The sequence below is a fragment of the Lycorma delicatula genome, chromosome 3, assembly GCF_047948215.1.
Source record: "Lycorma delicatula isolate Av1 chromosome 3, ASM4794821v1, whole genome shotgun sequence".
Lineage (NCBI taxonomy): Eukaryota > Metazoa > Arthropoda > Insecta > Hemiptera > Fulgoridae > Lycorma > Lycorma delicatula.
In genome coordinates, this window is record NC_134457.1 from 97701651 (window position 1) to 97981504 (window position 279854).

Sequence of the window (279854 nt, forward strand, 5' to 3'; positions counted from 1 at the left end):
ATATATATATATATTATTATTATTATTATTATTATATTAAGTTTACTAATTATTTTCCTTGCATTTTCGCATAAAAATATTTTAAATATCAAAATATGACATCAGGTAAACCATCATAATTCTACAACAATCCAAAAGCAATGTAACATTAAAAAAAGGAAAATGTCTCCAAATCATCATTGCAGGCAATGTAAATTTTATTTAAAATATATTCCACTTAACTTATTAAAAAAAACTTGAAAAAGGACCACCAAAGTATATTAATAATATACGTCCACACGAAATGGTGAACAAATCAGTCCGTTTTAAGAAGATTGAGAATTAATATTAAAAAAATATGTATGGGTGGAATAAGAAGTTTTTGAAATATTTTGAAATTCTCCTATGCTAACTTAAAGTTACAACTTCCTGGTACTTATATTAGAAAGAAGAGGTCGGACAAGAAAGTGAGGTGAGATCCATAGAGGGACTGACTAGATAGGATATTTATAATCTTTACCAACACAATTCTTAAATCCGATTACTTGTCCTAATTTCATCCAAGTATGTATTTTTTTACACATTTTACTGTGTAATGTCAAACAGTTTTACTATAAATAGAAATTCAAAGAACTGTATAAACAGGCAGCTGACCTTGGCATTCAAATAATTTGTGGACGTATTTATTCAAAAATATAAAAGTAATGGAAAATATATAAGAAACTGTTTATTTTTCATAGAAATACTTTTAATATACAAAAACTTATTCATAGAATTTCTATTTATGACACTTGAACAAACAAGAAGGGTCAGTGTAATAACACGAATTACCTTGTTGACCTTGTTAGTCATTTGAAATTGCTTATTCTATGTTGTAAAAATATAAAATAATTTTATACTTAATTTTATTTCTTATCTTCATATCATTAATCTCAATTTTTCAATAGATTCTATACTGATCTCCTTGAAGGAATGGTGGAATCTATGCCTTTCATCCGTAGAGTTGAAAGTGAATGAAAATCCAGAAGCAGAAAATTAAGTGAACGGCTAGAATTCAGGCATTATCAAAAGTTAATAAAATAATTTTATTCTTAAAAATCTTCGCAACAACTCTGATCATACAAGTGGGTTAATAACCATGGTCTACAAGTTAAAAGAAACTTAAGACTGAGTTAAGTGAAACTTAAATCTCTTTTTTATGCTGAATCTTAAAATCAAATAAATTTTTCTCTGCTCCTTAGATTTTTAATTATGACCCTTCAAAAATATATAAGGAAAAGCTTAAGTTTATGATTTCAATTTACATTAGTTCTGACATTATTATCTTCAATATCCTTTATTAAATATTTCAAACGAACAGTTTGTTATTGAACTCAATATGCATGTCTGTATGTGTGGCATTCTATGTTGGATTTTAATTTATATTTCGGATTCGGTTAAGTTTCATTAGAGAATTGTAAAAATAAAATACAAATGGCTGTCGATTTCACCTCAAAAGGCCGCCAATATTAAAATCTTACTATAATCATTATGCAATAACAGTGTAAGCTATCAAGTTGGTTCAAACACACTAATGTAAGGTTTACTAAAATGCATAAAATATACAAATATCAATTTTGTAAATGAAGTGTAAAATCTCAAAATGGCAGAATATAATTTTTTTATTAAGTGAAAAAAATACACCATAAAACCACCAAAACACTAGGTAAATAAATTGTAATAACTTAGCCTACATAGGATTCCAATAGAAATTTATTAAAACCATAACAAACTCATTTGTGCCAACTATAGATTTTATAAAGAATTTTTTTAATTAAAATTAGAAAAATGTGTAACTTTTTAATTCTAACTGATACTGAAAAGAAACCAACATCATTTAATAAATTATGATTAACTTACTTCAGTTGATTTGATCGGCCACCAAATAATGGTCATGTGAACTAAGGGAACTTTAAAACATAAAAATAATTCCTTAAAGACTATTGTAACTTTAATATACAATAATTTCATTAATGACCTTATTCACTAATTATATTACAATGACATATTAAATATTATAATTATTTACATATATATAGAGAAACTGCATTAAATCAGTAATACTCAATTCTTTTTTTTTGTCTTCAGTCATTTAACTGATTTGGTGCAGCTCTCCAAGCTTTCCTATAAGTGCTAGTCATTTCATTTCGGCATACCCCTACAGCCTACATCCCTAAAAATTTGTTTTCCATATTCCAAGCATTGCTTGCCTGCACAGTTTTTCCCACCTATATCATGCCTCTGTCCCTCCAATATCAGAGCAACTATTCAAGGATGCCGTAAGATGTGGCCTATAATATTTAATAAACAAACTAAATTAATATTAATAAAATTACTAATATTAAATAAAATACTAAAAAAATAAATTACTAATATTAGTAATATTATTGATTTATATTAAATATATTACACAAACATGTAATATGTAATAATCTAAGAAATAGAAGTTAAAGATAATTTTGTTAAAAATGAATTAATAACTGAGAGAACAGTAATAAAAATAATAATAATGTTCGTTTGGGAAAGTCTTACTTAGACTTTCCCAAATCAGTTTTGTAATGCTTACTATTTCAGACTAAAAATAAATAAAATGTAAATTTGCTCCAAAATTTTCCAAGATGTATTTTCCAAAATTTAGAATTTATCTTTTATGTACAAAGAACCCTTCCATTTATAAATACAACAACAGTAGTCACTTATGATAGATTCAACCCATCTGCCTTAATAATGTTATTCTATTTATCTTGATGGAATATTTTTCCTCACTCATCCCTCACAGTATCCAAATTTGGAAAGAAGAAGTGTAGAGGAGAATCTGAAAAATTAATTTTCAGTGTCACTCTGTGGCGCAAATTTTTATAATTCACTAAGTTACTTTAACAACAGATCAATATTGTTAAATTTTTTATTTTTTGAAATTTAAAAATTATTTACTTTACAACTGCATGATTAATTAAATTGTTTATCATTGAAATGATAATTTAGCAGCTTAGCCAGAATAAGGATTAAACTTTGATAAATTCAACAAAATAGTTCAATTCGTGTACTGCCAGCAAAGTCTTGACTTTGAGTTGTCAGAATAAATCTAACATACACATTATGTATAATACTGATTAAAACTTGCTACTTGCTTTAAAACAGCTTAATTTATAATGCAACTTATCCAATAAATTGAAATTAACAAAAATCTGGCAACTATGTTAACTTTCCTACCAAAACTTAGCTAAAAGAGTTAAAAAAGTATTATTTTCATCACCGTTTTAACTTGCTTTATTACTTCTAACTTTCTTTTGTATCAAACGAAAAATACTGTTGAAATCATTTGTATAATCATGGTACTCCATAAACCTCCATGATGCAGTGGTAGCTTCTCTCCCTTTCATTCTTCTGGATTCGTTTCATTCGCCTGGTTCTGGGATTGAATCCAAGTTAGACTTGCTATTTTCTTATGTTTCAAAATTAATTTTTCATTAGTAACTACAATTGGGTTGTGAGCTTGTAGTAGTTAAAATAAATAAATAAATAAAGATTTTTAACACTGAAGGTTATAAAAATTAGCACAAATTTAATTGTATTATAAAGTTTAGATTAAAACATAAGTGAAAACAAATGAAATTCAGTACTATTTAAAAATAAATTAAGTTATAAAAAAAGTAAAATTCACTTGTCTCACTAGTCAATAAAGTGAAAAATTATTTTACCTTTGTATTCAAATTTAGAAAAAAATAATAAATTCATGGAGGTTTAAAATTATAAAAAGTTAGAAAATTTCATAAAACACCCTTTTGAAATGTAATGGGAAAGTAATTGGTTATATTACCATATTACCCTGCAAAATTTAGTTAAGGGTGGAAAATATTCTCACTCACAAAGAGAAATGTTTTCTTTTAATTCAACTTTGTAAATTAAACCTGCAAAAAATTAGAAAGATTTATTCAAAAAATTAATTTCTCTTTTTAGAATTGGACTTAAATGAGAAATTTATTTTCAAAAATATTGTCAAAAAATATTTTATGGTTGTATTACCATTGTAATTATTTTTTTATCAGCTAAGACGATCTTATTAAATTATGAAAATTGGACAGGTCTGGAAAATTTGCCTCCACTTCCTCACCTTCCACAATTTAATGATAATTTTAAAATGATTTTAAATATTCATAGTTTTAATTTTTACTTCCTTGTATGAAGTAAAGGAAGTATTGTTATCACGAAAAATTTCGGTATACAGATTTCAACGGAAATATCCATTTTTATTATTCCTGAATCCATTTTGGCATGACATCTGTATGTACATATATATCTTGCATAACTCAAAAACAATTAGCTGTAGGTTGTTGAAATTTTGGATCTAGGACCGTTGTAATATCTAGTTGAGCACCTCCCCTTTTAATTACAATCGACTGGACCAAAAGTGTCCAAAAAAGCCCTAAATCCAAAAAAAAAATAGGATTTTGGACTTTTTCTTAACTGCAGTAATATAAGCCCTCATTGAGAGCATTTCAACTATATATCGTGATATCGTTATTTTCATTGGTTGCAGAGTTATAGCCAAATAAAATTTAATTAATGAAATATTTGGATCTTACAAAGGTAAAGCACATTGGTTCGAATCAGACTTCATATCCTTTTTTTTTAATTTAAATATGTTGATTTATTAATAATAATTATTAATCTCTAATTAATTCAGTAATAACAGTAAATGAAAAATATGAAAAAATATCAGAAGTTATTAATGAAATAAAACTTTATGTGCTTTTCATTTTTTTAAAAATGTGTAAATTAATAGGCACAAAGGAAGTCATGTGGTGTACACATCAGATTTTTCTATAATATAACAATCAGGAAAAAACTAGTTACTGCCTTATATTTATACAATGTAAACAACTCTCCAATAATGTGAACTCATTTGTGTACTCAATTTTGTTTAAATATTGATGTATAAATGTTCAGAAAGTGGTGAAAATTTAAAAATAGAATTATTCATCCATGAATTATTAATTATTTACGTATTTTACATCCTTGAAAAAAAATTAATAAAAAGAAATGTTTAATATGGAAGTACAATAAAAAATTAAAAAAGTCATAACCATTTATAATGTGTTTTGCGTTATTTTAATTAAATGTTAAACAACACGCCTGCCAAAAAAAAAAATATTGCTGACTAACATTGCTCTTAAATATTGGATATATTAAAAGGAGTGCAGGTGACAATTTTGTTTATAGTATATTATGATCATTAGACTGAGAGTGTACATGATCATGCAAAAATTAGCCTTCGCCTTCAACCTATTAACAAATACCCTGTTTGAATTTTGAAAATCAGACGATTGTTTGCAGAGATATAAGGGCACCCCATTGCACTTCCTAAAACAGCACCCCAGGGGCATCCTGTTTGTTACCAGTTGATGGTGACAATTAGTCTAGCCTTGCATAAGGTACTTGCATCACCTCACCACTCTGACCTCACACGTAGTCCCTATGGGAAGCCCATTTATTAAACAGAGATTTTTTTAATATATTTCATTTTTTTATTCAATGTAAATTTAATTCTATTATTTGTGTAATATTGTTCTTTAAATTGGTTCGAATTGTTCAGTTCAAAACCAGATTACACAGTGAGAGGCTCACAGTTCACAGTTCAATTCATTAAAGTTTGTGCTTCAACTGGGAAATCTGCACTACTACATATATAATCATATATCAAAATTGGTTCAGTCATTGAGCAACTGCAATGGAACAAACATACATACACCCTAAATTTTTTACCCTCCTTTTTGGGCAGTCGTGTAAAAAATAACGATAATTGTTTATTAGAAGTAATAATAACTATATGATTTTCATCAATTTCTCAACAATGAGTGTTCACAAATATTTAGTTCTGCTTTTAATTTAAGTAACCATTCTACTAGTCACAATCACTATGTTGAATTATTTAATTTGTTAAATATTATTTTTATGTTTGGCAGCTAATGCAGTTCATTATGCAGCTACATTCTTTTAACAGAAATCAGTTCCAGATAACAGTTAAATTATAAAACCTTTGCTGCACTATTTCTTTGAATCAGAGGAAAATTAAAGCCTTTGGCTGGTGATCAGGGGAAGGCAAACAACTTGAGTATAGGAAAATATGTTAGCATGTGTCAGTCAAAATTCTACTGTAAGACAGTTATCATAAATGCTATGAGTAAGCTGTATAACTTCTCGGTTGTGAAACACCAGACTAGACTAAAACTATCAGTAGTATTATACGCAAACAAATTGTTTTTTCTATCTGTTACACATTTAAATGAGAACTGCTTGAAGAATATTAATTGAAAAAATCTGAAAAAATTGTCAAATATGATCTTTTGATTAAAATTTGAAATTAAAAAAAAAATTATCTCAATACATCAACTGTTGGTCCTTTATTATTTTTTTTTAATCAAGTCTGAAAAATCTAACTTTCATCTGACCATTAGTGAACGTGCATTTCACAGTTTTGCCACCAGACGTCACAGTAAAAGATCAAAGCAGAATTAAGGTTATGTTTTTAAAATTCAGTTCAGACTAATTTTACAAATTTCACTTTGCCGGATTTTGTATTTGCTTCATGTGAAGTTTATCTATCATACAATTACAAGTTTTGTCAACAAATCACTAACAACAACATGAAAGAAAGTTGTGTATTATTATTCACATTCCTGAATAAAGCGCATAAAAAATATTATATGGCTAAACAATATTTCTTTATGAAAACTTTTGCATTTGAAAAATTTCAGACAACAAAATGCTTATACTGAAAACAACTGAGTTAAATGTTGCTCCTTTACAGAATAAATAATTTACCAGGTAAATGTTTTGAATTCATCTCTTTAATACTAAATGACAAGTGAGAGATATCGTTGGTATAGGACAAACTGGGAAAATTTTATTGCAATGTTCTCATACTAGAAATATCAAGCATCTCATCATCGAAAAGTTTTATACTGCTTAGTGAAGAATTCCATTTCAATATTATTAGTTACCTTTAATATGATTGTTAGATCATTTACAATTGCTGTCTAAAACTTTCATAATTATAAATAATGTAAAGACTTTTTAAAAATACCCTATAAAAAGTTATGTGATAACAGAAATATTTTTCAAGATTGTAGGACTTCAGATTGCCCTATACCAACCACATCTCCCACTTGTCGTTCAGTATTAAATATGTCATTCCTAAAAGTTTACTGAGTTATTCTGGTTTGGAGTAAAGTACTGGCGTACTGAGATACCATTAGTTTTTGTCGCAGTGCAATTTTGTAAAAGATGGCATCTTCCTTTTTACATTCGAAATGTTTTTGATTCACACGTTTTGCACCGTTATCAGGTCTTTACTTCATGATTTCCTAGCATAAGTTCATCTCTGCTATTGATATCTCCAGCAAATAGCAAATCCTGAGTTTGTAAAATCATTGATATTCACTGATAAACACAAGTTTTAACAGAGATGGCATAATTAATTTCCATAACCAATGACAAGACAACACATTATAAAACAGACAAAGTAGAAAACAAAATAACTTTAAAATTAATATAAGGACTAGAATTACACACAACTGTCCCATAGGTCCTCATCATCTTCTATAAATTAGTTTAATGATGCTATACTCAGTAATTTCCTGCCAAAAATATTTTCATATCTCTTGAGAAATATATTTCTGCACATTAGTGAACAAATAAGATTTATGATTATATATGATGGAGCTCCAGTATAATTCAATGTGCATGTAAAGTTACTGTTGAACAACATATATGGTGAAAATGGATAAGGAAAGGAGGTTTCATAAAAATCTTATCTCCTCTTCACCCAATTTATTTTTGTTCATAGAATCATATGATAACATATCATATATTATCAAACATATATTAACATATCATATATTACACACCTTCTGATGATGGTTAGAAGTCACAAATGCTCTATATGTCTTTTGGGTTTTTGCTGATGAAGGAAAACTGTAATTATAAATATTTTTATGACACGATTTATTTTAGTTGCTTCATGATCTACATGACTCGCAATGTTATTTTCACCTATTATAAATATAAATTTTTCTCGGTAATATAAAAGAAGCATGAAAAATCAAATAAAACAACATTTTATTTTTCAATATTAAAATTAAACAAACAGTAATAAAGAAAGGCATTTTTTATTACACTATTATCTTAAATATCAAACATATTCTAGATTGCACATTAAATATATAATTTGGTTAACTATTTTTAAAAATCATATACCTAAAACAACACCTAGTCTAATGAATCAGTGAAGCAAATAATAGGAGCTGTTGATTTCTATCTTAGCAATAACAACAAAACTGAACACTTTGTTATTTATCAAATAAAAAACACAATATTATTTACATCTGATAAATAACCCAGTACAACTTAAGAAGAGCCTGTTTTACTGAATCAAATTGTTATTAGTCCAGCACCTTAAAAAACTAGGTTTTCGGTAATTATCTCTTTGGAATAAGAAATATTAACACTTTTTTCTTTTGAATAAAAACATCACAAACGAGAGTACATACTTGTAATTTATTTTTTAAATAAGATGTTTAAATTTTGCTTCCTTTTTGCAATAATCCAGAAAACCTATTAATTTATTAAATATAAATGAATATTTAGAATATATATTGAGAATTTCAGGAATCTTAAAATATTTTATGGGTGTGAATTTAAAAAAAAAATTAAAAAAACACCTTTTCCAAGAGTTTCATTTTAAGTAAAAATTAAGTTATTTTACCTATAAAAACATGAGATAATTCAGTTTACATTTAATGTACCACATACAACTTCAACATTTTGCATCAGTTATATTCATAAAAAATTATAAAATATTTTCACTTCAACAGCATATTTTTATTTAAATAGTTTGTCGTTAATGACCAAAGATAAATAAGAAATAAATTATACTGAAACTGGTTTCATAGTATGTAAAAAAAGTATAATCTCCATTGCTATCAAGATGTAAAACTTAGTAAATCTTTGTTAAAGACAATGTAGAATCTGATGCTGCTAGAGCTAGAGCTTTCTAGCTGTTAAGTTATTAACAAACATTTATGGATCCATTCTAGTAGTAAATCTTACCATGAAAACATCCAAATGCTTAATCTTGGTCCAGAGACTGCAGTCAGTACAGTGATGAAATAAAAGATCTTTAAAGTAACAAAAATATCTTTTGCATCCATATTGATGCAGTAAGAATTCAAATTTTGAAAAGTTGAATATTTAGAGATTCTTAAGAGGAAATAACATTTACAGAACAAAGTCGGTGACTTGGAACAGATACTGAAGATTAGGGATCATTAGGTCTCCAAAAACAAATATGAAGTGGAGGTTGTTGAGATGTTTACATACACAAAACTACAAAATTAACACCTAAACAACAATGTTGTTAGAGTAAAGAAACCTGTTGAGAAGATAATGGAATGTGAAAAGGTGATTTTTTTTTTTTTTAGTAAAGTAGTACACAATCTTTGGTTAATGTTGCTTTTACATTATACTGAAATTTACCCTTAAAGTATTATTTAGAGGAATTATATGTAATATAATTTATAATACTCGTAGTTCAGAGACTAGATTATGAGGTTAGAAGAAAAGAATTATATTTCTTTTAAATACAGTAATAAAATGAAATAATAGTAGTAAAATAAGTTACAGAGGGCAGTAACTTACTATTTGCAAAAGTTGTAAGTAGTAGAACTTGTATCTGATGGGTACAACAATAATTGTTATGTCTTAAGTGAACAAATCTGACCTGAGCACTCTGCCTTAATGTATATGGACACTTCTGAATAAAACTAATCGTTATATTATTGTTCATTCAAATAATAAACAAGTACCAAAAATGTATTGTAGTTATATCACAATAAAAATATGTATAAATATTTTGCTTTTGGTCCAAAAACATTATAACTTTAAAAAATCACTTAAAATTAATTCCTATTCTACATACAAAGTATATGTGTGTATTTGTTTCAAAATATATATATATATATATATATATATATATATATATATATTCATATCAGTAATATGAAATCTTTCTCATGTAGCAACTTTGTTTATTTATATCTCATAATTCATTTTTTTTGTATTCATGTATCTTTATTTTTTTGTAAAATAAATTTATTACATTTTAACCTCTTACCCTAACATTATATTTACTCACTAACTACAAAACCTACATAAAATAATACAGAATTTGTGAGTAATATTATAAATTCTTTAAATGAAAGTTTTATGTAATTCAAAATGAGTTACTTTTTAGTTTAAAGATTAGCATTTAATTATATTTATCAATAAGCATATTTTTATAGATTTTTTTTTATTTGACTGTTTTTTTACATTGTACACTGTTTTGTCTTCATTAACCGTATCAGTATTCTTCAATAAATATTAAGTTATTTAATCCCCCTTATTTATAAATAAAATTAATTATTTTTCAAAAGAAGTTAAAAGCAATCAGTGAATAGACATGTTGTACTGAATTTTACTAGAAATAATTAGGAGGCTGGCTTTACCTGATAAGCATTACAACTTCAATTTGGACTTTTTGTACAGTAACCAGATAGAAAATAAAAGTTCTTTAACAAGTCTGTTAACAGGGCCGAGCTATCAAACCTCATAAGTGCAAATAATATAGTAATCCAAAGATATAGTTGCAATCCTAACTCAAATAAAATGAAATTTTAAAAAAATCTATATTACTGATGAATAAAGTACCTAGGTTTAAAAACAGGAAGAAAGAATTATGGATTTTTCAGAAAAAAGAAGAGGATAAAGTGACAAAAGTTTTTATCTAACTAAAGAAGATCGTGAGTCAGACAATCTCACCTAAAGGAGTATCTCAGTCCCATCTGTGTGAGATTCATCCCACCTATAATCTCTTGGGAGATCAATATACCTTTCCCCAGGATGCAAGTAACACTTTACTGATGGTTGATTTTTATGATACTAGCATAAATTATTTGCTAAAACAAACAGCTTTACTTTCAAATATTAAAGAGGTGAAATACCAACGTGAAACTCAAACTTCCTTGAGGAAAGTCTTTCTCCATCTCCAAACTTGTGTTAACATGTAAAAATAGCCAACGGAAATATCTAATTTGTTCAGCAGTCCCAAATTGTAGCATCTAATGGAAGTTAACCCATTAATGCACATTTGATGTAAATGTATACATTTATAATTTAAATCCCTAAATTATTTTACAATCTTACAGAAACACTCCAAAAATCACTTTTTTTAATTGAAACAATTTGCAAAAAATTATACTACTAAATTAAGTTTTGTTGACTTATAAAAAAACTAAAATGACAGTAATGTCATTTATCACATCTGATAAAAAAAAGTGAGCATTGAGATGAATTTGGCTTTAGGTGAGCTTTGTTATAAAACACTGTAGAAGGACTGAACAACTGTACTTATATAGAATTTATAATACATTCCACAGAAAGTAAAAAGTTATTATAATAATTAATGAATTATACATTTTGTTTTCTATCCTGTAAATTACATCACTATCATTTTAATTAATTCTAGTTCCATTTTTAAATAAATAAATAGCGCAAAAACACACTACATTTTGGTGGATGGAACTATATATTGTTTTTAGGTTTGTATTGTTTAATGTAGATTTTACTGGAATAAGTGTATTAAGTACTATTTACAGCATTTTTTTCCCACTTGTGCGAGTTATTGTTGTGAACTTGTGTGTATGACCCTTTCTCATGACACAAGCAAACAAATGTATAAACTATTAGATAATTCTGTATGGATTAATATGACAAAATATATACATTTACATTTGCTTATAGTACAAATTACATATTTTTCTAATTAATATTTCCATAATTCTCTCAAAAACCTTCTCTTTTTGTTTTGTGATCTTATGGAAACACTCTCATATTAGCAATTGTTTTCTTTATTGGTTAGATGTTACTAAAGAAGAGTTTTGTTATTATAAACATAATGTTTTAGAATAAAATTGATATTTATAATTTGTATTAATTACATGTATAAAACATGCAAAATATCATAACAAAATGAGTATTTTCTTCAAAAAATACCCATAAATAGTCCATATTGCATGTGAAATATTATCTTATAACTAAACAGTAAAATATTATTATTTGTTCCTCTTAAAAAGGAATTTAAAATAACAAAAAACTTATGTATAATAAAGAGTTGAAGATAAAAATCAAATCAGTCTTAGTCATCCTTCTATTAGACAGGATAAACATGCGATTGATACTCTGGTAAATCATCATCTTGCCTCTTTAACTGTCGATAATAGCTGTAGACTAACCATATGCAGTAAAGTGAAAATACTGAAACAGTACAGATTGTAAATTAATGATGTATCCATTAAAAATTTGATAAAAATAAAGTATTTTATTAATGCTTATTATTACATTAGTTATACTTATGCAGGTGCAGTGAAACAGTTAAAAATTCTAGCTGAGAGGTGTATAGATTAGAAGTTAATAAAAAAATTTATTTGTGCTAAATTGACTGGTGCAAAACACTCAATAAACTGTAATCTTTTACCAAAGAATTTTAAAGGGATATAGGACTGGAGATATAGAAGATTTTTAGAAGAACTGTATACAAACAAAGTGATGATAAGTACTGATTGTAAAAGAAACATAAGAATGGGAAGAAATGTAGGACATAAATGTCACCGCTTCTCTTCAGTATTTATGGAAATAATATCAAAGAAAGTCTTTGAAAATCAATGTATAGAAATTTAATAAACATGATGGTATAACAGAAGGAGAGAATTTAAAAATCAGTTAAGATAAGCACTAATTGCAAAAAGTAAAGAAGTACTTGTAATGATAAACAGATTCCAAGAAAAAAGCTTTGCGTGTGAAATGAGAAGAAATCATAAAAGACAAAAATTATAAAAATTTCAGAACAGATTTTAAGATAATTGTAGAAAACAGAAGAAACTATAAGTTTTATCCATTTTATAAGTATTATTATGTCTAATGGATCACACACAGGAAATAAAGAGTAAGATAGCTTAAGGCAAATTAGTATTCATTATATTTAACAGATCCAGTAACAAACAAAAAATGCAAAATAAAATTGAAAAAGTAGTTAGTTCTATAGAGAATTAAAAAATGGTTTATAAAGGTATGTGTGACCTTTTGAAGCATAGGATTTTGAAAGGGAAGAGATATTTAAAAAGTTTTAAAATTTAATTGTGAAGGAATAAAACTGATAAAATAACTAGCATATAAATACAAAGAATCATCTTTACTAAACAGTTACTGAAATATTAAATTGGAAAATAAGAAAATATTCAAAAACGTTTATTTTTTTGTTATTTAAAATCTAAAACTAGGTGGTACTTTTGGTTGTAAAATAATAAATTAGGGAAATCCTTTTAATTATTATAAATTTAGGGATAAAACCTTTGAAATTGCCCATCTACTTTAAAATTTTTAGTAAAAATTGTTTGTAAATAGTGTCTGAGCAATTTCTTCCTTTTCAGTTTAATGTAGAAGTGTTTAATTAAGTAAAGAATGATAAAATATATTACGTGCTACAAGGAAAAGAAATATCAGTTGGATATGAAATATACTTTGAAGAGGAGTCAACTTAAAAAAAATATAACTGGAAGAAAGTTGGCTGGAAGAGATAACTGTGGAAGAAGTTAGGGAATATTAACTGATTTTAATAGAATAAATAAATTACAAGGATATGAACAGAGAAAGTAAGAATAATAGTAAAAGATGCTGCAAAAGGTTCTACTGGGAATTGTCTTCAGATTGACTTTCACATATGTTACAGCTTTATACTGTTTATTTACAGCTATCGTGTTTACAGCTTTATATTTACAGCTATCATGTTTACATAGCGACTTATCAGATGTAATATCTCATCAAAACTTCAATAAAATATCAATGATAAGAAAATACAAAAATTAAATTTTTTTATATAAAGCATCAATTTTAAAATATCAAGATTTTCATTATATATAGAACATGGGTAGTATTTCATTTCTTATGTTTTTCTTATCAAATAATGAGACCTTAACTCCTTCACCTCTATTTATGTGTACCACTTTTCATACTAATCACTTTAAATTAAAATCATGCAGATTATTAGCTGATAGAATTTTTTCATTTAAGTTTCACTGCATCAACCAAAGTAGTAAATAAAGTTTACTTCTACTTCCAATGTAAAATTGCAAATTATAAAAATAGAAATGTAATAGATCATAGTAACACTTCAAAAATTGAGAATTATCACTTTTTTTGTAATACAATATTTAAATATTATATTCTGCTTGATGTACAATAAAGCATTGTATAAATTTTATCAGGAATGAGTAAGTGTGTTACTCCTCAGGTAATAGAAGAACCATCCCAGTACTCGCCAGAAAAGATGAAGTCTTGGGAAAACCTTGACCAGAGGAGCATCACTGAATACAAAATAATTATTAAAGAAAAGAGAGAAAAGTGGTTAAAGTTCATGTTATTACACAAATAAAAACACAATACATGAACTGATTCTTCTTTCCCTACTGTTTAAAGACAGCCTGCACAAAGTCAATGCATTGTTTTCTTGAGAAAGCAGTACACTGATTTCATGCCTTGTAATCATTTATCATTATATGTTTTCATGAATATGAAGCATGTAAATCATCTGAGAAGTAAATGGCATTAATCTGTGTTGTTTTCTCTGATAGTAATAATGTTATAGCCAGTTTCTTTGATGTATCTAGTACAGTATTATGAAAATTATCTGAACAGAGGGAATTTTTTGTTTATTTTCATGTTATGGCTACACTGCTTGACCTCACCTATTCTTTAAGTTTCTGTGTAATGTGAGGTTATTGTTCATTGGCTATTTAGCAATTTTCATGTTATAAATTTTTTTTTTGTGGAAGTTATTTCATTTTTATTATAAAATCATATTTTTTGTTTTGTGTGTCTTCAGTATATAATAATGGAATAACTCCAAGAAAACATTCAAAGATTGTTTCTCTTTCTGAGCATATCAGTATGACACAGTGACAAATAACTTCTGAACGTGTGTCTGAACAATTTAAACAAACTGGTTCCTTTGCACCTCAAAGGAAATGCAAATGTGGCCATAAAAGAAAAACTATTCCAACACAGGATTGGTTATTAGTGAGAAAAATTAAATTTGATCCAAAATGATCTGCTGCTATGGACATAAATTGAGAATTAGCAGACAGTGGAACAGATTTATACATGAAAACTGTTAAACACTGACTTCTTGCAGCTGGATAGAAAGCCTGTTGGCCAGCTTTTAACACCAGAAATGTGCAAAAAAAAAAAAGCTCTTGACGGCCAGTTAGCACATGCTAACACATTTTTATGTTCAGGGGCAAAGAATTCCATACATTAGAAAAGCATCAGATGAAAATACATCACCAGCTCATATCGAACAATCAGTTAAACATCCCTAGAAAAAAAGTCTTGGGGTTGTCTCACATTTGAAGACCCTTGTTCAATACTTCCAGTATGGTGTGTTGAAAATTAACGGATATATCAAGATTCTGAAGTAAAGGATAGTGACACAACTTCAAAACAAATTCCCACAAGGCAACAGAGTGTTCTGAAAAGATTTGGTGCCATGTCATACTGCCAAAAAAGTAGAAAAACGTTTTGAAGTATGAAATATTAAAGTGCTCCCACGGCCAGGCAATCCCCAGACCTAAACCCAATTGAAAATCTTTGAGCAGTAATCAAAAATGAGTTGTACCATAATGATTAACCTCATTAAAGCAATATCAGTATGGTTCATAATGAATAAATCAAAATGTGTAGTACACTTGATGAATTAATGCCAAATCGTTTATGTGAAGTGGATTATGAATAAAGGATATATATATATATATATACTAGATTTTCACAAATTGTACAGGTAAGATTTCTTTCTAAATAAAGTTACTTTTTATTAAATAACATCTGTGTTTGGATTTAATCTGCACACTATTGTAGGTGTCACTTGTAGGATTGATTTACCTTCATTTCAGTGGAGATACTTCAATGTATTCTGTAGAGAGACAATGAGAAATAACTCATTCTCCTTAGTAATCTTAGCATATGATGGTTGTTGTTCTTGGGAATAATTTTGTCATCTTTAGGAGTGTCGGTCATCTACAACTATTACAGTTTTAATTTGATCATTAGCATAAGTGATTATTGTTTGTAATTGTAGTTTAATGACTCTTTCTATTTTTGTATAGTAAGATGAAACATTTACAAAAATATTCTTATACCACAACTTAAACTCACTCAAGAACCAGAGCTAACTGGAAATTAAGTAGCAACAAAACAAGTCAGTGACTCCCCAGGCAAACACCATAAAATATTATTGGAAAAAAGAACTTACTTCTATTAAAAAAAATTAATAACACATAATTCCTCTGTATATATAATCACAGAAATATGCAGACAAAAAAGATTACTAAGTAAAAAAATAAATACAGAAATTTTTCAGAAGGTTGAGGATGGCTAAAGGATATTTTTCAAGAAATTTTGGAATCAGAAGAACTCTACAGCGCAAAAACTCCTGAAGTAAATTACTAACATTCCAATGGCATATAGGAATGAGTAAATAAAAAAATAATAATTTCTGTTCTATAAATACAGCTAAAGCTGCTATCAAATTCTTATTTGATTCAAAATACCCCATTAATAATACAATAAAAAAAAAAATAGCATTTGTAATTAGAATAGGAAGAAATGAAAAACAGAAAATCACAGTTACTTCTTGTGTGATTGCAGATGCAAAGAAATTTACCCCTAATGTGATTTTCAAGTGGAAACCTCTTCCTGTGTAAAAGATTTGATATTTTGAGAACAAAATAAGGAGTGAGTGGATTCAGCTTAACTGAGAACTGGTAATAAATCTGACTGGAATGTTTAAAAAAAAGATTATCGGTTTTATAGTTTTCAGGATCTTATGAAGTCACAAGATATTCTTGAAGAATAGTGTAATATTGCTCTAGTTATACCATCAGGAATGACTCTCATCTCCATTAATAATAATCCTCAGGAGAGATATAATAATAATAATAATCCTTAGGAGCAAAAGCTTTCCTTATTTAAAACATAAATTAAAAATATTATTAAATATTAAAAGCATAACAACTGGTTGTCATTGTATAAAAATAATTACGTTAGTTCACTAAGACACTGTTTCAGTTGTCTCAAAAACGTTTCTCCTGAGGATGGGTCAAATGATTGAAAGCGCTAGGGATATAATACAAATTGTCGGTAAGGTTGATTTTTATAATTATAACTAATTTTATATACCAGTGGTGCCATGTTTGAAAAATTTAACTTAAAAAGACTTAATTTAAAATTTAATTTTTCTTTTAGTGAATGCAGCATGTAAGAAAATAAATGATGAGGACAATTAAAAACATGTTTTCATTCTTACTTTTAGTACAATTGTACAATTAAGTTAAGTTTAAAAATAGTATGTAATTCACTATACTCACAGAGAACGATGATCTCAATGAAAACATTTGTAACCACTTCTGCTTTATGATTAGGCTCTTGCTCCAACTCATAATCAAAACATAACTCAAAAATTATGTTAAATACTTCAAATACCAACTGACAAACTACCCAAGGCCAGATGTAATTTGACTTTCTCTGAAAAAAATAAAATTTTTTTCATTTTTATTAATTTGTAATTACTTAAAAATAAAAATAGAAGTAACACAGCATCAATATTATATAGTTCTTTATAACTTAGGTAAATTTCCTTAACATAGAAAATGTTTCATACATAATTATGTGAATGAACTGTAGTTCATCGCCGTGAATTGAAGCCACCTAAATTATTCCTCTCACTAAAATGTTTGGGTGTAAACTTGTATACTGATAAACAATACAGTGCTACCACTTTCAGTTAATGTTTTCCTCATGTGTTACTTTATTCTTTTATTCGCATATATCTTTGGTCTACCTTTCTTTGAATCATAGCTGAAAGTGGCATTACTATTTTGATATATCTGAATACAAAGTACGAGTATAATGTATATGAGTAAGGTATTTCTGGTTAGACTACATATTTAACTGGAATATTTCCTACACAAATACTTAAAATAAATATAAATAAGAAAGGGATATACCAATTAGAGAATTATTTTACAGTTAAGTGACAAACACACAGTAGAGAAATACCAAATATTTATTATTGATTTAAGATTTGGCAGATTGTTTATTTAGATACAGCAGGATTAATTTGTCATCAGTTTTTATCTGTCATGATAGAACACAATTTAGTCAGTTTTGACAAAAAAAAAATGTATAAATATTGATAAAATTTGAAAATCTTCACTAAAATACTACCAGGTGAAAGTATATTTTCAAGTGAATATAACATAGCCATGTAACATTAACAAATTTTTAATAAATTTTTGCTAACACTGACTGTTGTAAAATCAATGTAAAATCGCTATAGCTTATAGTAAAATTAATCACTGGCCATTTCAATTTAACACATTGTTAGGAACAATGTATTAAAAAAAAAATGGTTTCTACATTTCTGAAACATGCTAAAAAAGTTGAGAAATAAGGATAACTGTTGGCATTTATCCTTACTTCACATCCTACAATTTCCAGGGTGATACTTCTTGAGACACTAGTTAATATTGAACAATCAGCATGTAGGAGATGCAGAAACCCTATTATTGTTGTAGTATAATAATAATAATAATAATAATGTATGTGAATTATATACATATTGCTTATTTTCATTTTGACAGTCATTTTTAAATAAGTAATTTACCTGCCATTTAATTTTTTTTCAAAAACATTATATGAGCATAATTTTTTTTTTTTAATTATTATGTTATTTCAATTAATATTAAGTCAGTAATGGTTATTTGTCAAATATTTAAGTAAATAATTAGATGTGATTATGCAAACTATAAGTTCATTCACCTTCTAAATTTTGCATGAAAAATATATTTTAAAATAATTTTTTTTTGTCTTCAGTCATTTGACTGGTTTGATGCAGGTTCCAAAACTCCAAGATTCCCTATCTAGTGCTAGTCATTTCATTTCAGTATACTCCCTAAATCCTACATTCCTAGCAATTTGTTTTACATATTCCAAACGTTGCCTCCTGCACAGTTTTTTCCTTCTACCTGTCCCTCCAGTATTAAAGCGTCTATTCCAGGATGCCTTAAAATGTGGCCTATAAGTCTGTCTCTTCTTTTAACTATATTTTTCCAAATGCTTCTTTCTTCATCAATTTGCTCCCAAACCTCTTCATTTGTCACTTTATCCACCCATCTGATTTTTAACATTCTCCTACAGCACCATATTTCAAAAACTTCTAATCTTTTCTTCTCAGGTACTCCAATCGTCCAAGTTTCACTTCCATATAAAGCTATGCTCTAAACATATACTTTCAAAACTGATTTCTTGATGTTTAATTAATTTTTGATGTAAACAAATTATATTTCTGACTGAAGACTCATTTCGCCTGTGCTATTTGGCATTTTATATCGCTCCTGCTTCATCCATCTTTAGTAATTCTACTTCCCAAATAACAAAATTCTTCTACCTCCATAATCTTTTCTCTTCCTATTTTTACGTGCAGTGGTTCATCTTTTTTATTTCTAGTACATTTCATTACTTTTGTTCTTGTTTATTTTCATGCGATAGTTCTTGCGTAGGACTTCATCCATGCCGTTCATTGTTTCTTCTAAATCTTTTTTACACTCAGCTAGAAATACTATATCATCAGCAAATCGTGGCATCTTTATCTTTTCACCTCATACTGTTACTCCAGATCTAAATTGTTCTTTAACATCGTTAACTGCTAGTTCTATGTAAAGATTAAATAGTACCAAATAGGGAACATCCTTGTCCGACATCCCTTCCTTATTACGGCTTCTTTTTTGTGTTCTTCAATTATTACTGTTGCTGTTTGGTTCCTGTAAATGTTAGTAGCTGTTCTTCTGCCTCTATATTTGAATCCTAATTTTTTTAAATTCTGAACATTTTATTCCAGTCTATGTTATCGAATGCCTTTTCTAAGTCTATAAATGCCAAGTATGTTAATTTGTTTTTCTTTAATCTTCCTTCAACTATTAATCTGAGCCCTAAAATTGCTTCCCTTGTCCCTATACTTTTCCTGAAACCAAATTGGTCTTCTCCTAACACTTCTTCCACTCTCCTCTCAATTCTTCTGTATAGAATTCTAGTTAAGATTTTTGATGCATGACTAGTTAAACTAATTGTTCTGTATTCTTCACATTTATCTGCCGCTGTTTTCTTTGGTATCATGACTATAACACTTTTTTTGAAGTCTGACGGAAATTCCCCTTTTTCGTAAATATTACACACCAGGTTATATAACCTACCGCTTCCTTACCTGCACTGAGCAATAATTCTGCAGGTATTCGATCTATTCCAGGATTTGATTCTGCCAATCAAATCCTTTAATGCTCTCTTAAATTCAGATCTTAGTATTCATCTCCCTTTTCATCCTCTTTGACTTCCTCTTCTTTCTCTAGAAAACCAGTTTCTAATCTATTTCCTCCGTATAACTCTTCAATATATTCCACCCATCTACCGACCTTTTCTTTCGTATTATAAATCGGTGCAGCATATTTATTTAACACACTATTAGATTTTAATTTATGTTACAAAATTCTCCATAGCTTTCCTGTATGCTCTGTCTATTTTACCAATGATCATTTCTCTTTCCCCTTCTGAACAATTTTCCTTAATCCACTCTTCTTTCAGTAGTTTGCACTTCCTGTTTATAGTATTTCTTAATTGTCTATAGTTCCTTTTACTTTCTTCATCACTAGCATTCTTATATTTTCTACATTCATCCTGTATGTGCAAGATATCGTCTGAAATCCAAGGTTTTCTACCAGTTCTCTTTGTTCCACCTAAGTTTAATTCTGCTGATTTAAGAATTTCCTTTTTAACATTCTCCCATTCTTCTTCTACATTTTCTAAATTATCTTTTTTACTCAGACCTTTTGCAATGTCCTCCTCAAAAATATTCTTTACCACCTCTTCCTCAAGCTTCTCTAAATTCCACCGATTCATCTGACACCTTTTCTTCAGGTTTTTAAACCCCAGTCTACATTTCATTATAGCTAAAATTATGGTCGCTATCAATGTCTGCTTCAGAGTAAGCTTTTCAGTCGACGAGTTGATTTCTAAATCTTTGCTTAACCTTGATATAATCTATCTAATACCTTTCAGTATCACTTGGCTTTTTCCATGTGTATATTTTTCTATTATGATTTTTAAACTGGGTGTTGGCACTTACTAAATTATTCTTCCTGCAAAACTCTATAAGTTGGTCCCCTCTTTCATTCTTTTGCCCAGCCCATATTCACCCACTATATTTCCTTCCTTTTCCAATGCTTGCATTCCAATCTCCAACTATTATTAAATTTTCATCCCTTTTTATGTGTTTAATTGCTTCGTCAAATTCTTTGTATATACAATCTACCTCATCATCATCATCATGGGCACTTATAGCCATGTAGACATTAACAATCATTATTGGCTTAGGTTTTGATTTTAACCTTATTACAATGATTCTATTGCTATGCAGTTTGAAATACTCTACTCTCTTCCCTATCGTCTTGTTCATTATAAAACCTACTCCTGCCTGCCCATTATTTGAGATTATTTGCCCATTATTTGAGTTAATTATTCTAAAATCACCTGACCAAAAGTCAATTTCCTCTTCCCACCAAACCTAATTCCTACTACATCTACATTTATCCTATCCATTTCCCTCTTTAAATTTTCTAACCTACCAACTTTTTAGACTTCTAACATTCCACGCTCCGACTCGTAGTATGTTATTTTATAATTTTCTGGTGAACTCTTCCTTAGTAGTCCCCACCCGGAGATTCAAACGGGGGACTAGTTTACCTCTGAAATATTTTACCAATGAAGGTGCCTCGACGTTTGTTATATGAAATGCAGAGAGCTACATTTTTTTTGGAAAAAAAGCATCTGTAGTTTTCCATTGCCATCAGCTGCACAGTGCTCAGAGGATTGAATGATGTTGATATGGCCATTTAAGTCATCCTGACCTACGCCCTTAAGAATTACTGAAGGAGCTGCTGCCCTCTTTCAGGAATCATTCCTTGTCTAGCTCTCAACAGGTATCTCTCCGATATGGTTGCACATTCGATCCAGCTACTCTGTATCACTGAGCACTCAAGCCCCCTCACCATCGGCAAGGTCTCATGATTCATAGTGGGAGGTTAAAATAATAAAATGTTCATGACTCACTTTTAAAATACTATATATATGCTATGAAATTTCATCATAGTGATCAAAAATACACTCAAAAATAACATTAATGAGATTTAGGCCTTGGTTAAGCAAATCCTGCTTGAAGTAGTTAGATTTTAAAAGAACAAACAGTTTAATACCCACTTGCTTTTTATTGAGTGAATAAAGCATTTGATAAGTTGAGCTGGAACATAATGAATTTTTAATTGGTTTACAGATAATTGAATATATAAACAATTATAATAAATACGTAACAGTTAAAACAAACTTAATGTTTTATAATCATTTCAAAACAAATGGTTTACTCTAACTGCACACGAACTCAAGTCAGACGTTTTTACTCAAGAGCCTTTTTCCATATTCTCTTAAGTCTGAAAAGAGAAGATTTCTCTATTTCTTGAAAAAAGCTATTTTTGTGCAACATATAAAAGCTAGTCAGAACTGTAGCCGGAAGAAGTCCATGAGCTTTTCTCTTCTTGCCATTTACTACATTCCTCCACCCTAATATTTAAACATAACTGTTTTTATTGAGAATACTAATCATAAAATTAGCAGTAGTACATCTATATGAAAAGTAGAACAGTTTATCCAAATTACAAAGATTAGGATGTTAGTATAAAATGATTTTTTTTTTAAAATGTATACAAAATTACTTTCAGTAATTAGGATTACTCTAGTGAAGTTATTTTATAATTTATTTTACCTCGTATACACCTTTTAATAGTAAAAGGTTTATCAGAATCTGAAGAATTCCAAAAAATGCCATGAACCATGTTATCACTGCAACAGAAAAATTTTATTTTTATCATATAATATATTATAATCTTATAAATCAAACTACATTTCAAATGCAAACTGATCATTATTTGATTTATAAGACTGTGCTCCTTTCATGACAAGCAGTTATAAGTACAATTAAAATTTGTAGTTGGCTTTCTCCAGTCTCAGAATTACAACTGAACCCAATGACTAGTACATACAGGCATTTATATCCATTTAAAACCTCTGCTGCATTCGTTGATTTATCAGCCGCTTACGACACTGTCTGGAGAGAAGGCATTATTTGTAAAGTCCTCTGTGTAATCCCATGCAAACTAACAACTCGCCTCCTTAATAACATGCTAAACGACAGAATGTTCCAAGTTATCACAGGATCCGATATAAGCTTGCTTACCAAGGAAACTCAAGAATGGCCTGCCATAAGGGTCAGTACTTGCACCTCTCCTTTTCAGTCTCTATGTTGCGGACATGCCAGAGACAAGATCTAAAAAGCATGGCTACGCCGATGACTGGGTGCTAACAATAAGATGTAAATCATTTGAAGAGTCGGAAAAGGTCCTGATGGCTGACCTGGAGAAACTGGGGAGGTACTTCCGGAGATGGCGCCTCCAGACGAATGCTAATAAAACAGAGGTGCCATCTGAGTAACAAGTTTGCTAATAGGGAGCTTAAAATTCTATTTGAGGATACATGGCTCTTTCACAATAAGACACCGAAATACCTAGGCGTGACACTTGATAGAACGCTTTCATTTAAAGAGCACCTAATGAAAACTGCAGGGAAATTGAGAGCGAGAAACAACATCATACATAAGCTCTGTGGAACGACGTGGGGAGCATTGGCTTCCACTTTGTGCACATCGGCTCTGAGCCTGGTCTTCTCAGCTGCTAAAAATTGTGCGCCAGTGTGGCTTAACAGCCCTTATGTTCGTAGAATTGATGCTCAACTTAATGACGCTATGAGAATGATTGCCGGGGTTATCAGGTCTACTCCTGTGGAATGGCTCCCATTATTGAGCCATATACCACCCCCGAACCTGCGCCATATGAACGCTCTTGTAAGAGAGTACAAGAAGATTATGGATAATCGAAACCTGCCAATACATGAGGACATTGAGGATGCCAATCATGGTCACCTTCGATCTGGAAAGCCACCTATCAAAACAGCAATTGCTGCTACAGAGGACGGATTTGACCTAATTGATGCCTGGTGTTGAGAATGGACCACAAAGCAGAATAACCAAATCCCATGTATTACTCAAAGACCGCCGGGTTTTTTACTTGCCACATAAAACATGGTCAACACTAAACAGACTACGGACTCAGCATGGTAGGTGCACCTATTTCCTGTATAAATAGGGTAAAACACCGACGTCCCTTTGTGAGTGTGGTGAAAATCAAACTATTAGACACATCACAGAGGTTTGTCCTAGGACATTTTATGAAGGGAACCCTGAAGATTTTCTGGTGGCGACTCCAGAATCGATAGCTTATATTAGTTTGTTAAATTTTTGTTTATAATTCTGACTGTAATTGATGTTATGTTTTAGTGCCATACGCTAAATAAATAAATATCCATTTAAGAGTATTAACTATACACAACTATTTAAAAATTGTTTTAACATTCATAAGTATTTTAACGATTATTAATATTTACAATTAGTTTACATATCTTGACTTTATATATATATATATATATTAAACGCGTGCACACACACACACACACACACACACACACACACACACACACACACACACACACACACACACACACACACACACACACACACACACATCTAATATCGTCTCATGACAGTTATTACAAAGAATTGTAAAATTTTTATGATAATTTTACTAAAGGAAGCTTGTAATGAATGAATTCTCACATGTGTACATGGAATTGGGATTATTATGCAATTCATAAAATGTAAAAAAAACTCTAAGTCTCACTTTATTCAATCCTAGAATTTTATTAACTTTCAGTTGATGAGGTGACGTTTCACCATCACATACGGTGAGATGATGTCACTTCGACATCTGTTAGTTTTGTGTTACTTTTTATGTCATTTTTAAGTAAATTTTTTATTTAGTTACTGTTAAATGAATAAAGGTTTTTAAAACACCTATAATACTTAAAACCACTTCTTAATACAGTAAAACACTTTAAAATAGGAGATAGGAAAATAGTTTATTCCATACTTCAATTTCATTTTCATTTCAATTATTACGCCTGTTACCAATTCATAAAATATTAGGTGCCACAGCTTAGACATTTCTTCTCGGTTCTACTTTAGACCATCTAAAACTGGATTTACTCAGATAAACATTTTCACCTACTTCCCCATGTTTATCAATCCCTACATTTTCACCACCTCCTGAAACTTCGACCTCAGAATCTGTGACATGTTCACTGACAATATAGTCATTCTGATCAACAGCCTGTTCCTCATTTCCTACAACAACCAGCCCTCAATTTTCATCTCTAGCCCATTCTTGATTACCATTTGCACCTTGTTCCCTATTTTGATCTGTAATTGGTTCATCAATATCCGAATTCTCGCTTTCCCATCCATCCAGTTCATAAAGAATTGCTTCTTTGAAATTCTGATCATTCACGTTCATTTTTACACTGGAAAAAATTAATACGATTTGCTAATAAAATTGGAACAATTAGATGTAAAGAAATTAATATTTAAGCAAAAATCTGCATTATTTTATCATTTTTCAAAGGAGATTGTACTTACATAAATGGTGAGCACACGTCAGTTTGACATCAGACACTTGATTGAGAAAAATCAGACACTATAAAAAGTTTCAGTGCATGGCAATTAAACTATAACTAAAAAACAACCAGCTACTGTAAAGCATGTTTCATTATGTTATCAAGGGTGGGAGTAATCATGTAACGACCAGATGCACACCATCATTTTGTTGTCACCTCACCAGTAGAAAGGCTAATTATTACACTAATAATTTTAAAGTGCAGTAATTTATTCTTTTTATAATTATGAATTGAAAAATATGTCTTAAATTATTTTTCTTCAGTAGATTAACAGATAACAATATAAAAATTTTCAACTAACACTGATATGTCATTCCATTTTTCATTTATCATATTTTTTCCTAAGGAGATGATGCTTAGTTCCTCTTGTGAAAAACAGTCCATCATATGCAACTGATAACTGATAAAATTATACTCAAGAAAGGTAGATAAAAAGTTGATTTAATAATAAGTGTTTTTAATTTATTAATTACTAAACTTTATCAAAAAATAATTTTATAAAATTCATTTTATTTTGACACTTGATTGTTAAAGATCATTACCTCGTAAAGTTGAATTTTTGATAATGAATTATTTAATTATGGTCATATATATATATATATATAAGTGATATCCTTATGTTGATATTGAGCTATATTGAAAATAAATACAACAAATAACTTGCAAATATTTTAATCCTAACCAAGATGATAACTGACAATGTTATCAACTGATGGACCGTATATTGTTTAAAAACATTTACTGGAAATATAATATTTACAAGTCCAATTTCAAATTCCCTATACCCAGAAAATAAATTTATATCTCTAATTTTTCAGGCATGACAGGGATAATTGTTGGCTATCAGGGAATATACATTACATTTACTATGAGTTATATGCTCAATAAAAAGTCACATAGCATCCAGGGCCTTCTTAGTACAAGTTTAGCCCAAAATACAGAATTTTTTTTTAGTTCTTTTTTCCTTTGAAAAATTGTTCTTTTTCCAAAATTTATTCATACCAATATTATGAGAAAATCTTACAATTGTTCAACTGTTCTTATTTAGCTACAGAATTGGGAGTGAAGCCTTATCCTCAAACCTCCCTACAAGAACTATGGCTATCTAGAGAATAAAAGGATAAACAAATTATCTTTTAATCACTAAATTAAAACAAAATTTAGATAAAACAAATTTAAATTGAAATAAAATTTAGTGGAAATAAAAATTTCCTAGGCATCTACAATCCCAAATATAAGTAATATTGCAATGACTATGTTCTTAATTAAATTAAAACAAATACTGGTAACAAATAACAAAAACCAAGTCCAAATAATTTTTTAACTCTCTACAACAAAGTGCTTTGTTTCAAATTAAATGAAACACGACATTTGTTGTTTCAAACTGGTATTGGCTTTTTTAAAAATTGAAGAGGATGGGGAACTTTGATTTGAATGTGACAGAAAATTTTGAAGAATATATAAAAAATGTAAGCTCCAAAGCAAAGATGAAAATAAATATCCTCAACAACTTTGCTAATTCACCTCAAAAATGCTTAAACAAAAAAAATTCAGTGAAAAACACCACCATGCTTTAGATATTAAGATGCTTTCAAAAAAGACCAATGACTGTAACATATGCTTGTTCATCCTGTAGAACTCACACAAATAGTTATTTCCCATTATTTTTCTGGTTTGATGCTAATGTACATTCATCAGGTAAGTAAAGGTGAGCTTCACCTTAAAATTGTTGTCTGTATGATGTAAACTATTGATTGTTCACGTCAGTCTAAGATTAAATGTAAATTGTTGATGTTTTCTCTGTTCACTTAAGATTTAAAAAAATAAAAAATATAACTTAAAAAAATATCTTACCACCAAATCCTATAAGGAATATATTGAATAAATCTTTCTTATCATGTTCTGAATCTTTATACATTTTGGATTCAGGTACTTGCTTGATTAGGAAGTTTATAATTACTGCTCCTATTACTGTCAGTCCTCCAACAATCTGCATATCAAACATATTTTAGAAATTAATATACTAACAAAAAATAGATTGCAAATACTGTACAACTTTCTTATCAAAATAAAGGTTAAATTAAATGTAGCTGTAGTCTAAACTAAACTCTTCTAAATTTGCACAATGCCCAGAATAGAGCCTTTATTCATCACATTGGTATGTTTAAGTCATGTTCTTTCAAGACTATTACCATTTTTGGAGTGACAAATTTGAATTGTGAAGAGGTGAAAATTTCAAAAGGAGCAGGATGTAGAGATATTTATTTATTAAGCAACTTGGGATACAGCCTGTGGAGGTAGCTGGTATTTTCACCACTCCAAATTTCATTGTGGTATCCTATATTTCCTTAAAGGAATGAATTTAATGTTAATGATCACTAAAAACAAACCACAAAAGCAGGAAACTCCTCTTAACCAAAGGACTATGAATTCATACCAGAATTAGGGAATGGTGTGCTTCAGAAGTTTCAGGCTCTATTCAACCATAGAGATTTTACTCTCATTTTTAAAGAGGTTTGACTAAATGGCTGATGAATATTGTGCCTATGAAGGAATGATCCAGTTGAATAAACATGTGTTGTTTATAAAAGAAACAGCTAAATTTTAAAATATTAATAATTAGTGAGGGAGAGAAGAAGAGATTTTAGAATGAAAAAAAAACTGATAGAAAGCCATAGATAACAGAATACAGTGTAATTGATGGATGAATGGAGAAAATATTAAAATGCAAAAGATGATGAAGACTGTAAATTTGCAACATATAAGAATTGAAATTACCCCTCGACCACATATATCCTTGTGTGAACAATCTCAACATGAATTATATACGTCATTTAGAAAGTTTTTTTTTTTTAAAACAAATTTTAGTGCATTAACACATTTGCAGATACTATTTTTATCTTTACATACACATAAGAATATCAATAAAATGATATTTCCAGTCTATTACAACAAAATAAAACTGAGTAAGCAATATTTTTTAAATGTTTTTTTTTTTTTTTTTTTTACTATAGATACCTTAGAAACAGTAACAAGATTGCATAATCTTATTTTATAACCTAATTAAATTTTGAAAAGTCTATAAAATTGCTTATAATAACTTTTACAAAATAATATATACATATAATCAATAAATAAAATATTTGAATCAAATATTCATTCAATTTTGTCCTCTCTCCTCCATTTTCATATTTCAATTGTCTCTAGCCTTTCTTTTACGCTGTTTACTTTTTCACTTTCTTTTAGTCACTGTTTACAACTAAAGTAGTACAAATTTTATTTTCTATATGCACACAACTGATAGAAATAAACTATCATTAGTTATAAAAAAAATTATACTAAAAAACAGCAATTATTCTAATTACAATTTATAAAATATTATTGTTGAAAATAGTTATTCTAACATTTTTATCATTGCAACAACTTTTCCATTTCACTTGATATTGTGAATTTTTTTTTTTTTTAACAAAGAGTTTGTATTTCATGATCGTAATTATGTATTTATTCCTTTCTGCAACAGCCCATTAAATACTCATATCACAACATCAAATGCAATACTCAAAAATCCTAATCAGAAGTAATTTTTTTAATAAACATTCTGTAGTGTGGTGAATCACAGAGTAACAAGGTTTTAAGCCTACAATAAATAAATTGAGTTAGATTTGAGGAAGCTTCTTGTAAAATGCTGAAAGGAAAAAGAAAGACTAGAGATAATTGAAATATGAAAATGGAGGAGAGAGGAGAAAATTGAATGAATAGTGTAAAAAATAGTGAAGTAATGCAGAAAATGAAGAGTAGATAGAGGGAAATTTTCTGTCTGATAGACGTACACATGTATTGAGAAAGCAGCCAAAAATTTGAATACATATATGATCCATCTGGTTTTATGCTGTGGTTCAAAACTCTACAAGGTTGTCAGAATGAGCGAAGAAGATTTTAATTTTCAAGTCTTGCAGAAGTAATTTCTAAACTACAGAATAGTTTATAGTGATCATAAATGTGTTCAGTGGCTCAGAATTGTTCACTTTGGGTTTTCTATGGGCAATTTAATACATATATATTTTAGGTATAGTCATAATGAAAATTTCAAGAACTTCCTTAACTTAAAGCAAGTGCAAGCTTCAATGTGTAAAAAGATTTTTCAACATTTATACTATGGGCCAATTGCAATTCCACAAGAATAACTCAACAACCAGTTATATGTGTCAGGCAAAATAATAAGGAGCAGTATTTTTATTTTTATAAGAGTCTTGCCAATGGAAATGAACTTCACAATATTAGTTGTGATAATGAAGTATATTAATTATATTGGTATGTAAATCCTACCTGTTTTATATTCTATGTTTTAGAAAATCCCATAACATTACTTTTTTTTAAATCAGTATAAAATAATGTTATAAAGTACTCATACTTTTTTAATGTTAGCAAACATCACTGCTTACTTCAAGCTAACATTTAAATTTTCAGTGAATATGTTATAAAAATATGTGCATTAGATTAATATGAAATTACTGCTACCAATTTTTTTTCCATTACATCAGTAAAATTTATCCTACCATTTAAATTTCATTTTATTTTTGTTGTTTACAAAAAATTGAATGTTTTTCAGTAACATTTTTTTAAGATAAAATAGTAATAAACTGAATATGAACTTATTAGTGGCTATTTTGTTTAAAAAAATCATACATTGATCTATATTTAACTTATTTTGAATTTTTTGTATTTGTACCCCCCTCTAATGTAATTATATTTTAATTATCTTCATGAACTATTAATTAAGAACTTTAATTATAACTAATATGAAGTAGAGTTTAGTGAGTTTACTTTATTTAAACTATTAAAAGTTTATCTAGCATCAAACTGTGATTTAGCTCTATTTAAAAATTAAAAAAAGCATAATAGAGTATTCTAGATCTCATCTCCTGAAATAATGATTTTGGTTTTTTATTTTTATTTTAAAGAAAAAACAAATTATAGGAATTATTTTCCTTCTAAGTTTTAAGTCCTAATTTATCCTATTCATTTCATTTCTTAATCCTACTTATAAAGAAAATATCTATCCCATGGTTTAAGTTTTTCAGAGTTTTACCTTTCCTTTTCAATTACCTTACCTCACTTTTGTGTTATCATTGTTAGACCATTAATAAAATACTGAACAGCTAACACCCAAGTTATAGGTATGTGAATTTACTTAACTAGCTTTATTTGATTATCTTTATTCATATTGATAACAACCATTTCAGGGTGAATTAGAAAACAAAATACATAACAAATGATCTATTAAATGCATACCCGTGATAGAACTGAAAACTGTAACTGACCTGTAAACTTTAATTTAAATATGATGTATACACAATTTAATTAACTTGTATTAATGTAAGTTTTATATCATTAGTTCGTCATAAAATTATACTTATCTATGTAATTTTTATCTTATAAGAAATTCATATTCACCATTCTACTATAAAAAGGCAATCAGATTTAATAAGGCTAGATAAACTTGTAATTTTTTGAATAAAAATAATTTCTGAGAAATCATGGAATACCATGATTTACTATATCAATAGATATAGTGCTATAACATCACACTTTTAACTTATCGTAACAAAAGTGAATTAAGATTCCAATTGCAGGTAACAAATTTAAGCTGGCGCTGGGCTTGGGATATTCTTATTCACCATTACTTCACTCAGTCTTGAACAGTGATTAAAGTTCCCTTACACATTAATAATTATTAATTTTATTCAACCTTATCTCATTTTCATAAATCCAGATTTTTACTTTTACAGATAATATTATAATTTTAGAAAATATATACTTACAAAATATTTCTAACTGATATATAAACAAATGAAAATTTTTACTTTCATTCACAGTATCGTTCAGTTAATTGAATGTTAACAGATTTACCATTTCTTAGCCACATGTACTCATATTCCTTGTCTTTCATAGCCTTTGTTGCCATTGCACGAACAACTCTCCTCCTAGAATATAGAAATTCATTGACACATCCAGTTTTTATACATGACATATTCATGTGGCAAATAGAAAAATTACTTTAACACGTTCTCTCTTCAGTAGGTCTTCCTTGAAGCTTCTCTTTTAAATTATGCTATTGTAAATGAAGTTTCCCTTGACTGCTGCTTCTTTTTAAGGCAATGGCACATATTCATAATTTTTTGTTTAATCTCACAACCAAAAGTTTTATCCATTTATTACCCATCCAACAAAGTTATTGTATTATCAAACATAAAAAAAGGGTTATTTACCCCAATTTTTTGGTTTTCACCCCACATTTCTCAAAACCTACTGCCGGTGCAGTTCTGGGATTAATTTTATTCAATTTTTCAAGTCAAAAATCATAATAAATCACTAATTCTGTTTCTTAAGTAACATCCTAAAAATTTCAGTATGACCTCATATCACTGGGCTACCTAAAATCCGATCAAAATCGTTCACTAGCCGTAACTCGCAAACGAAGCATTTTAGGACATATGTTTATCTGAACTTTTTCATTAATATCAATTTCTCATTATTTTTAACTTCACATAAACATATGTCCTAAAATGCTTTGTTTTAAATCACTTCCTTAAATTTTCTGCCAACTTAATAATACATATACGTTCCTTGATGAGGTTAGCAGCAATGAGAATGCGAGAGATCAGTTGGTCATGTGTGTGTAAATTTTGCTTGTATTGCTCGTATTTCAAACATTCCCATAAAAAATAATCAGTGCGTGTATTGGGTCATTCATAATAGTAATCTGCAACAATAACTTGTTAGAGATTACCGAGACAACCAGTGGATAATTTAGATGGTCAATTTACCAGCCCTCTACATCCAATCCATTAATTAGTAAATTTTTCATCTAAGAATTGTTAACTTCATTCATGAAATCTGTTGGTGCTCCATCAAGTCGATAACACACTTCAATTTGTTTCACCAGTAAGAAATTTTCAAGCACTATAAGAAATTCATTGTTTAAAAATTCCAGATAATTTCTCATCATTGGCACGTTGTTCTAGTATGAAAAGGCCTATTAACTGGTTGTCGATCATGCCACACCAAACATTCACCGAAAATCATTGGTGGAAATTTCATTCAACTACAGCATTTGGGTTTTTTTTCGACCACCAATGTGTGTTGTTTATGCCATTATGGGTAAAAGTAGTTTTGTCCGAAAATAGTAAGAACGGAATTAAGAGGTAATTACTGTTAACCCATTGACAGAACTGCAGTCATCTGGTGTGGTCACCAAGCTTGAGGTGTTGAACTTTCTGAACATGAGATGATACAGTACATAAGCAATAATGTCCTCCATACTGTACTTTGTGGAATATTAAATTGTGTAGTGTTGTAGACTAAAGCGTGTGTGTTGTAGGACTAAGCTGTACCACCAGAAGAATGTTTTCCCTTTCACCATGTACCAGTTGATGTTCTGATGAAACATGACCGCTAAAAAGTATACCATTTTCAGAAAAATTATTAAAAATTCTACAAAGTACTTTGGAAACTACTCGTCCAAGATATCTACGTTGGTATTCCTCCACCACAGCTTGTGTACAACTTTTGTGGTATCACAAAATCATATCAGCATATTCTGTATGAATGAAGAAACGCAGCATTTTTTAAACAAAAAATTCTAAACAGAATTTCAATTTTTTTTAAATTCAGATTCAAGGGGAAAAATATAGGTACAGTTTTGGAGTACAACAAACACAAAAACACTACTCAATATGATTCACAAAAATAATTCAACACAATCAAAATTATGTCAAAAAAACTAAGCCATCTAAACAAGTAACCACAATTTTACGACAACAATGAGTAGAATTCAAACTAAATTGGCAGAATACTGTTAGTGTCACCATCCTAATTTTTAAAAAATCTAAAGATATAAAGCATTGAAAAATTGTAAAGACTGCCATTCTGAAATTTGTTAGTGTTAACACTGTAATTTTTTATTTATTAGACAACGTTGGTATAAATGTATGTACCAAATATTACTCTGATTTTTCACTCTGATATTGAGATATACATTTTTCACTAATAAACACAAAATGGCAAACAGAAACAAAATTAAGGGGAAGTCAACTTTTTTTCATAGGAGATTTTTTGTTCATTTTGAACGTAGAATCTGAAAATGCCAGCCCACCATTTTAGATAGACTAATATATAATACATAGGACATATATATATATATATATATATATATATATATATAGTTTATGACATAATAAATTTAGAAAAATCTATTTTATTTTCCTTGTACTTGTTTCTATCAACTTGTTTCTATAATGCTAACGTCTTTCATTTTTTGTTTTTTTTTATAAATGTATAATGTTAGTTTTTTCATAAAAATATTGTTAGTGCCTAACACTGGCTCAACATTTCACAAAAATATTAAAGTTTCTCTTTGGAATAACTTAACTTTGTCTTAAATTCACATCTTTGGTTTACTCACATCACAGCAAAGCATACAACAATATGGTAGGCTATACAAGAAACATAAAATTATCTACTATGATTATTATCTTATGAAGAATTAAGAGTAAATTGTATGTAATTAGTTTTATTTTAAAAGAACAATACAAGATGAAAGTATTCTAAATAAATTGCTATATTAATTCTGAAACTGAAGTTTTCATAAAATACATTAAGAGAAGTAGAATTTCAATATCATAAAATATCTCATTTAAATTATTTATTGCATCATGAGCACTTCATTTTAATTTATTATTTCAATCTGCAATTAGTTTCATTTTATTTTAAATGATTTTTCTATTGCCTTAACAGGAGAGTTACATATTCATTTTACTATTTGTATTAAGCCTGTTTTAGAAACATTTGTTGTTAGAAATTTCGAAAAAAGTTTGAATCTGAGTGTTTAACCCAAGCAATATTAATTATCATTAGTATTAATTCTTAAAAATAATTAGTAAATAAATTACCAGATAAAACCATCCTATTATCTTTGAAGCAGTTTCTAATGTACAACCACATAAACTAGCTCGCAACTCTGGAATTCGATATTTATTTGAACTCATTTTGTAATCTGAAACAAAAGGAAATTTTTAAAAAATTTATTATTCACATAAATTTAAAAGAATAAAAACATAATTACCTACTAAAACCATTTAAATAAATTGCACATACTGATAATATTCCTTAATACCTTAAATGTACTGAGTACATTTTTTCTTGAACTGAACATCTCTACTAGCTGCTAATAATGTTATATATGAGATCTTACTGCATTTTGTACATAATAATCTTTCTCATTACACTATTATGTAGCTAAATAATTGCCATAATTTATGTCCTATTCCTTTCTTTTATTTTTATTTTATTTTTTTTTTTTTTTACTTTTAAGGCTGCAAAGGACCACTTTAGTCAGAAAATTCAAGTCTTTTTTGCCGATCTTTTGGTCTTAAGTTCTTAGCTTTTTCTTTCTCCCAATATTTAGTCATTCTTAATGATCTTGCTTTACGATCCTCTTCTGAATAAACCCTTTTTGTATAATTAAAAGTTCTTACTTTAAAGATCCGAATAAAAATTTGGATCTGTAATAACAAATGTTAATCTTCCGGATTTATTAAGTAAATCTTCATAAGATAAATTTAATTCTTGCATTAATTCTTTTATTTTATTTTAATTACTTTTACTCTTGTTTTTATTTTTTCCCCAAACCACAAAGTTTCCAAATCCGAAACATTTTTTGATAATTAAAGTAATCTTTCAGCAGATTTGTTGAAGCTATTTTTTTTTCAATACAAAAATGAAAACAAATTTTTGATTGTAATTAATAAAATATTTGTCATGAATTTGGATTGTAAATATTAAGCAATCTATTTAACGTAATTGTTGGTAGATAATTTAAGAAATTAAAACTTAAATAAAATTTGGGGAAAATTTTTTTCTAAAATTTTAACTAGAGATTTCTTGTAATAGTAAGAGAATATTATAATCGAAGGATTGCTAGTTTAACATAAAGTGTTATATCAACCACATTATGATAAAAATGTTTTCAGAAAATGCAGTGATAAGGTCTTTATTATTTGTTTGTGGAATAATAAGACCAGTAGCATGTAAATTTGACATTTTCTTATCGTGTCCTAAAAAAAAATAAGTTTATATAAATTAAAGGAAATGTGGTAAAATTTAAATATAAATGGTAATGATTCAAAAACAAAAAATTTAATAAGTTAAAAATTCAAAATTTAACAAATTAAAGAAAAATTAAAAAGTATTTTTACAACTTTGTTTTGTTTTTTGTTTTTTTAATTTTTCAAAGCTTTTTCCATATTTTAATAAATTTTAATTTTGCTTATAGCAAAATACTTACACTAGCAATATTTTTAAAATATCAGTAAGCTGATAAAAGTTGTTGCCGATAAAATAACTGTTTTCAAGTAATGCAAGAAAAAAAAACCTGTGTTCATAAAAATAATAATAGGAATGCAAAAAGACAATGTAAAGAGTGTATTAATTGAAGAGACTATCAAGAATGATTAATACTGTCTGGAATGAAAAAAGATTTTCAAGTTTTCCCATTATTTTTTTCTGTAGTTTCATGCATAAATATTTTTAATATCAGAATAACATTATCTTGTATAATTATGTAATATAGTCCAATATAAAACAATGAAAATCATGAAAACATGTACAAAATATACTTAAATAGTATATTTACATAGTTAATAAAATGCACATTTAATTTAGTCCACCTGGATATATCTTACATCAGGGTCAGAAGAAAAACTTTTTATATAAAACAAAAACAAAAAAAAACATTAAAGTCTGTTCATTTAATAAAGATTAAAGATTAAACATACAGGAAAACAGCGAGCGGATCAAATTGAGAATCTTCTCCTTTTTTTAAAGAAAGTTTAAAAAACTAATAACACAGTGGTTGTTCTCAAAATATATAAACAAATATCTTTACTTGAACCGATTCTGAGGTTTTAAAATTTGTATACTGATGGAGCTTTTTGTTCAGATGGTATTATGGCATTTTACGAGCTGATCAAATAAATTTTCAGTTTCACAAAAACTTAATAGTTATATACTTAGTTTCATAGATGTAGATAATAAGGTATATAATATCTGAAATATTCTCAGGTAGACATAGTATTGCTGATCGCCTGGATGAATTCAAATTATTGTTAAGGATAGCATTTATGTACCTACAAGGGAAATTCCTGAGTGTTTTATTATATGACTTCTCGTACGACGTCTAAATTGATTTAGTTTGTAACAAAATTAAGCCATGTTTTATTCAGAAGTTCTTAATAAAAAATTAAGCTTAGATCTTACTAGTGCCCATAAGTATGAATCGTATAAACCTATATTTAGCAAAATTAAATGCGTTAACTTATCTGTGATTTTTATTTATGAACATGCAGTCTTTGCTAGAAATAATACTCACATATTCTTAAAAAAATAACAACATCCACTACTATAAAACCAGACAATGTATCTTCTTTTGGTATGACTCAACATAATATTTCCACTTAAGAAAAAGGGCCTTATTATGCTTCCATAACCATTTTTAATAAATTATTTAACTATCTGAAAAAATCTTTCCAACATTTTATTTCAAATTCAATTAAAGTATTTCATTTTATGGAAACAATAATTTCATATGTTATTATTTCATTATCATTATTTCATATGTTTGTAATTAAATAATTAATGTGAAAATTAAACATATAAATTTTTATCTTACAATCTGTATTTTTATTTATAATGTCTTATATTGACGTGATCTATACTATGTATATAAATACGATCTGAATAGAGATAATTATAGCACTTTTGTAAAATGAAAATTAAAAATTTTTTTTAATTTGTTTGATAACCTAAATAATTAATTTAGACTAATTTTTTTTTTTTAATTAAAGCAAAACATTTGTTTGATAACCTAAACAATTAATTTAGACTAATTATTTATTTTTGACTAATTGAAGCAAAAATCCTTCATTTATAATTTTTCTTATACCAGTTATTTGACATACAATCCAATAGATATTTTAGATAGCTATCCATTCCTGTCTGCTATGCTAATATTTTTATTTTAAAATGTAATCATTTAAACTGTCATAATTTTACAATTTATTGGTTATCTAACATGAAAACAACTACTATCTAACATGAAAACAATACGACTATCTTCAAGAGTATTCTTCTAACCAATCCTTGCTAGGCTTATTAGGAAAATAGAACCCAACAGAAATTAAGATAATGTTCAGCCCCAGAAGGGACATTTTATTCACTACAGCAATATTATTTGTTTTAAAATCATTAATCTCAGAAATAGCAGTTGTAATTGGTACCACGGATGCTTTACAAATATTATGGCCATAGAAAAGACTGGAATAGATGCATAACACATTAGATAAATGTGGTTTTATATGTGCAAACATTTACACAATAAACATCATAAAAAATTTTTCTCTATTGATAGCCTATATTTTTATACAAAAAATCAAATATAGACATGACATGACTTACTTGTACACCTATTAAATTACAAATACACATTTTAAAAGTACATAGAATGTTATTTCACTAATAACCTCTGATTATTTCTTTTTTTTTTTATTGTTATTGAATTATTACTTATTGCAATTTTTTTTTTTTATAATTTTAATAAATATTTAAATTTAATATTAATAAATCAATATACTTAAATTAAAAAAAAAGTTAAAAAAAGAAAAGGAAATGAAGTCTGATTCGAACCTATAAGCCTTCCCCTTGTAGATCCAAATATTTCATTAATTAACATTTTATTTGGCTATAACTCTGGAACCGATGAAAATAAGTACCACTTATGATATATCGTCGAAAAAGCTCTAAATGAGGGCTTATTCCTGCAGTTAAGAAAAAGCCCAAAATCCAAATTTTTTGAATATTTTTGGTCAAGTCGATTACAATAAAAAGAAGAGGTGCACAACTACGTGTTATAACAGTTCCAAATTCAAAATTTCAACATTGTACGGCTAATCGTGTTTGAGTTATGCGAGATAGATACGTGTATACGTACGTACGTATATAATCTTTCTTTTTCCTGTTTAGCCTCCGGAAATTACCGTTCAGGTATTACTTCAGAGAATGAATGAGGATGATATGTATGAGTATTAATGAAGTATAGTCTTGTACAGTCTCAGTTCGACTATTCCTGAGATGTGTGGTTAATTGAACCCAACCACAAAAGAAGACCGGTATCCACGATCTAGTATTCAAATCCGTATAAAAGTGCCTTTACTAGGACTTGAACGCTGGAACTCTCGACTTCCAAATCTGCTGATTTGGGAAGATGCATTCATCACTAGACCAACCCGGTGGGTTACGTCTCTACGTACGTACAGACGTCACACCGAAACTAGTCAAAATGGATTCAGAGATGGCCAGAATGGATATTTCCGATGAAATCTGAAAACCGAAATTTTTCGCGATTACAATACTTCCTTTACTTCGTACAAGCAAGTAAAAAACCATACAACAACTGTTTATTGAAATTTTTCTTACACAATGTACGTTACTATACTGTCTGAATTGTACAAAACTCAAAACTTGATTTTTCTTTCCACTAAACCTGATTTTTTTTATATTTTTATAATTATTATTTATTTCATTTTTCAAATGATTTTTGAAGCTATTGTTGGTCTTATAATGAGTATTTTTATTTTAATTAATACTTTTATTTATAGTCGCATCAACAATTAAAGTCATTAGCGACTTATCAGTGTAATGTAACTGTACCGGTAAAGTTATAGTCTTGAACAAACTCAGGTCGACTACTCCTAAGTCATGTGATTTATTGAAACAAGATTTATTCAACAAGAACATCGGTATGCACGATCTACTATTCAAATCCGAATAAAAGTAAACTACCTTTATTAGGGTTTGAACCTGAGAACTTCGACTTCGAAATCAGTTGATTTACGACGACGAGTTTACCGCTAGACCAACCCGGTGGGCATCCCGGCCACCGAGATACCCACCGGCTAAAAGGCGTCTTCGCCTTTCAACCGGAGGCCCGGGTTCGAATCCCAGTCAGGCATGGTATTTTCACACGCTACTTATCATTCACCTCATCCTCTGAAGCAATAACTAACGGTGGATCCGGAGGTTAAAAAAGAAGAAAGAAAAGACATTTTATTTAATTAAATATATATATATATATCCAGATTGTAAGATAATTAACTGTGCGTATATTAGTTGCTATATATTAGTAGATGATTACAGGTAATTAGTTTAAAAATGTAATATTAAGCGATAATAAAACAACATTCTATTTCCTTCAAGTTCTCACGGTATAAAGAGATAATCTGAATCTATACTTATCGACTCAAAATATAATTTAAAATGTTATAAAGTATATGGGAAAATTTGAAATATTTTTATTATTACATAAATGCAATTACGTTAATTAATTTAAAAAATGAATGAGAAATTTTTTCTATTGTAAATAGTTGTGACTTCACGGGAATATTTTCACTTAATCCTATACTTGCCTAAAAAGTAAATTAATTTTAAATAAAAGTAACTACTTTAGTTGTACTTATTAATGGTGAAAATATATGCCAAGTGTAAAGTTCTCATACAACTTTCTTAGGTAAATAAAAAAGAAAATTAAGATATTTGCTATTTATATCTATTAACAAACTTCACTAAAAGAAGGTTCTCACTTCGACTCATTTGTATTATATATACATATGTTAATACCTTACCCTTCACCTTATAGACCGGTTTTGATACTTCGAACTTTTATTTTGTTAAGATTATATTATTTTATATTTCCTGTTGTAGATTTTTCCATGTAACTTGATGATAGATGTAAACGATAAATTTAACTGTCAAAAAACGATTTGATATTTTATATTTATTTTTTTTTTTATCATAACCATTGCTTAAATAATTAAAATTCTTAAAATGAAACTATTTTAGAAAGATCTTAAGAAAATTAACTACAAAATATAAGCACATACAATATATTCGAACGCGCGCACGCGCACACACCAGGTTTATTCAGAAAGTTGTTTGCCTGACAGAGAGATGGCGAAAGTATGACCAAATGATTATAATATTTGTCAAGCTTGATCCTTTGGATGGCAATCCGCGAAGTTTCAAACACGTGCTTTTAGTTGCTTGTTTGTGGCGATCGAGTAATGCAAACAAGTTTTGGAATTTTCTGAAAAATAGATAAAATTGAGGTTTTGTAGCAACAACTCGAGACGTATGTGCGGCTCTTAATCGTGGTAAAAGAGCACTTTATTTTGGCCAGATGTGGACGTTTTGCTTGTACTCTTCAGTCGATCCAGTAGTAAAAGTAATACTTTCAGGTAATAAAGGTATTCAGGTAATACCTTTTAGAATAAAGTATTTTATTCTAAAAGGTTTAATCCCGACGGACATACAAAAAGAATTAGATTCCACTAATTACGGAATTTCTCAGAAAGATTCCATTTCTCAGAATGGAATTAGAATTAATAGTGGAATTAGATTCTATTCTCTTCCTTCGTTTTCGACGATAAAAAAGTGGGCTGCTGAATTTAAACGTGGTTTTACATTCAATCTTCATGCAAAAAAAAACCGCTATAACCGACGAATTCATCAAAATAATCCACAATGCCGTATTAAATGTCGACGACTGAAGGTACGCAACCATGCTAATATTGTAAACATCTCGATACACCGTATCTACTAATTTTACACAATCTCTTGTAGGTAATAAAACTTCCCGCGGCGTTTGTTATCAGTCAACCAATAAAACATTCGTCTGAACACATCCCAAGGATGTTAAGACGTATTTAATTCCGCTGAGTTTCAAAAACGTTTTATAAAAGTACAGGAAACATGGATTCAGAATTACAAACGACGTAGACCAAACATCAATGAAAAAAGTGAGAAGAAGAAGGAGAATGTGCACCAAAGAAAACGAAAACGGTTTTGCAGGAGAAGTCATGGCTACGGTTTTTTGAGTTCTTGTAGTTTAGACTTGCCTGACATAGTTGAGTTCTTGCCTTGTAGTTTAGACTTGAGTTCTTGTCATAGACTACCTGAAAAAAAAAAGCAAGACCATCACGTGAAAGTATTACTTTCACTACTGGATCGACTGAAGGGTACAAGCTAAACGTCCACATTTGGCCATAAATAAAGAGCTCTTTCACTACGATTAAGAGCCGCACATACATCTCGAGTTGTTGCTGCAAAACCTCATGATCTTGCTCCAAAGTGCTTCTACATGCTCCCTGTTAGCCGGATTCGGCTCCCAGCGATTTATTCCTCTTCTCAAACTTGAGAAATGGCTTGTTAGACGAAGATTCACTTCAAATTATGTGGTCAAAATTGAGACAACCGCTTATTTAGCAGAGTTGGATAAATCGCATTACACTGAGAGTACTAAAAAGTTGAAAAAATCATTGGTCTAATATATCGAATAGACTGTATTGAAAAATGAACAAAAAAATCTCTAAAAACTCTTGTTTTCTTTGTCAGGCCGAGAATATATATTCGAACCCCAGTCCTTCCGAATAAAAGTCCAAGACGCTACTTCTATTAATTTTTAAGTAAAATAATATTAAATATTCCTAAATATGAGGAGGCTGTTTTACTACCTTTTTACCTTTTTTATTACCTTTCTACCTTTTCTTTTTACCTTTTAGGTTTTATTACCTTTTCTATTTTACCAAAATGGAAGTGTTTCGCATTTGCGTTTTTCATAGGTTAGCGTTTAATGTAGATTTATCCGCATTTTAAATAAAACTAAATATGTAAAATAAGATTTTTTTTAAAATAATAATAAAATCGTTTTAAAAAATATAATCCGTAAAAGAATGCTGTCATTTTCTTTGAAGGCAACGCCAGATTAAGAGCAGATAAATTGCAGAAAGTTATTTTAAATTTTGTCGTCTTTTAAAAATAAAAGAAATAAAACAAAGAATTTGTTTTTTTACTTTTTTTTTAGTTCCGTTTTATTTTCATTGTTTTTATTTTCCCGTCTGTATAGCGCTATAGCAGAGCTATAGCGCTATAGCAGAGCTGAAGCTGTAGAAGGGAAAGTACTGTAATCGGTCCAATTTTGGGCATATGCTGTTTTCACCAGATCTTGACGTTTTGACACCTAAGGAACCCAAAAAACCGAATGGAAATTTTCCGGATGTTAATGTTCGTAAGTACGTGTGTGTTCGGTGTTGGCCTCTAAATCACCTTATATCTTCAAAACTACTAATTTTGAACAAACATGGTCAGATTACTTCTATATTGCGGCACTGATGTTATTAAATTTTCAACTTAAAAGGTCAACGGGGTGAGAATGTAGAGCAAGGTCACCCTCAGTATCTCGAGATTTCGCCTGATTAAAGTCATATTTCTCTGTTAAGCACATTTTTTACCAAAATATAACAATATTTGCAAACAAAAAAATTTGCAAAATCGCACCCCCACCGCAAAAAAATACTGTTAAGAGTTCATCTCCTTTGCAGTAACATCACAGGTGAACGGTAGAATTGAATAAATGAATAATATTTAAAGTATAAAAATGTAAATTGGTCTGGCTGGGTATCGAATTCGATCGCCCGGTTGATTCGGTACTTGGTGCGTTAAGCCTCGCGGCTACACCAGTTCCGACCGTTCAGGAGAAATTGTTTCTATGTAAGTTGTGAAATTACATTAGTTTAGTTAGTGCCGACCATCGCCGCTAGTACTGCCAGACCCGCTCGAATTAAATACGGTATACGGGCGCGCTTTAGTTAAAATCATTGAATTAAATAAACGAATATTATATCTAAATAAAATTATAAATATTTCAAATTAAGTTGTGTGTTTGTGTGTGTATGCCATGCATCAGAAACAACCCACAGTTGTAGGATTGTAGGACTTTCCCGGAACGCAGCTGAAGTCCTACAACTGTGTTTTCAGCCTTTTTTTATTTCTTAAAGATTTCATAACATAACTTATTTTATTTCTTAAAGATTTCCTGGTTTAGGCAACAGTATCTACTAGTGGTAAAAAGAAGAAAGATGAATTTTTTATAGTTAAAGTAGAATAAGGAAAATAAAGTAGAATAAAATAAGAAAAATAAAAATACAGGATCCTTTTAAATGTATTCTTTCCTCTTCTAATTTGAAAATTCAAAACGTGGTAATTCGTGATGTATTTAGAAAGAATATTAACTTTAATTGTGTTTTTATTAGAACGTGAGAATTATGAAATAAATAAAAAATTATGGCAAGCAAAGAATGTATTTTATTCTTAACTTTGAGTTTACGCTGTAGGGCTAGAGTAAAAAAGCCTAGCTAAGTTGTCTAGTCTTTGAAAATCAGTTAATGTAGCGTTTGAGAAGTAAAAAATATTTCTACTTACTTGAATAAATTTTCTAACCAGATAAAATAAATTGTCTTTAAATTAAACAATCCTAATATATATAATTTCGTTTTTTTTCTGTCCTTGATGTTTCTTAATATGTCTGATGTTTAAACCGTAGCAAGTAAAATTCTAATCATTGTGATGCAACTCCTTTTATGTCTCGATACGAAATATGTTGAACTGTTTCAACAACACAAACGTACTACTCAGTTTAATAATATTTCACACATCACAGATATCATAAAGGTACGTAAATCGTCGTACAAGGTCAGATTAAAAGTGTTATTTTTGTTAAAATTATTATTTTTACTTGACATTTCAAATATAACAGCAGATGTTTTTTTTTTTAAGTAACTAAGTTTTGTAACTAAAAACAAAATAATTATATATACTAACAGATCAGTACATTATTTTCAAAATTGAACAAGTTTCTTTAAAAAATGCTCTTCGTTTGTCTTTATTTTCCAATAAATCTTTTAAGTTTTTTATCTAACTACTTAAGAAGGTGATTTATTTTTTGACGTTTGCTTGTTTATTTGTGATCATGAAACTCCAGAACAGTTGAACAGATTATCATGAAATAGGTTTCAATCTCGTACGTGAAATTGGTAATAGGATAGTTTAAAGAAAATTTAATGACATGATTTACGGTGTTTTTCCAAATCATCAATTTTTAATTGCTCAAAAATTATCAAGTGGGGTATTAAATAAGAGGAAATGAAAAGATAAAATGAAATAAAACGCTATAAACTACCCAAGTACCATTAATTTATTTGTGGATTCAGATAAATGGTACTATATAAATTTTTTTATTTATTGTTTATATATACGTATATAAACAATTAAATGTAAATATTTTAAAATTCTTTAAATTAATTGTGAGCAAACTGTATGATATATTCTTTGATGTAGTACAGTGAATGAACTGTAGGTTAATAGATAATTACAGATATGCCGATCTCCATGGTGAATGGTAGCATCCCAGCCTTTTATCCCGAGTTCGAATTCCGGTCAAGCATGGACTTTTCATACGCAACAAATTTCCAAACTCAGAAGGTAAAACGACCGAAGTAAGTAAAAGTAAGATGACCGACATCTCAAAAAAAAAATTACAAATAATTTAATTACGTATTATGTCGTTTTTATTATATGCACATTCATAAGTGTATAAATAAATGAGAGAACAGTAAGACAACTAATTAATGAATTTATAAATTATAGACTTCCTTTGCAATATTATAAATAAATAAAAACAATTTTAAAAATAAATAAATCTGACTTCAAAACATTCATTAAAAAAAGCCCAAAAAGACAGATTTTTATTTCAAGTATGCCATATTGTTTTTAAATATTCAACACCCTTTTTTAATTTTGTTCTAAATTTAATGTCACATATATAGACATTTTTTGAGTTATTTTCGAAGAATTTATCTTGAGCCAGTCCAAGATATTTATCAAATAAAGAAAACTCAAGTACAAACATTTTCCAAAAATTTCTATAATTTTTTTTTTCACTAAGAGTGTCTTGAAATGAAGACACTTGCAAAAACACTGATAGCCAAAGATTTTGGCCAATCGCTGTACTCCCCCTTTATAGTTACACTGCTTTAGCAGCAATAGAGCTATAACAGGAAAAATGTAGTACAATGAAATATTTAATTGATTTTCGAAGTTGGTTCTAAATTACAAATAAACAATATTCTAATTTTACAAAAGAAAAATTAAAGAAGAAATTAATTGTAATTTTTTCCTCAATTTTTGAAGTAAGTTTTTAAAGGTTTATTTTATTCTGTATTTCCCTATTTCATTTCCATTTAATATTTAGTTAAACTAAATAGTAAATGATTTTTAGTTCAGAACTAAAAATAAACCCTTATAAAAAGCTCACAAAGACGAGAATATTATACTCATAAAAGTAAGAAACGGAGAAAACAGATGTGAGCTGACATTGTCTGAAATCAGGGAATATTTTATTAATTTGTTATACCAAAAATTTGTCCTACTAATTTTCTTGCAAAAATACTTTTAATACTAGAATTATGAGTACATAAAGCTGTCTGTGACAATCCGTTACTAAATTACTAACCAATAATGATGGCAAAAAGAAATTTAGAATATGTTCAAATAGTCTATGCGGATAATTCAATTAATTTTTTTTTTATATTTCCACCTTATATTATTTGGCAAAAATATTAAATTTTAAATATATACAAGATCAGAAGAAGAACTACGAATTCTAAGCAGTATCATCGAATTTTTTTCACTTGATGAAGCATGTCATGAAAACACTAACATTAGCATATCAAAACCGTAACTGTACGTCTGTGTTTGTCATCTAATGTAATATAATGAATAGGTTCATATTATAATGCAGTTCACCAGATTTTGAATGATTTAAATTTGTTTTTATTGTACAAGGTAGGGTTTATACAACTTTTATTTGATTTTTTGCGCTTGCGAAAACATATTATTTGCTATTATTCACGTGATTAATGTTTATGTTCGGTAATGCTATTGTCTAGTGGTAATTCTTTATTAAATAAAAATTGCATTTTACAAGGTTGTAACGAACAAGGTAGTAATTTATTTCTGAAAATTAGCTACTCGTTGAGCAATCTGTTGCTTCGCGATTCTAGTAATTGTGATGACATTGAACAAGACGAATTATTAGATATTATTTATAGCAATATATAGCATAATGTTTTGTGATTTCTATTTCCAAATTTATTTTTCTGAACTGAATAATATTAGCTTATAATATTTTAATTACTTTTTGTAAAATAGTTATGTATCTAGTAATACCTTATTAAATATCCGATATTAAATATCAGAATACTGATTATAATATTTATTGATCTTTGCATTGACACTTGATTTAAACTTTTAAAAAGCCTTTATTTTTTACTAAAATAACAAAAACGAATTTCATATTTTATTGCGTTTATATTTTTTGAGTATAAAAATACTGCATAGTATATATATTTCTTGTAAACATTTTTTTAAGTTTCATACCATTAAACTTGAAACTTGAAACTTGAAAGTTTCATACTATAATTTTTTTAAAACGATATAAATATAATTGTATTTGTATACTCGTATATCTTGAATTATTCCCAAACAATAACCTTAATAATTTAAAAATTAAAAAGAGGCCAGCAAAATTCTCAGTGGAGGAGCATTGTAATTTCAAAAAAAATTCCGGGTTGTATTGAGAATCTACATATTTTTTAAGTGGGTTGAAAATAGTAAAAAAAAATTATAATCTAATAAAAATATTAAAGAATGCAATTAAACAACAAATTTGAAGATTACTTAGTAATAATACTAATAAATTCATTAATATGATAATTAGTAAACAGATATAATCAAAAAGAAATTTAAACTGAATCACGAAATTTCTTTAGAAAAGTAATTTGAATTTGGTACCAGAAAAACAAGCAAAAAAAATTACATGTTAAAAATTTCATCATTTATATGGTTTTGACTGCTTACTAAAAAATGCTTTTTAGTGAGCATTTTGGAAAATTGGTTTTTACGTATAAGGTCTAATTCTTAGTTGAGCGACAATATTTCATTCACATTGAATTTTAACAATAAACTATGAAGAAGTTGACCGGAATCGTATTCTAAAATACAATCATTACTCGTTACATAATGTTGAAATTTAGAATTTTCGTACAAATTTTGGCCCGCTTCCTTGCCCCCGAAATTGTATTTTCTGAAAAATGGCGAAACACAGTTAATTTGATTTTAAAGAAGAGTCTAAATATCAAGTTTCACGACTTAACACCTTCGGTTCTCAAAATATAGAATTTTGATAAATAGATTTGCCCTCCCTTTTCACCACCTTATAGACAGAGCTTTCCAAAATCCTTCATTAGTAGGTGCCTACATTATAAAAACAATATACCCTTCAAAATTCACCTACCTAGAATAAGCAGTTTGAGCTGTGCTTTGAGTAGGTCAATCAGAGCACTTTTTTATATATACGTAGAGAAAAGATCAAAAAGAAAAACCAATATAAACGCAATTGTTTCAGGATCTACAAAAATATGCCAAAAATGTATGGCGCAATTTGTTGGTAAAGGTTTGGGGTGAGAATAGTTTTCTCAAAATTTTGCAAATCCCACTTTATATTAAGCTCAGTAGATGCGTACATGCTTAACTTCCTGTTTAAAAAAATGTCGGTACCCAAATTCTCCCCTTTCCCAAAAACCGAAAAAGGTTATCTTTTTATTTATATTTTTAATCGATTTTTTTATGTCTTCCTAGGCATAGTAATAGTGCAATTGATCAAAAGAATATTTGAATTTTTTTAAACTTGTTCCATGTACCATTACTTTTCCACTATATAAGAATAAGTAACCAATGCCACAAAACTATAACAACTTTGTTGTAATGTTTTTTCCCACCTTTTCCCTATTTACTAACTCATGGCATACTATTATGGCACCTTCGTTTGTACTTCTTTCCCGCTTTCTGATAGACACATTCCTTGTTGTCCATTGTTTGGCGGATTGTCTGCAAGAATATTTAAAAACTCTGTCTCTAAAACTCTTTCATAATTTTTTTTACTATTCTCGTGTAACATGTCCCCCTTACATCTCTCCATCTACTGCAGTCAAAGAACTACATGTTCTGGGCTATCGACCTCAATGCAGTACGGACACCGGTCGTCTTCAGCTCGACCTCTTGGAAAAAGGTAGGACCTAAAGCATCCATGGCCAATCAAGAATTGGGTGAGCTCACAGTTGATCTCAACGAAACTCCGTCTTATCTATCCACGGCTCTACCCTTTTAATCAGCCTATACACAGTCATTCTTCCTTTCGTGGAATCTCCCATTTGTTCTGCCATCGGCTCAGTGGAATATAGTACGTTTCAGTCTTCTTTTTTCCCCTCAGCATATGGAAGTGATCTCTCCAATAGATTTACTAAGGCGGAGTACCCGCTACAAGAGTACCATCAGACGAGACCGGTTTATGTCCAGAGCATACACGTAGTGACATCATTCTCGGTACGCTCTCTATAATAGTCTTGATAAAATCCTAAACTTAATCAAATGAAATCCTTGACTTTATGCACAACTTTTACAATAAACCTTTAATGCAATTTTCTTTTTCAAAACAGAATTTAAGGAAAACGTAATCCTAAGAAGACTTACCAAATAGAGCTTCAAAACACTATTACTTCTGTTTTTGTTGTACGAATAAAATTATAATTCTGAACGCGTACAAATAAAACGAATAATATTACACGTAGATATTCTTAAATGACATATTGACTAAATAAACAAAAATGTGATGTTGAACTTATATTTTGTGTAAAAGCTTAATAAGAAAAGTAATAAATCTTTCCAACCAAAGTTGTTTCAAATTTTTTTAGTTTAAAAATCTTTATATTTCAATTCGTTTTTAGCTGAAAGATTACAAAAACTGGTGCGGCAAGGGTTTTAAACAACTTTAATACCATTGAGTATTTTCCTTCTAAACGCAGAACGCATTTTTTAAAAATTATATCACACTATTTGAATGTTTGTTAATTTAAGATAGCTTAGAATATCTGGTTGCCTAAGTAAATCGACGACCTACATTTATGATACGAATTAGTTTTCTTGATCCCTTAGAACCAATTTTTTTTTCATATTATGGGTTTTTTACTGAATATAGAAAAATATATTTTGTTAAAGAACGTATGGCTATATAAATATTCTAGCTTTTTCTGATTTAATATGTTTCCTAATTTAAAATGACTATGCTTAACAGTATTAACATTAAAAAAAATATTAAATTCTGCAGGGAAAATTTTATTTGATCAAAACGTCAATCATTACAATAATGTATATTTTTGATGGGAATGAAGAAAGGCCATTACTACAGAATAATTTTCTTGATACATCTATTACGTTTTCTAGGTTTTGTACATTATAGGCGTATCAGCCTATACGTTAATATGCAATGAAAACTTTATTCACTTTTACTGAATTATATGCAACGGAAAGAAAGCTATAAAGTGTTAATTTAAACGAATTAGCTAAGCTGTTATTTTATTTTGAATGCTTAAATTTGTTAAAAATAATAATTGCAATTCCCTACACCAAGCTTGCTGGTGGATTCCGATAACTCCCATTGCGTCACAGGAGGAAATACAAAACCATCAAATACGCGATCAACTGCTTAGGACAAATGATCAGACACGCTCGCACTTCGCTACTTGAAGGAAGGACGTCCTTACCGCAGTCTTTCAGCCTCAGGCTGCTTCGCCAACTCCAAGAACTAGATCTGCCTGCCCCGAAGATCTCTGAAAAGGGAATAGGATGCGGCGTCCCAGGTTACGCGCGTCTCTAGAGATCGTATACTTACAATCTGAAAGTCGTAAACGGGACACAGGTTTCCAGTCTGTTAGAGATCAATTTAACAACATGGCCAAGACGTACAATGGGTACACTTTCATCTACACAGACGGGTCTGTCTCGGCGGGTGGATGTGGCTGTTCTATTGTTTTTCCTGACACCGAGATATTATATAAACTTAATGCCTGTTCTTCTGTGTTCTTTTGCGAGGCCTTGGCGATTTACTCCGCCTTGAAAGTTATCTAAACCCGTAGCGATGACAGCTTCCTAGTAATTACAGACGCTAAGAGTGTACTTGAGAGCTTGAACTGCAAACATTCTGAGTCCATCGTCCAGATTATTCATGATATCCTCTCAAGGATAAATATGGCTGTGGTACTGGTATGGGTCCCTGGCCATTGTGGCGTTCCTTGTGGGAACGAACGGGCCGATGAGGCTGCCAAGAGAGCTGCAATAAATGACATCCGAGGGCAATCGACATGCGAGAGAGACTTCATGAGATCAGTCCGTGTAAAATTGCGGACTCAGTGGAATAGATTCTGGCTGCTGAGTCCTCCCACGACATTACACAACATTCGAGAGAATGTGCTCGAGAAACCTCCATCCCCGAGCAACAGAAGAGACCAAATCATCTTAACTCGGCTAAGGATTGGACACACCAGGCTTACCCACGCTCAGCTACTTGGCTCTCCTCAGAAGATCTGTGAGGCTTGCAAGGTAAAATAGTCAGTGTACCACCTGCTCGTTGATTGCCCAATCTTTGGAACCATCCGACAAAACTTAGACCTGGGTTCGGATATGAAATTTCTATTAAACCAGAACGAAGGTTTAAAACCTCTGTTGTTGCGGTTCCTCTCCTGCAGTGGAATGAAGAATACGATTTAGTGATTTTTGTTTGATTTATTTATTTTATATTGTATTTATTGTTCCTATTTCTTTATTATTTATTTTTGTTCTTTATGATTTTTGTTGTTTTATATAATACTACATGATAGTGTTACTATAGTCGCTAATTACTATAATTGTTGATGCGGCTATAAATAAAAGCATTAAAAAATAAATAAATAAAAATAATTCCAGTTGATTAGTTAATAGAGTTAAGTTAATGGTGTTGAAAACTATAAACGATTAACAACATAACTATTATGACAGGAGTATTCGTTTTCTTTTTTTAATTATAAATTACGAGTTACTAGAATTCGCAGCCTAATCAAAATCATAAAATTGAATTCACAAATTAGTTAAATGAATAACGTGTTTTTATTACGTAATCCTAAATAATTTCCTTGAAATATTAAATTTTTAATAAGATTAATAACAGTTTATTAATAATTTATTATGCTATTTTAGTTATTATGCTATTTGGTTAGTTTTTGTTTCCTTAATTTCTTTAGAATATATAGTTAACTAAAATTAAAATAATTTGTACATTTTCTCGTTTTAGATTTAATACAAGTTGAAATTATAAAAACCATTTTCATAAATAAATTTTATCGGAGTATATTCACTACAATAAATACCACAAATATTCGAGTGAATTGAATGATAATCTTGAATTGAATGACAATCCAGAAATTACCGGAATATCTTTTGTTTTATTCAACTTTATTGCGTTAATGGAAGGATCTCTTTTTTCCGAAACGACAATATACATGTACACATGTACACTTATGTTCAAAGATAGGTCTGTCAAACAAAAATATGTCCTTACAATTGGACTACAAATCGTGGCCGGTAAACACATCGACGGAGAGAACTAATAGCGTAAAATTTAATCGTGGTATTGTTGAATCTCGATTTTGTTGTACTTTCATATGGAAAACTAGTGGTTAACCACTTTATACTTCTTCAAACACGATTCCTACCATGAAACTACATTACGCGGTAAAGTAAAAGTCAGTCGGCAATTCGATATAACAGATGAATACCGGATTATCATTTTGTATACAGTTCATAGGAGTACTATATACTATCCTTTTATAAATAAATCGTTGCTATTGATATCTTATAACTACTTCTAAAAAAAAAAAAAATAAATAAATATAATTTAAATTGTAATAGATTCACATTAAACAACGTAATTATTAAAAATTATTTTTAAAATTAAACATACATAAATAATTTTTTTTATGAATGGCATTGAAAGGAAGAAATAATTCTTCCACAACATTCTTAATGCAATTTTTGAGATTTATTTTCTGAACTTGGCGTTAAATTCTTAATCCATATCTCGTGTACACATAATTCATTTAAAATTGAGCACCGACTTCAAAAAATAAGTTTCAAAGATTCTATTGAGAGCATAGTGGTAAAGGTTTTTTTTATTCGGAGTCTGTTCAGGTTTTTTTTACTCTTTTTAGTTTTCATCGAAGCTGAAATAAAGTCAGCAGCAATTCATCTACCGTTTAAAATGTATCATAAAAATCGGAGTTTCTGAACAAAAGTAACTTCCGGACAAATAAAAAAAATACATGTCTAGATCATAGTTTTTCGTCCAATACTTTTTCGAATGCCTAGCATTATTAGGTAATGGTGTAGGACAAGAAATAATTTTTTTTCTGAATTTTTAAAAAAGGTCTGAAACGATTTTGATGAAATTTACTCCAGACTATCAGGAAAAGATTGCCTTTCAAACAAAAAAATGGTTCAAATATTTTAGTCGTTACGAAATTTATACGTGAACATCACAAAAAATATTAACATACCTCCGTCTTTTTTGAAGTTTGTAAAAAATAAAAAAGATTTTTATAAATGTCGTTAAGAATTTTTTTTTTATTAATAACTAAAAAAAAGAAGATATAGATTAATATTTCACGAAAAATCATAAATATTTATTAATTAAATTTAGAACCCATCTGAAGATAATTTAAATATTGATCATTTAATTACAGTTAAAATTAATCATAAAAAATTTTATCTACATCTGATTACTTAAAAGTAAAAAAATTCGACAAATCATTTTTTCAGTTCAATAATTTTAAGATGTGTTTGTAACTTTATGATAAAACATTATGAAATCCTTTTTTTATGTATTTTAAATTGCAGAAATCTTTTTTCTTTATTTTGGGGCTCTCACATTCAAGGAGAAGCATTCGGGTAAAATTATTTTTTAAGAAAATAATCCCTAAGAAGCGATAATAAATTTAAAAAAAAACTTTTTAAAATAATAAAGTTTTAATTTTCTAGCAAGGGAATAATAATCTTTGATTAATTTTTTTTTTTCAAGAAATAGAGTAAGGGCTATCAAAAATTAAGATTTTTACAATCCAAAGGCAATGGTGTAACTTGCGAGATGAATTTAAATTTAAGATGAATTTTTAAAAAAATATTTAAAAAGTATTTTCTGTAACCACAGACCACTGGGATGGGATGTACAAAAACTTTTTATAGCGGTTTGAAGGTTTTATGATGTAGAAAATGTAGATACAAAAACTACCATTGTTGAAGCAAGATACAGCAAAAAAAAGAGAAAAATATTTTAAGTCAATTTTTGATTGTCTATAACTGTCTACCAAGTTTGAAGGAAAATCGGTCCTGGGTCCAGTTATAAGACCAAACCCAGACCAAATACTTATGTATACACGCATAAACGTTCGTTTGAGAAAATAGTGTTTTTGTACTTAAGAACAGTGAAATAAAAAAAAAATCGTACATTATTTACCATTTATCTAAATCTATTATTTTTGCTAAAAAAAAATTAATGTTTCCTTAAGGCACAAAACTTAAAAAAAGCAATATTTAAAAAGTATTTTAACCGATTTATATACTTTCCCGTTATAGCGAGAGCTATCATCATTGGAACATATGTTATATCGCTATAGCCAGGAAAGTAATAATTTACAGATAAAATGTTTTCTTAAATATTTTTCATATCTTTCTAAATTTATTTCCTGAAGTTATACATTCTATATTTTACAATCTGAGATTACAAAAAGAAGATATTAGAACGTAGAAGACTCTTTTAGGTTGTTTTACATTAAAATTTCTTTAAACAGATTCTTTCTAGGTCGAAACCAACAAAGATAATGAAACTAGAAATAAAACGTGTCATTCGAACAGTTTTTTCAAACAAGAAAAACATTTTTTTTATACAAAAATTGTGATCTTTTCAGTTTTAATGGGATTATTCTAATCAAAAATTATAATAACAAACAGTATTATCAGTACAGCCTATTACAAAAATTTCTTCTTTTTTAATTCATTACAGAATTAAACAGGAAGTTCATGTAATTTCTTTAAACAGTTAAATGAAGATACCTTCTTGATCACTGATGTAATAAGGTTGATCCCGTACATTAAAAAACGTTTTTTTTTTTGTTTTCTTATTCTTACACAGCATTATAAAGTTAAAAATATGACTTAAAAAACAAAATTAATCTAAAAAAAATAAGTGTGAATTATACCGAAAATCATAAAAAGAATAAATACAATAATAATAAAGAATGAATTGAATTTTTTATTGACTGATTTATTATTTAATTACTTATTGACACCCCTTATAAAATCGATCTGATTTTTCTGTGGGAGAAAATTTGATTTGTTAGAAACATATCTGGTTACTCGACTGAAGTATGTTACTAGTTGAAGTATTGTATACGTATAGAAACTGCTAGAACCTATTTTTTTTTAAATAAAATTATGGAATATGCTATTCAACAGGGGATATTAATTTATAATTTTGAATTAGAATTCCTAAGAAACTATATATTTTCTATTCTCTTTTATTTTTTGAAAGCTTAGACATTTAAACCAAAAAAAAAATCAAAAAGTTGGAAGCTTTTAAAATTTTAGCCTACCGACGAATGCTTAAAATATAGTTTGAATATTAAAAAAATGTACATTACTGACTTTTTACAAAGTATGTGTAAGAAAAGTTACTTTTACAGTAAAAAAAAAAAAAGATTTTAAATAGTTAGAATGTATTTGGAGAGGTAAAAATATTATTTATTTCATTTAATAATTCAAATGACGTTAAATGTAAAAAAGTGTTGAAAGAAGAATGTTTTTATGAATCGGAAATTTCAAAGATTATTGATTTATTTAAATATAGAATCATTTAGAACTGCAATTAATAAGACTGTAATTGGTCGACCTTCAATATAAAACAGCAAGTAAAGAAAAAGAAGAAACATATTTAACCTACGGATTGACACTTAAAAAATGATTTTTTTCAAATTTAACAACTTTCTCTTATGTCAAATTTTTCGTATTATGAGTTTTTTTGTTTTTTTTTTAATAGGCATTCGTTGAACAAAAGTGAATACGGAATATGCTGCTTTGAATATATTAATATTCTGAAAAAAAATAATAACCGCTAAGTTGAACAGGTCAGGATTTTTAATTACGTCCAGGGGTGTACCGAAATGTCTGGGATTTTTAAAAAGTTGAAAAACTAATTTATAGAAACAATTGTAATGTTTTTACTGATATGAAAGGTACTTTTGGGTAAAACCAGGAACATTTTAGAATGTTTGTTGGTAATTTTATAACACACACCAATAAACCAGGTCGAAAGAAGGCTTTCGATTGTTTTTATTGAACCAAAATTAATGTGTGTTTATCGGTTCTCACACTTTTAGCGTTTAGTAATTTCCCTCGGGTATTTTTTTTTTACATCTGCCTGAAGGTCTGCTAACTATTTATTTTTTCCATAATTTGCTCTTCATTTAAAATTGAAAAAATAAAATGAATGTTTTAATGGTAAGCTTCAAGTTGAATAAAAAAGGTTTTAGAACCTTCTTATGTCAAAGTTTGGGAAAAATATAACTGAGACTTCTCTGTCACTCACAAGGGAAGGAAGTAATAGAATGTATAATGCGCTTAACATAAGACAGATCTGTACGAAATACTCCATCTGTTAATATTATTCCTTTTTTACTTCCTTGTACGAAGTAAAAGAAGTATTGTGATCGCGAAAAGTTTCGGTTTTCAGATTTCAACGGGAATATCCATTTTGACTACTTTCGGCGTGACGTCTGTACGTACGTACGTATATGTCTCACATATGTCAAAAACGATTAGCCATAGGATCTCCCATTTTAATTGCAATCTACAGAACCAAAAGTGTCCAAAAAAGCCCAAAAATCCCCAAAAAAAAAAGTTCCAACAGTCCTAAACCCAAAATGTCAACGTCTTACGGCTAATCATTTTTGAGTTATGCGAGATACATACGTACGTACAGACGTCACGCCGAAACTAGTCTAAATGGATTCAGGGATAGTCAAATTGGATATTTTCGTTAAAATTTGAAAACCGAAATTTTTCGTGATTACAATACTTCCTTTACTTCGTACAAGGAAGTAAAAATTATCACACAGTGGAGAGTTACTTTATATTATGAGAACCATGGGAAAGTTCAGAATAATATTTTTTCTTTTACTTCTCAAATGAAATAAAATCGCGTTGTTATTTTTATTATTTCTATAAGAAAAATATATTATTATTTACATAAACGATGATTAAATCGTGACAACTGTGTAAATTGCTTGTATCTGGAATCAAATGAAATACTAAAAGAGAATATGAAAACGCAAAACAAGTTTTATTAGTTACTATACTGATAAATCTTCTCTTGCTTTATCTTTTAAATAATTACTTGCATCATTATTTGTTTGAAACAATCATAATTCCAGGAAACGTAATTATAAAGCTATTCTAAATAGTACTCTAAAGTATTTAGTAGCATTATTTAATAATGTACTATTATAATAATAGTGCTATTGTAATAATGTAATAACAATTCTAACAAATATTTTTAATATCTTACAAACACACAAAGAAAAATTATTTCTATTCATAACTTTCCCGCTGTATTATATGTATATATATATATATTACTACCTTTTGATGAAGTTTCGATCGTTATAGAATATGCGAAAGTATTATGGTTCCTCAGTACATTTTATATGTAAATTATTTCTTTTTAAGACAATTTTCCCCTGTTTTCTGGAATTAGGGACGGACAACTTTAAATTAAAGATTAGAGAACTTTAGAACTTAGATTGATCAATCTTCGCCTTAATTCGCTTATTTGAAATATTATTTTAGTTTTATTATTAAAAAAGTGTAATAAAATATGTTGATTTAGTATTGAATAATAGATTAAACATGTGCACTGCATTTTAGTAGATTATTTCAATCAATTCTTGAGATATCTGTTTAAAAGATAAAAAAAAAGGAAAAACGTTGTTAAACAATTACTGACAAACTTATATGTTTATAGGAAGAAACTATATTTCTTATTTTAGAGACTCGAATCAATAAAAATAATCACGTTACTTTTTTTGCAATTGTTTTACCATCTACATGCATTTTTCTACCTACATAGATAATTTTTTTTCTATGTAACAATAAAAAAAAGTAAATAGAATTCCTGGTACTTACTATTTTATCGGTTACTTTTAATGATCTGTTATGAAGTTATGTAACGACTTGTGTAAAAAAAACTGTAACTGATGACGATCCATTTAATTTGATTTATTCTGTTATAATGCGCGCGCATACAAAACACACACACACATGTAAGAGGTTTTTAAATAAGTGCCCCTGAAAATGATAGTCATAACCCTATCTTTTCAATTTTAAATGTTTGAGTTGCCACTCCTCTGGGAGTCCAGGATATGCTGATCTCATACTGAAAAATATATCATTTCTAGGAGCATTAGATAAATTTTATTTTTCTTTATTTAACGGTTTAAAGTTATTTAAGGGTTGCATTAATTTTTAATACTCTGAACATATATATATACTATATGACTGTATATATTTATACTCTCTCTCTCTCTCTCCCTCTCTCTCTCTCTCTCTCTCTCTCTCTCTCTCTCTCCTCTCTCTCTCTCTCTCTGACGTAACGATTTACTGAAAAAAATAATATCCCAAACTAGAAAATGAAAACAAAAAGTTTTTTTTTCCAAAATTTATTTAAAAAATGAGAGCTGTTATGATACTTACTATCTTCCTCAGATATTATGTACAGAATACTCTAACAATAACGAATTATTTTACTTCCGTATACGGAATTCTAATATAACCGGTAGAAAAAAAAATTGTTACATTAGTTAATAGGCACTATTTATTATACTTTATTTGTACATATATATATAAAGGTATTAAATATTCAGTACAATAAATAATTTTCTGTAATTTTGTATGTAACATCTGAGAAAGGAACTGTGAATCGAAACAGCTTCATTTTTTAGATAAATCTGTGAAAATCAAAAAATATATTGTTTTCATTTTCCAGTTTGTTATTATAGATTTACACCAAGTAAAACCATCATCTAAATTATTAAAATTAAAATAAAAAAATTAAATTAAATTATTAAATATTTTAAATTAATAAGATAAATTTTAATCACCGTTGTTTTTCATAGTTCTCTTTAATTAATTAATGCATGTAATTTAATCGTTCGTTTATTTAGAATAAATTAAATGCTGATTTATCTAGAAATAAACAATATAACGATTAGTAGATGATGTTTACACCACTAAGAACGATTGAATGACGTAAACAAATTCATAAAACTAATAAAGATATCTCTCAAATGTATAAATCTTGGAATTATATTTTCAAGCGAGCAGTGTGATTATTCTAGGAATTTACATAAGCTAGAAAAAATATTTGAATAAAAATTAGCGCGTGGGCTTGTTTTTATCCATGATATTATACCTACCACTGTGTAGACGTATATATAATTTAAACCAAACATAAAATTATATAAAGATACAAAGCAAATAAATAAAGGTATTATAAATAGTGGTATATAATAGTTTTTCCTACCGATTATTACAATTTTGCATACTGAAGGAAAATAACTCGTTTATAAAAAAATTCGTTCTAACGAAAATACTTATACCAACACCCAATTTACCAAATAAAAAACCTGAAAGTGTAATACGAGTGAAAAGAGACTTATTGAGTTTTTAACGTTATTGATTTAGATTTTAGAAATGAAATTCAAATTACAACTTTTTTTAATTATTAGAGAGTAATAATTACCGTTTACGATTTACCGAAACGAAATAATTTAAAGTTTTATCCTTGATTTTACTGTAAAACTATCTATTTTAATCATATGAAATTAAGGTGTTCCTTAAAACTCAAACTATTAAGATTGCAATTTGAATTTAGTTTTATATCAGTAATTGTCAATTGAAAATTACATATACAATTCTATTCAACACATTTATCCTTGACGCAGGTATCAAAAGAAACCTTGAGCGCTACCACGAGTTCAAATCATTATAATAGGATGATTATAAAAGAACTAACTAAAAATACAATAAATAACTAAATAAAAATACATTATTTTTGTAGCATGATACATAAAAATAAAAAAAAACCATAAAAATTTAAATAAAAAAATTAAGTTAAAAAAATATATAGAGCAAAAATGTTAAATTATTTAAGTTTACATTAAAATAAAATATAATAAATTCATAATTTAAAAAAATGTGAAAAAAATAATTTCATTATGGAGAAAAAAAAATACATTATAAGATAAATGACAAGACAACAAGAAATATTCATATGATAAGACAACTGAATACAATTATGAATTTTTACTGCCTTAGTATTCTCTTAAACATTCAGTTTTATATATGTAGATTTTTTAACTTTAATTAGTATATCAATTTATTTTATTGTATGCTATTCATTATAATATGTTAAATTTATTGTTATTAGCGTGGATTATTTTTGTATTTAACTTTGATAATTTAAAATATATATTGTGTTTCGCCCATTTTATCTATTTATTTGATTAGATTACTATTTATTATTTGGACATTAAAATGATTGAGGACTTTGTTACAAAATATACTGGCGTAATACGAAAATTGAAGTTTGCAAAACAGTTAATTTTGAAAAGAATGTGGTATAAGTATTTGTTCCTGCTGAACGAGTATTGAACGGCGTATTTTTAAATTCAAATTCATTTATATATTTATTTATGTGTAGTATTATTTTCTTGACATACGTTTGTCTTAAAGTAGATACTTTAAATTCTTCAAATAAGCGTGACTGGGATATAAACTTGTTCTACCAAGAGCTGCTCTTATTAAATATTTCTGGAATATAAATATTTTATTAAGATGGGTATCATATGTTCCTCCCCATATCTCGATTCCGTATTAAAAATTGAATGAGCATATGCAAAATATACAATTCTTATTATTTCAAGATCTTTAGTTTTGTTTATTTTGTAAAAATTATGAATAAGGTATTTTAATCTTGATGTTGAATACTATACGTAGACAATCCACTTTATTGGACGATCATATGATCGTCCAATATTATTCGGAGATATTTTGTTGACGACTTCGTCTATTGACTGACAACGGCAATTACTGTTTATCGATTCGTTATTATTTACTGAACATGTATGTAGTTTTAATCCAAAAACACGAGAGGGCTTACCGGTTTCAGTAGGCGAGGATAACATATTTCGTCTTATTTATGTTGAGCGTAAAAATATGGCTTTCAAACCAAGATTTTACCTTAAGCAATACACGGGTAGCGTTCTTACATACTTCATCCCACGTCTCGTCCGAAAAACCCGTGTCATTAGCGAAAGATATTTTGGTACTGTTAGGAAGGTTCAGTTTTAAAAGATCGTTGACATATATTACAAAACTTATTGGCGAGAGAACAGTACCTTGTGGTAGTCTGAAGTTTGAGGATTTTCTGTGATCATTGACATTATTTAAAGTCAGAATTTGAGTTCTACCATTGAGGTAGTTTTCAAACAGTTCCTTTACTAGTCCTCGTATACTGCAGTTATTTAGTTTATGTATTAAAATCTTGTGAGGAATTGGTTCAAATGCCTTAGCTAAATCGAGGAATATTGCTATGGTCTTATTATTTTTATTAAAATTATTGTTAATTATTCTAGTTAAATGTAAAACCGCATCTTTTGATGATTTTCCAGCTTGAAAACCGAACTGATTTTTATGAATAAAACTATTTTTATCAAGAAACTTTATTATTCGGTTTTTTAAATTTTGTTCAATTATTTTGGAAAAGTTACTTAACAAGGTCTGTAATTCGCCGGGTTGTTTTTATCTCTCGATTTATGTATTGCGATTACTTTGGCTATTTTAAATTGAATAGGAAAATATCCTTTAATAAAACATCTATTTATTGTGTTCAATAGGTTTTTATATGTAGTTATATCTTTTAAGCAAGAAGCAATAAAGCTATCGATTCCAGGTGACGAATTATTTTTTATATTTTTTATTACATTTAATATTTCAGTAATATTTTTTGGGTTAAGAAACAGCCTATTAATAGATGGTGGGGTTAACGAAAGAGTCAGATTTAAGTTATTTGTATTTTTTAGTATCGCATTTGCATAATTTTCTCCTACATTTGTAAAGTATTTATTTAATTTATTAGGTTCAGTTTTCGGTTGTGTAATTTCTTTTTTCATATCTGAATAATCAGTAAAATATGAAAAATATTAAATTTTCTGTTACCCATTAAAAAATTAGCATCTACACAATTGTAGTGAAGCATATAGAAACATAATGAAATATATCATAATCAACAACGTACCGACATTCCAATTTGTAAACAAATTACTTATTTTCTAATCAAGCGATGTCATCCTCCTTAGTGAATCTGACGGCTCTTGAGTCAGGCTTTTCCTTTATTAGTATTTCTTCTTTCACCCACACATATGTAAGCTTGTTTTGTTTTTTTTTAAGTTCCCTGGCTCTACTTAGGATGATTATGTTCAGTTGCGTGAGATGTTCATTGATATAAATAGTTCCTTCAGGAAACCGTACATCCAAATCAGAAGATTTAAGAGATCGCTTTCCTTTTGCGGTAGCCAACCATCTCATCTTAGTATATCTGTAGACAAATTTGCATATAATAGGCTTAATTTTACTTTTTCTTGTAGGTATCCTACGGGCTATCGACACTTCATCGTTACTGAACGGTATGTTTATTGCCTTGGGCACGTTCTCTAAAACTTTATAGACGTTTTCGTTTTGTGTTTCCGGAACCCCATTAATTTCTAGGTTGTCGAGTACTGTTTTAATTCATTTAAATCACTCTGGAATTTCATGTTTTCAATTCTTAGAGATGAGCATTCCTTTTTTAATTTTTCATTCTCAGTTTTAAGTTGATCCAGGGAAATCTTGATATTCTCAGCTGTTGTACTCCGATGAGTTAATTTTCATTAAATTCATTAAATCTGATGTTGATAAGTTTCATTATACTTGTTCCATTCCTAGTTTGAGCCAGCTAGTGCTGCTCTCTTAGTTTTCTATTAGCGCTGGCCTGCGAGCCAGTTCATACAATTCATTCGCGTTAAGAATCCTGTCTGGCGATGTCATGTTTTTCTTCGTCTAATGTGACTTATGTGGTTTAGTTATCTAGTATGTTATTTAGTATCTTTTACAAATTAAATTCAACTATCCTAGAAGAATATTGTTTCATTCGTTCATCCAACTATCAATACAGTCCATCCTAGCTCTAAAATCTTAACATTGCGTTTGTGGTTCACCGGGCAGGATTTTGTGGTATTTATGAACAATGTTAAATAAATAGCATTACTTAATCTTTTATAGGAACTGCGAATGTTAATTTTTATCGGACAGTGTACATTCAGGAGTACGAGGGGCATTAGTATAAAATGCGTAAATTCAATACGTTTTGAATAACTTGTAATATTCAGGACACGAATAAGATTATAATAATAGTTGTTATACGCAAATTACCGAACGCTGAATCTTCAATAATAATAAGTTACAGTAGTTCAGTCTTCAATAATAATATTTTTTTGTGAACTTCGATGTGTTAGAACTATACTGGGTTACATACGCTCACTCACAGTCGCAAGCAAGGTCAATATCAGCAGATGACGTCATATCGAGTATACATTAGAACAACAACTTTATCAACAAGCCTTTCTTTTTCCTGTTTAGCCTCCCATTCATAACAACCATTCAGATAATACTTCAGAGGATGTATGTATGAGTGTAAATGAAGTGTAGTCTTGTACATTCTCAGTTCGACCATTCCTGAGATGTGTGGTTAATTGAAACCCAACCACCGAAGAACACCGGTATCCACGATCTAGTATTCAAATCCGTGTAAAAATAACTGGCTTTACTAGGACTTGAACGATGGAACTCCGACTTCCAAATCAGTTGATGACACGTGGAAGGCGCGTTTACCACTATACCAACCCGGTGGGTTTTATCAACAAGCCAACCCCAGAATATAATCAACACGCACTTTTATCAACTTAACTACTGATCATCGAAAACAATTTAATAATATTTTATTATAATTTAATAATTCTCAATTTATTTTATTTTATTTATTTAATTTCTAATCAATTTATTTAATATTATCTCTATCAATACCGTAGTTTAAGTCAAAATGGAATTCAAAGATCTAATTAAAAAAAAATAAAAGAAGAAAAAAACGTGGTATTGTGAAAAACTGTATGGCAAAATAAGGAACCTTCACTGATAATTTTAATTCCGAATCAGACGATTATGATCTGTTCACTATCAATTTTAATAAGCTGTTAGAATAGGAAAACCCTTTTTTGAAGTTCAGCTGAAATAGAATTGCACAAAGATGCAACAGATAAAGACTTAGAGACATATATGATAATATTTTTGATAAACTTAAATTAAAACATAAAATACTAGAAAATCGTTTCAAAAAGTCAGATGTAATTGATTCAAATAAAATAATTAACAAACCCAATCAAATTACATTAAAACCTTATCAAATTGAGCTCTTTCATGGTTATTCGAGAGCTTGGCATAAATTTTTTGATGTTTTTAATAGTTTAGTCCATAACCGCAAGGAATTATCTGATGTTGAAAGATTTTAGTACCTTACAAATTTCTTAAGGGGTAATACTCTAGATGGAATAAAAACTTTATGTGACATCTGAAAATTATGAATCTGCAATAAAATTACTTAAAACTCGTTATGACAACAAACGGCTAATTGCAGCTAAACATGCTATACAAATTATTAATCTAAAACCATTAAAAAAGGAAAATTCTTTAAAAAAAAATTATCTAAATTCATTGATCAAATTAATTCAAATATTAATTCATTAAAGAATCTAAATATTAATCATTTAGAATTTATTATAATGCAATTAATTACTCAAAATTTAAATACTTTAAAAGACTGTGAAGAAATATTAGAAGATAATGAATTCCCGAAGTTACAACAACTTATTTCTTTCTTAGAATCTAAGCGTAAGTTACTTGAATCCACCGACATACTAGTAATTCAAGGTAATGAAATAGCACAGCTATCTAATGTATGCTTTAGCAGCAAAAGATACGATTCTTCCAAACCTAGTTCTAATAAAACTGCATTTTATGTAAATAATTTTACCTGTGCATTATGTAAAACTAGCAACCATCAATTGTTATCAGTGTGATAAATTTTTAAAATATGATATTAACGAAAGGAAAAATTTTGTATTTTAGGAAAAATTATGTCTTAATTGTTTATGTAAACAGTATATCGTAAAAGATTGCCCAAGCAACCGTAAATGCAAAAAATGCTCTCGAAAGCATCATACACTGATTCATTTAGATAAAACGCTGCAAGAGGCAACAATAAATCGTCCAAGCCGAATCAAGCTTCCCGACTAATAGTTCATATTGTACCTTAAAATCAGAACCTAACAAATCCGTTTTACTTGCAACAACTGTAGTTAATGTCAAGGATAAACATAATTTCATTCAAGCCAGGGGTTTTTACTTGATTCTGCTTTGATGATTTTATTTTGTACCGAAGGGTTTGCTGCTAAACTTGGGCGTCAAACCGAACCTGTCTTAATGCTGATATCACAGGTATTAGTATGTTGTTACTCAGTCTAAGTTAAGTGTTACTTTAAATATTAATTATAGGTATGAAAATTTTAATTTTAACTTGAAATGTCAAATACTGTCATCGATTACAGGTTTGTTACCGAATGATTTTATAGACGAAACCGACTGGGAAATTCCTTGTTAGCTTTTATTTGACGATCCTAATTTTAATGTCCCTGGGCAAGTGATGATGATCTTCTAGGAGCTCAATAGTATCTTTCTTTGCTTAAGCCTGTCCAGTTAACTCATAATTCTAATCATACTATACTTCAAGAAACTCGACTTGGTTTCATAGTCGCTGGTCAAATCCCTACTAAACCTATTAAACGGACCAATATTCAGATTCAATAGCACTTAGTAATGAACAGCTTTCCACTCAAATAGTCATTCTGGAGATCTGAAGAGATGAAAGATCGTTTACCGACTAAGGAGGAATCTTTCTGCGAAAAACATTTCGTTGATAATACCTTTCGTGATGACCAAGGCAGATTTGTTGTATCTCTTCCTCGTAAGAAAAACTGTACTTTAGGAGATTCGTATGAGAACGCCTGGCCATCCAATCAGCCTATCGTTTCTATGATCCCGCCAGATTCGCTCAAGGAAGAGAAGAAGCCTAGCAAAACTGACATGTTTTCAGCTGCTCTTAAAATAACAGAAACTGCAGAACTTTCAAAACCATTTTCTTCATTTGTACGAGCATTAAACATATTTTCATATTGTCGTCGTTTCATTTACAATTTAAAAAATAAAAATAATCGTGTATTGTCAAATCTTTCACCGGAAGAAATCAATTCCACGTTGGAAATTCTTATTCGTCAAACTCAAGAATTGTATTTTGCTAAGGAATTAAGCGATTTAAAGAAAAATACTGCTGTATCGAAGAAAAGCAAATTAGTTTCTCTTAACCCATTTTTAGATAAAAATGATATTTTTCGCGTTGGAGGTCGTTTAATTTTTTTCAGATTTGTCTTTAAATGCTAAACATCCTGTAATTTTAAGTGCTTATAGTCATCTTACTCGATTGATTATTTTGAATGAACATTAAGATTATCGCATGGAGGATTACATTTAATTCATTCGTCACTTAGAAATATTGGATTGTCAATTCTAAAATCATAACTCGTTCTGTCATTAATAAGTGTCTGACGTGTTTTCGTTTTAGAGCTCAACCTCAGAGTCAGTTACTTGGACAACTGCCAAAAGAAAGAGATATAAGTTTAATAAATAAATATTTTTTTTTTTTTGTCTTCAGTCATTTGACTGGTTTGATGCAGCTCTCCAAGATTCCCTATCTAGTGCTAGTCGTTTCATTTCAGTATACCCTCTACATCCTACATCCCCAACAATTTGTTTTACATACTCCAAACGTGGCCTGCCTACACAATTTTTCCCTTCTAATTGTCCTTCCAATATTAAAGCGACTATTCCAGGATGCCTTAGTGTGTGGCCTATAAGTCTGTCTCTTCTTTTAACTATATTTTTCCAAATGCTTCTTTCTTCATCTATTTGCCGCAATACCTCTTCATTTGTCACTTTATCCACCCATCTGATTTTTAACATTCTCCTATAGCACCACATTTCAAAAGCTTCTAATCTTTTCTTCTCAGATACTCCGATTGTCCAAGTTTCACTTCCATATAAAGCGACACTCCAAACATACACTTTCAAAAATCTTTTCCTGACATTTAAATTAATTTTTGATGTAAACAAATTATATTTCTTACTGAAGGCTCGTTTAGCTTGTGCTATTCGGCATTTTATATCGCTCCTGCTTCGTCCATCTTTAGTAATTTTACTTCCCAAATAACAAAATTCTTCTACCTCCATAATCTTTTCTCCTCCTATTTTCACATTCAGCGGTCCATCTTTGTTATTTCTACTACATTTCATTACTTTTGTTTTGTTCTTGTTTATTTTCATGCGATAGTTCTTGCGTAGGACTTCATCTATGCCGTTCATTGTTTCTTCTAAATCCTTTTTACTCTCGGCTAGAATTACTATATCATCAGCAAATCGTAGCATCTTTATCTTTTCTCCTTGTACTGTTACTCCGAATCTAAATTGTTCTTTAACATCATTAACTGCTAGTTCCATGTAAAGATTAAAAAGTAACGGAGATAGGGAACATCCTTGTCGGACTCCCTTTCTTATTAGGGCTTCTTTCTTATGTTCTTCAATTGTTATTGTTGCTGTTTGGTTCCTGTACATGTTAGCAATTGTTCTTCTATCTCTGTATTTGAACCCTAATTTTTTTAAAATGCTGAACATTTTATTCCAGTCTGCGTTATCGAAAGCCTTTTCTAGGTCTATAAACGCCAAGTATGTTGGTTTGTTTTTCTTTAATCTTCCTTCTACTATTAATCTGAGGCCTAAAATTGCTTCCCTTGTCCCTATACTTTTCCTGAAACCAAATTGGTCTTCTCCTAACACTTCTTCCACTCTCCTCTCAATTCTTCTGTATAAAATTCTAGTTAAGATTTTTGATGCATGACTAGTTAAACTAATTGTTCTGTATTCTTCACATTTATCTGCCCCTGCTTTCTTTGGTATCATAACTATAACACTTTTTTTGAAGTCTGATGGAAATTCTCCATTTTCATAAATATTACACACCAGTTTGTATAATCTATCTATCGCTTCCTCACCTGCACTGCGCAGTAATTCTACAGGTATTCCGTCTATTCCAGGAGCCTTTCTGCCATTTAAATCTTTTAATGCTCTCTTAAATTCAGATCTCAGTATTGTTTCTCCTATTTCATCCTCCTCAACTTCCTCTTTTTCCTCTATAACACCATTTTCTAATTCATTTCCTCCGTATAACTCTTCAATATATTCCACCCATCTATCGACTTTACCTTTCGTATTATATATTGGTTTACCATCTTTGTTTAACACATTATTAGATTTTAATTTATGTACCCCAAAATTTTCCTTAACTTTCCTGTATGCTCCGTCTATTTTACCAATGTTCATTTCTCTTTCCACTTCTGAACACTTTTCTTTAATCCACTCTTCTTTCGCCAGTTTGCACTTCCTGTTTCTAGCATTTCTTAATTTCCGATAGTTCCTTTTACTTTCTTCATCACTAGCATTCTTATATTTTCTACGTTCATCCATCAGCTGCAATATATCGTCTGAAACCCAAGGTTTTCTACCGGTTCTCTTTATTCCGCCTAAGTTTGCTTCTGCTGATTTAAGAATTTCCTTTTTAACATTCTCCCATTCTTCTTCTACATTTTCTACCTTATCTTTTTTACTCAGACCTCTTGCGATGTCCTCCTCAAAAATCTTCTTTACCTCCTCTTCCTCAAGCTTCTCTAAATTCCACCGATTCATCTGACACCTTTTCTTCAGGTTTTTAAACCCCAATCTACATTTCATTATCACCAAATTATGGTCGCTATCAATGTCTGCTCCAGGGTAAGTTTTGCAGTCAACGAGTTGATTTCTAAATCTTTGCTTAACCATGATATAATCTATCTGATACCTTCCAGTATCGCCTGGCTTTTTCCAAGTGTATATTCTTCTATTATGATTTTTAAATTGGGTGTTGGCAATTACTAAATTATACTTCGTGCAAAATTCTATAAGTCGGTCCCCTCTTTCATTCCTTTTGCCCAGCCCATATTCACCCACTATATTTCCTTCCTTGCCTTTTCCAATGCTTGCATTCCAATCTCCAACTATTATTAAATTTTCATCTCCTTTTACGTGTTTAATTGCTTCATCAATCTCTTCGTATACACACTCTACCTCATCATCATCATGGGCGCTTGTAGGCATATAGACGTTAACAATCGTTGTCGGTTTAGGTTTTGATTTTATCCTTATTACAATGATTCTATCGCTATGCGTTTTGAAATACTCCACTCTCCTCCCTATCTTCTTGTTCATCACGAAACCTACTCCTGCCTGCCCATTATTTGACGCTGAGTTAATTACTCTAAAATCACCTGACCAAAAGTCGCCTTCCTCTTCCCACCGAACCTCACTAATTCCTACTATATCCACATTTGTCCTACCCATTTCCCTTTTTAAATTTTCAAAATAAATATTAAGGTAAATATTATAAAATTAGTGATCGTACCTCATAAGTAATTAAAAATGTTTTTTTCCCTCAAAATGCACATTATTAAATAATAAATAAAAAATATGCAGGATATTTTACGACTATTATTAAACATGCGTGTTTTAAACTAATATTTTAAAGAAATAACTGTAAGTAAAAGCAAACAAATTAAATATTGGAGTACAATTATATTAAATTTGTTTTACTATAGGGTACTGTTAGCATACGCAACCCTTTTTCTCATAATATCACGTATTTCTATTTGTGTTAAATTGCTGTAACATATTTCCTTTCCAAATAGCAAAGGATTAATTGTTAACATGGTTGAAAATCAATGTATAATAATTATTAAACTATATACTAATATTAATAATGGTTTAAATGAAGTTTCATTAGTTCGTAAATAACTAAACATCTTTCTCATTAGTAACAAAAAGAAAATTGTAATTATGTAAATTTTATTACCAAGATGCGATTTGTAATCCATGATGAACAAATAAATAAGTCAGCTCCTGTACTTTCAAAAAATATTTATCCAACTTTTAAAACTTGAATTAGTCGAAATATTTTTTTTTTTTAAACTTATGTATAAACAAAAAATATCCGTATACCTAATGCACGACGAGTTTGGCTCTTAAATTATCTGTGGTTATTAGTTATTTTAAATATCACGCATTTTGTTATCACATTATAATGTTAAAAAAAAAAATATTTTAATAAAATCGATAACAATCTCATTAATTATCACTTAAGACTTTTTTCTTGAAATTTATGTATTAATAATTCCGTGATTAGCAAGACGTTTCTTCGATGACATATTTTTATTTACTACTACAAAGATAATCTCTTCGAGCTATATTCTAAAAAATTGATTTTCCAACCGAAATCTTTCTTAACTTTATTAGTTTTAATTCGTCCCTCCTTTCAAATTTCTTTGTGAAATATATCTTTGAATAAAGTTATTAAAGTGCAGGAGAAAACAATTTCCCAAAAAAAGAACCATATTTCAAAATATCCTAATTTTTGGTAGGACAAAAATTGTTTTAAAATAAAATTAATAATTACAAAATTATTATTATTAGGATTACTACTGTTTAGTGGTTAGAGGGGCTCTCTAACCTGAGGGATGGTTAGATTATCCCTCTCTAACGATGAGGGATAATCTGAGGGATGGGCTATCCCTCAGGTATATTTATTTTTTGTGATTAACAACATTTTGTGTGATGAATTTTAGTTTCAAGTTAAATACCATAGTATAAATAAATACAAATTTTAACAATTTTTTTTTAAATTTCGATTAGGGATTACGTTCTTCACTTGACAAAATTATATTTTCTTTTTTTTGTAATTTGTTTTCTTCAGAGAATGTAGCAAATATTTTTTAAATAAAAGCAGTTAAAATATAGAATTTAAACAAAAGTTTAAAATTCATTTATCGTGATAGAAATTATAATTCCCATTTTCCTGATAGTTAAAAATTATTGATAGGAGGGGATTTTTGAATAATACAGATCATTATAAGAAGGTTCCTGATACTGTATAATTTGAAATAATCTATACACTCGTAAAATAAGTATAACATCAGATCGGGTTGAATTGATTCGGGTTTGATTTGATTTGATTTGGTTTTTAGAACGCAATGAAGCTTACCATTCATTACTAAAAATTTCTTATTACGTATTAGTCATTTAATACTAAATTTTAATATTAATACGTTTATTAAAAATATATAATTAAGTATTTCTTTGCAGGAAAATTTGTAGCTATCAACAAATTATGAATTTCCCAGTTTGATGACCTCCCCCGTACTGGTATGGGTTACGTTAATTTTAAAGATATATTTGATATGGAAAAATTTGTTGATATAGGCTATTTCGGTAATTTTGTTCCATTAAATTACTCATATAACTACTCATATTCCTATATCATATTTTTTTTATATAGTCATAATAGAGGTTAGTCATATACTCATAGGTCATTCATACAAGTCATATAGTACTATTTCATAATCATAGAAGGAGAATATGCGTGATAACATATTCCGCTTCAAAAAAAAATAAAAATATGTATTTTTATGACTTTAAAAAAAATACAATTTTTATTAAACTTTATTATGCAGGAGAGTAAGTTGAAAATGTTTCAAATTGAAAAATGCCCTGACATATATATTTACATATCAATAAAAACTAATTTCTAGATTTTATGAAATTCGACCTTGAAAGGGATTTGACCCTCAACAATGATTGCAAATTTTTCCCATTTCCGACTATACTAAACGAAATATTTAGAGATTTTGATTTACAAATACTCATCAGATAAACATTTTAAAACCATTTTCGGTTTTTTTTAAACTTCGATTTTTTAAGGGGTGCGATGGTGTAAAGCGCGGCGGGTAATCAACACAGCCACAACACCGTTACTGTATATACGACGTAACTAACTGTCTTCACCTGTCTCCGCTTACTTGACTAAGAAAAATTAAATTAAAAAAAACTGACCGCGATGGAAAATGTAAGTCACTATATACGGCGGGCGAAGCCGCGACGAAGATGCTATTTGAAAGATAAAATATTATATTTCAATCATGATTTGATTGACTTTTCAAGCAAGTTTTATTACAACATATTATATTAAAACTTGTTTTTTTATGTATTTAGTATTGTACGTAATAATTAACTGTAAAAAAAAAGCTGAATGGCAAATAAAATATATTCTTTTTTTTTTAAATAATACATGAGAAGAGTTTTGAAAAAATGCTTACCTTAACTTTTTTTTTTTAGTATTGTTTAAACAATAATTGATTTTATCAAATATTAATGTTATGGTAGTAACGAAACCCACCAGATTTTCATACCTTAAATGTTCTGAGGGGCTCAAGACGTGTTTTATGTTGGTAGAAGTGACAGCAGTTCATGAATATTAGATTCTTCTCTTTCCGAGTGCGCTGTTTGTATATCGTTTCAAAATAGCTGACAAAGGAAGACTGACTGTTGAACAGCGCGTAAAAACTGCGTTGTTTTTAAAAGAAACGAAAAGTGAGGTGCTTACACAAAAACTGTTTCGTTCCTCTTTTTTCAGCTCGGTGGTCGCCCTCATTTAAAACAATATGTATACTTTACGAAAAATTTAATAATGATGGTTCAGTATCTGAACCATCGGCAGACCGTTCGCGGTCTGCCGATATTCCACAGAATGTCGAAGCTATCAGATGAGCGTTGCTGAGGAGCCCGCGCAAATCAACAAGAAAAGCAGCAGCACGACTTGAGATTTCTAGACGATCCGTGCAGCGAATTTTAAAAATTAATTTGTATTTGTATCCGTATAAAATAATAGTTTTGCCTAAATTAACAGTTGACAACAAACATCAAAGAATGACATTCGTTGAACGGGTTGTGTATCAAGAGGTATTGTTGAACAATGTTTAGTTTTCAGATGAGGCATAATTTTCACCTAGACGAGACCGGTAATAACAAAATGTGCGTTTTTGGGCTTCCGAAAATCCACACGTGCTTCATGAAAAGTGTATCACGCTTCAAGAATTACGGTACGGGCCGTTATCTCAAGTCATGGAGTAATAGGGTCTTTTTTTTATAATGAACAGTGAACGTTATCTAAACATGATGCTTAATAATTTTGTTCCTCAGCTTCTTGCAAAAGGGTTTCGATTAAAACCACTGAAATATAGAAATACTGAAATGGGCACTAGCGTTAGAAATCCGTGCCAACAAAGATAGCTGATTTAGAGGTATACCTCTCTTTGTCTACAGTCCGTTCAAAAATTTTGTGACGATCTCTCTCATCACAAATCACAATTTATCTTTCATAATTTAAGTTATTGTAGAAAGTTTTTATAAAAACATTTATATGATACAATGATTAACTCAACATTTATTTAATATTCATAAGCATTGAAAGTTTTCTACTAATTAAAAAGAATTATGAGATTTTATCACTTAATATTAACTACAATTAAGTTTTAAGGAATCACTTTTTGAAGGGACGGTACGTTATGTACAATGCGCATGCGCTGCACTGTGCGACAATGAAAATTATACCTCTAAATCTATCGGTCTCACGTTCGTTTTCCGCTCACGTTGGACATAGGCAGTGCCCATTCCAGTATTTCTATATTTCAGTGATTAAAATGAGTGGTTCATGCAGGATGGAGCCAGACTGCACACAGCTAATGTTGTGGATTCACGTTATTATCAAAGTTTAAAGTTTCATGACTTTCTTCATGAAAATTTTAACTCAAATATCATTTAAAACCGATTTCCTAATCATTTTGCGGGTGGACGGAACTGGCCCTCGAACAGTCCTGATTTTTATCCGTGTGATTATTTTCTTTGGGGATTCCTAAAGTAAAAGATTTCCCTAAACATCCTCGTACAGTGATGTAACGGATCGTTGAGACATGCAACGGGACAAACGAAGATAAATGCCGTCGAGTTATTAACAACATAGGAGTTCGTGTTGAAGAAACTGTTAGACGTGATGGTGGTCATATTGAAACAGAATATAATTTCCAGGTATATAGTAAACACCTTGTATTTTACTTTTCCGTACTGCGATTCAAATAAATATTTTTTAACAGAAGCAAATGTTGGATCATTTTGTGCGCCATTCTGTATATTTCAATTTTAATTAATTTCAGGAATAAATAATCAATTTCAGTATTAATTTATACTGAAATTAACCTTGAGGCGAGATATATATATATATATTTCTTGTGTGCGTGTGTATGTCACTGAACTCCTCCTAAACGGCTGGACCGATTTTGATGAAATTGTTTGTCAAACACAACAACCAATCACAAAGAGCCCGTATGGCCGTTGCCAATGTAAACAAAATCACAACTGATTAAGTAACAAGTAGGCAGCACGGCGATCGCGTTTAGAACTGTGCGCGTATTGAGAAATATTATATTATTATTTATTGAAATAACGTTTTAAAGTGTAATTAAAAAATATACATTGTGCAAATTTGTAAGGTACAGTATTGAAGTGAAAATGTTTTTTTTATTTATTTATGTGTTGTTGATCTTGGGATGGTTAAGGTTCACAATTGGGTCCGGTAGGCAGCGTGTGGATCCGGTAGACAAACCTGCGATCGCGTTTTAGAAGTTTTTTTTTTTTAATTTTTGGTTTATCAGTCAAACCCGGTAGTTGGTGCTGCGATCGGATTCTAGGAATTTTTTTTATTTTGTTGCTTTTACGCATATCAGTTACTTGCGTCGTAGCTTAGTGTTGTTCTTACATTAAAATTCGTATTTTTAACGGACTACTGTGTTTAGAGAATAGTTTGAATTAAATCCGATAGATAGTGCTGTTCTGACAATTGGATTTATTTACATTCTGAATTTTATAAAGTAAAAGGTGAAATTTTATAAGGTTCCGTAATGTTTTGTAAGTTTCTTAATGCTCAGTATTAATTGTGATGATTTTGCAGCCACAACACTTTTCGTTAAAAAATTATTTTCCACCGAATACTGTGATTAGAGAGTGGTGTGAATTAAATCCGATAGGTAGTGCTGTTGTTTTGCCATTTGGATTTATTTACATTCTGACTTTTATAAAGAGAAAGGTTAAATTTTGTTAAATTGCTAATGTTCAGTTTTTTAAGGTTTTATGAAACTTTCAATTGTTGTCATTTAATCTGTATGTATACTCAGATCTAGCAATAGCGAAGCATTGCCGAGTCTGCTAGAATTGCGCGCTTATTGAGGATATTATATTATATTATTATTTATTGAAATAACGTTTTAAAGTTTAATTAAAAAATGTACATTGTGCAAATTTGTAAGGTGCAGTATTGAAGTGAGTATTTTACATGATTTTTCATGAATTTTAATGATGTATACACGTGCATTCAATAACAATCAACTTAACCTACAAATTTAAATTGTCAGTTCTCATTTGATTCTATGCAACTTATGAAGTATTCTCTTTGAAAATAAAAATTTAAGTTTGTAAAATAAATTATAACATTTATAAAATTGAAATATAAGTTACTTATAATATAGTTTAAAGTATATTTAAAAAATTGAATTTATAATGCTTTAGCTGATTAATTTTATAAAAAGTTTTCTAAAATTATTTTTAATTTACAATTATCTAAAATTTGATAAAATAGATGTTAAAATAAAGAATGAGAAAACTTTCCACTAAAATTTTAACTACGTTGCTTTTTTACAGTGCTTGAATTTTTTTATTAATTGAATAATAAAGCTGTTACATGGTTATGAAACATCAAAATTTTTAAATAAAAAAAAAATATGTAGGAGGTACTTTTTTAGAATGATGTTAAGTGAAAATTAGTAGTAATGTGGATGAAAATTTATTAATTACAATAATTATTCATTTTACGACGTTTCGATTTTTTAATTCAATTTTCATCGGACATCTCAATATTTAGGGAAAATAAATATTAACCATACTACACATAATTAATCAATAAACCCATTACAATAATACAACAATCACAAACTGATAATATCATACTAATAGTCATTTTAATGAAATTTAGAACACATTAGTGCTAATTTTAATTTAATTAAGTTACTTATATTTATGTGTGTGCATTTATTACAGAATAATGCCGCGTCAGGACAACGTCTGTCGGGTTCGCTAGCAAATGTTGGATCATTTCGTACGCCATTCTGTATATTTCAATTTTAATTACTTTTAGGAATAAATAATTAATTTCAGTATTAATTAATACTGAAATTAACCTTGAGGCGACAAGGGTTCCCTAATCTTTCTGAATCATTGAGGAACTTGAAACAAATTTTAAATTTAAGCCTGAAAAATTATTTATTCTGAATATTATAATATGTAAATTTGTATTAATAGTATGCCCTATAATAGGCCTAGAAAAACAAGATAAGAGACAGGACTAAAACTTTTGTACAATAACGCCTTTATGACCCAAAGGACAGATAAGTTAACAAAAACTATTTATATATTTTTGTTGAAGGTAAAACTAAAAAATTTGAGAAGAATAATGGTTTGAGTATAACAATAATTCTTACTGATTGAGGAAGCACATTTTTACTAATTCAGGAATGATTTGGGTTGTATGGGAAACCTGAATTACTTTCAGAGTCTTCTTCTTTTTTCTGTTTAGCCTCCGAGAATTACTGTTCAGATATTCAAATTACTTGTTCTGATGAGTATTTGTAACTTCAAAGGATGAATGAAGATTACATGTATGAGTGTAAATGAAGTGTTGTCTTTCTTGTACAGTCTCCGTTCGACTATTCCTGAGATGTGTAATTAATTGAAAACCCAACCACCAAAGAACACCGGTATCCACGATCTAGTATTCAAATTCTTATAAAAATAACTGATTTTACTAGGACTAGAACGCTGGTACTCTCACTTCCAAATCAGCTGATTTGGGAAGACGCGTTCACCACTAGACCAAGCCGGTGGGTTTTATTTTCAGAGTCTAGAGACTCTCAAAGTTAGGAAGAAGGTTAGGAGATGAGACTGCTAACATGGAATCTTACAAAAACTCTTGAAGTATATTGCGTTTTGTTTTTTTCAACACACTTGGATAAAAAACCGTTTTGGGTATTGTGAGATCTGTTTTGTTTTTTTTTAATTTAAGAAAATCTTAAGAGGCACGGGTCTTGGGGGCGGTAAGAGGGACTGAATCACTTCGATATTAGTATATGTTTTTCTCATGGCAACCACAAGAAATAACAAAAAAAAATAGTTCAGATAGTTTAATATATTTTTGGTTTTAACAGATTATTTTACAGTGGTGCGTAAACGCACCTTTTTCTAAAATATTTTTTTTATAAATTTCTAAATAATTTTCTTCACTTTTTACAATTTGGCCTTACTTTGTTAAGTTCTTTGATCACCCTAACATAAGTTATAATTGATTACGTTTTTATTTTTTAAGTTTACCTGCATTAAAACTTACTGTAATTTAACATTCCGTGTAACTGCTTCATTTTATAATATATTTGGATAGCAGAGTGTGGTTGTTATAAGCATACATCGTAATAGGTTATGTTGGAATATTCTCACAGTCTTGTGTTGCATTGCTTTGTTTATACATCGTTGTAGTTTTGTTTAGTCTAACATTTCACTGAATTGATACAGCGTTTCCTTTTGTTATTAAATTTTGATTACGTATCGGTATTAATTTTATAATTCATAGAAATTTACTCAAGAAATATCTCAAACAATATTACATCGTCTTTTAGTATAGTGTTTATTTACTATGTACATGCACTAGTTTTACAAGAGTCGAGTTGATTTCATTATAATTAAAGTATTTTTTAAAATGTGGAATTTTGAAAAACCGCTGACACTTTACGAATTGCAGTCCATTTTAGATGAAGATGAAGATAACAACATATCGCAAGCAACTGCTATTGACGCGACTTATATTCCACCTAAAGTTGATGAACTTACAGATGAAGATTTTGATGACAATTTGCTAATCGAGATCCCTTCTACAGCAACAACTGATATAGCAGGTACGTTTGAGATTCATGTGCAATCAGAAAAATACATTGATGCTGAAATATCAAATTGCAAGGATAAACCAAAAAAATCTAAAACTAAATCCAAAACAAATATTCCAAATTGGGGAAAAATTGAACCAATTTATAAAGAATTGCCAATTTCAGTAGAACATAGACAAATAGAAATTTTAGAAAATAAACTGACAGGACAATCACCCCTTGAAATATTTTTCCTTTATTTTGATAATGATTTGCTGAATATGATTTTAGAGTTCAGTATAAAATATGCACATGACAACAATCGGCATGATTTTTCTTTAAATAGTGCGTTACTAAAAAGATTTATTGCAATTTCGATACTGACTAGTTATCATACGTTACCTCAACAGAAATGTATTGGAGTACGGATGAAGATAAGGTTGTTGAAATAGTCAGAAATTCAATGAGCCGTAACACCTTTAGAGCAATAAAAAGGAACCTGCACCTTTCCGATAACAAATTGCTTGACAAGAACGATAAATTTGCAAAAACTCGGCCATTTTTTGATGAAATAAACAAACGTAATTTATAGTTTGGCGTTTTTTCTCATAATTTATCTATTGATGAAGAAAGAAATGATGCCATATTTTGGTAGGCATTCAGCAAAAATGTTTATAAGGGGAAAACCAATCAGATTTGGATTCAAGCTTTGGTGTTTATGTAGTTCTGATGGGTATTTGTACCAATTTATACCATACGGAGGTGCTAAAAAAGAAAAACCTGAATATGGTCTGGGGACACAAGTAGTACTCGATCTGTTAAATGTTTTATCCCATCCGAACGAGCATTGAATTTATTTTGAAAATTTTTTTTCGACATATGATTTATTTAAATTACTCAATGAAAAAGGATATTTCGCTACCGGCACTGTCAGAGAAAATAGGCTTCCTAATTGCCCACTAAAGAGTTCAAAAGTATTGAGAAGATGGATAGAGGTACATTCGATTTTGCATTTGATAAAAAAAAAAACTAGTTTTGCAGTAGCTAGATGGAATGATAATGCAGTGGTGACAGTTGCCAGTAATCACAATGGAATTTACCCATTAGCAAATACAAAAAGATATAGCAGAAAAGAAAGGAAAGATATAACTATTAGTCAACCATTAATGTTAACACAATACACGAAATTCATGGGTGGCGTGGATTCTCATGACAATGGCATTGGAAACTATAGAATAAAAGTGCGTGGAGGTGGCCATTGTTTACTAATGCTATCGATTCTGTTATAGTAAATTCGTGGAAACTATATCGGCTTGTAAACCATGATAAAATCAGTCAAATTGACTTTAGGTCGTACCTTGTATTATCGTTGATCAAAAGTGAGGAAATAAAAATACCACAGTGCATCGCCGAAATTCGGGAAGATAATGTTCCTTCTCCATCATTGGCAACCAAAGGTCGGCCTTCAAAAAATAGTTTGCCGGAAAATATTCGTTTGGACAAAGTAGGGCATGTTATTTCCGAACATGCAAACAAAGCTAGAAGACGATGTAAGCTGTGCTAAAACCACACAATATTTTTGTGTATAAAATTTAAGTCCACCTGCACTCAAAATGTTTCAAAGAATTTCATTCACCGCAAAGAAAATAAATCCACAATAAACTAAAAACAATTTAATGTAGTTTATTCATAGTTGTTTTTTTCTAGTTTTATAAATAGTTTGGTTTCTTTTTTATGTTTTTACAAAGTTACATTTTGTATTATGCTTTTGGCCAAAGGTGCGTAAACGAACCATTTTATTACTAAGCCATTACGGAATTTTTTGTTGATATGAAAATATTTTAGTCTAGAGCCTCTCAAAGTTAGGAAGAAGGTTAAGGAGGTGAGACTGCTAACATTGCGTTTTGTTTTTTCTCTGAATATAGAACACACTTGGATAAAAAACCGTTTTGGGTATTGTGAGATCTGTTTTTTTTGTTTTTTTTTTTAATTTAATAAAATCTTAGAGGCACAGGTCTTGGGGGCGGTAAGAGGGACTGAATCACTTCGATATTAGTATATATTTTTCTCATGGCAACCACAAGAAATAACAAAAAAATAGTTCAGATAGTTTAATATATTTTTGGTTTTAAGCAGTTAGATTATCTTTCTTAACTTTTTTTAAAATTAGGACACTTATTTTTTAAATATAGAAGACATATTAAAAAATAGGGGTTCAAAGATATTGTACCATTTCAGTGTTTTTCCAACATATATCTGAGGAGTGATACAAATTTCGAAATCTTTTCATTCTCGATGGTGGTAAGCTTCTACAACGGAATAATCAGATTTTGTAGTTAGGCTGATATAATAAACGATTTCCTCAGAATTAGACTGTTGTTTTTTAACCAAATATTGTAAACTTATACCATGAAGGTATACCAAAGGTGGGAAAAATGGAAACTTTTAGATATGAAAAATGCTATTGCCTGATCGGGATTCAAACCCGGGACCTCGGAATTATATCCATGGAGATCGCATTATAAAATTATTATTATACTTGGTACTAGCATTTTACAAAAATTTATTCAGTGCAAAAGAAAATAGTAGTTTTATTGAGTTTGTTTTTCTGTCTTACCACTACAATTTACAATTAACGATCCACCGTTGTTCAGTAATTTATAATAGTTCCTCGTATAATAATTTTAATATAAAATCTTAATCTTAGATAAAAAATATCTTAAATAAGTGCATTTTAAACGATGTTTTCTGTGGTTCTCTAAGTTTTACATGGACATAGATAAATATTGTTAAATTTCATCATGAAATAATATTGTGCTTTATTGGACACAAATTGTAAGTATTAAAAGTTATGAACAAACATTAATTGAGGAAAAAACAAGAGGAATGTTAGCAATGTATAAAAGGTAACGCTTCACTAAATATAAGTTCAAAAATTAAAAAAAAAATTATAACGGCAAAGGATGGTTTAATAGACATGGTTGAATTTATAATCAGAACTAGAATAGGTTTAAAACCGCAATACTTTTAACCTATTTGGCATAAAATGAAAGTTTCATTTTATTTTAAATCTGGACATCCGCAAATGATAGAATCTTCACTATGATACTGGATTATACAACAGGTCCAAGCGCCAGCTGCATATAAACCGCGTCACAGATAATGAAACGACTTTTTTTTATGCGACACTCGGAAATAATAAAACAAAACGGTAAGTTGTTTTCAGTTCCACTTTCACTGTTACGTGTTAACAAGAGTTGAATCGAATGGATCTGAAAACAAGACGAGAATATTGTCTAGATTCTACTAAACTGACCGGACGTGTAATCTCTCATTGTAAAAAACATTATTTTTCTTATTATGTAGGCGAAATATAAATACATAAGATTAATACATATAATGTTACGTAATACTCAGTTCTCAAGATATTACAATATTTATAAAAGTTATTGTAATTATTTTTCACACGTACTTAATACTGTTAAGCGTTTTATGTTTTTACACATAGTTATGTTCTTTCAAATAACGATGAAAACAAAACGAAATATTAGTGTATTAATTACTTAGTATTACTGTATTAATATTTCTTAGTTAAAAAAATTACACTGTACACAAAAATTTAAGATAAACTAAACGGTTATTGAAATAAGAAGTAATTAGATGCTCATTTCGATCTTTAAACTATCATCATCAGTAGACATAAAGGAATTAATAAAAATTGTAAAAGTGTGTTAAGTGCTATAATCAAAAAGCTTGCAATTAGCCTGACATGAAATAAAGTCACTTAAAAGATTGGCATATCTTTTCCCAAAATAATAAGCACTCCATAACAAGGTTATTGAGAAAAGTAAAGAGTGAAGAGGTTTGTTTTACACGTCATCCATTTCAACGAGCCAAGCGTTAAAAGACAGCTGAATTCCAAGTCCACTTAAACGCAGATATTTAGCCTTACAACTGGCACGTTTACTTTTTTCCCAGGAACTAGCTATGTACTAGTTCCTATGAACTAGTCCATAGTACATCTAATGTATAAATGAAAATAAAAAATTATACAACCTCGATGTGTACACCCTAAATTAAAAAAAAGCCGGATTAGCATGACAAATCTATTTTTGTAACGCATATTATTAGAAAACTCGTAATTTAATTGCTATTAAATAAAAACTCTTTGATATATATATATATAAAACAAATAAATACGTCATGCTAATTCCTTTTTGTTTTAACTTGGACTGTACAGTGAGGTTGTATATTTTTTTACAAAACTTGTGTGCGAGCACACGAACACACACGCACAAATATATATATATATATATATATATTAATTAAGATAGTCTTTACAATGAGAAATGTGTTTGTTATAGATAAGAATCGCCATTAATAATAGAGATTCTAATATATTTCAAAATACCGGCCTCCGTGGCGCGAATGGTAGCGTCTCGGCCTTTCATCCGGAGGTCCCGGGTTCGAATCCCGGTCAGGCACGGTATATTCACACGCTACTTGTCATTCATCTCATCCTTTGAAGCAATACCTATGGTGGTCTCGAAGGTTAAAAATATATATATATTTATATATACTCGTATTTCAGAATATTAATCAATTCAGTACGGTTTGTTTAACAACAATAATTTTAAAAAAATTAATCCTGTATGCAAAAAATTTGTACAAAGATGATTTTAGATACAATAAATATATATATATATATATTTTTTTTTTAAGTACATTTCATTATTGTGCATCGAACAAATTTAAGAACGATTATTTATATGCTGTATTGTCAAATTTATTAATAAAATATTATTGTAATACGTAAAAAAATATAAAGCCAAAATTTAAATATAAAAAACTAAATTACGAAAAACATTTACGTCGTATTTGATTTAATTTCGTTTTTTTTTTTTGTCTTCAGTCATTTGACTGGTTTGATGCAGCTCTCCAAGATTCCCTATCTAGTGCTAGTCTTTTCATTTCAGTATACCCTCTACATCCTACATCCCTAACAATTTGTTTTACATATTCCAAACGTGGCCTGCCCACACAATTTTTTCCTTCTACTTGTCCTTCCAATATTAAAGCGACTATTCCAGGATTAAAGGACTATTCTTAGGATGTGGCCTATAAGTCTGTCTCTTCTTCTAACTATATTTTTCCAAATGCTTCTTTCTTCATCTATTTGCCGCAATACCTCTTCGTCACTTTATCCACCCATCTGATTTTTAACATTCTCCTATAGCACCACATTTCAAAAGCTTCTAATCTTTTCTTCTCATATACTCCGATTGTCCAAGTTTCACTTCCATATAAAGCGACACTCCAAACATATACTTTCAAAAATCTTTTCGTTGTGATTAATGAATTTTTTAAGACTGCATCACATTAAAAAATTAAACTAGATTTTTTTATTTTAATTATCTTGACTACAAAATTATTTTATTTTAAGTAATCTTGAGAGAAATCCTATAAGTAAAACGAATAGAAATTCTGAAATAATGAAGATATTTTAAATACATTGAAACTAAGAAAATGTCAGATTCCATCAGAAAAATAAGAGCCGAATTTTCGGAATGATAGGCTCACAGAACAAATCTTCAACCGCATTTGCAACAAAAAAACGGATCTCAGTGGTTTCAAAAAGATTTTTAAAAAAATTAAAATCTACGAAAAATATTACAAGATTTCAAGGGTTTCTAAGAGGAGAAAAAGAAACCAACAACGCTGGACAGAAAAGAGAAGGCAAAAACAAATAGAAAGAATGAAAAACTATTGGAAAACGTCCAAAAGACGGTAAAATGAATGCAGAATGTTGCTTCATTTGATGATCCTCAGTCGATCTTATTCGAAAAAAAATTGAGTACAAAATAAGAAAAAGGTCTACACAATATTATATACCCAAGATATATAAAATATGCAGTGTTATTAAATATTTAGTTAATTATTACTACTTAATTTTAAGTTTAAACTGGAAAGAAAACTTATGTTTTTATTTGCACAGCAATTTCTATTTTAGTTTGTTATAGTCCGATTCTCTTTTGTTAATGCAACCAAAAAGGTAGTACTACATCTCAGACTGATGTTTACAAAAGTACCCGATGATGTTCAAATTAAACTGATATACAAATAATTTTATTTTCATTGTTATATATCGGCTATGTAGCATTTAAAATTATTTTCAAGGTTAATAATACACTTTACAACATACTGTTTTAACATCCGAAAGTGAATTTATTTTATAGCTTTAGAAAATAAGAATCTTATCACAGCACGCTGTTCTACGGAAAATTTTTGACGACATTTGAAATATACAAAAGACTTTATAATAACGAAAATTCTTTTCTGTCAGAGATGCCAAATTAAACGCCAGACCGTTTCGATTTATTCTATAATAGCTTTTCCACATTTGCCATTTGTCTCTTTCATTATTGAATCACCCGAGTAGTACAAATTTTACCCTTCATTTGATGAGACCGATTTTATATTGATCCTCGTAGTTTTGTATAAGTTCCTATGAGACGATCTTGTTTTTTTTTTTTCAATTTAAATTAAGTGGAAGATAATTTATTTGAAATTCGAAAAATTATTAATTAAATTATTAATTATTGTTAAAAATTATTTGAAAAATCGATGCAGGCAAAGCCTTCATCGATATTTAAAATTATTTTTTTTTTTAACCGTTTGTTAATACTGTATTTTTATAATGTAATGATATGCGAGTTTCTATATAGCCTGATATCATCCTGATATTTAAAGTATTTTAGTATGAAAATTCAAGAAACTTATTTGAAAAATTTAATGTTACAAACAATACATTACAAAATACAAATAATATTGTACAAATACAATATTATTTGCATTTGTATAATACAAATACACTAACAGTACAATTTACATGTACTCGAGAGAGAGTTTTAGTTCACACACAATATGTAAGTCATGTCTCTATTCTCCTTATTTTATTTTTTCACATGTTTCTCACCTTTTACATCTTTTAAGTACGTTTTTTTCGCTCAGAAAACATTTTTGATAGTTAGTCTATCCATATCTTAAATAGAAATAAGATGAAAAAATATGAAATTAAACAAAAAAAAAAAACAATACGATCAACTTAAAAATAAATCTACTAAAAGTTAGAAAAAATTATTTTTAGATACCGATATTTACAATTCGACAACAAATTAAACATTAGTAACTTTCTGCCGGTTGTTCATAACTCTGTGCCAACTTCTAAAAGATATTTTAAGGATGGATAATTTTAAAAAAGATTATATTATTATTTTTAGTGAATTTTTTAATGTCGTATCTATCTATTATTTTTTTCATATCATTATTTTATTTTTTTTTACTAGCAGACCCACCAATGCTTCGCTATTGCTAGATTTGGGTAAATATATAGATTGAATGAACACAATTGAAAGTTTGATAATATATTAACAAAACGAACATTACGGAACTTCACAAAATTTAACTTTTCCCTTTTACCCTTTCACCTCTTTGGCCTTTTCCTTTTCCCCCTCTTCTTCCGCCTCCCCCCTTCCATTTTTTCTCCTTACCCCTTTCCATTTTCTTTTCCCGTTTTTCCTTTTCCCCTTTTTTTCTTTTTTCCATTTTCCCCTTCTTCCCTTTTACCTTTTTCGATTTTTCCCTCTTTCCCTTTTCCGATTTTTCCCCGCGCGTAAATCGGCCCAGAAGTTATTTAGTCTATAGCGGTCACACACATCGGAAACATTGAAATGAAATCGTAAAATATTTAGTATAGCGTGTGTTGCTTTTACGTCCAACAGGTAGCGCTATTTTAAAAAAAGCATGCTTTTACCTGTCGCAGGAGTGACATCTTAGGTATATAAATAATAGCCAAAAACACGTGCGTATTCGAATGCAACGTTATGTCAAAATTTCAAAGCATTCGGTGAAAAACTTTCGGAGATTTAAGATTTTGAACAAACGAACATTTACATTTTTATTTATATAGATTTAGTAAGGTCATTGTAGATTATTATTAAAAATATTTCTATTGAAATTTTAAAATAATTATCTAACAGAAATTCATCTGTCAACAATAATAATTATTACTATTATTACTAAAAACATCATGTTTTCAATAATTGCATTACTTCCATTCATATTGTTCTAAATGTATTTACTGTGTTAAGATTATTACCAAAAACATCATGTTTTCAATAATTGCATTACTTCCATTCATATTGTTCTAAATGTATTTACTGTGTTAAGAAACTGAAATTACACTTCCAGTTACAGTCATGTATTTTTATTATATAAGGTGGACAGAACAATTTTGTAACATTTCGAAGCCTCACCGAATTCGAACACGTAACCTGGTAAGCCAAAGTGTTGATTTTTTCTTTTTGGAATGAATTATCCTTTTAATTATTTATTTTTGGTTTGCAAATGTAATTATATTTAATTTATGTTTATTTTGCCGATCTCCACAGCGGAATGGAGCGTCTCTGCCGTTCATCAGAGATTCTGAGTTTGTGTCTCGGTCAGACTTGACATCTTTTCGTTCGCACATTCCAAAAAAATTAATTTATCATTATCACTCATTGGCAGCTGCTACAGAATGCTAGCAAAAATAAACGTAATTAAAGAATTTCGTATAAAAGTTGTAGTGATTGTTATCAACTTCGCTTGGAAGTGATTTGATAGCAGTTGGCCGGATGGGTAGAAGGTCAATTACTGTGAAATTTATAATACTCGGAAGTCTACAGCTCTGAGAGAAATAAATTGATCACTACTTATAATAATTCTTGACCCGAGTACATTTCTGTTGGGTTGCTAAAGCTTTTTGATCAAACCAGTTATGATTATGCATGCACATACTCGTATTATAGAGATTCTCTCCTTCAAGATAGGGATTCTCTTCTTGAAGTTAGTTGTAAACTTTCAACGTTTTATTAAATTTTCAGAGGAAACAGATTGTAGTTATCTAATTAAGTTCAAACAAAAATGTTTTATTTTTCACATAATTTTTTTTTTTAATAATAGAGGAAAGAAAATAAATAATAATATAACCTGTTATGACCTGATATTCTTTATAAAGTTCAGTATTTGTTTATTGTTTGGCATTTGGTTTGCCAAGAAAAAAGAAAATGTTTTTATGTGCCTACACATAATAAGAATTAATGAAAGAATCGAGTTTAATTGTGACTTCCTTGTTATGCAATACTATTTATTTATGCTTGTTATCTCTTTTGCGGTATCTCTAAATGACGGAATAAGAAGTAATTTGTAAAAACGAGCCCGATAATTTTTCACTTAAGAATAACAATTTAGCAAGTAGTACCTAATATTAAAAAAAGCTGATGTGGACACCACATGACTTCCTTGTATGCCTATTAAATTATACATACACATTTTTAAACGTACGTAAAATTTTATTTCACTAATAACTTCTGAATTTTTCATATTTTTTTTATTGTTATTATTGAATTATTATTTATTGTAATTTTTTTTTACAATCAGAGGTTAATAACTAAGAAATCAATATATTTAAATTTAAAAAAAAGTTTTAAAAAAAGGAAAATGAAGAAAGGAAGAAAATGTTGCAAACAAAGAAAGAATAAAATAATTAAGAGCAGATGATAAATATAAAGAGGAAAAGAATGTTAGAACCAAAGAAAGAATAAAAACATTAAGAGAGGATAATGAATATAAAAAGAGAAAATTTGAAAATTATAGAGACAGTGTACACAAATTAAAATCAGAATTATATCAAGCCAAAGAAAGAGCGATTAAATGATTGGCAACAAAAAACAAATAAACTAAATGATGATCAACTCCGAGGGAGGATATTGTCCGACAATATCAGAGAAATACTGAACTAAAAGATAGGAATTTTTTTGCAATTTATTAAAGATCGGGCAAGTAAGCCTTAGTGTATATATTCTTGTGAAGATCTATTTTTGTCACTCTGTAGTTAACTTTAATGCAGATAAAATTAAACAGAAATTCCATGATAAATAAATAAATAAAATTAAATTAGAAAAATCCAAAATAATACGATTCTAAATTATAATTTTCAATTAATATTATAAATAATCAGATGTTTCACCAAATTACTTTTGTTCTTTTTTTTTAATCTCCGGAACAATCGTTACGTATTGCTTTGGAGCATGAAATGAATGAAATTTTTATAGCGTGTGAAAATGCCATTCCTGACCGGGATTCGAACCTGGGACCTCCGGATGAAAGGCTGAGACACTACCACTCGCGCCACGAAGGCCGGAAAATTTATTACCTATACGTATATGTAATAATGCCTATTAGATTACATATACACATTTTTAAAAGTACCTAAAATTTTATTACACTATTAATTTCTGAGTTTTTCAATTTTTTTTTTTTTTTTTTTTTTGTTATTGAATAATTATTTATTGTCATTTTTTTACAATCAAGGGCTAATAATTATTAATAAATCAATATATTTAAATTAAAAAAAGGAGATGAAGTCTGATTCGAACCGATGTGCCTTCCCTTGTAAGATCCAAATATTTCATTAATTGAAATTTTATTTGGCTATAACTCTGAAACCAATGAAAATAAGTACCACTTATGATATATCATTAAAAGCTCTCAATGAGGGCTTATTACTGCAGTTAAGAAAAAGTCAAAAATCCAATATTGTTGGATTTTGGGTTTTTTGGACACTTTTATTCCAGTCGATTGCAATCAAAAGGGGATGTGCACAACTAGATGTCACAACAGTTTTAAATCCAAAATTTAAAATTCCTACGGCTAATCATTTTTGAGTTATGCGAGTTACATACGTACATGCCGACGTCACGTCAAAACTAGTAAAAAATTCTTATCTTTTAGTTCATTACGTCTCTAATATTGTCGGACAATATTCTCCCTACGTCACGTCGAAACTAGTCAAAATGAATTCAGGAATGGTCAAATTGGATACTTCCGTTGAAATGTGAAAACTGAAATTTTTCTTGAACACAATACTTCCTTTACTTCGTATAAAGAAGTAAAAAACAATAATAATTATAACAAATTATTATTTTCAAAACAACTTTCTTTTAATGATTATGAAGGCATAAAATTTTTAATATTTTCAAAATTACCGTTGTGCCTTGCTAATATCAGCCAAAGAAGAAAGTTCCTATAAATGTAGGTCTAGAAACATCTTTTTATCCAAACCTTTGTCTTCTTTTTTTTAATAATATTTTATAACTCCAGAGCGGCTTGAATTATGCCAAATGATTTTAAAGACATTTCGTACATTCCAAAGTCCGAAGAATCTTATTTTTATCCACAAAAGTTAAAAAATTATATATACTAGAAAAATCGTTCAGTAGCTAAAATTTTAATATTTCATTATGAAAAAACGACTTTTTATCAAATCGGATATTAAATAGGCAATTTATAATATAAATATTAACCACAACAAAAAAAAAGATGAATTTTAGAAACGTACTAACAAAATATTAGATGACCCTCCAATTACTTTTTTTTTTTCAGTATTTTTAATACTCTTGTACAAAATTAAAAAAAAATGGAAACTTCATTTGTATTTCGTCTTCTTTTTGGTAGAAAACAACAAACTAATTTTGTTGTAAAAAATTAACAGTACTTGAAATTAGGAATCACATCTTCTTTAAACCGGTTATTCTTGACTGTAATTTTTTTTATTTTCCTACTCTTCTGAACAAAATATATATTAAACGAAAATCTCTGTAATTCTGTATATGCACGTATAACCATCATAAAAACTGGTTTGATCAAAAAGCCTTAGCAATCTAATAGAAATGTACTCGGTCAAGAATTATTATGAGCAGTGATCAATTTATTCCTCTCAGAGCTATAGACTACCGAATACTTTTAAGCAACGAGAAACACTTTAAAGTAAAGTTGGCAACAATCGCTACAACTTTTATACGAAATTCTTTACGTTCATTCTTTTTTACGTTAACTGCTTTAGATATAATTTTCTTTTCATTTATTACACTCGTAAATTAATAATTTTCATACATTCAATTTCAAAGAAAAATTCTTAATTCCAATAATTTGCGATCGTTATTACTTAAGTAGAAAATTAAATTGTGTTGAAATATTTTAAATAATAAATTATTACGGAAACTATTTTTTTACCACAAAAAAGTAATAAAACATTATTAGTTCAGTAATGACTGTTTTATTATATCAATCTCAGTAACATGCAACGAAGTCCAACGTTGTTTAGTTTTGAAGATCTACGGCTCATTAAATTTCGCTTAACCGTTGACATTTTATCTTTACTTTAAATCATTTAGTTTCTAGAATGCTATTCCCTATGACGTTTAGATTACAGAACCATCTAGTTATAAGGAACGTTGTTTAAAACACTATCTCCAGGCCGATTCATCAAGAAGATAAATACAGCATAAAAAAATACCAAATAAGAATAATTTTGTATACACGTAATAAAATTATGACGTGCGCGTATCACGCAAAAACTACTGTTCATATTTTAATAAAACTTTGCAGGTTTATACCTTAGAGGATTGGTCATTACCTCCAATCAGAATTATCACGATATTCCTTATAGGGTTATATTAAAGATATTATTAATTAAAGAAAAATATAATCCTTTTATTTCATTATATATTTGAGTTACCAAGGTAACAGAAAAAGATTTCCGAGTTCAAATCTATATACTAATCATAATTTGGCTTATCTAACCTAATCTGTATATTTTAATATTCTATTAGTTTATTATTATGAACTATTATTATTTTAATTAGCTTAAATTAGCACATTTAGTGAACTTTTATGGGTTTTGGTTGTCGATATTAGATTGTCAAAGGTTAGAAAAAAATCCTTCATAAAAGAGACGTAACCTTTATCAATCAAAGTCTGCTAAAATGAGAGTACCTCGGTCCTCTGAAACAGCTGAAGCGCGTGGTTCTCGGTTAGCTGCTGAGTGAGAACGCTACGCCCAGACTGGAGCTACAGCTTCGTTTACAGCAGATGCGTTTCAGAGCTTTTACGTCAAGAACTAGGGAAATGTTGGAGGAAAGACATTTTTTACGCTTTAATTGTTATGTATCACTATTATTCTTCACAACCATGAGGGTAACGAACCCAGTGGGGGTCCGCGCCTCGCGGCTAAACTACCTGACCAAGCAAACCTGACCGGCTAGTATTGTATAAGATTGGACAAAATGTTTCTTCATATTTTAATGAAAAAGTAAAACAAGGAATTTTTTTATTTTCATATGAAGTTTATCAATCAAATGTATGCCGTTTAAAAATCATAATCCTGTCTCCGCAGAACTTCTGTATTTTCTGGACGAAAAACTGTAAAAAGTAATTTTCATAGGCCTCTTTTGAAGCCAACTTTAAACCGTTAAGTAAGTTTTACAGAGACTGAAACAAATGATAGTCTGATGGTGCAAGGTCAGGACTATACGGATATGCATCAAAACTTCTCGGGCAAGCTCTTTCTACTTTCAATGGTACTTAAATAAAGGTGTATGAGGTTTGGCGTTGTGATGATGGAATACGACACCTTTTCCATTGATCAATTCTGGTCATTTTATCTCAATTGTTAGACGTAATCTTTCCATTTGCTGAGAGTAGATGTTAGAACCAATCGTTTGACAGGGCGGCAGCAACAGGTCATAGTGAACAATTCCTTTTTAATCCCAACACACATACCGTTTGATATCTATCCCTTGATGCCCACCGTTTTCAGTGGACCTTTTGCGGAGTTTCACCTTGCTTCAACCACGATGTTTTCGTACATTATTGTAGTAACGATCTATTTTCAATCGCCCGCAATGAGAAGTTGCAAAAATTGTTCGATTTCGTTCCTTTATGGACACGATTCACAAATGGAAAGTCAATCCATTAAATGTTTCATTGTTAAATCATATGCTATCTAAACATCAAGTTTTTTATCCAGCCTTCTTTAAATGTTTAAAACTTTTTTCTTTCTTTTTTTGATCGATATTACTTCGTTATTTATATCACGACTACTAAATGTGATATCAATAAAAGTTTACTTTTATTGATCGCTAAAAGTTCAGTAAGGCCGGTAACTTACTGAACTTTTTCCGTCTTTTTCAATCACTGGCCGATCAGAGAAAGGTACGTCATTGACATCAAAATTTCAATATTATTTGAATCAATATTATAATATAAATCAATATATCATAATATTATTTCAATCAAAAGCTGATTCAATATTTCCATATTGGAAATGCTTGAATCAGCTTTATGCCATACGTACTGACATTGCATCATATCCATAAACATCACAAATCTTTTTAGGAGCTTAAGTTGCATTCACTTTTTTTTAGATAAATCGCCAAAATGTGTCGAATTTCTTCTTTATTTTCATTCATTTTCAAGAGTCAATATCTTTTAAATAAAAAAACATAATTATAACGTTCTAAAATTACTCAGTAATATGACACTTTTCAAAAGCATGCATAAATATTACCAGAGTTTGTGATCCTAGAGATGATAGCAGAAGACCGTTTGAGGGTCATCCGATATTACTCCTCCTCTTAGAGGAGGAGTAATCATCCAACAGAGTTCACGGTTGGATTACTGTCAATAAGCAATTCCAGTTGAGATAAGATATGTGTGGATATCCATGTGGATGTATTTCTCAATTGAAATCGATTACATCAGCACCCCCGGATAAGGAAATTAACAGAATAACCACAGCGGATTACCATATTAAAGAGTGATTACAAATGATTTATCAGCTTTCAAAAATCTTTATGTAAAAAGGTAGTACACATAAAATTATGAATGATACATGAAAAAAACAAACTGTCCAAGTTTAAGGTTAGGTTTAAAGTGGTCGCCAAAAGGTAGCAACATAAGCTCAGTTTCTAAAATGGTGTCTATGCAACAGAGAGCATTCTGTGTGTTAAGAGAATTAGAAATGTTTATCCGTTACCGTACAGAGTTTATTCCGGAGAAGGTTTGAAACAGAACCACTAGACCACTAAAACATTCTAAGATGGTATCAACAGTTTAAAGACACTGGTTTTTTTTTGCCCAAAGGTAAAAGCACCGAACATTCAAGCGTTTCGGATGAAACAGTGGAAAGAGTCAGGGCTAGTTTCGTTCGTAGCCCAAAAAAGTCAACTCGACGCGGTAGTAGGGAACTCGATATTCCGCAGGCCAATTGTTTAGAAGATTTTGAGAACTCGATTACAACTGAAACGGTACTGTATAAAGTTATTACAAAACTTACAACCAAATGACTTCAACAAACGATATAAATTTTGTAATGACATACAGGAAGCTGTGGAGGATACGATTTTGCTAACCGCTTGGTATTTAATGACGACAAGGCGACATTTCACTTGAATGGAAAGGTGAATCGCCATAACGTCACCATATGGGGTACAGAACAACCTAATTCTGTAAAACGTGAACTTAATTCCTAAAACTGGATGTTTTTAGCGCAATTTCTAAAGCAAAGTTGAACGAACCGTTTTTCTTCTCGGAGAAAACCGTGACGGGTATCTCATACCTAGATATGATGCAGTTGTGGTTGTTTCCTCAATTGAAAGACAACTCCAATAATTTTTTATCCCAAGAAGGTGGGGCTCCGCCTCACGACATGCTGAAGTACGAGGATTCCTGATTGAAGAACTCCTGCTGACGCTGGATCGGGCAATGTGAAGATGATGGCTTAACGCTCTTAAAATGACCTCCTAGATCTCCTGATCTCAAGGTTTATAATTCTTTTTTCCTTTGGGGGTATGTTAAAGACTGTGTTTACGTGCCCCCACACTCAGTAACTTTGGTTGAGCTACAGGAGTGCATTACAAATGCATTTATGACCAGGGATATGTTAACGCATGTGTGGGCTGAGCTGGACTAACGCATAGATGTGTGTCGTGTGACGAATGGAGGCCACATCGAACATTTACGACGATATGACTGACACTTGGACAGTTTCTGTTTATTTCCATGTATCATTCATAATTTTACGTGTAATACTTTTTTAAATACAGATGTTTTAAACCTGATGGATATTTGTAATCACTCATATTTATTGCTAATTACTTATGTACATAATTTATCTGTTTAACTTTCAACGTCAATCATAATGTTCCTTATCTTAACATTCAACCTAATAAATTAAGACACTTATACAATAATAAATTAATAGCTATTCTACGTTTATCGTGACAGTCAATATACAAAAATTAAGAAATGATTTATGAGATTTTTAAAAGAGGGCTTAATAAGCCCACCTTGTTTTTGCAAACCACTAAATTTTAATCTTGTCAAAATATTTTATCTTCTTTATCCTAATAAATAAACTATTAGTTAAGATTAAATAAACATTATTTTTTTTATAAAAAAACGGTTCAGCTCTGTTGCAGCAGCATGACCAGCGAATTTTGGTATTGGATGGGAAACCACATCTTCGGCCCGATGCAGGAAATTGGCTTCGTGCCCGGGGATATCATGCATGCGCATCAAGTCGTATACTATGTCTCCGATTATCACTCTTTTGTTTAGTCAATTAAAAATTTATTCGTAGCGATAATTTAAGAAAAAAATAACCTATAGGTAAACGAATAGGGAATACAACTGACAATGGACCTCTAATTAAGAAAGATGTACAAAATATCTTAAAATGTCCGCAATAATGAATCAAACAACAATTGAAGTAATCTTTAATCATACACCGTGGTTTGTTTATTACTACTGAGATAAAATTTAATTCAAAAATTAATCTTTCCAATTGATTTTCCTTCCGTAATTTTATTATCACTCAATTCATCGGCAAAAATGTGATTCTAGTTCCACGATTGTGTAATCATTATTTCAGTAGATAATTGACGTAAAGATATTTCTTCATAATAAATTACATGTGGAAGTAATTCGTTCAATCTGATTGTGAGTTTCACGTTGGCTGACTCGCGAATCATCAACCATGTAATCAATAGTAACCACTCTGTTGCATTGAGGCCTTACAGAAATATTCGCAGTAGAATTATTACACCTTTACTTCTACCATGGAGTTGTCACTAAAAATGTAAAATATATATGTTTTATGTTTTACAATAAGAGGTTTTTTATACTTCATAAGCTAACAAATTTCGAATTCTATTTTTCGTTTTGTCGAAAGCAAATACTTCTCCCATAAATATATTAGCTTAGATTTTAATCTGGGTAAACGTAAATCTTTGCTAGGATTTCTTTACATTGGTTTAGCCGATATTGCGGGTTTTATAAACAAACCAAGTAAAAGAAATGGAATAATTCGCTTTTGTTTAATATCAAAGATAATATGAAAAAACCTACTCATTGCAATAGTCTAGCAAAATATTAAAATCGATTTTATAATTAATATTAGAATCATATATTTACACTTTGCGTGTGCGTTCAGTTATACATTTTTAAAGAAACTCTTAAAAAAGTTATACTTTTTAAAGAAATTTTATTTGGTCTTTTGCCTAATCCAAACTTTTTTTTGTCTTCAGTCATTTCACTGCTTTGATGCAGCTCTTCAAATTCCCTATCTAGTGCCAGTCGTTTTATTTCGGTATACCCCTACATCCTACATCCCTAACAATTTGTTTTACATATTCCAAACGTTGCCTGCCTGCACAATTTTTTCCTTGTACCCGTCGCTCCAATATTAAAGCGACTATTCCAGGATGCCTTAATATGTGGCCTATAAGTTTGTTTCTTCTTTTAACTATATTTTTCCAAATGCTTCTTTCTTCATCGATTTGCCGGAATACCTCTTCATTTGTCACTTTATCCACCTATCTGATTTTTAAGATTCTCCTGTCCTACAGCAACACATTTCAAAAACTTCTAATATTTTCTTCTCAGATACTCCGATCGTCCAATTTTCACTTCCATATAAAGCTACACGCGCCAAACATATCCTTTCAAAAATGTTTTCCTGACGTTTAAATTAATTTTTGATGTAAACAAATTATATTTCTTATTGAAAGCTCGTTTCGCCTGTGCTATTTGGCATTTTATATCGCTCCTGCTTCGTCCATATTTAGTAATTTTACTTCCCAAATAATAAAATTCTTCTACCTCCATAATCTTTTCTCTTCCTATTTTTACATTCAGTGGTCCATTTTTGCTACATTTGATTACGTTTTGTTCTTGTTTATTTAATTTTTTTATTAAAAACAACAGAACTGATAAGGTATTATCAAGCAGTACCATATGGAAAAAATTACCATATATGAAAAAACGTTTTTTCATATATGATAGTACAGTTGATGACAGAGAACAAAGAAGATCAGAAAAGGCTGTATTCAATCGAATATTACATGAATACAGTTTAAAAATGGAAAAGTATAAGAATAATGAAGATTTGGACACTTCGTTCGTCATTATGATCGAAGTGACCAAAAAAAAAATTTATAACAGGTCGACATAAAAAAAAAAAAAAACATGACAATGACAATCAAAATAAAAATGAGAAGTTTCCATTTTTTATAGAAGAATCAGGGGGTGAAGATGAAAACATATCTTTTGTACCCCCTGATTTTTCATTTCTACCTTCCGATTTTTAAACGAAAGCCAAACGTTTAAAAAATTTGGAAAAAAAACATCTAATCTCATTCCAGCCCAATCCATGCCATTCCAGCTCAGATAAGGCGAGTACTGTACAGTTCGGGTTAGGTTAGCTCAACGTTTAGGGTGTCCACTCCAGTCCAGTCCACCAGTCCAGTACATGCGCAGTTCAGTTCAGTTCAGTCCAGTCCAGTTCATGCGCAGTTCAGTCCAGTCTAGTCCAGTACATGCGCAGTTCAGTCCATTATTTCCAGCTAATTTCAGTCAACTCGATTCTAGCCCAGTCTATTCCATTCCACATCAGTTCAGACGTGTCCAGTTAAGGTGACTCCAGTCCAAACAAAAACAAACCAGTCATTCCAGTCCTGTATAGTACAGTCCAGTTCAATCCAATTTATTCCAGTAAAGACAACCCAGTTCTCTGTAAGTCCAGTTCAACCCCCCTTCCAGAAGGAATGCTTCGTTAGCGGTTCCAGGAAGGATGGTAGCCAGGGGTGGCGGTTTAGTCGGTACTGCGCAGATTTACATACGCATATTAATAACATCTTGCGGCACCTGTTAGCGAGCCCGACACTGCTTAGGCGTCCGTAAATGGGATTCCCCACCTCTTTAACAAACACAAAAAAAATAATAAAAAAAAAATAGGGTTGGGTTAGGTTAAGTCAATTCTAATAAAGTTCATCCCAATCTTGTCCAGTCCTGTCCAACTAGTTAGGTTTAGCGAATCAAGTCAAGTGTAATCTAGTCACTCTTGTCTCGTTCAATCCAGTCTGTCGAAACGAGACCAGTCCAGTCCGAATCGGGTAGATTCAGTTAAAGTAAGGACAATTCGGTTCAGGGAGTTAATTCCAGTTCTGGCGAGTCCAGTCCATTCCAGTTCCAATGAAACAATTCCAATCTAGGCGAGCTCAGTCCAATCTAGTTAAGACAGGTCCAGTTTGGAGAAATAGGGAAAACAAACAAAAATTTCAATCCCTCCACTAATTCGTATCCTGATATAGAAACAAATTACCCATTATCCACAACGAATGTATTTAATTAGTTTTTTGAAACTATCCACAATTATACAATCGAATTGAAAGTGAATGATAAAAGTTCTTATTTAAGATATGTATTATATTAAAAGAATTTTCCGTCCCCAACTATATCCAACCATTTTGGATAGTTGTCAACCAACCATTTTATAGTTGCCAGGCGAACTACAGTGGTGTGAGTGGGGGGATGGAGACCAATGGAGCGAAGAAGATTTATGAACGGTCACTTACTCGAAATGTGCGAATCGTGAACTATGTAGGAGATGGGGATTCAAAGCTTTGTCATTTGTAGAGGAAATTAAACTGTATGGAGATGATTGCAAAATAAAGAAGTTGAAATAAAGAAGAAGGCCATTAGTCATTCAAAGAAATTATTTTACTTCAAATTAAAAAAAAAAATTGTTTTTCGTCACCGAATTTTTCTATTTTACGTAGAATGTCATGAAAACTACGGGATATGCAGTTGTAGAACCTGCTTTATTCGATATTCAGGTCAAAACTCATAAGAAAAAAATTAAGTTTACCCCATATGTAATGCCTTAAGAATTTTAGTATGACCTCATTTCAGTGGGGGAACTGAAGCGAAATTTTTCGCTAGCCGTATCCTCTATAACAAAATGTTTTCGGACATATGTTTTTTTAAGGCTTTTTTTTATTTCAAGTTGTAGAATCAATTCCCAAATTACTTAATTTTCCTCCTGAATCACTCTGTACATTTAAAAACTAAATCACTTTTGCGAAATAAAATTAAATAAAAGTCTATGATTTTTGATGGCGGGTAAATTTAAAAACTCAAAGAGAATGGAAGATTTTTGCTAGCTTTCTTATGTTTCTGGCCATACACAGGGAGTGATGAGTAATGTATAAAAGTAATGAATAAAAGGGCTTCACGAATATTCAGTTAAATAGTATATTTAAAGTTTTTATTTTTAACCAGTGATCATTAAGACATTTGAGAAAAAAGTTAAAAGTTCGATTCTTTAGTCATGAAAACTAAGAATTTCTAAATTTTGTAAAATTATTATTCTTCGAAACCATATTCTATGTTATTAGTTTATAACACACGTGGTATTTTACTTTTTTCTCAATAGTAACGTTTTCTATTATGGAAAACATTTTTATTGATTCAATTTAATTTTATTTTAAAAATTACATTTCATTTTAATATTAATATTTAATAATTAATATTATCAATTATCTTAAAATAATAGATTAATATAAGAAAAAAATAAAATATAAATAATAAATAAAATAATATATAAACATAAGCAAAAATTTTTTTTCCTTTTAATTAACTCTGCAATACATTAATTAATGAACCAATCAAACAAGTGATTTAAAAAATTAAAAGTATTAAAAAATTTAAGTTTTTATTTACAAATAAAAACTTCTTTTTTTTGTAAAAACGATTTTTACAAAAAAATTGAGTTTTTTAAATTTGTTTTTAATTGATAGTTTCTTTAATAACATTTAATTGAACTTTAAAAAATTCTAAGATCTGAACACTTCATCCTAAAGGCAATCTTCATTTCAACTCATACATGCTTCATGTCGATTTTTATGACGTTTTTTCATCCCTCGATGTAACGTATCTTTAAGAAGTGATTCTTAAATCCTTCAAAATCCTTCAATCCTTCAATCCTAATCCTTCAAAAGACTGGTAACCTATAGCCAAGTGAAACTAAATGATGACCCGCAGAGCGTTTGGAATTTCGTAGCACTACTGATCTTACGGTGTCAATGTCTTAAGATGTTCATATTTGCAAATACAGATACCGTATTTTCCTTTGTTCTTTGTTTACCGACTTCTTATTTAATCGTTCAGTTTAGATGGAATACTCTTCTGACGGTCGTTACACGCGTGTTATTTTCCCGATATAAAAGATTTACAAGTTGCTAGATGGTTTTCCCCCAATCGGCACATTAGTCATTTTCTTAAGGACATGGTGATTTTAGAGGCTACGTTTGGCTTGGTTGGCTCAGGTTTATGCTCGGATTGTAGAGTTTATGATAATGAATACCATGTCCTGTTTGTTTGCCCGAGTACGATGCTGAACGTACTAGATAATTAGATAATTTGGGAGAATTAATTCTCTCTTGGATTTGCGGGTAAATTTAAAAACTCAAAGAGAATGGAAGATTTTTGCTAGCTTTCTTATGTTTCTGGCCATACACAGGGAGTGATGAGGTTTGATGATCTAATAGCTAGAATAGCAACCCGGGTAGCTAGCGGGTGGGCGCTTACTTCACCAAGACAGGCATTTTGGAATCGAGTCCCGGTTAGTTTAGTTGCTCGTTTCATTCCTCTGTGATGGAGCTGTTTGTGGAAGGGTGAAGACACTGACCTCGCTTTCGAGGACAGACCAGATCGGAAGTAGAATGCATTAGAAACTCTGTAATAAAGGAGGGTGAAGGTGTTTAAATGGAAATTGAATTTCTGTTGTCTTTTTCTTATTATTTTCATTTTTTAACATTTATTTTGTACGACATTTTGTTATAATATCAGCTAATTCAAAAATTTTCTGTTGTACATTTTTAAGACACTAATTCATGTACTAATATTAAACGATTTATTTTGTTTTCTCCAATAATAATTTGTTTATCTCTTGTAAGACATTTTTATCGTATCGTATTTTTAACATATTCGTACAAATAAAACAAGGCTGGGGTGAAGTAACACTTTTGTTTTACTCATCTTTTTAAGTTAAACCACTAATTGTACTTTACTAATTCCTTATTATTATGGTTGTTTTTTTTTCAATTTTTTTAATCTACTCCTAGTTTCTTAACATTTCAATTACCTTATTCCACGAAGATAAGAAAAAATGCATATAATGCAAACGTTAAATTTTAAAATATCAACCGTAACTCATCGTGAACTGTATACCGTAACTAAAAAAATCATATCACACTATATTGTTATACGAATTAAAAAAATAAGATATATATATACTATAGATACTTATACTATATTATATAAGATATAAGACTTATACTATAGATACTATATATATATATATATAGTATCTATAGTATCTATAGTATATATATATATATATATATATATATATATATATATATATAGAGAGAGAGAGAGAGAGAGAGAGAGAGAGAGTGTGTGTGTAGTATATTTGTTATTGCTTAAAAATAGTTCAAATATTATTACGTAAGTACAACAGTCTTTTTTATGAATTGACGACATGTGCATACGCCAGAATAAATTACAGGAAAGAAATTATTTTCTATTGTCTCTAATTTAATTAGCATCTTCTCGTTCACGTTTCTGTATTAAATAATAATTTGTTTTTAACATCATAAAATTTATTTTTTATTTTTTTAATAAAAATAATAATAAAGCGTGACGTGTACCGTTTCCACAAACCAGTTCCAGTAAAAATATTCAAATTTATACTGAAAAATAAAATATTTAAATAACAAGAATTTTTAAGAGTTGGTATGTTAATGTTATTTGGTAATGTAAATTTCGATAAGGTAATTTTAAATTTAAATTATAAAATAAGTATTTTAAATATTTCAGAAAACCACCAGTGTTCCACTCTGCTACGTACTCGGACAATTCGAGCTGCAAAGCATTTATTTTATACATAAATAAATAAATAATAAATTGATTTTCAGGTATTTGTAGATTGTTTCATAGAAACAAAAAAATAACATGTAATGTGTTGCTATATTCTATTTGCAGCAGGAGATTTGATATTTTTTACTGCCGTTTTACGTTCTTCGAATCTTATGTTCTTCAATTAAAAATTTTATAACCGAGTTTGGCATGGTAAATCGACTATTATGGTATACAAGTATTTAAATCTTTTTCTTCAGATTTATTTCATTTTACTTATAGACATGCTTAAAATTTCGACCCCCCCCCCCCCCAATTCTCTTTTAAGCTACCGGACGAAACGATCATTAAACTATTTCTTCCACCCTTTAAACTTAATCCTCCCAGAATGATACCTCTCAGAGAAATGACAGAAAAGAGAATAGAAAGTAATAATAAAATACTATAGATATTTGCTTTGCTCTTCATTTTAACGATTCGCTCTGTAGTTTACTGTAATTTTTATTATTATTTTAATAAGTTATCCCCCTCAATCGCTTGCAAATACTTAATTAAGAGTTTTGCATACTGTATCTTTGTAGAATTATTATTTAATTAATATTAATATCAGTGTCATTTATTTTTAATTGTATTCGCCTGACTAATTACCTATTTGTTGTGTTATCATTATTATTCATTAAATTGGAAAATAAAGTAACAGACTTAAAAATAAAAAAAAAACAATACGAGTTGATGAAACTACCGTTCGTAACTGGGAATTATTAACGTCGTACTATTGCGATATCGATTATTATGTCGATGCACCTTATGTCGATTATTATGTCGATGTCACATACACAAAGTTGGACAGACCGGATTAGTTTCTTCTTCGTTAAAATACAATAAGTCATTTAGATAGTACACACAAACGGGATATAATATCACACTCATTTACACATTCCTACGCGAAATAAATAAAAACAAAGATAAATAAAATAAACACATATAAACAAAGACTAAGAGAAAATACCTTGCAAATTTAATAAATCTGGATAAAATGTAGCCTTCAGAATAACAAACAAAAAAAAATTTACATTACACGCAGAACACAGTCATCAAACAAACACAATGCCTCTGGGATATAGTATAAAATGTTCAAATTGCATAATGTTCCACATCGGTTAAATGAGTTGTAGTTTCAAATACACAATAAACACGTAAGAACCCTCCATAAAAACAAAGCGTCAACATTTTGCCAACAACTTCATAAACGCAATTATAAATCTACCAAATCGATAAGAAACTTGATATTTTACATATATGCCAAAACGGACAAAATCTTACCACATTCAACAGTATAAAATGTATAAACACACACTTAACGATAAACTAACTTAATTAATACACAATTCAAACTCCTTGCAACAACATTCTTAATAGATATCTGCCTAATTAAAAAGAAAAACTGTCAGTACTAACATCAGTGTTAGTATGAAAACAGTAGCACTAGCCCCTGAGGGATAAATTTATTGTATATTAATATAATAATTTATTATTTCACTAATATATTATATATTAATAATACATATATATATACTGTTTGCTTTTAACAAAGCTGTAAAATCATATAAATTTATAGTCATTTTACATTTAACACTAAAATTATTTACCATGTCATGTCACATTAGCAAATAATTCTCCCGGAAATAGATATGAATAAGATAACAACTTACAGTTTCCGGTCTATTTATTATATTGAACTTTTATATTACGCTTAATAACACACTTTACATTTTTTTTTTAAATGATCAAATATTTTTGTAATATGCAAAAATATTTATGAATGCATATTCATATTTCGAATTAGGTTATTGTCTAAATTCATAATGATGTATAAAGCTTGAATGCGATAAATTTATCAGAGTGTAGGATATATTCAACAGCACAATTATAAATTCCATTTAAAACAAAAACCTGCAATTCGTTAACACGAACAAGGAATTAGAAGGAGAGAACAAAGAACTACAACACTCGATCAAGTGACCTACAGTTCGTTCCTTTTTTGATGAAAAAAATATATATAAATTTTTTTTTCGGAATTTTCATCCTTAATGTGGATTTTGTATTTTGCGCGCGCGTGCGCACTAGTGTATTAATCAGAGTGTCTCGAAAGGTGTTGGGTAAACTTAAGGAACTAATTTAGGACATTAAAATAAAACAAAAAACTAAGTGAACAAATGCCATATTCATTTGCTTCATTTTCCTTCTATCTGCCACTTTGTGTAAAACTTCAATCTTAAGAACGGATTGAGATAATTTTTAATGAAATTTAGTATTCATGTACTCGATAATATATTCTAAAGAATAAATAAATTTAAAAAATTTACATCTGAAAATTTTAAAATGGCGGTAATTTAAATATTTTAATCATTAATATTTCCGTAAATATTAGTTTATAGAATTATATTTTTATTACACAAAATGTTTAAACCTTTTATTCTGAACAAAATGACACCTTATTTGTTCAAATCGGTTGGAAAACAGTTGATATATAAGTGAAATTAATTAATGCCTGTTCTATTATTATAATAATAAATATTATTATTTATTATCTTTAATTTGATTACTGAAAAAACTTAAAACAAAGAAAATTATTAGATTGGATAATTGTTGCGATCCATTTTAACAGATTCAGCCATATCTCCGGTATAACAAGTGATTTGAAAGAAGAAAATGAATTTATTTCATAACAAAAGACTTAATATTTTATCTCCTAAAATTTAATTCAGTAAAAGTAACATTTACAGAGATATTAAAGACTAAAAAATTTAATGACGGCCAAAAAATTTTCCAAAAAATGTTCAAATGTAAAATTTTCAAACGTAAAGATGTTGCTGGTTTATGTATACCATATCATTAAAATGTATCAATTCGTTAAGATTTAACGTTTTACAAAAAAGAAAAAAACAAATTGGTGGACTGAGAGAAAATCAAATGAGATACGGCTTTTATCCACATGATTTTTGTTTATTTTTATCTTTACATCAATCCCTTATCTTTTGCTAACACCTCCTGGGACTTGCTATATAAACAGACTGATTCACGAAGAATGTAACAAACTATCAGGACATATTCTAATGGTGAAAATAAAGAAGAAAGTTCATTTAAACATAGATTCGGAAACTTTTCGTTAGCGTTATCTGGATGCCTGTACTTATCTAATACGATATTTTACGTTTTTCCACACTGAATAGATCGTCAGATTTAGGATGGCTTTTTTATAGTAATATTTCCTTTTTTTAAACTTATATATTAAAAAAAAGTTATTTTATTTGAAAGATTATGCATTATATTATTTATTCAACTATTGCAATTTACTATAAAAAAAAAACTTTACTAAATTTACTAAAGTTTTATTTGTTTATAATTTTTAAATAGTTTTTATCTTTTTCATTCTTTAAAAAACTAAAAATGTATTTTTTTAATTTTATTTTTAGTGTGTACGTTGCAATCTGCTCAACTAATGAACATCCCGGCCCCCGTAGAGGACGACACTCGCCTTGTGACGATTCCGAAGAGGAAGACACTCGCCTTGTGACGATTACGATCGCCACAACAACTCCCCCCCCCGCCATTTCTAGCCCTGATGGACTTTAAAAGGAGTCGTCTTTTGCCCTCTAACTTTTTACTACTCACAGTAATAAGCCAGACCTCGTTGGGATGCCAACGATGTAAATGCCTCGGTAGACATTTGCATCAGTGAGTTAACGACTGAGCCTTCGCCTTCGCTGTAGTCTTCTTTCGGACTACCTTGACTGTCCTACTTTGTTGCCCTCTGAACTAGCTAACAAAGTTCGCGGAAGCACGAACCCCGCGCTTACTTCTACACTTTATAGAGCCAATTTTTGCGTAAATATCTCATAATATTCGAGGAAATTGAATAAATAACACACCTCCAAAAATGTTGTTCGCAACAACAAAGTTTATTCCTAGTTCCCTTAGTGAACTCAACTTTCAGTTCATACCCCTGACTTGGTTTCATTTATGGACTCCGGTCTGGTCTACCAGGGAGAGGGGGACAGACCTCCCACACCCATTCCCTCTCAGCACCATCGCAGAGTCCCGCGTGAACAAATAATGAAAATTAAGAAACCCCAGTGAGATGAGGATATGTACGGCATGTAAATGAGTCTTGTACAGGCACAGGCCGATCATTCCTGATATGTGTGGTTAATTGAACCCTAATCACCAAATTAGACCGGTATCCATTGTCTATAATTTTTGAAATTCGTATTCGAACCTCAGAACCTTCGACTTCGAAAATCAGCTGTTAAACAACTGATTTGCGACGATAACCACTAGATCACTGATCTAATGATTAAATTCGTCGTCGTAAATCAGCTGATTTACGTCTCTATTCAGATTTGAATACTAGATCGTGGATACCGCTGTACTTCGGTTGTTGTGATTCAATTAACCACACGTCTCAGTCGGCCTTTCCTTTCTTTTTCCTGTTTAGCCTCCGGTAACTACCGTTTTTAGATAATACTTCAGAGGATGAATGAGGATGTATATGAGTGTAAATGAAGTGTGGTCTTGTACATTCTCAGTTCGACCAATCCTGAGATGTGTGGTTAATTGAAACCCAACCACCAAAGAACACCGGTATCCACGATCTAGCATTCAAATCCATGAAAAAATAACTGGCTTTACTAGGACTTGATCGCTGGAACTCTCGGCTTCCAAATCAGCTGATTTGGTAAGACGCATTCACCACTAGACCAACCCGGTGGGTTATGTCTCAGTCGGCCTGTTCAAAACTACACGTTTACCGGTACATTCACGCAGATATTGATGAGTCTCTAATGACTTTAATTGTTGACTCACCTAAAAAATACTTAAGTCAATAATTATTCTATGTACAAGTAAATAAGGAATATCGCATCTAACAAAATTTTTGTGAATATTAAAAACTTTCCAGATCTTACAAATTTCATTAAATATATATATATATATATATATATAGATTAAATGAACACAATTGAAAGTTTGATAAAACATTAAAAAACTGAACTTCATAAAATTTAACTTTTCCCTTTTTCCCTTCTTCCCATTTTTCCTTTTTCTCTTCTTCCTTTCTTATCTTCTTCCCTTTTTCCCTTTCCTCTATTTCCTTTTTTCCATTTTTTGCAAAAATTTTTATTTTCCCGAAATTAATATATATTCTGAATATGAGCCAAATCGGACCATAAATACAATTTTACGAAATATCTCGAAATTGTCAAAAATAACTTTCTAGTTTTATTTTTTATCCTTATTATGAAGCTATTATTCGACTTCAAACTTATAAGAGCAGGTAGAACCCATCTAATATAACAGAATTTACATCTTTGCCGATGAGGCTGACAATTTTCAAAACAGTAAAATGAAAAAAAAAAAATCAAGGTTTATTTTAGGTTACGACCCCCAATCACTTATCATTTAATATTGTGATTTCGTTTCAATTTTTAAAAAACGTAGTAAAACCATAAAAAAATAAATTTTTTAAAACAGTCAAAAAACAAGACTTGAATTTATGTTGAATGAAATAAGGAAAAATCCTAAAAGTGCGTCCTAGTAATTAACATAATAGCAATAATTTATTTTCATTATCCTTGATCAGTTTTGATTTTTTTTTAACCAACAATTTTCCAATTATTAGCTATTTTTAAGATCATAATTATTTCGATCAGGAATGATTATATATTAAAATACTACTTTTATAATAGGCTACATTTTCAATAAAATTTTATTTAATTTTAAAAATGATTTTAAAAGAAAGGTTTTATTAAAAATATATAGCTAGTAGAATAGGGAAATAAATGGAGGATAAGAACTAAAGTAGAGTTGGAACAGCTACTAGTTATCACAAAAATAAACTAAAGGGGAATCAGATTGGTTAGATACGTCCAAAGAGAGACGCAAGATAAAGTGGTTAAAAAAAGTATTTGCTGGAAAACCGGATGAAAAAATACAGAGAGATAGATGATTGGATATGTGACGGATGAAAATGAGGAGATGCAGGAGGATTGCAAAAAGTCAGAACGTTTAAAGAAAGGCAGTGAGAGAGGCAGGGTTCCCCATGGACTATAGCGCCGATCAGTATGTTTATATTTATGAATGTACAATATCTGCTAAAAAGAATACTCATTTATTCTTAAAAAAAGCTAATACCACAGTTGTAGGACTTTCCCGACACGAGGCTGAAGCCGCATTCTAGGAAAGTCCTACAACTGTGTGTTGTTTCTGATGCAAGGTTTACACACACAACTTAATTTAAAATGTTTATCATTTTATTTAAATATATTTTTTTTTAACTTAATTTAATGATTCTAACTAAAATGCGCGTGCATACCGTAGTTAATTCGTGCGGGTGTGGCGGTACTAGCGACGACGGTCGGCACTAACTATACTAATGAAATTTCACAACTTACGTAGAACAAATTTCGCCTGTACGGTCGGCAGATTGGTGTAGCCGCAGTGCTTAACGCACCAGGTACCGATTCAACCGGGTGGTCGAGTTCAAGACCCAGCTAGACCGTGTTACTTTTTTAAACTTTAAACAGTATTCATTTATTTAATTCTACCACTCACCTGTGACGTCACAACATAGAAGAAGACTACAACAGAATTTTATGGGGTGGGGTGCGACTTTGCAAAAACCTTTTTTTGCAAATATTGTTACTTTTTAATTGTTAATAAATGTGCCTAAGAAAAATATGATCTTAATTAGGCGAAATTTCGAAATATTGAGGTTGGCTTTGCTCTACAGTTTCACCCCCTTGACCTTTTAGGTTGAAAGTTTAATGGCATCAATGCCCCATATATAGAGGTAATCTTAACCAAGTTTGGTCAAAATCAGTCCAGTAGTTCTGAATATATATGGAGTGCAAGACCAAACACATACACACGTACATAATTCCTTAGGATTCCTTATAATTCCTTAGCTGTCAAAACGTTAAGATCCAGTGAAAACCGCATATACCCAAATTGGGCCGATTACAATACTTTCCCTTCTAGAGCTACAGCGCTTTCTAGACGGGAAAATAATAATAATATCCACCTTTACTTAATCAAACAGACTTTTTTTCCTGTTTAGCCTTCGGGAATCTCTGTCGGGTATTAATTCAAAGGATGAATGAGGATGATATATATGAGTGTAAGTAAAGTGTAGTCTTGTTCAGTCTCAGGTCAACCATTCCTGAGATGTATGGTTAATTGAAACTAACCACCAAAGAACACCGGTATCCACGATCTAGTATTCAAATCCGTGTAAAAGTAACTGCCTTTACTAGGATTTGAACGCTGGAACTCTCGACTTCGAAATCAGCTGATTGCGAAGATGCGTTCACCACTAGACCAACACGGTGGGTTAAACAACAGACCTGTTTTCCTGTAACTCAACACAATAGTTCGGTTATGATAAAGGATCTTATGTTTCCTCTATCTGTTTTTTAAAAATTACCAAAACAGTTAAAAAACTTCTCTCCAGTTTTATTTAAAATACAATTACTTTTTTTTACAGAAACAATATTTTCGTGTAGATATATTTTTAAATAGAACTTAAGAAATTATTTGAAAACTCAGAATTTTCTGCATACCATTCAAATTTTCTTTAACGACTTAAAATTTGTGAATTATATTGTAGCTATTTTTTTACTTCCTTATATGAAGTAAAGGAAGTATTGTGATCGCAAAAATTTCGGTTTTCAGATTTCAACGAAAATATCCATTTAGACCATCCCTTAATCCATTTTGACTAGTTTCGGAGTGATGTCTGTACGTAGGTGTATGCATGTACGTATCTCCCATAACTCAAAAATGATTAGCTGTAGGATGCTGAAATTTCGAATTTAGGACTGTTGTAACATGAAATTGTGTACCTCCTCTTTTGATTGCAATCCACTGAATCAAAAGTGTCCAAAAAAGCTCAAATTCCAAAAAAAATTGAATTTTTGATTTTTTCTTAACTGCAGTAATAAGCCCTCACCGAGAGCTTTTTTTCAATGATGTATCTACCATAAGTGGTACTTATTTTCATTGGTTCCGAGTTTATAAGTAAATAAAGTTTTAATTAATGAAATATTTAGATCTTAAGAAAAGGCACATCGGTTCGAATCAGACTTCATCTCCTTTTTTTAACTTTGTTTTTTTAATTTAAATACACTGATTTATTACTAATTATTAACCTCGAATTGTAAAAAAAAATTACAATAAATAATAATTCAATAATGACAAAAAAAGGTGAAAAAATATCAGAAGTTTTAATGAAATAAAATTTAATGTACTTTTCATTTTAAAAAATGTGTAAATTTATTTTAATAGGCGTACAAGGAAGTCATGTGTTGTCCACATCAGATTTTTTTACATTTATTATCTTCAAATATTTATCTAAACATAATTTCATTTGTTTATACTTTATATAATTAATGACTTTAACCATATCTATTTTTCGGTTTGTTCAGGGTTTTACCACGGATTTCCTTGATCCATTCAGGCAAGTCTTGGGACAGTTTTTTTTTATTTATGGGATAGCTACCAATGGAGTAGCTTAGTCTCGTTCTGACGTAAGCTATATAATAAAATATTATTAAACGATGAGAATAAAAGATTTATATATTTAAACGTATTATTTTATTTTTATGACTAATTAATTAAAAATTAGGATAGTTATTTATTTTGCTAATACTAGTTTAAAATAACAATAACCACAAAATGGTTAAAAAAAGAAAAAAAAATTTTACCTAATTTTCTACATTCTTGTATATATAAAAAATATATTATAAATTTAAATGTTTGGGATGGTTCTATCTTATATAGTTGTTCAAAAAGAATGTCGACAGCGGAAAATATATAATAATGATTTGATCGAGTAAAACCAGTTTTTGTACAGCTGGATATTATAATACGTAATTAAAAATGGAAAACGTAACTAGAATCTTGATTTACCAGATATTAGTAACAACACTAAATTTCAGCGTTCGGAATCTACGTTTAAACTCGCTATCGATAAATTGTTTTACTACATGTATATACGATTGCATGAACGTTTAAAAGTATACTTCTGCATAAAGTGATAGTATATTTTGTATTCAGTTGTCCTTGATAATGACATCAATTTAATTAAAACTGAATAAATGTGTATATCTGATTTCTTGAAAGTTATAATTATATTCATATCTAGAATAACATTCTATGTTTTAAAAAAAGAGGCTTAAAAATATTTTTCCTAATGTTCCTCGAAAAAATATCCCATAAAACTTAAACTGCATAAAAATTGCAAAATATTTTTTTCCGAAATTTATCTAAACTTTAAAAGGAGGTCATAGCCCTATTTGGGTTTACCCAAATAAATTATATAATACTTTTGTATTATATAATTTAATAAATAAACAAATAAATTATATAATACTTTTGTATTATATCATTAGAATGTAGTTGAGGAAGAAATTTCAGGAGAATAAAACAAAATTTATACTACCTACAACTACCCTTAATTTAGCGCCTACTTTAAATAGTCAAAATTTAAAGAGCGTAATATTTTATAATCTTTTTTTTAAAGTTTACCTTAAATGTTCCCTTTAAATGCTCTTGCAAACGCAATTTTCAAAAAACGAAAAGCCCGAGGTCCTGAAAAAACAAGAAGAAATATATATAGAAACAATATAAAGTGGCTACTACCAATCATGAGCAAAATCTAAATTTACCAAAACATTTTCTCCACTATTCGGGCAAAAATAAATTGAATATCAGAATGACATCAGGGTGTATATTATTATACTATTAACATAAAAATATGAAAGAACGTGGCAAAAATAAATTATACCATGAAATCGTCGATGAAGGCAACCAATGTTATATTTTGTGCAAAAACTTTTCTCCTTAACTTAGGTTGCCAAACTTTGCAACGGAGCCACCAGATAAATTTTATCTAAGTTAAAAAGAATCAATGAAATTGGTTCATTTAATGAAGAGTAACGACTTGAAAAGAAAAAAATATATATATATTCAAGGAGACACCAGATGGGTAGCAGTGATGAGGCACAGGGACTCTCTCGTCCTCTTATAGAAAAGACCGCAGTCCCGGCGAGAATGCTTCTTTGGGTGTTCTCGTTTGAGGCAAACAAGGCATAAAGACCGAGTCCCGGCTCCTATGGTGGAGGAACAGGAACTACAGTCGTCGGGTCTGGTAACTCTACTCTGGGAGTTAGAGGCAGGCATTAATAGTTAAGATCCAGCCAGCTTATAAAAGGACACTCCCCCGGATTGTGTTATGCTTCACTGTGGAATCCGATTCGGGGGAGAGGGGAAAAAAGGAGAGACCAGTAGATGTTAGGTGAATGCTAAAACTTAAGGAACTGATTCAGGGCATCAAAATAAAAAAATTGATTAGGTGGACAAATGGACTTACTTGGCTTAATTTTTCCTCTGTCCACCATTTTGTATTTTTTAAGCAGAAATCTATTTTAAGAACGAATTTATATATTTTAATTAAATTTGGTATAAATATTCCTAAAAACATATCCACAGATAAATAAGTTTGAAAATTTTATCTTTGAAAATTCTAAAATGCCAACCATTTAATTTTGTTTAATTATTAATAGCTCCATAAATATTATTTTTATCGAATTATTTTCGATAAAAAAAAAAAGACATATCGGCCAATCGTGGGTCCAGCAATCCAACCCCACCCTGCGGGTCAACTTAGCTTTGTAAACGTTGACGAGTAGTATACTATGACATATTTTCATTTACCGAAGATTTGATTTGCTCACAAGAAATAAAAGCTTCTTCTCAACGAAATATTTTCACTATTATAAAGATAAAATTAAAGCCCCCATTGTTGACGTTTAACATTCTAAGTTTCCTCTGATAAAAAAAGGCTGCTCAAAAAGAAAAAATGATTTTAGAACTTATCTTCTAATTCTACGTCGTAGGATACAATTAAGAAAAAATATCGTCCAATACTCATGAAAATGTTGAATTTTCATGTTACTTTAGTATTTTATTGTGTATATAGTTAATTTTTTAGCTTGGAATCTTGTTATATCGTATCGAATTTTAAGAATGACATAATCCAACAGCAGTATGATGATGATAATGGTTGGAACGATCAATAAGTCTAAAATAGTATTTTTTTGAGAAGTGTTTCTGTAATTATATCGATTTTTTTTAAATTTATTTCAACTACTTTTAATTGTTACTTTAACGAAATAAAATATTTATTTGTGCCATCTATACTTCTTAACAGCGATGAGCCAAGCCTTTTCTTAGACTCATCTATAGAGATCTCATTTCCAGATTTTATTAATGGTAGTAAGAACATGAAAGTCTCGCTTTATTGAAAAATATTTTTTATTTGTTTGAATAATTATCCTTCTTTGTTTCTTCAGGCCTTGTAAGCTTTGATCTCTTCCACAACAGCTCTACAGACTCTTCTATCCTCAAGACAGAAGAGCCAATTTCCTTTCCACTCTGCCTCTTTTTTTCTTTCCATTAAGTCTTTTTCTTAATATTATCGTTGGCATCTTTGTGTTACAGAATTAATAAACGTTCTCCAACCATGTAATTCTTTGAAATTTGGTAACATTTACTGTCCCTCCCATTAATCAGATCTAGAGTTTCTTAACTGTATGAAGTCATCACGCTTCACCGTCTGTCAATGGTCCAAAACGTTTTCACAGCACCTTCCTTTCAAATTTTCTCAGGTTTCCTTCTTCCACTACAACCAGTATCATATCTTTTAACCATACATTACACTCTATGCTCTCATCAGACTTTCATACATTTTCATTTTTGCTGTTCCAGATACAATGTTTCTTTTTTCTTTAAAAAAAAATCTTCATGTCACTATACAATTCTCTACTCGTACCTTGATATTTTTTCACAATTTTTCCCTGTTTTTATTTTCACAATTAATTTCAACTGAGATAAAAAAAAAAATTTTCTCCCGGAAACATGTTTATACCGATTAAAAGATCTAGTGGAATCTTTTAAAAAACAAACCAATGTAGCAGATATTTTCATAAGGTTTGTTTTTTCTTCTTTATCCTAGCTCGTACTCTTTGTTTGAGTACATCATTTTCTTCTTTAAAAGTGGGTCAGTTTATAATAACTATAGCTATTATCATCTTTACAGACATATATTTTAAAACTTCATCTTATCAACCTTCTCTTTCCCAGCCAGCACATGCGACTCCCTCCGTAAAGGAGAGCGCATTGCTTCCTTCAAACACTATGGCCTCCGGAAGAAGTATTCCTGTTAGACCGAAAGGCGCTAACACCGAAAGGACTTCAGGGGACGGACTGAAGCGGAATCACGCCGGGAGTACGAAGCTCATTTGCGCCTAGTCTCCCACGATCAGCCCCAGTCTATTACTTTTCATCGGTCTAAAGGACCGGAAAGCAAGTACCAACTCCGTCCATAAATAAAACACAAAAATCTATAACCGTCACTAAATAAATAATGACCTGCCCGATAAAAGAAAGATACAGCAAGAGACAATTGTCCAGCCTCTGCGATTAGTAGGGAGATAATAAACTCCAGCTATCCTTGCGTTCTGTTCCGTTTCACCTTCTCTATGTTTTTGTTGAAAAAGTAATTTAATTATTTTTGAAAAAGATCCTCTATTAGTTTTGATATTTTACCTAGTCTCTCCTATTGGAAAGGGATGTAATGTAAGAAACTTCATAAAAAAAATGTTAGCGTATTAAAAGAATTATTTTATTCTGAACTTAATTATGAATACTGGACAATTATTAGTAACAATAAAATCTGCGTAACTGTGTAATTGATTTTAAATATTATCTTAAACTTTGTTTTGAAAATTTCTCTTATATTCGATATCATGTGCAGTTTTCTGGATTATATTTTCAACACAATACATTCTTTGAAGGAATAGATCTACCTTCTTTTGTTCATTTAACTGTATTCTAAGGTTTTGTCAATTTTAAACAACAATAAATTGCACAAAGTTATCTTTTGTATTGGTTTATAGATGAAAATCATACGTAAAACAATAAATTTGCTTTTATGATTAAACTTTAACGTAAAGATTATTTTAACCTAATGTTGAATATACTATAGGTTCTAGTTTCATTATAAAAACTTAAAAAAGACTATAAATAGATGAGGTTTTGTTAACCAGTAATATGTATTAATTATTTGACCACTTGTAATTAAAATTTTCTATTTCTTTACAAAAAATATCTTCAGATGTAGAATAGTAACGATTTTTTTTAAACACAATATCATAATTCTTCTTACAAGGCTATGATATGAATTCACATCACGAAAACATCATTTTTTTATTATTATTAGAAAATATTATGATTAGTTTAATACTTACGACTACTTTTTCAAATAATGTCGATATTAAAATATCTGTTAATTTTATAATAACGTTAAGTTTCTTTCGACAAAGATCACAAAACCTGTTTATCAATTCTATTTCACTTTCTGTTTTAGCAAGAATCAGGTTTCTGTTTTTATCTTAAAACAGGTATTGTTTTTCATTGAGATAAATTAAAATTATTAGTAGTGTTACAATATATAAAGAAAATTTTCCTAGAATATTTTAATAGGATAAAATAAGTAAAGTTGTTGAAAAAAGCAGAGTTCTTGTAATGACAAGAAGTTTAGATTCTTCCATAGTATAATTAATTGTATTATAAACTTCTTTTTTTTTTAATATAAAGTTCCTACGTTATAAACGGAGAAGATTCCGGTAAACATTTAAATTAATTATCGAAATTTTTTTTTAAAAATACAAAAATAATATCTATTTATATTATGCACTACACAATTACAAATTCATATACGAAGCAACAATTATGAATATTAAGAAAAATAATATGCATTTATCACTCAAATATATATAAAAAGAATGTTATAAATCCATATAATTGAAAGAGTTTTATTAAATCAACGTAAAAATGTTCTAACAAATACAAAACTGAAAAGATACAAATTCTGAAATTACTTAAAACCTTTATCCAAATTCATAATCGTTAAACTTTGTCTATCAAGGTTCGTTCTATGCGTAATACCATCAAAACTTTTAGTTTATGAAGTGAATAACGTTTATAATAAATTATGTAAAATAATATCCGATTTTAAAAGCTACCAAAATATATAATTATTTTTAATTTTAATAGTTTAAAATCATAAAATTGTTTCATTTATTAAAAATCGATTGATCAGTTTTAAAATCGGCAAGTTAAAAACGTAATATTTTTAACTGTCCTAAGCCCTCATAGGGTTCTTTTGAAATACAAATTAATAATACTATTATCAGTATTTTTGATTGCAGAGGATGTAAACTATTAAAATTATACTTCAAGTAAAATTGAAAATATTTTTCAAATGTCTACAACTACGTTTAATAATCTTTTGCGATGAATGTTTAACCAGAAAATGACATAGATAAGTTTTCAGTAGTTATTCAATTCACGTCACAGTTTTACAATACCAACAAAGAAGATATTGATAATCGTTTTCTTGAATAGTGGATCCAACTGCCTGATTCCCAAGCTCACCACGTGTAAAAATCATGGACTTTTACCTGTAGGGGCATTTGAAGAGCGTAGGATGTACGCCGCACCAAAAACATTCCGAATGAACTGATAACGAAAATAGTATGTTTAATCTTTTGTCTATACATTAGAATAATACCCCAAATATTCAAGCGTTTTCAAGATTCAATGATCTGAGGTATTTGAATCCTGCATTAATGTACATGGATATGCATTAAACATTTACTTTGATATTCGATGTCATTCTTAATATTCATTCTTTAAGAGAAAAATAAAATGTTTGAAACTGTAGTTTAACTTTCTATTTTATACTTTTTGGTAACCATTAATTTTTTTGAATGAATTAAATTTAATTTTGTTAAAGAGTTTAAAAAAAATAAAATGTTTTTAAAAACCTCTACGTTTAACGTCTTTATTTTTATTAATAACCAGTAATTTTATTTTTAAATAATATTTAAATCTTATTAAAAGTTTTCATTAAACATCTTCAGTTTACTACTACTTGAGCAGTATCTATATATATTTATTCTGTTTAGCCTCCGGAACCGCCGTAATTTATTACTTCAGAGGATGAATGAGGATGATATGTATTAATGTAAATAAAGTATAGCCTTGAAAGTCTCAGGTCGACCATTTCAGAGATGTATGGTTAATTGAAACACAACTACCAAAAAACACCGGTATCCACGTCGTAGTATTCAAATCCGTACAAAAGTAACTGCCTTTACTAGGATTTGAACCTTAGAACTCTCGACTTCGAAATCAGTTGATTTGCGATGACAAGTTTCCCATTAGATCAACTGGGTGGGTTAGTATTTGAGCAGTACAAACAATTTAACTGGTATTGATTAGTATTAACACATAATGGGGAGGTAAAAACTATCAAAATAATAATTTGAGCTTAGTCTTACATTTAAAGTCAGACTTTTTTTTTGTTTACATTGAAACGCTTAAAATTGTAATTTAAAGACAGAACGGAGGGGAACGCAAGGATAGCGGGAGATTTATGTATCTCCATACTCATCGCAGAGCCTGGACAAAAATCCCTTGCTGCTGTGTCTTATTTTATCGGGCGGGTATTTAATTTATTTGGCGGTTATATTTTAATTCATATTGTTTATGGAGAAAGTTTGTATTGCGTTCCGATCCTTTAGACCAGACTGAAATATTTACCCGAGATGACATTGGGAGACAAGCCGCTATGTGCTTCGTTCTCCCGGCGTAATTTCCCTTTAGTCCGTCCGCTGGAGTCCTTTCGGTGCTAAAAAAAAATTATGATGGTCGTTATTTTGAAATTTACGAATATAAAATTTCCGTATTTCTTTAAATCGCATAGAATATTAATTTAAAAATATACGCCAAATTTCATTACATAGTTTAATAATTATGTACAAATAAAATTTATTACAAAAAAAATAATCTAAACTGTCGGACAGATTGATAAAAAAGTGTTTCCGACCCTTGGGTCGCAAACACTTTAATTTAAAATAGGTTAAGAGAACGTTTTTGCTTGTACTATTCTTCGAAACTACCAAAATATTGAACGACCTTTTTTATACATCTTAACACGTCCTACAACATAAATTCTCGAAGCAAATTATTAATTTAAGTACACGCCTTACAGATATGTACAAATCTACTGGTAATTTCGTAATAAAAAGTTGATTTTATCTTTTTTTTTTTCTTTATGAAATCTTTCTTGTTTCTCTGATTTATATTTTTCTTTCTTCAATAATTCTTCATTATTTTATTTTAGTAATAAAAACAACAACAATTATAATGATTACAATTTGTAGATAGATATAACATAGTAGCACTTTAAACTTAAGCATTTACATTAAAAAAAAATTGCAGACTAATTATACTTCATTGTAAAATAAGCTGTCTAATACAACTAGGCCAGTATTCTTACTTATAAAATACCACAGTGGCCTTGTTATATCCGAGGTCATATAGTAGATTAATCTTAAGCACAAAATGGTATAAAAATTAATGCCGATCCTCTTACGAACCTCACCTCGTCCTGTAATTTGTATTACTTTGTAATACCTCAGAGAAGTATAAGTGTGAAATAATAAATAACAGTAAGAGCTGGCAACAACCGCGTTGCTGGATTATACCAGAAATTGTTGAAGCTTAAAATATAACCCCTACCATTAATAAGGTTGAAAATTATATTTACCTATCTTATTTTCTTAATGAAAAATAATAAAGATACTCCATTTGCACTGTTTTCTTAATATCTTTAAAAAATATAAGAATTCACAAAAGATTAATTCCTATGCTGTCTTACATACATAAAATGTAATTAAAAATACCTTTAAAGAAATTTTATAAGCTACTAAGAAATAATAATTATACTTAATGGTGAACCTTCTCTGCTGGGATAAAACATTTGAAATAATTCATTTTAATAAAGTCTCTTATTTATAAAATATTTTAAAATTTATATGGTGAAGAGAGTTACAAAAAACTGGTTAAAAAAATCATGGCGTTAGTCGTTTATTTATACGTAGAAAAAAAAATATATGAAAACAGTAACCAAAGATTTATTTTTTGGGGCAGGTGTAATTTATGATGAGTTTTATTGTAAAATTATCATTATGTTTAAATATACAAAAAGTTATTTTTAATTAAAAAATTATGTATTGTTTTTCTGCTTCCCCACCTCCAAAATTACCTTCCAAATTTTTTTTTATTTTTCTAATTTTTTTTATATTAAATGTAAAAATAATTCCACGGAAAAATGTACAACCAATAAAAGGTTACTTAAGATTTCTTTTTTTGAGTAGGGGGTGAATTATGATGAAATGTTATTATATTACTATTAGAAGTGTGTTATTTAAACCACCAAAAATACTTAGGAAGCAATACTGAGGTGGGAGACCCAATCAAATTTTAAAATATCGATTTTTTTTTAATTTTCAAAACTATTTTTGGTTTATTTAAAATTATAATTATTAAAAGTTTAAATAAATTTTAATAATTAATAAAACGGCTCCCCCACCCTTAAAGTATGTTTTTGGGAGTCAGTTGCGCTATTACTAACCTTAGGAAGACATTAAAAAAGAAGTTGACACAGTTGTAGGACTTTTCCGCCACGCGGATTTTTTTCTGATGCACGGCTTTCACACACAGCTTAATTTAAAATATTTATCATTTTATTTAAATATAATATTTTTTATTTATTTAATCCAATGATTCTAACTAAAGCGCGCGCGCATACCGTATTTCATTCGCGCTGGTGTGGCGTACTAGCGGCCAATTTAAATATATTTTTTACACTTTAAATATTATTCATTTATTTAATTCTACCACTCACCTGTGACGTTACAACATAGAAGATGGCTACAGTAACTGTAGGTCAGTGCTACACTAGCGCTCCTTTTTGGTGAGACCCCGTACTAATAACACACTATACCCACTTAGCCACTAATTTATTTACAGTATTTGTTGGGATGGAGGTGCGATTTTGCAAATTTTTTCGTTGAAATATTATATTTTAAATATTAACAATTGTGCCTAAGAAAATTAAGACCTTAATTAGGCAAAATCTAGAGGTACTGAGGGTGAACTTGCACTACAACCTCACCCCTTGACCTTTTTAAGCTGAAAATTTATTGGCAGCAATCTCCCATATATAGAAGTAATCTGCCCAATTTTGGTCAAGTAGTTCTGGAGATCTAAGGTGATTGGGGTGCGACAACTAACACCGAACACGCAAGTAGATACGAACATCCGGAAAATTTCCATCCGGTTTTTTGGGTTCCTTAGGTGTCAATACGTAAAGATCCGATGAAAACCGCATACGCCAAATTGGACCTATCACCATACTTTCCCTTATATAGCTGATAAAAAAAAAACTAAAAATAAATCTCTGCTATAGCGCTAGGCGGGAAAATAAAAATTCTGTTACAAAAAGGCAATAAATAAGATAGCTTTTTTCGATTTTTGAGAAAGGAGGAAATTTTAGGAAAAGCTTTTTTTTAAATGATAAGATAAATGCACGCATATACTGAGCTCAATATAAAATGGTTATGTTCGTTTAATTTTGAGAATATAAACCTCAAAAAACTATCTACCTCCCTGGAGGTATTGACTCAAATATTTCACCAAAAAATTATCCTATACACACGAGAGTCTGTACAAGATTTCATCAAAATCAGTTAGTTAATACATTCAAAAGTTATTATTAAATTTCAAACATGCCAACACACGTACGAACATTACCCTCCCCAACTTTTTAGTTTTTGGGATCCCTGGATCATGAAACATCGAAAAATGAAAAAAAACCGTACCCCCATTTTTTACTAAAACGGTACTTTCCTTCTTGTAGCATAGCTCAACAACTATATTGCTAGGGAAGGAAAATATTATTCCTAGGTTTAGGAGATATGCTCTTACCAGAATGACAAGGATTGAAAATTGCTTCCACTCTGATAATACTAAATTAGAAAGAAAAAAAAAGAAATCGTTGGCTTTAAGTTTATATTAACATTACAGCGGTACATGTTAAAAATAAGCCAGTTGAAATCCCAATCAGACTTGTCATTTTTACACGCTACAAATATTCCATACAATGCTTTAAATAAATGTTTAATTCTGATCGGTTCACAATAATACATTATAAATAGTTGACATCAGAAATCGGTAGATTTGCTATGCTACATCACGTATAAAAAAAGAAGTTACTCAACATTTGTCTGAATGGATAATAAAAAACCCATAGTAAAACCTTTATCAGAGCAGCATTACAAAATACACAGTTAATTTTAAAATAATCAATAGATTTTATTAAAGTTCACATTAATCACTTAATATATAAGCACATGAAATAATTTTAAGGTAAATATATGCACTCGTTGAACGGGATATGGAAAATTCAGAGGTTTTCTTTATTTTTTACTTAGTACTATTTAAGAATTCATCGTCAGAGTAGATTGTTAATGTAAAATAAAATCTTTTAAATATATTTTAAATGAACTGCGAGAAAAACTTTTTAAATGGTTGATAATGTAATAATAACGGCAAACGAAAGCAAAATAAGGCCCTTTCTCGTAAGCCAAAGTATTGTGTTGAGTTACAAGAAAAAGTTTTAAACTTATGTGGTTAATTATTTAGCTATTAAAAAATTACTATTTCCCTCAATTGTTTTTTTTTTTAATCAGTCAATAGACTGATTTGATGATGTTCTCCGTTCCTTTCTGTTCTACGCTAATTATTTAATTTCAACATATTTATCACATTCTATACCCTCAACTTTATAAATGTGTTTCTTTATAGTTATTACCTTTTATACATCCTTCTATAACCAAACTAACTTAACCAGGACGTCTTAATAAGGTAGGACATCTATTAATATCGATTCATTTAAATTCCAGAGGAAAACACACTTTAACAGTCGGGAAAGTAAAAAGATTTATGAATAATGTTATTTTAGATGATTGTGTTAAGCGCAGAATATTATGGTGACAACCTTGAAAGTGACAAAAGGAAGATTATATATGAGTAATATGAACGTTTGCATCCGTTTAAAGCAGATTAACGAACTATGACTGACTGACTCCCCACCATTTAATTCTTGAGTACATTATTTTTCAGTTAAGAGTAATTTGATTTAAAAATTAAATTATTTTAAACATTTGTTATATAAATTATATACAACGTAACTGAATCACCCGGCGTTCTTCCGGTTGTGACTTTTTAAATGCTTTTAGTAGTTAAGTTATGTCTATGTCAAATTTCTAGTACAATATTTATTATTATAATTTTTTATTTTCTCTGTATAGAAAGCTTTGCATCGTTTCGTTTACAATACGTATATGATAAATTTATCACATTTTCAGTAACAAATAAATGGAATGTAATTGTGTTGACATTGAAATTGAATTAAAGTCATGAAGGTTATTTTTTTCAGAAACATACGCCCACAATACTACAGTACTTACGTAGACAAATACTATAATTAGGTGAAGTAATAAAATGTCATGATCGGTATTAAAAAAATACGTTTTTTCTGCGATTAATAATGGATTAACTGATAAATACAGTTTTATTAGTCATAATGTTTCTAGAGACCCCTTCCCTGAAATCCTAACTATTTTACATAACTAATTCCTCCAAAATAACTAATAAATATATTTCTGATAAGAAATTTGTTTATATGTTATTAACTTAAATTGTCTCAAACTTTTATTATACTAAAACTAACGTTACTCCTCAAAAATACAGAATTTTCATAAAAAATTGTTTATTCATAATTTTTTTAATTTTTTTCTATAATTTCTCCCAAGCGTGTAATTGCATAAAAAGATTTTCTCCAAAAGGGAGCAAGATTTCTTAAACATAGTTTATTTAATAATTTTATTTTAATATCTTCCCACAAAATTATTCCTAAAAAATTAATTATCTTCCTCTGCAAACTATAACAAAAAAAAAAATACCTCATAGATTATTTAGATACATCGTTGACAATTATTTAAAAAATTTGCCTACAATTTGCTTCAAACGTACAAGCGTTTTTGTTTTTTTAACGTGTACAATTTTTAGTCAAGAAGAAGGACTGGACTTAATGTCAACAGGATATCTTGAATTACAGTTTTCTTCCCCAGTCTTGCACTATCCTCATCGCCCGCAAGGCGATGAGGATTTTGTAAGTTTTTAAGCCGATTTCTTCATTACGACATTTTGCTAGAGAATAAGACATGGAAAACTTTTGCTGTGAAAAATGGCTTACACAATCGGGATTCCAGCCCGATACTTTGTAAGAATTTATTTACTTTATTGTAAGAATTTACATAAATTTATTTTTTTATGAATTTTGTTAAATCAGTTAATATGTTCACACATGCTAAGTAAAGAGACTAACCTTGATACAAGGTAAATAGAAGTAGTTATAATAAATTTGCTTTAGTTTTATAAGAAATGGGAAATTATCCCGTACTATAACAAATAATATTTGTTGTTCTTATCTTATAGCATTCCAAAAAACAGTTGTTTTTTGGAATTCTATGATTTATTTTGTTTCAAATTTGTTTTATAACTATGATCTTAGTGGTAATTTTGTTTTATTATTATCTAAAAATCAATGTATATCATAATTTTATTAAATCAAATCTGATTATGATATAGCACCCAACCAATAAAAATCCAATTTTTAAAAAATATTTGCATTATCATTCTCCTTGATTATACCAAATTTCATAAGTGTAAATTAAACTATATTTTAAATATAAGCTAACGCAAGAGTGTACTCGTATTTATGAAATTTATAATAAAAACTTCTTTTATTTGATTCAGTTCCGTATAATCTTATATACGGAATAACGGAATTACTTATTCGTTTATTAATAAATTACGTAACTAAAACACACAAATAACTTTTTGGAATTAAATAACCGTTAAATAAATTTAGTATGGTACGCATTACATCCAGACTGAATTAAATAATTGAACACATTTATCATTCCTGTGATTATCACATAGCAGTCTCTTTTGCCACGTGGATCAAGAGCTAGGAAAAAATTTGGATACATTACTTGTAGATAACAATAACTATACTATTATTAAATTATAAGAAGGATTAATTAAATAAATAAACAAGTAAAGGACTCACGTAAATAAAACTTATTCATCAATAATTTCTAAAAGAAAAAGTTGGCAACGAATCTGGCTGATAACGTATTTCAATTTGTTGTAGTCTTTAAAATTATAGCCAATGAAAAAAATAATAATAATTCCATTTAATTACGTTGTTATTTAAGAAAAACATTTTAAAATGATTTTATATTGATCTATTAAAATTATAACAAGATATAAACATCTTGGCAAGTTCAGTTTTTTGTTATGCTAATCATTCCTACGTAATTAAAAAATGTAGTAATTAACAATTTAAAAAAATATATATTTGGCTATTTAAAAAAAAGACTATACTTAAAAAAAATATATAGTAATTCACCCGTTTCCCTTCTAATAAAGGATGCAAAACTATTTTCACCACAATACCACCACCGCACAACAAAATCTAGTGAAATAAATTTTAAGTCGATGGTTGAAACTCTTAGTACACGACTGCCCAAAAAGAAGTATAATGTATTTAAGGTGTATGTATGTATGTATGTTTGTTCCACCGTAGCAGCTCAACGGTTGAACCCATTTAGATGTATGACCCCGCGTTGGAATCCTTACGTTATCGGGAGTGTCATAATATATCTATATATATAAAAATGTTAACTTCGTTTGTGTACTTCAAAAACTCAAAATGTTCTGCACCGATTGAGCTCAAATTTTAGCACGATATATAACCCGCATCAAAGATTGTTTTCATCTATTTTTAATAAATCTATCTATCTATTTTTAATTTGTACATTTTTAATTTGGAAATGTAAACAAAGGAAAACCAATCAGATCAATGCAAGATGGCCGCTGTCAAACACAACGACCAATCACAAAGAGCCCGTATGGCCGTTGCCAATGTAAACAAAATCACAACTGATTAAGTAGCAAATTTCTTTGAATTATATTTAACAGCTAAAACATCTGTATTTTATTTTAAAAAAAGCCACCAAGAACGATGACTTACAGTAAATAAATTAAAACACCCAACTTTCTTACAGCCCAGATAGACTTAAGACTATGCAAACAAAAACAGTCGAAATAACCAAATACACAGAAAATAATATCCCTACATAATGATCAAAAAATCCTTTGTTAGGTTAAATATTGAAGACAAGTGCTTAGCTAATGCAAATAAAGTTCTTTGTCAATTGGGAATGCCAGCACCCACCCGAGCTGCGATTGCTTCATTTGATGTGGATTTACGCCGTGAACAGAGTTACAACATTGGTGATCTTCAGTCACATGTCCAATCAAACATTCCCAAATTAACGCGTGAACAGAAAGGCATTTATGATCGCATAATGCAAATGATAAATGAGGGAGTTGGGGGGACCTTCTTCTTGGATGCGCCAGGAGGAACTGGGTAAAACAATTCCTGGGAAAACTGAATGATTCCAATCAATCGAATATTACAAAAGTAATAGAATTAAATTTACGTCAAATAAAATAAAATAGTATTAAATTAATTTAAAAAATATATCTTTAATAACAATGGGCTTCCCTGGAGACGGCGTAAGAGGCTAGAGCAGTGAGGTGATGCGAGTAATATTCGATTGATTGGAATCATTCAGTTCGAACTCAGCTCACGCAGGTAGGGGCTCGCAATTTATTATTCAATTCATTCAAATTTGAGCTTCAACTGGCAGATCTCCACTGCAACACATATATACATATACTAGGTGTACCCGCCCACCCAACTCCGTCATTTCCCCCCAGTTATTATGTTAATTCAATAACAGTAAAATTACCAAAAGACAACTGTAACCAAAAGACATTTGTCATTTTCACGATAACTGCTAAAACGAATGATGTTTAGATATAGTGCAGCAAGAACTCAACCAAAACTGTCCATTTAATTAAAACCAGTCATCCTTTCCAGCCTATCCAGTTCACTTAATACACGACTGGCAAAAAAGGACTGTAATGTATTTGTAGTGTATGTATGTATGTAGGTTTGTGCCACCGTAGAAGTTCAGCGACGAACTGATTTAGATGTATGAACCCACGTTGGAATCCTTACGTTACCGGGAGTGTCGTAGGCTATATAAATATGTATATGTTTAAATAAATTTAAAACAACTGAAAACAAAATTACACTATATACAAAATTGTCACTCACACGTTCTTTAATTATCCTATATCTAAGAGCAACTTTTTTTTGGCAGTTGTGTTTTTAATTTTATAATTTTTTTTAAGTACTAAAAGCTTTTAAGTAAAAGTGTTAGCCTATATGGATTTAAAATTGTTAGTTTAAAATTAAGACATAACGCTTCATTTGGAAAGAAGGATTATAAAAAATTTTAAACTGGAAGATGGAAAAAATATAATATTTTTAAAAATTTATGAAAATAACATTTTTTTTTAAGAGACCTACGATTTTTTTGTTTTAAATTTGTCTGTAACTATGATCTTAGTGTTAATTTTTGTAACTTTGTTTTATTTTTATCATCTAAAAATCACGTACATCAAAATTTTATTAAATCTAATCCTTCTTAAGATTCAGTACCCCACCGATCAACTTTCATCGTCATCCAACTTTTTAAAATACAATATAATTTTACATCTTTATGTACCAAATCTCATAACTGTAAATTAAACAGTTTCTAAAATATAGGCTAACGCAACAGTACATTTATGTAATTTTATAACCAAAATTTTTATTATTTATTTCAAGATATTCATAATGTCGAGAGGTATAGAAATATTCAGGAAGATAACTTTTTACGATAGCAATATTTTCCCTATTTTATATAATAACCGAGAGTGTAAAACTGTCAATTAAAAGACACTTAATATATTCGTTGACTTATAATAAGTCAACGAATAGAATTATGGTATTTTTCTGTTAAAATGCATCATACATATCAATCAAAATTAACTGAATTGAATTATTGAGTGTATTATTTACAATTATTCGAGTTTTAATTATTTTTATTGTTTGTATACTTATGTTTTTATTAATTTCTTCCAATCAAAATAGACGTATCAAAGAACCATAGAACTCCTCCTTTAACCCTTCCTTTGTAGACGGGATCAACTACAAAACTTGTTGGCCGTCATTAAAGTATGTTTTTTTGTCAAGATTTTTCTCTTACTAATGGATAGAGAAGTGTATAAAGCATATTGTTTCTCAGAGAAAAGGGGAAAAATAATTTATTGTTTTATGTGTTCCAGTTTTATTAAATGTTTTTCTTTCTGTGAAAGTAACGATATTCTCTTCACAACCAATCCTGGTATAAAAGGTGTAAATGTTGATGAATACGGTTGAATACGTGATGAATACGGTTGAATTCAAACGATATTTCTTGGCTTGTTTACATACGACATACACGGGTAAGGAGTGGAAGTACTTTCGTAGTATGTTCAGGATTCATATAAAAAAAACTTCGGAACTTCATAATGTAAAAATACAGTAAGATTTAACAGTCTTACTAACAGATTCCTGGAATATAAGTTTTTTAAAACCAAACAAATATAATGTTTTAGTAATTCTTTTCCTGAAAAAAAATGTTGACTTGCCAGTTTCTGTATCGATACGCTTTACCGTCGTTTTGAAGTGATCCGCTTGATTCGTTTCTCAAAAAAATCTTTAAAAATTTTATTCCAACCTTACAAAAGGAAATTTTTAATTATTTTAATCAAGAAAATAAAATACAATTTAGCAATTGTCATTGTGAAATTTTCGTTAGAGGGTTTGGGGGATAGACTCATATAAATGATTATTTGATCATCTTACACACTAGAACCCAAATTATTTTAGTATTATTTATAATAATCAGAATAGTTTATCGCTGTCATTAATTATTTCTGAGTATACATTATATATTAATTGTATAATTAATTAACCTGAAGGAATTTGGATTAAGTTTATTTTCAATTTCAGGATGAATTCATTGTAAATTTCAACATATTACGACCACGTTTTCCATTAATTTTCAGATAAAAGGTGTACAAGTATGAGTTCTTGGTGGACGTTTTCAGTTCTTTTATAGAAATTTTTTAGTATACAATTAAAAAAATAAAAATAATTTTTAAACTACTACAATAAGGTGAGAAATAATTTTTATTTAACCTTTCACTTCATTTTCTTTTTTATATTACGTAACTATACATAAATTTTAAATTAAAACTTAAATACGAGTATATTCACCCGTATATGTTTTTTTATTAATAAGGCTAACATCTATTATTCGGCAATATTAAAAATACTTCCGTACTTAACGAGTCATTAGCGACAAACATATGATTGTGTCGATTAAGCAATATGAAAATTAATTAATTTGAATTAATTTTTTGATAAGTCGAATAAATGAACTCTTTCATTTAGATTTTGATGCATAAGCAACGTATAAAATAAAAAAACCTATGAAAGCGAAAGTAGCTATTATAGAAACAGTAAATTCATTACAGAATTAAACGAAAACTTAAGTTGCTCGTAATGTGGAGGAACTTCAACATGACATTCCGTTGAGTAGTTTGTGGTAGATAATATTTTGGAAATTCACCCAAACCCTAAACCGCTATTTTGTAAATACCCCAAACTGGGTATTTAGTTCACCGTAATAAAAATAAATTTCTGCTTCACCGAAATTTTTATAAAAAAATACCCTACTACTTATAACAATACTTACTACCTCAAAAAACTAAAACACTAAAAATAAATAAATTTTTTTTAAAACTATTGTCAACTAATTTATTCAAATCTAGTTCTTTTAAAATAAATAACCTTTTAGAAGGTAATTAATAAACAAATTTCTTAATAATAAACAAACTTTAGGGAATTTCTTTAGACTATAAATTTTTTATTTGCTTTGCGATACTGTTTAAACATGTTGATCTTATGTGTCACTTACGTTCTTGGAAAACATTTCTTTAATTCAATAGTAAAAAATAAAATTTTTATAATTTATATGATAAAATCTACCAGGATTAGAATACTTTGTTTTACATTGTTGTTAGTATTTTTTTTTTTTGTATTTTAATAAAAAGTTTTGAATTTTCGAGTAAAGAAAAAATAAATAAACTACAATATTTTTTTTTAGCTTAAAAATTGTTAGACAATCTTATGATAATTGACTGATTCTGAATACTGTGCGTTAGCGTGTTGTTTTGCTTACTACATCTCATCACAAATCCTAATGTCCTTGTATTTCTGCATACGAAGCGTGCATTTGTATTGATTGGGATTCACCGTAATATCGGTGACATAATATAAACAATACATATTTATATTCTATTATATTATATGAATAAGAGATATAAATTGCTGTCACCGTAGATAGAAACTGAACTATTCGTTACACATGCACACAATGTTTAACCAATACATTCTCATCTTACGCCTTGTTTTTAAGATTTATTTATTCATTTATTTTCTGTGTAGTCTTTTACGCATTAATATGACAAATACATGTGGAAAATCTTTACAATTATCTTAAACACCTTCATTAAGAAAACATATAATAAAAATGAGATTATAAATAAATAATATTTTATGCGGATTGATATATAATTATAGATTGTATAAATTATGCCAGGATTGCGTAGGTTGTTACTCCATCGATAAAAATAGGAACAAACTGCTGAAATAGAACTGGTTTGATAGGTTCAAGGAAAACCATTTGGAAACGTTTACCCGAACAGCATAATCATTTTTTTTAATATATAAACCATACATAGCATTATTACAAAAGTTAAAAATTGATATATACACACGCACAGTTTTTTTGGATTTTGATTTTTTGGACACTTTGGTTCAATCGATTGCAATGAAAAGAGGAGGTGCACAACTAGATATTACAACAATCCTAAATCCAAAATTTTTAATGTAAAAAATGTTTACGTACGATTTACAATTATTATTAAATCAATATATTTAAATTAAAAAAATAGTTAAAAAAAGGAGATTAAGTCGGATTTGAACCGATGTCCCTTCCTCTTGTAAGATCCAAATATTTCATTAATTAAACTTTATTCGGCTATAACTCTGAAACCAAAGAAAATAAGTACCGTTTATGATATATCGTTGAAAATCTCTCAATGAGAGCTTATTACTGCAGTGAAGAAAAAGTCCAAAAATCCAACTGTTTTGTATTTGGACTTCGGATGTTACAAAACATTTCAACATTCTACGGCTAATCGTTTTTGAGTTATGGGAGATACATATGTACGTACAGACATCACACCGAAACTGGTCAAAATGGATTCAGGGATGGTCAAAATGAATATTTCCGTTGAAATTTGAAAAGCGAAATTTTTCGCGGTCACAATACTTCCTTTACTTCGTACAAGGAAGTAAAAATTGAAAATAATTTTGTGAGAGAACTTGTTCATTTATAATAAATACATTTTGTCGGATGAATATTACTGAGTTGTATTAAACCATTTTAATATTAATTAACAGTTTTCATAATGGTCCAGAATATTATCTAAGTCGTTCCGCAAATTGCGATTTTAGCTCTCTTCATTATTTTTAATATAATTACTTATGTTTGCTGATACTATAACGTTATAACAAAAACTACTAATCGAAATATTTCAATGTACAGCAGAGCCGTTCCAGGAAGGCGCTTTTTCCTCTACTTCAGTCATACATCTATTCCCTTTAAAAACACCTTGCTATAACTGCTCGGCTATAAAAAAGTAAAAAAATACAGGATAAAATAAAAAATTGCTATAATGAAGCAAAAATATCTAATCTATTGAAAATAAAGATTTTTTTCCGACTAGGCATAAAATATTACAATTTTATAAAATTAAAATAAGATTTTAATTAAATTAATTAGTGTTACTTATGTACTTTAACTTGGTTTGATTAAATTTATTTATGTTGCCATCCACTTATTACTTCCTTGTACGAAGTAAAGGACGTTTTGTGATCGCGAAAAATTTCGGTTTTCAGAGACGGAAATATCCATTTTGACCATCCCTGAGTCCATTTTGACTAGTTACGGTGTGACGTCAATACGTACATACGTATGTGTGTATGTATCTCACATAACTCAAAAACGATTAGCCGTAGGATGTTGAAATGTTTTGTAACATCCGAAGTCCAAATTTGGATTTTTGGACTTTTTCTTCACTGCATTAATAAGCTCTCATTGAGAGCTTTTCAACGATATATCATAAGCGGTACTTATTTTCATTGGTTCCACAGTTATAGCCAAATAAAGTTTAATTAATGAAATATTTGGATCTTACAAGAGGAAGGCACATCGGTTCAAATCCGACTTCATCTGCTTTTTTTTTAACTTTTTTTAAATTTAAATACGTTGATTTTAATTATAAATTGTATGTAAAAATTTTTTATAATAAATAATAATTCAAAAATAACAATAAAAAATGAAATACGATAAAATATCAGAAGTTATTAATGAAATATAATTGTATGTACTTTTCTTTTCTTTTTTAAATGTGTGTATGCAATTTAATAGGCGTACAAGGAAGTCATGTGGTATCCACATCATATTTTTCATCAAGAAGTTATACTGTGTGGCAAATGAAACATCTCAGTTACTATATGCAATGGATATTTAAGGTAAGATTATGTAATTATTTAAGCAATGAAATTACTAAGCTCAAAATAATTTTATTGCATAAAGGCCATTTGAATTCCAACTGGAAGTAATATTAGGATTCATATAGTCTCTCTTACACACAGACTGAGTTTTAGTATTACCAGATATTTTATGTGCATACATTATTATTATATAAAGAGTACCTCTCAAAGAAACAGAAAATATTTCAGGGCGTATTCTACAAGTAAAAATAAAAAAAACTCACGTAAACAAGAGTCCAAAAATGCTTAGTTTTTTAATTATAGCTTGTGAAAAATTTATCCGTGATTTTTGCTCTAAGAGGCCGTTTTAATTGGCCTTCTAGTTCACCTAACCTATCGCAATTGATTACTATCTGTGGAGTCAGTCATATGAAATCGTTAGTATATGAACAAAAACTAACTAGAAAAGAATCGATGTAAAAGATAACGCGATTTAAATACTAAACAATCCTAACCCATTAAGAAGACACCCAGAAAATTTTAAATCGAGCGGAGTTTTGTGTAAACAGTGGAGAAGGATATTTTGAACAATTATTGTAATAAAAGTTTGTAATACGTTTTTATTTTTAATAATTGAACTTTTTCTAGATATTTTTCAATACTAAAACGAAATCTTGTTTATGTTTAAAATTATAATACAGAATTATTATGCCGATTTTCAATTTGTTTTGTTTTTAATAAGTCAAATTTTCTTGATCAGTCGAAGTTAATTACATAGATTTTTTCAGAATAAAATTTTTTACAAATTTTATTAAGGAATGTAATTCTTTTAGTGGTAATTTAATGAAGTTATTGCATATCAGACCTAAAAAAAAATTGTATTTTGCGACACGAATTTTTTTTGTGTTTTACAATAATGTTCTTATAAATCCTAAGAGAGAGTAAAATTACTAGGTCAAAAATAATACATCATTTATCCTTTTTCCATTAATTTAGTTTCCAAGAATTTCAGATGACTTCATTTCAACCTCGGAACAGAAATCAGGGCATAATTTTTTTTCAAATAAAAGCTGTAGCTTGAAAACGAAGTGTTTCTGGTTCCATAAAGTTTTTCTTTTCGTTTTCTTTTCCGGTTCCGTAAACCTTCTTTTCACTTCTACCACGTCCTTAAATTCTCTAGTTTCTTCAGAGATACCCTATAAAAACTTCTTCCTTTATGTTAAATTAACATTGAGAATTTTTTATTTTGGTCAAATATATCATAAATACATAATTCAGTAATTTTCGTTTTAATCAGTAACAATTGTTTATTGTTTTCAGAACAAATTTCTACATCGGTTTTTCCGCATACCCTGTCAAAGTTCATATACTGAATGTTTGGTTTAAGTTATCAATGGTCTTGTTTTCATAACATAGCGGAAGAAAGCTATTAATTTATAACGACCAGCTTATCGTGACGTATTTCTGATTAGCTGAAAAATATCTTTGCTATAGATAAGAAAAAAAGACATTTGGTAACGCATCGAGAAAAAATCAATTAAGTCTCTTCGCATATCGGTACAGCAAATAAAGGTCACGGCAAAGTAAGCAAAATGATATTTCATTTGAATTTACATCTATATAAGATAATATCGCCTTATCTGCTAGAAATAGACCAGATCACCAGTGTTGCCAATGACGTTATTACTATCCATAAAAAGCAAGTGATTGTTTAATACTTTAAACACTCTCATTTAGTTATCCGAAAACCTGCCTGAATATATTAGACCCGATTACATATGATAATAACATCTCTGAATGATGCTAAGTTCCTAAAAATGACATTCTCAATTTAAGATGAGAAAAAGTAATCACTGTATCTTTATTTCCAACCACCTTATAGTTGATGGACAATGAATTTTGTATTTTTATGGAGCTCGTTACAAGAGGGAATACAGAACACTATTACCAGTAGCAATGCACCAAACATCAGCTGAAAATATTCAACACATCAATAGAATCAATTGATATCTAAAAAAAAACAAGAATTCTAAAAAGGAACTGCTAATTTCTTCAGCTCAGTAACAAACAGTTGCCCCGGAATGACAAGTATTAATCTTTTTACCAAGGCTTCAACTTATACAACGGCCGCATCCTATTAACACAAAAATAACCTTTGCGTTTCATTATAGTTAAAAAAACAATGAAAAAATAAAACAAACTCGTTCTAAATTTTATGCAATACTTATGCTGGTAAATATATCACTCGGAAGTATAAGATAACCATGACTAACAATAACTTTTAATTATAGTATTTATTTTAACGACAAAAATTACAGAATCATATTAAAAAATTATATCAAATTATACCATCTTATAATGGTTTCCTCGTAAATGCTACGTAATATATATCATTTCCCGTTATAGTTCGATAAATTGCAGCATAATAATTAGTTTCTTGATTATTTTAATTATAATACTTATTAATTTCTGAATAATAATAGTTATTAGTTATTAATAATAATAGTATTAGTTATTTCTGTATGATTAGAACTACATTATACTGCGTAATAAGCAAACATGCAATTTGTTGTTAACAACAAATTGTAATTTTGCTGACATTGGCACCGAATTTAGTAGTTTATGAAGGTCACGTAGTTTTTTTTATAAATATATAATAGTATCTGCACAAACAAATACTGTAATTACGTAAAAGGAAAATTATGATTGAGGAAAAGTCATGCGATTTAAGAAAATAGATTTTTCTTCGATTTTATAGGCTTTTCCTGTACTTTAAAACTTTAAAATCGGTTCAACAATTCTTGTATAATGAACTAAAAAATTGACTAATCTGTATAAAACACAAGGCCAATATTTTTTTTTTTTTTTTTATACTATGTAAGTAACGTACACACAAATAATGTAGACATATATATCTGTTGATATGACAAAATAATCATAGGCAATAATCATAAGGTGCTGATGTAAGTCACTGCCAAAAATAGAACTCCCAATAATAAGAATTAAAATACAAATATACTCCAGAAAGTGGGAAGTAAAGTTTTTCCTGTTCCTTCCTTTACTAAAACGAATTTATAAACTAAAATTTATCACTACTATAAATATATCAACAATATTAAAATGCAGGTAATATTAAGCTGTAAAAATTACATGTTTAGCCTGTCACTAAAATAATTGTGTATTTTAACATCGTTATTCACAGAGAAAGCAACTCTGGTTTATTTCTTTATAATTCCAGTATGTAAAATGAGACATGACTGTAAAAAAAAACAAAAATAATTGACGGTTTTTTTTTGGTAAAACGTTTTCGAGTTATCATCGCCCGGGTTAAAATAATAACAAGAGGCTTCTTCCCGAATAATAAAATATTAAAACAGGTTTAAAACTACGATTACAGCTAAGATAATAATAGGAATAAAATTGAAAAAGTAAAAGAAACATAACAATTAGAATAATACATTAAACGTGAATAACAAAATAATATCAAAATTTTGACGGATTAGATTTTACTTACTAAGTATTAAACCTTTTTAGAAGTAACAATCCCCGGTCTAGTGCATTCTTGTCATTTCCTAGGACGCGCTGTATGTCCCTCGGAAATTCAATTTTGCGACGTAAGACCGCATTGTATAAGCAGTCCACAAGGGATGGTGCACAGTAAAGCGGCAGTCGCATCGGATGCACAGTAGTGCGCTCTCCGCTGACATCAGGTGTTCGTGAGTAGCTCTGGTATGTCCTAATCGCAATCGACTCAGAACCACTTCCTCTTGGCGAATTTTCCTGCATGAAGAGTCCCACGGTAATCGTATCCCACCGTATCTTTTATGTGTCTGAGTTTATTTTCTGCTGTAGCAGTCCAGACATCTTGCCACCTTCTTCGAAGTGAATGTTTAATAGAATTAATGAAATCGGTAGTTGTAACTCGAGTGGAGAAAGACGATTGGCTACATGCATCTTTAGCAGTGGAATCCGCACGTTCGTTACCCAAGATTTCACATGGCTAGGGATCTAGTAGAAATTCACCTGTGTTGTGACGATTTAACTAAGCGATTGTATTTCGTACTTCGGTGAATATAAGATGTCTGGAATACAAATCCTATAAAGTTTGAAGGGCAATATATGAATCTCTACAGATAAAAATGTGACGATATGTTGATTTAATGATATTCAAGACCATTTTGATGGCGTACAGATCAACACTGTAGACACTTGTATACCACGTAGACCAAACACATAAGTTCTGACATTTATAACAAAAGCGCACCCAACGGTATCATTCTGTTTCGACCTATCTGTGTATACTTCTGTCTAGATTTGTCTCTGTTAAAAACTGGGGAAATATTTGCTGAAAGAAGAGATGAGTTGTTCATTTTTTATTATATACGGCGAGGTCGTATATAATTAAAATTAATGGCGTCGAGTCTCCACGGAGGATATGTACAACCTATCCAGGTTGGAAAAATAGGAGGTGGATCAAAATGTAAAAGGTACATTAATCGTCGGGTACGGACACCCATTGGTGCTGTATTACGAGGATGGTTTTCATACCGTTGGAAATGGGGATTTGCGAGGACTGCTTTAAGAACCGGGTGATTTGGTTGTCCTTTAAAACGGGCAAAGTAAGATGAAGTAGCTGGTCCCGCCAATCCCAAAGTGATGACTCACCGCAATCAACAAGTATGCTTGCGACAGGGCTTGATCTAAACGTACCAGTGGCAAAACGAAAAAGAGTGGTGTACAGCACTCAGCATCTTAAGCACGGTATGACGCGCTGACGAATAGTCGATACAACCATAGTCTAATCGGGATCGGACTAAAGAATAATAAAAGCGTAACATACATATTTGGTCAGCTCCCCACTTGGTGTTGCTAAGGGCTCTTGACATATTAGAATTTTTAAACATCTCGCCTTTAACTGTTGTTTTGGCTCACGTAAAACGACTGTAGAAAAGTAAATCTAGAAATTTAACGTCAGGAGAGATGGGGACTTGAACTGGCTCTCAATTGAGCAGGACTTGTAGAGTGAAGTGGTCTCAGTCGAGAAAAGACTACACATTTCGTTTTCTCCGGTGAGAAAGTAAAGCCGGACTTTGGATCTTGGACAAAGTTTCAAGGCGAGATATAGAATTCTGTAGTAGTCTCTCAGCTATGGCTGTTGAACGATCGTGATATACATGTAGCAAAATGATCAACAAATAGAGAACATGAAACAGGTATTTGCACACATTTAGTCATACCGTTGATGGCAATAGTAAACAAGGTGGCACTTAATGCACTTCCTTGAGGCACTCCATTCTCCAGACGACACTACTCGACACAGAATTTCCAATACGAACACGGAATGAACGGTCATTTAGGAAACCCCTAATAAAGGCAAACATATTACCCACGACTCCCCATTCTTTAAGAGTATTTAGAAAACCTCGTCACCAGGCTGCGTCGTATGCCCTCCTACTATCAAAGAAAATAACGACGAGTTGCTGGCGAAACAGAAAGTCATTTTGGATAGCTGTTTCCAGTGATACCAGATGATCAATGGAAGATCGTCCGTGGCACACTGTTCTGGCGATATCAGAGTGTGCTTCTCTAAATACCAGGTAAGCCTTCGGTTCACCATTCTCTCCTCACTTTGCACAGAACGCTCGTCAAGCAGATTAGGTTGATTGTCTGAGAAGCCTGCTTTTTCTCTATCAGATTTAAGGACTGGTATGACAACTGCTCCCGACCAGATGGGTGAGCAGACTTGCGTGGAGAACAAACCATTATACATACGCAGTAGATGATGAAGGGCCGAATTGGGAAAGTTTTTTTCTTTTTGCAAAACCTACAAAATCAGAAAAAGTTACACAGAATTTTTTGTTTTAACGATTAGTTTTAATACTTATTTAATGAGATGGCTAATTTCTGTAATATAATAAAGAATAGTATATATATTTATAGAGATTATTAAAAAGTGTACTTATTTATCACAAAAAACTAAGCCCAATAACTGTCACTAACCTTATTTTTATGATGGGCTGAATTTTTACTTGTGAAAAATAATAACTTTGGTCGGGATTTTAGGATGAAAGTCAGAGATACAATTTGTAGAACTGAATAACACTCTGTGCGTTGTATATATTTTTTTTCTTGAAGATATGATTTTAACTATATGTTAAATATTTCCTAATCAATTTCTTTGTTCCGACTTTGATGAGAAAAAGTTGAACTAAACATTAAATAAAATAAAATGACAGAATGTCTTCCTTTAACTGTACACAAATAATTTGTTTATCTCATGTAAACATTACAACATATTATAAAACAAATATAAAGATATAAATGTATTATTAAAGCATTCTTTTTTGACACTAATCATTTTGCTTTGAGTTCAAGTGATTTTATTTACTTTATTCACCGTCCTTAAAAACTATTTATGAGCCTAATTAAATAAATAGGTCTAATTTAATAAAATTGTCCGTTTACTAGTACGTAAACTAAGTTCTGTTTAAATAAAGCGAAGTGAAGAACAAAACCACAATTAAGACGTCAGTTATGCTTGCATGATTAGATGCTTCCGAAATTTTGTGTGATGTTTTCGAAAGAAAAACGAGAGAAACCGATTCCAAAAAAATGGTTTTCTGAAACCATTTTAGATTTATTTCAGAAGGGATAAACTACACAATGAAGAAATTAGATGAAAATTCAACAATTAAAATCCTAATGATAAAACCGAAAAATAGTGGTACTAATAATTAAAAAATAAGAAAGGTCATAGTTTATCAAATTTTATTTTGGTTTATTGTTCTCAGGACGGTAATAGGGATACTGAAAGTCCTAGAAGTAGATGAAAAGTACAAGATCATTGAAGTCACAATACGCCTATCGCTTGAGATGGAAAAACAGAAGAAATATTATATAGATCATAAAATAACTTTTAAAAACACTGGATTTCATTTAATCAATTTTTTATATTTTTTTTTTGTATATTAATATTAGTTAAAAAATAAGAGATTGCTAAAATCTAAGCTGTTGTTACATGATAGTTTAGTTACTATCATGTAACAATTAAATTAAAAATAATTTAATTTCATATTATTTATACTTATAAATATCGAATCCCAAGAGATGTTAGCCAAATTTAAGGAATGGATTCAGGATATCAAAAAAAATTATTAAAAAAATCATGTGTACAGATTCCTAACTTTCTACATTTTCTATCTGTCCGCCATTTTTTATTTTATTAATAAAAATTAATATCATAAAAACAAATTTAACTCACCGTATTGCTCTAGAGGTAAAGTCGTCATCGCAAATCAGCTGTTTACCAGCTGAGTTTCGAGGACTATTCTGAGGTTCAAATCCTAGTAAACTTACTTTTACAAGGATTTAAATAATAAAAGGTATAAACCTATAAAATCTACTTTTATACGGATTTGATTATCAGACTATGGATATCGGTGTACTTTGGTTGATAGGGTACAATTAACTATAGATCTCAGGAACGGTCAACCTGAGCCTGTAAAATCTATACTTCATTTACATGCCATACGTCACATTCGCAATGAGGAGGGGTGACTGTCCCGGGGTGTACTTCGATGGTGTCTTTATCCCGCAGACGGAGACTGTGCGGAACCTAGGACTTCATCTGGATCGGCGTCTGACCTGGAAGTGTCATGTGAGGATGAAGAGGAAACAGCTGAACGCAAGATACAGGGAACTTCATTGGCTGCTACGGAGAGACTCAGGCCTCACGTTATCAAACAAGATCTTAATTTATAAGGCTATCCTGCACCCAATCTGAACGTACGGTGTAGAATTGTAGGGAACGGCTGGTACTAATAATATTGAAATTATACGACGATTCCAGAACAAAGTAGCGAGGGTGATTGCCGAAGCGTCATGGTTCATGAGGAATGATGAGATTCACGATTATCTGGAGCTCCCGTCGATTCGTGAGATTGCACGGTAGCGCAACCTGCGGAGGCTTGAGAATCATCTAAACCACTTTGCAATTAATCTACTCGATAACAGCAAAGACGTCCGACAGTTGAGACGTGTCCCTGTACTCGAGTTAGGGTCTGCATAACTGTTTGGAATCTAACACCGTCAAGTTTAGTGGTGTTGTATATAATTTCTTTGTTACAACTCTTTCTTTTTTCTTGTTTCTTTTATTTTTTATTAATGTTTGTTTTTCTAGACTATTTGATGCTGATATGTTTTATGATTTATGATTGAGCTTGAAATTAAATAATGGACTTTAGTTTACTTGCAACTATTTATTGTGTATTACTTATTTTGTGGATTCCTTAACGACCCCCTTATCAGGAAACTTACTTATGGCTCCGCAGGAGAGCCGATTGTAATTGTAATTTTTATTGAGCAAAATAAAAAAATTAAAATTTACATACCATACATATCACCCTCATTTCATCGGACCATAGAGTTTCTTAATGTTAACAAGTTGTACAGTTTGAAATAAATTAGGAAAGAAAAAAGAGAACGGATTAAAATATTTTAATGAGATTTGGTGTAAATGTGCCCAACACTAGTTTTTACAAAATAAATAAGATTATTATTTTTAATTCAATTAGTAAAGGAAGTGTAAACAGAAAAAATTTCAGACTGCATATTTCTGCAATTCACTAACAATTTCAGCCATAAACAACAGATTTGAAAAAAATTTGGTTTCACTTTATACTCAATGAAAAGAATAACATTTTATTTTAAATATATTAGTCGATAAAAGTAATATTTACGGAGCTATTAATGATTAAAAAATGTAAATAGTTGCCATTTGAAAAGTAAAATTTTCTTACTTATTTATTCCTTAAAGGAGGTTTTCAATATTTTAATTTCACTAAAATACTCGTATTTCAATCTGTTATTAAGACATAAATTTTTATTGAAAAAATGCAAAATGACGGACAAATGAAGGGTGGTAAGGCATTTATCCAGATGAACGTTTTTGGTTATTTTGTTGTTCTGAATAACTTACTTAAGTTCGCCAACATTTCCTTTTGTGTGTGTGTGTGTGTGTGTGTGTGTGTGTGTGTGTGTGTGTGTGCGTGTGCGTGCGCGCGCGCGCGTGTGTGTGTGTGTAATTTTATAAATACATTATTTCAGTAATTGAATGTTAAATATTATTTAAAACAAGTTATGCTAACTACTTTCCGAAATCTTAATTTTATTAGTTTTCGCAAAGATTACCGAGTGCAGTACTCTTGAAATGCTATCCAGTGTATTCGCTTGACACAGCCAAAGGACAGGTATTGCGACGTATATTTGTGTATGGATGTGTACTCAACACACACGTGTTGGTGATTAACATAACCAGCTTTTGTATATTAGAGTAATTCACTTTATTTCAGTGAATTCCGTTTTGAAATTGGAAATTCCAGCTCTTTTTACGGAATTTTATAAAAATGACATTATACATTCGTTTTAAAATAATTATTTTAATGATTATTATAAGCATTTCATTCAAATCGTTGTTATTTATTACTATTGCTAATCAAATGTATTTGAAGCAATAAAAGTAATTTTCTTTACAATTAGATGTTATTTAATATTTTTTCCGTTTTGGGAAAAACACGCTTTGTAAGTAATTTACTTTTTCCTTTCTTTGCAATATCTATTTAATTTTTCTTTTATTTCTCTTTTCAACTTAACCTTTTATTAATTTTCCTTATTTAATACAAAATTTAGCAAATGCTCGTATCGCAAAACTATCTGTTTTTTTCGGAATGAGGCCAATCTTCTTTAGGTGTACCGAAGGCAATTTTTGAAATAAGCTGTGAACAATATTATAAATGATCGGCATTTTGGTTTGAGTTGTAGGAGGATGATTTTACGTCTATATTTTTTCAATATCCTTTAAAATGGCGTATTCACAATAAACTATGCATAATAACCCTATCCTTTCTTTTTAATATTTTATATTAAAAAGTTAGTATTTTATATTAAAAGTCCTCTTGAGGATTTGAGTGTTTGAGTGTTCTCATACCGAAAAAATATATGGTTTTGAGAAAGCATTTGCTAAATTTAATTTTCTACTTTTAAGGTTGAAAGCTTATTTATAATTTTTTCATTCTTTATGAACACTGTATATTTATTCAAATATAAAATGAATCGTACAGAGACAATGCATTATCTTTATTGTTATTATTGTATATCTATATTAAGCAAATAAACGTATCGTAAATAATCAACACAACGTTTCGCTTATAATGCCGATCGTTTTCAAATGCGTACACAAATATCATTAGCAATCCAATGAATTAGACAATAGTTACCGTAATATAATATGTTATGTATGCGTTACAAAAATATCAGGATTATAAGCGAAACATTTTGTAACCTTACGAGATAATAAAATGTAATATTAAAATGAATATTGCCTGTGTACAATTCATTATAAATCCAACCAGAAAATTAAAATATGAGCGTAATATTTTATTCTAATTAATTATATATATATATATATATATATATATATATATATATATATATATATATATATATATATATATATATATATATATATATGTGTGTGTGAAAGTTTGTGTATCTGTCCCTCTGTTTGCAACAGTATCACGAGAGAACCAACCAACCGATTGATTTCAAATTTTCAGGATACATTCGCGTTATTCCAGAAAAGGTTTTAAGCCATCGAGGCTCTAGTCTCCTTGGAGGTTAAGATATTAAAGATATTCATTAAAGAAACAAAATTTAATCCTTTTACTTCATTATATATCAGTCATCATAGCAACAGAAATATAATGAAGTGAATTAGCTAATTCTTTTTTCTTTAATGAATATCTGTAAATCTGTAAAATATTTAATATTCTCACAGCCATGAGGATATCGACGCGTCGGAGGTCCAGGAGGCGGAGCCCCCTGGTTAGACAGTCAGACCTCGCCCTGACCGGCTAGTATATATTACTGTTAAATCACAATCTCTCTTTCTCTCTCTCTCACCTCTCATATATATATATATATATATATATATATATATATATACATGGGATGTATTCAATTCTTCTTGAGCGTTTGTCTTAGTTTTTCCTCTCGAAATATTTTTTTTTCTATTTTACTTTTCTAAACATGAAATTAAATGAATATACCCTACCATAAATACACATTTGCATATGTAAAAGTAGAGAAAAAATTTGATTTCCTTAGTTTACAATAATATTGGCTGGAAAAATTTAATTACATTTTATTTTATTCACTTTGGATATATTTTATCTTAATATTTTAAGGAACAAATATTGAAACAAACAAAATTTTAAACACGAAAGTTATTTATTATATAACGGTAAACAAATAAATAAAGTTTGCAAAATATAATTCAAGTGGTGTTAATTGAAAAATATTTAAGAAGTCTGCGTATTTAACGATGATTTAAAAAACAGTGTAAAATATTTCTGGTAAATATCATCACTGCTATTTAAAGGCTCGTTTGCATAATTTCTTTTTAAATGTTTTTCTTAAACAAGACCTTTTGTTTTTGCATATTGAGTATCACAAGCTAACAGTTGTAGATGTCCTTGTATAAGAAATAACACCTACCGAAAATGGAATGGTATAGCCATTTAAAAGAATAGCAATTTCCCGTACCAGGCTTATAAGTAAGATATGATTTTAAAATAAAATGTTGCATATCAATATCCTAATCTTATTAGGATATATCAATATCCTAATCTTATTAGGATATTGAAATTCAGATATTATTTTACTTCATAAGTGATACCTTCACATTGTTTATAGTAGGGGTTGGCTCTATAATGAACATCATTATTCTCAAGAAAAGTAACGCTACCTAGTGCATCTTACACATGCGCCACAGCCATAAGGATGACTGGAATCGATAGGGTGAACTAACAAGGTAATACAAATCTTTAAATGTACAACGGTACACCATACTTGTAACGCCATCTTTAAATATAACGGTACACTGTCTCTACTTAGTAGGATAGAAAATCATTTAAACAAACTTTAATGAATTTGTCAGACGATTTTCTTTTAAGTGATTAAGGTAAATACTTAAAAAGAAAATGATTCACTCAGAATCAGGACATCAATCTCTAAAATTTAAGCGAATATACGTAAGATAAGTAAATAAATAAATAGGCGGAGATACATAGATAAATCTATCATCAACTGGACTCTCTTCCAAACATACATTATTTACGTATGTAAATATAAAATGAAAAACTGTGTAGGTTAAAGCATGCTTCCTGAACGTTTCTTCGTTGTAAATATAAATCAGATTGATGTTGCCTTGGTCCTAATTAAAAAAAAAAAAATTATTTTAAAAATAGAATTTCAATACTACCCCGGGATTACGACTCTCTTAAGAAGTACATTTTCTTTTTTTTCATTTTCTCGCTTGAATATAAAATCAGTTTAAAACTAACATTTTATCCTCCATAAATAAAAATTTGGTAAATGTTTTTCTAAAATATTTTTTCGATAAATTTTATATCTATTTCGTTATCGGAATCATTTTAAAGCAGACGTGAAACCCCCTCAATTAACACAGCCATCATAATTATGTCAACGAATCGATTGAAAAAGTAAATAAAGATAATAATATGAAATAAAAAGAATTAGAAAATCCTTACAGAAAACGGATCTCTCTAAATTAGTAATGGTAGGGGCTTTACGAAGAATAAATAAAATTTGAAATTTTAGAGTAAACGAGTTAACGTAGCCTTTGGCCTATTCATGAAAATTGAAAAAAAATTATCAAATCAATAATTTTATACCAAAAAAATTCCTCAAGTATGTACATTTTTTCTTTTCAATGATTCAATAGAAATTTATGTATTATATTTAAAATGGAACTGAAAAAGTATTACCTTTAACGTTTTATTTTTTATTTCTGATAGTGGCAATCTGTTCAAAATTAATGAAAAATAAATAACCCCACGGGGGTTGATGAGAATAATATGTATGACAAAGAACATGTGGTGCATTCTTGTACAGACATAAGCCAACTATTCCTGAGATGTATGGTTAATTGAATCCCAACCACCGAAGAACAGCGATATTGGCAATGTCAATTTTCACAAATCCTTATAAAAGTAACTTACCTTTAATAGGATATTTGAACTTCAGAAATTTCAACTTCGAAAATCAGTTGTTAAACAGCTGATTTGCATCGACAATTTTACCACTAAACCAGCGTTTCTTAGCCTGTGGTCCACTCCACTATGATGAAATAGATGGTCCGCAAGTAGACTTAAATTAAAGTATATCAAAAATTATGGAAATAAAACAAATAATAATTAAAAGAGTAAGTAAAAATTGAAATGCAATGGATACTTTCTCAAAACTGATTTCTTTTAATTTTCTCAAACATTAATTTGAAACATATACACCGAATAACTTATATGATAAATTTGTGTAGGTTCAAGATCCATTTCCGACTTACAATCATAAGAACGAAACTTCGTTATAAAAAAAAAACAAAAAAAAACAGTTAATTGAGCTTTCAAGTGACAGTGGACTTAAAATGCATTTCCGTGATGCTGATTTGGCTCGATTTTGGATCTCACCTTCAGTGACAGGTGAATTTACTGAATTGTGTGAAGAAGCACTGAAAATCGTCATGCAGTTTTCAACAACCTATAAGTGTAAAAAAAGATTTTCAACGCGCCTTCGTATAAAAATAAAATATAGAAATCGTCTTAGTGCAAGTACCAATCTTAGACTTAAATTGGCCAATATTGATCCAGATATCCAGGAACTCTGCAAGGGATGACAAGCTCAACCATATCATTAAAAGAAAAATTATTTATATCTTATGATTTAATTGTTAAATAAAGATAAAACTTTTGTTCAATGATGATCCATTTTTAATAATTTACTTCCAAAATTAATTTATTATTTATCATTTTTATTCACAAGCTATAGATTTATTACGGTACATTATAAATGACTCAGTATCTCTGAAATGTTATTTTTACCTAAATAGGTAAAAAGAATCCCTTTCGGCACGCCGGAAAGCGGAGATAGATTTCACCGGTGCTAAGTAGAGGATAAGAAAGATTTCCATCTCAAAGTTACGAAAAACTTCAAATTTACTCAATAAGACAATAATTTCATGTGAAAAAGGTTTCACATATTTAGCATACAAGCCCCATATTCTTACAATTCCAGCAATATTTTGGTCACCCCTTGCCGTAAGGGCTGGTCATATCAAAAGTTTTTACAGACAAAAGTTTAAGGTAATGTTTAGAGGACTAACGACCACTTTAAACCGATTCAATACTGTGCCTATTAAGGGAGGTATGATTTCTTTTTTGTCTTTTAAACTTCATTTTTCCCACCCCCTGAGCCAATGGTTGATGATATCAAAAAACTTTACTTAGATAAGTTTTAGGCTCTTATCCAAAGAATAGTAGAAACTTTAAACGAATTCAATATTTTACTTAATAAGAAAGTTATAGCGATATTTTTTTTTCGAAAAAGCCATCCCATTTCTACCATCATGGTCCGATTTTGCCCATTAACGAACTCGACCGAGATTTTGGGTCGTTATATTTTATGTATCAATTTGAAAGTGATTGGCGCAAAATTACGGCGGTAGTGTCCACAAGAAAGTGAAATATACATATAAATGTACATATAAACTTTTGAACTGACAGTGGTTTTAGGGTCTGGAGGATGTGAAACGCGAAGATATGTCGAAATTTTCCATAAGTCGAATCATGGTACCCGTTACAGTAGGTAGCTTTCTTATGAAATCTACCTAAAAATGAGGCTTACGTAACTAATTGGTCCACAGACGTTTTGACATATGTTGCTGGTTCTTGGACTTGAAAAAGTTGAGAAACGCTACACTAGACCAACCGGTAGAAGTTTTCCTTTTTTTATAAGTGGGATTAATTTTATTTTTACAGATTTACAGGTTTAGTCGTTTAATTTATAATTTTTTTTCATAAAAATTTTTTTGAGAGAAAGGACACAAAGAGAATGCGATATAAAACATAAGCAACAGTCTCTTGAATGTGGGAATGTATTATTTTTTCCCCCTAATTTTTCAAGAAATTCCCTTGAATTTTCGCATTGAAGAATATTTTGAACGTAAGAATAACATCAGACTGTACATTAATTTGCTATAATAAACTTATAAAGTAATGATAACAAAAAAAAAATCTTCAATCGATTACGAAGAAAACGTAATTTTTAGTTTTAAAAAAATTTTCACTTGTCATCAAAAAAAATTATAAGGAAGCCATCAGTTGTTTTTACCTCAACAAAATAAAAAAAATATACAGATTCAATTAAAAACCTAATAATTTTCTCAACACGGTTACAAAACAGTCTTCATAATTATCTTCAAATGTAATCACTAATTAAATCATATGAAAGTTATTTAATTTTTTGTTATGCTTTCATGATCATTTCAAGCGTAACACTTTTGTATCTATTGTTATGGAGTGTAGATTAAATTATTTTTTCACTCACCTTTATTATTTATAAACAATTTTGATTCTTCTAAAAAGACCTGGGTTTAAACAACAGTTAAGTATAATCAGAGGAATGTCCTTCCTCATTTCCGGGTATACAGTAAAACCGGGTTAAATTAGAACAAAAAAACTGCCATTTTTTTGCTTTAATTTCTTCTGTGACGAATTAGATTGAATGCTTTTACGATTTTACTGTAGTTTATTTTAAAAACTTTATTCATTAGGAAAAAACTTTTTTCCGAGTTTTGAATCTACTCAACTAAAAATAAATATTTAACAATTAAAACTTCCATTTTAGAGTTAACTTTATAAAAGTCCCATCAAAAAAATTAAATTATACATAGGCTTTGGGTTTAAAAAAATTTCCTTTAATGTATCTTTTTTACACGACTGCCCAAAAAGGAGTGTAAAGTATTTAGGGTGTATGTATATACGTATGTTTGTTCTACGTAGCAACTCAACAGCTGAACCGATTTAGATGTACGACCTCGTGTTGAAATCCTTACGTTGCCGGCAATTATATATATATATAATTTTAAAAAACTGAAAAATCTATCAGATAAATGAGTTGTTTTTGAATAACTCACATCTCAACGCATCATTCTGAACGATTCGGAAACCTCGTATTTCATACTTGTGAAGTTGTTGTCTACTAGTTTTTTACACGACTACCCAAAAAGGAGTGTAATGTATTTCGTGTATAAGTATGTATGTTTGTTTGTTTGTTCCATCGTAGCAGCTCAACGGCTGAACCGATTTAGCTCCTTAAGGAATTCCAACGCGGCTGAACCCGTGTTGGAATCCTTACGTTGCCAGCAGTATTATAGGGTACATAAATATATGTTGGTATATATATATATATATATATATATGTTTAAGTAAAAAATTAGAAAAAAAAATTGTATACAAAATTGTCACCCGCAAGCTTTTTAATTATCCTACATTAAAGAGTAATATTTATCAGCAATGTTTGTTTTTTTGGCAGGCAGTCGTGTTTTTTAATTTTTAATATTTTTGTAAATTAGAATAAAATATATTGGTTATATCTAGCCATTTTTTTGAAAATAAAATTTTCAAAAAATGTTAACTTTTCCTTGTTTTTCTTAATAATTAATTCTAATTCATCTTTAACAACAGATCTACTACTTAACTGATAGTACAATTAAATAAAAACGGAAGTAAATAATATATCTGTGATTTATTTCTTCTTCAGAATCTCATACGATTACTCCTCTCTTTGCAGAAGATACTATTGCTTGTCCATACGAAAACAAGTAATATTTAAAAGGAAAAGAAGATTCTAAACTAATTGTTTAAAGAAAAACATTCACTAGTTGGATTCCAACTACTATATCTAATTTAAAATATGATAAAACGGTTGCATTGTGTTTCTGAGGTAAACGTTTACAGTACTAACTGCACTGGTAGTAATCCCATTATTGATAACACTATCATTTATTCTCTATTATTTCCAGTAATATGAAAATTTTAGGTGTTTTCTTAGATGATAAATTCTCTTAGGACGATTAAATTGATTTAGTTGCAACACATTTAAATCATACTTATTGTAACAATTACTAAATATGTATTACACTTATATATAATACATTCTGTAATATATTATCCCTTGGGTCTTTCAAAAAATCAGGTTGAATTTTCATGATACAAAAATGCGCAATCATATCTTTAATTTTTAGACCCCTAAAAATAAATTATGTAGCAAAAATTCGAATTATTATGAGCGTACAAACTTTGCTTAGAAAAAAATTTTATCCTAAAACCCACTTCCATCAAGTCAAAAAATTAGCGATTCTCTTTTAAATCTTTACCAACAACTTATTTAAAGTAAATAAAAGTATTTTCTTTTATAAAACTAATATTACTCTCGCGATCAAATATTTGGTAACTCATTTTTTTAACTTAATTTTCTGTATCTTCGTTTAACTTTTTTTTGTAGTAATTTTATTTATTCAGTGTCTGTAATTATATATATTTTTAATTATTTAATATATTTACAATTTATATGAAATAAGTTGAATTTTCGTAACTTAAATTTTTTTATGATAATTAATTGTATTTTGTGATGATGCTGCTGTGTTCAAAGTTTAAATCACGCTTGATTAAATATTATTTACTACCACCATCCTTCAAAATTTTATCACCCTTGATCAGCCAGAAAATACGACGATAGATTCTTTTTATATCTGTGGAATAACACACCTACCCATTTCTGTAACGATTTATATAAAAATTACGTTTCGAAATTCGCCAACGCGTTGAAAATGCATAAATTAATGTGATTTTGTATTTAGTGCGTGATGATTTAAGTACATAATATCGTCTAGATTAATATCAAACCAAATCTGAAAAAATATAACCTAAATATTTTTTAATTAGAACGGATTCATACAAAAATTACTAATATATACACTATTTTAACAGTCAGTGATATTTTCCATAAGATTAGTATAAATAAATACGGTACCTTTAATAATTAATATCTGTAGGATCTATGAATTAATATATTTTCCAATGGCACTAAAACACATACAGCACAAATAAATAACGGCTTTACGTAACGTCACCGTGTCGTAGTATTTCATGCACGACTATGGTTAGTTGTCTGAGGCAAGAAAGAGGCTGACGGACTCCTGCTAGTTGATCCCCACCACTTGCTTGTTGCTTCAATACGCGCGTCCTTCCAACCATGAAACGTACTACACAAAACAATGTAAAAACATCAACAGTAAACATAATTAATCTTTATTATTTAATGCAAAACTCTCTTTAAATACTTACACGTGCGAATTACTTATATATGCAAATAAATTATTAATTTTGCATTATCGTAAAAATGTCAGATATTTCTTTTGATAAATGCACATCTACAAAACATTTTTTACTAAGACAAAAAAATTCAGTGGGAGCCTGGTTCTATATTGTACAACTCAAATAGATATCTCCGCACTTCATCGTACCGAAGTATTCCTCTGAGAGTTTCAGTTGTATTTACACTTTTTTTCTAGCCAAAAGGCTAAAAGTTAAGTTAAATACTTTCACATACAATGGAAAAGGAAAATAAATTTTGTTTACTTCAGTATGTATTTAAACTGAACAGTAGAAACTACTCAATAAATTACTGCGCAAAATCTGGGTAAAATGGTCCCAAATCCCCAAACAATTGTGGGTGGAATAAGCCCTTGAAGGGTGTCTGAGCTATCCTGTTTGTAGGAAAGTTTGTATTGTCCTACAGTTCTTGTGTGGATAGATTATCCTTTTTCCTTATCCTTGATCCTTCTTTTACAACTTTACTTCTGGTAGAAGTCCTTAATGAGAATGACAGGACCTGTAAAAATCAATTCACGATCTGATGAGGAAACCTAGCGTAGACCAATTTGGGAACTCTGTTTCTTCTTTTGGCTGAATAACAAGCCTAATAGCTAAAGTCCTAATTCAACAATGTCAGATTGATAATCCTTACTAAAATAAAACATGCTGGTATACACTTTCAAACAGTAGTGATTTATCTTTTATCATAATCTGTATGGATGATCATTCATTCCTCTATCATTAATTATCTCTTTTGATATCCTTATCAAAAGGAGGACAGGAGAATATGTCTCCTGTCCTTACAGGAGACATATTCGTAGTAATCTTTCCTTAAAGAAGCAAGGATATTAAGAAAATTAAAAGCTTTTATAGAGATATATTGAAAGATAAGAGCTAATTGGGATTCAAGAAAATGTTCACTGGGATCCTTTGACGTAAAAACTGGCTTTGAGCAATGTGATCTCACTAGTGTTATTTTGATTACTTGCAGAAGTATTTAAAACACAATAAATAAACAAAAGTAAAAAACATGACTGTTATAAGTAAGCTTGTGAGAAAAGTAATAGAGGATAATCCCTGTATGAGTGATAGGAAATTCAAAGTGTATCCGACCAAAGTGGTAATCTTGGGATGATCTGCAGATCTTTGAAAATCTATATATAATAAAATTCAAGAAGGTGAAAACCTTTAAATTTATAGGTTCAATTATACCACTCTACAAAAAAAATATTTGTGAAACGTCAATGAAATTTTTCAGAGGAAAATTTCAAATTTATGCAAAAAAGCTATAATTTGTTACAAACAATATTGTGCAAGTCAAAAAAAAAATGGCCAAGAACACTTCGTTTATTAAGACTTTTTTTGTGTTAAATAACAGTTTATTCATCTGCATATGCATATGTTAGGTAATATAAAACGAAAATAAATAATATAAACACACCCTAAGCATATGATAAATTTTCTAATTTTTTTCTTTTTATTTTTTTCCCTGGGTGTACAACGAAGTGTCATTATCAGCACTCAGACTAGATATTTATACAGTATGTAAATAAATACTAAAAATTAACAGTTAAAAATTAAATTAGAAACTAAAAATCTAAAAAGATAAAGTGCAATTCAATGAATTATTACATCAATACACTAAATAAAATAAAATTACCATCTGCCATATACCAAAAGGTATAAATAGCTGAAAACTGCTGAATACTCAAATATTTGATTATAAAAAGACAGCTCTGATAAATTGTAAAAAATTAGATAATATGGTTTCATTGTTTCTGAACATGTTTTACATCACAGCCCCAACTTGTAACACAATGCCGGATAACAGATACAATCCACAAGGATATGGTGCATGTTGGCAGTCACAGCGAACACAAATGGGTGCGTCGTTTGAGTGATGGGTGTTTGAGTCGTTTTTTATCAATGAGTGAGCCTAGTGTGTCCTATTACAAATGGCAAATAATAACCTCTTCTCGTTGATTATTTCTACATGAGGAGCTCCATGGTAAAACATTGTTCTTAACTGGACGAAGTTTATTGTTAGAATTCCATTCAACTTACCACTCATCATGAACCAACCTCCTCAGAAAACAGACAAGATCTTCAAAGCAATGCGACTGGTGAAAGAAGGCTGGAAACAAGCCTATTTTGCCGCATCAGTGCACTCATTGCCTGAGATTCCTACATGGCTGGGGATCTAGCACAAGCTCACAGTTGTATTATGTTTAGTCATTTGCGATATGATACACTGAATCTCACAGAAAATAGGATGTCTAAAGTAAATGTTACTATTGCCTGTAAGGCACTCATGGAATCTGAGCAAGCAAGTCAAAATTTTGGACTAATTATATTTAAGGCCTTTTTAATAGCATATAACTTTGCCATGAAAATACTGATGATGCTGGGAAAGCCAAACATATATGTTGTGTTGCCAACCACAAAAGCACAACCAACAGAATTAACGCTTTTAGAGACATCCATACACACTATAGCATCAGGATTCATGCTATTTATAAAATTACAGGAGTTTTTTTTTCTTAATTTAACCAAATTTGTGTTTTTTTATGATTTTGACAAAGACTAAACCAGTAATTTACTAGAACCGGCCGCCAAGGCGGGTAATATCATGGAGCAAAATTAAGAACTGGAGGTAATTGTACATTAAGAGCTAAGAAAAGGCGCTGAACTCTGATGCCTAGCAGAGCAGTAGATGATGGCTGTTCCTCATATCGATTAACATGCTGGTTGGAGAATAATGCATCAAAGGTTCGATGATTTAGTTGCGCTTTAATGCGAGCTACATAGGAGCATATCGTTTGGTTTCATCTACTCCAAAGAGATGGCTCACCACTGTCCCTCAGAAGACTTAACAAAGGGCTTGAACATAAAGCACCTGTAAATTACATGAAAGCAAAATGAACTCTTACGGAATTTACCTTACAACCAAGGAAAATCATGGTAAAACCTTGGTCAGAATTTCTGACCATATTTTAAAATTTTCAGTATTACAAAAAAATAAATGTTACAATCAGAAATAATTATAAGTTTTTTTCTAATTATAATACAGTCTGGAACAAAATCAATTAATTAAAAAAGTTATGTCATAATATGAATACTACAGTAAACTAAAAAGAATGAAGGAATGGTTATTTAAAATTTTTGAACATATTCTAAATCAAGTGCGACAGGATGAAGTTTACATTAGTTTACACCAAGCTTTTGCAATTGCCTTTACACATTCATGATTATAAATACTAACTCCCTTGTATAAGAACAAACCCTCTTTTTAATAGACTAGAATTTAAGTTTCATTACCCTTGAAGTATTATTTGTTAGGCAAGATAAAGTTAGGTTTTCTTCACAATATTTGTAATTCAGACTTTAATATTTTTAGTGGTAAAAGAAATAACAATTATATAATTACATAAAAAAAATTTCAGTATTAAAATATTTCTTGATGTAAATTTAACACTCAAAAAATCAGAAAAAAATTAAACATATACGTAAATATAAAAAAAATTATTGAAATATAATAGTTAACAATATTACTTTCAACAGTAAAAGAAAAATTAATTTTACATAACAATACCAAACTAATTATCTTAATGAAAAATTTCTCAACAATATTTCTAAATAAGGATTTAAAACATTACAATACATTTAATTATGAAACAAAAAATGAATTCAAAACATAAAAATATTTTTTTTTCCAATTTACTTGAAACACTGATTTTCTATATTACTTTTAATAATAATTTACTAATAACATTTTACTTACTAATTTTATATTAAAGAATTTCTTAATGTTTTTGCATATAATTAAGTATATAAAACAGTATAATTAAGAAGCAGTATAACACAACCAAATAAAAAAGTTAAAAAAAATGATAAAAATACAGACTATTAAGAATTGTACATTTACATCTAATTAGTAAAACTGTTTCACATCATAGTGCTCCTTCGTTTCTTGTACAAAGAACCTGGTTTCTTCTATGTAGAAAAAAGGCTCTTTATTGAAATTTGATGGCTTCAAAAATTAATCTTGCACAGCCAACACTGGTTTCACCTCCTTTGCTTACACAATATAGTTACTGTGATTGTATATTTTCAGTTCTTGCTTGCTTACTCTTGTTTAAGTCTCTCAATGCTTAATCAAGTTTTGAAAAATCAAAGTCGGTTCATTTTCTCTAAAAGCACTATAACTTTATACTGTGTATTTCACCATGTTTCTGCCACTTATTAGAACTCTCTTCCATTCAAAAACTATCATATGCACTTCTGCTATTTCAGTTAAGCTTTGTATTCTCTAAAATTTCCTCTTATTTCTGATTATTCTAGTTTCCCTTAATTATTATCATTCCTATATCTCAGCATCTTCCAATCAATCTCCCATAGCCACTTTTTATTATATGAATTCAACTTGATACCATTTAAGTCTTCCATGATCTTGTTTTCATTCACTCCTTCTTATACATAAACTCTCTTGACTTTATTATTTCTACCTTTTAAATTTTTTCATTTGTTTTCTTCAGCTTCTACTATTATAACAGTTCGTTCCTACTTAATTTGGCTTTAACTTAACATCATTCTCTTTCAGTTTGGCTGTATCTCATTTATTTTTTTCTTTAATTAACTTCTTAAAACTTTCTTTAACTTCTTTCTTTAATTATGCAATTTCAATGAATAACATTTTGTTCATCATAAATCACCTGCAATTGGAATCCATATCTGCTCCTTGACATATTTTACAACTTAGAATTTAATTTAGAAATCTGTACATGACGATTATAAAGTCCAATTTATTTTTTTATTTCTTTATCTCATATGTTTGAATTTGCTATCTTTTTGTTTTATAAATCAAATATTTGTAATTTTATAATCACAAATAACATTATATATAATTGAAGTGCAAGCTTTTATTTCATAACATTACGTGCATGTAGATGGCAGGAGTGTTGTTGTCCACTTTGTAAAAACAGTGTTGTCTATTTTTTTTTTTTATTTAACAATAAAAATTTGAAGAAGTAAGATACAATATTTCCAGTTTAAAAGAATAATAACGAAATTTCAACATAAAGACTCTTAATTTTTCAAACATGGTACTGCTGATATGTTAAATGAATAAATTAACAATTAGTATAATTCACCTTACCAGCATGTTGAAACATTCTCAAGATCTTTCGACTTCCTTGGAAGCCATCATCAGCAGTTAAAATTAATGCATTTAAAGTCAGAAGTTTAAAAAATTCATATTTAACATTTAAAAATTAAAACAGTCATGACTGTTGCAGTCCTACTAGTAAACTGAAGGAATATACATGTACTCTGGTGGATTAAAATGAAATCAAATGGAACCATGTTATCAAAGAGATAACATGGTCATAATAAGGTCACCTAAAATACTAATCCTAATGGGTGATATAAATTGCAAGTCAGTTGTTGGAAGCAGTCAGTACACCAATCGAAGAGGCGAGGTGCTAGCAGACCTAATTCAAATGACAGATATTTTATATTAATCACCACACACCCACTTATGAGGCAAAGGCCATGTTTCTGTGCTGGATCTGACAATCCTTGATGGGGGTTGGGACCTTAATAGATGTCACTAACTACTGTTCAGATAATACTTTAGAAGATGAATGAGAATGATATGTATGAGTGCAATTGAAGTATAGTCTTTTACAGTCTCAGTTTGACCACCGCTAGACCAACCCGGTGGGTTTCGGCAGATGTTCTGTAAGAACTTATAATCCAGGAGATATCTCAGATACCGAGCAGAGATAGAGGATCTAAACATGCATACTGGTGGTCTGACGGCATCACGACAAAGATACAGGAACTGCAACGACTAAATGACTAAACCATCGTAAATAAGTCTTAGGATAGCCAGGGAGAGGCCTATGAAGAGGCAGCACTCAATTATGTAAATTGTAGGCATTCACTCAATTATGGCATTAAACAGGCTAAGACTGAAAGATGGCGTGAGCTCTGCGGAGATTATATGCAGACCCGTGGGGGCGGGTTTATCAAATAGCAATGAAGCATTTCGGTAGACGATTGCCCGTCCTCACGGGGGAGCAAGCGAGTGAACAGATTACCATATTTTTTCTCCGTGCTATTAACGGTGTTTCTGATGTTATTGACTGCGACATAGAACGCTTCTCACAAGAAGAGGTGTCTAAGGCTATAGCCAAATTGAACAATAAGAAGAGTCCCGGCTCAAACGGCATTCCGGCGGCAGTTTTGAAGGGTTTAATGTTGAAAGTGCCGTGGGAAATGACAGATGTACTGAACTACGGTCTTTAGAACAAATGCTTTGTGGGTTGTTGGAAGGAATCACGCTTGGTCTTCCTCCCTAAGCAAGCGAGCAAGAGAAGGTAAGATGTCGAGTATCACCCGTTATGTCTCATTAACAATGTCGGCAAATCAGTCAACAAAATGCTGGCATCCCGCGTAGTTGAGGAGTTGGAGGCGGTCGTCGGTATCCATCCCAACCAATACAGATTTTGTCCAGGAAGAACAACAGTATAGGCAGTAACGAAGGTGGTCAATTGCGACGTCGCCATGGCAGGGGACATGGAGGACCAGGTGCATGCCGATGTTCATTATGCTCAACGTACGCAATGCGTTCGGTAGTGTGTCGTGGATGACAATCATGTCTGCGCTTTGCAACAAAGGAATCAGCGACTACTTGAGACGGCAGGTCGGGGAATATATCAGTGACTGTTGGGTGACGACTAATATACAAGAAGGGGCCCTGCGATTTCATCTGTCAGCAGGTGTGCCACAGGGTTCAGTATTGAGCCCATTGTTATGACTACTGGCATACAATGATGAGCTTCGCGTTCCTCTGTTGGACGGTGCTGAGACAATTGCTTTTATTGATGACATTGCCATACTGGTTAGTTGGAGGATGGAGGCTGATCTGGAGATCAGAGGAAATGAGGTGCTAGACATGATTAACAGTTTGGATGCAGGAGCATGGCCTTACACTAGCTCCACACAAATGCCAGTATACAATTCCTACTGGAAGGAGAGTAGTGAGACAGATAAATCTAAAGCTAGGTGATCAGCCTCTACAGTTTAAGAACTGTGTCAAATACTTGGGAATTCACATAGACAGATCTTGTTGCTTCAGTCAACATGTAGTCGAAGCGTGTTGCAAAGCCGTTGGATGCTCAAGGTGCTTAACCAATTGCTGACAACTCAGGCGGCCCCACGCATCTCTAAAAGACAAATGCTGATGTTTACCAACATGTCAATGTTGTTTTATGCAGTCCCAGTGTGGGGTACTGCGGTTGGAATGCAAAGGAATTTAAGGTGATTACAAGGGATTCATAGACGCACCCTACTTGGCATGATTTCAGGATATAGGACTGTATCCTATGAAGCAGTCTGTGTCATAGCTTTGGTTTTGCCCATTTTTAATTTAATTTAGGTCAGATCAAAGCATGCACCTTAAAATATAATGGGATGGACAGATCAGAGGTTGACGTATTGGTCATGAATGATTGGAAGGCTAGATGGAGGATAGGAATCAGCTCTGCATGGACAAGGAGGCTTGTTAATGATGTGAAAGCGTGATCAGCTAGAGGTCATGGTGAGGTGGGTTTTTATACCACACAGTTGTTCACTGGCTATGGCACTTTTGAGGAGAATTTATTTAGATTTTATAGGTGTGTCATTCCTCAATGTATGTTTTGCTCTGGGATTGACATGGCCGAACATACTATTCTTGCATGTGTTGCTTGGAATGATCTACAGAATCTACACAGTTTGTCTGGTTTGAATATTGATAACTTGGTTCAGCACATATTGTCTGCGGAAGAAAGGTGGCGCAGAAAGGTTTTCTACAAAGGTTTTGTAGAAAATGTTCAACGCATTTTCTACAGCAGTAATACGTGCTAAGAATGCATAGGGACACTCAAGGGGTTAAGGAGAGGGCAGGGTGAATAGCCCTGTCATGAGGGCCAGCATACCTAGGTGTATTGGTTGGGAATAAGTGTATTTTGAATGTGATATAAAACTACATATTATTGTTTTCCTAATTCATAAGAAATTAAAATACAAATTTTTCTTTTAATATAGTTTCTAAAAAAATAAAATAAGATAAAAAATATTCCCTGTTTCAGCAATAATAAATAAAGTATTCAATGCATCAAACCGTCAAATTAGATAATTCCTGTGAGATGTTGTGTGTAATAAGGTTACTTCTTTTTAGTAGACTATTAAAGGTCGCTAAACACAAGAAAAAACATGTCTATTCAGTACATATAAACTACATTTACTATTATACAAACAATGTATCCAGGTATAACAGAAAATATTACGCATAAAATTATTGAAAATGAAATATTTTATACTTTTCCTAAATAAAATTCATTTTAGTTAATATTTAAAACTGATCAGCAATTAATTTTGTAAAAATGTTGCCATATTGATGTATTCAGATAAAAAAAATTAGATCACCCTTACTTTTTTTTTGGCAAATAAAAAAAAATTTGTAAACTGGAAGATTAGTATTTAACAAGCTATTAGAATAGATTTTAAATAAAAAGGTCATTAAAAAACAAGATTTCATGTAAAAAAGTGCATCATATAAATTCGAGCAACGTGCTTTTAAAAACGCGTTGAAATGTTAATTTACAGTTTTCATTTAATTGCAAATCAAAAAAGAATTGTTTATTCTAAAACCGATATATTAAAAAAACAATCTATGTTGTATACAATAAAATAAATCAAATGTTCCTCACTTTAAAATAATGTCTTAAATTGTGTGGTTTTCCTTTCTGGAAAATTCTTTTAAGTTACCACACAAACAACATGCATACAGGTAAGCGATTTCAACGAGACAGAGATGTCTCTTAATTGGTACGACATTAAAAAAAACTGATAAACAATTCTGTTAAAAGAACTCACAAACAACTTAATGACTTTTCTGTGTTTCTGATTGGTCAATGGTATCACATTTGTTTACTCGCTCTAACGACCCACTTGTGACGTAATGTAAGTAATCTTCAATAAATATAAATTTAAATTTGAAATATATACTTTAAAATAAAAAGAAGAATCTAACTTCAAAATTATTTTATTAACTTTTTATCTGTGTTAGAATATTATTTAATAAAAACAATACATCATCAATTTATGTAAAATACATTACTTCATCACAATTGCCAATCTAGTTGAAAATTAATAGAAATTATTTTGAATTTTAATTTACAGAACTGAACTTTTATTTTGTGTACCAGAATTTAATATCAATGAAAACTGATAAGTATAAAATGAATTTGTTTAAATTATTTTCCAGACATAATAATTATTTTTTGATCTTTTTTATTTTTTTTTTAAAAAAAAAGATTATATTGAAAATACTGAAAAATAGTTAAACATAAAGAAAAAAAAAATACATTTTATTAAAATTAGAAGTGTTACAAGGCGAGTGAGGCTCCAATAACTGTGGAACCATATTCTGTATGTAGATTACATAATTTCCTTATTTTGTATTAGTAAAACTACTTTCTTTCAAAAGTTTGTGCTTCTTTAGGTTTGTCTCTAAACTTTTTGGCAATACTATATGTTCGCCTATATTTTTATAAATATCTTTAGGTTGCCTGAATACCTTTAGGTTGCTCTGACAATTATTTGGCTGTTTTTTTGCCATTTCCAAAGTTAGTTCCTTTAAGAACCTTCCACAGTATGGTGTGTTACAAGTTGAAATTAAACAGTGATCATTAAACATAATTAAACATTTTCTAAAATAACAAAACATCCACTCTAAGACACTTAAGACTTGTGTATTTAAAACTGTTGCTTCAATGAGGCTATTGTAAATTTATGTCTCTAGTATATTTGAAACAGTGGATTCAATGAGGCTACTTTTTTTGGGGGAGGATAGGAAAAAAGCCTCCTCCAGTGGTTTTAATAGGGATAGTGATGTTTGCAGACTTCTAAATAGAAGTTGTGAAGATTTCTGGTAAGCGTTTGAAATTTAGTGGAATATTAGTTGAGAGCTATAAGCTGATATTGCTGCCATTCCAAATTTCCTCTCCATGACCTGCACTTCCCCAAAGAAGAGAGCTCCGACCCTCAATCTGGAGCCATGGCCAATACACATGGACTACTTCAGATAGGGGAAGGTCTTTGTATGAATTAATGTAGAATTTGGAAAGATGTTATTCTAAACTTCATACATAATTGGAAAGATATTATGTGTCTAAACTTCATACAATACTCAGGCTATATTCAAATGTAATTATTTTGTTCAGTATTTAAACAGACTGTGCGCCTAACTTTTGATGAACTCTATGCTAAATGAACTTCTAATTTAATCAATTTATGCTGCTTGAAGAGATCTGGAGACCAAATTACTGCAACAGTTTAGTCAGGGAACTGGAATCTACAGGAATTTTCTGAGGTTGTAATGATCAACCACACTGTTATTTGTTGGGGAAATGTTTGCTGCTTGAGAAGAGATGGACCCATTTACAATCTATATTAAACAATAGTGGTACAACTCATAGTTAAACAGCTCATGTTATGATTAAACATCTAAGTAATTTGTCTATCCTACTGTCTTCATATTTAACTTCATTAATTTTAAATAACATTATTTTGAGGGTGTATTTTTCTACAAAAAATATTTATTTGTAGGCATAAAAAAAATTCTAAAATAAAATACTAAAATTCATAAAAATTCTAAAATTCATAAAACCAAAAATACCTAAAATGAAACATTAATAGATTGGTATTAAAGTCAAGTGATTACTACAAGTCAGTTACAGACATCTTTTTGTGTCAAAAAAAAAATTGCTTAGTTTTTAGGCAAATAGTATGATCTACACTGTTTTGGGAAGAGGAGGGAATATTTTTTACAATTATTTCAAAAAATATTAATTTTAATCAAAATTTTATTAGAGCCACTTTAAAGCTCATGAAATTGCACAAAATTTGATTTTCTAATTTATTCTTCACAATGAAACTCATCAAACAATAATTCAGTTTTATTTATTATTTTTTTACACATATTTTGAAAGTGTTTTTAGACAATTCTTTCATAATAACTATATAACTAAGGATTTATGAAAAAAAAACACCAGAACAAAATTTTGTCAGCCAAATTGGTGTATTATTTATTTTTTAATCTAAAACTACTTTAAAAAAATCTAAATTAAAACAATATTATTTACAGTTTTTTCTTTTAAGAGTTTAAACAAAAAATTAATTTTGGAGTTTTTTTCATTTGTTGAAAACATAAAACATTCCGATTAATTTTTTAAATAATGCAATAAAATACATTACAGTTGAATAACCACAATGACCAGTTTAAAAAAAACCATCAAAACACCATTGAGGTTAGTCTCGATCGAGTTATTTTGGGATTTTATTAGTGAAAGATTATTTTTTGTTAATGAAATTCATTATCTATTAAGAGCAAAATTTATGGTCCTGGAAGTCAAGCAAACGGTAACCTTAAAAAATATACACCTAACTCTCACAGAGCAATACATATCAATAGACATTTTCTTGCAATCTATCTCTTCTACGTCAATTTACGTCAAACACAGTATTGCTGCACAGGCATGTATGCCTAAAATAAACTCATATTGGCTATTGAGTGTAGTAATTGTTTCAGTAAGCGTAAAATTGCAATCAAAACATAATATAAATGCACTTTATTGTATTTAATTACTGTTATTAGTCTTTAGCAATGAATTCCAATACTACTTTCCTTTTAATAAAATAGCACGGTCTTCTATTTTGAAATAACCCGCTGTAGTCAATGACTACAACACAAGCCTGCTGATTTACAAAATTTAGACGTTTATCTAATATTGCAAGAAACATTTTTTGCAGTTTGATTTAAGATAATTTAAGGTCTGAAAATATTTTTTTATTCGTTTTTGATTTTTTTACAGTGAAAAATTAAATAAAATTTGTAATACTAAAAACTAATAATAAACATGAATTTTTCTTTAATATAAGGTTCAGTTAGTTAGTGTGGTAATTTTTTATATAATAATTTTTATAATTGTGATTATTTCTCTTGCAAAATTTTTCCAAAAAATGAAAATGTATTTTCAAATTTTTATTTTAACGTACAATTATTATTTTGGCGCCATACAAGATATTAGTAGAGGTTATGGTTTACCTTTAGGTACTGTAAGTATGAATAAACTGTAATTTATGTTTTTGACATTGTTTGGATTTTTTTACGATAATATTATGAGTTTATCTTCTGTTACAGTTATTCATTAAAATTAATTACTGTTAACACATTTTTATAAGGTGAGATGGTGTTATATACAAGTAGTATAGTTTGGTTATTTATAATTTGAATTGTTTTTAAAGTGGCTATTATGAGTACTTATTTTCTTGATAAATCAGCAATGTGTTTTTTGTCTTAGGAAACATTCATGATATATTGTGTACATTCTAGTTCGTGTTGGAATCGCAAGTGTTTTTCTTTCGTAATTTAATATTTTAGAGGAGACTTCGATTTTTATTAGTAAACTGTTTTCTTAATTGTAAGTGATTATGCGAAGTTTTATTTTGATTTATGAAATTTGTAACCTACTAAATAAGTTATTCAACTTACTTACACACAGTTCTGTAGATTGTTTTTATTTTAAATTAAATTTACCACCTAATGGCACCTCTGTTGCAGACTTTCCATGATGTTAAGTCAGAAAATGGAAAGAATTCTGTTGTATTTTCTTTTGCCACCTGGAGGGGTAGAAGCAACTAGTGACGAAATGAAAATGGCTTTTCAGGTAATGTGTTTAGATTTTAGGTTATTCTTTTATTAGTGTACATATCTTAGAGTTGAGTTACTGTTTATAATAAGTTCATCTTTGGGTCTTCAATGTTTTCTTTTCTCTGTTTTACATGACTCACTTACTTATTTTTTACTTTCTTCTTAAATTTTATAATTCTAGGATAACATTGTTTCCACAGACTTTATATCTTCATTCTCAGAAAAACTTGATTACATAAAATTAAGTTTTATGTTAGTCTCAAAACTACAACACCAATCTTTCAACTGGTTTATTTACAATTTGTTTTACAGTTGTTTGTCTATGTCCAGCGGTGGTTGTTACAAACAACCCTTACAAGTAGCAATCTCTGTACATTATTGCACAGAAGTAAATAAATTTATTTTTAGCAAAATATTAAATTATATATAAGGATGTTATTTATACGTATTTTACCAAAAAGATAATAAAAAATTGTAAAAGACAAAAAAAATTGTTCTTAGTTTTTGTTGTGAGAATTATGAATAAATAAATGTTGTGATTGAATTATTATGAATATGATAAATGTTGTGGTTAACCACCACTTGATTAAAACAGGTGTAGCTGCTAATGTCAAATATGATATAAAATTAGAATTATTTAAATAAAATGAATTTGCAGTAAAATATTTAGGTTTTTTTTCTATTTTATTTGCATGATAAATCATCCCAGCAATAGATTGTTATACAAGTTTTAGGTTATTAAAGAATTTGTTTTTCACTTGTTTTTATATGTACTCAGTGCTTTCTTAGTGATCCATTACAAATGATAGAGGCTCTTACTGCAAAGATGTTTCAGCAGAGCCACACATTGGCAATAATAGTTTCCTAATCTCAGTCATAGCTCAGCTGTTATTTGTGTAACATCCGTATTTGAATTTACTTGGTTCTTGTTACATCTCTACATTACTTTATATGATTGATTGAAATGACAATCTCAGTTGTGGTTGATGCCACTGTCTTTTATTGTGGAAAAATCTATGATAATGGATTAAAATAATAACTGTTTAAAAGATCAGATAGATATGTATTCCAAGATTTTATTTGTGATTGTAACCCTGATTTATTAGTTCTAACTGAACAATGAACATATTACTGATTTTAAAGTTACTTTTCTGGCCATCATCAGTATAAATTAAGTAGAATTGCAATAAATAAATAAAGTGATCATTTAACTCAAATCTCTTATCATTTCATAATATTTGATATTATACTAATTACATTAAAAAATACAAATTTTTTCTATAAAAAAAAGATGACATTAAAGTTGGTAAAAGAAAATTTTAGTCATACCCTTGAAAAATAGACAATAAAAATATAATAAAGAAAACAACTAAAATATGATATGATAACTGGATCATAGAAATTATATATTAAAATTAATTCATTTTTAATTTATATTATATTGAAGTAAGTCAATTTAATAGTCCTAATATTCACAAATAGAAGCTATGATAGCTTCTATCAGGCAGGTCTTTCCTTCCTACATTTTAAATTTAATTTTTTTTTAATAAAATTAAGTTTGAATTTACTTCCAATAGTACCACAGTTGTTTTGTTGCTTTTTATCAGATTCTTTTATTGTAATATCTTTACAATTGCAGGATTGTGTTGAAGCAAACTTAAATCCCAATTGGATTACAGCAGAAGATGCTTTAAAAATTGGAGCTAAAACAGATGTTATTGTTTTTGAAAGTTTTGAAGGTGAAACGTTTGAATATTTAAAAAAACTAAAATGCCTGTAAGTATTATTTATTATGCCCTTTTTTATGATTATTTTTATTTTTTAAAAAATATATTGAATTAACTAATAAAACTACTTCAGTTCTTGTTACGAATTTTCAAATGTGAGTATAATAAGAAAGTCAAATTATAAAGAAGGAGGTCGTACGCTAAACTTTATTAAAAACTTCTGTCGGATATAAGAACTATGTTTATGCTAAGAGAATTTTCTCAGACTTGAAAAGAATGTCAGACATATATTAAACCAGTCAAATTACTGAACAAAAAAAATTCCAAGTGGGATTGTTTCTTTTATTCATAATTTCAGTCCTGTTAATGTTTTTACATCCTTCGCCTTATTTCTTTATTTCATTCCATCACTTTTCATAGGAATTTAATTTAAAAGCTTCATTTTTGCTTCAGTTTTTTTTTTTTTTTGCCCAAATGTATGGCCAGAAGGGAATTTATACCCAGTTATAATATTCTTTAAGTTTTTTAAGAAAGTTAGTGGTTAGTGTTTGTCCTTGATCAAACCACGAGTATATGCTTAATTTAAAATAAATATAAGATTAATGGGGTGTCGGTAAAAAGATAATAGGAGTTAAACTTAAAGAGTTGCATGTGTAAGAACCAACTTGTTAGCACTATATAAACTGGAAAATGGACACCGTTAGTTTAGATGTTGTTGGACATTATTTGGTTTATTTTTATATTGATTTTTTTTTAATTACGAGGGTCATTCAATAATTAAATGGACAAAAGTTTTTAGTGATGGAAACACTTAATGCAGTAAGTTGAAACTTTTGTTAAGTGTTGGTAATCTTGCAAAGAGTATTAGTCAGCTGTTCATCTCGTATTGATTCACTTATCCAAGAAGACCGATAACTTACAGTTGAAAAAATTGTTTAAAAATGTCAAGTAAGTGTTGGCACATCCTTACCCAATAAGGGAAGACACCCTCCATGTGGCAGTTTCAGTCGCCATGCCACCCCGTCTGTATTTAGCCCTTATGGGCTTTACTGGTGGTCATCTTCAGAACATCAGCAAAAGGGATCTTTCAGCCTTGTTCTTGCCTCAGTCAGGATGCCACCGATGAGAATACCACATGTAGTATTCCCATTGGTGTACTAGGAAATGAACTCTTTAAAACAAAAGACATCTATGTCGAGTCTTTAACAACACTGAGTGACATGAAGAAACTGAAATTAAAAGTGTAACTACCTACCTGTGGCTCCTCTCCAGAAGAAGCAGGCGAATCGTCAAACTGCACCTCAGCAATGACTTCATTGGATTTACCCCACCTGAGCCTACCCTGTCGTCTGCCTTTGGACATGATATTAACACAAAAACTAAAACTCTAATAAAAACACTAAGACAGAAACAAACATCATTTTGTAATAAACTAACAATATTTGACTGTTCTTTGGTAGTTGGGTTTCAATTAACTTATATCTCAGGTATTGTTGACCTAAGACTGTACAAGACTACACTTCATTTACATTCATACATATCATCCTGTGTAATAATGCCTTAAGGTGGTTCTGGAGGCTAAACAGAAAAAGAAAAAAGAACAAGATCCAACCAATGGCAGACCTTCATAAAAATAAACAAACAAAATGTTTGCAAATTAACAGCTGTTATAAAAATAAACTAAATAAATAGAATTAATAAATTAATTATGTTTTAAACAATAAATGAGGATGAGGAAGACAGACCTGATAAATTAATAACCCAGTAGGGCAGTCTAAGTAAATAAACCACTCACAAAAAATATGGCCTAGATAGCCTATTTGCTTCCCAAGCAACAAAATTTATAAATAACTTATAAAATGGAAATATATCTAGTAAACAGGATAAAAAACAAACATCAAACACCTGTACAATCTGTCCAACAAACAAAAATTATTGGTATAAAATAATATACCAATACACCCACCTTTTGAGACATTACTGGTCACCACACCACCCCCTCCGTTCCGAGCCCTGAGGAGCTTTACCAGAGGTTGTCTTTAGACCCTCTAACTGATTACATTTGACAGTCATCAGCCAGGCCTCAGTTGGGATGCCACTGATGTAAATGCCTCGGCAGAGATTTGCATCAGTGAAATACAAATCAAATTTTGCCTTCACGTAGGCCTCAAACAGACATCTTCACATCCAACCTAACATGATTCCCTCAAACTAATTGACCAAAACCACAGAAGTGCGAATCCCGTGCCTAGTCCAGATTTGACAGCACTGCGCATTTTTGGACAGGATTTTAACCTCTGATGAAACTTGGATTCATCATTTTGAGCCGGAATTCAAGCATCAAAGCATGGGTAAAAACACCCTGAATTCCTGTTCATAAATAATTCAAAACGCAACTATCAGCTGGTAAGGTCATGTTAACCAATTTTTGGAGTGCCCATGGTCTGATTTTTTCTGATTATTTGTTGGAGCAATGCTCTATCAACAGCTTATACTTCTTAGCATGATTGAGAACAAAGAATGGCAGGGGTGGCCAACTTTTCTGTATATAAGATCGACTTTTTATCTTAAAAGTGTGTCACGATCGACTTGTTATCATAGGTGTAGTCTAAGGGGGAAGAAGGGGTGTGAAATGCATACTATGTTTATACACTGTGTTTCAGTATAAGGTGCATTCCAGTGAGGTATGGGTAGGTAAGTAAAATATATTATTTTTTAATTCACTTATTAAGTTTTCCAGATATAGACTCATGAAGAAAATAAATTTCCAGACCCAAATTTGATAGCAACATTCCGTACATACGGTACCTAAAACATTTGATTTCCGACACTTTCAAGATAGATTTTTACTAAATTAAAATACAATTTCATTTTTTTATCAACTGCAATGTATAATTTGTTTTACTATTTGTTCGTAAATATGAAAAAGTTGTTATAAAATTGCACAGTATGGCTGATAATTTGATTTCACTTTTGCATTTTTTTGCACCAGGAAAATTTATAATGAAAGAATAATATGACTTACTTTTTGCTAATCTATCAATAGCTCGCTGAGTACACCTCGTACTGAAATATAGATATACGGCTTATCTTTCTACATAAAAAACAACAACAATAATTATTTAAAGGCCCAAAAACTCACATTCAAGGGAATTAAAAGAACATGGATAATTATTAACAATATTTATTAATTCAAAGTAGTTACAGATAAAGACAGATTTAGAATTTACTTTTAGCCTTAACATTATTGGGAAGACGGAGTTTGCATGTCTCTAACCAAGGAATCATAATTAGGTGTATATCCTGACAAAGATAATAATAATAATAATGAGTCTTCAGTATGGGAATCACGCAGGACAGAACGTTGTTTAGTCTTCGTTAGCTTCAAGTATGAAAATGCTGATTCGCATAGGTATGTAGATCTGAAACAAGAATAGTTATATTCGCTAAATTTGGTGATACTGGGATATTTTTCTCGGTTGACATTTCCAAAAATCTTCTTCAAATTTTCTGCTTGTAAGATTAAGTCAGTTTGTAAAATTATAATTTCATTTTCTAATGCCCTTTGAACCATATGAAATATGTCTGAAATTTTTTTGCTAATGCAAAAAAAATTAATATATTCCTAATATATTTGTAATACTGTCCCTTATTTTTCTCTCAGTGTAATGACCGCAGTTTAGAGATCTGTAGCCGAGAATGCTTACTTATCAAGTAAATAAATAGGTAAGAAAAGCAATTTGATTTAAAACAAAGAAAAGGTACTTACATTTTAAACAGAAGAAAAATTGAAACTCAACGTGGTGACCGAGGATAAATAATATTGATTAATAATAATACTTTTAATACAAAAGAAAAGAAGCTACCCTATGACAATACCAAATATTCAAGCGAACTGACTGTGTTCTTTGATGAGTCGAGTCGTAACTGTTGCGTTTGGTGACAAGTATAACACAAGTCAAAATGTATTTTGCTGGGTGGGCGGAAATCACAGTGTCAGGCTGTCAGAATTTTAGGAATTCTATGACCTTGGCAAATTCCCAGAATGCATTAAACTATTGATAGAAAGTTTGCTCTTCTACAATCGCTTCAAAATCCATGGTACACGAAATTCCACCCCAGACATTGCGAGCGATCGACGATCGACCAAAATTGACCTTGCGATTGACTTGTTGGCCACCCCTGTCATATGGCACAACTGACACTGGAAACTTCTAGCAAAGTGAGTTGGGAGCTCCTACATCATCCTCCTTACATCCTTGATTTTGCCGCTTTGGATTTTTATCTGTTTGGTCTGATGAAAGAATCTTTGTGTAGCATCAAGTTCAACGAAAAGGTAAAGAAAAAAATACAAAACTGGCGTCGAAATCAAGGTAAAGAATTCTTTGCTGAGGGCATAAGAAAACTTATAAAAAGATGGGAAAAGTGTAGAGAAGTTGGAAGCTGGTGGGAATTATGTGGAAAAGTAGACAAAAAAAATTGTATTTATTTAATAAACCACTTTTGCTGTACAGTTATTTGTCTGTTTAATTATTGAATGACCCTCGTGTATATATATATATATATATGTATTTATTTATATAATATAAACTTATTTAGCCATTCCACAAAGTATGTAATTAAAGACACTCTTACCTTACTTTTTTCATTTTCAAATTGCTTTTGGGTCTAAGCCCATCCAGTATTTTTTTCTTTTTTACATTTACACATTAAAATCCATGGCATTAAAATTTTTAAAAAGTTTAATGTATCATGTATTTTAATATGTAAATATAAAAAAAATAAAATAAAAAAAAATACTGAAGATGGGCTTAGGCCTGAAAGAGGTTTGAAATTGAAAAAAGTAAGGTAAAAGTGTTCTTTAGTTCTGTACTTTGTGAAGTGACTGAATAAGTTTATATTATATATATACACTGAGTGATCCACAATAAGGTGTACGCTTTTGATTCAGTATCACTCGCCCATTCCCCTACCAATTCTGTTGAAACTTTACAGACCTTTTATTAACAAAAGTTGTAAAAAACTTTCTTTGAAAATATCAACCTTCTAGGATTTATAGAAACAAAATGGCAGCTTTCAAATAAAAACATCAATTTTAGATAAACCACATTTCTACTCATTACAAAAAACTGGTAAAAATGATTAAAAACAGATGATTATTAGAACTAGAATAATTAAAAACAATTAGATAATTAAATTACTAACTTGTTTTATTCAATTCGAATAGCTGTTTAACAATACATCATCTCTTTTTAATTATCTTTACCATCTATTTTGTAATGAATAAAAAATGTGGTTTATCTGAAATTTATGTTTTTATTTGAAAGCTGTCATTTTGTTTCTATAAATCCTAGAAGGTAAAAATTTTCACAGAACATTTTTAAAAACTTCATTAAAGGTCTGTAAAGTTTTAATAAAACTGGTAGGGGAATGTGCGAATGATACTACATCAGATCATATATCTCTTCATGAAACACGGTATATATACAAGCGTGGATCAATAAGTACCCATGTTTAAACACAGGTGGCATTGCTGAGGAAACTTGGCATTACTACAGCATACTACAATCTATCAAACACTGCCATATGAAATTTCAGACTGATTCATAGGTTAGTTTTTATTTGACAGCCATTTATATTAAACATATTTGGTGTTTTTCGTACAATGGAAAAAGAATAATATCGACCTGTAATTCGCTTTTTATTTTTGGATGGAAAAAATAAAAGGGAAGTTGGATTCTGTGGATAGGGACTCTTCACCATCTATGACAACTCTGAGATATTGGTTTAACAAATTTAGATGTGGCTGTACATATGTTTTTTATGAGGAGCACCCAGGTTGCCCAGCAGACATGGTTACTGAGGAAATCGTTGAAAAGGTCCATGATGTGATTCTTGCTGATCGCTGAACGAAAGTGCGCGAAGTAGCAGAGCCTGTAGGTGTGTGGTACAGAATGACAATAAACATTTTACGTGATAACTTAAGAATGAGAAATCTGTTGGTCTGATGGGTGTTGTGATTGCTCACAACACATTGCAGACAACAAATGGATATGGCTGTCAACTTTGAAGCAGTGTTTGGACCTTATTAAGCGAAATCTGCTGTAGTTTTTACATCCTGGATCCATTACTATATGCCACAGACCAAACGACAATCAAAACAATGTGTTTTCCAGGTAAATCTGCTCCAAAGAAGGCTAAGACGATCCTGTCAACCGGAAAGGTCACAGCTATGATTTTTTTGGGATGCGAAGGGAATAATCCTCATAGACTTTCTGGAAAAAGGAAGCACAATCACAGGGCAGTACTACAGTGAATTATTCAACTGATTCAATGAGAAATTGAAACAGACACGGCCCCACTTGGCAAAGAAAAAAGTATTGTTTCATCAGGACAATGCAGCAGCTCACTCATCTGGAATTTTGGTGACCAAATTACATGAATTGTGCTATGAAGTGGTACCGCATCCACCATACTCGCCTGACCTGGCTCCCTGCAATTCTTTCTGTTACCCAAGATGAAAATGTGGTTCGTTGAAAAAATTTGGCTCAAATGAAGTCTTCATCAAGACAGAAGCCTATTTTGAAGCGTTTGACAAATTTTATTTTTAGGGTTTAAACAAATGGCAGAGATGTTCGGAAAAGTGTATCCTTCTAAAAGTATATTATGTTGAAAAATTTAAAACAAAAATTCTGAAAACTTGAATTTTTGTTTCTTAACACATGTACTTATTGATCCACCTCGTATATAACTGGATAAAGATACATTCATTGTGTATGTATTTCCTTCAAGGATCTGCTGAATCTTAAAGGAAAATAATGAACAACAAGAATTTAAATAATGTGAATAATATTTGTTTTTAAAAAAAAAAAATTAGTAAATCTGGAATTTTTATCCATTTATAATTTTACTTAACTTTCAGACTCCAATTTTTTTTTTACATTTTTCTTATTCAGAAATTATAAAACTTTAAATTCATTCCAGCTACTGAAAATTTACAGAAAAATTACTGATGATTCCAGATTGAAGGATATGGAAGATTGTCATTAGTTATTTTATCACCAATGGTTAGATTAGTATTATCATACTACACAATGGTTTTTTTCTAGGATATATTTTGTTTTAGCATAGTTGTTTGTTGGTATTTGAACGTAACGAGCAGTGTTTATTGTTTTACTAAATAGCATTAACTCATTGTTATTTCAGGTAATATTATTATGATTTGAGATGGTTAAAACAACCACAATGTGAACAAAGAACTTTAAGATTTTTGTCTAAGAAGTTTTATCTGTATACATTAACTTCTGATAACACCATGCATATGTTGAGCCTTTAATTCTAATAATGAAAAACATTGCAGCTGAGATGTGTGTAACAGTGGCCTTAGCAATAGCATCACAGATGCAGTGTTGCAAGGCTTCATGCAACCAACTTATTTTGTTCTAAATATTCACATTTACTGCCAGTGATAATCTGAACAATACTAAACATTCAGTTTCTCTTTCAGAACATCCACATAATAACTAACACATATATATTTGAAACCTATAACAAATTGGGATTTTTCGGTCATGTTTACCTTATCTTTTGTTTATTGTGAAGTGTGATAGTTCTGTGCATAAAATTCAGTTTTGTGATTTGTTTAGTGATAACCAGAAAAATTAGACTAATGTTTTACTTATGTGCACCATTTTTTTCACAAGCTAAATGGACTGTTTTTATATTAATCCAAGTAATGTAAGGAACAATTGATGGATATTAATTACATCAAGTCTGTTATTGTTTTTGTACAGGTTTTTTAATCAAGTGTAAATCATCCATATTGTTGTGTTGTGAGATTGTAAAATTTTTAAGTAATACCAAAAAAATTAAGGGCTATTATTAATTATTGCAGTAATTTATTAAAATAGAAACGTATGTTTAATAATTTAATGTTCTACATGTATTATGTGGGATGAATATTGAATTTCTGTGGATTTTTTTAAAGACCTTGAATGATTCTAAAAAAGTACTTTTGAAATCTAGTTATCTAAATAATATTAACTAAATAACTAATTTAATGAATATCAACTGCTGAAATTCCCTTTTTTAATAAGGAATCTATAAATAGTTTATTAACAGAGCAAAACCTCAAAACAGAATTTAGCTCCAGCATTGATGGAGGGTGCTTGTTTACTTGTTTACTCATTTTTTACTTGTTCTCAAGATATTTTCTATGTACCTAACATCAGTTATGTTACAGTGCCTGTATATATTGAATCTTTCACAATAACTTTTAGTTTGAACCTTTTATTTATAGTGTTTCTTTACATTAAATTTGTTTTTGAATTTTTTTTTTAGTAATGTATAGTTTTTTAAATTATCAAGCCATAAGTGTTATTTTTATTTATGTATATATTTATATATAATTTTTTTTTTAGCAGGATATGTGGCCCAAGATGCTTAAGGACTTGTCTAGCAGAAAATTCTCCTATACCGGAGATTAATTCACCTATATATATGACTGCTATGAAAGGATTAGTCATTACTGCTACTAATCTTCCTAGCCACATGAAGGTCAGTTCAGTAGATTTAGTAGTTATGTTAAAAAATTACTCTATTTATCTCTGATATTTTTGATATAGTCTTTGCTGTAAATGAAAACATATCTTTTTTTATAACTTAGTACAAATATAATTCAACAATGTAATAAGAAAAACTAAATTTTAAACTTATTTTCTAAGTTGATTATTTTGATTACCTGTTTGAAGTAAATCAGTAGGTAGTGTGAAAGTGTGTAATTAAAACAAATATAATTATACAGAGTGATTTTTTAATCCTGTTACCCAATTTTAAATGTAATTTAAGAAAGGGAAATTTAGGTGGAATAAAAAAATGTATTTGTTACTTACAAAAGAGATTTAATAAAAAGGTATTACTTACATAATTGTTAAAGAATATGCTTAAAATGCCCACCCACCCCTTGCAATTATACAAGCACAGAGTCTTTTCAGCATAGCAGAAACCTTTTTAAGAGTTGCATTGGAAATATTCGTGATTAAGTCTGTAATATTGACTTAAGTTCATCAGTAGTGTGAGGATTGTTTTTGAAGGCCTAGGACAATATAGCCCCACAAAAAGTAGTCAGGAGATGTGAGGTCTGGGGACCTTTGAGGCCATAAGCCCTTGCTTATTTTTCGACATCAAAGAACTCTTGCAGAAAATCCATGGTTTCTCGAGACGTGTGGCATGTAGCGCTATCTTGCTGAAACCAGCAATACTGTTCTTGAGGTTCCAGGAGGGACACAAATTGGGGCACAATATTCGTGTATACTTCACATTTACTGTCTGTTAAAAGAATATGGGTCCTACTGTACAATGATGAGATATCACACATCACACCAATTTTTTCAGGATGTAAAGATTTGTCTTGTAAAGCGTTAGGATTTTCAATCACCCAAATTCGACAGTTTTGACTGTTCACATAACAATCAAGATGGATCCAAGCTTCATCACTAAAGAACACTGTGTTTAAAAATTCAATTCTGTTATCATTTACGAGAGACCTAAACCAACGGCAATATTGCAATCGCTTGTTTAAATCTGGAGGCTGAAGCTCTTGGACTAATCGTATGCGATTCAGATACAATTTCACTTTTTTAGCAGCTTTCTGAACACTCGAATATGACAAACCAACTTGCGTGGAAAGTTTTCGTAAACTTTTTCGTGGAGAATTGAGCAATCTTGTTTTCACATTCTCTAAAACGTCATCTGTCAAGTGAGTTGGTCGACCACTACGTTTTCTGTCGCAAACACTACCTGTCTCTCAAAATCAGTTTGCTAGCCTAGAAATTGACATTTTTTCTGGCGGAGGAACACCAACAAATTTAATTTGAAATGATTCTTTTACACTCGTGTACGATTTTGTAGCAAAATATTGTTCAAGAATGAAAACTCATTCTATGATAAAAGACATTCTGTTCATAACACGACCAGAAACGGCACAAAAGTTTACTCAGCTCAAGGAGAATCAACTCACACTGCCGTATCTATACCGGTTGAGTAGCGCTACCAACTTTGTATCACAAAACAAAATTTCCCTTTCTTAGAAAAAAATTACCAGACATTAACAATTGGGTAACAGGACTAAAAAATCACCCTGTATTTATGTAATAATTGGTCTGCGTTTGCAATCATGTTATAATAGTGTAGGTTTGATTATGTGCACTTTAAATTCTTCTTTGTATAGCACATTTATTTGAAAAAAATAGATTATGTAAAAGTTTTGATTTTCTCTGGATAAATGTGAAAATAGTGAAAATACAGACAACTGAAGAAATGATGCTACTTAATCTACGGAATATACACTTCAAGTAGATGCACACTGATGAAAAGATTCCGAAATAAACAAAAATTAAGCAACTTATTCACCCATTTGCTTACTTTGATGAGTTAGCCCCTGTGAATTCATGTCAAAACTTTTTATTCAGTTTTGTATAAGAATTTGCTTGCATTCATGTATTATATAAAATTTTAGATCACTGGTTATGCTTGTCTATAATGCCTGACCAACAGGTTGACAAGATTGGAGAGGTTATGAATTGCCATAATGTAAGGAAAAATTGAAACTAATTTTATTATATTCAAATGCCAATAAAAGTGTTCTGATTTATTCGCAGATGAAGGTAAAAGAGAAAGTTGGTTATATGGGTGGACTGTACACCAACAATTTGGTTGAATCTGTCACTCATTTGGTTTGTGGTGGTGTGCGCTCAGTTAAATATGATGTAAGTTAACAAGCATAATAGAGTATGTGTTTTTAATGCTGTAATATTTTCTTTAAAATATTACTTTAATTTTTTAATTAATTTTAATTAAATTTTGTTTATTTTTGTTTAATGTAATTTTAATTAAATTTTGTTTATTGTTGTTTAATGTAATTTTAATTATTTTTTTTTGTTTAATTTAATTTAATAAATTAAACAAATTAATTTATTTGTTTATTGTTGTCATTTTTTGGGGTATTTTTGTATTTTTTAGTACCATAAAAATAGATATAAGAAAAGAAAAAAATATATATTGCCTACTGTTATTTTTCTCATTTTCAGGAAATTGGTAAGTACCTAATTTTTAAGGAACTGTTGAATGTATCTGATATATTTATCCATGAAAAAAAGGTACAGGTCCAAATTATTTTTTTAAATAAGTTGAGAAGTTTTTTAAAACAAAAACATTCTTTTTAAAGCTAATTAAATAGCCTTTCCTCTGTTGCTCTCTTGTCTGAAATAATTTTTGATATGACCAACCCTTACAGCAAGGGATGACCAAAATATTGCTGGAATTGTAAGATGGGACTTGTATGCTAAACATGTGAAACTTTTTTCACATGCAACCATTGTCATATCAAGTAAATTTGAAGTTTTTTGTAACTTTAAGGTTAAAACCTTTTTAGCACTGATGAAATCTACCTCCGTCTTCTGGCATGCCAAAAGGAATTTTTTTATAATCATTTTAGATATAACGTGGATTAAAAAATTTACATTTTATGATATAGCAAAAAACTAATATTTAAATAAAACTTTTTTTTATAAACAGCCTCTGTACCATTTAAATACTATTATTTATCCTATTAATTTGTTATTTTTTCTAATTTGCAGAAGAATATTTTGTTAGTAATTAAAATAGGTAATTTTTTACAAATTTTGAATATCACGTTCACATTTTCATTTTTTTTTAATTGTACTTAATAAACTGTCAATTTTATATTAAAATTTTAATAGAAAAGCTGAAAAAAGCTATCCTTAATTTTCTTTGTTTATGGTTTTTCTAGAAAACTACTTAAAATTGTGACATATTTAAGTTACATAAAATCTTGTTTTTCAGTCCAAAACAATATCAAATTTTAATCGCTGTCATTCAGCTAACTGCTTTGAGGCAGATCCCTTGCGCCATGTCTGTTTCAATTCGCATCTATTCCCAGTCACTCTTTTAAAAAAAATTCTTCCTACTTTAATAACCAGAAAAATTAAATAACGGATTGTTAAGAATTTGTTGGACTTCATTAAAAGGTAAGGGATATATATGCCTTGAAACTGCACACTTTTGAATATTTTTAGTCTTGTGTAAACAAAAAAAAAATTAATAACATCCAATTTAACAGATATGAAATTGTGTGATTTTTCATTTTGTGAGTTCCTATGTTGTGTCACATTGCATGTATGTTGTACTTATACAGTGCTTGTTTTTGTTCACTTTCTGTACGCAATCAGATGAAGGAATGTATTTTTAAAAGTTAAAATTAATATTTTTCAATTCTGTTTAACGAAGTGTAAAAGACCAAATGAAAGGTCCTTTATAAGTAATTTATTATAATGGTCATCATGAAAGATGATGCTTGTGTTTAAACTATTGTATCTCAGTTAAAAAAGGTTGCACAATAAAAATGAAGGTATCATTGGAAACTGCAATTATATTTGCACTACTGGATTCTGCTGATTTTAGTTGCCATCATTCATTTGAAAGTTAGGGGTGTGAAAAGCAGAAAACTCAAAATTTTTTGAGAATATCAACTTTGAATTACTATAAAGCCAAAACCAATCAACATAAAAAAATCTTTAATTTAACTATTACTTTAATTTAAAATTTAGCCCAAAACTGCTACTTAAGTTTAAAGATCGTTTCAAGTAAAACCATTACATTTCAGTTAGTATTAGGTGTAGAAAAAAGAAATTTCTGCTAATATAAGGCATTAATTTTGCTGAATCATATTTTTAGAGTTTAAATTATTAAACATTTGAGTTTTATGGTGAGGATCATTTACCAGGATCATGAAAATCTATTTAAAAACGTGGTAACATGTGATGGACTTAAGAAGCTGTCTGAGTTAGTCGTACAGTCTCACCAACTATGTACAGTTTCGACTGTACTACGTACAGTCTCACTAACTAAATACCTTCTGCTAGTGTTCTGTTTATGAATTCTTTATGCCACTACATCTGTTAATCAATATTTATGTTACATTATACATAAATAAATGTATTACAGCTATGTGTGTATTTCAAGTCATGCATGAAATAAAAAAGGGACCTTACTTTAGGTTTTAGAAATGAATAATAAAATTATAAATAACTGATTTTTATTTAGGACCTATTATTTTTTGTTAATGATAATATTCAGTTTTCTGAACACTGTCAAAATTTTCTAACGCTTAAAAAATTTTTAGTTATTAATTTTTATCAAACAGAAATAAAAACTAACTAAAGAAAGGTAATTAGATAAGTTTTAATAAAATTATTATTTTTAGTAAAACCAATATTTTTCAATTTATTTGCAAAAACTATTTTGGACCCATATATCTGCTATCCGCCAGGCATTTTTACTACACTGACTTTCTAGTAATCAGTAGTGACTGGTTTCATGTACTTCATTCCTTTCTATATGTGCTAACTTCACACTATATTTGTTACATTCTATCTCTAGTTATTTCTTTTACATAATCTAATGTTCCTAATTTTTGATTTAGTACTAAATTAATTAATCATAATTTCCTCATTGGGGTAACCTAACCTGCTTATCGAATGTATATGGAAAATGTTGCCACTGCTTTTTTTTTCTCTGACCCATTTTAGATCTCCAATTCCAAAATGCCCAAAACCTTTCCACCACACCTGATTTTCATTAAAATCAGTTTTTAAAAGCGCTGTACGATTTGCCCTTTTGTTGCTGCCATTATGCACTATTGTTTATTTTAATACTTTATAAAATATTTTTTGTGTATCTGATCTGTGTTAGATATCAACAAATTTATCTTCAGTTTGAAACATCTGCTTAAATCTGTTTACAAGATGTCCCATTTGGTAGCTTGAGAATTACCTTAACAAAACATTTTGCCAACAGTTGACTTGATTAAATTATGCAATTTGAGCGTGGCCTGACAATACACCAGAAAGAGTTACCACATATTTTTTCTCCATATATTTCCCTAAAAAATATTCCTTCAATTTTTTTATTTCTCTTCTGTACACAGATGACAACAGGGAAAAAAGGCAGTGCTGACATTTATCTTTTTTTATATTACGTAAATATTTTATTATTTTACAAGTTACAAATAATTTTTTTTTCTCTATTTAATTCTTATTTTCCTCAAAATGTTTAGTAAATTTAAACATTCTATTATATTCTCTTTTATTCATGAAAGGTAAAGTGGCCTCTCTTTTACCCATCTTATTTTGCTATCAAACTGATGATTTTTATTTGGTTTACTTCTCTTTTCATGTTAAAATTGATTAGAAATTATCCTAATTAATTATCTCTTGGGAGCAAAAAAAAATTCAAATCAACTAAGAGACTTTCAACTGAAATAAAGCTGTTACACTGTAATTTTAATTTCTCAATTTATGTAGGTTTAAGGATTTTTTAAGTAATATGGACTTATAGTATAAAAATTAAACTTAACAAAAAATAAGTATGAAAAGAAACTGATACTTTTCAAATCCTTTGAATTGTTTTTTCTAAGTATATCAAATTAGATCAACTTATTTAAATTTTTAATGCAATTTAAATCTTTTTAAATGTTAGATTATTTTTAATTTTTTTAAAAATTATGTCAAATTGATTAAATATGGGAATAAGTATATCTTTTTCTTAACTATATGTTTTCCAGTTAATCTTATTAATTTTCATAATTTAAATCTTAAATTATGTATCATTGTTTTATAAAAATCCATTACTAACTGATTAAAAAATCAATGGATTCCCTTTGGTTTTTTTATTTTATTAATCGATTTATTTTTAACTTTCACAGAAAGCTGCTGAACGTGGGATTACTCTTATGACTGTTGATTGGCCAAATGCTGTTTGGGATGAGGGTTTAAAACAAAACATTCATGCGACAGATCCTCAGTTTAATAAATACAGATGTCCTGTTTTTTATAATCTAGAGATTACAACAACAAATTTATCTAATTCCGAAAAACTAAAATTAAAACAGCTTGTTAATAGCAATGGTAAGTTTTTATGTGGTATTTTATGTTTACATTTTTTTATTTGTTTGCCTTTATTGATAAATATAAGCATAGAGAATAATATCATGGATTTGTGGTCATTTATTTGTACTCTGAACTCCTGGCATCCTCTAGATTGATGTCAGGAAAGGCATTCCTCCAGCTCTACAAATCTGATTAAATCTCTTCTGCTTATTTCAAAATCTTAACAGGGGGGATGAAACAGTATGTTAATACCAATAATTTTCTTCTCACTTCAGCTACATCAAAAGATGGGTTCAATAAATGTCTTACCTTACTAATGTCTATTTCAATTGTGTTTTTTATATCGAACACAATCACCAGATACAGAATCGTACACCAGGTACGATTCTGTAAACATTTCTTCCTTTTTTGCACAATCTAATTGTTCCTGAAGGATATATTACACAATAATTATTCAGGATATTATGATACATTAATTACACTGATAGATAAAAAAAAATTTTTAATGTTTCTCTTAGTGTGATAACCATTTCTTTAATTGCTTTTTTTGCATACATTACATTACATTACATTACTGTAAATACAATTTTTCTATCACCCTTAATTTTAAATAAATTATGCTTCAAAAAAATTAAGGGAAAATATAGTTAAAATCTGTAAAATTTATAATTTTGCATGGCCATACCTGTGTTAGAATGATTTCACTGACGCCTTTCTTTTATAAATAGCCTCAGGCACATCCTGAATTATTGTCCACAGTAATCGGCTAGCATGTTAATATTCCATTTCCCTTTACAGTGCTTTCCATTACCGAAACCTTCACACTGTCTTCATGGAAACCATCACTTATCACCTGTCTTGGTGGAAACACTCACCATGTTCATCACTTATATCTCCAAGAGTGTCTGGGAAAAAATTCAGAAGTGAGTGAAAGATGTATTTTCAAAGACGTATTATATCCCATAACTCTGTATGGGATATAAAGTACTTGTACTTTGAAGTACTTTGTAGAACTCTGTATGGAAGTACAAAGTTGATTAACAATATTGTGGTTATTGTTGGATTTTTGTTTGCCGAAAACATTTTTGTAAATGTCTTTAAATTAAGCCCAAGCTGCACTTTCTACATTATTTAACATTGAGTTAAATACATCATCTTTGACCAACTCTATTATTTGAGGACCAATAAATATTCCTTCTTTAATTTTTCCTTCACTTACATTTGGAAATTTCTGCCTGATGTACAAAATCCAGGACTATCCTTCATCATTGCTTTTACAAAATTTTTCATTAGTCCTAGCTTGATATGGAGAGGGGGTAAAAATATGTTTTTGGGTTCAAATGAGGGTTCATGAATAATATTTTTCCCATTAGGAGTTAAGTTATCTCGTTTCTTCCACTCTTTAGAAACATAATGTTTATCCCTAACTCGGCTGTTCCATTCGCAAAGAAAACTGATATACATGGTATAGACTAACTGCATGTCTAACAAAATAGCTATAATTTTCAAATCGCCACATAAGTTCCAGCTGTGTTTTTTATAATTTATTTTTTCAAGAATGTCTTTCATCACATCGTATGTCTCTTTCAAATTAATACCATAAGCAATTGGTATCGAAGGATATTTGTTACCATTGTGTAGTAGAACCACTTTTAAATTATACTTGGACAAATCTCTGAAAAGGCGCCAGTCCTCAGGTTTATGAACCTGTCCTAGGTGCAACATAAGCTCATCAGTATTTGTATAATAAACCAAATTATTTTCATCAATAAAATACTGAGAAAATTCTTTTTATTGGCTTCGAAAGCTTGAAATGTTTGTATTTTTTGGAGTAAATTCCAACCTTGAGTCTCAGTCCTAACACTTCAGCTTGATTTTTTGATAAATTTAAATCCCTAACCAAGTCATTTAATTCACCTTGTGATATAAGATGTGGCTTATTGGAAGATAATTCAAAATCAAAATCATTGTTGTCTTCTTCAGTACTGCCTGATTCTTCATCGTTGCTTTCAAAACATACATACACAGGTGACTCAGGAACTGGAATAATTTCACTGTGAGGTATGGGCCTGATTGCAGATTGCAATGAAGGATATTTTACAGTATGTATATATTTTTTTGAAATTCCAGCTAACTTGTTAAACAAAAGTAACAGTCTGTTACATGCCAAACTACACCAAGTCTGTTCATGCCAAACCATAGGTACACCAAATGGCAAAGCTTTCCATGTACCTTTCAGCCATCTTAAATGTACAGAACAATTAGTGCATGCTATATGAGGAACCCATGTCTTATCATCATCAATTTTACACTGTACAAGTACAAATGATATGCTTTTTTAATTAAAGGTGTAGTGTTTTTTCTATATGGTTTTATGGTAAACTCGCCACATACATAAGGCATCCACGTCATTTACACAATTTTGAGGCAGTATGACAATGCACTGTAAACAAACTTAAGACAGCAATAAGAATGAACAAAATTAATTCAGTCCTAAATCCAGTGCTTAATACAAACAACACAGCTGTGCTTTCAGCTACATGTTTTGACCTGCAGACATGATTAATCTTATCCATGAAGGCTCGTTCTTAATATTAGATATGATATCTTAATATGTGACTATGATATGATATAATTTTTTGTCTAGTATTGTTTATTTATAGCTTACAAATTATGTTAACAAAGTTAAACAATAAAAAATGAGCTAACAAAATACAATATAGGAGCTTAAAATGCTAACTGTTCGTTGAAAAATGAAAAAGTCCTTTAATTAAAATTTAAAAATTTTTCAATAATGGTGGGTAGTAGAAAGATTCTGAGTTCATATTCGTTCCAGCATCAAAAAACAGTTTAAAATCATGTATTGCATGTTAGGAAACAAAAATTATGTTTATTAGTGTAATTAAAGTATAAACTTTCACTGGCTTTTCTCATGAATGTAGCCAGGTGACATCGATGAACACCTTAAACGTTGGTTATCAACTTACTGTTTGACACATGTATAAACTGATTAGAAAACTTATAGCGCAATGCAAGTTCCACTTAATATATTTCACTAAACTAAAAACATTTAAGTAAATTCCTTTTGCTTAGTTTTATACAAACGTTTAGCGATAATTTGCTTTTTACTTTAATCAGACTTTGTAATCAGACGAAGTTTTGAAGTTTCAGAACGGTCAGAACACTAGTACAACTTAAGATGGCATAGATTAGGTGAATGACCTATTACAACAAAGAGGAGTTGGACCCAAATTGCTGCCCACTCTGTTTTACTGCTACTATGTGCTTGTATAATGTGAAATAAATTTATGAACTATTTGAACTAATATCAAATTGTTCTTTATACGTAATATATAGCACAACAAATAGATTATAATTGAAACAAATAGTATCAAAAGTAAAAATTCACATATATTTAAAATAGAGAATGCATCACTGCTTGTTTAGTTTTTGTAAACGGGGAAAATATTCAGTACATAATATTAATCTGTATTGCTTCTCTCATTCCTGACATATTTTAAGAACACTGGTAAAACATCATTTTGCTTCGTGGCAATTGCCAATAAGAGAATACTCATTCCAAGCAAAGGGAAATAGTTTATAATCATATTTTTGTTAGAATATTTAGTTTTATTTATTTAGCAGATGGGAAAAATTCTGCTATGTTAGAAAATATTCGCTTCTATTTTATTGACAGAATGTTGTAATTACTAATCAGCATTTAAGAAATTAGAAAATTACTTAATTTATAGAATTTTGTTTCTAGATGATAATTTCATTGGTTATGTGCAACTCCTTTTATCAGTTGTTATAGCGAGTGGTGTTTTTGTTAAAGGCGCCTGTTTGAAGTGATTAAAGAACTATAAGCTCTCTCTAAAGTTTTTATTTTTCATTGTCACATTAATTATTTAATTGGTTTTTTCAGGTGGTATTTACTCTGGTGAATTGAAGCAGAACTCAACTAACGTGCTTATTATTAACAGTAACCCAAAAACAAGTAAAAAGTACTTACATGCACGTTCATGGGATTTAACGTGTGTGAAATCATCATGGGTGTATGAAAGCATTGAAAAAGGCTTTGCAGTAAACTCGCAGGATCACATTATTTCACCACAAGTTAAATGTTCTACTCCAACTGAAAATAGAACAGAATTACCAAGTAATTAAATACTAATAGTTAAATGGTGTTTGATAAATTTATTTTTATCTAAATGTCTAAGTGAATGAGTGGAGAGCAAAATAATTTTGAAAATATTGCTTGTATGTGGTTTCATTCAAATTTAAAATTGAAATTTTTGTGAATGAATTGATAAAATTAAAAACAAAAAAAAGTGGGTTTTGAATTAATATATTGAAAGGTAGAGCTAGCTAACTAAATAATTTGTTATATAAAAATATCTTGCTTGGAGTGTGATAATCCCTCAGAAATTTAGCTAGCCAACAGCAAGTACCAGTTTTTACTTACTGATTTGTTAGTAAAAAAAATTTCATAGTATCCCAATATAATCTATAACTTGATAGTTCATTTATTATCGTTATAAAGTTAATTAATAGAAAAATGTAGGATATTAAATTTAAAAAAAAACCTGACTGCAGAGAAAACTCCATTATGTTTATTAAATAAACATTAGGTGTTTTCACACCTAATGAAAAAGGATATTTTTTCCTGATTTTAATGGGATTTTTTTGACTAATTTTGGTTTTTCAGTTGATTGGCATCCACAATCTACTATTCAGATTAATTTGTACTTGCAGGATTGAAACAGAGTTTTATACAAAATTTTAGCTTCTTTTTTCATCATTAACTGAACTAAATTTGTACAGTAATTTGTAAAGGGAAATAACCATTGTTAATAAACAGAATGTTGTTATTTAAAAAGCTGTCGATTATCACATTATTATTATTATTATTGTTATTGTTTTATATTTTAACATTATACTAAGATAGATCTTCATATTATTTGTTTAGGTTTTTTATAATGAAAATGTCAGATTATAGAAATATATTATTAATTAGTATGATCATGTTATACACACAAAACAAATTGTTTTGGTTTCTGTATCTTCATACTAATGTATCTTTTAATGAATTCAAAGTTAATTTGATTTCTGTTGAGTGTATTTATTAACCATATTCTCCCAGATAGCAGTCTCATAATGTCTCACTCACACCTCATTCCATAATTAGTAGTAAATCTTGTGATAGTAATCTGGAGTATTTTTTTAATGTTTACCTCTAGCATTATTCATATTTTTAATTATTCCAAATGCATAATTTTTTTGTTGAGAAAATTATGACACTTCACATTATTGATTTCTATATAATCTACAGTAGATATAGGCAAGTTGGATAATAATGGACTGTGTTTTTTTAGCTTAGGTCCATTGATTTATTTTTAATACTGGCTCCATACCTATGCTACATTCAGGAATGCAGAAAAATCCAGTTAACCATGCTCATCCATAGTTTGACTGTTTGGATTTAGTCACTGTAAACAACTGATGGGCTGTAACCGTGCATTCTTCTGAAATTCAGTCAATAGTATCTTTGTTTTTCCTGCACACTGATAGAATTTGAAAAAAATAATGGTTGTGTTTCTATTTGTGTATAATAGAGCAGTATTCTTTGAAGTTTTGATGTCATTGGCTTTTGGTTTTATATATGTTTGTTATATTGTGTTATTTTTTCCTTGTACGAAGTAAAGGAAGTATTGTAATCATGAAAAATTTCAGATTTCAATGGAACAATCCATTTTGACCATCCCTGAATCCATTTTGACTAGTTTCAGCGTGACGTCTGTACATACCTGTGTATGTGTGTACGTATGTATATTGCAAATTCAAAAACAATTAGCCGTAGAATGTTGAAATTTTTGATTTAGGACTGCAGTAACATCTAGTTGTACACCTCCTCCTTTGATTGCAATCAACTGAATCAAAAGTGTCCAGAAAAGCCCAAAATCAAAAAAAAATTGGACTTAATAATTCCTAATTGAGGGCTTTTCAACGATATATCATAAGTGGTACTTATTTTCATTGGTTCCAGAGTTATAACAAAATAAAATTTTAATTAATGAAGTATTTGGATCTTACAAGGGAAGACACATCGGTTTAAATCAGACTTCATCTACTTTACTTTTTTTTTTAGTTTTTTTTTATATTTAGTTACAGAATTTTTTTTTTTTTTTTTTTTTGGGGTTACTTTTATTTACAGTTAACTTTTTTTTTTAATTGAAATATATTAATTTATTAATAATTATTAACCTGTGATTTAAAAAAAAAAAGTTACAATAAATAATTATTCAGTAATAACAATAAAAAAAAATGAAAAGAATCAGAAGTTATTAGTGAAATAAAATTTTGTGTACTCTTAAAAATATATATGTATAGTAGATTTGGTGACATCTGATTATTTAATAATAATTGAAAATTATAATTTAGAATCATATTATTTTGGGATTTTCTAGTTTAATTTCTGTTCAATTTTATCTAATTATTCTGGAATTTCTGTTTAATTTTAACTACATTAAAGTTAACTACAGAGTGACTGAAAAATAGACTCTCACAAGAACATATATGATGTTTAATAAATTAAAAAAAATTCTTATCTTTTAGTTCATTACTGTTATATTGTCAGACAATATTCTCCCCAAGTCAGAGTTGATCATCATTTCATTTATTTATTTTTTGTTGTCAATTATTTAATTGCTCTTTGGTTTGATATAATTCTTCTGATCTTAATTTGTATACACATGCTCTAGTTTTCAAATTTTCTCTTTATATTCATCATCCTCTCTTTATCTTTTTATTCTTTCCTTGGTCTTAATGTTTTCTTCCTCTTTATATTTATCATCTTCTACTAATCTTTTTATTCTTTCTTTGTTTGCAAAATTTTCTTCCTGTTTATTTTGTTTTGTTTACAATACTGTCTTCCCTTTTTTCAGTTTCCTTTTTTTTAATTTAAATATATTGATTTATTAATAACTAACTGACCCGGAATGCTTTGACACTACTAGATTTGAGTGTGTGTATGTGTGTATATATATATATATATAGATTAAATGAACACAAATGAAAGTTTAATAAAACATTAAAAAACTGAAAATTACAGAACTTCACAAAATTTAATTTTTTTTCTTCCCATCCTCCATTTTTTGCATCTTCCCTTTTTCCCTTCTTCTCTTCTTTGCTTTTCCTTTTCCATTTTTCGCAAAATATCTCTTTTCACATAACTAATATATATTCTGAAATGAGCCAAATCAAACCATAAATGCAATTTTTCAAAATATCTCAACCCCAGTCCATTTTTTGCAGAAGTATTTCTTTCTATGTAACACATATTCTGAATATGAGCCAAATTAGACCATAAATACAATTTTTTGAATTATCTTGATCCCCAGTGCCACCTAGCAGGTCCAAACTAATTCAGAAACCTTTGCGGGCATGCGCACAACAACTTGCCAAAGTTTCATTGGAGTCGGATGAATGATGTAGGAATGCATATGGGACAAGCAAACATTCATTTATATATATATATATATATATATATATATAAGAAATCTCTGACTAAAAAAGGTTTTACAATAAATAATAATTCAGTAATAATAAAAATATGAAAAAAATCTGAAGTTATTAGTGAAATAACATTTATTTACTTTTAAAAATGTGTATATGTAGTAATTTAATGGGTGTACAATGAAGTCATGTGGTCACCGCATCAGATTTTTTTTTATAAGTAAGAAATATTTACTATTTAACTGCATATTGCCAAGAATTGCTAGTTTATTAGTTATAACCCTGTTGATAGCAGATAATCATGTTAAAACATTGTGGAATTAAAAGTATAAGTAAGTAACTACCACTGCTGGTTTTCTATATTTTTTGAAATTGCCCTTTTGTTTTGGATAATTTTTTTGACTACTCATGAACTTTTTTTTTTTTAATTTTTGGGAATGTATAATCCAAGAATTTTCAAATATTAAAAAAAATGTACTATTTTTATGTCTTCAGAAAGTTGTAAGAAAAAAATATTCTATCAAATCATCACAACAGAACATCAACTGTTATTGTGTTGTTCAACAAAATCACTCTTCAAATTGGTTTAAAAAATGCTTCAGTAAAATAATTACCAGAAAAAGTTACAAAAATTGTAGGATAAAAACAGTTTTTATTTTTTTGTATAAATCCAGCATCAGGATTTTCTATTTAGAAAATATTTTTAGATTTTCCTGTATATTATATAATATCATCAAATGGTTTACTGTAATTTTTATGATTTTTGGAATACAACTATCTGGTTATTAGTATTTCATTATTTTAAACTCTGTGATATTTCCTTCTAACTGAAAATAAATCGGGAAAATAATGAAAAATTATTTATACAACCACTTAGCACGTTTTCTATTAATTTTTCTTTTAATTTCTCAAGTCATCATATGGTTCTAGAATATAGATCAGTTGCAGTAATTTGGTTGTTTGAAATCATGTTTTAACTAATGAAGTGTCATTTTGTGTTTACAACAAAATGTTTAAGATTTTGCTAATAAACACAATTTTTTGTAACTAATTACCAAAATATTAACAATTATTTTGGTACCTGCCAAAATAATTAAAAATTAAAGGTGAAATTTAAAGTGTAAGTAAAATCATTATTTGTGCTTAATTTTCATATTTCATAGAGAGTACTGAGGCAGCAGTCACAGCATTATGCTGAAAGGCTGTAGTTTTGTAAATGATAGTACCTGCTGGTTTCAGTGTTATACCAATGAAACCATTACACACATTATATTAACATTATTAGTACGGGTTTCTTTCCTCCCTACCATTGTTAACTGAGTATAATTACTGTTACAGTAGACCCTACTATAACAATGTATATGGTATTTAGAAAATGTAAATCAAGTCTTCTGCATCACTGTCATATTCTAGCAGACTCATCGGTCAGTCTCTTGTTTAATTCCCAACAAGGGTTTGACACCATATCCAAGACTCAAATGTAGAAAGATTGTCCATTTGTAAGGTTAAATTTACAGGGTCTGTAAAGGGAACACATATTTATTGCTGTTTGTATTAGTGACCTTAATAATACTAAAACACATTGTTCTCAATTCTTCCACAGACTCAAAACTCCTCACCCTTCCTTTCAAATGATAACATTCCTTTAACCATTTTCATTTATTTTGTACATCAAAACAATAATTTTAACTTGAATTAGCATTTAATGAACAGTCAAATTCTATATTGTTTTGTACTATCTAAAAGCAATTACTTGGTTTTTTACATTTGTTAAAAGCAGGTGTTCTTTTTCGTTTTTGAATATGGACACACATTATAGCATAAGTTCCTAATCGAGCCATATTTTATTGACAACAAATATCAAATAAGCTGAGTATTCACTCTCTACCTGCATTTCACTTAGTGTTTTAATATTATGAAATCTGTCTTGTCTTCTAAATCAATTAAATCATCATTTGCTGGTACAGAATATATCTTCTGTTTCATCTTGTTATTTTTATGCCTGAAACATTGATAGTGCCGTTTGCAGAAAGTTCTTATTTTCTTTGACAGCATTGTTATAGCACAAATCTCTTATAATATTATTATTGATAGTTGAATCAGTAATTTATATTTTGTAACTGTTTCACAGGTGTTTTTTTTTTTTAATAAATCAGACGTGTAAAGTTTAATGTAAGATTGTTATATCTAGTAATTTGCTATAGTGGACTCTACTATAAGAGTAATTAAAGTACGGGGGGGGGGGACCAGTACTGTAATGGTTTCATTGGTACAACAGGTCCTATCCTTCAAAACCAGCAGGTTCTATCTTTTATGAAAATACAGCCTTTCATTACAACACAATTACAAATGAACCTTCCTTGGATTTTTTTATATCTTTTCTTCTGCCATTTTATCATTAAAAAGTTCACCCAATAAATATATATTAGATGAGCTATATTCTGTCCAGTACTGGATAGCAGAAGTTGCTTATATGTTGATAATAAATTTCAAAATTTTTAAAACAGAAAACAATTTTGTACCAATGGCAAGTCAGTATAAATGTTTAGCACGCTAAACAGCTGGTCTCAGTAAATGAAATTTCCAGTAGGTGAAAAAGAACTCTATTCTGTCTTCCCTATTGAAATTTGTGTAAAGGCATTTCCATAGTCATAAAGTAATAAAAATTGTTATATAAAGACTGCACACAGCGTAAGATAAAAGTACAGTAACAGAAATTTTCTACTAAATGTTGAAATAAAATAGGTTCACTAATAAATCTTATATTTTATAATCTTAAACTATCACTAAACTAATTCAAGTTAAAATTATTGTTTTGATGTACAAAAGTGCAAATAATTAAAGCAGTGTTAGGCAGTTAATTCATTTGAAAGGAAGGGATGAGTTATGGGTCTATGGAAGAATTGAGAACAATGTGTTTTAGTATTATTAAGGACACCTAAATAAACAGCAATTAAATATCTGTGTTCCCTTTTTAGACCCTGTCAGTTTTTTATTTTATTTTAAGTAGCTTGTTATAGCAAACATATCAGGTCATTATGATTTTTCAGTGAAAACAAATTTTTTTCAACTACAATCAATTTTTTCATTTTTAAGTTAATTAATTAGAAATAAAAATTACATTATTTCTAAATTAAGTAATGAAACTTTGAATTGTTTTAGGTTTTGTTGCATCAGACATCTCTGTGGTTAGTACAATTCCACACCAGCTGGATGGATTGAGTTCAAATAAAACCCATGTTGATGATTCAAATACAACATTATTTTCTAATATAACATCTTCTAGTCAATATGTTCAAGAAAAAAATCAAAAAATTTCAGGTTATTTGTATTATGTTTGAAATTTACAGTTTTTAATAGTCAGTATAACTTTTATCAATTGCATATCTGAATGTAAGTTTTATAATTTGATATTATAATCAGTGCTTTTTTATATTATCTCTAAATAGTGAGAACACATGTCTTATTAAGTTATGTTTAAACTAATTTAGTCTTTTTTTCTTTTTTTTTTACCAATTAAGTTTTATAATGTTGTTTTAAAATGAACCTGAACTATGGATTATGATTTCTATTATAATTCAATAACAATTTTTCCAATTGGTTCTATAGTTTTAATGATAGTTAAAAGTTTCTTAATAAATAATATTTCTATTAATATTTTATTTATCTGTGTGTTTTTTTGTTTTATTTTTTAAATCTGAAAAGGTAGTATCATGTACAAAAGACTGCAACTTTTCAGTATTTGTGTTCACATGATAAGGGGTAATTTCATTCTGTGTTACTGGTTTTTATGTTTATAAATAATTAGGTTCGTTTCCACTCCCTAGTTAGAATTCATTCTGTTGCAGTCTTATTTTTTGCTTAACTTTGGTGCTATGTATCACAATGCTATTCAACTCCATTTGTAGTTCACAGTTTCTATATTTTCATTGTGTGCTATTCTTTTGTTTTATCCTCCTCTTATTTACTGACAGTAAATTGAGTTTTATATTTGATCTCTGGATTTTTTTATAGGCCAAGTAAGTTGAGCTTTTTCAGCCTCTGGCTCTTTAGTAGAAGACACATTTTTACCTGCAATAATATATAGGTGTACCACTATACACTTAAACTGAGGTGATCAAGTATGACATTCAAAAATTTTAACTGCTCCATTAAAGACAAAAACTGGAAGCCACATATGCAGCAGAAATACTCTTTTACCTGAACGAACAATCAAAGACTGACAGACTCCAGAAAATCAAAAGAAGAATTAGAAGAAGCTGGATCAACAGAAAGTACCAAAAAGACAGTAGTTGTGGATTGTATCCAACAAAATCGTGTATATAGAGTTAGAACCCATAACTGATACTATGCATAAGACGAGACTAGGTATTCTTTGGACACATCATGAGGATGTAAGATTTAAGACTTCTGGTACAGTACAATCTCGACTTGAGAAACACCAAGACAGGATACAGATGGATCAGAGAAATAAGAGAGGATCTGAAGGAAATTGGCTTTACATCAAAAGACACCACAGACAAGATAAAATTAACTAAAAAAATCAAGTACAGAAACATTTGCTTCAGACTCACGAGAAAGAAACTCACAGCATGAACATTTTCAATACCAGAAAGGGCACGGAGACTGGAATGTATGAAAAGTATTGGGAGGACTTAAGGCCCGAACAGTTCCTTTGAGACTTGGATAATGGACTGACTAAAGTGATCCTATATGGTAATAACACATGAAAAAAGCCAGAACAAGTTGTCCATGAGCAAGTCTCATTCTATAGTTTTTTATTTTGGAATTTCAAATGAGTTACCGTTGTCAACTTTCTCTATAATCAAAAAGCAATTCCGCATACTGTTGGACAAAATTAAAAGCAACTTTTACCAGTCTAAAAGGACATGATGTATTGTTCCGAGTGTGTTGCTTCTTTGTGACAATGCTGCATTCCACACTGCCACCATAATTCTAGAAAAATTTCAGCAACTCTACTGGGCCACTTCTGAGCATTTTCCTTACAACCCTAATGATTTCCTTTGTCACAAAGTGATTATCATCATATATCTAAATGAAGTATTACGGAACATAATATTTTGAAGACAGAGGTGGATATGCACAATTGGCTTTGAACATGCCTCACAATACTTTTTCAAATGAAAATGGAATTGTAAAACTCTCAATCCACTGGAAAAAGTGTGCAGACGTAAATAAAAACTAAGTAAAAAAATGGTGCAGGTATAATTTGTAAATCTGGTTTATATTTGACTGACCATCATATATAAAACATTTTTGTGAGTTAATTCTTTAATTTGTAGGAAATATTAAAATCTGCTTCAGAATTTAATTATCAGAATATTTTGTATGTTTTACAGAACAAAACAAGAACTATAAGAAAGTATTAGAGAACTTAAATATTACAGATGCCAAGAAAGCTGGCTCTTTCTTAGACGGATGTAAGGTCAGGTATTTTTAATTGTTTCAGAATAATAGTTGTATTTGTAGAAAATAATTTTTATTTACCATCAGACTAATGTAGTGAGTAAAACTCTTACAACAGTAACAATTTTGCCACTACTGGTAATTATTTTCTATTTTAAATGAAATTATTTTCAGTTATGAAAGAAATTAATATTAGCATACTATTTTTTACAAACAAGTGCACTCATAGAATACAATTAAATTAACAAAACTAACAATAAAATAAAATTTTATTCTAAATATTATACATGTTTAATTTACCTGAGTGGAGATTACAGTGTGTGTAATGTGTTTTTTTTTTCACAGAAAGGTGTTGATTAATTTACTTCATATTTTCTACTTTTCTTATGTTTGTAACATATAAAAATATGTGTGGTACGAATGGCACTAGGCCAAATTTCTTTCTCAGAGATTACTGACATTAATTGTACTGGCAATCCCTTCTTTGATTATAGTGAGTCTCACTTGTAGGACTGTCACCTGCATTTTGCTGGTTTGTTGATGTGCAACATTTAGTTCTGTGAAGAAGGCACAATTAAACCACAATAACTCCTTGTTTCCTTAGAAGCTGACATAATTCAAACCAATGTCACCATCCACACAAATATTGTAATTTTTGTTTTTAATATCATTTTCATTCTTATTTAATCTTAATGTTTCATTATCTGTATCGTATGCAGAATTGCTCAGTCAAAAAATATCATTAGTATATTGATCGATTTCAGTATGTCAGCTTAAATTTTCCATTGTTTTGAAAAAAAAAAAATTGAAAAAGTTGGGTAATATATAACTAATTCGTTAACCTGTTCTGCAGTTAGGATGCATTTTGATAATATATATATATCAGTCTTAAAGAAAGTATTTTGTTGCAAGTTTGCTACCACAAGGTTTTTCCTACAGTTTTTAATCCATGTAATGACCACTGTAGAATTATTTCACACTACAGTCTCAAAGCTTTAAATACATACAACTGTTGTAATAACAGGTTTATACTGCTTGAGTAAGCAGTGAAGTAGCCCATAAGTTAGGAAATGGAAATATTAGTCATTTATTCTACTCTAGTGCAAATTTTCTTTATCAAATACTGATAAAAAGATGGTAGTGAGAGAAGAGAGGATAAATGGAAAATACATAGAAGGAAAATATAATTTTGTTTTCTGTGCATGTAATCAAGTATAAGTTACCTACTTTCTGAACGATAGAAGATAAATTTAAACTTTAACTTTTTATTGATGTTATCAGAATACTTTTTAGTTTATTATACTTCAGTGATTATTGCAAAGTGTTTATGTACATTTCTCTTATGATTACATGTTTTGTGTAATTGTGAAATGTAAACCAGTTTAATTATGGATATCACAAAAATCAACTGAAAAAATTTATTTACTGATAAATTTGTAGCCATTATACATATTTTTCTTGATTGTTCCTTATCCTTAATCATTTCCTCTAAATACTCCACATTTGGTAATTAGATTAAGATTTCAAATTATCTGTACTGGAAAGATCTAAAATATTATCAAAAACTTGCATTGGTTTTGTGTTCTTGTAGGGCCAGCCAGTTCTTACATTATGTTCATTGCCATGTTAATAATTTGTGATTATTTTGTGCCTGATATCAGTTCCCATGAGGAACAAACTGTTTCACCTGTCTGGCTATTGCTCCTTTCTATACTTCTGTTGTTTATATTACCCTAGAAATGAGAAGTATTTGGTAATTTAATATCACTATTATTTTTAATCTACATTTTTTAAATATATTTCTGGAAATATTTAGGTGCATTTTATTTGTACGAGCACATGACATTTTTAGAAACAAACCTATTAGTTCTTTTTTGTTTTTTCTTTCATTTAAAGAAATGACTGTTCTTAATTTATACCAAGAAGAAAAACTATGTAGTATTGAAAACAAATTTTTGTATGTTTATTTATTTATACACGAGACAGAATTCTTGAAGATAACATTACAGTATTGAATTATCTTGTAACATCATTCTGAAAAGTAAGTAATGTGGTATTTTTTTTAAACCTGATGCTTTGAATAACAGAATGACTGTACACATGCAAAATAATGTACTGGAAAGGTTGCAATAACATTTTTCTCAGTGTTATTTGATCGGCTTTTTTATCTAAACCATTCACTTGGATTATTTCTCCTAGATTTTTAAATTTATTGATTTTGTTGATTTTCCCATATTTCATATTTAGGTTTCATCAGTCACATCTTTGAATAGTAGATTTGGATTTTTTATGTTACGTATAAATTTATGTAGCTCTTTCTGCCTTACATTTTGTCGCTGCAATGTAGAAGGAGGAAGTTTTTTGAAGAGAATTATGACTGAGGATGAAACTTGGGTACCTGCATGAACACTGAAAGGAAACAACAGTCGATGGCCTGGGGCCGTACCAGTTCTCCATGCAAACTAAAAAAAGCCTGTCAAACTTGTCAGCGAGGAAGGTTATGGCTACGAATTTTTGATACGGAACATGATATGGCAATTACTTCATCAGGCTACTGTGAAACATTGAAGAAACTTAGGCGAGCCATTCAGAACAAATATTGTGGTATGCTGTCATCCAGTATTGTTTTTTTGCATGACAACGCTCACCCTCACAGTGCTCGAAGAATTCAGGAACTTCTGAATCAAATCCAATGGAATATGTTTGATCATCCCCCTTACAGCTCGGCTTGGCGCCAAGTTATTTTCATCTCTTCACTCGCATAAAAAAATTGGCTTGTGTAGCAGCATTTTATTGACCATAACGAACTTTAAAATACCATGAAAGGTTGGCTAGGTACCCAGGCGGCTGAATATTATGAAGAAGGTATTTGTAAATTAGTGAAAAATGCATGAATTTAAATGGTGATTATGTTGCAAAATAGTTAAAAGCTGTAGTTTTAAGTTGTATATAATAAAATATTTTTATTTGTAGCCAAATGGAGGTTACATTTAGAACCGCCCTCGTAATATCCAGTTATAATATAAAGTTATTACTGTTAATTTTCATTATATAATAGAAACCTCATGTTTGAATATGATGAAGTGCACTTAATCTAGACCAGTTAAAAGTGTGGATTAATCAGAAATTAGCATGGTTTTATTTTATTGACACATCATATTGTTAATTTTTCATTTTCTTAGTATTTTCAATATTTTTATTTTAATGTGCAATTTTATAAAGTGAATTCAATCATGACTGATGATGTGGGATACTGTGAAATTATCATAACAAAATTAAGGTGAGAAATATCTTACCCCAATTATCTGCAGTAGGTAGTTTATGTTAATAGAATTTAAAATATATAATCTCAGAATTTATATTTTTGTGCTAGTTTTTACTTACTGATCCAGTTTCAAAGTTTTAATGTTCCTCTATCAGATAATTTAACAAAATTAATGTAAAACTTTTTTTCTCATTTGAATGATTCTGTTAACAAGAAGATAGCAGAATGTTTATAAGTGAATGACTAATTTTCAGAAAATCCATATCAACTTTCTGGTAATGAGTTTACTAACATTTGTTAATTAAAGTGTCATTTACTGCAAGGAAGTTATTTTTACATTTTTATTTATTAAATTTGTCAAAATTATTATTAAAAATTTCTTATGATAGCACATACTTTCCTTTAACTGAAAGTCTAGACTATTAAGGCTACATTATAAAGGTAGATTTTTATTTGTGACATTGATTCTTCATTTAACAGGTTTATTTAAGTGGTTTTACTACTCAGGAACAAGATAAATTGAGACGTATACTGAATTTTGGTGGTGCTGTGATATTTACTGAACTGACTGATTCAGTATCACATGTCATCATTGGTGAATTTGTTGCTGCTGATGGAGTTGCTATTCTTAAGATAGTTAACAGGTAAAATATGATAAATTTTTTTAAAAGTAATTTGTTGTAGTCATCAACATATTATTTTATTTATCATGAGTTTGGACGATGAAAGACCACATGAAGCAAGATTTTGCTATCATTTCTATTTAGTTTGGTTTCGTCATTTCCTTCTCTGGGAAACCCTTGAAATCAAAACTTTTGTCAGTTTTCTGAACATTTTCTATCTTACTCTATTTCTTAAGATATTTTGATTTCTTTTAGGTCTTTTTGAGTCTTTGAGGACCATTGTTTTTATTCTTTTTGTTGCGAATATGGTTGAAGATTTGTTTTTTGTTTTTTTTTTCCTGATGGAATCTGACATTTTCACAGTTTCATTTTATGTGTAAAGATCTTTATTACTTTTGAATTTATATTTGTTTTCACATACTTTCATTGGTCCTAGGATTTTCCTCAAGATTTTAATTAATTTTTTTATATTGCATTTATTTCATCGAATTTCAAACTAAGTTTGTATTCTGATTGGTACAGGCTTTCTGGTTTGTTTACCGTATTGTAATGCCTGATTTTGGGTTTTATTGAAATGTTTTTATTATAAATTTCTTTTGTTAGTTATTAGGGCAATAAGATTTTTCTCAATGTTATTTCATCAACTTTTTTTATCTAAACCATTCACTTGGATTATTTCTCCTAGATTTTTAAATTTATTGATTGTTAATTTTCCCATATTTCATATTCAGCTACTTCAGGGATTTTTTCATGTTCATAAATTCTGTCTTTTGAAGGAAATTCTTAGTCCTACTTTTTCTTGGAATTCATTTAGGTGGTTTACGTGTTATGGTGCTGTGTTGTGATTCTCAGAAAAAATTGCAATATCATCAGCAAAGGCTAGGCAGTTAATTCCAGTTTTTCATTTTCCATTCTTGTATTACTTTCTCCAGGTCATAGTTAAAAAGAGTTAGTGAAAAATCATCTCCTTGTTACATTTCTATTTATATTTGAATTGTTCTAAGAGTTCTTTAAATTTTACTTTGGATTGTATGTTTGTAAGAGTTTGTTTAGTATAAATAAAGAAGTTCAATAATAAATGATTACATAGTTTTTAGGCTTGTCATTCTATTCCTTATTATTGTTTTAAGATTCCATATTTTTTCTACATATGATCTTCCTTTTCTGAATCCCCCTTGTTTTTCAAGGATCCTGTGTGCCACAGCTAAGAGGGAAATCCCTCTATAGTTATTTAATCAATTATTTATACTATTAATATTGTTTATTACCTTTTTTCATGCACTCTTTTATATGATTTTTATATAATTTTTTTTCCATTTTGTCTACTGATCTTTTAAGCATTTAATGTCCAGATTTAGATCTTAAAATTTTGTGTAAATAGTTTTTGGAGTATTGTTTTCAAATTCAATTCACACTACTAAGAACACAAATGCACATTATCAGAAATTCTGAGGTAAAATGTTCAGTTAAATACTCTAAAATGTTCACCATCTGGTCAGACAATGTAAAAGAACTGATAGTTTTAAAAATCTTATTATCACATTCATTTTAAAAAGTCATGCAATATTGGGTTATAAAGTACAATAAAAGTGGTTTTAAAGATCCATTGGGAATTAAGAGATTTCATCAGAAGGAAAGTGTATATTTTAAATCAAGGGAAATAATAAAAACATGTACGTTTCAAGGACACATAGATTGAGTCTAATAAATTTCCTTTTTCTTTGTGTAATGTTATAAATTTACTATTCAGTTACTTTTTTCTAAAAGCAAGAATAGACACTAAGATTCCTGAGGATTATTTTCAACCATCCACGAGATATTGATATTTGGATTTATTTGACTGAACTACATAATACTCAACTGCCTTGGAAAATGTTCTCCCTTTAGGCAGCTCTATTAATGACAAAGATTTCACCCAATATCTGTAAGAAATTTATTATGTGTACTACTATTAGTGATACTGCTATTGGTATTTGTAATACCAGCTATCTGATTTGTAATATGTGACATCCATAAATAAGTTAACTCCTACTTAATATCTTTGAAAAAATTTTTGTATTATTATTGTTTAATTGTGAAAGAATCTTTGTTGATTTCAGGCCACATGTAGTATCAGTTGATTGGTTAACAGCCAGTTTAAAACAACGTAGCCCAGCTCTTGAATCGCTTTACTCTATGCTTGAATCATCAAGTAACAAGCAGGTGGCTCCTGAGCCTCCTTCACCTCTAAGCCAAAAGGTACTTTCATGTTTCACTATATGAAGTATTTGGTTAATATAACAGTAATAAATATTATTTTTAAAAGAATGGAACGCTAAAAGCTTAAAATGTACATAGAAATTAAAATTAAGTTACCTATTAAAATTCAAAATTGTTTTCTGTATAAAGTTATATAAAAGCAGTTACTTCAATTTTATTTTATTTATTCGGGTTTATTTTTAATATTAGTAAATAATAATAAAAATTGATTAATGACTAGTGGTATTGATTTGTCAAGTAATTTGTTGCTTTTCCATTAAACCACGATTTTATCATTATATCCTGCCTCAAAATAAATTTCATAATGACAAAAATCCTACTCTATAAATAATTAATAATCAGTCATTTCTAAATGAAATATATTTTGAAGATTTCTATATCTAGATATTTTGAAGATCAACTAATCCATAACTAAAATAACAAAATATAAAAAATTGATTAAAAAAAACCAGAAGAATAAGTTGAAGAATGAACTAAAGAAGAAAACTGTGATTTTCATGAAAAATATACATTTAAATATTGTAAAGTACACCTGTCAAGAGTAGTAGATTTAAGAAATTGTTAACAGGGAGTAGACAAATGCATTACTGATAATGGAGTGGTGGCAGAGGGTGACACATCTGTGAAGTGGATTGTTTCTCAACTATATGAAGGCATTTTTGCTTTTTCTAATAATTTATTTCTCTTTATGCACATGTAAGACTTGTAAAGAATTTGTAAAACAATTTTTATGATTCAAAAGTTTTGTATATTTTTGTTTTGAAATTAATGAATGTTTTTATATGTATTTGAGAACGATTGAAGAATGTGAGATATAGCAAAAGTGTTTTCTCAAATAGATTCATTACATTTTCTGTACTCATGTTGTAGTAAAAATATTAAAATAGTGACAGTGAATTTCATCTGCCCATTGTCCTTTTTTTAATTTTTATACCTTTTTATTTGTACATGTTTGTATTTATTTATATATGAACAGTACAGAATGCATATATGGTTCATGTGATGTCTTTCCTCCGTGGGCCACTATATCATAAATATCATATCTATATTATAAATGTCATTATTATTTAAATATTTTTATCATTATCTCCTTAGACTTTTGTCCACTGCACCACAAATCATTGATCTCATGTAGAGGGCTTCCAAGACTATTATATCTTATTTTTAACATCCAAGCTCTGGGATTTATTTCTTATCAACTTTTTTATTTACTTGAAAAATGATACTTAATTTAGTTTTTTTCTTATACTACTTCTGCTGTTGTCATCTCTCCCTATGTTTCTATGATAAATTTTTTTGTGATAATATGGATGTACCCATTTTTTCAAGGTATTTTGAGATGTGCTGTTTTCAGCAAAATTGTTAAATTGGTAATGAAACTGGCCTATTATTTTTTTTGTTAATAAACTTCATTGTGGATTGTAATTCAAAATTAATGAATTGAATTCTCTTTCCATTTTGTTTCAACTTTTCCTTATTTTTAAATAACCTCTGTTCCCTGTTTTCTCTCAGTAAGGCGCATGTTGTGTTCCCTTTCTTCTTCAAAATCCATACTGATCAGCTTTTTAGTTATTTAGCATTTGCCACAATTTTTCAACTCAGTAACTTCAGCAGCTTTTAAATTAAAACAGTATACATTTTCATTTTAAAAGAAACATGATTTTGTTACTGTGAATGAATGTTATGTTTGTATAGGGTATGCAGCTGTTAATGAAGAAAAATGAATTCAAAACACCAGCTGCAGTGAATGATGGCCGTCAGTCTGAAACATCATCAGGGAAACAGTTTCCTGATAAATTAAATTCTGATTTGAATGTAAATAATGCTGTCAACAGAAATTTGTTTCAAGATTTTGTTAATGATGATAACACACATCAAATAGCACCATCAAAGTCATCATCTTTGGGTAAATAAAAATTTTAATTTTTAAATTGTTGACCAGCTTGTATCATAAATATAGTAAGACAGATATCTGTATTATTATAATATTTTATGTCTATATCTCTACAAAAAGATGTGGTCATGTAGTCACCTTTAATACAGAAATGGTTTTTTTAATTCTATCAGAACTACAAAAAAAAAAGTTGTATTTGTATACAAACCACTTCATTGCCACTCTGACCCATGAATTGTAGCTAAGAGGAAGAATGATCTCAGAAAGTGATTTTGTTTAAAATCACTGTATTAAGTCTTTGTAAGCTGAATGGGACTGTATATCCTATTAGAAGTCAAATGATTATTTAGTTTAAGTTCACTTGAATCAACCCAGCTGAAATACTGAGGCAAAAATTTTACAAAATGTCACCCAATTCTTTTTTGTCTTGAATAGAAAAAAGTATGAGGTGTAGCAAAGAGTGTCATGTCTCACAGCAGAATAGTTAGTGATAGGTCTTTTATAAATGCAAGATATCCTACTGGTGACCCCAAAATAAATGAGGCACAATTTACTGGAAGTAATATTTAACCTTTGAGCCACTGTTTACTGAAAGTAATGCTTTAAACCTTCAAATAAAGCATTGCATCCTTTAAACATGACATTTACTCTTTCTATATGCCCATACTTCAGCAACAAATTTTTCTGAAGTATGACCAAAGATTTTTTATTTACAATACCGTTTTTTGATGCTGCGCTTTAAAGACACTGTCTGTGGTGGACAAGATGAAAGTATTAAAAAAATATTACTCATTTATGATTTTAAATTGCTTTCTAATTACAGGTGAAAAGATAGTTGTTTAATGTAAAGTCATGGAGCTTTTATATATTGAATTATATTTTTGGTATGTTAATCTTGTGTTTAAATTATTTGTTTTTTTTTTCACTTTGTTTAGGTGAAAATGGGATTTTGACTAAAAATAAAGCTGTTGTCATTGATCCTCCACAGCTAGTAAGTAGCAATGATGATTTTCCTCAGAGTTCTTTTGATGCCACAAGTCAGGGGCCAACTGATTTATTCCGAGGTATGGTTTGCATTTATATCTTTTGTGCTGATGCATAGAAAATTGCCTCTTAAACATTTTTGATTAGCAAAACTCAAAATATTACCTTTGTTGCATGCCCAAATAAAATTACATTGATGTATATAACTTAAGCATTTTTTGTTATTTGACATTCAGTAAATATGGATATTATGATACAAAATGTTTTTATAATGGACAGCTGTCTAGATTTTAATTTTTGCATTTGACTGTCGTGTTCATTTGACATTGCTATGATAATGGTTTATAACTTTCAGTGCTGATCCTAGTTCAAATTATTATAGATTATGAAATAAAAAAGTATTGTTGACAAATCCAGGGCAATGAATAATACCATAAGAAAAATTCAGGCTAAAATTGTTGACTTTTTAAGTAAGCTAAAGATGGTATGCTTTATTTTGTTTTTAATTATGATTTCAACCTAATTTACAAATAAATAAATAATTTCATATTAGGTATAAAAAGCTATGTAAAATTTAATTTTAAAGGAAAAAATATAATCATATTTTTCCTTTATTTATTTAGTTATTGTGTATGATTCTTTGCAGAATTTTCAGTTATGATTTTTGTTAACTTTTATCTCTGGTCAGCATTTTTATATTTGTTTTATCTAGTTGATATCAGTGATGAGCTTTACAAAAGATAAATTGATATTAATATAAACACATAATTATTTGCATTAGTTGTAATTGTTTTACTAATTTGGATGTGTGATTATTAACCTAATTGAGAGTACTTGCTGCATTTTTAGTTAATGTAGTTGAAATTGCCCTGTAGGTTATTATATCAACCCTTTACAGGCAGTTCCAGAAACATCCATGCTAGTATTATGCTAAAAATTAAAGATTCAGATTATTTAATTTTAATATAGATATAATTGCAACAATTGAATCCACCTTAACTGTTACATTATTAAAAGAAGTTAAAAAATACTGAGTGATGTTGGCATTTATTCATGGCTAATTATTTGGTAATTGATGGTATCTTAAATTTGTAAAAAAAAGAAAAAAAAAGATTATTTATACAGTACTTAACAAATTATTTATTGAGAAAGTACATATGTGTTATTTATTTTCAAAACTTCCTTTTTTCAGATATAGTTTTTATGGTATTAGGATTCGATAGTGAAATTATGACTCAGATAAATAAAGTGATTAAAGATAATGGTGGTTGTGTTATGTCACAACCATTCACAGGTATTACTGACTATACAGTTGTTCCATTGTATGGATTTTCAGTTACTGGAATTCATTCTGAAGTAGTCACGCCATATTGGTTGGTAAGTGAGAGAAGGTTTTAAGAAAAAATAAATTTTTAATGTTAGACTATATATATTTTGTACCTAACTCTTCTATTTTTTTCTGCTTTGATATTTTAAGTGTAGTTTGATTTTTTGTTTGCATTTGGAATGGAAGAATTAGTAACTTCAGTTTTTAAAATTGAGTGAGTATAAGGTATTTGTACTCAAAACTAAGAACTGACTGGTCATTAATCCTTTCGTAGCACTCTCAAAGAACTTGTAATTCTAATTTGCATTGCTGAATATTCATTAATTCTAGTAGACTTACATCTGTTCATATCTTATCTTCTTTTATCTTAAAAGTATGATTTAATCTTACTATTATATTTAATCTTACTATCTTCTTACTATTATATTAAAGAAAGAAGGAAATAAAATAAATTTAATAATACTCTATTCATTATCCTCTTTGCTTTTCTTCCAACGATTAAGAATGACATATGTTTCACAATCTAAAAATGACTTTTAAAATTTTTTATGTAATTTGCAAAGAAAAACAAATTTTTGAAATGTTACAGCATTATGTAAAAAATAATTAATTGGTTTATCTTTCACAAGAATGAACACTTTTGTGATATTTTGTTTTTTAAAGTTAAATAAGATCTCCTTAATTAGATAGGGATTGTTTATATAATTTTTTCTTGGGCTAATTACCAAAACATCATAATCTATCCTTTGTGAAATGTCAGTTATAGCAGTAATTTACCCTAATCATTTTAGAGCAACAGCAATTTATTCGCTAGCAATTAATTCAGTAATATATGATTTTTAAGCAAAATCTTTGTTTCTACAAATAAGAACCAAAACTAGCAGATATGGATTATATATCTGCTAGTAGTTTGTTATCATTGCTTTTCTTAATTTTTACTTAAAATTTTAATTTATTATTTTTTAATATAATGATTAGTGATGCAAAATAAGTGTTCAAATTCAATTCTAAACATTTTGTGTTCTGTTGTAAACAGAAAGCTTAGATATTACAACAAAACAAAAAAAGTACTATAAATAAAGTGACAAGAGCTGCTCTTGTCAACTCTTTTGACTGCCCATATTAAAAAAATAGCTACTTCTCAACTCTTCTGACTGCAAATTTAAAAAATAAAAAATTATTACCATTTCAATATTTGTTAATATTTTCTTTATTTTTTATGTTGTCACCATTTTTTTTCTAATATTTTAAATAAGAATCAAGCTTTTTTACCCCTTTATATAAAAATTCACTAGTATTTGTTGTGTAACTACAAATTGTATACATGTTAAAACAGTTCTTCTCTTCATGAACCATTGTGAATAATGATACTTCATGAAATGAAATAAGAATTGAAAGTCTACATTTTGAGATCTTGGCAGTTAGAAACGTGATCAAAAAGTGCTCTCATTTGAGTTGCTGACTAGTTTAAAACATACAAGCTGCAGCACTTGGGCACAGGTTGATGGTTTTAATACCCACCTTGCATGTATGAGTTTTATTAATGATTACATATAAAACATAATGTGAAATGTCTGGAAATTCAATGGTAAGAACCCAAAGAAGCATATGTTTGTATTTACCTAACATGGTCATCCATTAAATATTAGAGTTCCTGCTCCTCTCGTCATCATTGACATTTGTATGACCTTTTCTTTAATTTATCATGTCACTGCTACCTCTGGTTTCCTTCAGTTATTCTAGGTCTAGAAATGTAAAGTCTTACCGGGGTTTGAATACGGGTCCCCTTCCTTGAATGAAAGGCTGTGACACTACCCTTTACTGTGGAGATTGACAGAGAAATTGAATTTGATTTAACTGAAGTGTATTCATTATTGCAACTCTCATTACTTATTTTTACAGAAAGCAACAGTTGGCATAGCTAGCTAAGTAATGAACTACTTGAAGCTACTGAGCATATGTGATCTAATTTAGTGTTGCCAGTAATCTTTAATAGCAGCTGGTCCTTACTTTTGATATGTCTTGAATATTACTGTAAATTTCAACAAATACATTAATGGTTCTGAAAAGCTGGTTGACCTAATTTTAAAATAATTTATTAAAATACTGAAAAATACTATTTACTGTAAAATACTGAAATTTATTCTGGAATAGTCCTAAATTAATAATATATGGTTTTGAAATATTCTTAAAAGAAAGAATAGATATTATATGTTAAAAAAATATCATTTCAAACTTATAATTATTGCTTCAGCCTTCTTGGTTTGATGGGAAAAGATATTTTGTGCCAACATGTGATATATGATTTACTAACATATCATCTGGTAAGAACCAGATGACATGGGTATTGGGAATGTCCATCTTTCGTGAGAGATGTTTTATTACCACTATCTTCTTTATGTGATTAGCTACGTTATGAAAGAGTGATCAGTAACAATATATACATGTTTTGTTGACTTTTTAAGGCACCAATGTATTCTCAGTGCTGATTATTTCAGAAAATTATCATGAAATCTTTGTCAGGCACTCAAAAAGTGCTTAGGCATACTTTCATATAAAATCATTCCAGTTGAGAACTGTAGTTCATCCTGTGTACAACCTTAGCCTCACTCCCCCCCCCCCCCCTTATTCACTCTTTATTTACAAACTTAAAAGAACATCTTTGAGGAGGTGTTATGTGTCGGCAATGCAAAACATGAAAATAACCATCAAAACATTCTTATGAGAATTGGGAAAAACTTTCACAAACATACATTCATGAAAGTTGTTCACTGCATGGATGAATTCTTACGCAGTTTTATTGATTACATAAAAAAGTGAGAAGAATAGATGAGTAGATTTCATTTTTTTCCATTGATTTTGTACTTGATGCCAAATAAATTTTATTTGTTGAAGATGGACATTACTTTTTGAAGATTTATTAGTATTGAAGTGTGGATAGAGGTTTCAACTTGAAACCTATGTGTTATTCAATAACAGCTATCACCTAATAATTAAATTCTTAGTACACAGTAGTAGTTGGGATTCCATTCTCCCTCCCCCTTGTATTTGGGATAGAGTTTTCTCTTAACAATAAATATTTCTTGTTTCATGGGAAAGTGAGTGAGTGACAAGAAAAAAGTTATGGAATTTGTATGCTTCATTATAAGTCTGGAAAGAAAGTTTTTCTAGAAACATTCTCACACCTATAATATCAAACCCATATCCTATTATGGTAATCAGCAGCATTAACCATTCTACATGTAGAAGTGGACAGTCATCTCTTTATAATGATGTGAACTTCCTTAGAAGAATGGTACTGAAATATAATCAAAAAGCCACTGCATTAAGAATCAAACAAAAATGTTTATTATCAAATTCATTGGTTAATATTTGTAACGTTACAGAAACTACACTATATGTATTCTATTAGAGAAAGAAATAATACGATAATAACATTCATTTGAGTACACAAAGTTTTTTGAAGAGAATTTCATTCATACAATGTATCTTCTGCAATGTATTAAAAATGAAACAATACTAATAATGGGGCTGTTTTTTACACCTTGCATATTAATTCTTTATTACAATATAATAATAAAATTTATTCCACAAAATACAAAAGATTACTGGTGCTTGTAAGTGAAAGTGAAAGCTTAAATTATTTTATGATGAAACTTTCCATAATAATTTTAATCTACTCCTTTAATATCATCAAAATAGGTTTCCTGATTAAATTTTCATTTATAAATAAACTGTTTTATTTTACATTAAAAATATTGATGTACTACAAACTTCTTTTAATATATATGTTTCCTGATGAGCATCCCATATTATTAAGCAAACATCAAAATAATACTAACACCTCCATCCGAACAGTGCATCCTCATAGCAGACCCTGTTAGTGGTATAACATCCCAACCCCGTAGGGGAAGACACCTGCGTAGTGACATTCCGGTCGCCCCCCCACCCCCTGTTGGGCTTTAACAGGATGTTAGTGGTATAACAGAGATAATTCTGTCTGTCAGTCCAAATCACGAATTTTTTTTTATGTAACTGTTTTGTTGAGAAATCTTGACCAATAAAAACATATAGCCAGGAATCACAAGCACCTCTTCCAATCCAACAAGGTGACATCACCTTTTTCATTTTCATTTAAATGTTCAATTAAAGTAAGAAGGTTATTGAATTTATATTCGATTTTAAAGATATTTCAATATGTTTTATTTTTCTGTAATTGTATTACAAATTGCAAATTTTTCCATGTTTAATTTATTGCATGTAATTTATAGATTTAAAGCTGTTTCTTATTTCCTATTATAACATTACTTTTCTTTTTTTTTAATAGGATGATTGTCAACAGTCAAAATCATTAGTTCCAATACATTATTACCATCAACCTATATTTGTGGCTGGAAATAAAACACCGCTTGAAAATTGTGTAATATCTCTCAGTATTTACACGTCTGTAGAAAGACAGTTTCTCAGTGAACTTGTTGTAGCTCTTGGTGCTTTGTAAGTGTTATAATTTTGCTGTGTACATAGATTAAGAAACATTGATATTATAAGAAAAGTGGGCCATAACAGTTAATTTGTTTAATGCTATTTATAGAAATGTAAGTAAGTTTTTTATTTTCTTACTTGGAGTTTATTTACTGACAGACTTTTTGCTGAAATGAAGTGATATGTCAGAGTACTGTTATGTTAATTAAAAAATAGCTTATTACTATAGATGTAGTTTGTTTTTCTCAGAAATTAATTTGTTTAGGAATTGCTATGTTATCTAGCTTGTTGTGGCATAAAAATTACTATATTTTAACATATATTAGCTGCTAATTTTACAGAATGGTTTTGTGGAACGTACAGAACTCAGAATTGTATTCTAAAAATGGGGGCAGAAAAATTTTTTGCTGTTTCTTTCTTTTCTTTTAAATTAAATGATCCTGTACTTACTTAAATTAATTTTAAATGAGTTTCTAATAAAATATTGTAAAACATACGTATTTTGTTTACCTTTATTACTCATCACTATTTAGAAAGTTCATTTGATGCACAGGATGGGGAGATTGGTAGATCAGTGGTGAGATACGAGGAATATCAACAACAAAAGTGTGATACATCCATGCACTATGTGATCAATGTGGTGTCTGCTTCCGTTTATTATCCATCTTAATGATATTTATTTTTTCTACCTGATTAGTTTTTTAAATTTTATTTATTTTTAAGTTTTAATATTTTTATTTCTTTATTTTAACAAAAAGAAATAATTGCAAAGAAAGATAAGGTGATTTTTTTTTAACTTAATGGCTGTCTTCCATTTACATAATCTGGTTTCACCACTGTCTGGTGACAGATTATTCAACTGTTAACACTTTCATTGTAAGTTAGTGTAATCCTATTCTTTTTTTTGGATATTGGGAATCTGTCTGTTTCACAATAATTATTTTATATTAAGCTGGCAATTTGGAAATTTATATATATATATTTTACTGAAATTAATCTTTTTTAAGATTCATATTATTCCTGTGTCCTGTAAAACTGTATTTAAATTTTATTAAATAAACTATCTAATACAGAAGAATGAGATAAGAGATAACTTACCTTAATGAAAGTATTTTTGTGGGATCCGGCATCCTCAGTCATGATTGAAATAATTCCATTATTGCATGCTAAAAATTTTAAAATAAAAATACTAAAACAATGAAATTAATACACTTTTCATTTGTACTGGATAGCAGAATTTGCATATTCATCTATAATAAATCTCAGGATTTTCTAAAATTAAAACAATTTCGACAAAATTATAAATAAAAATATGTTTTAATATAATTATAGAATTTAATAACTGAAGATACAGGATCCAGCAAAAATTGATTCTTGGAATTAATATGGTAAGTTTAACTTATCTATTTACTGCGTTTTGGTGGTTTATATTTCATTTAATATTTTTTTTTTTTTTTGCTTATGTGATAACATATTCTTCTGCAGCTTGACTTTTCATTTTCACCCGATTCAGCTTTAATTGGGTTAAGTTCAGACATGCAGAAGCAATCTTAATATGTTATGACGACAATCCTCCATTATATGACCAAAATAGTTATCTTCATAGTTAATTGCTATAATTCATAAAGTTAGTTTTTAACATATCTCCTGAGTGCAAAATATTTCTACTTGAAATAGTTACAAGGAATAGTTAAATTATTTTTATGTTCCAGGTGTCAAGAGACATTTGCACGTAAGACGAATATAAATAAAGGTGTACGTGGAAGCACTCATCTTGTTACACCATCAAGTGGTAGTTCAAAATATAATGCTGCCTTAAAATGGAATATACCAGTTGTAACAAAAAATTGGCTGCTGGCTTGTGCTAAACATGGCACTAAAGTATCAGAGACTCCTTACTTAGTTATTGAAAAAGGTATTCTTTTCCACATTTATGATTCAGTTTTCATATTATGAAATGGGATGAGATATTTAAATGATTATTTTTGATAATTATTTGAATTATTTGTAATATTGTGTACACATTGTTACCCATAATACCTTTTCTTATGCCTTTTTTCCTTATCCTTCATCTATTGTTTCAAGGCATAAACTTTTGAGTGATTACAAAGCAACTGCTCTTTTATTCAGGGTAAGTGTGAGTGTGTGTCTGTGGATCCAGGTACTACCTTTCCTATCTGAAGATTACTCAAAAAGTTCTAATAGCTGAAGTATCAGTCAGTCTAAGTCAAGCCTTCTAAAATCTGAAAAATTATTTTACTGCCCATAATTAAGACTACATCCTTACTATTAGATTGATATATAAGTTGTATTACTTGCTATAAGCCTTAGAAAAATAAGTGTTTACTGTATAACATCATTCATTTGAATTTTTTTCCTCCCATGTGTTTTGTATGATTTTTTTGCTTCAACAATGTGATTATATGATGTACATTGTCATGATCATGACAACATTAACGCTGTAAGGTTATCTGTTACGTGGTCTCCACGACATTCAGCAGCGAGACATGCTGCTGCGCTAGCCATTTCTGATCGAAGTGTACAATGAATTCTTCATGCCGACCTGAAATTCCATCCGTATAAGATGATGTTAGTGCAGCAACTTAATGCAAATGATTGGGCATCTCGCAAAGCAGCTTGCAAGGTCATCCTCAAAAATGTCCACCAGGATGCCATTATTCTTTTAAGTGATGAGGCACATTTTCATCTGTCAGGATTTGTGAATAAACAAAATTACCATTATTGGGCTTCGCATAATCCGTGGAAAATTCTTGAAAAACCACTTCACAGTCAATATGATGTTACAGTGTTGTGTGTGGTTTCAGAGTTCGGCATAATTGGCCCATATTTTTTTGAGGAGTTAAATCGCAGAGTAACAGTAACATCTCATCTATACGTAAACATGTTGAATGAATTTCTGCTACCGAAACTGAATGACTTTCAAGGACATGAAATTTGATTTCAACAGGATGGTGCCACTGCCCATACGGTGAGAATCGCAATGGATGTTCTGTGAGAAACCTTTCCTGGAAGTTTGATATCTCGATTTGGCGACATTCCTTGGCCAGCGCCTGATCTGGCTGTTTGTGATTTTTTTCTGTAGGGGTATCTCAAACTTAAAGTCTTCAGTAGTCGACCACAGCCAATTGCAGAACTCAAGGAGGCCATTCAACGATAAATTGAAGCAGTTCCACAAGTGATGGTAGAGCGAGCAATGTCAAATTTTAGAATGAGGTTAAGTGAGTGTATGAGGAGCAATGGAAAACATTTGGACGACATAATATTCAAATAAAAAAAAAATTATGTAAGTAATTCACTATAAATTGCAAAAATTGATCTTTAATTTGATATATTAAATGTTTTAATAGTAGGAAACACAGTTTAATTATTATCCTTCAAAAATCGTCAGGTTTATATGCCGGACCCTGTACTTGATAATGAATATATTTTTGTTTAACTTGTTTTACTACTTTTAAAAGATCTACTTTTAACATGTCCTCGGTGAACATGATTTTCTTTGCTTTTTAACTATTTAGCAATTTCTGATTTTCAAAATATTTGGAAATTTTTCAGTTTTCAAGCAATGATAGGGCACATTATTCATTACTATGATGGATCCTTCAACAACAATTTTGGGCAATTTTTTTTAAACCACTGCATAAAATTGTCTCCATTCATTTCATCTTGATAGATACTCTTGGGAAGATCTGGATTGAAATACCCATAAACCACCATTCAAAAACTTTTTTTCACTTGCTATGATTACTATTAATCATTCAGCTGGGGTTTTCACCCCAGTTGACAAACCTTTCATAAAAGTATTTTTTGTGCTCTTTATTTCTTTATCCACCCATACTTTTTTCCATATATGCCATGCATTAACCCAAGTTTCATTCAGATAATAAGTTGTCTACCCTCTTCACGAAATCTCTTTATTTCTTTTAATTATTCCCTATGACATGAAATAATATTTTCGTATTCAGTTAGTAAAAATATTTTTTCTGGACATAAAACAAAAATTCATTATTTTTTTGTAGTACTTTTAGAAAAAATTCAGCAGAGCAGAATCAGAATTTTAGGCATTTAATATTTTGTCCAAGTTAGGAAGCTCGTTATTGAAATAAAAAGAATGAACATTTTTCCTGATAGTGGTTTTAGTAAAATCATCCAACTTTTCAATTGTTTTCTCATTATTATTATTATTATTATTATTATTGTTTTCTCTTTTAGGGCTAATATGTTTATCATCAATTTCATGTTTCTTTAAAAATTGTTCTTTCACTAAAATCTGTTGCATTACTTGCTTTCTGAGCAGTGTCTCAGTCTGCACTTCCAGGATTATCATGTTTTAAGGTTTACTATATATGTAGTTGATTTTTTTTTTAGAGCTGCTTAAGGATTTTCTCAGTTTGTTTCACAACAGAATCACTCATTGTTAAAATCCGATTGGCACAAAAACACAAGCTAAATTAAAAATAATGAAAATAATACTGAATAAGATTGTTATAAAAATAAACTATAAAAAAATTATCGTATTATACAGAGTAACACGTAAACTGAAATACTATCTTTCACTAACTGAATAATGATGTGAAGCATTACCAGTTATCATTAAACATCAATAACAAAGTTAACAAAATTTTTAATTGCTTATCATTGATGGCACCAGACAAGTGATTGTTAGTGATTATTTTATGTAATGAAATAATTGCTCTTGAACGTGTGAGTGACAGAATAAGTCAGTCTAAGCTGTTGAGATGTTATTCATGCATGCTGAATTCATGTTTATGTCTGTTCCATGGATTCATCAGACAGAGTTAGGTGCTTGTAACTCGTGGGTGGTGAGGTGGGCCTCACCATTGCCCCTGATAAAACAGAGATGTTGGCAGTTTCTTTTGCCAATAGACGCCTAAAGCTGAGACTCACCGTAGAGGGAAGACAGATTGAAGCCAGACCTGCAATTGCCTTAGGGTCTGGGTTGACACGAGACTCTGGTTTGGAATGCATGCCATTGAGTGGCTGCCAAAGCAGAGAAGACAATGAGGTTGTTTGCCAGTCTCCTAACCAACTGTGGCGACCCGACCCAGTTGCGGAGAAGACTGCTGGCAGGAGTTGCATATGCCATGATGTTGTACGGGGCTGAGTTGTGGGGGAACGTCACTAAGTACACAAAATATTTAGGATGAGTCGAGGCTTTACACAGGAGATGCTGTTTAGAGATAATCTGTGCTTATCATACAGTTTCTAAGGAGGCAGCCAAGATCTTGGCTGGCCTTGTAGTTATAGACCTGCTGATTGAGCAAAGAAGAGACTCCGGGCTTTGGGACCTCTATCTTCCGCTGATAAGAGGAGAATTTCTGCTGATATTGAAGAGGAGTTAGGAATCTGGCAAAGCAGTTGGGATGTGAGGACAAAAGGGCGGTGGATGCATCGCATTGTCAGAGATATTAGATACATTGAAGAGATATTAGAGAGGAGCACAGAGGGCCTCCCAACCATGTGGGGGTCGTCTTTGTGCAATGAGGTTACAGGCACTCCACAAACCGGCATATGATGACTATATACTTCCCTCCCCCTGGAATGGGGTGGTGATGTGGTGACTGGAATGTCACTAGGTCACTAGGCGGGTGTCTTCCCCTACAGGGTTGGGATGTATACTTCCCATGTCAGAGGTAATGCTGCAAGAGTGGTTCCAGAAAGGAAAAAAAAGTGCTTGTAATTCTGGTATTTCACAAATATCACAACTTCAGGAAAAACTGAGAGAGTACAAAGCAACAAATTAATGTATCCCTTTTGTCTTTTGTTGTGAAATAAGGCATTGCAAGCACTACTTCCAAATCAAAGACAGTATTATAGAACTAAATTGTTTTGTTTATAATATTGTTGCATTGTACTAGTAATGAACTATTTTATACAGTCTAAACTATCCATTTTTATTTTTTTTATGAATATATTTCTATTTTTCAGTATTAAAAATTTGCACTGCTCTAAAATGCATAAATATTAGATTAAATAAAATTGTAGGCCTAAAATGTTTAGAAACTTGTATCCACTTACAATAGATTTCCACGGTTTCTCTTGATTCATTTTAATGTATAGATTGTTGCATTTTAGTTTTTAGCTTTTGAATATGTTTTGATCCTGACATTTTCTTAACATTTACATATAAACACACACACACACACACACACCAGGTTTCCTGGGAAGTGGCTGCAATCTAAATTTGTTGATAAACAGATTTAAAAGGTTATGAATTTGGAATTTTTGAAGGTGAAATTTTCAAATTTATTTTGTAGAAAATGTTGATATCACGTGCACCAGATTTCATTAAAATACCTCAATGAAATGTGATATGATATTTATCAACATGAACGTTTTTGTTTACTTTTATGTCCTAAATTAATCCCTTAAGTTTGGCCCATACCTTTCAGGATACTATGCATATGTTTCTACTTTCGTATACATTCAGATTTTACCCTATATTTGTTTTCACACACTTACAAATATGAGATTAATATATACCATATTGCTTCAAATTTAAGATGCACCTTTTTTTTTGCAGATTAAAGGGTCAAAATGTCAGGTTTGTCTTCAATTGGAAGTCTAATGCCAATTGATATAAACACATAGTTATTAGATGTAAAGCTGAAGTTTTTGAATCTATGCACCTGTTCAACATTGAATGGAGACCAGGTAGTAAACATGAAAGAACATTTGTCATCGTGCATAGAACATACACAAATTTCTAGAAAGATAACTCATTTCAAAGAGCTTTGCACCAGTAAACAGTTCTCGGTAAATGAAGCAAATGTGCATCGGTGGCGCATGTGAAACATATTCGTGTGTGAATGAACAAAGAAATCTTTTTCAAGACCAAAACATGGAAAATATCTGGAAATTGATACTGTTTTTTTTGGCATATTTCAAGGAACTCCACCAAAGGTCTAACAGTGACAAGAGATGGACTGATGTTAAAGACTAGGGATAATGGTCTCCAATTTAAAGCTAGCTGTGGATGGTCTGAAAAATTCATGAAAAGACTATGTTGCAGAATCTCCATTTGCCAGAAGTTACCATCAGACTACGATAAATTAGTACAATATCAACATTACATAATCAGTCTATGCTTAAAGAAACAATACTATCAGTCAAATTGGTAATGCTGATGAAGTTTCTGTGTTCTTTGATATCACACCAAATTAACTGTAACTGAGAAAGTTTTTACTGTTACCTGTTTTAAAAACAGGTAACAGTAAAAACAACTGAATATGAGTTAGTAAGAGTAACTGTTGATGTTGAATGCTACTGCCAATAGAAATAAATTATCACCATATGTAATTCTGAACAGGAAAACTATGTTGGTTGCTTTTTGTATTGTCGTCTGACAACATCAAAACAAAACTGACAAATGGAAAATGTGATTTAGTTATAATTCCTGGAGGTATGATTAGTCAGTTACAACCACTGGATGACAGCTAATAAATCTTTTAAAGATCGTATTTGTGCAAAATACAATCTGTGGTTGACAAAAAACAATCATCCCTTAACACTGAACGGCAAATTTAAATTAGTGTCAGCTTAAGTATTTTATCAGTTACTTTGACTTTTTTTTAAGATGAGAGGTGATCTGAACATTTATTAAATTTTTTAACCATTTTTTCTTTTTATGATGAATTATATTTATTTTACAACTTTTATTTATGATAGTTATTTTGTTATTTTTTTATGGAAACTATTACATCAAAGATATTTTTACAAAATGACATCTGTATATTTTAACAAGACTTAGCTATTTCAGTTTTATTGTTACAGATGAAAATAATGAAAAAAATATAACTGAAACGCTTAAACAAAGGTCTAGCTGTGAAGAGGAAACTTCAAAACAAAGTTCTGATAAAACCATTATGCCAGCTCTCAATGTTCCTGTTACACCAGCTCTAAATGTACTAACAGGTGTAAAGTGCATTAGTTCATCAAAAAATATAGATTTTAAAAATGTTGGTAGCAGCTGTGCAAAACCATTGTGCATTGTTGCTGATCCTTCGGAACCAACTACTAGCAGTGGTATAGCGTTTGCAGGCCATCAAACTCCCAAAAGAAAACTTTCAATTAAATCAACTCCTATAGCAGTTACTAATTATCAAAATATTTCTACTCCTGATACGCCATATGAGGAAGTTTTTGCTGAAACTGGTAAAACTGCTAGAAAACGTATAAAACGTTGGATGGATAGATTCGAGGCTGACAAAGAATCTAATGAATTACCAGTAGTTGAAAGAAGACTGAGCACTGTAAGCATTTTATTTTTATAAATAATTGTGCATGTATATGGTACATTTTAGTGGTTTGCAGCATTATTAATCATCTACACTGATACTTGTTATGTATTGCTACTATTTTGTAATGCTTTAAACGGCATAATTACTTTTAAATGGACTTGAATGTATTTATTTCAAGTTTATTTTGATTACTAAAATTGTATTAATGTTGCTGCTCCAGCCTTCAGTCTACCAATCAATTAGTGCAGTTGAGTTAAATTTTGCTTTCAAAACACACACTTTCTTCTTTGCTTTTTTTCCTTAATATTCCTTGATATCATATGTTGTCTTTGACATTTTATTTTCCTGCACACAATTAAAATATTCAAATTACTGAATTCCCCTCTGCTCTTATTGCACTTCATACATCAATCCATTGTCTTACAGTTGCATTTATAATTTTATCCTTTATAACTTTTCAGAAACTATATTTCTGTATCCTACATTTTACTTCTGTTTCTTCCATTTAACTCCAGTTCTTCAATATTAGCTACTAGCTCCCCATCGCAGCTTCAACTGCGCTTTATGGTTACTTGTGTTTCCTATAGTGGTCAATTCTTTATTTTATGTTCTTCAGTCAAGTAATTAGAGATAGGTGCAGCCAGTCACACATACAGTTATGGTGGCAGTGGCTGTGCTGGTTGAGCCACAGCGCCATATACCTTCACACGGCTTAAAAAATCAGAATTTAAAAATATCCTAAAGTGGTTTTTAAATATTTATCTGAAGAGTATTTGCAATCCCAAATCTACTGAATATCTATAGTTTCCTATAGTCAGGATTGGGAAAATTTACAATCATTGTTTAAATTTTTTTTATCTTTCTTCATTCCCTTGCTAGGTCAAATTTAAAAAAAAATTAGAAATTACTTATTGACATGAAGATTACACTCAACAAAAATCAGATTCATTTCTTCATTTGTTACCAAGAAATTAAAATTATAAAGGGTTTAAAAAAAAAACAAAAATTCATTTTTAGATATTCATATTAAGATTACACACAAAAAATTAAGTTTATATATTCATCTGTTATTGAGAAATCAAAAAAAAAATTTCGTAGTTACTCCACTTTAACCCATTAAACTCAGAATTTCAAAGTGGATTTCTTAGTGTGCATTTACACCGGGAGAAAGTGTTTAAAAATGTTCATCAATTTATCTTCAATAGTTTTTGGTGGGCCTTGGTCACTCATGACATGTTATTTTATATGTGTGTATATGTATATGTATGTAAATATATATATATATATATATAGAGAGAGAGAGAGAGAGAGAGAGAGAGAGAGTGAGTGAGAGAGAGCATCCCCTGTCTTGGCTTCACCCAAGATTTTAATGCAGCCAACCCATTTTCTAACAGTATAAAATTTAAAATTGACAGAACTTTTGGGTATATGATATTTTTCCGGTGTTTTGATTTTCTGATAACAGAATGTATTATTGACTTTCCAAATTACCAGTTCTGGAAAGTCCAACGCATAATTGTCCATGAGAAAAATAATGATTATAAATAAATACCAATCTATTTGAATGTCTGGCCTTGCACTTTATTGATTGTTATAGCAAGAAAGTCTTATAGGGAATTGCAGTCTCTTGAATTTAAATGGCAAGTCTGTTGGGATCATTAGAATGTGGGGTATAAGAGCATACTCTCCTGCAGCTGGAACTGTCAAAATAGTAGCCACCTCATTGATGTGGTTTCACATAGTTTTGATTTGCAACCTCGTGCCATTATAGTACCTTGGAGGGTTAAGATTTCATAGTAAAATAATCAGAACTCCCATTTTAAGATTGAGACTATGAGCTGGAAAACTTGCAAGATTAAGAGAATTTAAAAATTCTGGAGGATAGTGGACAGCATCTTCAGTATTGATTGCAGAATCTACAGATTGATGTTCCTTACTTTGCCCTTCAACTTTTTCTGAAGTCACATTATTAATTTCAAATGCAGAAATATTTTGAGGATTTATGATAGATCTTTCGCAAAGCCCCACCACTTGTACAATTTTTGTAAAAGCTTACTAATTTCTGGATAAATAGTAGAAATGAGATCTTCCATTGTATGCGCAATAGAATTATAACCATCATTGTGAGGAAGGGATCCATTTGCAATGTTTAATAGTTGTAAGGGAATGTTAGCATCGCCACCTCCAAGATGAACTCTCACATTAGTTCTTAAGTTAATAGTGAGGACAAATTTAAGGCATGCCCGAACATCAGTCCTAGTTCCTCTCGCGATGACAGGCAATGTTCGCCGAAAGTCTTCAGCAAACACGAAAGTTTTAGCATCCATGAATTTACCACATGATCTAATATCTCGAAGGGTTTGATCAATGGCTTCAATATGATTCGACGAATCATTATGCATTCATCCCACACTATAAGCACTATAAGTTTAGCATCTTGTAAAATTTGTCTACCATTTTTATGAATAGAACAAAGATTCTTGCCCACATGCAACTTTTAACAATAACTTAAAATTGGAGTGTGCAGTTCTCCCACCATTTATGAGTGTAGCAGCTATTCCTGATGATGCTACACCGATTGCAACATTTTTAGTTGAGCAAACTTGAGCAAGAAGCAGATTGATTAAGAATGTTTTCCCAATGCCTCCAGGAGCATGTAAGAAAAAATGCTAGCAACACTGTCATTTATATCATCAAACGCCTGCTGTTGATCTGGTACTAATTTAGGAAGATTAATACTTACAAATTCTTTCTGTTCATCGATGTCAAAAGAAAGTCTTAACATTGTATCATAAACATTAATAGTTTCTTGATTATCACGTGTTGATATTGGTAAACCGAAATTGCGTAAGTATTTCTCACTTAACGTAATATTTTCAATCTCAATGAGACCTCTATTCAGTATTTCATCTGAAATTGTAATCTAAACGTTATTGGTTTGATATCAGATTTAATATAAAATATCTTAACAAAATTTTTTTGGAACATTTCCCACAATATGTTTGGTTGGACAGGATGACAAAAACTAATATACCATATCTATTCGAGTACCCCCCGTACTTTTTTTCTTGGAATTGGAGAGAAAAAATAAGGGTGCAGGGCTTACTTGAAACGTAGCCTTTAGCCAGGATAATTTATGTAAAGTAGACGTTTTCTTAGAAGTACCTAAATTCAATCACATACATATAGTTACATCATGCTTTCGTTTATCAATACCGGATGCCACTTATACAGGATACATCCTTAATTATTAACATCCTGTTCATATTATCGATAGGAATGAAGTTATGGTATTTTTATAAAACTGATTCATTCTGTATAGGCTGCATCTGGTTCTAATGACACTACAGTTACAGTATCAGTTACCCATCGTCGTCTTGTCTGTTCACCATAGTCATTGTACTTTATGCATATGTGGATGGTTATGTGCATTTTATCTGTTTAGTTTATCTTGTAAAGTTTAATACAGTGATTTATTTTAATTACTGCATTAAAATGAGTACAAAAGGACAGCAACTATGATCTTTTACAGTAAATGAAAAACTGTGTTATAGAAGAGGCTGAAAAAATTGGAAATCAGGCGGAAGGAAGAAAATTTGACGTAAATGAAAGCTGCATTCAAGACTGGCGTAAGAAGAAACAACTTCTGGAGAAAGGCACTGCTAATAAAAGGGCTTTTCGTGGCTTATATCAAAAAATACACAGACATAGAAAAAAAATTATATGACTTTGTTATGGAAAAAAGGAAATGTGTCAATCATATGCTCGTGAAATCGCTAAATCATTGAATAAAGTTGATTTTAAAGCAAGCCGTGGATGGATAACACGATTTTTTGCATGAAATGATTTGTCAATAAGATGAAAGACGACTTCCAGACGCTTATGAACAAAAAATGTTACATTTTCACTAGTACATAATAAATCTTAGAAAAGATAAAAGCTATTTGCCTTCTCAAATAGGAAATGCTGATCAAACCCTTGTATATTTTGAAATGCCATTTGACAAAACCGTAAACAAAAAATGTGAAAAGAGTGTTACGATTCGCACTGGTGGTAATTAAAAACAAAGGTGTAGTGTTATGCTTTGCATTACTTCTGATGGATCAAAATTACCTCCATACATTGTTTTTAAAAGAAAAACTCTACCTACCGTACAGGTAAATGGAATTGTTATCAGAGGACAAGAATCAGGTTGGATGGACGAAACCTTAATTTTAGATTGGATCAAGTGTGTATGGCAAAAGCGATCAGGAGATAGACTTAATAAAAAAAATACTGGTATGCTAGTAATGGATAGTTATTGGTGGCATACAAATAATAAAGTGAAAGACATTTTAAAAAAGGGTATGACAGACCAAGTAATAATTTCAGGCGGATTGACATCTCTATTGCAACCACTAGATGTCTGCATTAATAAACCGTTCAAATCTGCATTAAAACAACTGTACAGTAAATCGATGGCTGATGAAAATTTCTTTCTCACGCTTACAGGAAAAATCAAATGGCCAGAGTTTAACCAGATTTGTGTTTGGATAAAAGATGCTTGGGAAGGTATTTCCACGGAATTAGTAAGGAAAAGTTTTTAAAAATGCAGAGCGACGTGGAGACTACCGGTAACTCTTCTACAGACATTGACAGTGACAGTGATTAATTAAAAATAAAATCCCATATTAAAAAGTGTATGATACTTTCTTTCGTTTTACTGGCCTACTGATTCTGAACTAAACTAATACTTACGTTAATTAATTATTATTGTAATATTAATATTGCAATTTAAATGAACGAATTAAATGCTTTACTTTCTGAATATTTTCGTATTTTTTTATCACATCTGTTGCACTTTAAAATACCGGTACATACTCAATTTTTTTTTTTTTTTAGATTTTCGATATGGAAAATCGAGGTGCGGGGCTTATTCGTGGGTAGGGGGTACTCGAATAAATACGGTAATTGCAAATAATTCTCTCAATTTAGGTGAATGACAGATAGAAGCATCAGCAAGCGTGTCTTTCCAGTGATTATCATTTTACAAGCAGCTTTATATGTTTGGGATAGCACACCATCAACAGTTTTCAAGTAATCAAAAGATGTAGGTCCTTTAACATTATGCAAAAGATACGCAGAAGAAAGCATTCACCTTAGTTTGAATGAATTGTATGTACTCTACCCAGAGTAGCATCATTTTTGATTCCAGGAAATCCTTCGATGTCAATTCCGTGCTTTCTTCTGCTAAACTTATTATTATTATAGGTATAGTATAATAGTTAGCGTATGATAGATATATTTAGAGTGTAATAGTTAGAATAATTAACACAGCTTCAAATAAAGGGCAGGCAGGAGTAGGTTTTGTAATGAACAAGAAGATGGGAAAGAGAGTAGAGTATTTCAAAATGCATAGCAACAGAATCATTATAATAAGAATTGAATCAAAACCTAAGCTGACAGCGATTGTTAATGTCTATACAAGTGCCCATGATGATGAGGTAGAGTGTGATACGAAAAAAATTGGGGAAGCAATTAAACACATAAAAGGGGATGAAAATTTAATAATAGTTGGAGATTGGAATGCAAGTATTGAAAAAGGTAAGGTAGGAAATATTGTGGGTAATAATATGAGCTGGGCAAAAGGAATGTAATAGGGGACCGATTTTGCACGAAGTATAATTTAGTAATTGCCAACACCCAGTATAAAAATCATAATAGAAGAATATATATATGGAAAATACCAAGTGATACTACCAGGTATCAGATAGATTATATTATGGGTAAGCAAAGATTTAGAAATCAACTCATCGACTGCAAAGCTTACCCTGGAGCAGACATTGATAGCGACCATAATTTAGTGATGAAATGTAGATTGGGGTTTAAAAATGTGAAAAAAAGGTGTCAGATGAATTGGTAGAATTTAGAGAAACTTGAGGAAGAGGAGGTAAAGAAGATTTTTGAGGAGGACATCACAAGAGGTCTGAGTAAAAAAGATAACACAGCAAATGTAGAAAAAGAATGGGAGAATGTTAAAAAGGAAATTCTTAAATCAGCAGAAGTGGACTGAGTCTTATAAGTTGTCAGTCAATATGTCACAAGGTGCGGGCTGAGCGATGGTTGGGCATGCCCCGGATCAATGATCCTGCCTGGGTTCTCCCAGTAAGCCGCCTCCCACAAATTTAACCCGGGCCGGGGAGTCAGGTACTGCCTGACCCACGATACCAACATCCCAGGGATCACACGTAATACCTGGTGATCAACACCAGGTTCTGGCAATAAACTTCCAATGCAATGGTAAACTTGGCCTTGAATTTTAAATTTAGGTTGTGGTAGGTCATTAAGTATAGGAAATGAAACTCTCCCAACAGAACAACACATGCCAGGTGCTTCATCTTATCAGTTTTTTGTAAAACATGATTGCATATGTTAATCATTGCACCAATTTGTAAATCTTTATTATTAATATAATTCAAATGAAGATCATATTCAAAAGTAAATCTGAACTTTAAAGTGGCTTTTCTATATTGTTTAGCATCGTAAAATAGTCATGCTCTTCCGTAGTCTCAAGTAAAGTCAAAGTAGACATTTGCCTCGCATCTGTAGATTTTCTACCAATATTATGTTTCTTCTGTTTCGGTATGATTTTAGAAAAAGAACTCAACATATATCGCCAAAATAGATAGATAAATATATAAATAAATTTGAATAGTCAAATATTTATTGCTGAACAAATGCTGCCAAAATCATTCTCTATAAAAAATGATGGTGTGTGGGTTTGTTTGTTTGTTGTAGGTGTTCACATTTTCATTTTAGCTACTGTTTGCATAGAGCAGACCAATGGTGTGCCAGGCGGCTGCACATGGCTCCCTCCTCGCTAAAAGCAAAGCTTTATTTTACACTCTCCCTCTAGAAGTAGTCCATTGTCAATTAATTTACAGATTATTTAATTTAATTTCTAACTATAGATTATTTTTATTTATTAATTTTATTAGTAAAATGAAGGGATTATTAGTTAATATTTAGCAGTAAAAAAAAGGATTCTGTATTTAACCTAGAGAGCCATTGTAAACGGTCCTTCCATGACTCTTCTGCTAGAAACAGTCCATTGTCAATTAATTTACATATTATTTTAATTTGTAAACGTAGATTATTTTAATTTATATTTATATTTTTATTTACTTATTTATTAGTTTAATAAATTTGAATAATCAGTTATTTATCACCTATCACAGAACCAATATATTACCTGAGAAATCAAATACAACTGCATTAACCTAACTACTTTACGTATATCAAAGAAACAAATTAAAATTATGTGATATTCAATAATTAACAATTATCAGCCACTTATTTATGTTCTTGTGATTAAGTAGACTAAATTTAGTGCGACATGTCTACCATCTTGTAGAGAGCCAATATACTATATAAATAGTTGTTGCCTGTGCACAACATATCCGCCACCTGGTGGAGAGTCAACATATTACATATGGAGGCAGTGAACCATTATCTTTGTAATATGTTTTATTTATTGCTGTTTTTAATGTTTTTTTCGAGATGAAATATATCTGTAAACCTTCTCAGTTATGGCAAGAAACATGGGTAAAAATTTGGTTGTGATTGATAGGTAGTTTTTTTGTTTATTCCGAACAAAAAAAAACCCTTTCTCTTTATACGAAATTTAGATTAGGATGCTTTATGTAGCTCTTCACTGACACATGTGTATTCTGTAATATATTTTTTTTAGATTGACATTATCCATTTGTAAACTGAAGCCTTATTTTTTTTAACTTTTTATGAAACAAAATTTTACATTTAGTATAATGAATTAAAACAGCTTTGCGAAAAAAAGGATAATCTATTATTGTAGAGAATGAATCTGTAATGTTCAAATAATTGAAATTTTATAATATTGAGTTGATAAATAGCTGAAATCTCTCTTAATCTTGTATCGTAGTCCATTATCATTGAATCAGCTGTTTGCATAATTCCATTATCCTATCAGTTGAACATTACTCTTCTATAATTTTTCCAACAGATGTTTGTAATGGATAATTTTTTCTCTTCAACTGAATTATATCTGTTAACTACACAGTCTGCTATTGTGTAATTTTTCAATATTAAGTAATTGATAACTTTTTATCATTTTCTAAAATTGTCCTAAACAAACCTCCAAAAGTCCACCACAGGTAGTATACCTTGTATAATGCTTTATAATTGCTTTGATGTAATAATTGTAACAGCAGTGTTAGGTGGTAGAAATCACAAAATAGTCTGTTTTCAAATTATATAACTTTTATTATTACTTTTTAATTGTAGATAAAGAAGACGCATGAATTGCAACAATTTAACGGTAATTTTATTTTAGTAATTATCAATTATTAGTTATTAATATATACTAACTAAGAAGAAAAGGAACGGACCACATCTCACAGCTAATAAATCTCTCAGATACTGTCTTAAGTTTTTTGTGACAATGAATGGTAACATTAAATAGATCAAACCAGTCTTTGAGATAATAGCCTCATATACATAAAGTTGGTGATCTTATGCATGTAATTTTTTTAATAAAAAATAATACTGCCAACATTTTGGTCAGAATTATAGTTTTTCCACCTTTCTATTCAGAAGATTCTAGATTAGAGTGTCTTATCCAGGCTTGTTTTTTTTACATTTTAAAATTTGCCCATTAATATTAATTGATGTTGCGTTTTTTATCTTACAATATCATTGTTTTATTTCAGGCTTGTTTATTGGAAAGTAAATAAAATAGATCTGTTCTGTTATGACCAACACCTGATTTCAGGTTATTGTAACATTAAGTTGATTAAGTGTTCAAAACAATAGCTTAGTATACATGGTGTAAGTGGATATTATGAGTAGTATGGTGGGCTGCACAGTTTATGACTTTTTAATGTTTGTAAATAATTTCTTACTTCCATAGCAGAATGATAACTTCATATTTCATCTGAAAACTATACATTACAGTAAAACTTGTCATTTTCATAAGTTACAAACATTACTCTTGATATTCCCACATAAAATATCAAGCTTATCTGGTAAAAATGTGTGACTTAAGGTTATTATGTGTTTCACTACACATATATAGAATCTATTTTTTTTGTATGTTGAGATGTATAACACATTGATTTATTTAATATATATTGTTTTATTTTATAGCCATTATCTGAAATAATGCGAAAAGCATTACGAAAGTTTGGTAATACTCCTGAAAGTAGTTTTGAGGAAGGCGATAAGCAGGAACAAAACAAAGTATGTATACCAAAAGCACTTTGAATTTTTATTTTATAAAGTGGCTTGATTCCAATAGTTAAATTTATTTACTTATTTATATGATAACTTTAATGCTAAACTGTTTCACGCTACTAGTTTTTATTTTATATTACTGTTAGAATGTGTGTGAATGTTTTTACTTCCAAAAACATTCACTCCCAGACTTTCAGTGTTTGTAGTATCCAAAATAACTAGATTGTTTTACCTGATCCTCTGTAGAAAATATCTCATTCGATGAAGTAGTTCATTCCTCATGAAATAATTGTATTTATTAAAACATTTCAGGAAGTTAAAAATTTATAAATAATTTTAGCCTTGCAGTGCTTGGGTGTAACAAGCAACAGGTACCCTCATTACTTCAAGGAACATAACTACCTGCAGGCCCTGAATATAGAAAGTTCCACTATATTTCTGGAGACTTTCTTTATATCTAACCTAACCTTTTTTTCAGGTAGGAGGCGTGAACATCTGCAACCATATTCCCAGCAGACCACACTACTGGGTGTGTAGGGTTTACCACATATTATAGGGACCATTAAAAACCTCCCTCTTTTTCAGCAGCCCAGATACCTACTGTGTGGCATAACTCACAGGCTGCTGCATCGTCTGCAGGCCTTCTCTATATGGGTTGGGGAGTCCTGGATATTTCAACAGCAGCAACAATACCAAAGAGCTTCCAACTACCTTTTTGCCCAGGCTGTCCCCCTCACCATCCTCCCATATGAAGATTACTACTGTTGTTAATCAGTCATCTTAGCTCTCAGGATTCTCTCTGCTAAAGTGGCAATACTTTTCCAGTATACCTCGCTGAACAGCATTTTATCTGCTAAGTTACTAGGTCTCAGCTTCCCAACTACTGCATTGTATCTCTCTCTCACTCTCTATCTCTCTCTCCCCTCTCTGCCAACCTTCCATATTCAAAGAAGATGTGTCTACTGTGTTGTCACACTCATAGTAAGAACACTTCAGTACGTTTCTCCTCTTCATTCAAAACAGATAACTGCTGAACACATGGCCTGTCAAGAGCTGGATTAACCAAAAATTTATTTCTCTGTGCTCCCAATAGACCCAACTTCTGATGTTTGGAAGGATGCAGAAGGTCCACCTCTCCGAAGTTGTTCCCTCCCATTTCTTGTGCCACCTTAGTATTAATTTGTCCTGAACATCCTCTTTTGAAACACCATTTCCTTTGCCCACATGTTCAGAGACCCTGAGATCTACAGGCGGCATACCCAAGATGATGCAGGCCACTTCAGAGGACACTGTTCTGTAGACAGACATAGTTTTGAGGACAAATTTTCTAAAAACTATTAATCATCCTCTTGCACCTCATACTTTAAGGCTCCCATACCAGTGCTGCATATCAAACAATAGACGACATCATCGTGGCAAGAAGCCTATTTTCGAGGAAGTAGGATCCCCTATGCTGATGATGAGTCTGATCAGCAATCTGGTCATGTTGTCAGCCCTGTTGACAACATGACCAGCTTCTCCATGTGTCTGGTAAATGATTTTCTGTAGTCTAACCAGACACCGAAGTGCTTAGCTTGTCTTACTGGTTCCATCAACACGTTGCCTACAACAACACGGATGGGCGGGAGACACCTCTTTCCAGCCTAGACCAACACTATGGTTTTCTCCATTGCTAATGTCCCTTCTCCTCCAGCCGGCCCTTTGCCATATAGTGGCTCTGATCACCTTATTGACCAGTCCTAAGCATCCTTGTCCACAGCAACTAGTACAATGTCGTCAGTGTATCCAACCGCCTCCACTCTGTCTGATCAATCAAGGTCAAGGACACCATCATAGATGAGTTCCATAACAGCGGCCCTAATATGGCCCCCGAGGCACCCCTTGCACCTTTAGAAATCTTATTACATCCGCCGACGAAGCTATCTTGCGCTCTGACAGGTAGCTCTGTATCAACCTCTTTAAGTAAGGGGAATTCTTCCTCTTCTCTAATTCCTTTAATATTGCTGATATGATTCAATTAAACGTGTTTTTTACGTCCAGGAAGACCAATAATGGTATCATCCTGGTATATCTGGAGCCACTAAACACAGCTTCTACCATAAGGTTGATTCTCTTCAGGCCATCAGCTGTAGATCTCCTCTTCCGGAAACCAAATTGGTGGTCCAAGAGGTCCCACCACTATTCCTTACTCTATTTGTCTAATGAGGAGTGCCTCAAAAAGCTTACTAACAAAATTTAATAAACACAAAGGTCTATAACCCACAGGGTCCATATCATTTTTGCCAGGTTTCTTTATCAAGTCTAACCTGGCACTCTTCCACTCAGCTGTGATAATCCTGCTGCTGGCTACTTGATTGACTCCTTGTAACACTGTTACGGGGTTAATCTCTATAAGAGCCTTCACTGCCCATATTGGAAGCATCCCATTTGGCCCCAGGCTTTTTCTGGTTCTCAGCTTCCTGCTGGCTTCATTCGGTTCTGCAATGTTGAAAAAAAGTATCTTTGCCACTAATACTTTCCTAGATTGTTGTTCATCTTTAGGGAATCTTGATAACTTTGTTTAAGAGTTCCTCAGTGAGAACAGACAAAGATCATCCAAATCTGCCTATCACAATCTTATACCCGTTCTCCCTTGAATCCTCATTCACCTCCTTGCAGAGTTCAGAGTTCCATCTTGCTTTTTTGGGTCTTATGATCACCAATCTCATATCGTGTCTACATGTAGAGAGCCAGCATCTAACCTCTGAGGTACTGATGCTCGCCATTCTTTTCCTTTGGAGGACCCTTCTGGCCCTTCTACACTCATGCATAAGATTGGCAATCTCCCTTTCTATTGGCAATATACTCCTCGCTTGCTGGATTGTCCACTTGCCTCTCACACTTTTCCGAGTGCCTCTGACAGAACTTCTGCTAGATCTTCTGCAGTGACAGATCTCTCAGAATGCTTTCCTGCTAATATCATTTAGAAGTCTTACATATCTCTATCACCGAGCCTCCAAGCCGTAGGGGGCACTGCACCTTTCCCATTGATCCCCACTACCTCAAACTCTTTGTAGAGCTGGTCACTAAGTGTTTCATCCTCGAGCATCCTCCACCTCTGTATCCTGCACAACAATTGTTGATGAAAAAAAGTAAAATAGAGTTGCTTGAATAATTTCTGATGAAAGTGGCTATCCCTACCTCATTGACACGTATTAAATCAGAAGCTGCTAAGACCTCGGCCAGAGTAGGACCTCTGGGGTCCATAATATGGCAGCCCCATTCAACACATTGAGCATTAAAGTCCCTGGGTACTATACATGGATATCTACTGCCGGTGACCATGACACTCAATTCATCTATTCTTCCTTCATAATCATCAAAATCCATATTTGGAGACATGTAGCAACTTACCATTCTGATTCAAGTGGCATCAACCCATGCAAATCTGTGGCCCTGGCCAATTTTTGAGGTAGCCTGGCTGCTACCCATAAAGAATATGGCGAAGTCATGGCATTCATCCTTGACCCATCTTGAGTTCTCAATAACACCATAATTTGGCTTGCTAATGACTACCAGGTCAGCCTCTCTTTTCCTACCAGTCACCCACAACAAATTGTGTGCGCCCCTGCTTCTATTGAGATTAATTTGTATAACTCTCATTGCCTAGTGACCTTACCACACTTTCTGCTTTTGTGGTTGTGGCCATCCAATCTGCAGTCCACAAAGTGGACTGCGGATTGGATGGAGTACCCTGCAGTACACTCCTCCCTGTGGTGTCCCTTGCCACCACAGTTAAAGCAGAGTTTAGACTGGTCGGGTCCCTTGCAGTTGGCTGCCCTGTGTTCGGTCACCCAACATCTGTAACACTTTCCTTTGTAGACCTAAGGGATTCTTTACAGAAAACCCAGCCTATGTGAACTCTTCCTTCCTTCAATATGCTACAGCATTCTTTGCAGGGACAGTCACTATCGCCACCTGGTTGGCTCCAAAGGCTGGCCTAGTTGAAATGACCTCAGGGCCACTGGTTCCTAGTTGTCTGTATGGCCTTCTTGATCATTAAGTTCATAGTGATCTCATCCACATCCTTGAAAAGTAAATGTGACACCCTACCATATCTGCCTCCGAGAGATACTTCTACTCCTCCCACTCTTTTGGAGATTGCCACCTTAAACTTTTCGGCTGCCTCTCCCTCCACCTTAATCCATATCTGGAGATCATTCTTGGATACCCACAAGAAAATCATTGAAATCAAAATTTTGGTGCTTGCCCTTGGTGAACCAAGAACTGATGAGGCAATTTTTCTAATATGTTGAGTAGAGATCAAACTCCTATTTGTTCCTTGGGGGCACAGGAAAATAGTGATTTTAGTTTTAGAAGTTTTTTTGCACAGAATTATTAGACAGTCATTCATTGGAAGTTATTTTCTTGTCATATTTATACAGTTTTATGATAATATAGTCAGAATAATTGTGAAAATGTTATTGTGCACTTTAAACTGTCCATAAGCAGAAATAAAAGGAAGTAACAAGATCTTAAGCTGTCCTGCACAAGCAAAATATTTTGGCTGAATCTGTTCATAGCAGTTTTACACTGTAGTAAACTATACTATAGTATAGTGAAATTTTACAAGAGTAAATGTCAAAAATTTATTTTTATCAAGAAATGTTACAGTTCCTCAAAAGTAGTGAAGTAAGATGTAGCCTCAATTTGTGGCTTAGAATGTTCATATATACAGAAGCACCTGGATATTCCGATTAATATAGATTTGTGGCTGTTCAGATTACAAAGAATTTGGATTATTGAAGATTCAACTAAAAGGTACAGGATAGGTTATTGAGGCAAACTACACTTTTATTACTGTATTGATATGTACATTCTGAAAATGAATTTTGTAATTATTTCTTTAAAATGTCTGTGATCGTTGTCTGTTTTATTGAAGTTAGTGATTTTCCTACTTCGTCTTTTCGTACTTGAGCTAGTAAAAGTAGTTTATGCAGTGGAATGTTGCTCTCTGTTGTCCACTGAATACAAGTGTTAAAATATCTTACTGCTTCTTCGTGCTCTATGTTCTCTCCTACTTCAGTTTCATCATATCATTTTCATCTAACTCTTGTTATACTGCTTCAATAATTTCATTGATGGATTTAAGTTGGAAACATTCTTTCGCAACTACATTAATCCAGTTCATTAATATCTTGTTATTTCTGGTTCAAGTTTAACAGTTCTAGTCACTTCTACCATGCTTTCTATTCGTTTACTTAGACTAGTGCCTACATTTTCATTATCTTTAATCATAGAAGGTAAACTTTTTTCCATGATGCTCAAATTAAAGCCTTGTAATCCCAAGGAGCAGCAAGAGAAATCACAACAGTTTTCAGATAAATTTTTTTTTTTTAATCTACTATGTCATCATTTTGAGAAATCACTTGAAAAAGGTCTTTTCTGTATGGTCTGTCGATTGTAAAATGGCTGTGCAGTTTGGTGACAAAAATAAATTTTAATTTATTTTTGCATCTTCATTAGTCAACTGTTCTATGTCCGGATGCTCTAGACAATTATCAATTAACAACAGAACGTTTTCTTCCAAATCTAGGATTTCAAGTAATTTTTATAGACAGAACAAACACGCTGTGCATTTTTAACATAACAAATCATTTTAGCATGCATCCAAGTATTTACCTGATTTCGATATTTGATTGGCAATAAGAAATTGTTAAACGTCGTTAGATTTTTAGCTTTACCTATTACTAAAAGCTGTTATTTACGGTTACCAGAAATGTTAGCGCAAGGCATAAATTGAATACACTCTTGATATATTTCAACCTGCAGCAGAAGCTTCAGCTCTATGAGTGGAGTGTTTTATGATGCAGGACTTACCACAGCTAACCAGTTTCATCTTTGTTGTAAATTTTTTCTTCCATCACTTTTAGTTTTTCAATTTTTTTTAGAAGTTATTTTGAAATCGCTCAACACTAGGATCAGAAGAAAGTTTTTCTCCTGTAATCGATAGACAGCATATCCTTTTTAAAATCCTTCCAACCAGCCACCACTGGCTTTAAATTCCTTGTCTGAGAAAAGTTTGGTTTGAAAAAATGTTGATTATTTTTCCAGAGATTGGAGTGTGATGTGATCCTTCATGTAAAAAACATAAGTACATGCCCTCATCTACTCCAGTCAAGTCACAAAATTTCAATGTTCGTCGTTTGCTAGGCCCAAATTCAGTTGATGACAAGTATGACAGAATTTTTTTATATCTCCAATAGTGTTTTACCAACGTTTAATTCAACTGCCAGTTTAGTTGATGATTTACCTTTTTCAAGACGTTCAAGAATACTAGACTTACCCGAAAGGGATAAAGTTAAGTACTTTCTTTGTGAAGTCATTTTAAAATTTAATTAAAAAGTACAGTGTAAAGGTTATTTATGTACTTCTGTTTGTCTAATTTATTTTAATTAAAATGAAGTAAGTTGCACAATTTCAGAACGTACTGTACAATAAAAATCTTAAATTTTATTAAAACAAAAGACTCAATTCATACAAAAAACACATCAAACTACACAAAAAATACACATCAAACTGATTAACAGAAGATAAAAAAAATACAACACATCAGAAACTGAAGTCAGATTGGAACAATATAAACATTTTTATTTGCTACAGTATGGAATATGTAATAGATTCTTGGGAGGGAGTAATTTGTTACTGTTCCATGCTATAAATAAACTTCAGATATACATGAGTCATCAATACTCAAAAACGTATTCAAAAAATCAATGTGAAGAGGGATGTGATAAATACCCGGCAAACCTTACGGCTTATAAATTTGGAAAGTACCAAAATGTAAAATTAATTTTTTTGCATTTTCTCATTTTGAGTTCAGATTACCTAATGTTGGATTATTCAGGGACTTGTGCATATTAATGTGTTGCTAGTTCAGTTAGCGAGCAATCTCTGTAGATTAAAAATTATAGAATATTTTGTAAAACTGACTGACATTTTTAATTTATTATATATGAAGAAAAATAAAGGTTTTGAATAAATTAAACTAGAAAATACTACAAATACGTAAACTAGAAAATACTGTTAAATATGTAAGTGACTAATTTCAAATATCATAAAATTTTAATTAATAGAATTACTGACTGATGAGGACTTAGTATATAATGTTAAAAAAATAATAATAAAAAAAGAAAAATGATAGTGAAATATAGCAATTTAACAAATACCTACAAGAAACTGGAAATCAAGTATATCTTTGTATGTTTATAAAATTAAAATAACTGCTGACAAAGAATTATACCATATTGTTTAGAGAATCTCAAACCATAAAGTTACCTGAAAAACAGTGTAAACAACTGAGAATTTCAACTAACATTGCCCACCGCAAGCTAATACAATTTCAACTTATTTAGTGTTCAATAAGATAAAAAAGTCTATCTAAAGAGAAGTAGATATAACTTGAACCAAAGAAGTATCTTCTTCCTTGAACAATGTTTTAGAGAGGGGAAAGGGTATAACTGAATACACTGTTACAATAGAGAACCTTCACCAAAAGAGTTTTAATAAATTTAAATTTAAAAAGCTATATATATATATATATATATATATATATATATTCTGCGCTTATGCTCTTAACATTACTTTATTTTAGTTAACTAATTTTAAGAATCAGTCAGAATTACTTTATTTTATATCCTAATTTTTTGTTTGTATAGCCAACTGAAGCCCCATTAAAAACTGTGGAAAACGCAAATAATGAACTTGGTGCAATGGCTTTACCAGATAGCATACCTCCTGTACACTCATCACCTGCTGAGTATGTAATATTTTATGTATTATTATCTAGAAGTATAAAATATTTAAAAAATTCCATTTTGGATGGTACTGATGATCAGGTTGGAATGCTGTAGATTACCTCATAAAAGAAAAAGCTTGAATTTTCTTTCATGCGATTCATTCATATATCATGTGCCACATGATATAAAAATTGAATAATAATATTTTTTTTCATTTCTGAATTATTTATTTGCAGTAAACCTGTTGAAATTAGTTAATTATTTATTAAAAAAAATTTTGATTGTTTTCCCTGTATTGCAATTTAAGCTTTATAATTTTAGTTGAATCCATTTCAAATCACTTAAAGGTGATACATTTTTTTTTTTTAACAATGTACTTTTTTTTTATTACTAAGTTAACCATAATAGAGTTGAAAATGGTTGTTTTAGTGACCATTTTGGTTAGGCACAACAGCCAATTTTTAATTTTTTTTAGATTTATCAAAACTGATAATTATTGTACTGAGTACACTACCTTTCGTAGTTTCATCATAATTAAATTATATGTTGATGTGTTTCAGATATACTCCATTTTCAAAACTCACTGTACTGACAAGGCTGAGAAAGGTAGATAATTGTACTCAGTACAAAATTATGATGATCTTAGCAGAAAAAAAAAATATATTAATAATAATTTTAAACTTTAATAACTTCCTTGTTTATAAAGATAAATTAAAACAACTCAAAATAATCTGCATAAAATATATTATGTGTTAGGTAACAATTTTGGCTTACACTTATTTAGATGGATCGTATCAGATTTCAAGAGTCCATGGCTTCTGCAGTGAGCCTCCTCCACCTTTTGTGCTTTTTCCCTCGAGTCCTCCCCAAGAATCATACACAAACCACTTGCAACTTACATCAAGGCCTCCCTCATTTCCTTCTATTGCCACAGTTATAATCTAACACCCTCCTAATAAATTTTTCCTTTCCTGTCCTGTCCTGGCCACATGTCCTGCCCTTTGTAATTTTCTTTCTCTTGCAATCACTGTAATCCTGGGATAGTGATAGTGTTCATTGGTCTGAAAATTTTATGCAAAATTCTATTCTCAAATGTCAGTTTTTTCTCTACGCCCTTAATTAGCAAGCATTCACTGTCATATGGGACTACCAAAAGGATTCTGTTCTACATTTTTTAAGTTCAATTTTCTTGACACATCTTTCCTCTTTAAAAGCCCACAGAGTGTTGTAGCACCTGTTTCCTGTAACCTTTCCATGATTTCCTTACTAATTTCATTCCATTTTCTGATAATGGTTCCCAGATAAGTAGCTTTAATTTTCCTATCATTTTCACCATATACTGTCTGTTCCTTAAGTGGCTCCTCCCTTTCTGACCACCATTATGTACAGTTTTGTCTTTATTCACTTCTAGTCCAATATTCAGAGTTTGCATTTGTTTCAAAGTTTTCCACTAACTGCTCTATTTTCTCTTTAAATGTTCCCATTACCATAATGTCATCTGCATTTGTAATGTTTTTTCTCTTTAGCCTCCACCTTATGTGTAAGTAATTTTTTTTCTCCTCCACCAGAACCTCCTTCCTCTCCAGAACCACCGTAAGGTGGTTCTTAAAGAGGAAAGGGCTTCATTCAGAGGATGAACGTAAATGAAGTGTAGTCTGTTACAGTCTCAGGTCAGCCATTCCTGAGATGTGTGGTTAATTGAAGCCCAACCACCAAAGAACACTGGTATCCATGACCTAATATTGAAATCTGTATAAAAGTAACTGCCTTGACTAGGATTTGAACCTTAGAACTCCCAGCTTCAAAATCAACTAATTTGTGATGACGAGCTAACCACTAGACCAGTCCGGTGAGTTTGTAGGTAGTACTTAATAGAGCTGTGTCCTGATAATTGTTGCTCAGGGTTTTATCTCGTTTCTTCAAAATATCTTAATTGATGATATGTACCATAACTTATATGTCTGCTCCAGGTACAAAGCTGAACATAGCAAAGTAGTTAAGAGAGCTTGCAAGGATCAATTATGGTTTCTTAGCCCTGCAGAGGATGGCTGAGGGGATTTGATGCTGTTATGGATGTATAATTAGAATAGCAACCCAGGTGGCTAGGAGTCCACCTGTATGCTTACTTTGCTAAGACAGGCGTTTTGGCATTGAACCCCAGTTAGCTGATATAATCGCTGATAGAACAAGAATGAATATGTGAAGAACTCTGTGATGAAGCTGCGGTGTGAGAGAGTTTAGGTATTGACCTCGCTCCCAAAAGCAGTCCGGAGCAGAGAGAGATAGGCTATGTTTTCAATAGAAGCTTATTAAATTTGTGAATTTTTTTCTTGATTTTTAAGTAAGTCAAGAGAATTTTGAATATTGTATTGTAGGACAAAATGTCATTGTTGTGATCAATACTTGTTTTATTGATATGAGAATAATATTTTTGGAGTTTAAAAGATTCAATCTAATGATTTCAGTGCATAATGTAATGGAAGTTAAATATGGGAATATTTTTACATGAAAGCTTCGGTGTAAAAGAAAGACAGGGGATCACACTTCCGCGAATCAATTAATTTGTTAGTTGAGGGCTGTAAGCTATTGAGGTAGTCATGATTGGAAGAAGCCATATGAAGGCAATAAAAATCAATCAGTGCATTGTGTAAATAAACTGATGGAAATGTCTGCCGAGGCATTTGCATCGATGGAATCTTGACAGAGGCCAAACTGTTGACTGTGTTATCAGCTTTAGGATGTCTGAAAGATGACCTCCAGTAAAGCCCATCAGTGCTAGGAACAGACAGGATGGTGGTACAACCGGGATCATCACAAGGCAGGAATCCTATGTTCCGTAGCTCACCTTGTGTTTTTATAACAATGAAGGTTTTGCAGGAATGTTGCCCAACCTCCAACTTGGAGGACCAGCTGCTTCAGGTCATCTGGCTCCAGCCTAACTAATCAATACCAAGCCCACCGAAAAGGTGTTTCCCATCCTGCACTACAGGGAAGTACCAGAACATAACCATTGCATCTACCTTTGCTTCCACATCACTGAGCCAGGCAAAACGTGTTTCCACTACTGAGCTTAGAGGTGGCTCTGCCTAGTGTTTGCCTCAGCAGAAAAAATTTGGGTTTTACTGAAGCAAATAGCTAAATAACACAATCGGAAGATGAAAGTTGATTTTGATTCTGTTTCTTGTAAATCTTACACAGCTTACATTGTGATTGATCCACAACACCGTTTGTGAGTGGTAATGATTCTGTGAAAGTAAATTAATGGATAAACATCAGTGTCCAAAATCATATCTAATTAAGAGCTTCATAGTCATTGAAATAGAACAATGCTGGATCCCATTTCATTGCCTCTGTTGTTAAGTGATTAGTAATGACTGTATCATTTGATTTTATTTAAAATTTAAGAAGAAAAAGAATACAGTATCATGAAAGAAAATGCTTTATTACATTTAGAATATTTTATATTATACATCAGATATATCAGGAGAATCATTAATCTGTTTTATTGCAGAAATCTTGCTAGACTGAATAGAAAATTATCTATGCCTACTACTGTCACTCCAAAATGTGTAATTCCTCAAAGAATTGTAAATAATGACTGGGAACAGCAAAGGAAAGCTGAAAACAGTACGTCTTCACCTATTGGTTCAGATTTAAGTAAGTTAAATATTATTCACTTAAATATAGCCTCTCCTCTGTGATTGTTATTTTAAGTTTAATTATTAGGTTTTTCATGTACTATTAATTGTCTTTTTTTTTAAATACATACAAGAAGCAATAAAAGAAGATAAAATTTTATATGCTCTTTTTGCATTCAAAGCCTGTCTTTCTGTGTTGCATTCTTCAATGATAGTTAAATGATTTTATAATAGTTATAAATAAATGTTTACATTAATTCTTATTTTCTTTAAAATTTATAATGTTTTGCTCAGATTATGTAATTGAATATCTTCTACAAAGTTGGCAGTGTCATTTAGTTAAAGCTTTATTTTCCTTTAATTGACCTTCCAAGATCTTGAAAGTTAAAAAATACCTGCCTAGAATCTTCCTAAATCCTAAATAATCTTTGACAAATGCTTGTTTTCCCTCACATTGTATTTATTTATTATTTCAGCTAAGCAACTTATAAAATCTGACTGCATATCATTTAGCTGTACTATTCTACCTTGTTTAAATCAATAGTAAAATTATTAATTTTTTTTTTTCTCTTTCATCACCAATCATCAGCTAATATTTCTCCTGTGCTCTTTCCATGTATTCACAGTGATTTTCAATCTATAGTCTTTCTGAAATGTTCTTAATTTATTTTATATGCATTGTAGATTTTAAAATTCGTATGGTTATTAATTCTTTTTTAACTAAAATAAAATTTGACTTTGTTGATGAATGTTTAGCATGAGAATGATTTTTAAATTTTGTTTGTTTAATCTAGTGACATTAGAGATATTTTTTATTTTAGATCAAGAGTGATATAATTATATTTTCTGTTGGTTATCACTTTTTAAATTTGATTTATTTTTTTAACTGCAATATTTAAATTTTTATTTTTACAAGGTGGTGATACCAGCAACTTTTATTGTTACATCAAATGTCATAAAGCTATAAATAAGTGTAACTGTAAAATCATACCTTTCTTGAAACTGTCTTCTTTTCTATATTGGATTTTTTCTTCAACTAATCACATTTTTGTTGCTTTTAGAAACCATTGTTTTTGTTTTTCAAGTCATTATCCCTTTTCTATAACACCAGCTTTTGTACTAGTTCAGTTGACTTATTTCTGTGGTTTACTCGAACATTGCATTTCCTTATTCTCTTCTTCATCATGTTTCTTTTCTTTTTGTTTTATTTAATTTCTTAAAATTTTATCATGTCTAGAATCAATATTTCCATGATTGCTTCCTTATGCATATGACAATCCATTATTTGATTTCAAACAATTATGCAGTCTATCTAATGTTAATATTCATTAACATTATCACTCAAATGTATCTTTATTTTGATTTTTAAAAAGGGTGTTTACAATTAACTACTACTAGTTATTTTTTTTTTTTACAGAATTCTTAATGCCTAATCCTTTTTCATTTTTTGACCAGTCACATGCCATCTACTTTTTCTTTCCTTCTCTTATTACAGCATTATAATCTTTCATTAGGTTTTAAGTTTCCAATCACCACTTAGATAATTAATTAAGTCTCCTTCTTAATATATTATTTCTATTTCTTTTGCTGAATAATTAGTCATACCTATTGGGTAGTATTACATTTGGCTTAGCGTTTGTTTGTCTCATGCCTAAAATAATTTTCTCACCATATATGTAATAGCATACCTTTTGTCCTATGTTCTTACTCATCATTCTTTCTACGCATTTTCAATGTCTTTATTACATTAGTAATTCTATAATTTTCTGATCAAAATTCCCACTCATCTTTTTACCTTAATTCCTGATACATCTAAATTTTTCTCTCTATTAAATTGTTTAATCATAATTGTAAATTTCATTCCAATTAAAAAAATATATAATAAATCCTATAATCCTCTTTTTACTTTCTGATCTTTTCTTTTTGGTAGTCTCTCTGTTTAGAGATTGAATCATGAGGAAGCTACTTTACCATTAAAATATAAAAGACTCTTTTTGCAGTTTCTATAAAAACATCTCCTTGGAAATTACAACTTCAATTTTATTCTTATACTCAAATTGTAGCACATGCAAAGAAAACCTCAGGTTGTATTATTTAGCTGCCATCAGTCATTATTCATTTAGCACCACCTTCCTGATCCATTTCAGGGACCATTCTTTAGGTTTGCACCTCCATAATTACCCACTCATTAAGGCAGTGCAATAAGATCTCTTGATTTCTACCTGGAGGTTTTATGTGTTAATGAAGTAGTAATGCATGTGCCTACAGGTCACATACATTACTACTGTACTACTGTATGGGACCTGTAGGTCACATACATTACTACTTTGTTTTTTTTTTATCTGAACTGTAGTTCAGATTAAATAGTTTCATGTTTTTATCTGAACTACAGTTCAGATAATAACATGAAATATTAACCAACTTTTCATGTATAATTTCTTGTGAATTAAATTTTTTTTTAGTTTTTATAATTTGTAACATTGGAAGTTTTGAATAAGTATTGACAAAAATGTCAATACTTAGAATTATTTATCTCATTCAAGCTAAAATATATATTATTTTAATATAATATTTTATATAATAAAATAGAAATCTTTTTCATCCTACTCAAAATGTTATTGAAAGACGTGCAGTTTGTCAAGTAATTAAACCAGTGTTAAAAAATAATATTAAGATCAAGTAACAAACTGAACAGAAAAGTTGTTGCTGTATTAGCTTAATAATCACTCTACTGTTAACTTTAAAGAGAATTTGATATTTTTTTCAGTTACTCTGTAAATTATGAATTACTTTTAATTTGTGTTTATAAACAAATATCAAAAATTGTGTCATATAAGTTAATTATTGTTACTTTCTAATTCTTTCTAGGATCAAATCCTGCTTTTGATTCTCAGAAGAATGAAATCGGATGGGAAGAGCCAGTAGAAAAAGCAGAAAAAGCTAAAGTGCTTGGTTTATCATCTAATGATAATTCTAATTCTCCTAAAAACAAAAAATTTGTTCTTTCAAATGTACAGGTACAGAATTTTTATTTTATATTCCTCTGTATTCAGTACTTAATTCTGATAAAACTGTTTACTCTGGTGTGATGCACTTAATATACACAGTATGTCTGAAAAGTTCCCAAACTAAATTTCTGTTGTCAATACAAATAGCGCCACTTCTCGGACAACCAAGGAACAACTATGTAGTATGATGTCTGATGAGTGTGTGTACAAAATTTCTTCACTCCAGTCTGGAGTTATATTCAGCCACGTATGTTATGTTCATGTGACCTTGGTGCAAGCTCATGACATGGAACATCCTAACCCTGAAAAAGACACCCGCCTTGTGATGCTTCCGGCGGTCACCCCCCCACCCACCCATCGACTGTTCCTAGCCCTAATGGGCTTTAATGGGAGTCATCTTTCGCCCTCTAACTTTTTATAGTAATAAGGCCTGGCTTATAGTAATAAGCCAGGCCTCGTTGGGATGCCACTGATGTAAATTTCTCGGTAGACATTTACATAGGTGATTTATAAACTCACCTTTTGCCTTTGCTGCAGGCCTCATCCGGACATCTTGAATGTCCTACATTGTCCTCTGAACTATCTAACCGAGTTCACGGAAGCACGAACCCCACGCCTAGTTTTACATTTAATAGAGCCGGTTTGTGCGTAAATGTCCCATAAATTCGAGGCAATTGAATAACATACCACCAAAAATGTTATTCGCAACATCAAAATTTATTCTTAGTTCCCTTAGTGAACTCAACTTCAGTTCATACCCCTGATTTAGTTTCATTAAGGACTCCGGTCTGGTCTACCAGGGAGAGGCAGACACACCCGTGACATGAAACAGAGAAACCTGATAAAATTTTGTGTTCTACTTCAAAAGTCTCTTGTTGAAACTTATTCTATGATACAGCAAGCATTTGGTGATGAAGCTGCATCTCGTACTACAAGATACACGTGGTGGAAGCGGTTTAAAGACAGTAGAGAGTCGTTGGATGACGACGAATGAAGCAGGAGCCATTGTGAACAGCTGTTCACGATGAAAACGTTGCAAAAGTGTACACGCAACTGATCAAACTGTCCCAACTGGTCAAACTGTGAATTCTAAATTCTATTTGAAAGTAGTGAAACACCTGATTCGTCGCATTTGTCAAAACCAGCTCGAGTATCAGGATCCGTGCTGTTGTAACTCTTGCACGACAATGCCTCGGCACACATGTCAACAGTTTTAATGAGATATTACACTGTAAATCAAATCACCGTCTTATCACACCTGCCCTATTCACAGAATAGGAAATATTCGGATAGAAATGTTCTGCAGAATATTTTTTGTTCCTGAAACTCAACTTTTTCCACGACTTTCCGGCCATCCAAATGGCTTGCACCAAGCAGTTGAAGGCGATCCCACAAAGTGATTTCTCCAGAGCGTTTGATGGGCTCCACCGGCTCTGCAATGAGTGTATAACTAGAAAAGGGTTCCCTGTAGAGGGCTGATGTGATAAAATTCATTTATCTTTAAATCTGTATTTTTATTTAATTTATTTAAAATTTTCAGACATATTGTGTAGAAGCAATTATAATTTTATAAATCACCAAATAGGTTAAAATGATCAGTTCGTAATTCAACCTTTACCTTAACTAGAATTGAACCATGCACATTAATTACCCATATACTCTTCTAGACTTAGAATTTTCAGTATGTAATATTAAAATAAGAATTTTTGACTGGTAATGTATATGTAAATAACATAAAAAATAAAATATTGTGAAACAATAAATATAATGAATATTTTCTTCAGATCACTTGTTATGGATTGACCGATTTGATTACTGACACCTGCATTTTCATCCTATTTCGTATTACTTTTTTGTATTAATCTATCACATCTCTACAGTGTTACTATCATTAAAAAATAAGAAAAAATGACAACAAAGAAATAGAGTAAAATGAAATTATGTTCTCAGATTCATCAATGTTATATTTATTCTGTGATGATTCTGTTCATAAATTTGTGCATGAGATTGGTTTGAAAAAATTATAATGTGTTAAGAAAAAAGTAAACCTCACCTAATTTCAAATTCAGAACCTACCAGTTGAATGAGAAAAATGAATTTCCTTACCACACAGTGGTGGCATTGTTTATTTTGAACTGCTTCCTTTATTTATGAATTTGTTCATATGCCTTTCAGTCAGGCCCTTCATATATATATTATTTCATTCAATTCATTCCTTGTTAAAATATATGTATGTAGAATGTAAAACATTACATTATCATTAAGATAATCAACATACACAAATTAATAAATAAACATTTTAAAACAATTGTTGCATGTAATATGACAAAGAAAAAAACTGCATAATAAAGGCCATGGAAGACATAGAATAATAAAGGAAATTTGGCTGTTATAATTGTTTGAATTAGAACTCCCAAGTGCAATGGCTGGATATAGTTAAAGAACTACCAAACTACAAAACCTTATAATGAAGTTGAAGAGTGGATAGAATTACACAGAAATACGTGCATTATTTTTTTTTTATCTTAGTTAAGTAAGAAGTCATTTACAAATTTACTAAACATCTTTATTTTTACTTTTCTAGTAAGAATATACACCATGTGGCTCTGGAGTTCCATGTATGTAATAATTTTGCTTAATTTATTTTTTCACAGGAAAATGCAAAGAATGATTATATAAATATGATAGAAGTATTGGGTGCAGTTTTATTAAAATATGATAGATATTCTGAAGAAACTACACATCTTATAACAGAAAAACCGATTAGAAGTGAAAAATTGCTTTGTAGTATTGCATCTGGCCGATGGGTACTTCACACTTCCTATCTTGTGCAGTCATATAAAGCTAACACATTTTTACCTGTAAGTTAAAAATTTTTTTCTTAATGTTAGGGTGTGTGAATTAGTTAAATTAGATTTTTTCATACTTTTTTATTTAAAATGAACATAGATTGTGAGTCATAATTATACTACACTGTGAATGTTTAAAAATGATTCATAGAGACTGAATGTAAGATATTAATCAACTTAGAAGTAATTGCCTTGTATATTGTAGAAGATAGTTCAAAACCTTACAGATAGGTGAATAGTTAAGAGTACTAAACTGAGACCATGCATACTTATTACCCACATGCCCTACTAGACCCAGAATTTTCAGTACGTTTTCTGTAATTTTAAAATTATACTACAAACGTATATGGTAATCCATTTCAGCATACACACATGAGATACAATAAAGAATTAATATATTTTTAATTTGTCTTCTATATAATAACTTCATTCATGTGAATGGATTCCTAAACAGAAATAATTATCTTTGTTTTCTTTAAGAAATTTTTATTTTAAATTTGGATATTACTTCTTGATGAATTGTTTATTTTATATTTAGTAACTTTTTTTTTATCCAATGCATTGTTTACATAGTCCCAAAACGCCATTAGCATCACTTTACTGGCTGATATGCAGCTTTTGAATTTTTTCCTGGCAGGAAACTTGGATGTTTCCATTCCATATTCTGACATTTGGATTCCAGCTATAAATGATGAATCCAAGTTTTATCAGAAGTTATTATACAATCAAAAAAGGAAGTTTTACCTTCCAGTAAAACTTGTTTTTTAGGTTCTGTACAAATGTGAATTTGAGCATCTTTTGTGATTTTGAATCTACCATCTCAAAACACATTTCGCAATAATTCAGCTAATCATGGAGTGAATTTTTGCAAGTTTTACACCTTCAGAAATAAAACCTTATTAAAACATGTTGTTTTCCTCAGTGCATGTTTCAAGTGGAGCTGACAAGTGGAGCTGGTTTTAATAATGGAAATTCTTTTCAAACAGCTGATATTTTCTATGTCAAGGCTGCCAACTCAACCTAGAAAGTTTCAGTTTATTCTGTTTAATAGTTTTTCTGCCTTTGCCATTTGTCTCTTTAATTATTGAACAATTCTTATATATGCAAAACAGTTTCTGTGTTGAGCTTGTATTCCATTGACCTTTATGAAACATGGGTGGCAGTTGAAAATTAAGTATGATGGTTTAAAAACACTATTGTGGTAAAGGCCATAAATGGAAGTCAGTCACTGGTAAGTAGTTGTCCTGTCAGTTAAACTTTGGACAGCAAGTTATATTGAGGTTTCACAAGACTTTTCATATCGAAAAGGTATGAAAAGTCTTTTCTAATCTGTTAGATTAATGCTGTGTAATGTTTCATTGCATTCTCAATGATTCATATGCATCATACAGCATTGCAGCATTAATTCAGACTAATACAAAATATTGTGGGTGACAATGTTACTGAAATAAAAATTGTTATATTTTTTTTTTCTTTACTTTTATTCCTTAATTGATCAAGAAACTATTTTTTTCTTTCTTGTGTGGTTTAAGCTGTAGCTTTTTTTTCTTTTCTATTTTAAGAAAAGAGCTACATTTTTACTGTCCTGTCTAGCATTTAGCAGAGCTATAGCTTTAGAAGGGAAAATATTGTAATACATCCAATTTGGGCATATGCAGTTTTCACCAGATCTTGATGCCTAAGGAACCCAAAAACTGGATGGAAATTTTCCACATACTCGTATGTATGTGTGTATGTTTAATGTCACCTTCTAAATCACCTTATATCTCTAAAACTACTGAACCGAACTTTTATATATGGGGCATTGTGCCACTAAATTCTCAACTTAAAAGGTCAAGGGGGTGAGGCTGTACAGCAAGGTCACCCTCAGTATCTCAATTTCACCTAATTAAGCACTTATTTTTCTTAGGCACATTTGTTAACAATTAAAAACATAATTTTTGCAAAATTGCACCCCCACCCCAAAAAAATTTTTAAATAAACTAGTGGCTAATTGGGTATAGTGCATCAGTAGTACCCCCTCTCACCACAAGGAGCATTAGTGTAGCACTGAAGTACAGCTGCTGTAGTCAAATGCTATGTTGTGACGTTACAGGTTAGTAGTAGAATGAAATAAATGAATAATATTTGAAGTGGCCTCTAGTACTACCACTTGTGTGAATGAAATACGGTAAGCACATGTGCTTTAGTTACAAATAATTGAATTAAGTAAACAAAAATTATTATATTTAAATAAAATGATAAATATGTTAAATTAAGTTGTGTGTATATGTGTGTGTAAGCTGTACATAAAAAAGTCATGTGACCGAAAAGTCCTACAATTGTGTTGTTAGCTTTTTTCGTAGCTGACGATTGCATTGTCAGTTGGATTCAAACCAACAAGACAGGGATGTCTGTAATCTGGTGCTCCAGGTTTTTTTTATTAGAAGCCCAAAACATTAATCTTTTATATAATTTAATTAGTTCATACCACTTTAAAACACGGTAAAAGGAAATTTAACTTTTTTTTTAAACCAATCAATAATGTAACAATCTTGCTTATGTTAAGATGCAGGTTGTTGAAGAAGTGATTCATGGTAGTACATTGCATTACCAATATTATTGATCTAGGAAGAAATTAATTTTTCTATTGTCCACTTAATGTTTTTTTTTTATTCTTGTTTTAATCACCTGTTTTGAATTGTCATTTCAGATTAACATTGCACTTCACATAAAATGTACTTCTCTTCTTGCATAAGAACTATTCTGTAAACTGGCTTTTTCATTATCATTTATCAACAAAGCACAACTTTATTCTCGGGTGCTGTTTAAATGTATGATTAAATTAAATAATAAATTGACATTATGATTCTATCTGTGGAGTCATGCTGCCACCTAATTGTAGCCAGCAGGACAATTGCTTCTTTATTAATTACCAGTGGCATAACAAACTTCTGTACCTGTGAAAAAAAGAAAAACAAAACTCCTTTCTCTCTGAAAAAAGAAGACTATCTGCTGAGCTCTCTTCTGGGTAAAGCTGGGCCTTCCTATTCTCATAAAATGTAATACTATACTGTGAATTTGTTAAAATCATCCGATTTAGTTTAATTTTAAACTGTGATTAATAAAAAATTTTTTAAAATGATTTTGACTATTAAAGAAGTATAACTTTTCTCTTTTTGTATTTCTTAACCTCTCCATTTTGAATACTGTAGCAATGCAGCAATTGCTTTCTCTCTATTTTTTGATAATAATTAGATGCTTATCATCTCCAATAATTCTTAGCTTTTGGAAAGGTTCTTTTACATTAAAAATATAAATACTTTACAGTTCATATTCTTAGCTGTAAAGCTATTTTACATTTAAATAGTAACTTAGATTCTACCTTAAAATTGTAAATAAAACTAACAGAATTAACAACTTTGAAAAAGTATTCACTTACATGAATTACAACCAGTTAATGACTATCCAATTGCCACTTTATTATTAAAATTCAAAACATATTTAGAAGATTATTGCAGTATTATATCAGAATTTTTTTGTTGTATATAAATGATTTCTTAATGCAAGTAAACAAAAAAAAGAAGTTGCTTCATTTTACCAAACACACTAAAATAATGCTTCAGTAAGTTGGAGGAATAATGCTAAAAAACAAGCTTTTAAGTTTGATTCATTAACAGTTGTTTATATATTTTTTAGTTATAATGTTTTTTGTTTTTTTTTTATCTGTAGTGAGAGGAAAAAGCTCTGAAAGCTATCAAAAAACCTCCCCCCTTACCATGCAGGGGTCGACTCTAAACCATATGGTATGTACACAGTCCTTGCATGATCACCTGGGCACTCTAATGTCCAAATTTAGATGACTGGGAGGCATCCCCAGGGGGCAATTGATGAGCAACGACTCCAGGAGCCCCCGCCACCCACCTCCAGAAGCTGGTCCCCCTTGATCACGCGTCATCGAACGCCAGGTCTCTATCATCCGCATCTCCTCAGCCTGTTGTTGCCTCCCCTCATTGGCTTCCCTCATATCATTGTTACAATTATAGTCGATACACATTCCCATTTGTCGCTGTTGCTGAACATCACCGTGATTATATTGTTGGCTCCCTCCACACCCTGCTCCTCAAGCACTACTCTTAAGTTGCACCATCTAGAGCAAAAGAACAAATAACATAATGCTCTGCTGTATCTGGCCCACCGCAATCATGACAGTGAGCTGTAATGTTTCTGCCCATCCTCTATAAATATTCCAGGAAACATCCATATCCAGACAGAAACTGGGTAAATTCGTAGCCTGTTACCATGCTTTCGCTCCACCCAGTTTCTGACATCGCGTATCAGCCTGTAGCTGTACCTTCATTTGTCTGAATCTCACCATCTGTCATGCCAAGCCATGTAGAGACTATCAGTTGCTTCCTTCCTGTCCCATCTAGCCACTATTGAAACTCTCATTTTTGCTTGCAAGTCTATCAGCAGCCTTAGCGCTGATCATATGATACCCCAAAATGTTATGTTTATTTAGTCTATGTTGTCTAACCAACCGCCTCATGTTTTTGGCCCTCGACAACACTCCCAGCCATACAGGAACTCCATATAACACTACTGAAGCGTGCACACTGGTCAACAGTTTCCTCTTCCCCATTTGTATGATTTTGCTAAGGACCTGCACCACATTTTTGCCCTTTCTCGCCACCTCCTCAACATGTTTAGTAAAGGATCGGTGCTTGTTCAGCCACACACCTAGTTATAATGTTAAATGTATAAGTCAGAAAAATAATTCTGTAATTTGTGTTGTGTAGGGAAAGAAATATAATATTAAAGTGGAAACAAAAGTTTGAGTGCTGCTGCAACCTACATTAAGAGATGTTTGTAAAATGCTCTTTTATAAATTTCATTGTAAGCAGCACCTGGTTAACCTTTAACTGTTATCTGTTACTTATCTATTTTTTTATTTCATTATTGGGTTTATTGATGAATTTTATTTTATAGGAAGAAGACTTTGAATGGGGAAATCCTAGAAGTAAAGAAAATGTCCCCCCATTAAAGACTGAGAGGGAGTTTCTTGTGGCAAATGCTGCTTTTAGGTTAGTAGCAGGTTGTATATATAAGTATGTATATAAGAATGATTTAATTTACATAAAATTAAATTCACTGTACAGTTAAACGATTTATTAGCAAACTTTGAATTAGATTTATTAGTTCAAGGGAGAGAAAATAATTAAATTAAAATCCAGGTGTACTCTCAGATTTTAATAAAAGTATTGTTGTGATCTCAAGAAGACAGAAGCAGGTATGTGCAAAGACTGCTGCATCATCACTGGACTCGTGCATCCAAAACTTTTACCAGAATAATTTAGACAAGTTCATAAGGTGGAAGATATTCTATATGAAAACCAGTTCAATTTAGAAAGAATATTGGTTCATGGAAAATAATCTTAATATTACTTTTATACTTTTCCTAATTTTTTAAAGTTCTAACTTTGGGTCAATCAATCCATTTGAAGTGTCCCAAAAAACATAAGCTGGTTGCTTGATGAATAAAAAAATATTGAAACTTACCCACTTGTTTCGTTCGTGTTTCAGGACTTTAAAACTATTTTTTTTTATTTTAGGAGTTTACCTGTGGCGGCCATTTTAGTTACGGTGTACACACCTATTTTTGTGATTGTAAGGGGTTACGGAAAAAATCATAACTAAAAATCTATTAGTCCTGGAAGGGTGAAATAAAAAGCAGTTTGTTCATATTTTCTCAAGGTAAAAGATTGGTCTAGTGGTTTATTTACCTATCTCTTTTTTTCTATGAGAAAATTATCAATAAAGTTGAACATGAAAAACGATGAAATTCACTTATGGTAATTTTTTTCAAGAGGCAGGGATGGTATACACAGCCTGAATTATTTTTTTATATGTAGATATTATATATTAGTAGTTTTACCATAAATAATATTAATGGTGATATACTTACCCCTAAAGTTTTATGAATTTAAAACAATTTTTTTTAAATAATTTAAATTTTGGCTTCAGATAACTCTGATGAGACTAGTGATAAAAATCTCAAATTTGCACAACTTGCAGTATTTTTGTTGATGTTTATGGCAAATAAAAAGGTGTCTTGTGTATTTACTAATAAAAAAGTTGTAACTAAAAAATCATGAAAAACCTGCTTAAAGCAATACCATTTTTACTTACTAAATAAATGCTCGAAGGGGGTTTCTTTTCTTGGCACTTTACATTTTTTATATTTAGTCCCTAGGTTGAAGTTGACATTTTTAATATTTTTAAATTTTCAATAGTTTTTTAAAATTATTAATGATAGGTTGTAATTTAATTATAACTTAACCAACACCAGTAACCTAATACAATTTTGATTCAAAAATTCTTGTAAAACTTACCCAAACTGAGATTTCAATGAGTAGCCTACATCTTTTTTCAAGAATTCATTTTTGTTTTTATATTGGTTTCTTTTTGTAAACACTGTTGTAGAAAAAATAAATTGTATCAAAATTTTTAAGTATTCTTTAATGAAATAGTCTGTTTTTGTAGCAGTGAAAGTTTATTATTTAGTGTGGTTAACCAACAGCTGTGATATCTCTTCGGATAATTCTCTTTAAATTGTTTGAGAACAACCTGTCACTGTAGTTAGTTCAAGTGATAACTTTCTTGGGACTTTGCAGATCAGTTCCCACACTTTGTCGAGACTTTTGAAATGATGTATATGGTCCAACGGTAGAAAAAATGAACCTGCACATCATCATTTTCAAGACTAATATCTACCACTTCTCGTCATACCCACAACCAATAGAGTCCTTTTTTCTTAAGTGAAAGTGGTATAATACTTGTCACAGGAAGGTCTTCATAGTTCTTGGAGTCTGAAGTAAAGTAACATCTTACAATGTCTTTTGACACAAGAACATACTTGTGGTAGCTTCTAGTACCAACAATTCTTTCACAGCAGGAAAAATGGTTCTTTTAGAGTTTCTGAAATCTTAGCTACCTCAGGTTATAATAAAACAAATACATTTCATCAACGTTTAGTATCTGTTTAATGGCCTTTGCAGGTTTGCCTTTGTCACCTCTCATTTTGTTGTTACTCCCACACCACCACAGGCATTTTTTCCATGGGATGATCCATAGAAGTGTCATTTGGCTTCAAGGTTGAAGTCTTTTTTTGTGACGGCACAAATTGGCAAAATTCTTTTTATTTTTATACTGACTTAAAGCACAACCAGTAAAATAGTGAGTTTTTTAATGTTATGATGTACTTCCTTGATATGGTCTGTTAAAAGTTTTTTAAAGCAATAAAATGTTGCTGTATTATGCTTAAAGTGATCACTTAAAATATAGACACTTTTGTGTTGTAATACATCATTTTCCTTGAAATAGAACACAAAAGGGTGAACTGTGGCTTGGCTGTTAACCCAATGGAAGCATTGTATCTCATCTTGAACAAGAAATGAAAAGTTTTCTGCAAAGTCTGCCAACACCAAACATTCTTCACCTAATACTGATTTTTTCTTCTTGAAAAACTGAGCTTGAAATTTTGACATGAAATTGTGAGTTTTCATCTTTTCCAATTTTTCTATTAATGATTTGAAAAACTCATCTTTGTGCAGAGATGATTATTCAGCTGTCTATCAGCTGTTATCCACTGTTTGTATATTATTGTATCTGGCAACACATTACACTCTGTCAAACATTGCCTGCTTACTTAGATATTTGGTACACACATTCATTCAAGCTGTAGTTATCCTTGTCATAAACAAAGATGTCTATTAAGTCTTTATAATCAACATTAAGTTTGGAACCATCAATCATGAGTTTGATGTTCTGGTGGCAGGGGCAGACACAAACTGTATGAGTCCCATATGTAGTCAAGATACACCATTTTGGACGGAGTTCACAGAACTTTGATCTTCCAATTTTTTCCTCAGGGTTTTTACTTTTAAAGGAAACATACAATTCATTTAAGTTTATCAGAACAAGACACTTTTGCTTATGTACTTTGACACCATCAACACGCATGCTAACACAATCCTTTTTAGCAGGACACAGCCTGCTGTTGTCATCTTTATAAAATAACACAACTTTTACCACCTAACTCTGGTAGATTGCCTTGCTCATTAACTAATTCTTTATTATGTCTTAACGAAATCCTCAGATACATTGAATTCTGATATTATTCTAGATCTGGTCTAAGATTGGGGAAGTAAACTGATAATTTTAACCTTATCTTCTGTAGAAACAAGAACACATTTTTCTTTTTGTTGTAAAATAAGATCATCATATTCATGTGAAGAAGATTGAGTTGGATATTCATTTTCAGAAACTTTTGAATTAAAACACAATTCAAGATTCTTCTTTAATTTTTCAGATACCTTATTTATTTTAAATTTTAATGCTGATGGCCTTTGATCTGTACTTAATTTTTTCAATTTTTATCGAGGTGATACACCCAAAATGCTAGAAGCAGTATCTAATTTGTTCAATGTTGTGATATTGTGGGGCAATGTACTGCTCTTGTCTTCGCGTTCCTATAGTTCTTTGTTCTGCTGAGAGAAAAATACTTTTGAAGCATAAAGTTAACACCAAGAGACTTTCCAGGAACTAAATTTAAATTTGGAAAAATGTTCTTTAAGAGCTTGCTCTAATGTTATTTTTCATAAGTTTTCATAACTGTTTATTTTTTAAGAATTATTAAAGGGTCACAACAGAACTGTCCATACAGGTACTGGATTCTGACAAAAACGTTTTTCATATTTACAAACACTAGTGACATCTGGATTAACATGTAAAAAAATAAGTTGTTGGTTTTCATCATTAAATTCATAACTTTTAGTAAGTTTTTTTTGGCAGTGTACCATACACTGTTTTATGACACTTTTCATTCACATAAATTACTATGAAACATTGTTCTTCCATTGTTTTATGTGAAATTACTTTAAAATAAAATTTACAAATATATTATAAAATAAAATTTACAAATATATTATTATTAAGTAAAACTTATTTATTTAATAAACACTTACAAACAGAGGATGAAATTTGAGACGCTCAGTAAAGATGTGAACAGCTCACTGACTAATGTCAGACTGACCAGTCTGCAACTGCAAAGCTGCAGTTGCATAAATGAGTATGTTGCAACATGAATTTTCCTGATGACTGGAAATGACTTCAAGCGCCTGTTATAACTTGAACACTGCAGTTGAATGGTTCAAACAAGTCTATCTCAACTGTAGTAACAAGTATAAAAGTATTAAATTGCTCAGAATACAAGAAACTCCCTTGGAGCATTTATTTAGTGAATCAAAGTTATGTTGCTTTTAGCACATGTTTCATGATTTTTGAGAGATTATAACTTTTTTATTAGTATAATATACAAGAAATTTTTTTATTTGCCATAAACATCTACAAAAATACTGCAAGTTGTGCAAATTTGAGATATTTATCACCAGCCCCATCAGAATTATTTGAAGCCAAAATTTTAATTATTTTAGAAAAAATTAGTTTTCAGAAATTCATAAAACTTTGGAAGTAAATATATCACCATTAATATTATTTATGGTAAAACTCCTAATACATACCTACATATAGAAAAATAATTCAAACTGTGTATGCCATCCCTGCTTCTTGAAAAAATTACCAAATGTGAAATTTCACCATTTTTCATGTTCAACTTTATTGATAATTTTCTAATACAAAGAAAAGAGATAGGAAATAAACCACTAGACCAATATTTTACCTCGAGAAAGCATAAATAAATTGCTTTTTGTTTCATCCTTCTAGGACCAATAATTTTTTAGTTATGTTTTTTTCTATAAACCCTTACAATCGCAAAAATAGGTGTCCGCACCATAACAGAAATGGTCGCCACAGGTAAACTGCTTAAATAAAAAATTTAAAAAAAATATTTTTAAGGTCCAGAGTGAGACATGCAGGAAACAAGCAGGTAAGTTTCAGTTTTTTTTTTAATTGGTCAAGAAACCATTCTTGGGTCACTTTAAATGGATTAACCCTTTTATTGCACTAAAATCAGCAAATTATTACAAATTCATAGCATTTTTCTGTTAGGTTTTGTTGTCTTTTTTTCTTAATAATAAAAGTTTTTTTTTTCATAGAATTTATTACATCACTTTTCCCAGAATTAAATTCTCTATAAGTTTTGATAAACTTTATACATTTAGTAGTCATTTAACAAAGTTATTGTACTTCAAACCTAAAAAAAACATGTTATTCATCTCCAAATTTTTAGTTTAACTATGGGAGATAGTTATGGGCTGAAATTGATGGTGTTGTTTAATGTTTTTTGACCTGAAAATCGAATAAAACAGGAACTTTTTCAGCCCTTATATAACACCTTCAAAATTTAAGTTGGACCTCATTTCACCAGTGAAAACTGAAGTCCAGGTGAAATTTTTCAGTAGCTGTAACTCGATAACAAAGCATTTTTGGATATATGTTTGTATAACTTGTTTTCTTATTTCAAGCTCTAAAATCAGTTACCAGATAATTTTTCCCTTTCCTTCTAAATCACCCTGTTGTGTGTGTGTATTTTTTGTTTTTAGTGAAAAACAAACCACCAAAACACAGTAAATAGATAAGTTTAATTTTGCATATTAATTCCAAGAATCAATTTTCGAGTTCCTGCTGCATCCTCAGTTACATTTTATTAAATTCTATAATTATTTTAAAACATATTCATTTATAATTTGTTAATTTGTCAAAACTGTTTTTTGAAATTTTATACATTTTTATTTGGTTTCAATTAAAAATTCTTATATTATAGATGTGCATAAATAAACAAAAATTCGCAAATTTTTAATGTAATAAAAAGTAATACCTGAGGTACTTGTTAAATTATTTCTTCATTTAACCATGTGTCATTTGTTTATCTTTCACATTCAAAACCTGGCCCATTACTGAGCCATTTTTGCTTACGACTCCCTCAGTATTCTACGCATCTTTGTCCAATGCCAACCAATTCCACTTTATTCCTACCACATTCTTCAAATCTTCTTCCCACCTTTTCTTCTGTCTACCTCTTTTCTTTTTCCCGTAGAAAGGTTATGAAAGGTAAAAGTAACTTATTTTGTTCACCTCTTATTTTATAATCTTGCCAGGTGGCCAACCCATTTCTTATTTTCTCATATTTTTTTCACATTTAACTCTTTCTTTTTCATACCCAGCATGCTTTTTTCCATTGATTATTGAGTAACTGATAATTTGTATGAACTTCTTTGGCAAACTTCTTCTTCTCTTCGTTGTGAATCACAGGTGAGACAAGGAAGCAGCTGCTTATCTTTGGATTTCCTTTTCTGTTCTACACTCAAAGCTCACTAGTTGCCCAAATAGATTGTTTGTTTGCCCAATGTAGTTTCTTTTCTAGCAGTTTTAATTCTTTCTTAACCCCATTTGAGAAGAACAATCTTTGTTTATTATTGAACCAGCGACCTGGCCTTGTTTTTCCAATTTGTTCAACATTTCAGGAGATGAAGCAAAATGTACCTTATCATCTGCAAATATTAGATTTGTTATTCTTCTATTGCCAATACTAATTTCAAATTTTTTTTCTGTTTATTTCAGTTTCTTACTTCTTAAGATTGCATTGAACAAAGATGGCAATAAAAGATCCCTTAAAATGTTCTATTTTAAAATATTAACTGAAATGATCACTTCCTGGTGCTTTTTCATTTTTAGTTCTTTTACAATGGCTTCACATTTTAGCCTTAGTTGATGATTGTATATTTTCAATTAAATTGAGGTATTTATAAACCGTATTTTGGGAGCTTAATGCTTTGTGTAGGAACAGATGTTTTATGGAATCAAAAGCTATGATAATCACTGAATGCTATGTTTATCTGTATTTGAAATTCTGTTACTTTTTCAATAACCTGATTAATAACATGGATATAGAAAAGCCTGTATGAAATCCTGCTGCTCCCTTGGTTCATGTTTAATTTTGTTTAGATTAATTTTTATAAATTTCTTGCTAATGACTGAGGTAAGTGTTATTGGTTTGTGATTATTTATGTCTTGAGTATCTTTTATGGATCATAATTATATGGTAGTATAAGCTTAACGGGTATTCTTCTGCCCTAATATGCTGTTGAACAGTAGTGTCCAACAAATTTTTAAGTGTTGGGTATTTTGAGTAGGACATTTTCATCATCTTATTAGTAAAGGAGTCACTTTCTGGTGCTTGTACATTTTTCAGTTTTTTCACGATGGCTTCACTTTACATTCATTAAGCTGAGGTACTGGCTCCACACTTTCCTCGTAAATCCCCATAACATCCATTACCATCACTTTACAGTTTTGAATATATATATAATGCAACTGATCCACCTAAGTACAGAAACTAAAAATTAAATTAGATGATACTTACCTTATTTTTTCATAACGTTTGTAGTGCTTTTGTGGCAACCCACATCTGCAGTTATAATTTTTGTTTTTTAATTTTTATATCAAACTACATATTAAACTCAAAGACTTATAATATATATATTAGAATTTTTTGATAATATATGAGAATTTCTTTTTTTTTAGTTAATTTTTTAAGTTAAATTAAAATTGAAAATCAAGAATTAAAATAATACTTTTTTTCTTTTTTAAAAATCATAATTTAAAACTTTTTTTAAAATGTATAAAAATTAAATTATTGAAATTAAAAACCTAATTTATAAAATATGACGTCAGAATTGAAAATATATATGTGTCTTGGCTTGTGAATGTTACAGTACTGTATGGGTTTAAATTAAATTGGGTTTATGTAATATCATTATTTTTTATCTGATTAAGTGCTACCATCTATTGCAGCTCTATAAGTATCTCATCTTCAAATTCTGTTCGCAAGTTGATCAAGTTGAATTTTCTCTTATATTTGTATATATAATATTTCTCCAAAATGTCTAAACTTTTATTATTATTATTTATATTATATTTCTTAATTTCCATATTGGTTTGAATGCCAGAAATAAAGGGTCTATTGTTAATGAGGTGGTCAGCAACATTTGATAAACCCAATTTTCCATTTTTATAGTGCCTAATATGTTCGAGAAATCTGTTTTTAAAAGATTCTACTAGTTTTACTATATAAATGTGGTACAGTCATTACAATTTATTTTATTAATTCCACACAAATGTTTAAATTATATGAATCAGTGTGATTTCTGTTTTTGAAATCTTTTATTATATGGTTATTTGTTTTGTATGCAGGTTTAATTTACTTTTATCATAGATTTAGTTATATTTTCAATAATGTTATCAGTATAAGAATATTTTAAATATATGTTATCAATTTTCTTGATTTAAAATTCTTAATACTTTCATCGGAGAGGACTTGAAAGAAAACAATGCTTTCAAGTATTGTTGAAAGCAATATTGTTGAAACATTGGCTTTCCATCCAATGAGGTAAAACCATAATTTAAATAACTGTCATTGTACACAATCTTATCTTTTTACCAATCGATTCACTGGATGGAGATGATTCACTTCATTTTTTCACAATTTATCCATTTTGCATAAGAATCTAATTGAAAAAAAGAAAAAGTTAGACTTTTTGACTGCACACAAAAAAAATTGAAACCTCAATAATTATTTTCAATGAAACTATGCTTTTAAAAACTTAAATAAAATCACCAGATGCACACTTCACATTCGAAACTAAACTGATGTTCTACAATCCCTTATGCCTCTTTTTTACTGCTGATAGCATAATGTGTTCAAATGTAATGTTCTCATAGTGAATATTATGCAAGCTGACCAAATTAAAAGCACATACACATCTAGTTGGAAGCTGTAAATTGTTCATGTTTATATACTTCATACATGCAATGGAGCTAAATAGTTTTTACTAGGTTTCATTGGGTTGTAGTTAGGGTTCGCAAAATGTTCATTATGTATTTTTTTTTACTTTTTGGGGGTCATGGAGCTAAAACAGTTGAGAATCATTGGTCTATCTTATATGTATATATAAAAATGAATGTTTGTCCTATACCACTCATCTGATTACAATGAAACTTTGGTGAGTTGTGCGCATGCCCATGGAGGTTTCTGAATTAATTTGGACCCGCTAGGTGGCGCTGAGGTCGAGATATTTTTGAAAATTGTGTTGTGGTCTGATTTGGCTCATATTCAGATAATTTGTTACTTGGACCTGCTAGATGGCACTGGGGTAAGATATTTGGAAAAATTGCATTTATAGTCCAATTTGGTTCATATTCAGAATATATATTAGTTACATGAAAAGTAATGTTTTTGCAAAAAAATGGAAAAAGAGAAGAAGAGAAAAGGGATAATGGAAGAAGGGAAAAGGTTAAATTTTGTGAAGTTCCTTAATCTTCAGTTTTTAATGTTTTAACAAACTTTCATTTGTGTTCATTTAATCTATATAGTCAGCTAGTATCTTATGCAGTTTTGATTTTCAAGTTTTTTCCAACATTTGAGTCTCCTCTTATGATGGAATGAAAGCTGTGTTATATTGTAAAATTCTGAAATTACAAGATAATTTATCTATGCTTATGGCAGGGAAAGGAGTCCTTTTGGATCAAAAGTATGTAATTACAGATTACAGTTTAGATACTTAATTTTGATGACTTGTTTTGGATGTAATATTTTTATTTTTATCAACCACCAAATAAGGTAACCAGGTTGTCAATCTGGTTAAGCGTAATGCTTGGTTTTATTACTTGAGTCTGTCTTGTAGAAATGGTAAATTTGATTGTTTATTTTCTTTTAGGCCATGGATCAATATTGTTTTCTTTCCTCATTCTAACTCTTCAATTTTTTACTTCCTGACTTTCTTTTTCACTGATAATGTCATTAATTTTATCTTTAAAATTGTTTGTTACAATTCCATTCAGTTGCTGTATTTCAGCTTTTATCTCATCTGTAAATTGAAGTAATAATTCCTTTTTTCTTTTGAAATTTATGATAAAAGTTTAATAACCAGAATTATTATACAGTTAGGTTATTTCTTATTTGTAAACAAGATAATAAATAATAAACACTCTTTGACTTTGGCCTTTCTGTACATGCCTCCCCATCAGTCTTCACTACTTTGATTGATTAGGGAAGATCATTTCTAATTAGCAGAGAATTTTGTCTTATTCTCTATTATTCTTGATATAATTACATTAATTTTTTATAATACCTCCTTTAATATCAAAACGTACAATTTCAACTAAAAACATCACTAATATCCATAACAAAATACAGTTTAAGCTGAGCTTTCACCGTCAATGTTGATACTACAAAGGTCTAATCCACACTCCGATTCCCTCCTAAATACACAGAAAATCTATATAAAGACCACTAATAAGATAGATAAACAGAAGCAAATTTTCTATCTACTATAGAATTATGTAGCTTGAAGCTGTTCTGTTGATCTTTTCCTTTTATAATTTTTATTTATACATTGTTAACCTGTTGATTTAATTTAAAAAGTTGTTGCTCATTTGTTTTCTATTTTCTTGAATTTAGATGGAGGAGTCGTTTACAATTATGTAGGAAGAATGCAGGAGCTTACGATGGAATGAAAGCTGTGTTATATTGTAAATCTCAGAAATTACAAGATAATTTATCCATGCTTATTGTTGCAGGGAAAGGAGTGCTTTTGGATCAAAAGTATGTAATTACAGTTTATAGTTTGGATACTTAATTGTAATGACTTGTTTTGAATGTGATTTTTTTTTTATTAAATTTTAACAAATAAGTTTCTTACGAGCGTACAGTTTAGTGGGATATCAAGATGTGTATTTAATAAGACCAGAAATGTCAACATCTGGTACCTCATATTTCAGTATCTGTGAATCTATTTTCATTGAAAAATGTATTAATCAATTCCATTATAATATTTAGCGATGTTATATTATGAGTATCTTGCTTAAAAAAAAATTGAAAAATGTAAGAAATGCTTATTTGATAGTAAAATATCAAATAATATGATAATAATATTAGTGATAATAATAGTATCAATTTATGTAATTTTCATTACATAAAGTGATAATATAATAGTATTTTACACTCTATCAAACCGATTCTTTTGATATAGAAGAAGTTGGTACCAGAAATTGCTTGGATTATTATATAAAAGATGTATACTTACAGAAATGCAGTACAGAAACATGGAATACTTCGGAGCAGAAATGCAGTACAGAAACATGGAATACTTCGGCTACTTCCGTTCGGCTGCTCCAAAACACAATAACCCATTTAGATTCGTAATGTAAACGGACTGAATTCACGTTTTCCCTGGAAAAAACTAAATGCATTTCTTCTCCTGATTGAGAGAACATGTTGAACCCCAACTGTTTATATATGTTGAGCTAGTTAAACCATGCACCCGGGTTAGAATTTTTAGGATTGTGAATTGACCAACGATTAACGTTGATAGCACATTTAAAGGAGTTGAAGGTTAAATATCTAAAAATTGCTGAGAATTCTATTTAATACTAACTGGGAAGCTGATCGAGTATGTATGTTGTGCTTCTACCAAGCTTTGGTTCATTCCTGCTTGGACTATGGCTGTGTGGCTTATTCGTCCACACAAGCCACCGCTCTTTTGATGCTTGATGTAGCTCATCATTCATCTGTTTTGCTGCAGGTGTTTTGTTGTTCAAGCCCTGTGGTAATTCTAGTGGAGAGTTGGAGCCATCTCTTTGGTATAGATGAAACCAGATGATCTGCTAATATGTAGCTTGCATTATAAAGTGCAATCAAATCATCTGACCTATGACACGATGTTCATCACCTCACATTTTAATCAATGTCAGCAACAGCCAAGGTCTACTGCTCTGCGGGCATCAGAGCTCATCGTCTTTTCTTATCTATAAATCCTCAAATACCTTCTGTTTTTACTATTGCTCAATGTTATTACTCCCTTTGGCAGCCTTCTCTCATAAATTATTATTTGATTCTTTGTCGACATAAAAGAATACGCAAATGTGGTTATCTTACTAGAAAAATTTTATGAATATGTTAATCATGAAACCTGATGCTATTGTTTATACAGGCAGCTCTAAAAACAATAATTTTGTTGGTGATGCTTTTGTGGTTGGAAATAGAACGTACATGTTTGGCCTTCCCAGCATCATCAGTCAGTATTTTCATCTCAGAGCTGTGTGCTATTAATAAGGCCTTAAATATAATTAGCCCAACATTTTGACAAGTACTTGTCTGTTCAGATTCCATGAGAATCTTAGAGGCAATTGGTGACGTATACTCCAGACACCTCTTGTCTGTGAGATACAGTCTGTTATCTCTAAAATGATTCATGTAACAGAGCTTCTGCTATCTCCATAACCATATTGGAATTTCAGGCAATGAGGGCACTGATCGTCCAGCAAAAGGAGGCTTGTTTACAGCTTTCACTAATCATGTTGTTTCAGAAGATCTTGTATGTTTTCTGAAGAGGTGGTTCATTATGAGTGGCAGAATGGTGTAATGCTATTGTCAACAATAAACATTGTCCAGTTAAGAACATTGGATCACCATGGAGCTCTTCATGCAGGAATAACCATTGAGAAGAGATTATTATTTGCTGTTTGCGATTAAGGCATGCTAGACTTGCTGTGAACATCTCATGATGTGGACTGATGGTCCACATCACCATTTTATGTTTGCTGTGACTGCCAACTAAAAGTACACCACATCCTTGTGGACTGTGTCTGTTATATAGCATTACATCAGAAATTTAAATTAGTGACACATTCAAAATATATCTAAGAACAATATGATGATGTTATTGAATGTATTGTTATTTCATAAGGCCGTTCATCTGTATACGAATATTTAATAGTCTTTGTTGTGTGTTTTTTAGTGTTTTAAAATGTGTTTTAGATTTTTGCTATTTTCCTGTGATATTGTCCTTTTTTGTTTTATAATATTTTTTCATCAATTTTTGCCATTTGGCATTTGCCAGTACAGCAAAGGTAGTTTATATCTATGGCATAGTGTATGAAAAATATTTTTCATTATATTACACATGTTAATTTTTTATTTTATTTGCTGTATATTAATGTTAGTTAATTTTTAGGTTTAGTGTTCTTTGGTTAAATTGTTTTATATAGTAATATTGTCTCTGGGCGCTGATAACAACACTTCTTTGTATGCCCAGGAAAAAATCCAACAGCTTGCAATGAATTACACCTGGTGTTCTTAAGCGGTCTGTGGGAACTAGTTCATTGAAGGTGGCATTGTTCAATGACAAAAAGGATGATCCCATTTTAAACCGCTGCAGTAATTTTTTACCACCGCATAAGCTCAAGGCTTGTGGATGGATTATCATGAGAATCATAGTACATGAAAATGCCTTACCGGGTCAGTATTTGAAACCAGAAACTTTAAGATGAAAGACAAAGATGCTACCACTACACCATGGAAGGTAGCATATTTATTATAATTATTCATAGGATGAATCAGTTTTATTTGGTTAACAAATTACCCACCACAAAAAAGAATTCTTTTTTTTTTAATCCTAATTGAGAGTTAGTAGAGCCTCTTGTAATATTGACCTATTAGTAATCTAAAACAATAATAATTAATACAAATATAAAAAATGTATATTGATGTTAATAATTTGTGTTTTCTTTTTGCAGGAAAAGTCTGGAAGCAACACACTGTTTTATTGAAGATGGTTATGAAAGTAGCCGAATTAATTTTGAATTACTTGCATCCAGAAATATTTACTGTTTACGACCAGTTTATCTTAGTGATTATCTTACTAATGATCCAATCCCAAATCCAGAAGAACATATCATCCCTGAATATAAAAATTACATGAAACAATAGCAATTTCTTCAAAATAATAATATTTCAAATACCATTATCAGTTTTTATAATATAAACTCTATTCTGAAGTTTTCAACTTATAAAATTAGTTAAGAATTTTTTTAAATAACCTAATTATTTCTAATTCTGAATTTTTATTTTAGATTAGCTTGAACATTTTCTCTCTTTTACATTGTTGTATCAACACATGAAAAGAGTAACCTGTTTGTAATATTAAGATTGTTAATAATAGAGGACCTGTGACCGATTCAGTGACACTCCTCATGTAACTGTTATCATTTTTAGACTGTGTTTCATGACCCCCCTTATTATAAGTGGATTCTGCTTAAGTACACTGAGACCATTAGTCATGTAAAATTTTAGATCCAAAACAAATCTGTTATTCTAAGATTCTCTACCTTGCTTATTAATTCTGCTGAATAAAAACTATTCAGATCCACAAATTGTACTACATAATTGTGGATTGATCTTTTTTATAGCAAAATTATGTGGCCGTTTAAATTCAATCAATCTTTGGTAGATAACATTTTCAGAAATGTTACTAGCAGTAGATAAAGAAATTAATTTGTAGTTATTTTTCTTTTGTGTCCTTTTTTTAGTTTTAACTACAACATTTTTAAATAGGACAGGAATGTGTCATTCTTTGTAGTACTAAATTGTTTAAAAATAGTGGTGAATGGCAACATTATTTGACAGCTAAATAAAGTCATATTTTATTTAAATACTTTAAATGATTATAAAAGAAATAATCTTTTATTACATTTTATTTGTTTTATCATATTTATTTGAAAATTTGAAAGGTACAGATTTTTCAATGTTGAACTCATGTCTGATGAAAAATTATTACACCACCCTGTGTAAAGAACCTACCAAGAGTATTACTCAGGATTGGTGGCTGTTAGATTTTTCAATCATTTCTTTCAAATGCATTTTTCTAAAGCTATGAATCTTCGTTGATTAAATTACTTACATTGAGCTTATTTTGATAGAAACCAGCTTTAGATAAATTAAATTTACTATTATTTCTGTTTTTATTTGTTGTCTAATTAAATGTTTCCATGATGCAAGTCAGGTTGATATATGTTGAGCGCTCATGAAACTAGATTAAATTGTGCAAAAAGCAAAAACCAAGAATATATATATGTATGTATGATTTAGTTTGCCAAGTTTTGGGATGAACTTTGCTTAATTTATTAATTTTAATTCAGGTTATTTATTTCTATATGATTCAAAGTGTTTTTATATATGTATTCAATACCATTAATTACAGTAATAAATGGGAGTCATCTGAACATTTATTAATTGTGCTTTATGTTACATAAAAATGGAAAAAATTATTTACTTTATATTTCCTTATTTACAATCACAATTGTCAGTCTTTTTAATAATTGTTTATTTTAATATAAACAGAATGAATTTGTAATAAAAATATACAGTAATTAAGATTTGTGAATTTTAATTCTACAACTTTAACATTTTATGCAGAAAGAGAGAATACATCCAATATTTAATTTTTTTACTATAGATAAAAAATAAGTTTTCAAGCTTGCTTTCATACTTTTTTTAAATAAAATATTGTAAATAATAAATATTTATTTTTTAAATAAAATATTCTTAAATACAATAATAAAATGAATGCAATTACCTTATATTTGAGAAAAAAATATGTCTCATTTTATTCTCAGAATTACTAATTCTTGTAAAATCAAGGTAAAATGAAATCATGTTATTTTATTTTTGTATCTAATTTTTTTTTATGTTTTATTTGTTATCTATAGAACATTGTGCCCTTTCTTTCTATGAAATATAATGAAGGATTTTTTCATATATTAACCATGCAATTGTAGTACGTGCATACAAACTTGTCAAGTAACAGATTTAATATTAGTTAGTGGAATTAAAAAATTCAGTTTTAAATATTTAAAATATTTTCAACATTTCTAACACTAAATAATGATGGTCATTAAATGAAGTGTTAAATTTCATGAAATATAAATTGTATAAAACCTCTTAAGTCCCGAGAAGTACCAATTACCTGTTGTTTTATTTTAAAATAATTATCTTATGTATTAAAATACACGATACATATTGGGTATATATGGAATTTTTTAAAAAATTATTAGTATTGTTTTTAAGGTGGTTCACATATGTCCAGTTCAGGTCAATACTAACATTTTTTCAGAACATAATAACCTATGATGATATACATATTTTCATTCCAAATTCATAAATAACAACTGTTCTATTTCAGGCATGTTATTTGAATATATTAAAAGTAAGTTATTGATATTACTAGTTGTCTTTTGAATAATAAATAAGAAAATTATCTCCTGAAATTACAATAAATAGCTTACATAAAATAGGTAAATGAAATTAAAATCTAGATACTTTATGGCACAGAATCTGAGGTAAAGTAACAGGTAATGTTAAAAAATGACAGTGTAGTGAGGATACCAATTAAAAATTATTACAGAATTTTTATGACAAAAAATTAATTACAATAAATTCAACTTCATAGATATTATTTACTAAACAATCATAATAAAAAAACAATACAAAACCGTTCATGAAAACAAATTTTTTCATTATATTACTACAACAAAGATAACGTTGATTAACATAAATACTAATTACAGCAAGCCCTCAAATTACATGATTAATTGGTTCCGAAGGTTTTCACGTAAGCCGAGGAAAGCACAAAATTTAGCATTTTTGGCAAAAAATGTGTTTTAGTTTCAAAGGTTAGGTGAAAGTAAAGTAGAATATATATATATATATATATATATATATATACTCAAGAAAATATTATTTATTGGACATATTGCACATAACAGAATCTACATACATATATTTATGGATGAACTACTTCAAGTATCAGTCCAGTGTTAATTTTCTTTTAGTACTTTTTCTTTTCTTTATAAATTAAAGTGTAGTATGCAGTATCATTATTCATAGCTTTTGTAACTTTTACAGATCGTTCAGGATCAGGGTCTTGAGCTTCGAGAAAAAGCTCAAAGCTTCAAATCTAATCCATCCCGGATCATTTTTAAATATTCACCTTTGCAGTTTCAAATTGCTTGGGTAATTTAAAGAATTCCTCTTCTTCGAAAAAAAATCTTTTCACCAGTTTTAAAGTTTCATCAATACATCGTTGCTCACTTCCACTGAATAACTAATAAAACTAACGAAATCCTCTTCCTTTAGATTTAAATTTAGTTCTTTGGTCATTTCAACAGGATCTTAAATAAGTACATCAACTTCTTCAGTTAGTATACTACTTTCCTGAACCAATCAGGGTATGAGCTTATTTAATATGTTACTCATGATAGATATTGCAACTTCACTCCAGGCATCACCGATATTTTAAACAGCTTTATAAATGTTGTACTCTTTCCAAAATTGGGTAAACGATTTTCCGTTCTGTCCATCAACATCTCTAACCGCTTGCCTAAATGTATTTCATAGGTAATACTTTTTAAATGTATGTATTACGCCTTGATCCACTAGTTGAATAATAGTGGTTGTATTCGGAGGAAGAAATATTATTTTTATATTTTCTTCATTATCACAAGGCGGATGTCCCGGTGCATTGTCAACTAACAGCAAAATCTTGAATGGAAGATTGTTTTTAAAGCAGTTTTTTTTTTTACTTCTTGGAAAAAATGATAAAAAACCAGTCCTCAAAAATTTCTCGGGTCATCCATGCTCTTTGGTTAGTTTTCCAAATGACAGGTAATGATATTTTAAGAACATTCTTTAGGGATCTTGGGGTTCCGCTGTGGTATATTAAAAGTGGTTTGATTTTGCAATCCCCAGAAGCATTTCCACCAAGTAAAAGTATTAACCTATCTTTAGAAACCTTAAACCCAAAGTTTTTTTGTTGGGATATGTATGACTGATCTGGCATTTTTTTCCTATATAGGCCTGTTTCATCCTCATTAAAAATTTGTTGTAGGTAATCCTCACTTATTATTTCTGTTAGACTCTTGATAATTTTTTTAGCTCCCTCCATGTCTGTACCATTATTTTCATGGTGTGTAGTTTAGAACGACCTATAAACTTTTCAAACCATCTGTGGCCTGCAGTAAATGTATAGTTATCAGCACTACCACCATTTTTATACTTATAAAAATAGATCCTGAAAAAGACTTAAGGCTTTCTCCTGTATGAGCATAAGGCTTATTGGAATTTGTTGTTACTGTAAATCCATGTAATCAGCATTTTTCCAGCCTCTTACTAAACATTCTTCATCAACCTGTGTCTTAGCTTCAGCCAGTTCCTCAGCAGCTTCTTCCACAATTATGTTGTTAATATGCTGCTGTGGATCAACTTCTTCATTACATTTATCATCTGTGTCATCTAAATCACTGATGTCACTGTTATTCAATAACTCGGCAATCTGAAGAATATCAACTGGAAAATAGAATTAAAAGCACATAAATTGTAAAGAAACCCAAAGAATTTGCAATTTCACATCAGTATGTAAATAATACATATCAGTTAGAAAAATTTGAAAAAAATGATAACATTTTGAAAAATAAGAATTAAAATAATGGTAAAAAATACATATTTCTAAGAATATTAATTGTAGAACACCCCAAAAAGAATACTAACAATTTGAAATCAATTTATTTGTTTTCAATCAAATATCAAAGAAAATACTACGTTAAAAATCATTAAAATATAATGGTTCCAAACGAGTATAACATAACCATAAAATAATTACTGCTTAAAGTCACATGTGTGTAAGTAAATTTTAACATAAAAATTGAACCAGTTAAATTAATCAAATTATATATTGCATTAGATCATGCTTTATTGATCATATGCTTTGTTCATGTTTTATTGTTTTTATGTTTTCTTTGAATTTTCTACTTTAAAAAGATATTAACAAAAACAAAATATAAAAATTAAATTAAATATTTTATTTACCAACAACATTGTCAACATCTTCTGCCATGTTTACTGAGTGTTCACAATGAACTATATAACTCCTCAATGAAATAATGCAGTTGGGCTGCTTTTGGTGAATGAAATATGAACTACCGAATACATTGATGTGTGTCAGCAGGTTATAACAAAAAAAATAATTATATTAAAGAAATTTAGCAAAAAACAGAAAGTGTACCCCAAGACTGAAGAGGTTATATAAATAGTACATTAATAATAAATATCTAGGAATGGAATGTGCCAAATTAATTTTTAGTAAGAATACTTGTGTGTATATAAATCATACATATATTTTTTATACTGTAAAAAAAAACTTAAACTAGTGTTTAAATGTATATTAAAATAATTCAAATTATTGCCTAGATTTTTATGTACAGAATTTTTGTAACAAATAAAGTATTAATTATTACTAAATATTGAATATATATTCTTTAATTTATAGTATGTACTTAGAGTCTGTAACTTATATTATGTTCAACAGCATAGAATGCAGAAGTCTGGAGGAAACCACTGCATTAAAGACCTTTATGGTATTCCTTTATGAATCATGAGACCTTACCGATGGTGAGGCGGTTGGTGTGCTCAGTGATACAGAATAGCTGGACCAAAGGTGCAATCATATCTTAGTGGTATCTGTTTGAGAGCTAGACTAAAAAATGATTCCTGAAAGAGGGCTCTTTTCTTTTAATAATTACTCTTTCAGTAATTATTAAAGGCAAAGGTCAGGAAGACATAAACAGCAATATCAAATTACTCAGTCTTCTAAATATTCGCAGCTGCAAGCATTACAAAAATACAGGGTACTTTTTTCCAAGAAAATGTAGCTCTGCATTTTCATGTAGCAAAGATGAAAGCCCTTCTTTGGTAAAAGTTTCTGGAAGTAAACTAGTCCCCCGTTCAGATCTCCAGGTGGGGACTATTAAGAAAGGGGTCACCAGAAAATTAAAAAATAATATTCTACGAGTTGGAGCATGGAATGTTAGAAGTTTAAAAAATGTTTTGGTAGGTTAAAAAATTTAAAGAGGAAAAAGGGTAGGTTAAGTGTAGATGTAGCGAGTGGGAAGAGGAAAATGGAAAATAAAGGGTAGGCAGTAGATTTCATAATGAACAAGAAGGTAGCACAGAGAGTATAGTACCTTTAAAAGCTTAGCAATAGAATCATTGTAATCAGGATAAAATGTAAACCTAAGCTAACAAAGACTGTTAACGTCTATATGCCTACAGGTGGTCATGATGATAGTGAGGTAGTATGTGTGTATACGAAGAAATTGACGAAGGAGTTGAATATAAAAGGTGATGAAAATTTAATAATAGTTGGAGATTGGAATGCAAGCATTGGAAAAGGCAAGTAAGAAAATACTGTGGGTGAATAGGGGCTGGGGAAAATAAATCAAAAAGAGGACCTAACTTATTGAGTTTTGCACAAAGTATAATTTAGTAATTGCCAACAACCAGTGTAAAAATCAAAATAGAAGAATGTACACATGGTAAAACCCGGGCAATACTGCAAAGTATTAGATAGATTATATAAGGTTAAGCAGAGATTTGGAAATCAACTCATCGCCTGTAAAGCATATCCAGGAGCAGACATTAATAGCGACCATAATTTAGTGATAATGAAATGCAGATTGGGGTTTAAAAACCTGAAAAGAGGTGTTGGATGAATCTGTGAAATTTTGAGACGCTAGAGATAAAGAAGATTTTCGAGAAGAACATCGCAGTAGGACTGAGTAAAAAAGATAAGGTAGAAGATGTAGAAGAAAAATGGAAGAATATTGAATAGAAAATTCTTAAATCAGCAGAAACAATCTTAGGTAGAACTAAGAGAACTAGTAGAGAACCTTGGATAACAGAGGATATATTGCAGCTGATGGATGAACGTAGAAAATATAAGAATGCTGCTAGTGATGAAGAATGTAAAAGGAACTATAGACAATTAAGAAATACTATAAACAGGAAGTGCAAACTAGTGAAAGAAGAGTGGATTAAAGAAAAGTGTTCGGAAGTGGAAAGAGAAATGATCATTGGTAAAATAGACAAGAGCATACGAAAGATAAAAAGAATTTTGTGGTACATAAGTTAAAATCTAATATGTTAAATAAAGATGGTATACTGATTTATAACTGGAAAGGTTGATTAGTGGGTGGAATATATTGAATTATATGGAGGAATTGATTTAGAAACTGGTAGGATTTGAATAGCAGAAAGGCTCCTGGGATAAAGGGGATACCAGCAGAATTATTGTGCAGTGCAGCTGAAGAAGCGATAAATAGATTATACAAACTGTTGTGTAATATTTACAAAAAGGAGAAGTTGTGTCACACTTCAAAAAGAGTGTTATTGTCATGATACCAAAGAAAGCAGGAGCAAATTAATGTAAAGAATACAGAACATTTAGTTTAACTACTCGTGCATCAAAGATTTTAAGTAGAATTCCATACAGAAGAGTGGAAAAATGTTAGGAGAAGAGACCAGTTTGGTTTCAGAAAAGTGTAGTGAGTAGGGAAGCAATTTTAGCGCTCAGATTAATATTAGAAGGAAAATTAAGGAAAAAACCAACATACATGGCATTTATAGGCTTTGAAAAGACGTTAATAACATAGATTGTAATGAAATGTTCAGTATTTTAAAAACTTAAGGTTTCAAGTGTAGACATAGAAGAACAATTGCTAACATTTACAGGAACCAAATTATAGCAGTAATAATTGAAGAGCATATAAAAGAAGCGATAATAAAAAAAGGAGTTGGACAAGGATGTTCGCAATCCCCGTTACTTTTTAATCTTTACATAGAGTTAGCAGTTAATGAGGTTAAAGAACAATTTAGTTCTGGAGTAACAATACAAGGTGAAAGGATAAAGTTGCTCCAATTTGCTGGTGATATAGTAATTCTAGTTGAGATTAAAAAAGGATAAGAAGAAACAATAAATGGTATGGATGAAATCCTTTGCAAGAACTACTAGGAAATAAACAAGAACAAAACAAAAGTAATGAAATGTAGAAATAAAGTAGATAGATCACTGAATATAAAAATACGATGATAAGACTGTGGAGATAGAAGAATCTTATTCGGAAGTAGGATTGCTAAAGATTTACGAAGCAGGAGCGATATAAAGTCCCGAATAGCACAGGTGCAACGAGCTTTCAATCAGAAATATAATTTGCTTACATCAAAAATTAATTTAAACATCAGGAAAATATTTTTGAAAATATATGTTTAGAGTGTAGCTTTGTATGAAAGTGAAACTTGGATGATTAGAGTACCTGAGAAGAAAAGATTAGAAGCTTTTGAAATGTGGTCTAAAGGAAAATGCTAAAAATCAGATGGGTGGATAAAGAGACAAATGAAGAGGTTTTGCAGTAAATTGATGAAGAAGCATTTGGTCAAATCTAGCTAAAATAAGAGACAGATTTATAGGCCATGTCTTATGGCATCCTGTAATAGTCGCTTTGATATTGGAGGGACAGGTAGATGGGAAAAATTGAGCAGGCAGGCAACATTTGAAATATGGTAAACAAATTGTTAGGGATACAGGATGTAGGGGGTACGCCGAAATGAAACATCTAGCTGGGATGCTTTGAGAGCTACATCAAACCAGTCAAATGACTGAAGACAAAAAAAAAATAATATGTACAACAACCAAAAATTATAGTCATACACATGAAACCTGCATGTTTTTATAATTTGAGGAGTCTAATGTTGATCTTCAAGGAGCTAAAGCTTTCTTATCTCTATTATAATCCATCCATTTTTTTCATATTCCATATAAACTAAAATATATTCTGGAAATTTGTGGAAAATCACATTTAATCAGAGAAACCAATTTCTTAAGTTCACTGTTGATATTTAATAGTGGCTAAGGATCATAGTTACCAATGGCACTTAAAATTTTATATTAAAAAATAGTAATGGGCAGGTTTTTTGTCAAGCCTAAACTGTTTTGAACTATATATCTATTTAACTAATGGATCTAGACTGTAAAATTTAATTTGATAGCTGTTCTACACAGGTTATTTATACCTTCTGATTGAATAATGTGATAGTTAATATCACTTATTTCTTAACTTTATGATGATTGTTTATGATTTATTTTTGCATTTTAGTCTTAATTTTTCAATTATAATTTTCCTTAAACCATTTTTGATTTTAGGAATAGATAGATGGTGCATGGCTTTACTTAGTGGGTACCTAAACCACTACTTTCACTCTATATTATTTTTCCATAAGAAACAAACCAGGTAGTCCTACAGCAGGGATGTGACTCTTCACATCTTCTCTAAGTTCCATTTAAGAAGTGGCTACCATGATAGCTTTTAATAGGTGCTGTTATGCACCACAGATAAAGTACGGACTGCTAATTACTCAGTTCTCATATGTATTATTCAGTAAAAAAAGAATAAAGTATGCAAAAGGAATGGTCAACCTAAAAAGGGATACATTGATGTCTGATGGAATAGTCATAATTTTATCTTTTATTTTACCTTAAAAGTAAAGAGTAGTTTTATTTTTTTTTTAAATGAGAGTTTATTGTAGAAATTTATTCTATGTACCAGTATAAATCTTTCAATTAGATGAAATATGAACTTGCAGGGCCCCAAATCTGCTGTTACCAACAAGTTCATAATTTATATCATAAGTAAGAAAATAAAAAGCGCATTCTGACCATTTCTATTATTAACTGCATAGATTCTTGAGGACATGAAAGAGCATTTAACGCACTCGCCCATAGAATTTGTAGAAAAATGAATCCTCACAGAATAGGCTGGCTATCAACAATTACTGCTTTCAAGAATACAAAAATGATTAATTGCATCCTTGTTACATTAATATTTTTCATGAACTGAAGAACTTGACTGTCAAAAATATTTAAAACATTAACTACAGTATCAATCTTTTATTATTGAAAATATGTTGAGGATGCTGAACTGTGTTATTTACTAATGAGTCCATCAGGTTTCATCTGGATGGATATGCTAACAATCAAAGTACTGACCATGACGTGAAAATGCTCCCATGAACAAAAATTACAGACATAAAATTGGTGTTTGATTGACATTCTCCTACAACCATGTCAAAGATTTTTCTTTTTATAAAATTATGTAGTAAAATTTATCATGATTTAATCCAATAATTTACTGCACTGTTAGAGAAAAAACAGATGAGAATGTTAGTTGCATTATTCTTGCAACCAACAGTCATTCGTCAAACAACTAATAAGATAATAATGAAAGTACAAGAATTATTTTGATCATTATTAATATAAGAAGATTTTTCCTTTAGAAAAATTTAAAAGTTTAATTTTCAAAACAACCCATCTTTTGAAAAGGAGATTTCAAATTTTAATGAACAGACATTTTGAAAACTTTTTTGAATGAGTGGGAACCTTATCCAGGCTAGAAAAAAATCACTTTCAAGATCTATAGTAAAATTAAATGGATGTGTGATTTAAATATTATTTTATGATGTGAAAAAAGTTCAAATTTACTCTTATCAAAATTCAGTTCATGTGTCCTCTATTAAACATTTGTACTACTTTTTTCAAATATAATAAACTTTAAATATTCTTTCTTGACTCATATGTGTTTGTAGTTAATTAGCTCTGAGATTTAAAAACTTCTATTTGAAAATAAAAAAAATATATATAAGTGAGGACTATCCAGATATTACTTTATATTTTGTGATCGTTTGCAAAGTAATGGGCATTAGCCACACCATCTTGGTGTTCATTGCTAGCCTCACTCAGTATGCATCGAACTGCATTACATGAAGGACTGTTGACACATCTTGTTGGTTTTATACAAGTGTTGAAAATATGTACCACTATAGAAAAAAAATTCCACCAGTTCTGAAGTAAGATTGGTTATTTGGTTTTGACAAAAAGCAATAAAACCATTGAGATTTATCAGGACTATATGATGTTTTTCTGGAAAAGATGTAATGAATTAAAGTGCAGTAATGTATCATGTGTAAAGGTAGTGGTGTATCATGTTTTAAAATGAATACTGAAATTTTCACAATGAAAAATGATGTGGCCAGTCTAATGTTCTGTCTGATAAACTGGTACGAAAAATTGTTGAAATGATTTGTACTAATCGGCAATGTTAACATTTTTTTTTTGACCAGTCATTTGACTGGTTTGATGCAGCTCACAAAGACTACCTATCCAGTGTCAGTTGTTTCATTTCAGTATACCCCCTACATCTTACATCCCTAACAATTTGTTTTACATATTCTAAATGTTGCCTGCCTGCACAATTTTTCCCTTCTAACTGTCCCTCCAATATTAAAGCGACTATTATGGGATGCCTTAATATGTGGCCTATAAGTTTGTCTCTTCTTTAAACTGTATTTTTCCAAATGCTTCTTTCTTCATCAATTTGCTGCAACACTTCATTTGTCACTTTATTCACCCATCTGATTTTTAACATTCTCCTATAGCACCACATTTCAAAAGCTTCTAATCTTTTCTTCTCAGATACTGCATTCGTCCAAATTTCACTTCCATATAAAGCTATCTCCAAACATATACTTTCAAAAATCTTTTCCTGACGTTTAAATTAATTTTTAATGTAAGTAGATAATATTTCTGAATGAAGGCTCATTTCAATTGTGCTATTCGGAATTTTATATCGCTTCTACTTCCGTAATCTTTTCATTTCCTATTTTTATAATCAGTGATTCATCTACATTATTTCTACTACATTTCATTATTTCGCTTTGTCCTTGTTTATTTTCATGCAGTAGTAGGACATAACCATGCTGTTCATTGTTTCTTCTACATCTTTTTTACTACCAGCTAGAATTACTATATTATCAGCAAATCGTAGCATCTTTTTTTAGTTTTTCACCTTGTACTGTTACTCCAGATCTAAATTGTTCTTTAACATCATTAACTGCTAATTCTATGTAAAGATTAAAAAGTAATGGGGAAAGGGAACACCTTTTCTTATTTAACAGCTTCTTTCTTATGTTCTTCAATTATTACTGTTGCTGTTTGGTTCCTGTAAATGTTAGCAATAATCATTCTTCTGTCTCTGTATTTGAACCCTAATCTTTTTTAAATGCTGAACATTTTATTCCAGTCTACGTTATTGAATGCCTTTTCTAGGTCTATAAATGCCAAGTACGTTGGTTTTTAGTTTTTCATTAATCTTCCTTCTACTATTAATGTGAGCACTAAAATTGCTTCCCTTGTCACTATACTTTTCCTGAAACCAACTGGTCTACTCCTAACATTTCCACTCTCCTCTCAATTCTTCTGTACAGAATTCTAGTTAAGATTTTTGATATATGACTAGTTAAGCTAATTTTTTTGTATTCTTCACATTTATCTGCTCGTGCTTTCTTTGGTATTATGACCAACACTTTTTGAAGTCTGATGGAACTTCCACTTTTTCGTAAATATTACATACCAGTTTGTATAATCTATCTATCGCTTCCTCACCTGCACTGTGCAGTAATTCTGCAGGTATCCATCTATTCCAGTAGTCTTTCTAGCATTCAAATCTTTTAATGCTGTCTTAAATTCAGATCTCAGTATTGTATTGCCTCTTCATCCCCTTCTTCTTCCTCTATAACGCCATTTTCTAATTCATTTCCTCCGTATAACTCTTCAATATATTCCACCCATCTATCAACTTGTGTATTATAAGTCGGTGTACCATCTTTGTTTAACACATTATTAGATTTTAATTTATGTACCACAAAATGTTTCTTAACTTTCCCATATGCTCAGTCTATTTTACCAATGATCATTTCTCTTTCACTTCTTCCACTCCTTCATAATGAATAAATTTCATTGTTACTATTAGCCAATTGTATTAAAATGAAAAAAAAAACATATCTGAAAAATATTTATATAAGAAATATGCTTGGAATATCTGCAGTGATTAAATATAATTGCTCTTTTACTTATTTTGCTACTTGATTATAGTGAATTTTGTGAACTTCATGATTGGGATAATAGAAACCAAAAAGTCACTGTGCAATTAAAGATTTCCCAAAACATGAATCATTCACTGATGGAAAAATAAGGTTTATAAACCCTTCTGAAACCTTAAAAGTTTTACATACCATCACTATTTTCTGAACTAGCTCTTGTAAAACTTTGTTAGGAAGTGGATCAAAACAATGCTGCATTTATATATAAAGGAAAACTCCCCAAAATAAGTGATGCAAAATAAAAGAATTGAACACAAATAATGGAGTTCTTACAGAATAAAATAATTTGAAGGGCAATAAAACTGATTTTATTTTTCCACAAACAAAATTCTCAAGTCATCAACTCTTTTTATGTGTAAATTTAACCTTCAACTGGTGAGGTGATGTCACATGACTGGACGCTATGCGATTACCCCCACCCTTAATCACATAATGAGATGTGCTTTTCAGTATATGGTTATTTTTTAGATATAGTTAAATTGCTGTGCACTGGGAATTTTTATAGCGACTGATTTTTCTCTATCGAGTGTTTAACATCAAACTGACATGTGCTCACCATTTATGTAAGTACAATCTCCTTTCATAAAATGATCAATTAATGCGGATTTTTGTTTAAATATTAATTTCTTTGCATGTAGTTGTTTCAATATTATTAGCAAATCGGTATTAATTTTTTCCAGTGTAAAAATGAACGTGAATTATCAGAATTTTGAAGAAGCAATTCATAGACTGGATGGATGGGAAAACAAGGATTCGGATATTGATGAACCAACCACAGGTCTAAATAGGGAACAAGGTGCAAATGGTAATCAAGAATGGACTAGAAGTGGTTGCTGAAGGAAATGAGGAACTGTTGATCAGAATGACTGTATTGTCGGTGAACATTACACAGATTCTGAGATTGAAGTTTCAGGAGGGGGTAAAAATGTAGGGATTGATAAACATAGGGAAGTAGATGAAAACGTTTATCTGAGTAAATCCAATTTTAGATTGTCTAAAGTAAAACCAAAAAGAAATGTCCAAGTTGCGGCACATAATATATTACAAACTGGTAACAGGCGTAATATTCTAAATGAAAGTGAAATTGAAGTATGGAATAAACTATTTTCCTATTTTAAAGTGTTATACTGTAGTGAAAAGTGGTTTAAAGTATTAAAGGTGTTTTAAAAATCTTAATTTATTTAACAATAACTAAAACTAAAAATTTACTTAAAAATGACGTAAAAATTCACAAAAAATTAAGGGGTGTCAAAATGACATCACCTCACCGTATGTGTTGGTGAATATCACCTCACCAACTGAATTTTTTTTTTTTTTTGTCTTCAGTCATTTGACTGGTTTGATGCAGCTCTCCAAGATTCCCTATCTAGTGCTAGTCGTTTCATTTCAGTATACCCTCTACATCCTACATCCCCAACAATTTGTTTTACATACTCCAAACGTGGCCTGCCTACACAATTTTTCCCTTCTACCTGTCCTTCCAGTATTAAAGCGACTATTCCAGGATGCCTTAGTATGTGGCCTATAAGTCTGTCTCTTCTTTTAACTATATTTTTCCAAATGCTTCTTTCTTCATCTATTTGCCGCAATACCTCTTCATTTGTCACTTTATCCAACCATCTGATTTTTAACATTCTCCTATAGCACCACATTTCAAAAGCTTCTAATCTTTTCTTCTCAGATACTCCGATTGTCCAAGTTTCACTTCCGTATAAAGCGACACTCCAAACATACACTTTCAAAAATCTTTTCCTGAGATTTAAATTAATTTTTGATGTAAACAAATTATATTTCTTACTGAAGGCTCGTTTAGCTTGTGCTATTCGGCATTTTATATCGCTCCTGCTTCGTCCATCTTTAGTAATTTTACTTCCCAAATAACAAAATTCTTCTACCTCCATAATCTTTTCTCCTCCTATTTTCACATTCAGTGGTCCATCTTTGTTATTTCTACTACATTTCATTACTTTTGTTTTGTTCTTGTTTATTTTCATGCGATAGTTCTTGCGTAGGACTACATCTATGCCGTTCATTGTTTCTTCTAAATCCTTTTTACTCTCGGCTAGAATTACTATATCATCAGCAAATCGTAGCATCTTTATCTTTTCACCTTGTACTGTTACTCCAAATTTAAATTGTTCTTTAACATCATTAACTGCTAGTTCCATGTAAAGATTAAAAAGTAACGGAGATAGGGAACATCCTTGTCGGACTCCCTTTCTTATTAGGGCTTCTTTCTTATGTTCTTCAATTGTTATTGTTGCTGTTTGGTTCCTGTACATGTTAGCAATTGTTCTTCTATCTCTGTATTTGAACCCTAATTTTTTTAAAATGCTGACCATTTTATTCCAATCTACGTTATCGAAAGCCTTTTCTAGGTCAATAAATGACCAACTGAATGTTAAACCATATAAAAACATTATCATATTAGAGATTATTGTAAAAAATATGGTTACTTTTCTAGCTGCATAACAGGAAAGTTTAAGAAAATATAGGTATAAGGGAAGTATGCTAATCAGGTCAAATTTTGTATGTTAGGGCTTTTGTGGATTTCATGACCTCTTCTAACCATAAAACACAATTTTAACAATCAGAAATCCCAAGATATATGTATGTTGGCCTATTTTTTTTTTTATCTTCAGATTGGATGAAACAATTTTGAAAAAGTGATCTCCAAATATGGGACATTAATACCATTTAATTTTGGTCAATGAGGAATGGATACAAGGGACCTTTGGTCCTGTTTCTCAAAATTTAACTCAAAGTGTAGGTCAATTTTTTTACACAATTTATTGCCCCTGAAGTAGCTAAGCTACCTTGTGATATATGTTTGGTCTTGCTCAAACCTTCATAAAACAATACAGGCAGAAAGTGCTTTTTTGTCATTTCTGGACTCGTATACTTGTAACTAAATGGTTCCATTATACTAACATGGTCCATTGCTTATATGTTTGGACCATTTCATTCACAGGTGGGGGGATAAGCCTAAAGTTTCTTTTTTTATCAGTTATCATTTTGCTGACAATTTCAAACTGGATAACCAATTTTTTATGAAATCTTGTATAACTATTGCATTTTTTTAACTGATGCCATTTAATTTTAGTTACAATTAGTAAAGGTGGTGGGGAGAAAACAGTATCATATTTCACTCAGAGTAGAATAATTTTTTCGAGTAGTCAGTCAAGGCAAACCTTCAGTAGCCAGAGTTGCATGGCTTTGTCGGGAAAACTGTGCAATTCTTTATTGGCTTTTTGCAAAGTTTTACATATGTGATAAAAATTTATTTTTTAAACCAGTGCAACAAAAACAACTTAGTCATGCTTGAACAACTCAAAATCTACATACACACTACAACATCCTAAATGAACAAACACAATTTAAATTATAAAATTTTGAAACCATTGAGAACAACAAACATCCTGAATAAACTAATCTTAACATTAGCCCACATGATCAAAACTCTCTATATGTGGTTAGAGGAAGTAGAATCTTGACAACTGCACTGCAAAAATCAGTAGATGGGGAAAGAAAGCAAGGATGAAGTTGCTATTAATAGCTAATGGTAGCTGTTAATAGATGAGGTGAAAACTGGAAACTACAAGAGGATAAAGGAGAAGGCTTGGGACAGAAACAGATCCAGATAGTGATGGCGTAAGGGACCTGCCACCAGGCAGAACACCAAATGATGGTGATGTAGAAGGCCAGTGATTAATTTATGAGTAGGATGTCGAAGAGAGCAACCTTGGATTTGAAAATCAATGACAAATTTGAATAAGATTATTCATTTTTTTGTAAGAAATATATGATTTAGATGTTAATAAATAGAACCATTTATATATACAAGGCAACGGAAGTTGTGTATAAGTTATGTAACACATATATATATTTTATTTAGTTAAGAAATAATGGGCTGTTAAATACACAACAGATTCCAAAGAATATTGGTAATGTAGAATACTTGGGATAGATACTTAATGTAGGTGTAGGTAAAAATGTTGATCTTGGAATTTATCTTATTTGTTTTGTTTAACATATTTCTGTTTATTCAATATTTTGAAAACATCCTACTGTCTAATGTGAATTGTATTTGACGCACATATGTTTCTAAAATAGTTGTTTACAGTGAAATATGAAGTCAGTGTTTCCGTTTCCTTAATAATTGTTTAGCAGCTAAGTTATTTATTCATTTTTTATGTTTAATCAAATTATTTTTTCATTTTCATATAATTATTTACATATGATAAGTTATTGGTTGAATAATCTTATTACTGAACTACCAATCAAATTATTGATCAAAGAAATGACTAAATAATGATCCATAATTTTGTCTTATAATTCAGCTGCTAATGTTAAACAAGCATTTTGGATTATTTTAGATTTTTTAATATATTTTTCTTTTTATAGTAAAAAATTACAATTAACACATTCATATAAGGATTCTGTATGGTTTCATGTCTATTACTTATTTGCTGAGCTGCCTCTGAAGTTGTATATTTCAATAAATAAGAAATAATTCAATTTTTGTATTCTAATAAATAATACCTCTACGTAGGGCATGTACCACAATAAACAGAGGAATAGTTCAGGTTTTAAAAAAATTTTTCTTTTGATAAATCTGTTTATAATAAAGCTTGTCTGTCATATACCAACTACATAATTTGACATTAAATTATATTGCTTTGACCGTAACTTTTTAAGTTTTTTTTTTTTAATTTTATAAACATGTCCATTGTGAATTTCAAAGTAGACATAACAGAAGTGTATTTATTTTTTAGATGAACACTTATATTTTGCACAGAAAATGAAAAAGTTTTAGATGTGAACCAAAAATAATAGTGAGAAAAAGTGTATTAATGTTTTAAAAAATTGTTATATGTTTGTTTTAATTCAGCATGTGTTTACTGTTCTCGTTATGATGTTTGAATTAACACATTCAGGTTAATGAACTATCATAAAAAAATAAAATCAATAAATTAAGGACTCGGTTGTTTATAGTATATAAAATAGCAGTTTTATAAGGAGCTCTCACCAGATTACATACAATTAATAATTTTTTAAATTTCATATTTGAAAATAAACAAGAACAAAACAAAAGTAATGAAATGTAGTAGAAATAACGAAGATGGACCACTGAATGTGAAAGTAGGAGAAGAAAAGATTATAGAGGTAGAAGAATTTTGTTATTTGGGAAGTAGAATTACTAAAGATGGACGAAGCAGGAGTGATATGAAATGCTGAATAGCACAGTCGAAATGAGTCTTCAGTCAGAAATATAATTTGTTTACATCAAAAATTAATTTAAATGTCAGGAAAAGATTTTTGAAAGTATATCTTTGGAGCGTTGCTTTATATGGAAGTGAAACTTCAACGATCGGAGTACCTGAAAAGAAAAGATTACAAGCTTTTGAAATGTGGTGTGTAGGAGAATGTTAAAAATCAGATGGGTGGATAAAGTGACAAATGAAGAGGTGTTGCAGCAAACTGATGAAGAAAGAAGCATTTGGAAAAATATAGTTAAAAGAAGAGACAGACTTACAGGCCACACATTAAGGCATCCTGAAATAGTCGCTTTAACATTGGAGGGACAGGTAGAAAGAACAAAATTGTGCAGGCAGGCAATGTTTGGAATATGTAAAACAAATTGTTAGGGATATAGGATGAAGAGAGTATACCGAAATGAAATGACTAGCACTAGATAGGGAATCTTGGAGAGCTGCATCAAACCAGTCAAATGACTGAAGACAAAAAGAAAAAATTGATAAGCAGTGGGCTCCAGTATCAAACAAAAGCAATTGTATAACACAGTGTGAGTAGAAGTCAGAAACAGTAAATGAATTACAGTAAGTGAATTCTCAATACTGACATTAGTAATTTTATACATTAATTTTGAATTATTTTACACTCATTTCCCTTGTGCAAATCTATCAATAATTTTACTATCTTAAACACCCTGGCGGATATCAGATGAAGAGAGATAATTGCAGGAATAAATATCAGAATTGAGAGAAACACATAGTATTAATTTTATGTCATCTAAAAGTATAGAAATGTAAGCAGTGTAAGATGTTCTACAAATTCTCTTTTGTTTAATGTATTCACATTCCTTTTTTTCTCAGGAACTAAAAATAGCTTGCAACAAAAACTTAATCTTCATTGTCAAACACATTGGAACATTAGATCAAACCACAAATGTGGTATGTTGGTAAACTGCCATTGACAACTTTGTTGACTGTATGGCAACCTGCCCAACAGTGATTTATGAATCCACTTCAATGAAATAGTGGTCCAATCAGCATAGTGTCTGCTTACCTCTGTATAAGAGTGATTATGTGTCTGAAAATGAGATGGTTGAAGGGATAGAGTTTATACGCACAGTTAGAATGGAATTCAGGTGATAAAAACTGTACAAGGATGAAAATGGCAGACATTTTATTTTCATGTTTTTATAAACAGTTAAAATTTAAACAATTTTCTATCTAGGAAAGAAACATCAGAATTATATATATATAATGAATGATTAATGACAAACTTCCAGACGATGTGATGTAACAAAGAATTCATCACATACAAAACCAGATTACAGAGAGTATGGTTTGAAATTAGATTTCAACCAGGTTACAGGTTATTTAGAACTGGTATTAGTCATGTTATATGTACTGTACATAAGTTTTAGTGCACAAGACTGAATTCTAGCCACATAAATGCAAAGAAGAATAATAACCATTATTCTTTTTATTTGCTTGTAAATATTTTTACAGTTTTTAATGCAAATTAGTAACTTTTATAACTGTACGTGATTCTGATACTACTGCATTTACTCTCAAACTTATGAGTAAATTTACTCACAAACTTATGAGTAAATTTACTCACATATCTCAGGAATGGTCGTCCTGAGACTGCAAAAGATGACACTTCATTAAATATGTAGTTTACTTAGGAAAAATAAGTATATTATGAGTAGAGGAAAATGAATATTATTAATTAATGCTTGTTCACAGTGCATTTGATTAGATGATTGTAGTTTTCAGGAAACTGATTTAAATAAGCGATTATATTATTAAA

At 30.0% G+C, this 279854-nt stretch overlaps 2 protein-coding genes across 5 annotated transcripts; one reads left to right on the forward strand and one right to left on the reverse strand.

Annotated features, from left to right (window-relative positions):
* Positions 1 to 8122: 8122 nt before the first annotated feature.
* Positions 8123 to 148933, reverse strand: LOC142321806 (uncharacterized). 2 transcript variants are annotated; one of them, XM_075360207.1, is made up of 7 exons: positions 148762 to 148933; positions 110733 to 110795; positions 34842 to 34945; positions 27745 to 27880; positions 23033 to 23109; positions 17535 to 17691; positions 8123 to 12372 (listed from the first exon to the last, which is right to left on the reverse strand). In XM_075360207.1, the coding sequence occupies exons 3-7, from the start codon at positions 34935 to 34937 to the stop codon at positions 12269 to 12271; spliced, it is 570 nt and encodes a 189-aa protein (XP_075216322.1). In that variant the 5' UTR covers positions 34938 to 34945; positions 110733 to 110795; positions 148762 to 148933; the 3' UTR covers positions 8123 to 12268. The 2 variants fall into 2 exon arrangements, with proteins under 2 accessions (XP_075216322.1, XP_075216323.1); XM_075360208.1 differs by lacking the exon at positions 110733 to 110795.
* A 12326-nt stretch (positions 148934 to 161259) lies between these two features.
* mus101 (mutagen-sensitive 101) lies at positions 161260 to 261389 on the forward strand. Of its 3 annotated transcripts, none has more exons than XM_075360209.1 (25): positions 161260 to 161396; positions 161776 to 161881; positions 163505 to 163641; positions 172013 to 172148; positions 174251 to 174358; positions 178375 to 178576; positions 182484 to 182717; positions 189236 to 189394; positions 191434 to 191519; positions 195246 to 195409; positions 197488 to 197626; positions 199343 to 199553; positions 200477 to 200605; positions 201718 to 201902; positions 206180 to 206346; positions 208047 to 208249; positions 214147 to 214625; positions 223776 to 223868; positions 231560 to 231660; positions 235152 to 235297; positions 238147 to 238295; positions 240941 to 241147; positions 246104 to 246198; positions 256593 to 256736; positions 259709 to 261389. In XM_075360209.1, exons 2-25 carry the CDS (start codon positions 161783 to 161785, stop codon positions 259899 to 259901), a joined length of 3966 nt encoding a protein of 1321 aa, XP_075216324.1. In that variant the 5' UTR covers positions 161260 to 161396; positions 161776 to 161782; the 3' UTR covers positions 259902 to 261389. The 3 variants fall into 3 exon arrangements, with proteins under 3 accessions (XP_075216324.1, XP_075216325.1, XP_075216326.1); XM_075360210.1 differs by having other exon boundaries at positions 172016 to 172148; XM_075360211.1 differs by lacking the exons at positions 246104 to 246198; positions 256593 to 256736; positions 259709 to 261389 and adding an exon at positions 243828 to 243942.
* Positions 261390 to 279854: the final 18465 nt, after the last annotated feature.

Excerpts from the sequence above, each read along its gene's own strand:
- mus101 (XM_075360209.1), top strand. The coding sequence starts at position 161,783 with ATGATGTTAAGTCAGAAAATGGAAAGAATTCTGTTGTATTTTCTTTTG. Across the intron at positions 195,410-197,487 it reads ATTCTTAAGATAGTTAACAG|GCCACATGTAGTATCAGTTG; the intron begins GTAAAATATGAT and ends TGTTGATTTCAG. Across the intron at positions 197,627-199,342 it reads CTTCACCTCTAAGCCAAAAG|GGTATGCAGCTGTTAATGAA; the intron begins GTACTTTCATGT and ends ATGTTTGTATAG.
- LOC142321806 (XM_075360208.1), bottom strand. The coding sequence starts at position 34,937 with ATGAGTTCAAATAAATATCGAATTCCAGAGTTGCGAGCTAGTTTATGT. Across the intron at positions 27,881-34,841 it reads TAATAGGATGGTTTTATCTG|ATTGTTGGAGGACTGACAGT; the intron begins GTAATTTATTTA and ends TTTGATATGCAG. Across the intron at positions 23,110-27,744 it reads ATTCCTTATAGGATTTGGTG|TGATAACATGGTTCATGGCA; the intron begins GTAAGATATTTT and ends TTTCTGTTGCAG.